At 39.2% G+C, this 266723-nt stretch overlaps 3 protein-coding genes across 8 annotated transcripts; 2 read left to right on the top strand and 1 right to left on the bottom strand.

Moving 5' to 3' along the window:
• Positions 1 to 6825: 6825 nt before the first annotated feature.
• Positions 6826 to 32444, top strand: UBQLN1 (ubiquilin 1). 2 transcript variants are annotated; one of them, XM_071581079.1, is made up of 11 exons: positions 6826 to 7155; positions 19694 to 19845; positions 22742 to 22857; positions 24153 to 24415; positions 25201 to 25356; positions 26087 to 26330; positions 26797 to 26939; positions 27814 to 27897; positions 28945 to 29060; positions 29377 to 29545; positions 31198 to 32444. In XM_071581079.1, exons 1-11 carry the CDS (start codon positions 7000 to 7002, stop codon positions 31348 to 31350), a joined length of 1752 nt encoding a protein of 583 aa, XP_071437180.1. In that variant the 5' UTR covers positions 6826 to 6999; the 3' UTR covers positions 31351 to 32444. The 2 variants fall into 2 exon arrangements, with proteins under 2 accessions (XP_071437180.1, XP_071437179.1); XM_071581078.1 differs by having other exon boundaries at positions 31195 to 32443.
• A 6617-nt stretch (positions 32445 to 39061) lies between these two features.
• On the bottom strand, positions 39062 to 46722 carry IDNK (IDNK gluconokinase). Of its 2 annotated transcripts, XM_071581392.1 has the most exons (5): positions 46592 to 46722; positions 46410 to 46440; positions 46039 to 46125; positions 42439 to 42482; positions 39062 to 40096 (listed from the first exon to the last, which is right to left on the bottom strand). In XM_071581392.1, the coding sequence occupies exons 1-5, from the start codon at positions 46630 to 46632 to the stop codon at positions 39733 to 39735; spliced, it is 567 nt and encodes a 188-aa protein (XP_071437493.1). In that variant the 5' UTR covers positions 46633 to 46722; the 3' UTR covers positions 39062 to 39732. The 2 variants fall into 2 exon arrangements, with proteins under 2 accessions (XP_071437493.1, XP_071437492.1); XM_071581391.1 differs by lacking the exon at positions 46410 to 46440 and having other exon boundaries at positions 46592 to 46680.
• Positions 46723 to 58179: 11457 nt separating this feature from the next.
• Positions 58180 to 201092, top strand: FRMD3 (FERM domain containing 3). Of its 4 annotated transcripts, none has more exons than XM_071581297.1 (14): positions 58180 to 58216; positions 123050 to 123154; positions 134290 to 134332; positions 149183 to 149261; positions 162126 to 162223; positions 163151 to 163274; positions 173828 to 173915; positions 175408 to 175496; positions 177588 to 177651; positions 178649 to 178737; positions 181896 to 181970; positions 182519 to 182587; positions 186053 to 186174; positions 197670 to 201092. In XM_071581297.1, exons 3-14 carry the CDS (start codon positions 134326 to 134328, stop codon positions 198263 to 198265), a joined length of 1500 nt encoding a protein of 499 aa, XP_071437398.1. In that variant the 5' UTR covers positions 58180 to 58216; positions 123050 to 123154; positions 134290 to 134325; the 3' UTR covers positions 198266 to 201092. The 4 variants fall into 4 exon arrangements, with proteins under 4 accessions (XP_071437398.1, XP_071437395.1, XP_071437396.1 ...); XM_071581294.1 differs by lacking the exon at positions 58180 to 58216 and adding an exon at positions 58422 to 58626; XM_071581295.1 differs by lacking the exons at positions 58180 to 58216; positions 123050 to 123154; positions 134290 to 134332 and adding an exon at positions 58422 to 58626.
• The last annotated feature ends 65631 nt before the right edge of the window (positions 201093 to 266723 follow it).

Genomic DNA, 266723 nt, shown 5'->3' with positions numbered 1-266723 from the left:
CCCTCAGTTCAGAAAGGATATTGAGGTGCTGGAGCGAGTCCAGAGAAGAGCAACAAGGCTGGTGAAGGGACTGGAGAACAAGCCCTATGGGGAGAGGCTGAGGGAGCTGGGGTTGTTTAGCCTGGAGAAGAGGAGGCTCAGAGGTGACCTCATCACTGTCTAGAACTACCTGAAGGGAAGTTCTAGCCAGGTGGCGGCTGGTCTCTTCTCCCAGGCACTCAGCAATAGGACGAGGGGGCACGGGCTTAAGAAATTTAAGTTGGATATCAGAAAAAAATTCTTTCCAGAGAGAGTAATCAGGCATTGGAATGGGCTGCCCAGAGAGGTGGTGGATTCACCATCTCTAGAGATTTTAAAACACAGATTGGACGTGGCGCTGAGTGCCATGATCTAGTAAATGGACTAGAGTTGGACCAAGGGTTGGACTCGATGATCTTGGAGGTCTTTTCCAACCCAATCGATTCTATGATTCTATGATTCTATGAGTCCTTTTTTTTTAACACACTGTAGCACCAAGTCATTTCTAAAGCAAAGTATGTGCAAAGAGGGCACTTCACTGGATGGGCATCAGAATGGGTAAGTGGCACAAAAGTCTTTATCAATAAAAATACCATGCATCTGTAATGCTATTACAACTTAGCACTGACTTTTGAAAACTAGTATCATGAAGATGCTAACAGTGGAAGAAGACTTTTCTAAGAAATAAGACAGTGTAGCTAATAGCCCATAATTATTCAGATTTCATGATAATGCTGTAAGGCTTATTGTAGCTTCACCAATTTGTTTGTCCTGCCTTTTTGTCTGTTTGTTTGTTTTCTGGCCAACTCTTTGAAAATACTTTCTAAATACTGTAAATTCAGGATGGTACTGATTCAGCTTTTCAGAACTGTGAACCCTGTGACCATACAGGAGAAGGTGTGCATACTCTTATCCTGACATATAGAACACTACTGGGTGAAATGAAGTAATCTGTTTTGTTACCAGGCTGATTCAAACTAAAAGCCCTTTATCTGGGAAGGTGTGTTTCATTATCTGCTGCCCCACAGGAAATATTTGCCAACAGTTACAAGACAAAGACTTTTTCCTAATCAAATCAGCAGTGCCCACAACTTTGAGATGTGACTTCTTTTCCAACATATTTGTATTTGTAAGCAATTTTGAATTAGGAAATCCAGAATATCTATATTTTCCCAAAATCTAATCAGTCTCTTTCAAGGTATCATTAAATTGCTAGATAAAGAGAGTAATTTGATGAATTGCTTCAATTGTCTGGAATCTAAAGAACTGAATATCTGCTACTTTATAAATTTGTCTTTTTCTAAGTTTTAATTTGCCCATCTATCCCTGTTTGACAGGTTCAAATTTTTTTGTTTCAGGACATTAAGTAAGAGCTTTCTCCCCTCCCTGCTCTCCCTCCCCACACTGTAGAACTAACTGTGTTGTTTCTTATACTATTGAGTCTGACATACTTGAAAATTAGTTTGTATAATGCTTGCTGGTTAGGAGAAAGAATTCTACCTAAATGAAACCGAAGTTGGATTCCAGAAGGGACTTTTGATGCCATCATAAAAAGCTCAAAAACCAAAACAGAACAAAAAACAAAAAACCCTTCATAAATGAAGGTGAGATGAGAAAGCCAGAATAAAGAGAAAGAGGAAAAAGGAAAAAAGTTCCTATTTACCAATCATTAGAAAAAGTAGACTGCATACATTCTGTACTGCCTTTAAATAGACATTGAAAGAAATACTGCAGAAAAATGCTTCCCATACTGAAATTAGAAATATTAACGAATTTTGGGGGAAAAGTTCTGAAATGCGTGGAACAAAAACTTCCACAAAACAGGTTAGGGAGACCCAAGAGGCTTGCTGGAAAGACTAAAGCACAGGGCACATGTAGAGTGGAGCTGGAGAAAAAAAATTGCCGGGATGAATATGAATAAATGCAACTAAAAACCTTTAAATATGATTTGCTGTGAATCAAACCAACAAGAATAAGTGGGGATAAGGCTAGGGCAAGGGAGTACAATTGGAAAATACCTGCTGATGGATCAGGATAATGAAAGGGATGACTTTTTTTCCCTTAGATTCTGAATGTGTGATTCCAGCTAAGAATTAGAAAAGCAGTTACAGAAAAGTCACAGAAAAACAAACACCACTGAAAGTGAGACAAGAGCATTTCATTTATTAGAATTACTGAAGAGCTGAGAGTGATGTTTTCTTCTGGTTCACATTTAGCAAGGCATTATGCTTGAGGTTTGCTCTACTAAAGGAAGAGTGTCTGCACAGTGAGCCCCATGTCCACAGCAGGACATAACTGCTGTCTATCCAGTTACACTTTAACATGCATTTTTCTTCATTTAACCCCTTTAACTGCATCCTTCCCCTGTACTCTGCATTGGTGAGGCCACACCTTGAGTACTGTGTTCAGTTCTGGGCCCCTCAGTTCAGAAAGGATATTGAGGTGCTGGAGCGGGTCCAGAGAAGAGCAACAAGGCTGGTGAAGGGACTGGAGCACAAGCCCTATGGGGAGAGGCTGAGGGAGCTGGAGTTGTTTAGGCTGGAGAAGAGGAGGCTCAGAGGTGACCTCATCACTGTCTAGAACTACCTGAGGGGAAGTTCTAGCCAGGTGGGGGTTGGTCTCTTCTCCCAGGCACTCAGCAATAGGACAAGGGGGCACAGGCTTAAGCTCTGCCAGGGGAAATTTAAGTTGGATATCAGAAAAAAATTCTTTACATAGAGAGTAATCAGACTTTGGAATGGGCTGCCCAGAGAGGTGGTGGATTCACCATCCCTGGAGATTTTTAAACACAGATTGGACGTGGCGCTGAGTGCCATGATCTAGTAAATGAACTAGAGTTGGACCAAGGGTTGGACTCGATGATCTTGGAGATCTTTTCCAACCCAATCGATTCTATGATTCTATGATTAATATCTAGAATATCTTTTTAATATCATATGAAAACAGAAGTGTATACACTTACCTTTTACATTACAAATAAATCACTGGTGTTTGAGTTACATTTTGGTTTGAATATTTGGAAACACAAAGAGTGTTACCCGTCATTTACACCAGAACTTTGAAGTTACTCCGTATAAGTCTTACAGTCATTAGGCCACCTGAGGACTTGCCTACATTCAGAATTGTGTCACTGTGTTCTGGTAAAACATTAAATTGAGTTCAGCAAATTGGTTCAAAACTTTTGACTGATAATTAGGTTCAACTCAACCTGAGCCAGTAATTTCACTTTGATGCAAAATACTCCCTGGTCACTGCATATTCATTTTCTGTTTGTTTAAAGACAAATTATATGACTTTGGAACTACCTATGGAAAAAATACCAAATTAAAACCGTCTAGTCAAAGTTGGGAATTAAGCTGAACTTCTGCACTAAATACTGTAACCATGGGTGAGGAAAATGAAGCGGCATAAAAACCAAGCTGCTGTAATAAACATTCTGAATTTTGTTCTTTAGGATCAGCAATTGGTGACAAAAAGTTGCACAGATGGTTGTAGAAAGGGAAAATAAAAGCACAGGTGGAATAAAGTGGGAAAGAAAAGAAAAAGCAAGAGGAAAGAAGAATTGTTTTTAAAAAGCCATCAGCATACAGAGAATTAAGACCTCAATTTTTTTTGCTGTGTCATTTTTATTTTCCATGCACTGTGTATAAGCTCTGTTCTCAACTATCTGACTGGGAACCCAGAGGCATGTTGTTCTGGCTTCAGGTACTTTCAATCTGAACACTTTCAGTAAGTACTTCCATATCCCTGTTATCTGTACCAAATTAAGGTGAAATAAAAAATGCTAAAATTCTCTCATTGCTTCAATAAGAACTTGTCGTAGCTTTCAGGTTATTTTCTATGAATTTTTAGTGTTCTTGCCCCTTGCAATAAATATAATTCAGTAAATAACACTACTGATTATTTCTCTAACTTGTAAACCTCTGCTAACAAGCTAAAATTTGTGCTACTTTGCTGCAAACCCTACCTGTTGTCAGCATGAGCTATATCTATAGACCATGAACAGCCTGGGATGAGGAACACCTTGCACTTGGATCTGATTTCTGCTTGAAATCACTGCTGGATTGCAGTGCAGAATGTCACTGCATGATGTCCCTCATTCTGCCAGTCTACAAGACACTGTGGCACTGGCAGGTGTCCAAGTTCTCTGCTGCAGCAGAATTCAATGCCTTGTAGCATTGCAACTAATGTGGGAAAGGAACAAGTGTGACCAAAGAAAGGCTTAGTAATTAAATATGCCTGGAATAACTTTTGTGTGCAACAAACAACAGCTCTAGAACAGGTAAAACCTCGAATTCCATTCAGCTAATCTTTAATATACTTATTTTAAAGTCTCTTAGCAGGTCTTAAATTCCTTTAGTAAAATTGTTAGAGAGTTAGAGCCTACCATGCTGTATGATACTTTTTTAGTACCAGGTGAACAAATCTGCTAAAAGATTCCAAGAGGTTACCCAAAGAGCAGACCAAACCAGGAAATAATCTGATGATTCAGGTTACTGTGGGAAATGTCAATTCTTATTTAAGCAAAAAAGGACATTTGAGTTTAGAATTCAAAGCCACACATCAATTTCACACCAAAACAGGACAGAAGGACATCTTGAATTTCCTGAGAGGCAGGCATATTTGGGGAGAATGCCTGATTTGGTAATAAGAAGTTAAATTCGTGATTGAGGGGTTTTTGTTGCAAGTTTGAGGAAAATCTGATTTCCTGCTATGGAACACTTTCATAGCAATACTTTTAAGGTAGTAAATGCATAGTATTTATTACCTTTCAGCTTCTGCAAAATAACTTTAAAGCAACAGGTGTTGATTTATTTCATTGGTGAAGGTTCACAAACTGTGCCGAGTTAGTTTTCTTGCATCTTCCAATACCAAACCCTTCTATGTCACAACAGGTCTCTGTGACACTTCATGCTGTTGCATTACAGACCGGAGCTCCTGCCAACAGCAGCTGCACCAAGGGCACCTGCACTCACAGCTCCTAGTCAGGAAACTCCTGATGACCTTCCTCGTGGATTTACCAAAAATCTGAAGCACACATCCCTTGCATCTGACAATAGACATCAAGCTTCCCTGTGGCTTATGTCAGTGAGAGACTGTGCTGCCTGTTGAGTGGGAGGTCCTGGCATGGCAGGTGAGGGGTAGTTGCAAGTGAGTGTTTTGTGTCAGTCAATAAAGTCCCCAGCAAAGGTACTGGCAAAGGCAGGTTTACAGAGTCACAGAATATTCTTAGTGGGAGGGGACCCACAAGGATCATCAAGTCCAACCCTTACCCTTGCACAAGACCATGCCCAAGAGTCACACCACGTGCCTGAGGGCATTGCTGACACTTCTTGAACTCTGCCAGGTTTGGTGCTGTGACCACTTCCCTGCAGAGCCTGTGCCAGTGCCCAAACACCCTCTGGGTGAAGAACCTTTTTCTAATATCCAACCTGAACCTCCCCTGACACAACTTCAGGCCATTCCCTTGGGTTGTATAACAATGAAAGTGTGACAAAGTTTGTTGGCAAGGTTCATTCTACTACTTAGTAGTACACCTTAGCACCACTAAAGGTGTACCACTAAAGTTGCATGCACTTTAACAACCTTAACTAGGCGGTTAAAGCATATGGAGAAAAATGGGACTAAAATCTAAAATCACGTAGATCACAGAATTGTTAGGGTTAGAAGGGACCTCTGGAGATAATCCAGTCCATGGAGAGCAGGTTACACAGGAGTGTGTTGAGGTGGGGTTTGAATGTCTCCAAAGAGAGAGACTCCATGACCTTCTTGGGCAGCCTGTTCCAGTGTTCTGCCACCCTCAATGCAGAGACCTTTTTCCTCGTGCTGAGGCAGAACTCATTCTAGTTTCTGGCCATTGCTCTTGGTCCTGTCACTGGACACCACTGGAAAGAGTCTGGCACGATCCTCTTGACACCTGCCTTTGAGATACTTGCACGTACTGATGAGGTCCCCTCAGTTTTCTCTTCTCTAAACAGGCTCAGCTCCCATTCGGGCTCCTGTAAGGCCCCTCACTCTAAGGGGGATGCTCCAGACCCCAAAACACCTTTGTGCCCTCTCCTTGTCTTTCTGGCACTGAGGAGCCCAAACCAGGACACAGCACTGCGGCAGAGGCTGGATGGGCACAGGGCAGGGATGGGATACAGGGAAGGGATAGGACAGGGATGGGCACAGTGCAGGGATAGGATACAGGGCAGGGATGGGACAGGGATGGGATACAGGGATGGGGACAGGGCAGGGATGGGGACAGGGCAGGGATAGGACAGGGATGGGATACAGGGATAGGATACAGGGCAGGGATGGGCACAGGGCAGGGATGGGATACAGGGCAGGGATAGGACAGGGCAGGGATAGGGCAGGGATGGGCACAGGGCAGGGATGGACAGGGATGGGGACAAGGCAGGGATAGGACAGGGATGGGATACAGGGCAGGAATGGAGACAGGGCAGGGATGGGCACACGGCAGGAATGGGCACAGGGAAGGGATAGGACAGGGATGGGATACAGGGATGGAATACAGGGATGGAATACAGGGCAGGGATGGGCACAGGGCAGGGATGGGATACAGGGCGGGGATAGGACAGGGATGGGATACAGGAATGGGATACAGGGCAGGGATAGGACAGGGCAGGGATGGGATACAGGGCGGGGATAGGACAGGGATGGGATATATGGATGGGATACAGGGCAGGGATGGGCACAGGACGGGAGCGGCGCGCGGACCCAGCCCCGCCCCCTCGGGCGCGGCTCCCTCCCCGTTCTAGCAACTTCCCCGCTGCTTGCGTCATCACCGCGCGCGGTCGCCGGGCCGTTTCCGGTGTCGCAGAGCCGGCGCGGCACGAGCTGTCGGCTGGAGCCGCTGGCCCGGCCCGGCCCGGTCCGGTCTTGCCTTGCCCTGTGGATTCCGGCTCGGCCTTCCTCTGCCCTGCCCTGCCGTGTCCTGCCCTGCCCTGCCCTGCCCTGCCCGGCCCTGCCCGCGGCATGTCGGAGAGAGTTGGGGATCCCGCAGGGGGCCCCCCAGGCTCCCCCACCCGGGACTCCGCAAGTGCTGTCGAGGCGCGGATCATCAAAGTCACGGTAAAGACTCCCAAAGAAAAGGAGGAGTTCGCCGTGTCCGAGAACAGCAGCATCCGGCAGGTGAGGGGCGGCGGGACGGGCCGAGGGGCAGCTGGGCCGGGGCCGGGCCGCGGGTCCCGCTGGCGGCGGCGCTGGGCGAGGGCCCGTCCCGGTGACAAAGCAGCTCCTGCGCGCTCGGGTCAGGCCGGGCGCGGTTGGGCGAGTACTAGGGCCGATCCTGGCCCATGAAAGGAGCGCTGCTATCTGAGGCTCGCGGGGGCACTGGAGAAACTCGTTCGCGTCCGTTCCTCCCCGCCCTCTCTCCTGCCTGTTGCTACGGAGGGTCAGACCAGGACGTGGATGTGCCTTATAAAGTCACAGAATGGTTTGGGTTGGAAGGGAACCTCGAAGATCACCCAGTTCCAATCCCCCTCCGAGGAGCAGGGACACCTTCCACTAGACCAGGTTGGACAGAGCCCCATCCAACCTGGTCCTGAATTCTCCCAGGAGTGGGGAATCCACAACTTACCTAGGAAACATATTCCGGTGACTCATCACTCTGCCAACAGAGAATGTCTTCCTGATATGTAATCTAGACCCACACTCTTTCACTTTGAAGCTATTTCCCCTTATCCTGTCACAGCATGCTCTTGTAAATAGTCTTGCCCCATCTTTCCTGTAAGTTCCCTTAAGGGACTGCAAGGCTGCAACTGGGTCACTCTGAAACCTTCTCTCTTCCCTTTCTGTAAGTGTGAGATGTCCTGTCAAGCTGACATAGTTTGGTAGTTGTTATCTCACTGACTGACTAGCATGACTGTAGAAAACATATGCAATCACCTGCACCTCTGTAATTCCAGTGATTATTTTGGTCTAATACTGTCTTTAAAAACAGCAAATAGGCCTTTGTTTTGAGGAAATCATATCCTTGTACTGTGTTTGTAAAATTTGTAGTCTGCTGTACTCAAATGTACTGGTTTTATGGACATGCCACTTAGCGTGGCAGTGCTGTCAGGTAACTGAGTTCTTAGGGGGTTTGTGTGTTCCTGTGGAAGTCTGAGCTTCACATTGCCTCTGTCTCAACTGTAGTAGCACCTGCTGATCCATTGACACTATTTCCTGCAAGTCTTACAGTTTTGTTGAAGGTTTACCCTGCAAATATTGACTAGAATTACATATTTAGATTAGAAAGCTACAAATCATAGAAAAGGTGCAACCAAAATGTAAAAAGCCAGAGTGTCCTGCTTCCAAAGGATGTAAACATGGCTAGATCCAGTGCCTCCTTCATTTTCCATAAGATTTCCCCATTTTCTCACTGAAATGTCTCTAAATGTGGCAACTTTGTGCTATTCCCCATTTTTTTAGAGTGGCTGGTATTGCAGACCTCATCAAAAAGAGGTTACATATGTGAGAGTGCCACTTGTGTCTGGATACAGAACCTGAAATCATTCCTTATGCACGAGCTGAAAGACACTGTCAAGTTGTCAGAGGATACAGAAGATGAAGATAGCCAGACGGGGGCTGGTCTCTTCTCCCAGGCACTCAGCAATAGGACAAGGGGGCACGGGCTTAAGCTCTGCCAGGGTAAATTTAAGTTGGATATCAGAAAAAAATTCTTTCCAGAGAGAGTAATCAGGCATTGGAATGGGCTGCCCAGAGAGGGTGTGGATTCACCATCCCTGGAGGTTTTTAAACACAGATTGGCCGTGGCACTGAGTGCCATGATCTGGTAAATGGACTGGAGTTGGACCAAGGGTTGGACTTGATGATCTTGGAGGTCTTTTCCAACCCAATCGATTCTATGATTCTGTGATTCTAAGGCTCCCAAGTATCAACTGCAGTGCTACCAGCTTGGCCAGCTTGTCAGACTCTTGCTCCACCTGGTTCCTGTGAAGAGAGAAAGTACTGATAGTTCTTTCTCTTTTTTTGTTATCCTCTTGTCTGGTTTAGATTCAGTTTTGTTGTTTTGGGGTTATTTTTATGCCAATCAGCTTTTAGTGTGTACGTGTTCCAGAGCTCAGTGTCCCTGAAGTCTTCTCTCCGGCTGCCAGTGGCTGAGGCTGCTCTCTTGTCTCCGCTGGGCTTTCGGCAGCTGCAGCATTGTGTGCTATCAGCTACTCTCTCTGCAAGCTTGATCTAGGCATTTCTCCCAAAGGTAAAATGACTGTGCTTGCTTTTTAATGCTGTCCACTGCTTTCCCAGCAATCTCAGTCTGAAAGGGGTGCTTTTCACTTCTCTGTTCTCCATAGATTTGTGAGCAGCAGTTTTTGTAAAAGTCTTTGCAGTCTGGGGGTTTTTGTTTTGAGTATTTCAAAAGAGAGATTCATAAGCTCAATCTAACATGAGGATTTGTCCTGAAAAGCAGTCAGCTGTTAGGGTGTGTCCTTCAGGAGTTATAAACAGATTTACTCAGGGTGTGAAATTTCTAATATATTTGACTTTAACAAGTTTGTTTCAGATGTGAGTAGCGGTGGAGCTGCATGGTTTTCAAATAAACAGTTGTCTGAAAATGAAAGAGCTGTACAATCTAGCAAGAGCATGAATTTTTACTGAAAGCAGCCATTTAAATTTAGGGAATTAAATAGCTCTATTTCACATAGCACACTGATAGCACACTACTTCAAATGTCTTTGTTGTGCACAGGTATCTTAAACTCTTGAGTGTTCTCTCTCTTGGAACTGCTGTTAAAAGATTAGATCTGCAGTTATGTCTTCATTCCTGTGAAATAAGGTTGCACCAATGGGTTGCCCATTTGGGTGAAGTCCCAGGCAGTGGTAACAGTGCTAAAAAATGCACTGTCCCTGTAGTGTGACCAATAGTTGTCTGTTTCTCTTAAACTATAAAAATGAGCTTTTCATAGTAATACTCATCAACAGTAGATATGATGTTTCTTGAGCCAGCCTTGAAAATAGGTTAATCTCAAATACCAGACAAGTTGAACATCTGTCCAAATGCATCTGGAATCAGCAAGTGCTTTGTATGGTTGAGATAGGTGGACCAGTATCTTGCAGCTTGTGAAAAAATGCCCAAACAACCCAGCAAAATAAGCCCCATTCAGATGTATATTTCTCTAGCTAATATTATGACCTAGTGAGTTGACTTGTTTCTCTGCAGTAATTTCAGAATACTGCCAGAACCTGGATTTTCTTGGAAAATATTTTGAGTCATCAGGGTCAAATTTTGGGCTACACGAAACATATTTTATGTTGCTCCATTAATGTAAATCAGGCCTACAACTTTTCTGTCAAGATTTTTTCCTATATTGGAAGACTTCAGCAGAACAGGATTTGTTATTGCTGATCTTGTGTTGTGCACCTGGAAGAGTGAGTATGCAAGTTGGAATGGAAAATAGCCTTCAAGTGCAAAGCCACTCTGGGAGGTCAGTTTATTGCAACTGTCTTTTTCTGTGTGAAACCTATTTAGTTGTGCTGAGCACAGTTTGGCTCAGTATTGGGACACGGACCAAATATTTGCTTTCTTGACTGGATGTGGCACTGATCTTGCTCAGTGCAAAGACTTCATGAATGCGTGGTGGGCAAAGATGAATACCTGTAAACCTGTTGACTGCAGCTGGCCCTGACAGTGCTGATACTCTGGTCTTACTCAGTAAGACTGTCTCTTGTCCTTTCTTTTTATCCTTCCATTTATTTTCTGAGTTCCTGGCAATATAATCTTTGCAATTCTTGCTTAGCAGAGTTGCCTTGGTGTGTTCTGGTAAAGCCTGTGCACAGAAGAAGTGGGCTCACATTGGGAACAACTCATGCCTTCCTGTCAGTGAACGACTTGAATGTTTGAGTGGTGAAGTGTTGGAACCTGTTACATGGCAAAACATTTTCACCTTCACCATTCAGACTGTAAACAGGAAGAGGGAGTTCTAGAAGAGTTAAAGCTTTATGAGGATTCACGGTGCTCCATTAGTTGCCCTGTGTTCCCATTTTCAGTTTATTGTAACTGCAGAGTTACTGTCACAGCTGTGTAAGACACTGCAAGATGCACTTTGTGCCTTCTGTGAGCATTGCAACTCTGAACCAAAGCAACATGCCCAGCTGAGTACGATCAACTGCCAGGCCAGCCAAGAGTGGGTGTACTAAATGTGCACCAGTAATTTGACAAGCCTGCAGTTCTTGCAAAGAATTGTTTTTTAAACTAGATGGACACAAATCTGCTTTCTGTACTAGACTAAGTGGCAGATAAAAAGGCTGAGGTACAGAACTGTATATGTAAATAGTTACATGGTGTTGAGACTGATTTTTATCAAGTGGAGATCTCGTAAAGTTGTATTCTTTGAGTCCAGTTCATGGTTGAAACTTCAAATTCCCAAATCCAGGGTTTTCACAATCCCAAATTGATAGTGTGCTGCTTTATAAGGATCACACAAGTGTAAATGTTGAATAGAACATTGGGTAATTTGATAGTAGAGCATTCCTGGCTTGCATATGCTTGTAATATTTTATGTAATGTTTCACTTTATAAGTACAGTTTAATTTCAATTCTTTTAATCCAGTTCTGTCTCCCTGTTTCACTGTAATTCAAGGATTACTGAATGGTACAAAAAAAAGCAATTGAAGTTATAGAATGGAATCCAATTTGTTCTTCTTTTCCAGTATTGTGATTTAGCTCCCTCTTGACACTCAAGTCACTGGAGTACATGAATTGTTTAGCATTAGGTTTTCCATTGTCTGGTGTCTCAGTGCCTTGTAACACATCCATGTGACTCTGTGTGGTGTCTGCCTTGCAATATGCTCTGATTATTCATATTTCTGAAGCTGTTTTGTTTTTCTCATTTTGACAACTTGATTAAAAATGTTTTAGAGCAATGGTGGATGGCTATTTGATAGAAGAAGAACCTTCTGAAGTGAAGATATAGTGACTTTCCTGATAGTTGGCTTAGTTAAACATAACTCAAAGGTATCAGTACTGTATACTCAGCAAGTATTTGCTGATAAATGACTGTCAGATTCAGTAAAATATGAAAACCTCTTTACAGCTGTGAAGTGTCTTGTGTGTAGATACTTTACTGCATAAAGGAACAAGTTTGTTTTCATACATTTTCTTTTAAACTTGATCCATGTCAGGCAGGGCTCTCATTCCTCCTGTGAGTTTGTTTTGCTAAATTCCGTCACTTTCAGTCAGTGGTATCACAGAGGTTTTAAAGATCATCAAGGTTTTTAGAGCCAGTTAACACTGCAGCTTAGTGACTGTAAACGTTGGCTCTGCAAAAGGATCACTGCCTGGCAGTAAAGTTAGGGCAAAATCCTAAGAATTTAGAATCTGTGGTGACATGGTGTCCTGATTCTGGCTGGGATAGTTAGTTTTCTTGTATGTAACTCATGTGGTGCTGTGATGTGAATGAAATGTGAAAACAATGTCAATAACACACCAGTGTGTGGGCTCTTGCTAAATAATGCTGTCCTGGTTTGGCAGTGGTACTCCATAGTTCAGTGCTTCTACTGACACTCCCCAAATCACATGCTGCTCTCTCTTGCTTCTCTGTTTCCCCCCTCTGTCTCCCCATTTCAGTGGGCTGGAGAGAACTGGAGGCACAAAAGGTGAAAATGACAGGATGAGATATGAATAATTTACTGGAAACAGCAATGCGTTAAGAAAAGAAACAGTAACTGCAACAATACCAATGAAAGATGGTACAAGAAAAGAAATGTGGGGAAAAATGCCCCTGTAATAGACAATACCAGAGGGCTCCCTCCACCAAATTATCTCCACTGGAAGGAACCCCTTCTCCCCAGAAGAAATTCCATTTTCCCTGCCGAAGGCAATAACTGGAATAAGCTCCAGGTCCTGACCATGCCCCCTCCTGGCTACTGCAAAAAATTACCGTGTCCTACCCAGAACCAGGACAGTGCTTATTTTAAATCAAGGAGTTTACAGCTGGCCTTGCTTTGTAAGCGAGCAGGTACACAAGAAAGAGGAGGGAGTAGATTGCAGGTGCCTTTGTGGAGAAGTGAAGAATTGCTAACAATTTTGCCTAAGTCAAAGCCTGGAGAAGTGGAGTGGCTTGCTGGAGGAACTCTGGAAGGAATAGAACTGGCTGGAACACGAGTCCTGAGCCCTTTCCACTACTATGCACTGCTGCAGTTTTCCCTTTATCGGCTGCTAGCCTTGTAAGCTCATCAAGAATCTGACTTTGTTTCTTGAAATGTGGTTTTTTGTGAGTTTGGTTTTGTTGCAGAGATTTGAGGAAATAATTTGATTATGAAACTAGCATGGGTCATCAGCGAAGTCTCAGGAAGGTAGTAACTCCACTGAGACATGAAAGACAAAATACTCTTATGCAGAAGTCTAATTTTGTGTGTACTTTCTAGCAATGCTTTATTTGCTGTGGGCTAAAAGTGTTTGTTTTCCTGCATGAAAAGAGAAATTATGTCCCTTCCCTTAGTGTCCCAAATTTTGCGAAATGAAACTCAGTTTTTACTGACTCACTTTAACACAGTCATAAAGTGACCAGGTATGATTCATCATAAAAGAAGACCACAACCATCAGCAGTTAATTGCCATGAGAATGGTTTTTTCCTTACTTCTTGCCTGGAGAAGACCTGTAGCCATTAATTCTGTTGTATAAAAGAAAGCTGGAGCTCATCAAAGTTTGTTTCTGAGACTGCTTAGTGAGTTTAAGAAAGACAGGAGTTTGGTCAATGTGCTTAACTGTGTATGTTGGTAGGAGAGACATTTGAAAGTTTAGATACCATAGTATGTTTTGAAACAGCAGTGCTGAACAAGGAACTGTTATTTGAAAATCCTTCTTCATAGTAGAAAACTGTTTGAGGGACTGCTGGCAATGAAAACTGCAGTCCAGCTCCCTATGTGCAAACCTTCCATATCATCCACAAATGGGTTCAAAATAGAGTTTGATGTGAGGAGGGTCAACAACCTTCCTTTTTTACTGCCATCTAGATCAAATTGTAGCTTTCTGTTTTCAAAGCAGTTGCAGGTTTTATGGGCATATTTTCTGTTACTTTCAATGGGACTTGGGCATTAATTGCTTGAGACCTCCTCCAGGCTGTTACTGGGATTGAGTTTTTAAACATGATTTACTAAGCTAAGATTGAGAGGATCTGGGAAATTATTTTTTCATTATTTGTTTTCCTCTTTTTATTACTTTTTCACAGCACTTTGCCATGTGAGTGGATAGTAATGTTCTTACAGTTACTGTTCTCAGTGTCATAAAGTGAGTCAGCAAAAGCTTTTGAATCATTACATGGTAGTAACATGTCGAAGGACAGTTTGAATGTTAAGACTTCTTTATTTTGCCTGGAGTAACTTTTTACCATGCCCTTCCTAAGCCAACTTGTTAGAGAGGTTAATGTTTAAAGTCTGGTTCTGCTCAGCAAAGTGATGGTGCAAGACGGTGTCTGGTTTAGTCAGTTGTTCTACTTCATGTGTATTCAGATATTTGCTTTGTTCAGTGACAAAGTGTTTACTTTGACTAGCTCAGGTACAAATACGCATTTATTCATCACTGGACATCAACATTGTGCCCACCCATGACTTGAGAAAACCTCCAGAGGCAATCAAGCTGAGGAGGTGTAATAAAAATCCTAGCTTGCTTCATGGTGGAGGGTTTTTTGGTGTTAACGTAGAACAAAAAAAGCCAGGTTTTGTTAGTGGTGGTTTTTTTAAAGTTGCTGTAAAGATGAGGATGTTTGGCATGAAGGTTGAGAGTGTAAAGAAGTGCTAGTGTGCTGCTAAAAAAACAATGAGTATTCTCTGTGGGAAAAACCTACACTGTTTGTGTATTTCAAATAAAGTTGATATAAACAAGTTCACTTGATATAAAATGGTCATGTGAGTAAAGTGCTTCCAGAAGACCAGCGCTGGAATTGCTGTAATTCATGTCAGATCTATAAAGCTGCCATACTTTTGAGTTTGAATTATTTCATTGATTATGAATGCGTTTTCATTTTCTCTCTAGGGAAACCAGGCCTCAATCTGTTGGATGTTACACCTGTGTTTCAGTTTGATTCTCATTGAGTTTGTCTCCACATGTTTGTCTGGTAATCATGTATAAAATTGACATGACTTTACATTATTTTTACTGTGTTTGGTTACTAGAGGAGTACAATAGACCAGTTTATGTGAATGCAGTAGGTGTCAGGTGTGGTAAAACGTAATTTTTACAACTTGAAGTCCTTTGCCATGCACAAATACAACTGAACACCTTTGTAATACCACAGTGCATGGTATTATTACAGTGCAGTGTAACATGTATATTAGAGCAATAAAGCAGATGAGCTGACAGCATTACTTGGAGTGTTACTTGCTAATTAAAAGGACTGCAGTGTGAGAACTGGACAGAAATATTCATCATTTCCAGCCAGCAATACTCTGAATCCTTCTGCTTTTGATTTTCCTGGGTGTCCTGGGTAACACCAGGGGACAAAATATTTTACCTTTAATTTACTGATACTGTTTTTAGTTAAGTTGTACGAACTGAGGACTTAAAACAATAGCAAAATTATTTTTTTAGAAGTGCTTAAATATGCATTAATTGCCATCATCATAATCTTTCATGCTTTAACCCCAGCCACCAATTAAGTATCACGCAACTGATTGCACATTTCTCACCTGCCTGTTGGGACGGGGTAGAGAATCAAGAAAAAAAGTAAAACTAATGGGTTGATATAAGAACAGTTTAACACTTAAGACAATGTTAATACTGATGTTAATTGTACTGAACGAAGGAGGAATAAAACCCAAGAGAAAAAAAGTAGTGCAGCACACAGTTGCTCAGAACCCAGGGACCAATGCCAGTCTGTCCCCTTCACTGGAAAGTGCTCCAGCCACACTGCCCAAGTTGCAAAAGGTGAAAGCTGGGATTGGGAGAATGAAGAACTGCCCACTGTTGGAGAAGATCAGGTTTGAGACCATTTAAAGAATCTGAAAGTGCACAAGTCCACGGGACATGAGGGGATGCATCCGTGGATCGTGAGGGAACTGGCGAAGGAAGTGCCTAAGCCACTGTCCATCATATTTGAGAAGCTGGGGCAGTTTCCTGTGGAAGTTCTTACAGACTGGAAAAGGTGAAACATAATACCCATCTATTTTTAAAAAGGGAAGTTGGGAAGACCTGGGGAACTACAGGCTGTTCAGTCTCACCTTAATGCTTGCCAAGATCATGGAGCAGATCCTCCTGGGAACTATAGTAAGGCACGTGGGAAATATGGAGATGATTTGTGACAGCCAACACAGCTTCACTCAAGGAAAATTATGCCCAGCAAGTTTGATGGCTTCCTGCGATGGGGTTGCAGTGGTGGTGGATGAGGGAAAAGTGATTGATGTCATACACCTGTACTTAGGCAGAGCGTTTAACACTGTCCTGCATAACTTACCTCTAAACTGGAGAGGCATGGATTTGACAGATGGACCATTCAGTGGATAAGGAATTGACTGAGTGGTCACACGCAAAGTTGCATTCAAAGCTCATTGTCCAACTGGAGACCAGCAATAAGTAGTATCCTCAGGGATTGGTACTGAGATGGGCACTTTGTTTCATCTTTGTTTACAGCATGGACAGTGGGCTTGAGTACAACAGTGTGGTCAAGACGCTGGAGGGAAGGGATCCCATCCATAGGGACCTTGAAAGGCTTGAGGGGTGGGTCTGTGTAAACCTCATGAAGTTCAGCAAGGCCATATGCAAGGTCCTGCACCTGGGATGGGGCAATCCCAAGCACAAGTACCGGCAGGGTGGAGAAGGGATTCAGAACAGCCCTGAGGAGAAGGACCTGGGGGTGCTGGTGGATGAGAAGCTTGACATGACCCAGCAATGTGTGCTCACAGCACAGAAAGCCACTTCCTGGGCTCAAATCAAAAGAGGCACAGCCAGCAGGTCAAGGGAGGTAATTCTGCCCCTCCTACTCTGCTCTGGTGAGACCCCACCTCGGAGTGCTGCATCCAACTCTGAGCTCCCCAACACATGAAGGACATGGACCTGTTGGAGTGAGTGAAGAGAAGAACCACAAAGATGAATAGAGGGCTGGAACACATGTCCTGTGAAGACACGCTGAGGGACTTGAGGTTGCTCATCCCGAAGAAGAGAAGAGTCCAGGGATACCTTATAGTAGCCTTTCAGTGCCCAAAAGAGGCCTTCAAGAAAGATGATGATGGGCTTTTTACCAGGGCATGAAGTGGTAATACCAGGGTGATGGCATTACCTGCTTTCATACTGGGAGAACAGTCCACTGTGAGGCTGGTGAGGTACCGGAACAGGTTGCCCAGAGAAGTTGTGGATGCCCCATCCCTAAAAGTGTTCAAGGCCTGGCTGCATGGATCTCTGAGTAACTTGGTCTGGTGAAAGACATCCCTGCCTGTGGCAGAGGGGTTGGAAATAGATGACCTTTAAGTTCCTTTTCAGCAATGTTTTTAGAATTCTGTTTTCCATGAGTATAGGTCTTTTTCTGCCTCAGCAAAGAAATATTAAGAGTATGAAGCTAATCAGTTGCTGATGGTATTTCTGACAGTTAACACTAACCAGCAGTCTCATTTATAGAAGGTCTTGCGTGGTAATGTAGGTTTTATGTAATGGCCTTCTGTAAGAGAATTATCAAACAGAGGACTTGACCTTTCTTATACCTTGTTACTTGCCCTGAAAAAGTGCCCCTCTGTGTCTGCATGACCCTCTCCCCCAGTCACATCCTGTTCTTTCCCATAGCATGTTATTACCAAAAATCTTTGGTTATTACCAACAGTTCTTGTCTCACTACCAACAGTCCTTGGTTGGCTCCACAGCCATCTGGCTGTTGATGTTTGAGACAAACACCTTATGCCTTCTGTGATTCTACAAAATACCTAGACATTATAGCTATTAAATGAGTCAGCACCGTTACATAAATATTTTCCCACATGGATTTCTCACTTTTTCTTATAAATTGGAATAAAACTTGCAGAATGTGGGGTTTGTCCTGATATTCCACTAGATGAACCAGTGTGGAACATTTTGGCCTGTATTGATCCCAGCTCTTAGGAAACAGAGTAACTGGTTTTGAAAAATCCAAAGGGTAGTGGGAATGATTGGATTAGAAAAGAACCCTCACTGGAATCCCTATTTAAAGGGGAACAACAATTTGTTTATGTTGCCCATTGTGGATAGAACAATAAAGCAGTAGTAGAGTGAAACATTGAAATAGGTTTCTTGGAAAAGTGTTGCTGGGTACCTCAGAGAGCAGACTAGATAAACATGACAGAAATAATCCAGGTAACCCATCTGGGGAGGGAATGGACTGAGTGACTTTCTGGAATACTCACAAGTCCAAACATTGCCCATAGAAAGGCTGACTTAAAAGTGATTTCTGCAAGAACTGGAACTAATTCTATGTAGACTTCTAACTAATGAAGGCAACTTCCTGTGCAAACACAGAGACTTTTAATGTCATTGTCTCTTGGACTCTCTCTCCCCTTTTTTAACTCTATTTTTTCTTCCTGTGTTACAAAACCTTTCCGTTAGAGACTCACCTTCAAAGCATAATATAGTAAGATTTTACTCTTTTAGTCCTGCCTGTTATAAAGTGCAGCTATGAATAACTGCAAGATGAATATTTTATTTTCCTACATGGAACGAGAATTCTGTAGAGTGTTTGGGATGATTTTTAAAGTATTATGGTTAACTTAATTTTAAATGGGGCAATCTTCTGAAAGACTTTCCAACTGCCTAGGATTGTTTTAAAAATATTCAGTCTGCAGACTTAATCTTGTTGAATAAATTTATCTGGCATTATTCTAAGCATACCCTTTCTTCTTATTTTTCTTGGATATATTCCTTATTAAGTTTTGAGAAGGTTTTGCTTTTGATGAGAGTATTTTTACAATTAGAACTCATTCAAAGCATAACTTAGTTATTATTGAGTAGGAAAGCAAGAAGGTACAGAATGGGCTTTCATGTTCAGTTTCTTTAATGCGGGTGTGATTTCTTAGTGAACTGAAAAATGTATGTCCCCCGTGCCCTGGGCTGCAAGTTATGATGCATTTTATGTAGTAGCTACATCATATATAGAATAAGAAGGCAGAGCCACCTGAGGTGGAATTGTTGCCTGTGTGAAAAGGCATGCTAGTTATGACATATGGAAGGAAGGCAGCAAAAATACATCCAAGAAAAGAGAATACTAATTTCCAGCAAAAGTCTAGACAGATTTGTCCTACTTGTGACGTTGCCTCATCATCTTTCAGCAATGGATGGCTTAAGTGGCATGTGTGTGTGTGTGTGTACATATATTAGTATGTGCTCTCTAGTATGTAATTATATACCTACTCTACCATGTGCTGTATTTGTTTAAGTGGTATATATAACAGTAAGTATTTATGGCCATGGATGCATGCCTGATTGAAGCTACAGCAGGCTTTAGGAGGAATCAGATTTTTGATGTCACTAATTGTATAACTAATGATCTAGATGTGAAATTCTTCTCATCTCCTCTTTTTGGATGAAAAAGAAATCTCGTCTTGCTCTGAAAAGGTTTAGAAGACTTAATAAAGTATTTCTAGTTTGTGAAATACAGAATGTGCAATGCAAGTGGGGTAATACAGCAATGTAAAAAATTGCTTGTTATTAAATTATTAAAAAAATACAGTTCAGTAATCAGTTGCATAAATGTATAATACTAATTTTTTTGTTTAGTTCAAGGAAGAAATCTCTAAACGTTTCAAATCCCACACTGATCAGCTTGTGTTGATATTTGCTGGAAAAATCTTAAAAGATCAAGATACTTTGACTCAACATGGAATTCATGATGGACTCACTGTTCACCTGGTTATCAAAACACAAAACAGGTAACCTTAACGATGAGTGGTCGTTTTACCTCTGAGAAGTAAAAATATTCTGAATTTAATTGCTTTGTTGGGCAAAACTAGGTTTGATACAATCACTTTAATCAGCTCCTTAGTTACAGCTGGGGCAGAATAACTGTGAAATTACAGTGCTCTTCTTTTTTTTAGTTTATCTTGTATTTTTTTGTTATTTAACTTTCTGGTTTTCATGCTGGCTGTGTTTTGCCTCCATAGTTCTTGGATATTAGCTCTACTATGCATTGATAGATGTTGTGCAGGTTTTCTTTTCACACATGAAATCTTGCCAAAGAGCCTCAGAGGTCTCCCTTCCCTGTCCTGTGCCTCCTCTGCCTGGAATTCAGGCTGACACAAGCCACCATCCCAGTTTGTATGCAGTGCCTTGTGCATCTGCACTAGTGTTCTACTGCTGCCATTTCTTCGTTGCTTTTTCCGAGCGTGGCAGAGGCTCCGTGAGCAGCGTTAGCAGGATGCAAAGGATTGCACAGTCCTCGGTGGGTTGTGGGTTGGAGCTGCAACAGCTGTGCATTCTGCAATACCAGTATGCAGGATGGTATATATGCAATACCAGTGCCAGTCTCTTGTACCCTCTTGCACTCTATCTCTGGGCAAAGGAGCACCCACGAACAATGACACATTTGTGGATTTGGGGGAATTTTTGGTGTCCCCGGGTCTGTTCTATCAGCATTGCAATCTAACTCAGCACTCTCTCCCAGTTTTATTGTATAATTTTAGAAGAGCTTATTACAATTATCTGCAAAATGTTTGATCATCTCTGACAAGGAAGTACAAGCAAAAATCTACAGACCCTTTCCATGTACTTTTGCAGTCTTCAAATGAGGCATTAGTATTTTCACCCACTAGCTTTGCATGAATAAACTGAAAATACACTCCTAAAACCTGCTAGAGAGAAATGTCAGCACAATGAAAATCCCTTTAGCCATAGTATAATGTTGTCCTGAAACATCTCAATATTCTTCTTGCTGAAATACCTGGATTTTATGCTTGTCCTGAAAGACAAGATTTAGACCTTGCCAGTGTGGCCTGGCAAGTGGTGACTTTTGGCCATGAGTATCAAAATTCATTTGTTCCCAACCACTTTACACTGTGCATTTTACTTTTCTGTTGACTCTTGCTGTTACTGTTGCTGCCATGTATCTGAATAGACCAAGGTTCTTTTCCAAAACTGGATCTTGAAGATGATCTTTTCCCTTCTGAACAGTTATTACATGTGTAACTTTTAAACAGGAGCTTCATACATTCCAACTAATCCTTGTTGAAAAAAAAATTCTTTAGTTGTGCTACATTTTCCAGAATGATACAATCTTTAGGAGTAATCTTGTAGTCTGGTTTATATAGTGTCAGAGTAGCAGTTAGTGATTAGCAATGGGCAGTGAGGATGCACTGAATTTCTGAAAAGAGTTTCAGGTGAACACCTGTCAGGAGGAATCATAATGGCAAAATGGGTATTAAAGATGATGTGCATGTCACAGGAATTTCACTCAGAGACTTGAGGCTGATAGACTGGACACTCACTCAAACCATTATCTTCAGAGTGTATATCCCAGTTCCTTGGAAGAAGTATGAACTGCAAGTTTCAGTCTCATCTACTTTTCTGTCATGCTTTTGAGAACCTTTTGTGTCTGTTATATGAAGAGGTATAGTTGGTACTCAAAACAGTTTTGCAGTTGAAAATACAGATAGGATTTTACTTTTACTATTTTTCTTTTGCTTATGGAGGAGAGATTTATGTGTTTTCTAGACTGAAGAAAACCAAGTATCTCTAGCAGGAGATTTGCAGTCAGTACACAGTCTATAATCTTCCTCATTCAAATTACAGCTGCTTAGCCAGTGGTAGTCACCTAGTGTTCAAAGGTTGCAGTTGCTGTTAATGGAGTTAGAGAATCTTAGAAACCTCAGTACAGCCTCTACATCTGGGACATCTCTCAAGTGTGGGGTTTTTTTGTATGCTTGGGGTTTCTTTTCCTGATCTGTCTTTGAGTGGAGCGAGCACAGAATTTTGTTACAGCAGAAAGATGAACTGAAGTATGAAGCCTAGTGTATTACCAAATTCTCAGATCTGTGTGAGGTTATGTTATGCTGTAGTACTGCAAATACAGGCAAATACAGGCATTTATGAGATGCATTGTTGAACCAGCCTGGAGAACTGATTTGGACTTCAAACTAGCCTCTTTCCTTTTTGAACAGAGAGGTCAGGCTAGCTTTATTGAAGCTCAATTCCTTCATTTCTTTTACTACACGGCAACACCTGTGTTCATGCCTGCAGTAGAAAGGTGTGGTGAGTGTGTAACATGAACAGCCTTTAGTGCCTGCCCTGTATTGTGGTGGCTTTAGCTTCTTATTACTACATTTTTAGCCTGTTCTTGATGTCCTAAAGGTTATTGAGTCTGATATCTAATGAAATGCAACATTAACTGAATTTCACATTCAGTAAAGCATCCTGTTTAAATGAAACAAATGGATGAAATAAATGCCATGTTAAATTTGTTAGGCTTTATTTCTTCGAGGTGCAGGTGTTTAATCAGTAGTGTTTGAGTACAGTGGAATAAGGCATGGATTCTTCAAGCAAGGTAAGGACAGAGGAAGCAATTATTTGTCAGGCACCCCAGGGTAGGATGAGAAAATTGGTAATGGCTTCAGTGGTGCCCATCTGTTTTTTTTAAATACTTGAAACTTCTGTTCTGCAAAATTGATGGCATTCCAGGTGTCTGAGAAAGATTTGTTACAGGAAGCCATCTGGAGATAACTGCTTTTTGGGAAAGACTCAAAATGTAATTTAAGATTCTCAAGTATTCCTACATTTAATGGCATTACCTAAAATAACTTTTTAAACTCTCAAATTTTAAAATTGCTTTTTTAGATCACAAGACCACCCAGCTCAACAAGCAAGCACCACTGGGAGTACTGCTACCACATCAACATCAAGCAATAGTACTTCAACACCAGCTTCAACAAATAGTAACCCTTTTGGTTTGGGTAAGAATTTTTGTTAGGTACCATTGTGGTTACCTTCTCTTGGATTCAGGTAATATGTAGAGAGGACCTTAAAAAAATCCCAAACATGCCAGCCAAAAAAACTGACTACAAATATGATTCGAATTGGTGATAGACAGTTTCTGATCCCTAAGTTACCACAGGAAAGTTGTTTCTTTAATTTTATATAGAATCACAGAATAATTTGGAATGGAAGGGACCTTTAAAGGTGATGTAGTCCAGTCTCTTTAGTTAGATCAGCATGTTGCTTAGAGCCCCATTCACCCTCAGCTTGAATGTTTCCATGGATGGGGCTTGCACCAACTCTGGGCAAATTGTGTCTGTTTCACCGCAAACTTCGGGTTTGTACCTTTCACCTTCAGTAGTGAGGTACTACTGGTGTTATATTTTGGCACTGTGGGCAGTTAACTCTTTCCAGTGTCCCTGTGCTCCTTCAAAGTGCATCTGAATTCCTGTTATCTGAGTACTGATGAAAACAGAAGTTGGACTTGTAACACAAACCAAAGATGTGCAATAGAAAAAACAAGATTTATGCTAATCTTGCAATTAAGTATTTTTCAGGTTCCAAGTCTGATTGTCTTTGCTTTTATGAATAAAGAGGCTGCAGTCTATTGACTGAATAATATCTTTCCATAATTGCAGTGGGGTTTTTGTTTCATTCTTTTTCACCTTTCTTGCATTTGTGGAGTGGGAAGAGGTAGAATTGGAAAAATCAGCCATAGTAAGGAATTGATGTTTTAGCTTTAAATCGTTCTTCAGTCTGACTAGCACCTTCTAAAATTTTTTATTTGGACTCAGCAAAGGACAGCAGTTCAAAACATAATTAGTTCTTGGTGCATTATTACCAGGAGAAACTCTTCTTTTAATTTGAGTAGGGACTGTGACTCATATTGGGAGTTCTCTCTTGGTTTTAGTTAAATAATTTAGATAAGTGATTACTACAAATGCAATTGTTAAGTATTATTGCTGGAGGGGTTGGGACATGGACCTGGAGCCCTGAACTCAAACATCTCTTGCATCTTGGTGGTGGAAAATGAGAAGAAAAGCTATTACTATTGTAGCAAGTTATATTTAAGATACAGTTGATTGGATTTTTATTATTTAAAGAAGCAAACTCTTAGTGAGTAACAGCCATGCAAAGATGGAACTTTCCATTTGTTTTCATTATTTTGAAGTGTGGGATATGTTCAAGTTTTGTGTTTAAAAAGAACCTGGATGTGTTTGGAAATATACTAGAAATTGAAAGTTCAGTTAGTTTTTTTTTCATCCTCTTAAAGGTGGCCTTGGAGGTTTGGCAGGTCTGAGTAGCCTGGGCTTAAGTACTTCAAACTTTTCAGAGCTGCAAAGTCAGATGCAACGGCAACTTATGTCCAACCCAGAAATGATGGTGCAGATAATGGAAAATCCATTTGTTCAGAGCATGCTTTCAAATCCTGACCTGATGAGGCAGTTAATTATGGCTAACCCTCAAATGCAGCAACTGATACAGAGAAATCCAGAAATCAGTCACATGCTGAATAATCCAGATATAATGAGACAGGTATGTAGAAAGATCCGTTAAAGACCTTTGATTGTACTGTAACTGTAAACAACACAGCAGGAATTGGACACGTTTCATGGAGTGTGTGAACGTTCTTGAAGTATTTAAGCTGAAAATGCATAAAAAGTTCCCACAGACAACTAATGTTTTTATTTCCAGTTGATAATGTTCAATATAGACTTAATAATTCAGAAAACCTGCAGCATAGTTTTGAAAGACATTGAAAGCTGTGTAGTCATGTCTTCTGAGGCTGGGATTGGATGTGCCTGTCTGCACTTAAAACCTGTTGTCCAGCCAACAAATTTAGTAAACATAATTCTCAAAAATCCTACATAGTTTCATTTTATCTCACTGTGGGTACTTCTAAATGCTTTTAAAATTAGATGATGCATAAGGTATGTTGTGTGGCAGAATGTATGAAAACCAAACAGATAAATAGATGCTTTTTAAATTGTGTGTATTTATTTTAAATTTAATAGGCTGCCTGCTGTAATGGTGCTAGAAATGGTAAGGGTATATTGTGTGGAAAAGGTGAAGAAAGAAAAGAACAGTTAATTCAGGGGATTTCTTGTGTTTAGCCAGTCTTCCTGACCCAATCAGCTGTGGTAGAATGCTGGCTAAATACGGAATTGTGTTGGCTCGCACTTTAGCTGACAGCTTGATTCAGCTTTGATCATAACTTCAAACTGTGTTAGACAGGGATAACTGAGATATTGCCAAATGCTGACGTTTTCACTTTAGAATGGATTTCTTATTAATACAGATTAAACGTTCCACTTCTCTAGACACTAGAACTTGCTAGAAACCCTGCAATGATGCAGGAAATGATGCGAAACCAGGACCGGGCCTTGAGCAACCTTGAGAGTATCCCAGGTGGATACAATGCCTTGCGACGTATGTACACAGATATTGAGCCAATATTGAATGCAGCACAGGAACAGGTGAGAAAAGATTACACGTGACACCAAAAGTAAATATTTTTTTTTTAAATAAAAGCATGGAAGTAGTGTAAATTTCCCAATGTGTACTTGCCAAAACATTTCTTGAAACTCAGAATTTGTTACATACTCTTGAGAGGAACTTTAAAATCCTATGTTCTTCTAAGCCTGAAGAAATACAGATATTAGTTTGTGTGATTGAGAAGCTGTTTTAAAGTTAACAAATTTCTGTATTACTTAGTTTTTAAAGTCTTTAATTTTTTGCCTTAAAATTTGGAGGTGGGGTAAAATCATATTAAGAGTATATTTAGTAACTTCAAACTGAACGTGGGAAGAATAAAAGGGTTGGAAACCAGTGTACAAGATAAAATTGCACTGTCATAAAAATGCAGTGTAGGAGCAATACTACTTACTAAAAGAAATATGATTTAAGTTTCTTGGAGGTCCTAAGTATCTCTCGATGTTAGTGTCACAGAATCACAGAATATTCTGAGTTGGAAGGGACCCACAAGGATCATTGAGTCCAACTCTTAAGTGAATGGCCCACATAGGGGATTGAACCCATGACCTTGGCATTATTATAACCAAGTTTTAACCAACTGAGCGTCTTTTCACAATATGTAATTACTGTAGAATCCTGAATCTAACTGGTTAAGAACCATAAATGATTATCTTCATGATTCATCTGGAGGGGCAATTTGTAGATGATACCTTTGTTTTCCTTTCTCTGTAGTTTGGAGGTAACCCATTTGCTTCTTTAGTAAGCAATCCATCAGCAGGAGGGGACAGTCAGCCATCCCGTACAGAAAATAGAGATCCTCTGCCAAATCCCTGGGCTTCTCAGTCCAGCTCACAGACTTCTACGACAAATACCAGCACTAGTGGTGAGAGCAGTAACAGTGGTAATGCTGAAAATGGCACTTCTGGCACTATGGGACAGAGCTCAACCGGACCGAATGTGGGACTTGGACTTGGAGGTCTGTTTGTTACTGGAATTTTATGTATTTGCATGTACTTGGAAGCTTGCTGAAGTGATTCTTTCATTAGAAAGAGAGTTTTTGTTTTAAAGTTTTTATTTACTTTTGTAGAACATTTTACTACTATCAAAGTTCTCTGTAGAAAAAAATTACAAAAAATTAAATTTGGGGCGATAACAGTACTTGTATATTGTCTTAAAATAACAAAGGTAGAGATTCTCCAGATTAATTGCAGTATTTTTTTCTGTTTGGAGACAAATGTGAAAACAGCTAATAGTGTGGATACTTAATGGGACTGCTTGCTGGATACAGCATCTGTCTTAGCTTCTAGGGTAGATGTGTCTGTGTAAGCAGAACCACAGTAAGGTATATTTCAGGGTCTAAAACTCAGGTGGTTATATCCTGGTTTTAGATAGTCTAGTGGTGGTCAGAATGTTTACTAAAGTGGCCTTTTCCTTTTTTTAAGCTGCTATGTTCAACACACCAGGAATGCAGAGCTTATTACAGCAGATAACAGAAAACCCACAGCTTATGCAGAATATGTTGTCTGCACCCTACATGAGAAGCATGATGCAATCATTAAGCCAGAATCCTGATCTTGCAGTACAGGTAAATTGCATTTGGTGTAGTAATGTATTGTGTGTATTAAAGTAAAAAAACCCCAAAACACAAAACCTAAATGGCTCTACAGTTGTCTGTAGCGAGTGGCCCAGTTTTTAATGTTAATCCCTAACTCACTGAAATTATTACCTACTTATATTTAGCAATTTGTCACAGTGAGTTTCTTCAATTTACAACTGAACATCATGCCTAACATGCTTCAAAAATAATTTGTAAGGTTATGATTGTTTTGTATAGCCCTAAACTTGTGACCCAGCATAAAAAAAAGACAGAACAAATGCTTTGGTCCTAAATCATGGTGGATCTATCAGTGAATAAATACCCTCACTAGGTTGGGAGGAATGAAGGGTGGGGACCTGGTTCTATATCTACACATTTCTCTATTTTTGACTTCTCTTTTGTGAGCTGTATTCCCTCTAAAAATGGAGATGCTATTTTATGAATGGTATTGTAGAAGTGCTTTCAAATTTTGCTTAAAGCAGTAATGTCAAAATCCTGAACTGCGATTGAAAAAACATTATCTTTTCTTTATTAAATACTCACTTGGAAATATCCATGACTTCCAGTGGTATTTACAGGGAAGCTCTTACTTAGATCTGTAGTAGAGGCTGAGCAGAAAAGGATTTTCTTGTAGTAATTGGCAAGCCTGCTGTATTTGCATCTGGAAATTCACTGTAAAGATAAAAACCCCCACCAAAGCAAAACCAAAATAAACCAAAACATCCCCAAAAAGTTTTGGCCAAAGCATGATGATTATTCTGTGAGATTATTTTCATAGATTATTACCATGTCAGTAGTTGTTGTAAAACCTTCTGTGGATTTTACTGCTTGATCTTTGAAGTTAAATATTTTTGTCCTGTAGATGATGCTGAATAATCCTTTATTTGTTGGAAATCCTCAGCTTCAGGAACAAATGAGACAACAACTTCCAACTTTCCTTCAGCAAGTAAGATGAGATACTAGCTGAGTAACCTTTGCCATCTGTACAGTTAGTTATTCTTTGACTTTTAGCTGTCAGGAAAATAAAAATCCAAGAGATGAATGGAGCATATTAACTTGCTGTGTTGAAGTCTCCTAGGGCACCTATACTTGAGTTCTTCATGTCCTGTTCTGCAATTCTGATCTGCACCAGAGGAAGCTTAATCTGTGATTTCTGTATGAATCAAAAGTGTTTTTCCAGGAAAAGTAATTTGGTCTAGTTGCCAGGGGAAGGGTGTTAAGATTAATAAGCCTGTCAGCTATTTGAAGTGGGTCTGGCTACCAAAACTGTCATTTTCACTGAAACTGATTTTTACATATCTGTTGCATCTCTAAGCAGAGGTAAACTTCAGCTACGAGTTTTGGATTTTTATCTAGAGTAGTCAGGTTTTTGGGTGCTTCAGTTCAGAAATGAAAAGGATTTGCCTTTTAAATCATTTGTGGATGTGAAAGCAAATTTTTAATTGAAGTCACAGTGGAATGAGGATCCTTGAATATTATTCATTTACTTGCTTGTATGTTTCGTAGTGTATTTGTTTACATTTCAGACTGTGAGGGCACCACATATGAGAAGATGTGTACAAATAGTCATGACCAAACTGCTGTAATCTGAAATTACCTAGGGAGAAGACATGGGTTTTTTTTAGATATCTGTTGGACAAGTTTCATCTCATTGAGTGTTGTTGCTTACTAGTAGTATGATATACAAGACTAATACTAGAATAATGTTAGTACTAATACAGTCTATGGCTTTGAAAGGTTGAGGTCTGTAATCAAAAATACTTCTCTTTGTGTACTTCTCATTTGAAAGGCTTTGTCCACATCTAGGGAGTTCACTGATTCACTTCTATGAACAGTTTCTCACAGGAGAAAAGATGACTAAAGGATTTCCTGTAAATAAACGACAAAATTGAAAAACAAGTTCTGAAGTTATGTCAGATTCTATAAGACATCTAACAATAAAAATTAATGCAGAACATCTGCATACAATTGAGAGTTTCTCTCCTTTTCTTAGATGCAGAATCCTGACACTTTATCAGCTATGTCAAACCCTAGAGCAATGCAGGCTCTGCTACAGATTCAGCAGGGGTTGCAGACATTAGCGACAGAAGCACCGGGGCTTATACCAGGGTAAGAACTGATTCAGACAGGAGCTTCTCTCTTGTATTGTTCATTCTTCTTACATTTAGAGATTTATTAAGTTTTTATTAAAGATTCCTCTCCCTGCCATTTTTTAGCTTAACTAAATGTGTTTTAGAATCTCTCCTCACATTTTTGCCTGCAGTTTACTTCTAAACAGTGGCAACTTTGGTCTTTGTCTTAGTACTTTACTTAAATTGTCATCCTCTCTGACAGAATTTATACCTAGTAATACAGTAAATGAGAAGAGGCAAGGCAGTATTTTTTTATTCAAATTGTGTATTTCTTTTTTCTGTAATTTATACAGATTTAATCCTGGTTTAGATGGATTGGGAAGCAGTGGAGCTCCTACAGGGTCCACTGTACCTAGTTCTGCTTCAACCGAAAATCAAAGTCCAGCTTCAGGAACTGCTGAGCCTGGTCACCAGCAGTTTGTCCACCAGATGTTGCAGGCACTTGCTGGTGCAAATGCTCAGGTAAACTACATCACTATATTCTTGGTGTTTTGACTATTTACTTTATTTTTTTGTTGTAAACCACTGGAAATGTTGCTGATAGTTGAGGGAAGAGCCTCTGGATACTTCGGGTCAAAGGGCAGGAGAGGAGAGTTAAAAGTGGTGTTGCAGCTGTGCCAGTAAATGCTGAAAAAGCCATCAAATTTGAGTAAAGTGTGCTCTGAATGGTTGATTTTTATACACTTATCTTCATGCCCTGGAGTTTCTGAAATCCAGGAGCTTGTACAGATTGAGGTAGTAGATTGAGGTGGTAAGATTCACTGACAGTTGTAGTGTGGGTTCAGGCAAGAGTAAAAGCTTAAGTGTATTGAACATTGTTACCTCTGTGCTCTTCACTGTATTGCTTTTACTCTTTAGCTGTAACTAAACCTCTGTCCCCCTCTTTGAAATAGCCCACTCCTTGTGTACACTAATATCCTGCAGGTCCAGACTACAGTGCATTTTGTTAACATACTGAGTGGGATTAAAGGCTTCCAGAGAGCTCCAGAAGTCAAGCAGAGGTAGCCACTTTACTAGTAGTGGTGGGCAAGACTGGCTTGAAAGGAGTCATGCTGTTAACTTTCAGGAGTGCTATGTGACATAGCAGACTGCTGGTGGAAAGGGCAGTCCAGCTTTTCCCTCCTTATTTGCCATAGGGTGAGTTAATTCAGCGTTGCTGATCTGACAGGTTTTTTTCTCTTATCTGGCCCCTTGAAAGCATCGGTGGGTGTTACTGTAGCAAACCATATTCCTACACATTTTCACTTACACTGTCAGATCTTACCTACTGGGTCAACATTCTGTTTATTTTTATTTGAGGGAATCAGGTTGCAGGGAAGTTCTTAAATTTCAGGTTATATCTTAGTTTTATTCGTTTTGAACAATATGCCGATTTTAAATAGGGGTGGTAATTTCTTAAAGCATGAATCTGCTGAACTAGAACAAAAGGATAATTGGCAGTAGCTGCACAGGTTTTGTGTACCAATCTAAACTGAGTCATTCATTTAAAAAAGTGGCTTCCCAGCACATTATTTTCTCATAATTGTTCAGACTTAAAAAATGTCTCTGAAAGTCATACCATTGAAATAATGCAGAATTTTGCCAGGATTTTTCTATAAAGCACACCTGTTAGTTTGCTCTAACAGTTAAGATTTTGGTAATTTTAGTGAAGAAATACTTGGAGCATTACAAGAGGTGATTTTTATGTCAAGGAAAAATAAGGCCTGTGATGTTCAATACTGTTGACAGCAACATCTTACTCTTTGCTGTCCACATTACAAGGTTGAACTCTGTTTCATTTTAATAAAATACATATATGTATGTCTTTAAGAAACTGATCATGGGACATATATTTACCCAATTTGATTTTAATCCTCTTTTATCAAACAATCAGTTTTTCCTGGAATTCAGGAATGTCATGTAAGTGTAGATACTCCTAAAATTTGAAGGTGCTGACTTGTTAAAAAATTTTTCAATTGTTAACTGAATTTGTCAGAATATAGTTTTTGGAACTTGAAAAAGGTATAGTCAAAACTTAGGAAAGACAGAGTGGTGCTGAACCAAACTATGTTTAAATTCTGTGTTTTGCTAAATGCTTATTATGCTTTTATAGCTCTAAATTTTGTTCTTAGCAGTTGCAAAACCCAGAAGTTCGATTTCAACAACAACTGGAACAGCTGAGTGCAATGGGCTTTCTGAACCGTGAAGCAAATTTACAAGCACTGATAGCAACAGGAGGAGACATCAATGCAGCTATTGAAAGGCTGCTTGGCTCTCAACCTTCATAGCAGTGTTTCTTTTAACTTGAAAAAATGTAATTTATTTTTGATAACAGCTCTTAAATCTTTCAAATTGCTTTATTTCATTCTGACTCTTGGGATTGTCCTGTTATAACTAAAACCAATCTGATGCATTTGAAGGTGGAGGTGCAGTAGTTTTCTTCAAACAGTGGGAATCAATGCATTTTCACTTTCTTGAATGCATCAGTTCTTTTGTTCTGCATTATTTGTAATTTTTTTGGAAACAATATCAGCTTTCACAGTTGGATGAACAATTTTTGTCTGATCTACAAATGGCCAATGTATTTACTACTTAAACAGTATGCTTCAGTAGTAATTTATGTAGATTACAAATTGAAAAGGAAACAAATTAATTCAAGCTGTGGTACCAATACTGCTTATTGTGATTTTGGCATGGGGTTTTTTTTTTTTTGACTAGCAAAATGCTGGAATATTTATACCACTTGAGTAATCTACCATCTTTTGCTTTAATTTGTATAAAGTATAAACACAATATATACAGTGGAGACAGACAGCTCATTTCTAGAGATTTACCCATTGCGATAGGATGAGATTGTAAGTAATAGAAAAAAACCAAACCCAAACAACAAAATTCCCCAAAACCACCAACAAAAAAAGAACCCAGGGAAAAAAGTCCTAAGACTTGGATTTGGTGTAGAATCTTTCAGGATCTTTGTAACCGTTTCAGAACAAAATGCTTAAGCAATTTCAGTTAAAATATACTCAAGTTACTGTTCTGGTTGTCTCTTTACATTTAACTGCACAAAAACTTGCATTATAACATTTTCTCAATATTCAGAAAGATTAACTGTAAATTACTTTTGTCATTGTGCAAAATAAAGGGGGCACAGCCTTGTACTCTGGAAATTGCTTTTAAGGCTTTTTAGCTTGTTCCATTGAGATTCTAATATACTATGATCTGTAATTGGAGGCATTACTTTTATTCATGGTCATGTGATACTCAATTACTTCTAACCACCAAGTGAAAAATACTGTATAGCTTTTGAGTTTCTATTGGTAGTTACTTCTCTTGTGCACAGGCAATAAATGAATTAAAAAAATCTTTAAGTATCTTGTCTCACTATGTTTGCAGTTGATCATTGCCTAGACTTCGACTGTCCATCTTATGAGCATGGGATTGCTTTGGAATATTTGTCAGCTCTAGGCCAAGATGAGTAAACAACTGCTGGAGTGTGAGGTGGAGCAAGAGAGTAAGAGGTGTATGATGTTGAAGACTTCTGGCATTCAAAAAGTGGAGATAGAAGAATACAAGCTTAAATTAGTAGCAACTGCTTTTTATTTGTCTTCTGTGTCAGTGTAGTTGTGAACATGGTCACTGAATTGTATTGCTTTTAAACACATGATTTGAGCACTCTTTACAAGTATAAATCCAGTTTGCTCTAAAGCAGTGTTTGCAAATGGTTTAAAGTTACCCACTTTGAGTTAAAACTGTTAATCAGTGTGATGAAGCAAAACTACAATGCAATGTAGTGGGAGAAGTTGAGCACTTCCAGCATATCGTGAAATTTTAAAAACTTTTGGCAAAGCCATGCATGCAGTTTGTCATTAAGTGCATTGTATTATGACAGATGTTTTACTCACTGTCCAGTAATCCTGTCTCTTGCTTTGCCATTAAGGAAATTGATCAAATACTGCTGTTGGATGGCACTGGGAAAAGTTCAAGAAAATCTCCTGGTTGGCAGCCTCTGCCTTTGGATCAAAGATTCACAGAGAACAGCAGCACAGTGTGTTAAACAGAGAATTTCACAAATAAATTTTATTTTAATTAATTTAATCAAAAACTTACAAAAACTTACAGTTTGGAGTTAAAATAGTTATTACTTTTATTTCCTATTGAGTGATCAAATCCATCGTCATAGCTCTATAGTGACTTCCATTGAAATGGGAGGCTTCTTCATTTCCCTGAGTGCAAGGCTATGATATAATCATACAATTGCTTAGTTTGGAAGGGACCTTAAGGGTCATTAGTTTCAACCCTGCTGCCAGGGGCAGGGATGCTGCCCAGTAGACCAGCCTAGTCCAGCCTGGCCCTGAATGCTTCCAGGGAGGGAGCATTCACAGCTTCTCTGTAACTGTTCCAGTGCCTCACCACCCTCACAGTAAATTTCTTCCTAACATTTAATGTAAACCTGCCCTCCTTCAGCTAAAAGTTGTTCCCCCTTGGACCATAACCCTATGCCCTTGTAAAAAAGTCCCTCCTCAGTTTTCTTGTAGGCTTCCTGTAGCACCTGGAAGGTGCTGTAAGGTCTGCTTAGAGGCTCCTCTTCTCCAGGATGAAAAATCCCACTGCTCTTAGCCTGTCTTCACAGGAGAGGTGCTTCAGCCCTCTGATCAATTTAGTGGCCCTTCTCAGGACTTGCTCCAACACATCAGTGTCTTTCTCATGTTTTGGGGACACCAGAGCTGGATGCAACACTCCAGGTGGGGTCTTACCAGAGCAGAGTAGGGGGGAGAATCACCTCCCTCGACCTGCTGGTCATGCTGCTTTTGAAACAGCACCAGAGACAATTGAAAGTAGTGGGTAAGGTCCCCTGGAAAAATGATTTTGCAGGTGCTAGGGTCCATCAGTGCTGGCAGTGCTGGTCACTTTTTAAAAATCACCTCCTAGGGCATAGGAACAGGCAATTCCAAAATGGTGGAAGTCAGGCAGGAAACTGCAGTTGGAAATAAAGCAAAAAAGGAAGGTGTATGCCCAGTGGAAGCAAGTTCAAGTGACATGGAAAGAATTCAGAGATGATGATGCTGCTGTAAAGAGAAAATTCATGCAGCCAAAGCTCAAGTGGAGTTGCAGCTGGACAGAAATGTGAGGAACAATAAAAGAGTTTTTCAAATACATTAATGGCAAGAGGCAGTACAGAAGTATCATTGACCTGTTACAGGATGAGGAGGGTAACCTCATAAACAAGGACAGAGAGAAGTCAGAGGTATTTAATGCTTTCTTTGCCGCTGTCTTCAACATGGATTACAGACCAAGGGGGTCTCAGTATCCTGAACTGGAGGACCATGACTCTGAGAATGACCAACTAACTCCCAGTCAACCCTGAAATTGTGTGGGATCTGCTTCTCCGGATGGCTATCTACAAATCTGTGGGGCCTGATGGGATTCAGCCCAGAACTCTCAAAGAGAAAGCTGATGTCATTGCAAAACCTCTCTTGCTGATTTTTAAGTGGTCTTGGGAATTTGGAGAGGTCCAGCTGACTGGAAGCTGGTGAATATGATGCCTTAAGATCCATAGATACCAATTTTTTAATACAGCTTTTAACACTTTATAATAGTGATAACTAATCAACCTTTGTGCCAAATTCTTGAAATATTGTTTAATGTTCTTTGTCAAGGATTTCTTCAAAGGATAAAGATTTTAGCAGGAACATCTAGTTTGTATGGAAGGTACCTAGAAAACTAACAGGCACATCATTTGATATGATTCTAGTAAAAACTATTCTGAAGGCCCAGAAACCTTGAAATTATTCCAAGCAGGATAGAAGATGCTGATGAAAATGAAGGTGGGAGGAAGGAGGGGTCTTTACGACCTTTGAGGGAGGTGTGCCAGAGGGCATGTACAAGTTTGGGAAGTAGGGGTAATAAGATCATGTAGTGTTAAATATTATAGTATAAAACTATAGCACCTTTGTAACATGGTGTGTGTACTTTGGAAATGATTCCAACGCACCCGGCATGCTGTTGCAAATAAAGAATGCTTTACTTCCAATACTGAAAGGGGAGTGTTAGAGCGTTCTTTCTGGCCCTTTTAGGCATCAAACATTGTCCCAATTTGCAAGAAGGAGGACCCCAGAAACTGATGGCTTGAGAGACCGCAAAAAAACAGGACTCCGAGCCAAGTTAGTGTGGGATAAGATAAAAAGCAAAGGTTCTTTAATGTCCAGGCCTAAGGCCCACAGGAAAACATATCGACACATGTGCACAAACCCTGATTTCCATGGTTTTTATAATACTGTCCACCCAATTCTCTGTTCACACATCTCTGGGTCCTGCCGTGTCCCACCTTCAGCACAACTCATCAGGAATTGAGTCTGGTGGAGAGTGGGACCCTCTCTTTATCCTTCTTCATCTTCCTCATAGCACGCAGGGATACTTGGAGGCCTTCCAGTGTTCTGGCTTCAGGGTCAGTGTGCCCATGTTTATGTCTCATAGCACAGGCTTTGAGATATTATTCGGCCTTCTACCTTGAAAAGAAGACTAAATAGCTAATGGAATTTGAGGCACTGATATGGGGTAGGAATTAGAATACATAAACATTGAACTTAAGCTGCTAGAAATACTGGTAACTAAAATCTGCATTTTCACTACAATTACAATTACTTCTAAAATCTATAAAATTAAAAATCAAGAAATCAAAAGCCCCTTAGGCATCAAAACTACAGGTCTGTCAGGACCGTCTGCAAAACTGCCTTGCCTGATCATCAACCTACTACTAGAGAAAGTAACTGCTGCAAAAAAAAAAAATCTAAAAGTCATGGTACATGTGTACATTCAAATAAAACACTATTGGGAATGTAACAGAAAGATAGCTAGTTTTGTAAAGGATGTGATCTGCCTAATTCTTGTCTTGGTTCAATGACTGCATACTACAGTAAATATTATTATTTCAAAAAAAGTAATAAAATAACCATCTCAATTTAGAGCTAAGGTGGCAGGCAGTTGGGCTGTTCCTCTGCCTGTATAGATAACTTATGCAGTTTAGTAAGACTCTACCCTTCCTGTGTTTAATCTATGTGTACTAATTCATACTGCCATTGGGATAGGTAGCATTTCATTTCTATTTCCTCATTTATCATTCAAATTGTCTATGCTGGTGTAGGTACAGTGTTTATACAGCATGTTACACACTGTGCTGAGTACAAATCCTTCAGGACATATAGTACATGTACCTTCCATAGATACTTAGTGGTCAGAGACAAAAAAACCCAATTTCTAACTCCAGGTGTTTTGTCCCCAGTTTTTGCTGCATTTGCTAAATATATTTCAAAATACTGGCAAAACTAAGCTGTGGTAAATATAATAACCTGCCCAACTAACCTGAATACAATATCCCTAATGTAGTGTTAATTTAAAACAAACAAACAAAACTACCAAGAAAAAAATTTCTCCAACAACAAAAAAACCCAAATGAAACCAAACAAATACATTGTGCTGGTTTAAAGGTAAACTGGCAGGAGAAACGAACCCAGCTCAAGAGAGATGGTAAGTCGGAGTTAAAATTTAATAAAAATACTACAATGAATGCAATGACAAAAAGAGAAATTGGTTTTAACCCGCAAAACTCAGAAGTATGACCCAGCACCCTGGGGCACAAACACAATGGTGTCCGTTGGCCCCTGTGATAAGCCCCATGTGGTTTCTCTGAGTCCAAAATAAAAGCAAGGGAAAAATCTGTTGGTGTAGATGATGGTCGCAGTCTGGTCGAGAGAGGTAGTCGCAGTCCTGTCGAGGTTCTGGTCCTCCTCTGGATCTGATGATTATGTTATCCCAAGATTATATACCCTCAAATTCAGGTGGGAAGGCCCAGTACCTCCCCCAGACCAGGGGGTTCCACAATGGGAGATCTGACACTGTGAGTCATGGGGTATTTTTGGAATTGTTGATGGCTCATTAGCAGACAGGACCCCTCAGGCTGGATGTGGAGGTGCTACGACTTCCTGGAGGGGAGTTATCACAGCTCTTATCTCACAGGCTTCTTTAACACCCAGCTCACGCCCTGAGGGTTTGGGTGTGCCCTGGGCAGCTGCTGCAAATGGTCCATTGTTAACAGTTCATGAGAAATGACATAGAGGATTTAGAATACACAGCTTTGGTCACACCCACACAGTGATGAACTGGTCCCACCTGCTGAACTAGGACATATATGAAATGGTGTAGGGCTGTGTTTGGGCAGGGATTGTTCTGCTATTTTTTCCTTCCACTGTCCACATGCACAGCATCATTAACATCTGAGAGTAGTTTTCTGTGATTATCATGGGGATAATTCACATCTTAGTCTTTTAATTTGGGATGCAGAGGATATAAGTGAACAGAAGTAATGCTTTGTTGTCTTTCAGAACAGAAGGTTACAGGCTACTTAAGTGATTAACAACCTTCTATGCAATATCTTTAAGTAAAGGCAAAATGCAAATATATTAAAAGGTTAAGGGAAGGAAATACTTCTGGCATAGAAGAAAAGACTGAGAAATATCCGGACCTAATTTGAAGAAGCATTAAATGCCTGTAAGTATGAACATCTAGTTTGTTTAGAAAACTAAACAAAACTCAAGATGCTTACATAAAATTCACCTAAAGAAAATGGTTTTTAATGGTTGACTACAATTTTCTGTTGGTGACAGCCACTTTGTAAGCATTCTATAAATGCTGACAAGTAGATTTGAAAATTAGTCTTGCCTTCTTAGAACTCACACTTGAAAATGTTGCCCATTTTAAAAAAATATTTAAAGTTCTGATTGTATTTGGGTGTGACAGGATGTAGTTGCTTTCCTATCACTGTAGGATCCTGATTGCTATCCTGATCTGGTTTTATTGTGTATGAAAAAAGCATAAATTTGTATTTAATAATGGGTACCTTAGGAAAGCTATTTGCTTGCAAAATGGTGTATTGGGAGAAGATGAAGATCTCACTGAAAGCAGAGGTGCCACAAGAGGGTGCACTTTCTGTGATTTTCATATCTATTAAATTTGTACAGTTCTGGTAAGTTAATTGGTCTGAAAGGGTCTCTGAAATTTGAGGGTGTTAAGAAGCAGACAGACATGCCTATCTCTTGCACTTGTCTCTGTGTCATGAACTCATACCCAGGCCCTCAGAACAAACAGGCTTTGAATTGAGAGCAAGCTGTAGTGCATAACAGCAAACTAAAACTGGTAACTGCCTGGTATTCTCTCTTCAGGTCACAAACAAACAGGAAAAGACCACTTCTGTGTGGGTGTGTTAATGCCTACAATCCCAATTTTGTGTCTAAAAATGCCCACTTTCAGTCAGATAATGCCCATTTATTGTACTGATCTAAGCATCGTAGTTTGTCTAGTAAACCACAAAGCCCTTATTATTTTTATAGTAAGAACCAAGACAAACATTTTTTAACTAATTATCCAGGTAAAAATGATGCTAAGGATGCTTTGAAACATGACTTTGCTTCTCGAGTTCATCCATCATCCTAGGAATAAAAAAACTTGCACGACACACTAAAAGTAATCCATGTCTGACAGCAAATGGGGATATCTTCATTCAGACAAGACTCAAATCTTTTTCTCAGAAACTATCTGAAATTTCATGAAGTTAAGCTAAAAGGGCTCCTCTTGTGTAACATGACAGAAATTACTTTTTAAAAACCACTTTGACAATAAAAAAGGATTTTAACCTTAAATTCTGTGAGCTAGGTGACAGATTGGAAATTTGGAATTTTCTGATCACAAAAAAGATTTGAAAAATCTATGTTAGGAATAGTTTGATCTAAAACTTTAAAGCAGTTGTAGGGACGTGTGCTGAGGTGGAATACTAAACCTCACCAGCAAAAGAAAGTGAAGGAGAAGGTCCGACTGTGAAAGAGAAAGTTTTCTAAAAGAAGGAAATGTCTATCAATCTTGCATTCAGTACCTTAGATCACTGGTTGATTCACACTCAAATTCAATGCATACGGTTTGCACATGAACAATGCAAGTTTGCAGCCAGAATGATGCCACTTATACTTTATTTTTAAGGCTTTCCATGCAATTGTATTTTGTATATTGCATCACCTCCACCACCTTTTCTTTTCTCAGATTTTTCAGCTTGGTGCTCAGTGCAAAAGAGATCACGAAAGTTCTTATGAAGTCATCAGTGCGCTGGTGGGGTCAGCAAGGACACAAACACAGAAGCTACAACTTGTTGAAAATATGGCAGTGAGACAGTGGTAGTGTCAGGTACAGAACTTCATCATGCATATTTCTGCCTCTTCTAGAAAAATATATTATTTCTAACAGAGCTGTAAATTACTTAATCTCATAATATCAGATGTGCCCATCTCCATGTCTGACAGAGTAAATATTAAAACTAAGAAAATAAATTTTATTGTGTGACCCTTGGCAGGATTTCCAAAAACAGGCTCTTACTAAAATAGGAGCCTTAACTTTATACAGTGAAGGGTTTAAAAAGTTGGAAGTTCTTGAAAATTACATCTTCTATGTCTTTTACAGAGTCATGATAAAAAAACCCCAAGAGTAGTAAAACAACTCTTAGTATTGCAATCCATTTAAGTATAATGAAAAATAAGTTGGTTTGATTTTAATAATCAATTTAATAATTAAAATCCTCTTTCATAACCTTGATATATCCTCAAGGGAATTTCTACATGTCATTCAGAAAATTACTCCACCAAAGAAGCCTCATGCTGAAGAATGGCGCTCTCGATCTCAAGCACTATTTCAGGGAGACATTTCTCTAGACTGACAGTAATGAAGTTCTCTGGTGGACTAGGAGGCTCCAAAGCATCAAACTGAGACTTGAGAAGTTCAGGTGGCATAAAATGACCTCTCCGCTTCTCCAGGCGGGCAGCAATGATGTCCATGGGCCCATCCAAATGAACAAAGAGGATCTTTAGTGCTGGGTTTTCTCCTGATTGATCTGGCTGATTGCTTTCAATTGCAGATGCTCCATTAGCTAATACACACCTGTACATCTTCTTCAGAGCAGAACAGGCCAGAATCACATCATGGCTAGATGAGTCTTCTCTATCAAAAAGAAAAATGTGAAAACCTTTATATGTTCTCATATAGGGTATGGCATAACACAACGGCTTGTTAGTTCTGCTGAACAAGGTAGACAAGTCTTGGCTCCTCAAAGAGGACAGGCATGGGAATAGTGGCATTTTGACCATGGTATTTGAGTAATTTTGACAGGATTTTGAAAGCAAATGTCCAATCTGGGTAAAGATGTGATTTGAAAATGAGGTCAGGCTAGCCAGCCTCCTGGTAAAATCTCAGTCTTAGGGACCTTGTTTATTAGCCACCATTCTTTCCTAAATTAAATTCCATTCTAGCGCAAAGCAGTGTCAGGATAATTTCCTTAATTGCTGAGAACAGGAACTGACTATCCATACAAACCCCTATCCATAATCCATAAAATTACTGTACTAATCTGTCTTGAGGTACACTGTAGGGATTGAAATTCAGCAACCAGCAGAAAAAGAATTGACAAACTTAAACAGTAAGCCTTTGTCAACAGAAGTTCAGAGAAATCCCATCACTAAGGACCAGACAAGGCCTGTTGATGTTCTACTATGAGATTAACCTGTCTCCTGCTGCAGGATAAGAAGAGATTATTGAGATGAATGTTAATCAGACCATGTTGAAACCCTTTATTTTCTTCCCCCATGTAAGTCTCTGTTATAGAAATTATTAACCAATTGTGCAACCTAGCAGAAACCTGTGGAATTTCCTATTTAACATATGTTACCATAACCTGTCGCCCTTGTTAGCATGTCCTGCCTGCAAGACCCTTAAATTGTATGTCGTGTGTTCACTAAAGTATTCCAGTTCTTACTCCCCTGAGATCGTTAGTTTTTAGACTCTTTAACACTAAGTGGCTGAGCAACAGTACAGAGCACTGTTCTTTACATATGCAGGTATATTTTCAACACCTCTTTTCACTGTCTCAGATATAACTGTAATATGTTATTTTATGTTTCCTGTAACCATCCTCATTGTCAGCACTAAATGTATGCCCATTTCAGGTTAAACAAGAGATTGGATGCAAGCCAATGAAAGCTTTGCACACATATTTTTTACTGGCAACTGTGCGTGTGTCTGTTACACCAAAAAGCAAATCCAAAATAAGTTGTCTCTGTGCAGACTGAGTAAAATGCCTGCCTAAGAAAATGCATTCTGTAATCAAATTAAATATAGTTATAAACTTATTTAAAAGTCATTGTATGGTCATCAGATTATGGTTCAAAGGGAAGTAAGACCATTTAATACCTACTGTTATCTCCAAGGTAAGCCAATGCCACCCTTAGACAGTTAGAAGTAACAGTAATTAAACACTGGCATTAAGCTCTTTATATTTGATTTTCCACTGGCTTGCATGTAACATAAAGCAATGGATCCAGTGAGTTAACCTCTACTCCAATGAGGTATTCTCACTTAATGTGTACAAGCAACAGCCACAGTATAAAGCCTGGCTAAACAGTTCCTGCTCTCCTAGCCTTTCCTCATTTGGGAGATGCTCCAGTCCCTTCATCATGATTGGATGCTCGCCAGTATATCCATCTCTCTCTCACAATGAGGAGATCAGAACTAACAGGTACCAGGACAAGTGTAGCCTCACCAGTGCAAGGGAGTGGGAAGGATCACCTCCCTTGACTTGCTGGCAATACTTTGGCTAGTATGGCCCAGAATATCATTGGCCTGCCTTGCCAGAAGAGCAAATTGTTGGCATATGTTCGACTTGGGTGTCCGCTACAGCTCCCTCAGGCCCTTTTCTGCTGCTTTCCAGCCAAGTGCCCTATAGTGTCTGTTCCAGTGCCTGGGCTTGTTCCTCCTCAGGGGCAGGACTTGCACTACTTAAAATGCAAGAGGTTCCTGCCAGCCCATTTCACAGCTTTTCACAGTTCCTCTGCATCAGTTACTCCTCCCATTTTGGTGTCATCTGCAAACTTGCAGAGAGTACACTCCAGCAAACTCAAGCAGTGTCAAAAAAACCTCAATACAGCATCCTGGTCAAAATAGCAATATTTTATCTGACCGTTATTATTGGTATATTTTGTGGTTATGTCCTTTTTAAGTACCTCATGTCAGGCTTATTAATGAACTGGATCCTTGAAATTATTTTTACACAGAGAGCAGAAAAAACAAATATAATTGGCAACAATTTCCCATACTGTTACTCAGGGATTAGTTCACCCTCAGCAATTATTATGACAACATAGTTTAGTCAAAATAAAATTACTTTACTACTTGCAGAATGTCTGTACACTATTGCATATATTTCTGCTTTGGAATGCAATGGGGGAAAAGCACTTTGGGTACTTTTCCTGTCTTTAGCTAAAACTTTTTAAAGCTAGATGTTATCTTACCTCCTTAGTAAATCATGCAACATACAAAGCCAAGGAATCCTGTCCTAGAAAGGAAACAAGTTAGTTCAAAATTCTTTATGAAATTAATTTGAAACAATTGCTTACAACATCTCGAACATTTGACTAGAGATGAAAATTAGCATAAAACTGTATAGCAAGTTCAGTTTTTCTTTCTGTGTAAATTTGCTACTACTGCCTCAACACTAATAAGAAGTGCTAGGCATATTATAAATAAGATGCTTTTATTTAATAATACTTTTTATGTTACAAGTACCCAGGTACCTACAAGTATGCGATAGAAGCTAATATGTATTCAAGCGTAGCATGCACCTAAAGGACAGTCACCTTCTCTCTTGCTTCTGTACAAACCAAATGTACAGCATGAATTGTTATTTCTTTTCCCTTGTATAGTGACATACACACACAAACATACTGTTTTGGATCAAAGTTGAAGTTTTCAGGAACAGACGGATCTAAATTTAGTTATCTGCAATGATTTAGTTATGTTGGTAGCAAATACAATAAATGTCACAGCCACAATTTTTCAACACTTTTGCAAAGTAGTTAGGCAAACACAATGTGAGTGATTGATCAGCTGCTCCTTTAATCCAAAATTTTTATCTGCCGCAAACTTTTGTCATGCCTGCAGAGCATAAAATAACTGCACCCATTTAATCTTTCAATGTTGTTACTGCTGAGTGAGCACAAAAAAGATAACAGGGACAAATAAATGCAAGAATATTTTGTTCCTAACACTGCAGAATAACTTCCCTCTGGCATTCAAGAAGGCCTTCACAATTGGGCACCTGTTACTCAGAAGAGATGCTTCCCTCTGGCTGAGCAGCACACACCAGTGGTTTAGTCATTCAAGTGTGTAATGCTGCTTCAGATGACATAGAGGCTTCCAAACACTAGTGAAAGATCAAAGTTTTAAAAAAGAATTGGGAGTACTTTTTTAGTCTAAACTGGCTAAGGATTTCTGAAATATTTGAGGGACTAAAAAATAAAAAGTGGAAGCCTTGCAAAATTTTTTCCATTACAGCTAAATCCTTACAGTCTTTTTCAAAAGGCTGCATAGCTGCGTCTTGCCCTGTTTCTAAACTCAGTATGTTTTTAGATTGATTTAATGTGTTCATCTGCATTATTTGGTTTATATTCTTAACTTAAAAGTCTTTATCTACACTCATAAGTGTAAGTAGTGGACATGAACTTTTAAAATTCTTGCTGATTCTGCACAGGAAAAGCAGCCCTAACTGTAAAACCACTGTCCTAAGTTGGTGGCAAATGGAAAAATCCTTTTTTTCAAGCTGTAGCATTAAGCTATTTGTATTTCAAGCAGCCAGATGGAGAAGGTGATTGTTCAGCTCTACTCTGCACTGGTGTGGTGTCACCTTGAGTGCTTTGTGCACTTTTGAGTGTCACAATATAAGGATATAAAGCTATCAGAGAGCATCCAAAAGAGGGAAACAAAGGTAGTGAATGGCCTTGAGGGGAAGCCACATGAGGAGCAACTGAGGGTACTTGGTCTGTTCAGCCTGGAGAAGAGGAGACTGAGATGAGACCTCATTGCAGTCTCAAACTTCCTTGTGAGGCAAAGAGGAGGGGCAGGCACTGATCTCTTCTCTGTAGTGAGCAGTGATAGAATCCAAGGGAATGGCCTGAAGTTGTGTCAGAGAAGGTTTAGGTTGGATATTAGAAAAAGGTTTTTCACCCAGAGGGTGTTTGGGCACTGGAAGAGGCTCCCCAGGGAAGTGGTCACAGCACCAAGTCTGACAGAGTTCAAGGATCATTTGGGCAGCAGCCTCAGGCACATGGTGCAATTTAGAATCATAGAATCATTAAGGTTGTACAAGACCTGCAAAATCACCAAGTCCAACTTTTGACTGACTACCACCATGCCAACAAAACCATAGCACTAAGTGCCATCTCTACTCAGTTTTCATAACACTTCCAGGGATGGTGACTCCACCACTTTCCTGAGCAGCCTGTTCCAGTGCTTCACTCTTTCACTGAAAAGTTTTTCCTAATATTCAGCCTGAATTTCCCCTGGCACAACTTGAGGCAATTTTACTTTTCCTACCACTTGTTACCTGGGAGAAGAGGCCAACTTGCATCTCACCACAACCTCCTTTCTGGTAACTGTAGAATGCAACAATGTCATCTCTGAGCCTCCTGTTCTCCAGGCTAAACAACTCCAGTACCCTCAGCTGCTCCTTGTAAGACTTGTGCTCCAGATCCTTAACCAGCTCCGTTGCCCTCCTCTAGATTTGCTCCAGCACCTCAATGCCTTTCTTGGTGTGAGGGGCTCAGAACAGAACACAGGATTCGAGGTGCAGCCTCACCAGTGCCAACCACAGGGGAACAATCCCTTCCCTGGTCCAGCTGGCCACAGTATTTCTAACACAAGCCAGAATGCCACTGGCCTTCCTGGACACCTGGGCACACTGCTGGCTCATGTTCAGCCACTGTCAACCAGCACTGCCAGGTCCTTTTCTGCCAGGCAACTTTCCAGTCTCTCTGGCCCAAGCCTGTAGTGTTGTAGAGGGTTGCTGTGATCCAAGGACAGGACTTGGCACTTGGCCATGTTGAACCTCATACAGCTGGGCTCAGCCCATTGATCCAGCTTGTCCAGATTCTTCTGCACAGCCTTCCTACAGGCCAATAAATCAACACTTCCACCCAACCTGGTGTCACCTGCAGACTTAGTGAATGCACTCAATCCCCTTCTCTAGATCATTGATAAAGATGTTAAACTGCACTGGCCCCAACACTGGGCCTTGGGAAACACCAGTGGTGAGTGACCACCAGCTGTAGCTCTAATCATTATAGCCATCCAGGCAGTTTTCTTCCCAGGTAAATGCTTTGGGAAATGATGCCAAAGGCTTTACTAAAATCTAGATGGACAATATCCACAGCCTTTCCCTCATCCAGTAGGCAGGTCCTGGACTCAGAAGGAAATCAGGCTGCACAAGTAGAACCTGCCTTTCGTATACTCATGCTGGGTGGACTTGAACCCCTGATTGCCCTGCACATGCCTTGTGATTGCACAAGGCTTGAAATCTGTTCCACAAACTTACCCAGCGCTGAGGCCAGGCTTACAGGCCTGCAAATACCTGGATCCTCCTTCCAACTCCTTGGGCATCATACTGGCTCACCTCCAACCTCCCAAGTTAGTCACAAGTGGTGATAAATGATGGAAAGTGACTTGAGAGAAGGGTAACAAATTTATGGAATTGTCTTGTGCAGGGCCAGGAACCCTATGGTTCTTATGGGTTCCTTCCAACTCAGGATATTCTAAGATTCTATGATGCTAATCCAAAGATGTAACTCTGTGTACGGATGTAGAGGGAGAGATTTTTGAAAAATTCTGACAGTAGCCTACCCCTTGTGAGCTGCCAAGCACACTTTGATAAACCACTTTTTTAGCCAGAATCCTTTGTAACACAAGAAGCCTCCCTCCACTGCCTTACCAAAAGCAGACCTGTGCTTATAGTCAGACCAGTCTACATACTAAAATCACAATCTACTTTAACAGGACATGCACGAGGTTACAAAGATAAATATACAGAGGACAGTTCTCAAAAGGTTTATATAAGGTACCTTATCATTCAGTGGTATCCCTTCTGCCATTTTCTTTTTATTCTCAGGAGGATGATAATCATCAGCATCATAGAATTTCCATCCCATCTAGAGAAAACCAATAAATTATGGGTCGTTCAGTCACACAAGGTGAGGCAATAAGGTTCACAGAATTAACAAAGAGGACACCTAAGAAATTGCAGGCTTCTAACTCCGCACTGTGAAATTCCGATTATGCCATAATGATTAACAAAACAACACAAACTCAGGTTGGTAGCAGCAACAGGTGTTGCATCACAGCACTGAAGGCGGTGCAGGAGACACCCGGTGACTGCCAGCCAAGCCCAGCCAAGCCCGGCCCCGCGGCCCCCCCGTCCCCGGCGCGGCCCTACCTTTGCTGCCAGCCGCGACCCCACCGTGGTCCTGCGGGAAGCACAAAGGGAGGGTTACTTACTGCCGCCCTGAGCTGCGCCCGCCTCGCACCCGCGCCCGCAGGCCGCGCTCCGGCAGCGCCAGCTCCGCTCGGGGCAGCCACCGCAGTGCCGTCCCGCACCGCCGCCTGCCCAGCACCTACTTCCCCGAGCCGCTCACGCCCATCACCACCACCAGCACCATGGTGGCCCCGGCCCGCTCCGCCGCTGCTGCTCCGCCGCTGCTGCTCCGCGCTCCTGCGGCACCGCCCCGGCCCGCCCTCAGCCCTGGCGCGGAGGCGGGTGCGGGCCCGGCGCGGTTCCGGGCGCGGGGCGGCTCCGGGGCGGCCGTGGGGACGCCGCAGAAGGACCTGCTCCTGTCCCGGCACCCCTGGGGCTGTCTGAGACCATCATCCCGCACCCCTTCTCTGGGAACCCCCGTGCTCGGCTCTCAGCCCCCGCAGTCAACCCTTACGCTGAAATTGCCTAATCTTCTCACGGAGCCTCTTGCTCTGAGGCTTCCCTCTCTGGTCGGGCGTTTCTCTCCCAGCGGTACCCAGCACGGTATTCACCATCTGCAGCCTCAGCAACACACGCAAATTTAATACAAACTGCAAATTCTGCCGTGTGGGTTAAAGCGTGCATTAATGCTTGTTGGATGCTGCTTCTCCTTTTGCTTATAAAGGTCTGCCAACCTAAAGCATCAGCTATGCTGTGGCTAACTATGTTTTAGTATTAAGAATTGATCCAGTCATACTTTTGAATTACCGGATGGGAATGCTGGAAGGGACCACTGGTGGAGTCACCCACTCCAACCCCATGGCTCAAGCAGGGTCCCCTAGAGCACATTAGCATTCTGTCCAGGCAGCTTTTGAGTATCTCCAGTGACAGAAACTCCACAGCTTCTCAGGGCAGCCTGTAGCAGTGCTTGGTCCCCTTCATAATAAGGAATTTCTTCCTCATGTTCAGTTGGAACTTCCTGTGTTTCGGTTTCTGCCAGCTGACTCTCATCCTATTGCTTGGCACCACCGAGCAGAGCCTAGCTCTGTCCTCTTGGCACCTGCCCTTAGATGCTTGTGTATGTTGATAAGGTTCCTCTCTCAGTCACCTCTTCTTGAGGCTGAACAGGCCCAGCTCCCTCAGCCTTTCGTCATAAGAAAGGTGGTCCAGTCCCTTGTATTGTATTGTATGGCCAGATGTCCCGAATGAAGATTTGGGCAGGGCTCTCCCCTCGAGCCTGCGCAGTGGATTTTTTAGGTGAGGCTCAGCGTGTGGAGAACTGGCCCCACCGTTTCAGTCCTCAGGTCCATCTGCCATGGCCGAGCGAGCTTGGACGGTGACAGTGAAGTCCTCGGGACTGTCACAGCACCCGGTACTAACCGGGGCTGACCCTGCTCAGCATCCGAGATCTGACGGGATGGGATGGCAGGGAGGCATTTACTGCCAGGGGACGGTCCTGCTGAGACTCGAACACAGGTCCTTGGGATTCAAAGTCCAGAGTGCTCTCCTTTACACCACGGGACCGCCCCTTCAGTCTCTTCATCACCTTCCTAACCCTCTGCTGGATTCTGTCCAGAGCTCCATGCAGCTCTTGCACTGAGGAGCTCAAAACCGTACATTGCACTCCAGGTGATGCTTCATCCAGGCTGAGTTAGAGGAGCAGGATTGTGGAAATTGTGAAAAATACTCATAGATACCAAGTATTCATGCTATTATCATGTACATATATCTGACTCAGCAACGTTTTAAAAGTTCTTCAAAGATCCAATGCAGGTGCTGCCGACCAGCGCTGAAGGTTTCCTGCGAAATGGAGCAGCGTTTGCAGGGCCCGTGAGAGCTGCTCCACCTAGTGGCTTCAGGAGAGCATGATGCTTGCCTCCTTAATTTTTTATAGGAAACAAACCTCGGAAGAAACTGGGAAGTATGCTCAGTCTCCCATTCTCCATGAAATTTTATTTCCCTTGCATGGCACTTCAAATAACGTTATGAATTATGGATGCCTTGCCTCTTTTCTTCTTTTTTTCCTTTTTCCTTTTTCCTCTTTCCTTTCCTTTCCTTTCCTTTCCTTTCCTTTCCTTTCCTTTCCTTTCCTTTCCTTTCCTTTCCTTTCCTTTCCTTTCCTTTCCTTTCCTTTCCTTTCCTTTCCTTTCCTTTCCTTTCCTTTCCTTTCCTTTCCTTTCCTTTCCTTTCCTTTCCTTTCCTTTCCTTTCCTTTCTTTATTTTTTTATTTTTTTTCCTTTTATTTTTCTTTTCTTTTCTTTTTTCTTTTCTTTTCTTTCTTTTTTGTTTTTTCTTCTTTTCTTTTCTTTTCTTTTCTTTTCTTTTCTTTTCTTTTCTTTTCTTTTCTTTTCTTTTTTCTTTTCTTTTCTTTTCTTTTTTCTTTTCTTTTCTTTTCTTTTCTCTTCTTTTCTTTTCTCTTTTTTTTCTTTTCTTTTCTTCTTTTCTTTCTTTTCTTTTTTCTTTTTCTCTTCTTTCATATTTTCTTTCATATTTTCTTTTTTTTCTTTTTTTAACTGTTATCTGTCTCTGACCATTTAATTGAAAGTTGGAACTGCCTGTATTTCACATATCTATTAGAAAGTTTTTAACAAAGACCAGAACCTTTAAAGTTATTAAGTTATTACTGAAACAGGCCAGTCTTCAAATTACTAACAGACCACAATGATTCCTGTAAGGTGGCCTGTGACTGAATACATATTTTGCTGTAATAGCAGTAGGATTCTGTTAAAGTAATTGAATTTGCATGATTCTTCTCCATTTTTTTGCTGTTTAATTGTGAGGCAGGGAAAAATGCTTAATTCAAATGAGAGTTCTTAGGAGACCTAAATGAACAAACCCAAAACGACTCTGGAAACAGTATCACAATTGCTCCTCCCATTCCCAGAATTGAACCTTTAACTGCTCAGTAATAACAACCCTTGAGATTTTGCTAACAAGAGCAGAGGACTACCCCACCTGCAGTGCACACCTGACCACTTTTGTAACCAGATTATCACAATTTTATCCAGCTTGATTACTACAAAGCAGAGAAAACAGGGTTCTTTATTTGACAGGGTTTGTTGGTAATACATATCTTTGCATTCTGGAAAAAGAAGTATCTTTAACTGGTGTGATGTCATCTAATAGCTATTTTCTATCTGTGTATTTGCAGGAGGTCTTGCCAGGAGTTCTCTTCTACTCAATCTCAGGCTAAAAAGCTGTGAGCATGCACTGACAGAGCTGTACAGGCAGCAGTGCACTCTGCAGATGCTGCTGCAGGAAGAAAAAGATCTGCAGAAAACTAATTAAATTGAACAGACATGGGAGCCTGTTGGCAATGTGAAGAAGGCAGTTACATTCAGACTTACTGCTGGTGTGGTTCATGTGATTTGTGCAGATGTAATTCATGTTAGTAGTCAACTGAAGAGATGAGTGGATAAAACTCAACCAAACAATTGACTTAACAGCATCATATTGTGTATGCTTTAGTATCCACTTCAGATGTGTTTAATTAAGTTGTAGATCCAGTTAAACACGTGGATACTTTATGTGTGAGTTGAATGCAGATTTCCCTTTCAATCTGTCCAACCACAGACAAAAGTAAATATTTTTCTACTTATTATTTCTTTAATAACATGGAGGTGTTTCATGTTAGTCTTCGTAATATAATGATATATGTACATCTCAGGAAATTTATTCTGATGCTTCTGTTTCTTTGAAGATCATTTGCTGTAGGTGGCATGGGTGCTTTCCCCTAGCATCTAAAATTATTTTTATTTCTAATGTTAGAATATATAATTTGATTCTAAAGCTCTGATGTAGTTATATAAAAAATCCTGTATGATGTAATGAATTCCAGAATACATTCATATAGCTGAGATAGGATACAATAGAATGTAAATGTCTTCTGGTATTTTATTTATTGTATTTAATGATAGATGAAATTAAAATACAATGATGAAGGATGAACATTCAAGAATTAAAAGGGGAAAAACTTCAAGAATACCTACCAGAAAACCCATTAAATACTTCTAAATCCCTAAAGCATTTTCCAGATCCTGTACTTTAAATACTTTTAAAAATGGAATTTGGAATATTTTATAGCTTTTGGGGAGTATTTTCAGTGTCTTTCTGAGACTCTCTGGGTTGACTAATTGACTGATACAGAATTTATGGTATTCAGTAAGACTTCATCATCCACTTAAATTAGCTGCTTAATTTTAGAGAAGGACAACATGAAATATGAATGGAAGAATTCTACTTTCCTGGAGTTATTTCTGTTTGCCTTTACTGCATCTACCTCCTTCCCAAGGATACTAGGAAATGCCTATTGTGTTCAGAATATTGCCAAATTCAAAGTAGAAAACCCCACATTTTCACAGTAATTCATAATGGGGATTTATCACAGTATAATTATGAACTACTATAAAAGTGTACAGGCCTGTTAAAGCTTGCCAGGAACATCTATAATCATGGACATCTGCTTTGTATAAAAATGAGGGCTTAGATACACTGGGCAATCTGAACTTCCTGACTCCTAAGGGGAGAAAGACTGTTCTTCAAGCAGCTAAAGCCCAAATTTATGTAGATGTGTAGGGGTTCAAATTAAATTCTGAATATGTATTGACAGTGAATATGAGGTAGAGAGTGTTAATTACATGTGTTCAACTGTGGGGAGAGTAGCTGAAATAACCTATACTGCAGTATTCTGTTGGCCACAGTTAAGTCCTCATTGAAGTAAATAGTCATCATTACGGCTGTGTTGATCAAAACTGTACCCAAAATTTTCAAAATTGTTCCATGCAATGCAAAGTCAGTCAATACATTGTCTGAAGTCCTTTTCTTTGGACTGTACAGTAGGTATTTGGTGTTTGAGGAAAATTTAGTTCATATTGGTCCTCAGCACGCAACAGGATTTGCCAGTACTGAGAAAAACAATCTTCAGCTGATAGATCTGTTTAGTGTTTAGACACTGGGGATCAGTAAATCAAACTAAAGGTTTTACAGGTTTTAAACATCACATTAAATATTTCCACATAGTATCTCACCTTTTCATATTGAAGTGCAGAACCTTAGGGTATAATATTCATGCATTAAAAACATGAGCATTGTAAATAATTCTTATCTCTCCAGTTTGTGATACAAAAATCTCAGGCAAGAGGGAGTGGGAGTGACTTTACTTTGTTGCTTCTAAATTATGTGTGTATATTCTCAGCTTGATTGTGAAGCTGAAGGAATGACAAAATTATCTGAGTCTAGCTTTAGGTAAAAGAAGAAGGCAATACTTTATACCAAACTATAACCTGAACATGTCCCAGCTCACTAATTTCTGTACAGGAAATATTTATCTAAAGGTTAAATACACATAACTCTGAACACAGAAGTAACTGTTAAATGACATAAATTTTTCTAGCAACAATAAAGGAAATACCACAGTTGTTTATCCAGTGGCTGGTGACTCACTTTAAAAAAAATAATGTAGATAAGAAGTGGAAGATTAGCTGGTTTTTTTGATATGGTTGTTCCTTACGTTTTGAAAACACCTTCATTTAAAAAAATTTATCAGTGTAATCCAAAGTAAAACTTTCAATACCAACTCCAGGTTTGCACAGAGTCTTACCAAACTTAATGGTGTATAAGAAATCAAAATATGTTTTACCAGATAAAAATTTCTCCATGTGATGTGACCAAAACCAGTGAATTAACTCCACAGAAGTGCTCAAAAATCAAAATCTGTCTGAAACATTGAGTTTATAAAATAACATTTTACTTCTCTGGCATGTTGAGAGTGTAAAAAAATGTGAAGATTATGGAGGCTTCAGCCCAGTATAACAAAAGTGACTCAAAAGTGATAGTGAGAGGTGAAGGCTTATGTCTGACTCTCAGAGCAGTCGGGAAAATACTTGGACCTTCTGCCTGGGTGTGAAAGGCTGATGGCATAGGTAGGTCTCATGGGGAATGAACAGCTACTGCTTGTAGGCCACAGTCATGTGTAGTCTGGAGTAACTGCAGTGATACTGCACGGGCAGACTGGAAATAAAGAAGACCACAAAATTAGAGAAAGACTATTGTCCTTTTTTCCAGTCCCTTCAAAAAGAAATCCAGCATCGGTAAAGAGGACAATCCGGAGAGAGCTATACTGCTTTTATTCCAGTCTATGTGAGAATAAAAGTTGATTCTCCAGGATTACTTTGTTACTTAGAAAGAGTCTGGCCTCCACTGGAAGTACTGGTTTTGCAAAGATTTACTATTTTGTCATCTTATCTTGTATTTGTCTCTTAAGACCCAGGATGTAAAAGTTATGTACCTATATTTCAACATTACTGACAGTAGCAACAATATGCATTGATGTAGAACCATTACTTTTGAAAGCACTCAAACCATTAGTAAGATGTAGCCACCCACTGACTTTGGAAAGTGGCAGGGGGAATATATTTCTTAAAATACTGCTTCTACAAGGAAGTAATAAGATTACTATTTCTGAGCAGCTACTAATGAAGGCTTTTGAAGTATTGTTTTCTCTGCATCTGATGTTTCCTTCCATTTAGTTAGTCCAAAGCTATTCCCTGGGTAGTCAAGCCTTCATTCTGCAATCACTTACAAGTATACTTAGCTCTTACACCACAGAACATCTAATGTGCAAAGAAGTTCAACAACAAAGATAATTGCAACTTCAAATCCTGTCTGTATTAGCTTTTACATAATTAAAAGAGCTGGATCAATGAAAAACAACTGTCCTTACAGTAACTTGGAAAGGAATTAATGACAAAAACCAAAAGCTATAAAGAGAGCTGTATCCGAAGCTGAATATTGTTGCATATTATTTTTAAAAATCATGGTGTTAATTACTTTAATAACAGACTCTGGGTGGAGATTAGATACTGGCAAGATTAGCAAACTTGAAATACATGTTGTCTATGATATGCGTTTTTACTGTACTACGTAATTTGCTCACAAAATGTACTAGGAACCTGACATAATATGCACAAGGCAAAAGTTTTATTTACTGTACTTTACTTAATTTATGCAAATCAGATATGGTGTAAAATCTGATTTCTCATGCAGATCCCAACATTGAGGATCTGTCCTGATTGGAAAAGTACTTCAGATACATATGAAGTTAGACAACTACCTCTGCAGACCAAGGATGTAAAATTCAAATTGTATGATGGGAATATTAAAATCAGAATAACCCTAGAGGAAGAAAAGGAATTCTAAAAACAGCCAAAACTGGTCTAAGCACTTTGAGCTGCTTCAAAGTGCCTGTGCAGCAGCCATAGAAGCAGGATGTTAGTGCAAGAGAATTCTGGCCATGAGCATCCAAATTCCACTCAGTAACAAGAATGGTAAAAAAAGAACACACAAAAAAGGTTAATGGTGGGAACTATTTCTCTGCACTCATTTAGTAAGGCTTTTGGGATGCTGAGAGCTCTTCAAAGCCTGGCTCTGAATATTTTTCTGGACTGGCCACACAGCAACTGATGCTAATGTAGTTGTTGTATATTTTATGATGACTGTTAGTGTCACAGTAATGATCAAATTTACTCCTTCCTGCAATAATGAAGTTGAAAAAATGTGATTGTTTAGTGTAGCATTAGACTGTATTTTGATTTGGAGTCTTACTAAACATTCACTTAGATAAAATCTATAAAAAGAGGAATTGTTCAAGCTATAGGTAGGCAATCTATCTTTTCTACAATTATCAACACTGTAGCAAACATACCTCTGCCTACTTAAAAAATGAACTGTTTATTAGTCAGATGTGCATAGCTGTATTCAGACTCTATGCACAAATACAGTCAGGAGAACAGAGTTCTGCTATTCAGCTTGATCAGGAGATACAGAGTACCTTTCTTTGGATTACTAAGTCACTGGTGTGGGAATTTCTTAAATTTCATCCTTGACTGAGGAAATATAAGAATGTGGCAGCCACTATGCATTCAGCATGAGACAATCAGGTTCTGGTAGGTACTGAATTAACTGTAGACATCTGAAACAACCATCTGGTTGTGACACATGCAAAACCTGTAAATCATTCAGTGGTGGTAGCTGCAGGGTTTCTCTGGGGCTGTTAACAAGCAGGAACTGTGTGAAAGCAGCTAGAGACAACCAGTAGTGAAAGAAGCTTTTGGAAACAAACTTGGTTCTCAGAGGAGAAAGACTCCTTGGAAATGCAGCATGGGAAACTGAGAGAAGACACTGCTTCCTGTAGTTTTCCTGAAAATAGTATTAGAACAATGGGACTGGCTATATATTCTCTGAAAACAGAAGAGTGTACAAAAGAAAGTTTTTGATTCCTACTGATAAGAAAATCTTGATAAGTAATAGGATGCATTGAACCATGATAATCATCTCACTGGCTTTGTATGCTCCAAACCAAAGGCTAGGGGCTGACATTTGCCTTCATGGTAATTGTCTTAGTGGAGTAAAATGAATGTAAAATTGACTCCAGTAAGCAAATTTCAAGTGTGGTATTGTGCAATCCATTTTAACTCAGACAAATGCTGATAGGTGTTTGAGCTTCCAGATGGCATCTGCAGGAAATCTGCTGAGAAATTTGTACAGTAAATTCAACCCATCATTCTTGCTGACAGGGAGTACTGTAATGCTCTTTCCATACTTTGTTCTGAGTCTTTGTAGAGATTGTTAAACTTCATCAGTGGAAGAAAATACCTACTTCTGACTCACCACTTCTCCCTGTATGAGCCATGGCTGTGGCTCACAACTACCTCCGAGGAATGTGGATGCCACAGCACTGTCAGTGCCATGCAAGCTGTGATACAGCCGTACAAATTCCAGTAGGACTTTAAGTATTTTTTACTGGGGTCATTATGGCCAAATATATCACTGACAGCCATGAAATTTTTAGAGGATTTGGAGTGACAGTTTCTTTAGCGTCCTTTGGAGTACAAACATGAAAATCCCAAGTCTTTGGTACTGCTGTCAAATAATGTAGTATTTCACATATCTTGTTGCCTCCTCATTCACGCAACAAATATATGACAGTTTTGTACTATTTTTATAATGTGAAATAGAAACCCTATCTGAATTCAAGTTTCAGCTTCTGACTCAGCTCTGCCATCAATGAGCAGTACAATTTTTGCTATTTAAATATTTTTCTTTGTAATTTATGCATATTTTAATAATCTTAGGGTTTGTTAGATATATGTGTTAATATTTTATATAGACTTTCCAAGTTACTGGTGTAATATTTAGATGCTGGAGATTATTTCAAGATGCAACCCTCTGCTTTTTTTTTTTGCCTTTTTTATATAAAATTATTTTTTAAAAAATGATTACTTAAGATTGAAGCAAAAGCATCCCATAGATTTGGGATTCGTTGTTTGTCTGGTTCCATATTTTGAATGTTGTCCAGTATGCCCAGCTCTTCAATTAGCTCATTGCTAGATTCACCTTGGTGCTAGATATATTTTACCACAATAGAATGTGTATCTCAAAGGCAATTCCATTGAAGATAACAAAATATAATAAAAACCTGGGGCCCTGTTAAAAACAAGTTATTTGCCTTGTGAACTGGATCCTTCAGAAGTCATCCAAATTTTCTGCTGTGTAACAGCATCTCTAGGATACTTAGGAAGATAACTTTCCTATGGACTTTGTGAGCTTGACAGTGAAACTTAGACTTTCCTGAATATAGGAAACTACTCTCTGAACTATTGGTTCATTGCTAGCTCAATACCTATCTAACTCACCTTCCGATCTGCAGGACATGTTCTGGAGAAGCATATCCAGATCATATGTCTTCAGCTGAAATATTTTAGAGCTGGAGGTCCTAATCCTATTATATAAGGGAACCAAGTCAAATCTAAACTGTCCTTGACTTCATAAATTTTTTATGAAGTCACTGTTTACTTATGGCATCATGATCTCTGAGCAACAGCTAATTGCTGTGCGTGCTGTGTTAGTTGGCTGTGAGACCCTTGCAAGGGGCCCCAGTCCAAGGTGATGGGTAGGTGTGTGCCTTGGGGAAGGTTAGTGTGCCATATGCAGGGCACCCCTGTGGGGACAGTGAGTTGTGTCTCTGATCTACTTAAGGTCTGCTTACAACCGCAGCAGTTGTATTTATGGATTAGACTTTCTGAGTATTTGGGAAAAAAACCTAAACAGCAACAAATGACCCCCCCTGCCATGTCTATATATTATAAACTTTATATATTATATATATATGTGTTAGAAGTATTAATTGAAAGAGCTAAAGGTCACTGAAGACAAAATCCATGAGTATTGTATTCTGTAATTTGCTTGCATACAGAGACATCCAGAAGTCAAAGTACTACTCAAGCTCATGAGTGCTCCCTGCTGTCCCTAAATATAACTTTGAATTTGGCAGCAATTCCTAGGTAAATTGGAAGTATAGGCCACTGGCCCTTAGGCCAGCCACATGTACTCATTCCATAGCAAATTCATTCAGTGACCAATTTGATGAACAAGGAATGAGTGTGGCTACTGACTTGAGTGGTGACAATTCTCAGATTGATGAACATAAAATGCATTTCAAGCACTGCCTATCTACCACCCAACCAGTTCTTGCAGCCTTGATTACCTGGTATTGAGATATTCCATCAGATCTTCCAAGCTCTGCAGTACTTGGATAGACTGCTCTACAACATGCTGTGGTGTTGGCAGCAATAGCAATAGCTGTTAACCTTTCACTGAGTCAGAACTGGGTAGGTGTTCAGTTGGTGTATTCTACATATACTCCATCAGCTCAGCATTCTCTGACACCTGAATTAAATTTATCTATGTGTTGCTTTCTGTTTTCTAATATTTGCCAGACTATTTAATGCCAGTTCCTGAAGTTCCTGACCTTTAAGGTGATCTTTCCAAATGCTAGCTGCATAAAGACTGTTTGGCCTCCAAGATATGGCAAAAAAGGGTTCACTCAGTCAAGCACGGATATTGAAGTAAGCTTGTGGGTTTCTTTTTCTGTATAATTTGCAATGGTAGCAGGCATTTAAGAGCCTTCTATTTGTAAGGCTCTTAGAAAAAAAAAGCCTAGAATGCTTTTTTAATAAGGAGGGGATGGGAGTCCTAATATTTGATGCAAGATCCATCTGATGGATTTACATCCTGAAGTTCCATCTGGGCAGAGTGTTTGCTTTCATTGCTTGTTCATTTGGTGCTTGCTTTTTTTTTTCTTCTCCCTGTGGGGTGGAGTATTTGGTTTTGAGTGTTTCATTTATCTGGTGACATCCTGTTAGACTGCTGCCACATTCTGTGCTAGTAGTGACTATTGTTGCAGTAATTGAAGCATAGAAATCTGTTAACAATGAAGGCACTGGACGCTGTATTTTCTTTCCCACTTAAACCGTAAATGGGGTGAGACTGCTGTTCCCTAATGGGCCATTTTTTCCCCTGAGGGAACAAGTTTCCAAGGCTTGTACTCTTACATTAAGTTGCATTATATTTTCCTTTTTACCATTACAGTGCACTTACCTTTATTGAGGATTTTTGTTTTGTATACCTATACCCATGTATTTCACAGGGTTCTCCTTCTGCCTCAGGCTGTGTTGGGATACCCTGGAGACTCACACTAAGGGCGGGCAGGCAGCATGGGGACTCCACTCCTCACCGGCAGCCTGGGGGCTGTCCTCCTTTTGGGGGGCACTGGGCATTCCCATGGGAGTACCAGTCGCTTTGGTGCACTCAAAACCAGGCGCAGGACGCCCGTGGCAGGGAAAGCAAACAATCGCGCTGAGCGTTTCCCTCCCGGCGCTGCCAACCCCACGGTGCGGAGCCTCTCAGGGTGCCCACCCGGGCCCGGTGGGGCGGAGAAGCGGGAGGAGCAGGTGAGGGCGGAGAGGTGCCCCTGCGGGCCGTGCCGTGCCGTGCCATGCCGTGCCATGCCATGTCGGAGGCGGGCGCAGGAGGAGGCTGAGGCCGGCCAGCCGAGCGCATCCTGACGCAGCGGCGGCCCGAGCCGCGGCGGGCGGGCGGATGGCGGGCGGCGGCGGAGAGCCGCGGGGCTGAGGGGCGGCGCTGCCGCCGCGCCGCTTCGTGCCGTGCCGTGTCGCGCCGAGCCGTGCCGTGGTCGGTCGGGCGCCGCTGCAGGCTGGCCCCCTGCGGCTGCCTGCGGGGTGGCGGCAGGCGGGCTGCCGCGATGATCCGGTTCCGGAGCTCAAGCATCAGGTCGCTGAGCGCGGAGATGAAATGCACCGTGCGGCTGCTGGACGACTCCGAGATCTCCTGCCACATCCAGGTGCTGGCGCGGAAAGGGGCGGCGGCGGGGCGGCTCGGCAGGCGGCGGCTTCCCGGTCGCAGGGCCCGGGCGGCGGCTCGGCTCGGCTCGGCTCGCCTCGGTGCGGCCGCGGCGAGAGCTCCGCTCTCCCACGCCCCGTTCTGGGCGCGGGCAACCGCGGCTGCTCCGCCGCCTCCCGGTGCTGCGCCACGGCTGGCACTTCAAGGCGGGGAGCCCTCCCGGGGAGCCGCGGGATACGTCGGGCTCCGGGCAGCCTCGCACGGCGTCCCCGCGGGCGGGAGGAGCAGTCTGGGCTTCGGTGGCCCGGGCGAGGACGGAGACGCCGGCGGTGCCTTCCCTGTCCTGCGGGGCGGTAACGGAGCTTTCAGCGGAGACGGTGTGAGGGAGGATCCGCTCTCTGATGTCGGGAAAGCCCTGGCTTGGGAGCCAGGCCCGCGGCTTGCGGTGTGAGGAACTGCAGTTACCGAGATAGCGGGCAGAGTTGAAAATTAAGCGCTTGCCCCCCTTCATTTGAGGCAAAAGATAACTTACGGAAGGATTTTCAGTGATAGTAGTTTTGCGGCTGGGAAAGAAAAGCAACTTCGGTGTAGTCCCTCTTTCTAATTATTTAGTCTCTTTTTTATTCCTTCAAGTAATGAGGATAAGGGTGCAAAGAGGAGTCTTTGAGTTTCTGGTGGAATAGTAATGTTTGTAGCATGAAAGCAGGGGTGTTTCACGTGTCCTCACAAGAACCATAACTCTGGTACATTGTGGAAGTCTTACAGATTCTTAAACTGGAAGTGTTTAAGTTACCCTTTGAAATGCTCATGACATTTGTAGAATCACAGATATTAGTATCCAAATAAGATATGACTAGTCTTTTAGGAAGTAGTTTGCCATTCACAGTTGGTCTTTCTGTCTCTCTGGCAGTATGAAATATCTTTAAATCAAGTTGGTGATCTTGTACAAAGACCATGATGGCTGAAATAAAATTAAATGCCATGAGATGCAAGCTACATTTTTGTGTGGACCAAATAATGATTTTTTTTTTTACTTTCAGTAAAGCTATTTAATACTAGAATAGAGTAGAAGGGTTCCAGTTAAAAGGGACCTGCAATAATCACCTGGTCCAGCTGCCTGATGTTTCAGGGCTGACCAAAAGTTAAAGCCTCTTACTGAAGGGCATTGTCCAAATGTCCCTTTTTGAGGCACTGGCAGGTTTGGGGCATTGACTCTGTGAAGCATGTTCCAGTGCTTGACCACTCTCTTTGTAAAGAAATGTTCCCTAATATCCAGTCTGAACCTCCCCTGATGCAGTTCTGAACCATTCCCACATCTCCTGTCACTGTATCTGAGAGAGAAGAGATCAGCACCTCTCTCTCCACATCCCTCCTCAGGAAGCTGTACAGAGCAATCAGGTCACCCCTCAGCCCTCCCTCCAAACTAGACAGACGCAGGATCCTCAGCTGCTCCTCACAGGACATGCCTTCCAGCCCTTCCACCAGTGGTGTTGCCCTCCTGTGGACCATTCAAGGACCTTCACATCCTTCTCAAACTGTGGGGCCCAGCTCTGCACACATGACTCAGGGTGAGGCTGCACCACGGCTGAGTGCAGCGGGATGATCCCCTCTTTTGGCAGCTGGTGATGCCGTGTCTGATGTTCTTCAGGATGGGGTTTTCCCTCCTGGCTGCCTGGGCACTCTGCTGCCTCACACTGAGCTGCTGCCGACCAGCACCCCCAGATCCCTCTGTAGGGCTGCTCTCCAGACACTCCTCTCTCAGTCTGTAGTTGCATACTAAGTACTATGAAAGAGCACATAGCCTGGAAGTACCAGGAAATTATGGAAAACGTCTTGTACCTATATCATTCTAGTGCTCTTCTTAATGAATAGCATGATTATGAGATTATAGCTTTAATAGGTAGGAAACCTCATGGCCTTCAGTCTTTTCTTGGAGCTTAATGCAAGCTTTGCATAACTTATCTGGCATCTTTAAAAGTTAGTCTCTTTAAACAAGGATGGATTTAAAGTCAGAATCTGAGATGGCATCATTACAGCTCTTTAGGTTTGTAGCATTTGGCAGATTTACATGTGCTAAGAGTATGCCCTTCAGTACCCACAGGGTATTAAAAAAAGCGTTATTACTTTAGGTGTTATGTTGTGCAAACTGAGGTAATGAGCTCAGAACCAGTTGTATCATATTGCATTTTTGTGGCTCATTCTGTATGTAATACATGCAGGGAACAGTCACAATTGAATATGTTTTAACTGCTACAGCTCTAAGGGTGATTCTGAAGACTGAATTCTGTTACAGTTTTGTTTAGAACTTGTTTTCCTGAGTTTGCACACTGACAAAATTATTTAAAAGGTGAGAGTGACTCTGGTTGTAAAATCCTGTAGGATTTAGGTACTGAAATTCTAAATACGTAAATGAAGAACCTGGTATGAAGGAGGGACTGCTTTTAATCATTTCATCCGAAATGTGCAATTAATGGTATTTCATAATTCTGACTTACTTGTGACTATATACTATTCCACATGCTTCAAACTGCTTAATCCTGGTTGTGAGATGTCTACCCCTTACCAATCACTATGTATACAGAGGAGATGTAATCTAGCTGTATAATTTATTTATCCTCCTGTATGTGCATAGCCTTTAAGACACTAATGAATCCCAAACCTCTCAACTTTTTGTCTTTAGCCTCTCTATCAGCTCTGTATTTGAACTTTATAATGTGGGCAAAACTTTGTAAGAGCTTTAGTGATCCTACTTTTTTTTAAATGAAACCAAAACTAGTTGTGAGTTACTTCTATATATGCATATCAATGCATATTCAGTGCAATAGCCCAAATGATGTGCTTCTGGGCTAACAGCAGAGATGCTAGGGTTGTGCCAGCTGGAACATGTTGGACAGCTGTGTTTTGGTCATTAAGAGGATAAGAAAGCCTAATTCTCCAACACTGAGAAATGACAGCAGAGTCTCTTAGGGACACAGGATGCAGTAAGGAACGGTGATGACTGAAATTCTAGCTGTGCATTTTCAGGGGAAAGGGAGGGGAAATATACAGCTAGTATGGATGGTGAGGTGCATAGCTGATAATTTAGCACACTAAGTTTTACTGAGTCCTACTTTTTCAAGTGTATCTTTCCAGCAGCTGTCTTGCATGTATGGACTAGTACCAGAGGACCCTGGTACCACTTCAGTGCAGAGATGTATGCTAATTTTCAGATGCACTGTATATCTTTGGCCCTACAAAATATGCAACCAGCATTGTATGCTATTCAGCTAAAACACTAGGAGGTAGTTTTAGGAAAAGTAAGAGGGAACAAATATATTTAGATACTGAACATATATAATATATGTGTATATTTTTTTTCTTCTTGTGTAAACTTCATAGTGTTTAGATAGGAAAAGAAAATAATTTTTTTTTTTACTGTCGAAGTTCTTTCAAGCAGTGTTTCATCAACCCAACATGCTAATAAAGCCTGCTTTTGGAAATTCAATGTTTTAGCAAACAGTCTAGTGACAGCATATGGGGTGTTATGGGGAGAATCAGAAATAAATCATGCATTTGCAGACTCCAGCCAACTAGTTATTGAATTGTGCAGCTGCCATGTAGGTCACCAAGTTGCTCAAGGCTATGTTTGCAGCTCAAAGGTCAAGATTCAGTGTGTTGTCCTCCCCGTGTGAGAGATTTTGTGACTGCAAAATTAGCTGAATTGGTGACAGACAGAAAGGGCTAGGGCCCGAGGGACACTTTACTAAGTCTTGTGATGAGGTTTATTTTTCCATGTTTTTTGTTTGTGAAGACTCTCTGAGACCTGTATGTCAGGCAGTCTTACAGCAGCAGTAGGGTGAAGCAGTAGTGGAAGAACTCAAATTGAGAGGTTATGAAAAACAGTCTGAAGGGCCAGTGACCACTGTCTGTTTTCATTTGCAAGAGAAAGAGGTGACCCGCTTGTGCAGCCTGCCTGATAAATCACAGCACTGAGGCTGAAAGAGGGCAGTGGGGGAAACAGGTCTTCAAAACCACTGGAAATGTGTCTGGAGAATCAGGAAGACCTCCATTCTAGAGTTATTAGCATGGTGCTTCTGAGTCGCCGATGAAATGGGCACTGCCGTTTTTGAAGGCTTCAAGCAATACCTTAATGCACCCATTTGACTTTTTGTAACAATAGCCTAAACCAAGTTTTGGGTTAACCACAGCCACTTGCTCACTCCTTTACTCATTGAGCTGTTCAGGTCCAGCTGCGCAAGACTGGAGATAAGGTTGGCATGAATGAGGCTTTTCTCTCAGATGGAATTTGGTACTGACAGTGTTAGTGAGCTTTGCTCTCTGTGTTTTTACTTGCAGAAATAATCTGTGACTGCATCTTCTTGTGCCTCAGAACATATGTAAAATTGTGTAGCAATGGGGCCTTTATAGTGATTTTGCTTTGTATGAGCTTTCCCACACAAAATTCCATATTGATTTACCCAAAATTATCAATTGGCTATAATGCTGATTTTTTAAAAATGTATCTTAATAGTTAATTGATTGTTGTTTAAAAGAATACATTTGAGCATCTTTGCTTTGAACAAAGAAAATACATGGTTTTTAAAAACTAGTTTAGAAATCAGGAAGAAAATAAGCAGACAAAGCTCTGATTTACTCACAGTCTGCTCTTAGACCTTTTACCACTTTTTGCATAAGTTAAAATGAAGGTGATAAAATCTGAGAAGGCTCATTTCTTTCCACCACTGATGGTTCAATAGTGTTAAATGGTCTTGTGCTTTTCTAATCTTAATTTGAGATCAGCTTCTGTGCAGTTTGAATACTGCTGCCTTTGGTTTGGCTAATAATTTGTAATTTTTTTTCCCTAATTTTCTGTTAAATGTGCCATACATTATTGTGTCTGGTTCTTTTTGTAGCACATTGATGACTGGAAAGTTGCCTTCTTGCTTGATTTTTTCCTTGGTCTGTGTCTTGCAGGCAGGTGCTAAATTTAATAGAAATCTGCTAACCAGAGAACTCTAATGAAAATTCCTATCTCTCAATAAAATGTAAAAACCAAAACAACATGCTGAAGCAGGCTGTGAAGTAAAAGAGTAGTGATCATGAATCTCACTGTGAAGGACGACTGACTGTTGATGATCTGAGAAAAGAAATGGGAAAGGGAAGGCAGGATGAGAATGAAAAGAGCAGAGAGGCCAGAGATGAGAAGGCAGCAGAGGACGATAGCTGCAGAAAGGGAGAGGTTAAGGGATTATGTAGACAGCAGGCAGGAGATTTAGTGAATTTATATTTATCCTGTAAGCAATGTCAGAACTGTAACCAGCAAGGGCCTTGAGCTGCTGGATTGATACTCTAAGTTAAAAATAGTAAGTCAAGATAAGGAAGGGGATGAATTCTTTGCCATGTTCTGTTGAGATGCTTTAGAAACTGCACACTAGGGCTTGTATTCCTGACTTCATGCTGGAGTCTCTAATTGTAGTTACAGCAGGTACTCTTGGCGAGAGTTACCTCTGTTGTAATTGGGTGTTTTTGCTTAAAGTTGCTGTAATGTGTGTTTTTATGTTTGGGGTTTTGTTTGTTTGGGATTTTTGTTTAGTTGTTTTTTTTAAATTAGTAAAACTTATGGATGGGGCCTTAGCTCCTTTCAGGGCTGAACGGGAAACAAGAACTAGAGAGTACTGCCAGAAAGTTACTAAGGTGTTGGGAATTCTCATTACGAATTAAGAACTTAATTGCCTTGATGGATTTTGAGAAATGGTTCTGAAGCTTGGTATTTGCTTAACATTGATTTCTCTATCTCTGGTAAAGGAAAGGCATGTACCTGTATTTAATACTGCCATATTGCTACCAATCTGCAAACTCAGCTGTTGTTTCATGCTCTTTTTAAATGAAAATACAAAGTTGGTTTCTGCAGGATTTTATTCCATATTTACTAAACTGCAGCTGAACTGCTTTACTGTTGGCTAAGGCTTAATAATGATGTTGAATTAGGGTTTCTCACAATCTCTTGCTACCTGATTAAGGAACAAAATCTGAAAATTGTCTCCCCTAAAGACCATGATCTTGCCTTTCATTTTAACTGTCTGATTACTGTATATTGTGACTGACATAGTTATTCATGCTTTGATTGCTAGTAAATGAAGGCAGGGCATCTTAGACCTGTGCTTAGGGACTTGTGCAGTCTGTGGCTGAAGATGAATGTATTTCAGTAAATAGAAACAATGTAAATGATAAGTAATATAATGTATTGGTGAGACCTGGTCCTGAAGTGTGAAAAAAAGGTTATGGAAAATGTAGGTATCCTTAGCAAAGTTATCCAGTTAAAAGGAAAAGCTAAAAGAATAGTCACTGGTTTAAAATGTAAATAAATTCCTTTCGTTTTTACCCTCCTTTCATTTTTCTTTCAGCTTTGCATAAAAGTTTTTACATTCTTTATTGTCATACATGTTTGGACAGTAGCTGAATGGTAGGGGTGGAGCTGTAGTAGTAATAGAAGGTAACTGGAAAATCAATAGCACAATGCACCAACACTTGTATCTCCAAATTGCGAATCATCATTTTTATCCTGTGAGGTAGAAAAGCAGCTCCCATGAGACACAGAGTGCTTTGTGGGAATTTCATACATTATTTTGTCTTGAAAGGGCTTTTAGCACCTCATGAGGCTTAGTCTTCTTGTACCTTGAGATGCCCTCATCTATCTAAGCATCTTCAGTGCAATGATACCAATATATAGAAGGCAGCAAAGAAGTGATCATTTTGTGGGATTAACTGGCCAAAATGAATCATTGGTGAGGAAGTACTGTATTTTCACTTTTAGGTTGTATTTGCCTAGATTGAATTCCTTGTAGAGGTCAGGAATTATTCTATCAGTGCTCCTGAAGTTACCTTTTAAAAAAAGGAGAGATTAGTGCCTTTTCTATGGGAAGATGAAATAAGGAGTCTATGTGGGTGTTGCTGGTCCCCTGGAACAGATACTGTATTAGAAAACTAAAGGTTTAAACACTTAGGTTAAAGAATGGGAGAAATGACAGCTGATTTTTTCTGGTTTTCCTCAAAAAAAAAAAGGTGGGTTGGGAGGATTGGAAAGTAATTCTTTCCATAATAAAATGCTTGTTTTCTGTAGCACAGGTCTCTGGTCTTCTGGGTATTTTTGCTTATTAAATCAAAACCACTGAAATGGCTCTCTTCCTCTTCTTGTTCTTTCTCTCTTCATCCACTCTCCCTCCATTCCCCAGCATGGCTAGTATCAACTTGTTGGCAAAATTGGTGACATCCAGATAATCCTTCTCTTCCTTTCCAGTTAAAGTCAAGCTGTCAGTAAATGACTTTGGCTGTGTCTTTCCCTGCTGCATGTGGAATATATCTCCTCATAGGTCTTCCTTCAGCTAGGCCTTCATTTTTAATTGCTTTAATACAGCCTCATTTTTCTCCCTAGTCTTGTTTTCTCAGAGACCTATTCTAAATTTTACAAATTACATTTTTGTTCCTATTGGATTACCTTCTTCTCACTCTATTTTAGTTCCTTTTCTAATACTGAAAACATAATTGTAATTATTCAGCAGTAAATAAACTAGTGCTAAATCTTTTTCTTTCTGGCATGAAACAGTAATGATAACAACAACAACAACAATAATAATAATAATAGCAACAACACGCTATTCTTTCTTCACTCTTCCACTGTCAGTTTATTTTATCCTTTCCAGCTGCAGGCAGTCAGCTTCTGAAAGTGTTCCTCTTTTCCTCTTCTCGGGGTTTAACATGTTTGATGTAAGTGTACAGATAATCAATTCTTGCCATTTCAAAGTGCTGTCAAGATAGATGCTGTTCTATGGCAGTAGTAGGCTAAATGCCAGCAGTAATCATCTCATTCATGTTCATCGTAGTTACTGGAGAATCAGCATTGATGATCTAGTACTGTTATATTTAGAGGAAAAGTTTCCCCTGACTGAAGGCTTCTGCTGGCTGTAAACTTGAGAGAAAACATAACAATCTGTGTAAGGTGAAGTAAATGTATAAAATTTCTCAAAGTTGCTTACAACCAGAAATGAGAAGCTGGGGCAACATACCTGTAATGGGTTGATCTCGGGTGGACACTGGGTACCCACTAAAGCTGCTCTCTCACACCCCTCTGCAACTGGACAGAGGAGAGGAAAGATAGCAAAGGGTTCATGAGTTGAGATAAGGTCCGGGAGAGATCACTCACTTATCACTATCCAAGGGGAAACAGATTCATAGTGGGAATATTGATTAAATTTATTACTTAAATTTATTACAAAGAGAATCAGAGCAGGAGAATGAGAAGTAAAATAAATCTTAGCATCACCTTCATCCCACCCCTCCCTCCTTCCAAGTTCTATGTCCTTCCCTCCACCAGTGCAGGGAAACAGACATGGGGGTTTGGGTCAGTTGTTTCTGCTGCTGTCAGGTTGAGGAGTCCTTCTGCTGCTCCCACGGGGTTTGTCACACGGGAGACAGTCCTTTACAAACTGCTCTAATGTGAGTCCATCCTGTGGGCAACATTTCTTCACAAACTGCTGCCACTTGGGTCACTTTTCCATGAGATGCAGTCTTTCAGGCACAGGCTGTTCCACTGTGGATGCCACACAGGGCCACAAGTCCCACTAGGAAAACCTGCTCCAGCTTGGGCTCCTCTCCCAATGGGTCAGCAGGTCCCTGCCAGGAGCCTGCTCCAACACAGGCCTCCCACAGAGTCACAGCCTTCTTCAGGTGTTCACCTGCTCTGGTGTGGGTCTCCTCCATGGGCTGCAGGGACACAGCTGCTTCACCGTGGTCTGCACCATGGGGGGCAGGGGAGCCCCAGCTATGGTACCTGGAGCACATCCTCCCCTTCCTTCTCCACTGACCTTGGTGTCTGCATTGTTGTTTACATGTTCTCACTCTGCTCTTCTGTGGCTGTAATTTTCTACTGTCCAATAACATTTCCCTCCCTCCCCCACTCCCTCCCTTCTTAAATATGTTATCACAGAGATATTAGTATCATTCTGGTTGACACGTGTTGGCCAGCAGTGGGGCTGTCTGGGAGCCAACTGGCATTGGCTTTACCAGACATGGGGGAAGCTTCTGGCAGCTTCTCACAGCCCTCCTGTAGCCCTACTGCTACCAAAACCTGGTCACAGAGACCCAATACAATATCTTAAGTTCTTTTTCAGCAGAAGCATTTGCAGATGGAAATAACTCCTGCAGTAGTTGGAAATATGGTCATTCAAAATAATTGCAGTAAGAAACATAAGTATTAAGTACTAAGTGGCTGCAAAATGATTGCTCTTTAAGTGTTTCCTTTGAAAAATATGTCAAATGAGTCAACATCTTCACTAAAAATACTTGGTATTTTTCTCCAGTTTCCTTAAGCCCCAGGAAGAAGTAAACAAATCTGGATTGAAGACATGTTTTGCTCCTTGCAAACGTATTATCTCACAATGATATTTTCCCCATAGCAACTCTCTTTGGAATAGAATTGTACTTAAAAAATCCTGAAACCAAAATGATTTGCATCTCGCCATTTTTTGTCCTGGTGTAATACATAAGCTTACTATAAAAGGGCACACATTGCAAAGATGGCTTTGTGTATTTCTGGCAACATGGTATGAAATGTTTTTCATGCTGTCCATATATATGACCACTTTTCCTGGTCTTTCACTTAACTGTAACAGAAGCAGAAAAAAAATGGGCTTACAAAATGGAAACAAAAACACAATCCCCTTACCCTGCAAACCAAACAGTAGCAGAAGAATTTAGAACAGGAATTAATAATTTATTAAATAGAAATAAGGTCAAATCATGTGGAAATCAACGCACAAAGTTCAGACTGTAATAGTATCTTTGTGTTGTTACCAAGCACATAGTCAAACATTTTTGTCTCTAAAACAGGGTGTCTACATGTAAATTACCTTTTGGGAATTTTTCCTGGACCTTCCCATCTGCCAGGTGATACCTGGGAACTAGTCAGCTAGAATGGTAATTGTCAGAGACTGTACTTTTGTCAGGCAATGCCCTAGGAGATTGCTAGCGTGAGTGGTGGATTTAAACACCCCAAAATGCTGGGAGGGTTTTAGTAGTTTTACTATAGATGCCATCTTTGTTTTCAGAAAGAAAAAGGAAGAAAAAACCGTTTTGTGAATGACTAAAGAGGTATTTTATAGTTTTATACTAAAACATGTGAAATGGTAGCTCTCTTCATGGTACTGTCCTTTTAACTGGAAAATCTAAAGTGTTGGGAAGAGGATATTAAACGATGATAGTTAAACCAGCGGTAACACTGGTTTTAGTAGGTGCTTACAAAACAACTGTGTTTAGAATCTGTAGCTGTAATCTTGGATTTGTACCTGTGATCTGTTCTGGGATGACAGATTGTTGATTTTTCTTCCTTTGTTTGTGTGTTTGTTTGTTTGAATGCTCTTAGCAACAGAGTCTAATACAAAAACATTCTGCACAACTTCAGTTAGCAGTGTTCTTTTGTTTTTGTATTTATGGACCCAAACTTCAAGCCCTATAGTGGAGTGAGAAATGAGATGTGGTGATCTATTCCTTTGAACAGGAATTGCAGAAATGCAGATGAGATTCTCTATGGGGTGCTATGCAGGCCACTGAGATGCTACAGAACATACTTCTAATCCTCCTATTTCTTAGGCTTTTCAGAATAAAGGACAGCTGATCCTTCCAATTGACTCTATTAATTTAAAATTGAGTAACAAATAATGCAGTTAGTGATGGTTGCCCTTGTGTTAGCTGGGGGTACAAGTTAAACTCTGAAGCTGTACAGTGCCAGCCTGAACTTAGAGACTTTAAAGGTTTTGTCTTGAGACATTCAATATGCCAGTCAGTGGAGTGTACCACACACATTAACCCTGGTTGCTCCTGCTCTGTGGGTTTTCTTTAGCTCCATCCTGGGAAAGGGAAGGAAATAGCAGAGGCTCTTACAGACGGTACAATGAGTGATTCAGTGTGCAGATTCAGCTGTTCACATAAAATGACTCCATCAGCTCACTATGCTCCTGCTATTTGCTAGGTGTGGATCTGGGAGGCTTGCTGTTTTGACTGGAGAATCCATTCACATTGCCAGGATTTCCTGATCAGTTTTCTCATATGGTCTGGCAATTGGTATGTAACAACCACCAAAATGGTGAAGACCTGAGCAGGGGTTGTCAGTCCCCAAACCAAACTGTGCTGCTGGATTGTGGGCATTAAAGCTAGAAGAGTGGCACATCTAAGTGGTAAATGAATAATCAGTTTCAGAACAGTGTGTTCAGGACAGTTCTGGTTATTTTTTCTGTGTGGATTACATGCACCAAATAAGTAGCAATTTTGATCCCCTAGGTTTCTGAGAATCAGGGTCTGCTTTGTATCTTGCCCACAAGAGTTTAAGTTGTAATTTGAGTGAAAACACAATAAGGGAATCCTTAATTCATAGTGTGGTGATGAGACCTCACAATGTAATTAATGCAGTTGGTCTGAGTTTTAACTTAAGGGGGAAAAGTGCTGCTGTAGGAAAGAAATTCCAGAAATGGGATGCTGATAGATGTGGGAAAGAGAACAAGACTCTAGTTCTGTAGAGAGTTCAGTGGTTATGTCATGCAGTGCAAAGACAGCAGTACTGACTACAACTTTCCAGCATTTGTATATGTTGTTTTGGTTTGTTCTGTTTTGCAGAAACTCCTTCCAGTAAAAGAACACATAGTTCTTAAATGTACATTCACAACCACTGAGGTAACTTTTACTACTCTAATATGTTCCTCTCCTTGTTTTATATTTCACATTTTGTGTAAGGTGTCAAGGGATGAGCTGTTTCAATTAGGTTTGTGTAAATAACTTGATGTCTTCCTGCTCTGTTAGAGGCTGGTGCAGCTTGTGAATGTAGCAAGAGCTACGGAGGATTGGGCTTGATTGGCGCAGAAGGGGAAGTAGGAATTGTCATTCTTCTCTGCAGCCCCAGTGGTTTTGACTGCTACTCCTACTTTTCAGCAACTCTTGGTTTACTGCCTGCTCCCTCATGGATTCAAATATCAATACCATGCCTAAAACCAGGCTCCCTTTGGATAACTTGTCCTTTGCATCTCTTTTTCATTACCCTTTTCTTCAGTTCACCAGACAGTTTTCAGTCCTTTTTACAGAGGTTCTTTTCATGGTACTTGTAAGTTATGATTTCTACTTTTTCTTTTGAAGTGGAGCAATACACTGTCTTGGAAACAGACACCTGGATTGGTTTATAAACATAATTCCCTGTTTTCTTGGCTCCTGTCATTATTTCACAGAGACTGTTGTGCAATTGTCATAGATTCTACAAATCATTACTTACTTTTGTCCCATTGATGTTTTTCCTCCCCAAGGTACTTTTTTTGCTCATCATTTTGATAGTAATGATCTGAAGCTAGTCCTTGAATACCGATTACTAGAAGTTTCATGCCATATTTTGGAAGGGGTTTGTTTTTTCTGCTTTTGTTGTTTGCTTGGTTTATTTTAGTAATTTTGTGGAATTTACTGGCTCTGTGAATTATCTTGACTCAGCTGTTATATATTGTTCTTCTAATAATACTCTCTGCACAGGCTAATGTGTATATTTATATGTTTGTTTACATTCTTTTACTTATTTGTAATGGTCCATATAGTTGTAAGGATTTTACAATATCCTAATCAGTTGTATGTCTTTTGTTGCAATTTGTAAGAGTCAGATTTTGTAACAACCAGGTTGTACCTTAAAATCTACAGTTTCTACAACTTTCTGGTCATTAGCTACATTATTCTTACCAGTTTGATTTGTCTGAATTTCTTTAATTGATTTTAAAATCAGAAAAATCTTTATTTTCATGGTCTGCTAGGCTTACCCCTCTTAACTTAAATTACTTTTTTTCTGTCTTTTCCAAGGTCTTAATGATATTTATTTATTTTTAAATTGAAATCCAACACTCAGTTTTTATAGTAAGAATTTTTGCCATTTTTTATATGGCAGTATTATGTGAAATCTTGGATAATATTGGGGTGGTTCAGGTATAGTGGAAATGTTTCTGTGTTCTGCAGGTACTTTCATGTAGCATGAGGAAACAAATAATTTTTGAAAACTGAACCTGCCTTTCTCCCTCAATGAATTTCTTGTTAAAATTGAGCACCACTAATATATTCCTCAGTATGAATATTCATATATTTTATTTTTTTTGTGAGTGTGTGTGCTAGAATTTATTTACATATTCTATCTAAACAGGATGTTTAAACTAGGTACAAGAAATGGTACATAGATTTGTGTTATTAGGTTGTAAGTAATTCAGTGGGTATCTATTTTCCTGAACAAATAGACACAAACTGAACATTTTTTATTCATCTGTCTTTTCACAGTTCTTTTTTATTCTGTGAATGCACTTCTTGCTTTGTGATCAGAACTATCATTGTAATCCAAAAACTAAGGAAGTTGTATTATCTTTTGAGTTTTCCCATATGCTGTCTGCATTCTGAGGATAGAAGAACTTGTATTGCATTTGATTTGTTTCCATTAACTACCTTTTAAAAGCTTTGTATTTTTTTGTAATTAAAGGGAAGATGCAGATGATGATTTAGTTGCCTTCCACTTCTTTCTTCTTCCCCCTACCCTTAACAGGAGGAGCTTTTGATTATTTTGAGGGCACTGATTTCTAATAATGATTTTGATGCCTTCCTTCTGCTTAGCCAAATGTCACTGTGGTGGTACTCCCAGAAGGATGAATGTATACCAGATGTTGGCAGGTATGGCCCAAAAAGTAATACATTCTTCCTGATGTCCAAGCAGGTTGCCAGTTATGCTGATGCTGTCCTTGCTCCTCCCCTGCTTCAGACTTCTGTAGCTGTCTTGCTGCCTGTCTTAGTACTACTAGTATAATTTTTACCAACCTTTTTCTCTATGAAGCAAGTCTCTTTGTTTTCACATTTGGCCACACAGGTATCTATTGAGCAAATGAATTTCTTTGATCTGTTCACTACATCCAAGTGGTTTTTTTCACCCCTTCTAGTTTCTGCTTTTTAAGGAACAAGCAGGTAGGCCCTGTGACATGTAAATTTGTTTTGAAATTTCTAATTTGCTGACTTTGCAGTACTCAGAGAAGAAGAGCTGTGATCGTGGTGAACCTGCAGAGCTGGTTTGAGCCCTACATATGTTTGGCACTTCTCTGAGAGATGGAGAAGAAATTGCATTTTCTAACCCTCCTCTGCCTTCTCTGTCTCCAGAGGATTCAGTGCTTATGCAGTAACCAAAACATTTGCTGCAGGAGGATTCTAAGTGTTTTATTCTGCAGACTGAATGATGAAGGAAGATTATGAATCTGTGGGGAAGCCAATTTAATGAATTTGTTTTCCTATTGTGTCCATACAAATCTGATACTGCTTTGTAATTAAAATTGAATCTGCTTCTACAGAATATTTTTTTTCTCATTTTGAGCTGTTTAGCCTTTACCAAGCATTCCTGAAATAAATGAGCTAAATGTATGCTTAGGAAAGGAGGAAAATAAAAGGGAAAGTACTGTCCTCCCAAAGGTGCAGTGGGATTCCTGTAGCAGTATTTCTTTGTGGAAATACCATGAGTTGAGTTGTCTTGCTGAGAGAGAGGTTTCTGACTTATGAATGAGATAATTGTATATTTCTGTTCAAACTAAACATAATTTTGACCCAAATTCATGAATGCAAGATATTTTATGCACTCACTGGAATAAACAAAACACGGTGCTGTTTTGGGCACTTAGTCAATGGTTAATGTTATGCCTGCTTTTGCACATCTTTCAGTTAAATCAGAGATCAAAATGAACTCCAGCACTTGAGGGGATGTGGGGAGGATTTTAGACACTGGAGAAAAGCAAGTCTGTAAAGCCTTAATGATTGCTCCTTCATCTGTGCAGATTTGCTTTAACTGATGCCGTATCTGCTGTAATATTGATGACATCCTTCATCTTATTAGTGGCCCAAACATAACAGAGCATATGCTGGTTGTCAAATTTTGTTCTTTATGTAGGAAGACAAATAGTAAAGACTGCATATAATGGTATGAACTGTGGCTATAGATTTGGCCTGTAAAATGCTCTCTGTTCAGTCAATGAGAAGTGTTTAAAACTCTGATTTTGTGCACTTGGCACTTCCCACAGCTTAGCTGGCATGATGAATTTTAGTAAGCAAATTCTGGAACAGTTCACTGACAGTGAGGCAATTAATAAAATGTTGCAAGATTTAATGGCAAAATTATATGTTAAGTGACTGCCTTTATCCCCAAACAAGGATGTGAGTGCGTAGAGGTACAGTCTTCCTTGACCAAAGGAAAGTCTTTCTTCCTCCAGACTTTGTTCGTGATCTCCTGGGTCAGGGATTCCCGAGGGCTAGTGAAACAAGGAAGGCATTCAGTGTCTCTGCTTTCTCTGTAGGGTCTCTTGCAATGGTGCCTGTTCATACTGAAGCAGGATCATACTTTCCTTTTTGTTGTTGATGTATTCAATAAAACCCTTCCTGTTATCCTTGACATCCTTGTTCAGATTCATTCCCAATGGGCTTAGGCTTTCCTTTTGCATTTCTGCATGCTCTGATAAGATCTCTATATTCATCCCAGGTGGCCTGTGTCTGCTTTTACGTTCTGCATATCTCCTGCTTATCTCTGAATTTTGACAAGAATTCCTTGCTCCTTCATGCAACTCTCCTGCTCTGTTGCTTTATTTCTTGCTCATCAGGATGTGCTGGTCCTGAATGAAGTAATCCTTGAATATTGGCTCTCTACGACTCCCCCTTCCCTGTAGGGCATGTTCCCGTGAGATTCTTCCCAGAAAGTACCTGAAGAGACTGAAGTTATCTGTCCTGAAGTCCAGGCTTGTGATCTTTCTCATTGCCCTATTTTATCCTCACATAATACAGAGCTCCATGATGTTACCATCATTGTAAGCAAGGCTGCCCCCAACTCTCACATCTGCAACCAGACTTTCCATTTCAGTTATTATGAGGTCCAGCAGCACACCTTCTCTTGTTTATTCCTCCATCTTGGGCTCGATGTAGCAGAAATTGTCAATGTTTTCCAAGCACCTCTTGAATTGTTAGTGCTTTGCTGTGTTTTTCCTCCAACAGGTGTTAGGGTGGCTGAACCCCTGCTATGGGAACCAGGGACTGTGACTGCAGGAAGGGATATGCTGAAGCAGCAAACCAGGGAAAAGCCCCTCCTGCCATCAGGCAGACAGAACAGACCATAGGGATGGGGACGAATGAAACAGGTGCCTGGTCATAGAGGCAAAAACACCCCCTCTCGACCCCTTTCACCTGCCAGGGTGCCCTTAAGAAGCAGGTATATGGCCCTGGACTCGGACAGTCTGTTGGAGGACAGTCAGGAGGAGGATCTGTCTACAAGGTCTTCTGGTTACCCCCAGTCTACCGGACGGGTTACAACTACAGCTAAGAGGAAAAAGAGAAGGGTTGTTGTAACTGGTGACTCCCTTCTGAGGGGAACTGAGGGCCCTCTATGTCAGCCAGACCTGTCCCACAGGGAAGTTTGCTGCCTTCCCGGGGCCAGGGTGAGGGATTGTGCTGGTTTAAGGTGAACCAGCAGGGGAAATGAACTCACCACGAGAGAGATTATAAGTCAGACCTAAAATTTAATAATAATATTGCAATAACAACACTGACACACAAGGGAGATTGCTTTCAACTCACAAAACCCCAGCAGTATAACCCAGTGTCCTGGGGCACAAACCCAAGGGGGTTTGTTTGCCCTTGTGCTGAGACCCCTGTGGTTCCCCCAAGTCCAGAGCAAAAGGAAAAGAAAAACCTGTTGGTGCAGGCGAGGGCTGTGGTCTGGGCGAGAGCGGTGATCTCCTCCTGTCAAGGTCCTGCTGCTGCTCTGGATCCGACGAGAGGTTCCCGAGGTCTTCTTACCCACCCCTTATGTACCCTCAGGGAGCTCTCAGTCCCTCCCCCTGGGCGGGGACTCACACAATGGGTGATTAACTCTGGGAGCCAGGGGGTGTTGAGCTGCTGATGGCCCATTAGCAGCTCCGCCCCCCTCAGGCTGGGTGTGAAGTGATAATGGCTCCCTGGCCAGCTGCTGCTAATGGCCCATTGACCTTGGGGAATGAATAGAGGGGGTAGAATACACAGCTTTGATCACCCCCACACAGGGTTAGCTGGTCCCTCCTGCTGAACTAGGACAGGGATATTACCAAAAGACTTCCTAAGCTTATCCAACCCTCAGACTATTACCCGCTGTTGGTTGTCCAGGTTGGAAGTGATGACATTAATAAAAGGAGTACCAGAGTAATTAAAAAAGATTTCAAGGCTCTGACCCGACCACTTCATGGAACAGGAGCACAGGTAGTAATTGCCTCAGTTCCTGTGCTAGCTGGGATGAATGAGGAGAGGTTTAGGAAAGCCCAGCTTGCCAATAGGTGGCTTAGGGGATGGTGCTATCATCAAAATTTTGGGGTTTTTGATCATGGGGAAACTCCGTGTTTCCCAGTCTCCTCAAACCAGATGGGCTTCATCTGTCTAGGAAGGGCAAAAGAACTGTAGCCCATAAGTTGGCAGGGTTGGTTAGGAGGGCTATCAACTAGGTTTGAAGGGGGAAGGGACAGCAACTGGGCTCTCCAGAGATAGGCCTAAGGGGGTAGAGCCTGAGTTGAGAATGAAATCAATGGCCCAGCTGAAGTGCATGTACACCAATGCAGGCAGTATGGGAAACAAACAAGAGGAGCTGGAAGCCACAGTGCAGCAGGAAAACTGACATAGTTCCTGTCACAGAAACGTGGTGGGATGACTCACATGACTGGAGTGCTGCTATGGGGGGCTACAAGCTCTTCAGAAAGGACAGGCAGGGAAGGAGAGGTGGAGGGGTGGCTTTATATGTTAGAGAGTCTCTTGACTCTGTTGAAGTTGAGGTCAGCAGTGACAAGGTTGAGTGCCTGTGGGCCAGAATCAGGGGCAAGGCCAACAAGGCTGCCATCCTTGTGGGAGTCTGTTACAGACCACCCAACCAGGATGATGAAGGGGATGAATTATTCTACAAGCAGCTGGCGGATGTCTCAAAATGTCCAGCCCTTGTTCTTGTGGGTGACTTTAACCTGCCAGATATCTGTTGGGAGCTTCATACTGCAGAGAAGAGGCAGTCAAGGAGGTTCCTGGAGTGTATAGAGGACAATTTCCTTCATCAACTGGAAATGAGCCTACCAGGGGCAAGGCCCCGCTAGACCTACTGTTTACAAACAGAGAGGGGCTGGTAGATGATGTAGTGGTTGGAGGTTGCCTGGGGCATAGTGACCATGAAATAATAGAATTTTCAGTCCTCAGGGATGTAAGGAGAGCCACCATTAAAACCTCTACTTTGGACTTTCAGAGGGCAGATTTTGGCCTATTCAAAAAACTGATTCAGAGCATACCCTGGGAAACAACCTTTAAAGGTAAGGGGGTCCATGAGGGATGGACATGTTTCAAGCACGAAATTTTGAATGCACAGCAACAGGCTGTCCCAGTGTGCCGAAAGGGCAGCCGGAGGGGAAGACAACGAGCTTGGTTAAATAGGGAGATTCTGAAACAAATCAGCGATAAAAAGAAAGTTTACAGACTATGGAAAAAAGGGCTGGCTAGTTATGAAGAATTTACAGATAGAGCTAGGTCATGCAGGAAAAAATTAGGGAAAGAAATTAGGCTAATTCAGTTAGGGATAACAAAAAGCCTTTTTATAAATACATTAATAACAAAAGGAGGGGCAAGGAAAACCCCCATTCTCTGTTGGACTTGAAAGGAAATATAGTTAAGGAAGATGAGGAGAAGGCTGAGGTACTTAACACCTACTTTGCCTCAGTTTTCACCAGTAAGACAGGTGGCTCTCAAGACAACTGGCCTCTGGAGCTGGTAGACAGGGAGAGGGAGCTGAATAGCCCTCCTGTATTCCAGGAGGATATAGTTACTGACTTACTGAGCCAGCTGGATCCTAACAAGTCTATGGGACCAGACAGGATCCATCCCAGGGTGATGAGGGAGCTGGCAGAAGAGCTTGCCAAACCGCTCTCCATCATCTTCCAACAGTCCTGGCTCTCTGGGGAGGTCCCAGATGATTGGAGGTTGGCGAATGTCACCCCAATCCACAAAAAGGGCTGCAAGCAGGACCCTGGCAACTCCAGGCCTGTCAGCCTGACCTCCGTGCCTGGCAGGGTTATGGAGCAGATCATCCTGAGTGCAATCACACAGAACCTTCAGAGTGGACAAGGGATTAGACCCAGCCAGCATGGGTTTAGGAGGGGCAGGTCCTGTCTCACCAACCTGATCTCTTTTTACGATCAGGTGACCCACCTGGTGGATAAGGGTAAGGCTGTGGATGTGTCTATCTAGACTTCAGCAAGGCCTTTGACACTGTCTCCCATAATATACTCCTGGAAAAGCTGGTAGCCCATGGCCTGGACAAGTGTACCCTCTCCTGGATTAAGAGCTGGCTGGAGGGTTGGGCCCAGAGAGTGCTGTTGAACGGAGCTGCATCCAGCTGGCGGCCGGTCACCAGTGGTGTTCCCCAGGGGACTGTGTTGGGTCCAGTCCTGTTTAACATCTTCATTGATGATTTTGATGAGGGGATTGAGTCCATCATCAGCAAATTTGCTGATGACACCAAGTTGGGAGGGAGTGTCGACCTGCTGGAAGGCAGGAGGGCTCTGCAGAGGGATCTGGATAGACTTGAGAGATGGGCTGATTCCAATGGGATGAAGTTCAGTAAGGCCAAGTGCTGGGTCCTGCACTTTGGCCACAACAACCCCCTGCAGCGCTACAGGCTGGGCAGAGTGGCTGGAGAGCAGCCAGGCAGAAAGGGACCTTGGAGTACTAATTGACAGGAAGCTCAGCATGAGCCAACAGTGTGCCCAGGTGGCCAAGAAGGCCAATGGGATCGTGTCCTGTATCAAAAATAGCATGGTCAGCAGGACCAGGAAAGTGATCCTTCCCCTGTACTCTGTGTTGGTGAGGCCACACCTTGAGTACTGTGTTCAGTTCTGGGCCCCTCAGTTCAGAAAGGATATCGAGGTGCTTAAGTGTGTCCAGAGAAGAGCAACAAGGCTGGTGAAGGGACTGGAGCACAAGTCCTATGGGGAGAGGCTGAAGGAGCTGGGGTTGTTTAGCCTGGAGAAGAGGAGGCTCAGAGGTGACCTCATCACTGTCTAGAACTACCTGAAGGGAAGTTCTAGCCAGGTGGGGATTGGTCTCTTCTCCCAGGCACTCAGCAATAGGACAAGGGGGCACGGGCTTAAGCTCTGCCAGGGGAAATTTAAGTTGGATATCAGAAAAAAATTCTTTCCAGAGAGAGTAATCAGGCATTGGAATGGGCTGCCCAGAGAGGTGGTGGATTCGCCATCCCTAGAGATTTTTAAATGCAGATTGGACGTGGCGCTGAGTGCCATTATCTAGTAAATGAACTAGAGTTGGACCAAGGGTTGGACTCGATGATCTTGGAGGTCTTTTCCAACCCAATCGATTCTATGATTCTATGATTCTATTATTTGTAAAGATACCAGTGGAGCAGAGTGGTATTTGGCAGGCTAAAGGATATGATATTGGGATAAAATAGTCACAAAATGATGGTAGAGACATAATGTCTTGTTTTATTGTATCCTTGTCTACTTAGGGGTCAGGGTGATTATTGATGATTTGTGATAAGAACATGATTTTAGGAAAAACGTAGATGTGTGTTATGAGAGCATGAGCTTTTTCACACTTTAACTGAGCAAGCAAGATGTTTTTAAAAGCTTTCCTTGACAGGCCAAGGATGCATTGGCTGTGAAGCTAGTTTTGTATTGGGTGTGCTTCCAAGAAGGTCATAAATCTCTGGACACTTAGCAGTGGAACCCCATTTTTAATTAACAAATTATATTTTATTACTTTTTTGTTTTGAATTTGTCATGGAAAATCCTGAAAAATTGCTAGTGTCCCGTTGTGTACTGGAGGGGTCACAGTCTTCTGGATGATACCATCTAGATTTACACTTGCCCTGTTTTGTCATTGTCCATAATGTTATCTACAGATTTGAAAGGTGAGTCTCAACTCTACTGAGCACTTCAATTTCTACAAAATTGCTGTGCTTTTATATGACAAATTATATGTACTCTGACCTTGAGAGGTACGATTTTCAATATGATAAGCAGCTTTGAATACTTAAAAGATGATTACACTTTTAAACAATAAAAAATGGCTGGCATCTCTAACTTCAAAGTTTTAATGTGGAAAATTCTGAGGTTTTAACTAATTGTTGGGCAACATTGCATAGGGTGAAAGTGCTGGTGAGCTGCTTATTGACTTCCAGTGTAGCTTGCTGCTTTGGAGAAAAAAGTTGAGGTACTAGGGAAAATGAAAATCCATTTAGGAAAAGAAAAGTAAATGTTTCTGTTGATTTGTATCAGGTATTTGACTAGCTGAAGTTGAATTAGACTAGATTAGTTTACTAAACTAGAATAGTTAAAATTAAACTCGATAACAGGCTTTCAGCATGAGGAAATCAGCTTACATGTTAGTGCTGAAAGACAGCAATATAGGGAATATCTGTCAGAAAATTACTAAGTTTAAAAACTTAAATAATGAACATTTCACAGCATTTAAAGGATTGTTTAATGTGATTAAAGATTGTGTGATGAAGAATGCCACATCACTGTGACAGTTCTCAGTTCCTGACCAAAAATGTGAAGGAGAACTGGTTGTGTGCTTACTTCATTATTTATGAACTAGTGAGAGATTTTATGTGTAAGGTTTAAATTTAATCAATCAATAAATTAATTAATTAACCCCCCAGTTATGAAAGTGTTTTTCTTATTTGCAACAAATTTTCCTTCAACTTCATTGGCTAATCAGAAGTGAATGCAAGTGTACATAGTGCTCTTCTTACTGCTGATACCAGAGATGCAGGAGTGGCATAATCAATTCATGTACCTTTCATTCCATATGTATGTTATGGTATTTAAAATGGTTGTTTTATCAGTTATCACTGGGCTGTATGACAGATGACGTATTCATTAATAGCATGTAATTAATTGGATGGATCTATGCTTGTCCGACTCCTGGCAGAGTGGATTTAGAGGCAAGTCAGAAGTTACATGTGCTTCTTCACTGCTAATCTATGTTACTGTGGGAATAGGGTTTATAATGTGCATCAGCATTGGGCAAAATTGTACCATGAATAATAGACAAAGCTGACACAATTTTTTAAATTTTAGATTAAGGTGAGTACTTCTCTTTGTGTAACCAGTTAGTGACATCAGTTAGAAGCAAATTTTCAACGCATGACATTCAGGAAATGGATCATTTTCAGGTGCAAAGCACTTCAAAAGCTCAGGCTGGGAAACAGAAGTTTGTATCTTACAGTTGTACTATGGCAAAATATTTAGCTCTGTTTCAAAAAGTCTTCTGGTTTGCATTATGGTGAGTGAAACCAACTGTGTGATCTGAATGCAGTGAGTGGAAACATGGTTGATATATGGAGGGTACATGGGTTATACACGAGTCACTTAAAAAGTTAATTTTAGGCAACAATTTTGAACTCCTGTCAGGCCAAATAAATAATTTGCGTAAGGCTACGTAGTTCTCACAAAGACAGCCTTTTTCAAGTACTCAGAATGCTGAGGTCGTTGGCTTTATGTACTAGAATAATTCTAATTTTATGCCTGATACAAACAAATAATGAACTGGACTTTCCAGTAGTGATTTTGTTAGGCCAGTCTGTGATTCTAAGTTGCAGCCAAGGAAAAAGGGAAAGTTACAAACTATTCCATTGTCATAACAAACCACTAAGGGATGTTTTACTTCATTTTGCCTGTACAATATTAAGGATTAAATAATTAAATACCTAATGGAATCTGAAATTTGAATCGTTTAATGGTACACTTTCCAAAATTACAAACCTTATAAAAGTTGACTACATTGTAGTAGTATTTCTTTATCCTGTATTTACAGCAATAGCTTTTCCTTGAATAATTACAGAGATTGCTTACCTCAGTGTCCTATACAATCTTCGGAAACTGATGAGAACTGAGGAAAGAAGGCTTTTTTTTCCCTCTTTAGCACTGTGAATTAAATTCTAAGAAAAAGATACAAGCCCAGAAACATACATGAAAGTGGAACTGTACACAGTCCATATCTTCAACTCCCTTGCAAGCTATAGTTTGGTGTTAATTAGTAAACATTTATTTTGTTTACTTTTTAGTTGAATTCTAGTATCCATCCCACTGGAATGGATCACAAATGGAAATGTATTAACTCAGGCTTGATAATACTAAATTGCTTAAATAATTAGGTATGTGTACTCCATACAATGACATGATTATATTGGCTAACATTTTCAAGAATTATCAACTACAAACAACTAACCTAAAATAATTAAATGCAAATATTATAATAGAATTGTTTATTTTGTGTGTCAGTAGTTTCCTGTTTGCTATTTTAAATCCAGTGGACTTGTGCAGTGGTTTTTAATGTACATAATGGCTGCAGTGCCAATTTGGCTTCAGGTTTTACTGCCAAAAATAAGCTAGCAAAAGTCCTGACTAGTTTGGAGCTGAATGTATCTGATGAGGGCTTTTTGTAAACATTTCCACTTTTGCAGTGCATCTTTGGGCTGAATTCTGCCTTTAAAACAGTACTATCTGCCTGTTACTGATTGCATAGTGCAGGCTCAGGGCCGAGAAGGGCAAGGCTTGCGTACTGACTATGCTGCTGTACTGCTGTACTGCGTTCTGTTCCTGGGCACTCCTGCCTGTGGCCTGTAAAACAGAGTGAATTATTATTTTAATGAGAATTTGCAGGGCTGTGTGATGTCTTTTAAAGATTGTTGTGCCTAGGAGGAATCAAATATAAAGGTCTCAAGTATTCTCATTTACTGAAATAGATTTTTTCAGTCTAGGTAATTTTCTTTAGAGAAAGGTCACAAAAATGTGTCAGTCCTATGTTTGTATTATTTTCTTTTTATCACAACAAACTGATGTTTGAAAGCACTTTAAAGGAAGGAGATGGTATCAGATTGGAAATTCCTTTTAACAGTAAATAATATTCTGAGAATAGCACATCAGTGTGAAGCTACAAGTCTTACTCTGCCTATGAGCTAGAAAGAATCAAGACCACTAAGAATACAGATTTTTTAAATTATTTTAAGAGCAGATACTTAGCTTCTTCCATTTTCAGTTGCATAAGCCTAGTGTAGCTTGTATGAAACAGCTCATAAAGTGTATTTAAGTGGGAGTCTATAAATACATACATTTCAGTTAAAGAGAGAGAAATTTTAGGCCATGCAATCTCTCATGAAATATAATTTATAGAAAGTATTATTATGAAGGTTTTCCTGATTCCTGCTGGGTGCTTCAATGCTATATAATAATACTAAAAGTTGAATTACTGATCACAAAAGATGTCTTTGTATTAGCAAGGGGTTTTAAGGAAATGGGATTCAGTGCAATTTATTACTTGGCTGTAAAAGCATTTATCTATTTATTTGTGCATTTCCATTTATTTATTTGTTTATTTTAAAGAAGCCATATGGGTCTGAAGGGAGAAAAGCAGCACCAGTATATGTCAGGGGTCGTGATGGCCAAGAAAGCAAAAGCAGGTCCAAGACACAGCAGTATTTACAGCCAGCAGCAAGCCTTTATTCTGGGAGAGAGCCCTCTTTCTGCATCACAGCTTTCTCTTTATATCTTTAATACAACATTAAGTCTATTCACAATTGTTTGTTCAGTCCCTTCAAGTACAGATACAAACATATCATGAGGTAACAAGGTCTGCACATGCTGCTAGTGCTACACATCCTGTTCTACTGTGGATATATCTTCTAACTTGCTTACTGTTACTTCACCTGCATGTCTTTCTCTGTCTCAAGGGTACACTTTAACATACTCAAGATTGATTGTTTCAGGAATCAGGAGGTCAGCAAACACGCTGTCAACCCCAGCGGCTCCACATTGCTTGTGGAGAATTTTTGATTTTTAGTGGAACTCAACATACTCTAGGGAAGAAATACTTCAGCAAGCAGCGTTACACAGTATTACCCACATTGTAGTGTATGTAGTTCTAGACTGAGATGTGTCTCAGCCATATGTGTGATATAATGTATTCCTCTTTTTTGTTTTTTAGTGTGCTGCTTTTTTTTTTAAAGACCATGCATTTAGATTTTTTTAATTTAGGGGCAGTGTATTTTGATTGTCCTGAAAATCCCTGAAGGCTGGATGCTGGTATCATCATCATCTGAAATTTTCAGCTCCATAATTTGACTCCAGAACCAGCTGGTAGTTTAAAAGATAAACCGTCCCTGCCCATTTTGTTATATGAATAAAGTCCCAAATATTTAACATCTCTGGTTTTAAATCAGTTCTGTCTATCTGTCATACTGTTGGGCAGAGAGTATTTTCATTTCTTCATACACCTCCACATATGATCTCTGGTCTCTTGCAATGAGAGGCTGGACCCACGTTCTGTCCTTACTGAAGTTTTTACCAGTGTAGTATTAAGAATAGGAACCATGGCATTGCTACAAGTGCTTCACATGACCTTTTATGCCCAAGACTGTGGGAGGAATGACAGTTGTGGCCTGTGGCTGTGCCACTTGGAGTGCTGGCCACACCTTGGTGGCCTCTGCTGTGTCTGCTTTCTTGCCTTGAGACAGGGGAGAGTGCTTCATTGGTAGCTTGGAGAAGGATGGAATTGATTAGGAGTGGTGCTGAAGGGCTACATGGGGTAGGGATGATTTGCTGCACACTTGTAGTGGGCAATGGGGATGTCCATGGGGCAAAGTTTGTGTGTAACTCCTGCCTATTTCTGGATTTATGGTGTGGGCAGCTGGGACCCCAAGGACTGGCTCTGTTGCTAATGCAACAAAGGCAAGATGATATTTGGGTATAAACATCTGAGTTTCTATGACTCCATCCTCTTCATGCATTTCCTTATCAGTGTCATTGGATGTATATTCTCTCTCTGGGATTACAGAATGCTTTGCAAAAAGGTTTTAGTCCTATTTGTGCCATTTCAGACATCTCAATCTGGCAACATCCCAGCTACAAAGGATTGGATGTATTTCTATTCTAATCACTGCAGGATATCTCAAGGTATAGTTGTAGCTTCTTTTTTTCTAGGGGCGCAAGAGAGGAGCCCTGAAGAAGAGATACAAGGACTCCCTGAAACAACACCTCAGCCTTGGCCATATTGACTGCCACCAATGGCCCACTCTGGCCTCCAATCGGGATTCATGGAGACACACTATTCACGACGCTGCTGCTTCCTTTGAGAATGCACGGAGAGTCAGTCTTGAGGAGAAAAGAACCGTTCCTTGCCAATGTCACCTAGGGAGACGTTCCGCTGTGCCTTTTGTGACCGGACCTGCCTATCCGTATCGGCCTTTTTAGCCACCAGCACGCTTGCAGCAAGCGTGGGTAGTGCCCTTCTCAAATCTATATTTGCGAAGCCTGGCCATGATGATGATTAAGATGTGCTTACATATTTATTGTAGTGAGCAAGTTCCATCAAAAAAATTGTCCATGCAAAATTTCTTTTTCAGTCTGAGATTCACATTACTTATTTCAGTGTATCTTGGAAGCTTTCCATTGCAGTATCTGTACTAGGTCTGGGGATATATTTAGAATACAAATGGTTCCTTAGGAATGGGTCAGACCAATTCACTTAAGCCATACCAAATGCTTGAGAGTTGAGGAACATGGTACTGGTGAAATTCCACATATTTGAATTGGGTCTTTACCTCTTTGCTTTATGGATAATTCCTACACCAGGCTTTGTTTTGTGGCTGTTCAGGGTTTGATCTGTTTGTTGCTTGTTAACTGAGAGGGTCTCATGAGTGAGGTGATGATTGCTGCTGCCTTGGCCACAGTAACCATAAAGCAATCAAGTTTAAAATATCTGTGGCCAGGAGCAAAACTGCCAGCAGAACTTCAACCATGGACATGAGGAGAGCAGACCTCAGGCTGCTCAGAGAACTAGTTCATGAGGTCCCCTAGGAAAATGCTTTTGGAGGTGCTGTGGTGCATCAGTGCTGGACACTCTTTAAGCACCGCCTCTGAAGAGCACAGGAGCAGGCAATTCCAAAGTGTCCAAAGTCAAGCAGGCACTAAGGATTATAGTAAATAGGGTAACATTAGATTGGTGACCTGGAACTAGAGGGGTTTCACAGGGCTCCATCATAGGCCCGGTGCTCTTTGACATCTTCATCAATAACTTCGACACAGGACTCAAAGGTATGCTAAGTAAGTTTGGTGATGATACAGAATTGGGAGGACCTGTTGACTCCCTTGAAGGTAAAGAGGCCCTGCAAAGAGGCCTTGACAAATCAGGGGGCTGGACAGTTACCAACCATATGGAGTTGCACAGGTGACTTAATATGTGCTTTAGTGACAGAAACTTATGACTTGTATGGCTTAGTTTTAGAGCCCAAACTTGTTCTAGCCTTGCTTTTTGCAATTCCAAATATGTCTTTTCCATTGCTGCTGCCTCATTCAGCACATTATTGTGACTTTTCAACTTGAAGCCAGTATTGTACAATCTGTCACTATTCCACCTTTTTTAACCTGTCACTCTCTTGCTCTTCCTTGAACCCATCTCTTCTCCTCCCTGCACATGAACTCATTTTGAAGCTGAGATGACTTCCCTAAAAAACTGAAGACAGATTATTTATTTTCATGCAAGTTCTTTTAAAAGGCAGTTTGTAGAGAGATTGCAAAGATTTCTTTCTTGAGGGCTGGATGTAGCACCAGAGTTGCCTGCAAGGACCAACTTCCTAAACAATCTCCACTCACAGGCTTTGGGTGAAAATTTTGTGCCTTTCTAAAGATCTGCAATTATTTTATGAATTACACTGACTTGGTCATTGAGATATTTACTCTGTGAACATCATATTTAACAAGGAGCAGAGTAATTAATCTGAGTCTACTGAAAGTAGACCTTGATGAATTCATTGTTGACAATGTCAGGCATCAGAGAGTAGTTGCTGTGTGCTGACTCTAGCTCTTCAATGCCAAAAGGCACTGCATGTTTTCTAAGCAACTGGGAACTAGAGCAGCATGTTGCAGCTACTTCCCAAAGCCCTGGGAGAGAGGGGGAAGAATTTCCTGCCAGAATGTAAGAGGCATTGCATATCTGGGCCATTGGTGGAGCCTTGACAAAGTACAAGCTGGCTGTGGACCAGAATCTGCCATTTAAAATAATTTTATGCCTGGTTTAACATGTTGGAAATGCATAAGCAGTAGCAACTAGGAAGCAAATAAAATTGTTCAACATCAGCCACTGCTTTCACAACATGGAAGAATTAATTTAAAAAAAATCTCAAATATATGTCAGATTTTGTGCGTGTAGCAGGTTTAGATTTGTGTTTGCACTGTTTGGCAGATACTGCTGTCATTTTAAAACATTCTATTACAACATTGTATTACAGCATTATGGTTAAAAAATAAATTACAGGCTACCGTTACTGCCATTCACCTTCACTTTTTGTTTTCTTCCTTCTATATTTTTTGTGCTTTCTTTATAATGTCCCTTTCTAGTAATTTGTAACTATTTTTACTGATAAATCTTATTTGGAGAAAGTGGAAAGAAGGAGAGAGGAAGATAACTGAGAGAGACCAAGAAAAGTAAGAAATAAAGGAGAATGTGGAATATAATGGTGTGTTCAGAGACTGGACTCAAAAAGGAAAACACCTACTTTGAAAGCAGCATAGGAAGTGGTAGGTTGCAACTTTTTATTGTTTCATTTCTGTCAGTTTATTCATCATCTTTTCCAGGAGTTGTAGTATTTTTTTAAATAGCTGGACAGTTGAGTCAAGGTTTTTTATTCCCCTGTTGGATAGTAAGTGATTTATACACTGTCATATGGACAGTTATGAGAAAACTGCGTTAGTGGCATTTTCTGCACTTTATCATAGAGTCATTTATGTTGAAAAGGTGTCTAAGATCATTGAGTCCTAACACTGCCAAGTCCACCACTAAACCATGTCCCTAAGTGCCATGTCTATGTCTTTTAAATATCTCAAGGAATGATATTCTCAACCATATCCCTAGGCAGTCTGTTTCATGATAAAGAATGCTTTCCTAATTATGCAATCTGAACTCACTGTTTAGTTTTGATTAGATGATTTGTAAAAAAGTTTCTTATTTCCTGTTCTCAGTAAGAAAACAAATCACCTCCTACTGCTCACTTAAATTAGTTCTCTATTTGCAGTGTTTCTCCCTCTGCCACCTCAAACCACTGAGTGTGGGATTCCAGAGGGATGCAGAGATGCTCATTTGCTAATTTGTAAGAGCTGCATTCTCCTTGAGAAGGATTTTGCTTCTTCACCCGTTCACTGTCAATTAGCTGTTAGCATAGGTGTCAGGGTGTGCTACAGTGTGGCTAGTTGGCTCTGAAGTATTTTGTTAATGTTCTTCAAAGGCTTTGGGATCTATACAAGTTTTATGAAAATGTATACCTTCCTGAGATGATACACAAATGGGAAAATACTATTATCTTGGTACTTCCTGCATAGAGGTAGAAAATATTACAATTATTAATTTTTTGAATGGCTGGTGGCCTTACAGACAAATCATCCATCTGAACAAGGAGGGGCTTGTGATTGAGACAACCAGCTCACCCTGATGTACTTGGTACACGCAATTGGTACCACATTTTAGGATGAGTTATTACAACATGGTGTGTTATCTATCACTTGTTTTCTGTAAGTGGTTTCATGGAAAACTGGGAAGAAATTGTTGCAGTTCATTGCACTGTTTTCTTCTGTGGTCTCTTGAGTTTAATATATGTTAGGAACATGGGGAGGAAGGTCAAAGGTTTTGTGATATGTTAGTCCTTAGCTTTTTCTTTTTTAAGATTTAATTCTCTTAGTTTCATGCATACTGGTTGCTCTTCTGGTGATCCAATCTACTACAACAGTACATAAGTAAAAGTTGCACCTGCAAGTGGGGCAAGCTGTGAAAATGCCTGGCTAAAATGCAATTGCTACCCTCAGTGTAACTATCAGGGACCTCTCTTTGTTGCAGAGGGATGATGGAAGGAGCTGTTGGAGGGCTCAGATGTGCTGCTGTGTGGGTCAAGTCTCTGTATTAGTCAGCCTCTCTCCTTAACAGAACCATGATATAAAATACAGCTTATGGGAAACCACAGACAGGACCAGCTGAAATGTGGCCAAGTTACATGGTAGTAAAAGACAGCATCTGCTGTGTAATTCTGGGTCAAAACAATACTAATCTCATTGAATCAGTATTTCACATAAGCTAATTTTCTCCTTTTTTTGGACTGAATAGGCATGGTTAAAATACTGTTTGCTAGGCAAGACATGCACAGAAAGGCCTTCTGTTAAACCCCAAGCTCACTCAGCTAGTTTAAGGAGGAAAGGTGCTTAAATTCACTCCATGGGAGAAACAACAAGGTTCTGAGGAGATTGAATAACTAACTTCTACTTGCAAACTTTAGAATATTAAGGTAGAATAAGGTACTTGGCAAATCTTAAAACAACATCCAGTCAAAGCAAGGCACATCACAAAGCACTGACTTAGCAAACTCTAACCTATCCAACTTTAAGTTATCCAGATTTGGAGAAAAGCAAGTTAGAAGAAGAAAGAGAGAAAGAAAAAGGAAAAGGAGAGAGACAAATACATATGGTCACCACTCCAGCATGGTCTCAGCTGCTTGAAAATCCAATGTTTCACTTTGTTTCAATTATGAAACTGTTCTTATATCAACCCACAAGTTCTCCTTTGGTTCTCTTTCCCATTCTGCTGTGGTAGGGGTGTGGTGGGAGAGTGAACAAGAGGCTGTGTAGTGCTTAGTTGCCAGCTGGACTAAAACCAACGCAGTCAGTTAAACCAGCATTATAAAGATACAGAAATTTGATAAAAATTAAAATTGCTAAAACCCTAAAAGGATAAAGTAATAAAAAATGATAAAATGGTAAGTGATAAAAGGTAAAGTGTGTTTGGCTTTTCCAGTGGCAAATCACCTCACACTTTAAGTCTGTATACTGCTAAAATAGCATCTTGTTTAGTTCAGTATTTGCTGTTACTTCTGTTCTCTTAGATAGATGTGCAATAGAGCCAATTTTAAGCCAGTAGTAGAAACTTGGATTCCATCCAGGGAATCCTTTGGTTTCTGCCAGAAGAGTCCTGTTCAATGTATCTTTACTTGGCACTGCATACTGCTACTTTAGTGTATGCCAAATGTTGAATCCCTTGCTACTACTGCTAACATAGCATTTGCTTCTAGGGGAAAGAGAAGGTGCAGCTGCTAACAGGAGATGTTAGCAAAAACCAATTTCATTACCTTCTTCTTAGCTCCATTATTTTTCCATTATACCTTCCTCTTGACTAGAAAGTCAGGAAATGTTGATGCTAAACTATCATGGTGTCACATGGCCATTGCATGTTTTCAGAGAAATGGCATTGCATGTGTGACTTCCAGTATTCCTGAGAAGGTCTGTGAGAAGAGTTCAATATTCAAAACATCAGAAAGTCACTTGAAAATGCACTGGAAAATGCTCTCATTTCAAAATTGGTCAGTATGACTGCTTCTTCATGTTTTCGCCTTTGTAATTTCAACATCTAGCTGATATTAGCATCTGAATCTACAGTGAGTGGAGATTAACACAGCATGTAATTTGAAAGCTGTGATTTTAAATTTCCAGCTGGAATGCACATTTCTTTTCATTCCATTTATTCTGCAAGAACAGACATATGAAATAATGTGAAGATAGGAGGAAAAGCAAATAGACATGAAAATAAGAAATCTTATGCTGCAAAGGCTATTGCCTAGTGGATATTGCTAAGACAAATGGTCAACCTAAGATTCCAGGAACATATTAATTTTTTTTGGAATTATAGGGATTTCAGCTTGGTTTCTGTACTCAGAATACTAAAATTCATGCTGAAGATAAAAATACTGACACCAAACAGTCCAGCACCTTTTAAAACAGTCCTAGGTATGAAGCCTTACATTCTTAGTTTGGATTTTGTTTAGTCAGTTTACAGACGACATTCTCAGCAACTTCAGGTAGAGCTTTACCTCTAATCCTTTCCTTAGAAGTGGTCACTGCACTGCACCATGGCTCCAACCATATGAGCATTCTTTCAAGATTATCAGAGAGGTACTGAGGAGGGTGGGATTGCCAGGTAATATCAGCTATAATGACTGCTAGGTATTTATGACAAAATAAGAGCAAAGAGGTTTTATTTTCCAGATGATCATGCTTGAACCACGAGAGCAAGAATTGCAGGAGGACAAATAAGGTTTGTAAATGCCCTATGTCAAGGCTTCCTGCTCTATGGGTCATCCCAAGGATGGTCAGTTTGCTGCTTTTCTGTGGTGGAAGAAACACATGTAAAGATGAATTTGGCTGCTAAGGAGGATGATTGTCCTGAAAGTATTTTATAAAATGATAATTTACTCTAAAATGTTGTTGGAGTCTGCTAGCGAGTTTTTCTTTTTGTAACTCTGAGTATTCCACTCAAATATATATGCTGCTATTAATCTCATATTTCAGATTATTTTCCATTTTTTGATTGCTTTGTTGCATTTAGTAACATGCCAAAGCGGACTCAAGATAAAGGGGAGACTGAAAGCAAGAGAGTGTGTGTGTGTTTTTGTGTGTGTGTATATGTAGGGAGAAGGAGCAGATACAGTTTTAAGGCTGGAAATTATTTCCAGACAGAGGCACATCTGTTGACATCAAAGAAAGCTATTTGAGGAAGCAGTACTAAGAACTGAAGCTTGTGAGAAGACTTATTCTCTACTGAAGTAAGATTTATACTATAGCATCTGGATTGAGCTTCTGGTCCATCTGATTTTCTTTGAAATTCTGATGGTTCAGTTCTATGAGAATCTGGCCTAAGGCAAAAGGATGTCAGACCAGCTTGTTTGAAGCCCTCCAAGGAATCCTGTGCAAGAGCATTCTGTGTGTGCACTGGCAGTATTGGTGGTGTAGTGAAAGCCTGCCTGCCAAGGAGCTGCTTCTGTAAGCAGGCAGAGTTTCCATCACTGGGGGCAAGTACGATTCTTGTGCAACCAGGTGACAAGCTGACATGCAGATCATGCACAAGTAGGAAATTCTGCATGAACCTGCAGTGTTCTTATGGCTGTTGTAGGCCATCAGAGCTTGAGGGATCCCTTAAAGGTCATCTACCAGCGGGTCTAACTGGGAACAAGACTTTTACCTATTCTTGGACCACTATAAAAAGCATTCTGTAGCAAGAATTAACATCTCATTTAAAAAACTTGCAAAAAGCTTTTTTTTGTAGTGCACAGTGCTAGGATGGGGTAAAAAGAGAAGGGACAAGTAATGACAATCTGGGCCAAGTGATAATATTTTATGATATCAGCATGTTCCTAGATCTAATTACAGGTATTTAAAGTGACTCTAAAGGTGAATTTCTGATCCAAGTCTACACAGGATATTAAATTTCAAATAATAAGTATTAGCTGTTGGGATGTGATCTGTAAAATTTAGATGCTCACAATCTGCCTTGTGTTGCCTTTGTCCTTCTGGAACTCCAGTGGACTGTTGAGCTTTGTAGTACCACCCTTTACACCTAATAACCATAGAGAAATATCTCTTACAATGACTTGTGGAAACTTAAATGGGCAGACACCTTTTGTGGATGTCTCTGAGACACATTTTGTGAAGCCTATGGACTCTACATTGGTTTTAATCCTGAAAGGTCATATGAGGGAGATGTGTGGAGCCATCCAACCTCTGGGCTTTGATCTGGTTGCAGGTTCAGCAGGTATGGAGCTAAGGTCCTGTTCTGAAAAAAAGTGCTTAACAAAGCACTTTTTATAAAGTGCGTTGTGAATTTTTTCTACAAATGTCAACTCTGCACCAGAGGCAGCCAGTAATGAACTGCACATTCTGCTTGTAGCACATCCTGTATCTCTTATAAGCATTCTCAGAGGAGGTAACTGCATTCCTGTGGTAGGTGGCTTTGCAAATAATTGGAGTGTTAGAGTGAACAAGAATCTTCAATTTCCAAACAGTATCTTTTTAGAGACAGTAAGAACATGTATGGATAAATGAAACTTTGCAAATGAAAAGGAAATACCAGCTATTTTGTTATGTTCAGACATCATCATTACTGTCTCATAGTTCATTTTAGTGTTCTCTACTTGTTACTTGTCTGTCTGCAACTCTTCTAAAAGTTTGTTGAGAATGATGTCCTGCTTAATATTCTTTGCGGAAGCAATGTAGTGGGTCTCTGTTATTGATAAAGAGAAAATCAACCCTCTTTTGAGCTTTTCCAGTCGTGCTACAAATAAAATGTTCCCTCGATACAAACTCTGCAGCAAAGACCCAACTACTTTAAGCTGCTAAAAGGTTATAGAGCACTAAAAGCAAAGCTCTCTCCATGTTACTCTTTTATTAAAACAGTAATATTTAATGATTTGCGGATACTGATACTATGGTGATTATAAAGGGAGCTGATGTGGTTTTTCCTTTGCTTTGTTATCTATCCTCTAACTGCTGTTTTTGGGAAAGCATGTGAAATATTTAACTCCCAGTTGCTTCCATTAGAAAGCAAAAGGTTGGGGAAAAGAGGAAAAAATCAGAATTGAAGTTGATTGTGAAAATCATTGTAGTGGTATCATCATTACTGCTTGCCCTTGGAAGTGCAGTACAAGCGGAATATTTAATGTACTACTAATCTTTTTTTTCTATTATCACGTAGTGGTAATTAATAAAAGTTGATGAAGATGGTGTATACAAAACTCTTTTAATATGGTAGATATAATTTTTCCTATAATCAAAATTAGCATGTGTCTTGGATGTTTCTTGTATTAACCAATAACTGCCTAAAAATTTAAGATGTTCTGCTTCATGCTAATTTTGTTCCAGAAGTCACCATTGACAGAAACAAAGTTCTTCTGTCTCAAAAATAGATACTCATTTTCCCTTTTTCTTGGCTAGATCTCATCCAGTATTTTGAAAACTATTTTTAGTGTTCGTAGGAAGAGTGTTCTACAATCATTCATCCTCTTGCTTCTGTCAGTTCTTAAATGTGCAACGTCAGGGGAACTCTGATGAGACCATGCTTCTCAGATGATTCATTTATGCCTTAGGGTTTGTATACATGTGGACTTCACCACGTGTTTGCAAGGGATAAATATTTCCTGCATCCATACTTACAAGTCATTTATTATAGCTCCTGAGACTGTATGTGTGCGTGTGTGTTTGTGTGTGTGTGTGTGTGTGTGTGTGTGTGGATGCTCTTGCCTCTTCAGCCTAATTATATTCAGAGTTTCTGTTTTGATGTATTTTTAATCCTGTCACTGGTTGATGCAGATTAGTAGTTTTGTTGCAATATATGTCTTCAAAGATACTTCACAGATTGACTTAGAAGTTGAGCTGCTGTTTGCAGTGAGCTGCTGCTGGTGCACAGGTTCAGGAATCCTAAACTTCTGAGTTAGAATAAGGTGTACTAATCAATAAAGACAAAGGTAAGAAACTAAACATGAAACACTCTGTACAATTGTGCCCTAAAGTGAAACTCAGGATTTAGAAGCTTGTTTAAGAATTTGTATTTGCCAAGTAATAGTAGATTGAAAATGAGCTATAAACTTGTCTCTATAGAGCCAAAAAGCTGTTGAAAGAATATAGTAAAAACTGAAAATTAAATTGAAGGCAACATCTGGAGTCTTACTATTTTATTGGTAGTCAGCTTCAGACTAATTAACAGGAGTGTTAACTTAATGTGGAAAATTTTCTGGCAGCAAAATTTTAATTGCATTCTGCAAAGAATGAATCCTTTTTATTTAAACATAAAGTTTAGGTTATATTTAGTTTTTAAGGAAATAAATAAAACTTTTATTAAAATGTTAGTTTTACCTTTGGGCTGCAGCCCCACTCTCAGTCTTACTCACTCATGTAATGAATACGATTGTATTGAGACAATGTCTGACCACAGGACTTTCCAACTAAAGGTTATCCAGCTAGTTACGGAGTTTTGACCTGGATTGATGGATTACACAGCAAAGGAGCGAGCTCACTTTGATTTTGAAAATTTGAACGATTTGAAGACAGTGAGCAGTACACCATTGTCAACCAAATCTATAAAATACAAAAGAATTTGAAGCAAGAAGTAAATGAGCTAATACGTAGAGATATTTCTGCAGTTATGTAGCTTTTACCTGTGTAGCAAAGGTAGATGCCATAGATAGTTCTGTTGCAGCTGGAGGTACATATTTAGTTATTTTTTTCAATTACAGCACTTCACAGTAGTACCTGTCCTCTGCAAGGGCTGATTCTGTTTCCATACTTCCTTTTTAACTGAAGGTGTATCTGAAACTGAATGCTACTATGTACAGTACTAATTATATGCCTGCATTTATTAACTGATTATGTGATTGGATTCACTGTCCTCCATTTCACCATTGTTCCCTGTGTTTTCTTTTGCTTTTCTGTAGGTGATGCTACCTACATAACATTTGAAATATGAAATGTGCTAGAATTAGTGCACACCGTTCTCTTAGTCTCTGATGGCTGGGATGGGGAGGTCTACTTTCCTTGCAGATTTAAAATGGCAAATATTGCAGCCTTTTTCCTCTTTTTCAGAAAAAGAACCTCAACCAACATTAAGAAGTTACCTGATTACAAGGAATCATCAAAATGTAAAGCTGGTACTTCCCAGCTTCTTTGTTGCTTATGCCATTATACGTAGTTTATCTCAAAAAAATACTATGTTGTGTTTTCAAGCAGGGAAAGGAAAACTTTTTAATAGTAAGATTTGCAGAACTGTAGTCCTGTGAGCCTAATCTCTGTGCCTGGGAAGATCCTCCTTGGAGCAGATCCTCCTTGAAGATTTGCTAAGGCACATAAGAGACGAGGAGATGATCCAAAGCAGCCATATGGCTTTGCTAAGGACAAACTGTGCTTTACCAATATGATGACCTTCTATGATGGAGTGGTGGCAATGGTTGACACAGGAAGACCAAAGGATGTCATCTACCTAGATTTCTATAGGGCCTTTGATATGGTCCCACATGACACCCTTATCGTCAAACCAGTGAGACAGATTTGATGGATGGACAATTCAGTAAATTGACTAGATGGAAACAGCCAGAGAGTTATGGTCAATTTTTCTATGTCCAGATTAAGGCCAGTAATGAGTGGTGTCTGTCAGGGCCTCTGTCTTGGGAGCAGTGCTCTTCTATCAATGACATAGACAGTGAGATTGAGTGAAGCTAGGGTTTGCCCAGCTTTCTCTTTGCCAGACCTGGCCTGCCCGGACTGGGATAAAAAAACCCTGAAAAGATGGCAAGAACTCAAACGAAACCAGACTGAATTAATGCATATATATATATTCTAACATTTATCACTACACATGTAATTGTACCCACCCAGGGGTCCCCAGGGAAGAGGAAAAAGGGGAAAGGGGGATGGCAATGAGAAGGGACAAAAAACCCAAATACACAACAAACGGAATACAATCAAACCTTTGAAAACAAACTGGCAAGGATACAATCTCATCACCCTAAGGGACAGAACTGAGCGAAACGAAAGATCTCTGTCCAGGCTGTCCTCTGCTTCCCCGTGCCACCCTTGGAAGCAACACACCAAGAACTGAACTCCTCCCTCCCGTTATATGGAAAACACGTGTAGTATAAGTATGTGATGGCCACTTCCCTAGTTACAACTGGTTACTAAGGAAACCTAGATCAAATCTGTCACAAACAAATGCTTGCAGATGACACCAAGCTGACTAGTGCTGTTGACACACATGAAGGACAGGATGCCATCCAGTGGGACCTGGACCAGAGAATTGTGCTCATGGGAATTTCACAAGGTTTAACAAGACCAAGTACAAGGTGCTGCATCTGGGCCTGGGCAACCCCCAGTATCAGTACAGGTTGGGGGATGAACAGATTGAGAACAGCCCTTCTGAGAAGGACTTGGTGGTGCTGATGGATGAGAGGCTGGATGTGACTGGGCAATGTGCACTTTCAGACCAGAAAGCCAATTGCATTCTGGGCTGCATCAAAAACAACGTGGCCAACAGGTCAAGAGAGGGGACTCCGCCCCTCTACTCTACTCTGGTGAGATCCCACCTGGAGTGCTGCATCCAGCTCTGGAGTCCCCAGCACAGAAACTACACAGACCTGTTGGGAGTTTGTCCAGACCGCCATGAAGATGATCAGGAGGCTGGAGAATGTCTTCTATGAAGACATGCTGAAAGAGCTGTGGTAGTTCAGCCTGTACAAGAGAAGGCTTCAGGAAGGCCTTGTTGCTACCTGCCCATACATTAAGAAGGCTTTTAAAAAGAGAGAGGGACATTTTATGTGGGCAGCGAGACAGGAAAAGGGGCAGTAAGTTTGAACTGAAAGAGTGCAGGTTTAGACTGGATGTTAGAGAGAAATTCTTTACTCAGAGGGTGATGAAGCACAGGAATCAACTGCCCTGAGAAACTAAAAAGTGTTCAGGGTCATATTGGATGGGGACCTGAGCACCCTGATCTAATGAATATCATCCCTGCTGATGACAGGTAGGTTGAAGCTTCATGATGTTTAAGGTCCCTTCCAAACCAAACCATTCAATCATTCTTCGATTCTATCTACCGTGCATTTTTGAATTTGTGGTTTCCTTCCTCTAGAAGTCTGCATGTAACAACTGACCTTCTCTAGAACATACAGACTCTGGTTTAGGAGGATCAAGAGGTATTGTACCTTTTTAATAGATAGTCGTGTGCTTTTCTGTCCCTTCTTATTTTTCTGTGTTACAAATAGAAGTACTTTCAAGTGGTGTTAAAGGCAGAAAAATAAGTATGAGGAAGCAGAGAACATCGGGTCTACAGCTAAAGAAACTACCTGAGAGGTGTTTCTAATCAGGTGTGTTAGGTTGAGTTGGCAAAATTCCAACTGCCCAATACAGAGTCACAGCCTCCCCCAACAACTCTGAGGGAAAGGGAGGGGAAAAATTAGAACTAACACTTAAAATAGCAAGCTTTTTATATTTACACAGAAGAGAGAAAGTTAAAAACAGAATATGATATAACACATAAATATACAAATGTGGGAAAACAACAACAACCCCACTGAGTCATCCACCCCAGCCAAGAAAACACCCAGCAAGACAGGAGGGGAAAAAATGGAAAACCAATGACAAAGAAATGTTTTTTTCCTGAACCAAACTGCTGTGAAGTGCTGGAAGGCCTAACACTTCCAACATGGTGATAGAAGGTCTGCTCAGCAGCTGGCCATGAAGGGGAAGGAGAGCTAGGCACCTCCTATACCTCCTTTTACACTTGCTGTGACATCAGAATATGGTATGAAATACCATTGGCCAGCAGAGTCCGTGTCAGTAGGGCTGACCCAGTTCCAGTCAGCTGATACTCTGATCTGCTCTGCAAATCAAAGCCTCAATTTAGGCCTAGCTAAACCCATAACATCAGCCTTTAAGCAGTTGATTGATTTTAAGATGTTTCAATGCCCTGCTTAGAATTTAGCTATGCGTAGGTGAAATCTTTGCCCCTCCAATTTTGCATGAAAGCATAAATAGTGTTCATTTTCTTCAGCAGTTGACTGAAAGGAAAACATGCAAGTACCAAAAGCCCAAGTTGTGGTTGTGCCACCTTGTCTTTGCTTCTATTTTACTCTTATCACAAAACTTGGTGTGGCCGCTCCTCTGTAGTAACTATCTTACAGATTTGAAAATACTAAGCTATTTATCTCCCTTCAAAAATTTATGCTTCCTGATGTGAGATCGCACACCCCTATTCTACCCTCTGCTTCACATTTATGCTCTCTGGGGTAATTTACATGTGTGCAGTTTTGAAAAATGTACAGTAATCCTACTTTTGAAAGTATTCTTTAAATTCCATACTAGTGTTCTTTGAAAAAGTCTACTTGTGTGGAGTGAAAGGTGCTAAATATTTTGAAACATGTATTCTCCAAGTTCTGATATAGTGAAGTTGTAACTGCATCAGTGAATTTACCCTTATTAAGCACTAATATTTGTTTACTGAAAGTTTATTTAAGTAAATTCTAGGAATGCAATTAGTTGCCTTTTCATATGAACTTTTATACAAGGTTTCTTTGTATTAAGATCCTATGTTAGAGTATGTAAAATATTTAGTTATAGGCAGTAACCTTTTAAGAAAAACTCTAAAACATGAAGCAGTTGTAAAGTTTGCATTTATTTCTGTAAACTGAATGGCATTACTGTAGTACAGGGTCTTGTGCTTACAGTTGAAAATTGGTATGCAAGTGGGAAGCTGAATGAGTGGTGGGAGGTTTTTCTCCCTTCTCCCCAAAAGTGTTTGGCAGAGCTTCTTTGAGAGCAATAGGACACATGCCACTATTGTCTTTTTTAAAGAACAGTGGGCTTCTGTTGTATTCCTGTTTAGTGCAGCCTCTGTGGTATTTTTAACAGGCAGTAGATTCCTTGTTCATGCATGTTTCTGAAGAAAAATGACATGAAGATAAATAAAACTCGTGGGCTGATGCTAATCATGTTTCTGCTAGGACACTGGTGCAGAAAAATGCAGGATTGTTAGCTGAGGACACAAACTGTCATTTCTTCAGAATGTTAGTCTGTTGGAGGTTGTTTTAAATATCATTAAAAGCCCTGAGACACTGAGCTGGTTGGGTACAAAATTGGTATGGGGAAGGATGAGACTGAGGAAGTGACCAGCAAATACAAACCTACACTACCCAGCAACAGGTCTCTCTTGGCATTCTGTTGGAAATGTTCATGTAGTTCCCTGGAAACTACTTTGTAGTGCAGATCGAAGAGGTCAAGGAAGGATTTATGTGTACAAAGAGTATCTAAAAATTCACATACATTAAGTTTAGGAAAGCCCCTCAGAGGGAAAACCCTCCAAACTCCAAAGTACTGTGGCTGTGATTTTCAAAACTGGGGATTCACAAATTCTCAGGATATTTATTTAACTAGATGAGTTGTACTCAGCCAAAGTACTGAATTTACCTTCACCAGGAGCCAGTGAGATTTTTAATCTCAGGTTCCCAAACTCAGTTTCTTAAACTGCCTCAAAGTATGTTGGTTTTCTGGCTGAAAGAGGAAGCATTGTGCTCATTTCTGTCACAAAGATGCTACAAGAGAAATGCATCTATTAATATTTATTTGAAGTGTTATGTGACAATGGTGGGGTCTTATATTAGGCTCCAAACTGAAGGACCACAGAAGTTTATCATACAGTTTTGCAATGTTGTGCTATATATGGCCAATTTGGTAACGAAGTGTGGAGACCCTGGTTTACCTGACTTCTTCATAAAGATGCATACAGATACTGTGAAGCTGTGCTGTTGTACAGATTGGTTTTACCTAGGAAGTTCATGGTTCTCAGTCTACTGAAGCTGAAGGCACATGCTGGTAAATATTCAGTGGTGTGTATAAAGACTCTCTCAACTGTTTACTCTTCCCATGTTCTATTTTTTAGTAGTTGCCCACTCATTTTAAATCTCCATGTATGAAGCAGTAATTTTAAAAAAGAGGCAAAGGTTTTTTTAACAATGTTTTATTTATATTTATGGTTTTACTAAAGACGTTTTCTATCAGCAGCAATAACTTTGCATCCTTATTGTACATCTGTAAGCTGTAGGGCAGATTGATAGGAATCTAGTGCATGACCCATAAATAGAAATATTACAAACCACCTTTTTTTTTCCCCAGGAAATCCTAAACAATTTCTCTGTACAGAAAAGCTTAGAGTAGTGAATATACAAGTAGTGAGGAGGAGGAAATGTGGAGAGAGAGAAATACTCTTGCCCAGACAACCTTTGAGTTTCTCTGATGAACCGTAAGGGTGTTTAAGTCACTTTTTTTCCCTCACTTGTTCATCTTACTTCTCTGAGGGAGCAGACACTGGAAATTATTATCCCTTTCATTTTCTGTTGCTTTAGGCTTTCACTCCATTCTCACAGTGACCGCAAATTTTTGAGAACTGGCCCAGGACACAGTAAGCCATGATGGAAAGCTGCATCATGTTCTGCACTGCAGTATTGTCATTGGTCCAGTGTTTTTCACAGGCCTAAAAAGCCTGATGTAGAGACAAACTAACTAGAGAAAAATTACATGTGTACTTATGAGGAAGTCCTTTCATGGCTAGGTTAGGCAAACAAATCCACTTGATAATATGTAGTTCTCTCTTGTGAGTAATATTTGCTTACATGCCCATAGTGTTGCACAAGTGTGACTTTCTAGAAGACTGTAGCCATTTTCTAGGCAGCAAAAGAAACTTCCTTCAGATGAAGTAATGAAGATTTAGTTTGCGATTCAAGCCTTTCTGACTGTTTAGATGTTTAATGGTCTGAATGTTTTACACTGCTGGCTGTGAGCCTAATCTTTGTGGCTATTTTCAGAACATAATATTTTACTTTACCAAAATTTGGAAGATAATATGAGGATTATCAGCTGTTGTGTAGACTTCTTGTAGCCATTGTGTCTTAGCCAGAAACAAAGGGAAGAGAGTGGTAAGAAACTTGGTAGTGTATATAGTTGTAGCACTAAAAATAAGTCAAGGCTAAGCAGAGTGTGAGCATGTGTATGCACATCTGTGCAAGTGATGATTTATGGTTTGTAATGGTATATGTCTTGCTTTCAGGTGGAGATAGCTTTGTTAGCTCTTGAGGCAGACACCTGCATTTTTGTAACAGAAGATCCCAGGTGATTATTATCCCTACTGTGCCTGCCATTCTGAATGGCCATGGAGTGCAGCATAGGTGACTGCTTGAAGTCCTAGGCAGAAGGTGACCCAGTTATTTATTTTATCAATTTATTTTTCACCACAGAAATATGTTTTTGATGTTCATTCTAGTCAGCTGCCCCTGCCTAAATCTCAGTTTGGGGCTTATCTGCTGCTAATCCATTGGTGTGGTGGAGGGACAAAGGCTGTGGTGTAGCTCTTGGCTTGCCCAAGGGAGCTAAGGCTCATCCTGCACCTGGGTTAGGCTTCACTAATCCCTGGGAAGACAGCTGGAAGCACAGTAGCATGTTGTCATAGAACTCCCTTAGGTCAAGCTTTATCAGGCCTGTGCCCGTTAAACGAGAAACACAGAGTAGGAGGGAGAATGTTTAAACTTTCTCCTTCTTTCCTTCAATTTTTTCCATGTTGTTGCTTTTATAGGTGTTAGAGCCTATTTTTTATTTAGCTTTACACAAGCACTGATCAAAGGGAAGCATCAGGATTCAAGCATCACTATACGAAGTGCAAAAGCAGTGAGAATTAAAAGTTAGGAGAGGATTTATTTAGGTAAATATAAAACAAAAATACAGAGAGTAGCAGGAGGCGTGAAATGTCATCATACATGTTGTCAGTACTTTTCAGTGCTCTAATCTATTTCTAATTGAAACAATTTCCAATGGACTTCAAATGCAGTTGGACTGAGCACCTTGATAAACTATTCTAAACCTCTCCTATACTTCTAGTGTATTATGTAGAAAAGGTCAGATTTTTACTTTGAAACTGATGTTCGCCTATTGACTGTGGGATTCCCAAGCAGGTTTTTCAGGAATCTGTATTTTGTAGAACTCTTTTTGCTTCACCATTACTCCTCAAGGTAAGTTTGGAAATTCAAGACCTAGTGGTGTGTACTGGATTGAATGCTAGGTTTACTTTAACCCTTTTCTGGATTTGGAAGGAAAAGGTAAGTGTTCAGTCAGGAAGTATTTCCTGTTTTCAGAAGAAAATTGCTCATTTCTTCAAGAAAGAAAATGGACCTTTCTTGGGGAAGGTAAGCAAGAGGCCTGCACTGAGAAGATAGGTAACTGGGACAACTGAATGATTCATAGAATGGGTCATGATGAACTTACTTTCTAGAATCCTCAATAAGGCATTTTGCTTTTTAATCTTCACTTGCAATATGTATTCAATATATGTCTTCAGAATTTGAAAAATATCTATGATTGATTTTGCTTGTATATTTAAAAATCATATTTAGACTTCATTCACAAAATTTTCATTGTTGGTTTCCCCTCAAGACTGATGTGATCTGTAAAAATGGTCAGAACTGTCAGTACCTATGAAAGGAACAAGTATTTCTGATGTGTTCTTGTAAATATGTATTGTAATTAGATTTCCTTATGTTTTTGTAAGTCTAAGTGCTGTCAAGTCATCTCTGGTCAGTGCCAGTGCTCCATAATGTGTGTGGCTCGGCTTCCCAAACGAAGATTTGGGAAGGGCTGTCCCCACGTGGGTGTGCCCTGCCAGCCTGCGCAGTGGATTTTAGGTGAGGCTCAGCGTGCGCAGAACTGGCCCCACTGTTTAAGTCCTGAGGTTCATCTGCCACGGCCGAGCGAGCTTGGACAGTGCCAGTGAAGTCCTCAGGACTAGAACCTACAGCCCCCGGCATTTCCCAGGAGGTCTCCCATCCAAGTACTAATCCGGGGCTGACCCTGCTTAGCTTCCGAGATCTGACAGGATCGGTTGTCAGGGAGGCATTTAACTGCCACCGTAATAATAGAGCATGAAAATGTGGAAAGCAGCCGTGCTGGTAGCAGGGCTGTCCTTTACAAATTCTACTTAAAACAGCAGAGAAGAGAATCTTACTGGTGCAGTGCAGTCAACATGGCCTGGATGTGCTTCATGTAAGTTGCAGGCACAATTCTTTTGCCTGTCCAAAATGGTCACTTTTGCTGTAAAAAGAGATATTTAAAGTAGATCAAGATCATAGCATGATAGAGTCGTAGAATAGTTTGCATTGGAAGGGACCTTTCAAGGCTTGTAATCCAACCCCCTTCAATGAGCAGGGACAAGTAATGAGCCAGGAAAAGCATGATCCAGGTAGGTTTTTAGAATCCACTATGCACTTGTGTGGGTTTTTAGTTGATGATTTTTTTGAGTTGTTAGTTTCCTGGCACTTTTTTTCATATCAAATTCAGTTTTTGGTGGATTTTGTTGTTGTAGAGTTTTCTTTTTTGTTGTTTTTGTGTGGTTTTGGGTTTGTTCTTTTGTCTTTTTTTTAAGGTATTTGCAAGCAGCAAGTGAAAGGGAGATTTGCTCTTGAGATCAGAGCAAGGCATCTAATTGCCATGAGCTGTGGAGCGTACGCTATTCCAAGTTAGCTCTTTGCACAATGACTTTCAGAGGAGAACTGAGGAAAAAACAGTTGTAAGCGGATCACTGAACTGTGTGATGCCGTAGTGCAATGCCCAAGAGCAGCAGTGCACTGGAGGCACAGCTGCAGTAGTGGCCAGAGTGTTACTTTGAACTGGGAAATATTTAATTTACTGTTTTTACTGCATAAATCATATATGCAAAACCCATCATGTTTTCTTACTAGAGGAGAAGATGATTCTAAATGTTGGATTTTCATTTTTATGATTCAAAACATTGGATTTTCTGTTTCTGTTATTTCATTTAAATTACTTTGTATTTTACATTTAAGCAATGATCATACAATAAATATTCAGTAATGTATTAGCTAAGTTTATTAAAGTGCTAAATACAAAGACTTCTTTTTGCCTTTTTTTTTATTAAAATAAATCAATATCGAGTTCCTGTAGGTTGAGTTTTTTAGAATGTGTGCTTTCTCATTTAAAGTGTCTTTGGTAGTGTTAGGTGTGCTAAAACATAAAGAGGAAAGACTGGCATTTCCTGGAAAGGAAGATCAAAGAGCATAAGGATTGTACAAAATAGAGTTTGGTTGTGTTACTCAGTTTTGTAGAGAATTCCAAAGAAAGTTTCAAGCCCTGCTACTTTAAAAATGTTTAAGATTTATGCAACTAACTGGTCAGCTTACTTTTGAACTAGTGAACATAAATTCAGCAGTAATTCACTAACTTTTTCGTATCTAGAAAACTTTAAAATTAAACATAATAATAATGAAATTAACATAGAGATGTCTTTGGTATGCATGAAAGAAGAATGGAGAACTAAGACTAAAACTCAGTTTAATTGCATAATTTACTCAATCCTTTTGCTTTGAAGGTGTCATTCCTCTTGTTCTACTGGTTTAAGTTCATACTTTTCACTGAGCGATGATCTGATGTAATTTCACATGACTGAACCCATTGATACTAGGAACAAACCTACTTTTTCTGCCTTTCCTTTGGGAGTAGAGTAAACTTTTCAAAGCCTCCTGCTGCTGCAAGTAGATTGAAGGGATCCAGTAATCGAGAGTCAATAGCTGTTCCATCTGTTGTGGTTCCATGTGTGTCTTGGAGTGCTGTGAGTGCTGAACCTTTATGCTCTTACCCTCTGTTTAGGTGCTGATAAAAAACTATATGCATTTGCCCTGTCTCTTTCAAGTATACACCTCTGTGCTGCTACTGAGTTTTGTGACTGCTGACAGTATTTCTGTTTTTTCCTGCACAGAGGATATGCAAGTAGACAGGGTAATCTGGTCACACATCTTCCCCTCTGCAAATCTAGCCCTCTTTATACCTTTTCCTGAGACCATATGGTGTATGTGTGTGATATTACCGTGATATATATAGGTAGGTATTTCAGATCTGTCTGTGTGATGAGTAGTGCGGCCATTTTGCAATGTTAACTCATTGAAACAAGAAAAAAAAATGTAAATAGAGGTTAAAAATCCTGCGTAAGTGTATTAGTGCAAAGGGAAACATATGAAAGAATGACCCTGGCTTACTCATGTTACATAGACATTGAATTTTATTGAGATCAAGAGAGAAGAATTAATGCACCAAACTAATTTTTTTGACCTTAGGAGTTGTGTACAAATTTGAGCTCCACAGATTAGCAGGAAGAGCCTTTTTGTGATGTGTGAATAGCAGCTTGCATTGTAGGCTGACTTGCTAGCCTGAGACTGCAAAATGCTGTGTGGTACCTGCTTCTTTGCTTTTCTCCTCCTCTGAGCTGTTAATTTATTCATCCCCCATCACACATGAAGTTACTGCAGCATTTGACCCTCGCAGAATTAAGCACTGATTTTTTTTTTTTAAGAAGTTAGTGAGATTTTCAGACTGGGGGGCAAGAGTTCTAAGAAATAATTTAAAAAATTATATTTTGCAAGTGAAACGCCCTAAAAAGATCTTTTCAGCTAGTATTTTAAAAATGCAGTTTGAAAATATATTGACCTATATAATTTACTTGTCAACATTTTTCTCATACGTGCATTTTTGAAAAGAATGAGAAATTTGTCATGGTAGCCTGAATGTCTGTATTGGTAGCCCAGGGGAGGTGGTGTTCCTGAGGTGGTAGCAGTATGTTGTTTCATGCTGATTCTGCTATCTGACTGCTATAGGCTTTAGGCCTGGAACACCCTAAAGTGAGTAAGTATCAAATGTTTGTAGGTTGTTCTTGCATTCCACCATCTCATCAGTAAAGCTGCTGTAGAGCCAGCATCAATAAACTCTTACCAATTCAGAGGTGATCAGTTGCTGCATGCATTCTATAATGCCCCTGTTGTCTGAGTTGATTTTGCTTTCTTCTGCCTTGTATAATAGTGTCTCAGCAGTGGAGTCATCTGCATGTCCTGGGCTGTAACAAAATGACTTGCAAGGGGATAAAAATGTTCATATCCCCTTTACCTTATCTTCAGCATATGTTGCGTGGTTGCATGGTAGCTTATGGTCTGATTAAGACCTTGAACTTCTCTGAGAAACCAATGTAGGCATGAATGTTTCAAGTTTCTCTTTTCAATTGTCCTGTGGTGCAAATAAAACACTTTGGCTGGTGTGGGATTAGGGTTTTTATTAATTTAGGATGTCTGTAGGAAAGAGCTAATGTATTTCCATAGGCATGTTTCTGAGGGCAGACATGCTCTGGTGCTCTCTTATGCTGCTCTTTGCCTTTTTATCAGTGTAAATAAGCTTGCTCTTAAAGAGAAATCTTTATTGCTTAGAATATTCTAAGAATATTCCAAGAATATTCTAGGCAACTGTGAGATGCTGTTGTTATCAGGCAAATTTCCTGCTACATTCTAAATGCAGCTCCTTTCTGGAAAAGTTAGGGTATATAATATCTATGGGGTTTTTTACGTTGTCAGGATACAATCATACTTCCCTTATTATGATGAAGAGTTAATAAGAATTTACCCTCTGCAGAGGGACTGATTCATTGTTCAGGGTAGTCTGATGTAACACTGTTTTCCTGACTGAAAGACTGGTGTTAATTGAATGGAATGGATAGATGATTAGATTGTCAAGCTGAGTAATACAGATGCTTTTCTTGCTGTATTTTACAGTGTTTAGTGCTACAAGAATACAAAAGAATAGTTTGGAATTACATTGTTCTTCACTGCAGCAAAACAGGCATCAAAATGGGAGGAAGTGGAATAAAGCTATTTTTGCCCATGAAGAAAGAAAGAGGAAAGCAAGTGGCAAGGGAGAAAACTGTCAAAATATAATTAATTAAATCTAGACAATTTGTGATTAAACTTTGTATTACCAAGCATTAAAATTTCTTAAGTGGAAAGGATTATCAGACACTTTTCATAGGCTATCAGAATAAAGACTATTTATACACTTGGTGTATCACTGTGACAGGAGACAGTTTTCTATGTTGTCTTGCAGTTGCAGTTGAAAGCAATGCTGGTCTTCATAGCTAAAGTTTTTGTGAGTTTATATTTTATTTTTTGCAATCATTAAGCCATCTCAATAGAATGTGATGTACGGATTCCTAGATCAGATATAATGCTGTAATAAACATACTCATTTTTTCATTTAAAATTTGAAATCTGTGATGCAAATGACCTTTAGATACTGGCTTTTTCATAGTGTGGGCAGAAGAATATTGCATTAGAAAAGCTGGAACTTTATCCTTGACATAGATTAATATCTCTGTGTTCAAGAGAAAAGCTGAATTGAATCTAATTTATGTAGTCCTGGCAGGATGCTGTTGAAGGTTAATAGTTTATTGATACTGCTTTGTTGCAGTAGCGCATTTGCTGCATGTCACTCAGCATATTTGCTATTCTTTTCCAGTATTGCCCATAACAAGCATATACAAGTTACTGCCAAAATGGGAAGATTGGCTTTTAAGAAAAGCAAACTGTATTTACACACTGTGTCTGCCTCTTTTTGCACTTTCTGGGCTTTTGAGGGGATGTGTGGGTTTCCCTCAGTTTAAGGCTCAAGTTTTCCATGTTAATTTTTTTTTTTTTTGACATTCAACCAGAGATTCCTGGCCAGTTTTATGGGAACTCTTTCAGGAGTAGATCAGATAGCACAATTTCAATGCAGTAATGGGAGCTGTCATCATCAGTTCCCTGGTGTTACCTCTAACAGAGGGTGACGGGAAAGAAGAGAGTACAATGGCCACTACCTGATTGTGCATTTCAGAGGTTGAGGCTTGCTCCTGTTATACCACTTGTTTTGGTATATTGTAATTTTTATTTTGGTGATTTGAGAAGGAAACTGAAGTATGCGAATTTCTAAGTTAATCTGTCAGAGGTGTTTTTGTTTTTTTTTTTTTCATTTTGTTTTGTTTTTCTTAGGTACAATATAGTTATCTCACAATATTTTTGCAGTAGAAGAATTTTTGTGTTTTAGCCTTCTGGTAATTTCGAAGCTCTCTGGCAGAACCTGTAGTTTGGAATGGCAGATAAGAGGGTGAAGTAAACTTGGAAATACTCTAATGAAAACAGAGGAGAGTCTGAAATGGCCACAAAGAGTCTACAGTGGGTGGAATCGTCACTCGCTGTAGGCAGGATCTGTTTCTGTGTTTCCTTAGCTGAGATTTTTTTTAGGGAGCTTGGCAAATATCAAATCAGTGTAAGGATTCAGTGCATGTTTGTGAGCATTTCCCTTGATTCTGTCAGGACGAAGCAGCCATGCTTACTTTTTCCTCTCTGATGTAGGGTCACATTAAAAAGTTATGCCACAGTGAGACAGGAACCATGGCGATCACAGAGCCAAGGCAGACATCTGGTTTCATGCGCTTTCACGAGAGGGAGTGCATAATTCTGTCCCAGGGCAAGCTGCCTGTCTGCCTTCTGTTTCACTAATCCGTTGTGAATTTACTGGAAATGTGCCAATACAAAATGGATATTTCTACCCCTTACTCTTTCCTCGGTGCTACCTCTGCATTAGCTATTGGAGGGCAGGGCAGTAGGCAGCAGTGCAGAAAAACTGATGGGCTTTGGGAACTTCAGTGCAACTATGTGTATTGTGGCTTGAAGGCCATGGCATGTGTACAGTCTGCACAAATCTGTGCAGAGGTGTTTTTGGGGGTAGGGAAAGTGCACAAAATGCATGGGTTTAAGATCTATACTTGAGTAAAGGGCTGAAAACTCACTGGACTTGGGAAAGCTGTTCTTGCATCAAATAATGGCTTTGCCCCATGGTTATAAGTAACTGCAAGCCTGTAACTCTCATCTAAAATTATGTGTAGAGCAAGATAAGCTGCTTTCAGTATCAATTAGGCAGCTGAACTGACTATTGTATGAGATGTTCTTAGTTTTCCAATGCTTTGTTGTTCCTTTCATACTTTTTTTGTGAAAGCATGACTACAAATTTTGCAGCTGTTCCATGTATCAGGAGCTGTTTGGGTGGTGAAGTTTTACATAATTTGGAAGGTTGATATTGAAGATCTAGGCAGATATTTGACATAAACTATGTGTATGTATACTTTCAGACTGTAGTTTGGTTGATCTGTAAAAAATTTCACCCAATATAATACTTCAAGTTGGCTGCTCACAGCTGTTTTAGGAACTCAGAAAAATAGGGAAGAAAGTATATTTTAAACCTTTTTGAGAAAAGCTGTGCTTAAAACTTTGTGATGTGTTCTGGTTTTGTGATAAAGTGAATATTATTAAATATGACAGTATATGCACATTCTAAAATAACAGTTTTTGAATGCTGTCAAGTAGATCATAGTCCTTCATTAAATCCATTTGATCAAAAGAGATTGTTCTAGATGGGCAGCTCTTTTCTTTTTTTTTTTAATATCTTTATTTAAGTAAAATTGTTTGTGGGAAATCATGGTGCTCTGTGGTGCAATGCTACCAGTTCAGCTAAAGCATGGAGTGTTTCCAAGTTTGTTTTGTAAAGCTGATAATACTGTAGAATAAACCCGCAACAGAACCTGCATATTTTCAACCTCTTTCCTTTTAAAGCTTTAAATCAAGATTGACTGCCTTGGCTGAAGAGAAGCTGTACTAAAAAGTAGTTACTGAGTTTGAGAAAAGGTAAGGCTAGCAAGTATGAGAGGTTAATTGAATAAAATTGTATGTTCCAAATGATGCAGATAGCCAGAGGATCTGATGGCCTTCTCTAATTTTAGAATCCTATAGTCCTTTTTCTTGACATTGTTTATGTATAGTCTGTACATGTATGTGTGTACATAGACATACATGCATTAAAAATGTGTGTGTATGTGTGAGATGTAGAAAGATGCAGTATAAACTAGAGAAGGAAGTACCTTTAATAAGCTAAATAGATAATGATGGTCAGCATTTTTTTGTCTATCAGCCATTGCTATGAGAGATTCTTAATTAAATATTTCAAGACTAAGTGCTGCTGCTCTCCAAGACCACTGTGTATGACTGTGTACTGCAGGGGTTCGGTGGGGTCACTGCTTGAATAGATAGTCATATACAGAATTATTGAAACACCTTCCAGCCACATTGTGAAGCTGTGTCCTTCAGTAGTTTGGTGCTTTCTGGCAACTGTGCATCGCTGACCACTTGTGCCTGCTCGCCTGCCATGCCTATAACTCAGGCTTGTTCTCATGCTTTGAGATCAAGTGCTCAAAGCATGGAAGCTGATGTTCAGTTACTTTTGAGTTTATATTTTGTGTTGAGAGAAGGTGACAAAGACAAAACCTCGGAGCACTGACTGCTGGTACCTTGATGTACGCTACTTACCTGTGTAAACTGAGTTTGGCCACCCACTATTGCATGGTGAAAAGGAAGATGGGGAGGACTTGGAGGGCTAGAGAAGACCAGGTGGTGAGACAGGACAGCATAACAGCAGGGTGTGACTCTTACACTAAGGTTTAAATGCCTTGGAAAAAAAGAATCTTCCATCTTATCTAAGAAGAATATATTCTGACTTACTGGGTCTCACACGTCTTTAGTATGTTTATGCTTGACTCTGCTACTTTCTCACTCAGTTTGTGAGTCCAGTCCTTTCCTTAAGGCTTTTCAGAGAACATGTGAAGATGGATGGGTTTGGGATTATTGACAGCAGTTCACTTGGTGGTGTGGTAGTTTTGGCTTTAGGCCTCAGGCCTAAATTTAGCGGGATGTGACATAGATCAGAAGGGACAAGCATCACCTGACCTAAGCAACCAAAGAGGTATTTGATATCATCTGACATCATCAAAAAGTGTCAAGAGGTATAAAAAGAGAGAGAGGAGGAGCTTCTTTGGGTTTTGCCTCAGGCTGGTGAGGATGCACTGCTCCGCCTCTGCCGAGATTAGGCCTTGCCGCCCTCCATGCTGTTGGTATCTAGAGAGGTGAACATTTTCTTGATGATTTCTCTCCTCTCTTGCTAAGAGGTTTCTCTGGAAGAGTTTTTGGGAGGTTTTGTGGGGTTTAGGTAGTTGGAATCTATATTATTTGGTTGGGTGACTCGGTAGTTATTGTTGTTATTCCGGTTTTCTTTTTCTCACATTTGTATATATATGTATTATATAATATTCTGTTTTTAATTGTATTTCTTTTGTATAATATAAGAAGCTTGTTACTTTAAGTTTTGGGTTTTTTTCTCTCCCTCCTTTTCAGTCGGGGGGTGGGAGTGGGGGAGGGACACACACCCTTTCTCTTTGTGTTGGGCAGTTGACATTTTGCCAGCTCAACTTAAGACACAGGGGAGGGGTGCAAGGGCACTGACATGTCTGCTTTGCTCTCTTACCAATTCCCATGCTGGCTTGTTTGTTGTTTTATTTTCCCAAAGTCCTTTTTGTATCAGTTTGTCAGGCAGAAAGAGAAATCCAAAAAGTTGCCCTGTGCTGTAAGACCAGGTACCTTTCCTTCTTTGGTGTCATCTGCTTATTTATGTAACTTCTCCAGTTTTGAAAAAGAGATTCATTATTGAACAACTACATTCTGAAGTTTTGCAGTCAGTTTTGGCAGAGCAGGTATGAAGCTGTCAGAGCTTTGCTTATTAGAATCTCCATGTCAGCCTTGTGCTGACTCTAGCTCTTTCCTAACTGACTTTGTAAGAGGTTTTTTTTTCCACATAAGACTGTAGTACCCATGGAAGACCTGGATAAGAATATAGCTTTAGTTTGATCCTAAATTACAAGTAAAGCACAGATTTTTCAACAGTCAGAGGAGCAAAAGAAACTTCACATATTTTTTTTATTTTGAAATAATATTGAAAGTTGTTCACTCCTTTTTCAAGCTGCCTAGTTTTCATCCTGACGTTTGCCATGGCTCTGCTCCTATTCTAAATGTGAGAGGAATATAAGGAGAGGCCCTTCTGGTGCAACTGATCACCTAGGAACCAGGTGTACTATTAATTTATGAAAGTTACTCTATGCTGTAATTTTTGGCAGGTCTCTCCCTGTCCCCTTACCCACCGGTGTGAGAACAGAATTTTATTTCCAAAAATTTGTTTTGATGCTTAAAAATCTTTCAATAAAGCATATTTACCTTTGTTATTGTTGTTTGGTTCGTTTTTGAATTTTCATTGTTAGAATTTGACTTTTCTAAAGAGATTTGCTTAGAACTGTGCTCAATTGCATACAGAATGTGGTTTCCACTATATAGCTTTCTTGCCCACCACTACACATAATAAAATGAATATGAATACAAGTTATCCTTGTTCAGCATCTTCCTCTATTTTTTCCTTGTTTCAATGAATTTTGTATTCAGTTGTAAGAGGCAATGTGGATAGCTTAGGGTAACTGGTCAGTGTGCATAGACATCCTCCACATCATGTGCAATAAACTGACTTTTCAATGCTTTCCTCAAATGTCAGCCACTGTGGAACATGTCTGAAAACTCCCAACGTTTAAAAATGTATTATGGAATATTTTTGCCCTTCTTTTTTTGTTCAGTTTTGGCAGAGAGCTAAAATTTTTTTAAATACCAAAGATAGTAAATTGTGTCCTGAATAGACATATGTGATGTTTCTGTAAGGTCAGAAGCTGCAGTGGGAAAAGGGAATTGTCCTTTGGTGTGTAATTCAAGGCTTCGCTTTCCAGTTACTAGGTGTAAAGAAATGGTTGGAACATCCTAGGATTTATTTTGGGGGTGGGGATCTTAAAAGAGATACAAGAGTCACTAGTGCTGAGAAGAAAAAGTGTGATGAGTTCTCAACTTAGTCAAAAAGGAGGCATTTTAATAGTGTGTAAATATGTTCCATGACTGAAAGATGTGAAAACCAGACCAGTTACTGAAACATTAAAAGGCAAGGTCAGCTTGCCTTTGATCTCTGCTGAGTGCGTGGGAACAGGAAGTCTGGGCACAGGACAGAAACATGAAGATGAATCTGACACAGTAAGGGAAGAAAAGTGGAACCTAGTAAGGGTGAAAAGGTTATGGGATCTGTAAAATGTATTGCTTTATTATCTTCTTTATTTGCAGCTGTGGCTAATGGAACAAGTCTGTAAAGCTCTCCATTTGGATTTTTTAAAATGTATTGTGCATTTTGCAGTGATGTATAACAGAAATTTAAAAAGATTTCTTGTTTTAAATCTGGATTCTTATAATAGTTGTTAAAAGAGTGAAAAAAAAGTTTTACCGTATTTGTAATTTTGTGAAGTGATGATTAAAAATGCAAAGGTTGCTTTGGCTATTCTGTCAAATGGTGGTCTTATTATAGGTAGTGCTAATGAGACAGTTCATGTGTTCTTCAAGGACTGAACAACCTCCAGAAAGAGAGAAAGAAAGTGAAAAATCAATCCAGGTTTCCTAGTCCAAAAAAAAAAGAGTTTGTGAACTGGGTACTTTGGCAGAGGGACAGAGGCTTGTATTGCACAGAGAATGAGTTCCCTTCCTGGTTTCAGTAGCTGACTTTTATTAAATAGCATCGGGGTGCATTGGTGGGGGTGCTACATCCAAGGAAAGCTTCTTTCTCCAGTGTTTTCAATCTACCATAAGTTTGCTTTTCCGATGATTGTATGTCTAATCTCACAAATTTAATGATACTTGTTTTCCTTCAAAACAAGCACTTAACTGAGGCTGTAGTCATATATTCTTTTTGTTATGTAATCTCTTAGCCTTGCACCTCAGTCTCATAGTCTTTCAAATGGGCATTAATTCAGCAGTTAGGAAATTTTTCCTGCTAAGGATTATGTTCCATGATCTTCCTTTTCTTCCTCTATTCCTCCCACCCAGAGCATGCTCACCCCATGTCATGCTTGTGGGCATTCATTTTGTATTTTCTCATGCAAGGAAAGGAACATGGGGATAACCCCAAGCTGGGGAGAACAGGCATTCCGCTGCTCTACTTGTCACTTCTTTCAACTTGCTCTTCTCTGCTGGGGTCATGTTTTCCCAGTTTGTGTGAAACAAAAATGTCGATGTTCCTGCATGACCCTTACCAAGGCTGGGGTTCAACACATTCAGCTGAGTCCTGAAATGTACTTGTCAAGGGACATTCTTGCAACAACTCTAGTTGCTTGTTCTTCTGTGAGCAGATTAACTAATCTGTGTCACACCAAGCTGATTATCCTTTCTGCCTGTGCTGAAGGAAGTGTCTTATTTGGCTAGAAGTATTTTTGGTTGTGTTTCTTTTTTAAAGTACTTTTGGGAAATAAGAGCACACTGCTATGTATTGGTTAGAAGAGGCATAGTTAAAGAGTGGTACATGGATTTGATTTTGAATATGTACTAATTTTTCTGGGACTGCTGAACCCACTGAGAAGATTTGGTATTGCCTGGAGAGGATTGTTGACTATCACCTGTACTAGGACACATTAGATAATTTTGTCAAAATCTTGACTTGGCTTTTAGGTTGCTTTGTAGGTGGGGGCTGAGAAGTCATTTTTGAAATCTCTCATCCAGTTTCCTAGATGTGGTATGATGTCAGGGATGCAAGAGAACAGGCAGAACGATGCTGGGTGTTGAATGAAGTGATAGATTTGTTGATAGAAAGAGTCAATTCTTTTTAAGAAATCAATAGTGCCTCAGATGGCATCACTAATGGAATCTGTTAGGGGAAGTGAGCAGTTAGTGCTGCAAACCTTTTGTCAAGCTGCCACTTCAGGGACACAAAACCTAAATGCCTAAGTATTGCAAATGTGTGGTGAGACAGAAAATGATGATGAGTCTTGTCAATGAAAGTTGTGTTTGTGCTTTCTTCAGTGGTTGCCTACCAGTATGGTGGAGACTTGAGAACTGCAGTAGGTGAACTATAAATATTTATTTTTATCATTTATAATTTACTCATGGATCTGAGTAATTTACTTGCAGAATAGCACTGAGGTCAATAACTTACTGTGTGAAAGCTATAATATGTCTTCACTTCTGCTATCTAAGTTTTACTGTATAGTAGAATATAATTCCCATTTTCCATAGTATTTTAGGATAGTTTCCATTGCATGCAACTGACCTTGTATGATTTTTAATGTGGTGTAATTATCTGTTTTCCCCCTTCATCTTTTATTATTGGACTACTATGCTTATAAAATAGCATCTAATTCAAGAGAGGGTAAAATTATGCTTTTATGGACAAATCTGGCCATCTGTTGCAAATCAATAGTGCAAAACTAAAGAAAAATAAGTAACTTCAAATGGTCCATTTCCCAACTGAGTTTGCACGTAAGAGGGACTTGACAAGCACGTTTCTGACCTCATTGCAGCAGATATTTCTGGGTAAATTTTCAATGCTGTGAACATTGAGCCGTGCAGTTTCATGTAAGATTAATAGAGCTTCCACAGCTGCATTCACACATACAACCTTGAAATTGCTTGCCCCTTATTTCTTTTCTTACCAGAATAGACTTTCTTCACATTCTTCTTTTTTTATTTTCTTTCTCCTTTATCTTTGAGATGCATTTGCATATTTGTTGGCCAAAGGAACAGTAGACAGAGGCTGATTTGTGGCTTTTTTAGTTTAATATTTTAGTTTAAATTTCTGTATTAAATGTAGCAATTGAGGTTCAACTGATAATTCAGGGCTTAGAAATTTGGGTTTAAAGACAGATACATTTGTGAAAAGATCCATCATCAAGACCCATTCCACGTTACCAAATGAGTTCTAAAACCAGGGAGCATTTTTGTGGGCAAAGGTTATCACTGCTGACTGCTAAATTGCCTATGAAATAAAATGGGCATTGATTCTCTAGGGCTATCTTGCATGTGTTCACATTCTTTTATACATAACAAAATATATAAAATGTATTAACAGACAAATTTAAAAATCCACCCTTCCCTACATTCTAGGGTTAGACAATGTTGTTGTAAATTATGGCTCAGTAATTTAGTTCTATGAACTAGTATATTGAATGAAATATATACTTAAGAGATAACTAATACAAAATAATGGGTGGAAGATAACACGTATAATTAAGTAAATGCCAGCTACTTTATTGCAATGTCATGTTTTATGCTTTTCGTTAAAAATCATTGGTACTGCTTTTCCCCCCTTTTTTTCTGGTTTGTAGAAATGCAATTAATTCCTCACTGTGAACAAAAGGAAAAAATCTGGGATAAATACTTTGCTTCTACAGTACAATCTGCCAGTTCCAATTTGTTTGTGTGCTTTTTTTTTCAGCAAAAGTGCGTTAGATTTTTGTTCTGTAACTTTAGCAACAATAAAAGAAATAAATTAAAACTGGCTTTTCTAACAATTGAGAAAACTTTCCAGTTAAATGTTGTATTACAGACTTCCAGTATATAATCAAATACTTCAAAATATAGTGCTGATTATGGCAGGAATTCCTTTAAAGAAGTTGTAACATTTTAGTTGAGCAATGAAACAGGCATGTTTTAATTGTTCTTTGAAGTAAGTATGTAATGTCCAGTTCTTGTGCAACTTCTTCAGATATTCCTGTTGCTGTTTCCAAAGATGAAACAAAAATGGCTAAAATCTTGTCTGTGTATCTGTTTTGTGAGTATTTGCTGTCATTTGTAGTTTCAGTGAGTCCATAATTCCAAAGAGCCATAAGAAATTTGCACAGCGTGTTGAAGGTTGTCAGGGTTAGGGATGGCCAAATGTTGCCAGCTTGGAGCTGAGGCTGTTTCACCTCGCTGGTTTTGGTTGCTGCAGAGTGAGGATTCTGTTTTTGATGTTGCTCTTCAGGCAGGACTTAAAAATTCATCTAGAAGACACTGTGAAATTTGGGCATGCCTTGTTGCCTACCTTCTCTGTGTCCTTTGCCCTTCTGCCTATTCAGCTCCAGAGGGTTGATATTAAAGGAGTCCCACTTCCATGGCACATCCCCACTTCCAAAGTGATGCTTGGTAAACTCTTTTGTTATGCCACTGGAAACAAATGAAAACATGGTGACAGCTGTCTCAAAAGTGACGTGAGCAGTGAAGTGCTCCCAGATGTCCTTTTATAGCCACACTTCTGTGCATGAGAACTGACTCCCATACTGAACTATGGAATAATTGCTGGTGAAATGGAGGATGTGTTCCTATTGGGATTCAAGTGATTTCTGTCATGAAAAGCCTAGAAGACATATGATCTCATTGCTGGAAGAGGATATCCGAAGGCAATTCAGAAATATGAGATGTGGCAGCAGAAGACACAGTTTAGCTCTGTTGCTTTTTATAATTTTTGTTAGGTATTGTCAACAGAACTATGTGTTTCTGTTTTCAGTGGGTGCCTTAGAGGCACTTCTTGGTTTTCTCCATTTTTCTGATTGGATTAGTTTTCATTCTGTGGTGTTATGATCATTCTCAAATACATATATTTAAGTCTTTTACAACCACAGGACTTCAAATATTTTACACACTAAAGAAAATAAGCATAAAAAATCAGGCATTATGCTTGCCTTGCTTGACAGCCTGAATTTCCATTTAATTAAACAGAAATGCTGGATTAGTTGTGGTTTTAATATATATATATATTTGGGGGGTTTTGGTGCGTTTGGTTTTGATTTGGGTGGGGTTTTGGTTTTGGTTTTGGTTTGTTTGTTTGTTTTTTAATATTTCCTTTGGGTTTTTTTTAAGTGGCTTTACATGTAAGCAAGCTCTTCAGTATATGACCAGTTTTACACAGAGAGTCACTCTTGGGAACTGTTTGCACAACTTAAGACACTTACGGGATGAGGATTAAAATTCCCAGTACAAACAAATACTATGCTTAGAACTCTGCACGGCTGCTTAGTAATGTCAGTGGCTTCCTGACGGAGATAAGGACAGCTGGCAGAACTTCAGTGGTTAGATAACAGAGCAGAAGCCTTGTGTTTAATCTGCTTGTGGCTCTTACTCTTCCTTGTGATGATATTCAGATAAGTAGACACAGAACTCCACAGCAAAGCAAATGCAAATGGGGAAGACATTTCACTGAATGCAAGATCTTAAACTGCTATAAATAGTTCTTTCATTTTCAGTCTTGTGAAACAGTCATAAATGTTTTGTGATCTCATTTTCCGTCATCAGAGAATGATTAAATTGGAAGAAAAAAATACACTCTCCCTTGCTTTTTAAGCTGCATAAAGATGCTAGGAGTAAAAAAAGAAATCCTTACCACAAGGATGAGATGATGATAATGTGTTAGACTTAAACTGCCCAAGAGCAACAAATGTTGTTTGGGTTAGTTTCTGTATAACAGAAAAATTATCAAGAGATTGGGTTACTCAGTCATAAATGTGTAGAGTTGCAGAAATGGAAGCTACAATAAGAATGTCTGGTAGGGAAAATGAAACTATGGAGTGTCTTACTTCCTAGAGCTAAGGAGCAAACTCAGTTTGTCCCATGGGTCCACCAAAAGAAAACTCTGTATGAGCATGTTTTCTTGTCGTATTGGAGTGAAGAATGTCCCTTGTTTTACTTATTTCTTTTGCAGCAGCTGGTAATTTAATTTGATCCATATTTGTTTCAATAGAAAACTTTTGATCCAGCTTAAAAAGCAGAGTTTAACAGTTATTTGCAAGTTGACCTTCTGTGTTCAGGGATTTTGTCATTTACATGGCATTATATCCTTTGCATGTGTTTTGGGATTTGGTGCGGGATTTTAGTGGTTTTAAGGTCAGATAGTCAAATGCAGCCTTAGGAAAAACATGCTTGTCTGTGCCAATTTATCTAAACAAATCAGGGAGTCATTCCTCAAATTATTTATAGGAATCTCCAAAAGCCTAATTTTGTGTTGAGTGTATGAAATGTCTACATTACAGGGCTTTAAGACATCATATAGATTACGAGATAGCTTTGAGATAACTTTGAATTAATGGATGTAGAAAAAAGTGACTTGTTTAACACGGTATTTTTTCATTGAATGTAATGTATTTATTAGAATCTAGGATATTTTGTATCACTTGCTTACACACTTTTGTGACTTGTTTCTGCCTGCCTATGTCTTCTATACTGGAGAACTGCTGATGAATTCTGGGTAAACAATGGTATAATTATCAAAGGGTTGAATTGTGAAAATTTTATAAGTATGACTTGATTTTTGCACCTAGATTCCTGTTGTTTGTGGCTGACATTCTTCAGTAGTGTTTGAAGTAACAGCTTTTTTTAGTGATGTAACTTTTTGTGTTCTGACAAACATCCTGAAAAGTAATGTTAAGAATATTTTTCTGAATTACTTAAAAGTGCTTTTTTTGGTGGAAGGGTTTGGGGATTGTTTTTGTTTGTTTGTGTGTGGGTTATTTGTTTGTTTGTTTGTTTTTAAGGGTTGCTTAATGGGAAAGCTACATGGCAACTGTCTGAAATTTCAGGCAATGCTTTATATTCATTATTCTGTGACCCAAATCCATTCCTCTGCTCTGTTGTGGATGACTGGCAGTTCCTAATTTAATTTATCCAGACTTTTTCACAAATGAGAATAAACTTTGAATGTAATGTATTCTTTTGTAGTATGAGAATATGTAATAATATGTAATAAGTGTATCAAAGAACATGGGAGATGAGAAAGAACATCAGATTCTAAAGCTCAGGAAAATTTGAAGCATTGTTAGGGAAGTGTAGAAAGTGTCTTTGTATGCTGTTTGCAGGAAACGAATTTAACAGCCATTGCCCATCCTTCTTGGCACACAATGTATTATGAATTTGAACTTGATGTGCTAAGTATTTTCCCCTGTGTATCAATTAAGATGAGTTTTTTTCAAATTTCAGGTATTTAGAAAGCATTAACAGTGACCATTTATGAGAGAATGTCTTATGGAAACATTATTTACACCATATATGTGCCAATATAGCCACTTTTATACATCTTGAATATTTTTTAATGTTTAGTAATGGACTGAAGTGTATACTAACTAAGGGTGAGGTTATTAAATAATCTCTTTTATTTATCCATGACAGGCTTAAAGATTCCTAGAGCATGAATTTAGCTTGGAGGCTTTTGTTCATTTGCTCTTTTTTGTTAGGTTTGTTTCCATCGTCTGTCTTCCAAGCAAGAAAACTAGGGCATCAATTCCTTTTAGAAAGAGGATGTTATTACTGAATTAAAAGCCACTATGCTCTCCATAGCCTTCTATCAGTTTCTTCAGGAACTCAAAACCTTGTGATTATTTAGCAAAGCAAAGAGCTTTTAAAGTGAAAAAAATTAGAATAGAACCTGTAGAAATGAGAAGATTGTACTACTGACTGTTTTCCAGTAACATCCCTGTCGCAGGTTTGGCCTAGCTTCTCACCAAACCTGGACTGCCCTCTCTCTCCCCCTTGAGTCCCCGTAGCAAAGGAAAAAAAAACTGAAAAAAACTGAAAAGAGAAGAACTCAAAAGAAATTGAACTGAATTAAAAAGGAATTATATTTTTCTGACATTTGCAAACACATATATACAATGTGTACACACCACGTGGGACCCTACCCTTAGGGAAAAGGGAGAAGGGAAAAAGGGGGAAAAAACAAACTAAACAACTTGTTAACCAGAAAAGAGGAAGAAACAAAACCAAACTTAAATAAATGAAACAGACAAATGCAATTAAAGGAGAAGAAGCATGAAATGATCTCACTCACGTCCCAGGCCAGGAACACCACAAGAACAGAACAGACCATCCAGGCTTCTTCCACACCCAGCTCCCTGGAAGAAGGAAAACTAAACTCTTCCTCTGTTACGTGGAAAACACGTGTGGAATACTTGTGATGTCTGCTTCCTTAGTTACACTCAGTTACTGAAGAAGCCATGGGTCAAAACCATTACATTCCTCTAATGCTGACACAGGAAAATATGACTAGTCTGGTTTCATCATTTCCAGTGTTTTAAAAATTGAATTTCTCTCTTACGCTCTTGTCATTAAAATCCATTTCTGTGTTTGGTTGTACCTTAGTCACCTAATAGCAGTTCTATTTAGTTTGCTGTAGAATAATCTTAAAAGTGTGTCCAACTTAGTTGTCACATGTGTAATGGAATGTCACTGTGCAATTTTGTCTTAATATTTTGGTGGTCTCGCGTAGTCACAAAACTTTGCATATGCTTATAAGATTTTAAGTTAGAAAACAGTTCGTGGAGATGTGACTTTATAGGCTCTTTTTATCAGTCACAGAGTGAGTTTTCTTTTTGCACTTTTCAGTCTTTGATAGAACTTTGCCCTTTGAGGAACTTTTCTTTATATTGTCACTAGGAAGTCCATACTAGTAACTGGGTACTGAACAAAAAAATGTCAGTGTATGTGCTAACCACTCTTAACAGTAAACAAGTTAATTTTTATATGTCTCAAGGCTGGAAGGAAACAATTGCAGAAGGAAGCCTGTTGCAGCTACGTAACATGGAAAAAGGTAGCAGTGCAGGGTGCAAAGCATGAGGTGTCATGACCATGTACAGAGTAGACAGATTGGGTTAACATCATTTGACAATGGCTGTTTAAAAATAGGAAACAGATTATGTAAATACCATCATGCAGACAGGGCAAAAGATATCCTGCAGGTAAGTAGCAGTGTATGGAAGAGTATAGGACACATAGTGAGGGGTAAATACACAGAAGCTACAAGATGGAAAAAGATAGGAGTAGTGGAAGTGGATGGCTTACACAGTAGGAATTAAAGCTGAGGACCTCATATCTAGGAAAAAGAAATCTGTTGATAAAGTAGTAATTCCATTGTGGCTGGAAGTGGATTTGAGAGGAGAAAAAGTCCATATGGCAGGGAAGGGAACATCTGCAGAAGCCTTGGAACACTGGAAGGGCAGTGCAGCTCTCTGTCAATGCCTTAACTGAGGGTGCTTTTTGTTTGTTCATTGGTGGAAACGAAAAGAATAGCAACTGTATCTACATCAGATTTCCTTATTGTAAAGATACAAAAGCTAGCAGTAGTTCAAGTATTGTTATGATTTTCTAGCTCTCCAGTCTTGAAGAATGTCTCATTTTTCCTGGGAGAAGCAGTAAGTCTCACCAGACAGTGGTGGACCTGAGGCCATTGTTCTTCTGCCCTGCCGAGCATGACTTCAGACAGGTCATGGTGCTTGTTTTGCCTCAGCTGCTCCTACATGAAATGAAGATGATTACAGTATCAATTTTGTGAAGTACCTCAGGAAATACAAGAGCTATTTCTTCAGTTTTGCTTGTCATGCTGTTTATGGCTTAAATTGCCTGTTTTTATAAAAAGGTTGATCAAGGCATAGCATTAAAGCTTTCAGGAGTAGTTTGGAGAAACAACTAAGTAATATTTTCATATAATGTGATTACATGCCCTGTGTAGTTTCTATTCAGTAGACATTAGAGAGCTAAGTTCAATTTGTTTCATGTCAGCAAAGGATAGAACTCACTATCTGGTCCACGGCAGAGTGTTTCACTGTAGGACCAAGGCAGACAGATAGAGGGGAAAAAATGCAGAAACTTGACACCATTATGTGGTAAAGTACCTTTGTCTGCTTAGAGCAGGGTGTTTCAGCAATCAGGTTTAGCCCTGTGTTAATATTAACACAAATCACAATTCAGAAAATGCTAGAAGAAGAAATGTGAAAACTCATGTAGGATCTCCATATTTGGCAGAGGATAAAGGAGAAATGAAACACAGTATTGAGATTGAAGAAAGCAGAAATAAAGAATGAGACTGTTTACCCAGTAATAGTGCAAAGATGAAAACACCTCTTTCAGTCATTTGAGCATTTTCCCCTTGTACTGTGGCACTGACTGGGAATTAAGGATCAGATCTTTTTTGTGTGGGCACTGCATAAAGATCCAGTAAGGTACTCACAGCCAAAACTGCAAGCAAACTTGGTGGATACAAAAAAGCCACACACTGGTTTGAAATTCTATATGTAAATGAGTATCTGTTATGCCATTATAGCATCTGATGGAAATATGATTACTAATAATATATTAAGTATTAGAAATTTTACAGCTATTACAGCAGCATGAGTTTTCCTGAAGTAGGCGTAGTAATGGTGTTTTCTTAACAATCCATTTGTGAATGTGCAGTAAGTGTATTGATCATTAATCTCCTGCATATTTTAGAGAAGATAAATGGTTAAATCCTTGTCCTTATCTGAATAACAACAAATTTCATGTGCCATTTGCCTTGACACTGTGATTAGATTTTGTAGACAGCAAGTTCAGAATACTGAACATAATGTATCAATTATTTCTCTTTTTACAGAGGGAAACCAAAGGTCAGTTTCTTATAGATCACATCTGCAACTATTACAGCTTACTGGAAAAAGACTATTTTGGCATTCGATATGTTGACCCTGAGAAGCAGAGGGTATGTATATGATCTCTGATTACATTTGCTTTTAAGTAATGCTAAATTAATTTTTTTGCAATAAGCATGTAAGTTCCAATGCAAAGGTATATATCTCAAAGGATTTGTACTTTGGCCATAACCTGTAGATATTCCTAAAGTGGCATTATTAATTTAATTTCCCCCTCAGTTCATCTGTTTAGTTTCAGGTAAATCAATGTATTCTCATTTGTGTAGTCCTCCTGGGAACTTGTGCTACAAGTGATCTATAGGAATGACTCAGAGTTAGCACACAGTAGCTCTAGGCTCTGGCAGTGCAGTGAAATTTGGGATTTTTAGTTTTCTATAGAGTATGCTTCTTTGGATATGTAGGCAGAAATCCTATTAACAGCTACAAGCAGAAATTCTGTTCCACTCATCACAGAGTGCAAGGACTTAAAATCTGTGATACATGAAACAGATGTGATTTGTCAGGTTGTGGGGGATTCTTCAGGTTGCTTCTCCCTAAGAGCATCTTTGCATCTGTGCAATAAAATTTACAGTCCTGTGCTCTAGGCTTTTGTGTGGACAGTGATTAGTCATTTTTCCTAGGTGTAAAGTGGTTCTGCAGCTTCTAATTTCTAGGGGATTTGCTACTGCTACCCCCTGCTTGGCTTCAGCTGATTTTTACAGTTTGAGAATACGAAAGAATGGTCAACACAGGAAGCAGAAATCTTCAGACAGTGAAATTCAGAACTGCTTCTTCACTGTGTCATCCTTCTGGTCTCAGGATTAAGACTTAGATATGACTTTAAATATCTTGGGGACATATACTGGCATTTAATATCTGTAAACAATAACCAGTTTGAAACTGCCATGACTAAACAGGAAAAAAACATTTTGCTGGATATCCCTAATCAGTTTTATCAAAAATCACTGGAATTGAGGAATCACCATCAGTTCAACCTTATAGAATTGCAACAGATTTGCATGGCTGAAGCAAATAGTTTCCATTGCAACCCCCTTTTAAAATGAAAATAATTAGCAGTTAGTCTGACCAGTGTTCTTAATTCTTCACGATCCTAAAATTTATAGAGCTGTTCACCTGGTTGGAATTCATGGGAAGATTAGGTGGAGTGCTAGATTAGACTACAACTAGGTAGGACTTAATGAATACTTGCTTCTATTGGGCCTTTCCGTCATCACTCAAAAACAGCTACAGAAAAGTTATTTTACTTAACAGGAGTCAGAAAGTTTTTTCTAGTAAAAACCTTGATTATTATTTTTTTTCCATCAGAATACTTTAAAAAACTTAGGGTCAGGAAAAAACACTTAAGAACTGAAACCCATTGTGATTCCTATTATATCATACCAAATATGGTTCCTATGTTTCTAAGAGTTGTTAGCTGATTGATAAATTTACGGCAGTGTCTTATCCATGTTGGCTATACAGTTTTATGTTTTTTGTTAAGTTTATGAAAGATTATACTGGAGCTGAAATTTTCTCTTGTTTAGCAGCACAAGACCATTTGAGAAACAAATTATGTTTTTACCTAAAAAATCTTGCACCTTCATTTTCCTTTCTATCCAACAACTGAGAATACTGTAGCCATCCTCTGTGGTAGGATGCCTTGTATCAACAGTTGCTAAATAAATTTAAACTTATATTTTCCATACATGCATTTTTTCTCATACTTTTAAGCAGACAGATAGCTTCTTCAGTTGAGTACTATATCTGTCACAGGTTTGGCCTAGCTGTTACCAACCCTGGACTGGCCCCCCTTCCCCCTCCCAGAACTCTCCCAGCAAAGGAAAGAAAAAAACTGAAAAGAAACGGACTCAAAAGACACTGAACTGAATGAAAAGAAGAAATTATATTTTCTAGCATTCACAACCACACTGTATGCACAGTACATAGGATCCCATCCTCAGGGGAAAGGGAAAAGGGAAAAGGGGACTGGTTAACCAGAAATTGGGAAGAAACAAAACCAAACCCCCAAAATAACAAATGAAAGAAACAAACACAGTTAAAAACCTCGAGGAAGGGGAACAAGCATGAAACAATCTCACCCAGGACAGGAGAACCACCAACAACCAGAGGGATCAGACTCCAGCCCTTCCCACCCGCTCCCCGGCCAAGGACAGGAAAAGATAAAACCACTCCTCCCCTGCTATGTGGAAAACACGTCTGGAATACTTGTAACTTCCTTAGATACAATGGTTACTGAGGAAGGGGTCAAACCATTACAATATCTTTATTTTAAACTCTCTTATGTCAGGCTTTATAAGGGACATTTCTTTGTACAGACTGAAAAGCTCTGATAATGAGTTTAAATCAACATATGTTACAATTCATCAAAATAAGCTATTTTTACATACACTATCTTCTATTGCCCCGTTGTCCTCTTTTGTTTGTTTGACTGTTTTAAGATTGGACTTTGAAATATTTAAACATAGAATGCTTTCCCTCAGAGTGGTTATTTCCTCTACACCAAACTTAATCCTTAGTTTTAAAACTGCAGTCAAGTCAAACGTTATAATAAAGGAATATTTTTTATGTCCTCTGGCTCCTCTGAATTTCTGATCTTGTAGAGCTTCACTTACATGAATCTTACTTCTGTATCAGATACAGATTCATAAATACCTCTTAGTGAGATGCAGAATTACTTTGAAACTTCTTCATCAGAAGACTGTTCTGATCTTTTCCTGATCTCAAAGAAACATGCTAACAAACAATCTCCTAGTAGTATAACAAGCATGAGGCTTTATGAATAATTATTTTAGAGCTTAAGCATTGTAGCTAGATAGAAGTTAATTTTTAAATGGCTCATGTCATGCTTTAGGAACAGCATTCCCCTATTTAGTGTTCCCGCTAAAAAGAAAACCATGAGCCCTTTTCTACCTCCACCCCTCCTCTGGTGGGAAACAAAAGGCAGAGACTACAAGTTGACATAAGAACAATTTACTATAAACAGCAATGAGACAAAAAATGAACAGTAAGAGCAACAATGGTAATAAAAATAAATTGTACAAAGAGTGATTTACAAGCAAAAATGCTCACCAAGCCCGGGAAAATGAAAAACAATGTCAGATGGACCCTACAGCCACCACACCTTTTTATTGACCACAAGCCACACCCACCCTCTTTCCAGAAATGAGAAACCCTTACTTCCAACCCCCCAGCAATGACATGAAGTGATTCAGAATAGCATGCCCACATGACTCCAGGCTCTGCCCCTCACAGCTACCATGAAAAATTAATTTTGTCCTGGCCAAAAGCCAGGACAACTCAGTAGAAAACTAGAGAAAATCATGGTGATGATCAAAATTATGCGATAGGTGATATCTCTTCTCACTCTTGTGTTTTAGTGGTTGTGAGCTTAAACACCTGAAATTCATGTTACTATAACCCCCCTGTGACTACAGAGGAGTAGTTGCTTAGGTATGTGGTTATAAACTGTAGCAAGTGTAAGGTATGATGGGGTCACTGGAGAAATGTGGTATGATTTTGGCCACTCTACAGAAGAGAGTACTTGTAGTTCTGTGGATGAAATTTCCAAAGCTCCATGGAATTCTTGCAGATCCCATCAAGGAAAAAGGGAGACACATTTTCTGCCATATATTGTTAGGGGTTGGTTAGTTGTGTTACAAAATAGAAATGGTAGTTCAATAGAGATCAGTAGGTGGAATTCACTGAGAGTTTCTCTCTGAAATTAAACGTGGATGTTTGACTGAGCACAATTGCTTTGAAGGAAAATGATAATTCATCCCCTACCAGTTAACAATGTGTGTGACACTGAACTTCAGTGCCCCATAGACAAATAAAGAGATATGGGATAATGTATAAAGTGAATATTGACTACTTTATGAATATTGGCTGACATGCACTCCTTTTAGTGTATGACATGGCTGTGAGAAATGGCAACACGTTATTTGTCTTTTCTTGGAATTGCATTTGCAGGAAAGTTGTTGTCATTACACCCTAATGAGACCTCAGCTATTCTGATCTAGATATCTGCATTTAAGAAATACCAGTTTCACTGAAGAGGGGAAGAGGAAAGAAAGAGAAGGAGTACTAAAAATATAAAGAGAATAGAGAGCTGGTTTATGAGATGATATTAATGATGCCTTGAGAGACTGCAAAAAACAGGATTCCAGCCAAGTTAGTGTGGGATGAGATAAAATGGTAGATTCTTTAATGTTCAGGCCTAGGGTCTTCAGGAACACATGATGCCATGCCCTTCAAACCCTGATTTCTATGTTTTTAAAATATTGTCCACCTCATCCCCAGTTCACACATCCCTCAGTCCAGCCCCATCCCACCCGCAACACACCCCATCCGGAACTGAGTCTGAGGGAGAGTGGGACCCTCTCTTCCTTGTCTTTCTCTTCCTCAGAACACACAGGGGTACTCGGAGGTCTTCCAGTGTTCTGGCTTCGAGGTTTTTGGCCCATGTTTCTTTCTCCTGGAGCAGGCTTTAAGATATTATTCAGCCTCCTACCTTGAAAAGAAGTCTAAATAACTAATAGAATTTTAGGTATTGATATGGGATAGGGGTCAGAATACATAAACATTGAACGTAAGCTGTTAGAAATATTAACACACTAAAATTTGCATTTTACTTCTTACAAGTACTTCTAAAATCTAAAAAATTAAAAATCGAAATTTAAAACCCCCTGAGGCGTGATTAAGAAGTGTATAACCTATTTAATACAGGAAAACAAAGACTAAGAAGGTATGGTTATGCATAAGAGTGTAAAATAGGAAGGAAAAGAAAGTTCATGCAGAGGTGGTGGTTTCTTAAGCTACTGAGAGCTGCACTGTCTGGAACAGCCAGTGGGTCAATTGGGCAAAAATTTTCACTAGGTTTGTGAATAATTTTAAGGGAATTCTCTGTAATTTTCTCAATGGAGTTTATATTAAACACTGACAAGGATAGAGACTATGCACCATCTTCTGAAGTTTCTTTCAAGCAACATGTAATAGGAGCTGAAACAAGAAAGCATAACTGTTTTTTTTAGGGACATTATTATAGACTCTGATGTAGGTAGCATACAACCCATGTTGCTTTGCCCAGTTTCTTGGAAGTGGTGAATGTCTCTGTTGTAGTTTATATTCGACTGCATAGTCTCTGTGTTTGCACAGAAAGGGCTGTGTCAATGGCTCCAAATGAAACTGCCAAAATCATGTATTTAATTCTGGCTTTCAGTGAATTATTCTTAATTGGCTCTTTGAATAGTTAAACTATGTGGCATAATAGTATATTATTATCTAGTGTACGCACACACACTCATGCACACACATACATATATATGAAATATTATGCACATTTACTCCTGCATTTAGTCTGCTAATGATGCTTGCCTCCCGTTTATTCTTATGTGATTTTTTTTGTGCAAAGATTTCAGAGTTGTTCTGAAAGCTAATTTGCAGTCCTTTTGCTTTGTAATGTATTGAGGGAGCTCAAGCAGGCAGAACTACCAGCTTTAATTCACCATAGATGTCTTCTTTCAGAGAATGCTACCAAAATGTAGCATTTTGACTTAGAAGTGTTGAAACATTTGACTGAGTTTGAGAATTTAGAAAATGAACTGTTTCAAATTTTTGGCTGCTCCTGATGCAATGTGTCAAAGTTTCTGTTTAGAATATTCAGAATTTCTGACTATGTGAAAAAAGTAGATAATTAGCTAATTGTCTTATGTTGCAACAAAGTTTTGAAATGTGGGAAAACAGCTTTTTTTCAAGTAAGTTATAATGTATATTCCTTTTCCCGTCCCCCACACCCTAGGCCAACTTTCATAGTAATCCTTTCCTATTATATAAGTAAACATGTGTGTATCTTGTGGGCATGCCTGAACATAAAAAAATTTCTGTAGTTTTCCATTTTCTATTCCAAACTGAAAAAGAACTCTGAAAGACACAAAAGAAGGCTGCAGGGTAGTATCTTTTATATTTTTGGATATGTGGAAGAGTAACAATGACAATGACATCAAATTATCTAGCTATTAAAGACTGTGTTCTACATCATATCTGCTGTCTTATCTTTCAGCATCACATTTGGATGTTCCTTTAGGGAAACTATGACTTAGGATAGATTAAAAAATGTCAGGACTGTACTAGTAGAATACAGTAAATTGCAGTATGTCCTTTTATGTCTAATGATAGTCCATTGGGAACAAATGAGTTCCTAAAGTTCATATTTTAATTTTTCACATGGACTCCTGAGAAAACTGAATGTATGGGATCACATTGCCTTTCTCCCTGACCCTCAGCTGTAGTAACTTTTTAAGCCAGATTTGGTCAGATTTGACTAACGAAGTGATAATCCCCCTGTATGTGGCATTGGTGAAGCCACATCTCTACTGCTCCGTTGAGTTTTGTGTCCCTCACTTTAAAAAGGACCTTGAGGTGCTGGAGTGTGTTCAGAGAAGGGCAACAAGGCTCAGGAAAGGGCTAGAAACCATGTCTTGTGAGGAGTAGCTGACAGAGCTGGATTTGTTTAGTCTCAAGAAGAGGAGGCTCCTAGGGACTTCATCGCTCTCTACAACTCCCTGAAAGAAGGTTGTAGTGAGGTGGAGGCTGGTCTCTTCTACTGTGTCTGCACTGAGAGGACAAGAGGAAATGGCCTTAAGCTGAGACAGGGGAGATTCAGATTAGATGTTATCAAAATTTTTTCACTTACGGTGGTCAGGCATTGGAATGGATTGCCCAGGGAGGTGGTGGAGTCACCATCCCTGGAGGTATTCAGGATACATCTGCATCTGGCGCTGGGTGATTTGTGGTTACAGTGACAGTGCAGGGTGGATGATTGGACTGGATTATCCTAAAGTTCTCTTCCAGCTTGATGATTCTGTGAGTCTCTATAGTTTTCAAATAACTTTCTGTATGGTTTCATGAAGGTAAGCTTCAACATTAGTGGATACAACCGTTTTATTTTGCTCATTGAGGGAAATGTTGTACAGCAAACTCACTCCAGGAAATCTAGAGATAGTTGCAATGGAGACATTGTAAGAACCCAGAAACCATCATTTGGAGCTTGTGCATCTTCATAGTTTCAAACAAGAAACACACCTGAAGGAGCTGTTACTGATTTTCCTATTCAAGGAACTGCTTACTGGTATATTTTCATGTATTAGATTATATACTGGGGGTAACGATCACACGTTTTCCTTGAGGAAATGCAGCATCACTAATTCTGCGCTAGATACTCTGTCTTGACTGAGCACCTTTTTTCATTTTTGGCCTGATATGAGACGTGAATAGCTTGAAACAATGTGGTTGTTCAGCATTTGTCACTTGAGCAGATTCCTTGTTGAAGGAGGTCATTGCTATTGAGGGCAATGGAAAATTGGACTGAAGGAAGATGTCAGTGTGGGGAAATTGACTTTCTGGAATGGTGCTTTTACCCTTGCATGGTGTCCTTTCTCACTGTGAGCTTTTGCTCTGAAAGCTGATAGCACATTAGCTGCTCAGCATTTGTGGGTAAGGAAGAACACACCTGGCCTTGCTAATGACTACTCAGTGCCACTTAAAGGCTGATCAGAGGTGAAGGCTCTATTTAAAAACTAAAGATAGCACCAGTCTGAAACACAGCATGCAATTGCAATGAAATCTTAGATGGCAATTCTCAGCATATTTTAGATATTCCAGCACTGTAAGTGATACCCATAATAGTTTGCTTACTCACCACTGGCACTTGAAGCACCAAGACTTGGTAGCTATTGCATGACTGACCTTCAATATCTCTGAGTATCTTTCTCTCTCTTTTCTCCTTCTGTGAGGATGTCTGTTTGACTGTTGATATACCCAGCTGCCACCCAAACCTCCTCTGGCAAAGAGATTAGAAATTAGTAGTGCTGAACTTGAATCTTCTCTCAAGATTCTTGATAATATGTGTTAACGGGATTAGAATCAAAGTCTTTTCTTCCCCTTCAAACAACAACCATGTTGCTAACATGCTCTCAATGAAACACAAGGCTCAGCCCCTGCAGAAATGATTTCTAATGATCATTAAGTACTATCACATATAAAGCGAAGCTGGTTTGAGGGTGTAAGCCATCATCCAATTAAAGCAGCCTTTAAGGACTACAGTGTCAAACATATGAGACAAAAATGAAACTGTATAAAATTGGATTTTTCTGCCCCTAGTTTGCACATTTTACTGCTAGTAGAGGAATAAGAGATTCTTGTTTCTAGCTCCAATGTTATACCTGACTGTCTTTGTTTGTGTGTTTTATTTGTCTTACAAAGTGTTAGCCTTACAATAAAGAGTGGAAAACACCTATGGACTGTTCCCACAAGGCAGTATGGCACACTGTATTTATGACATTTCTTTCCTGTTGAACATATAAAAGGCTTATAAAATTTGTCCTGACAAACTAACTCATTATGTTATGTTTTCCTTTCATCTGATTTTTTTTTTTTAGTTTTTCAGGAAAATTATTAAAAAAATATTGCTAATTGGAAAAAAGCATTTTGGAAAACCATACTTTTCAATTTAAAGTTTCTGCAGAAACCCTTTGACTGATTTATAGGAACCTAAATCTGGTCCTAGCTGTAACAGCTAATTAATCTTGGAATAAATATAGCTCGGATACTCTATGCAGTAGAGATAAGGCACAGGTATTAATTATTAATAGTCAATGCTGTAAGGCTGGAAGATAAGTTAGTACTCAGGGGAAAATCTTTCCTAAAACTCAAATTGAAATATTCAAGCAAATATAGGTGTGGCTATTTTCAGAAGTATTAGCAAAGACTAAGGCGTTTATCTTCCCCTGACAGTCAGAGTGCATTAAGCACCTTATTGCTGTGTCTCTGAAAATATCCACAAATTATAAAGTAACTGCACAGTTTTCTGGAAGATTCATCTTAATTGTGTACACGTTTGCAATCTTTTACCAACAGAAGGTCACCACAGTATTCTGAGTTTCTAAAAAGTGCCTGTCAGTACCATGACCTCCACGTGCAAGTGTAGACTGCTTATTTGTTCGGTGTTTTTTCAATCTGTTTTTAACCTGTGAAATTCAAGTCTTAGTGAAACATGTTTGCTTTTGGACATGTTAGGTAAATCTGTGTTTTGTGCACTGCATGAGTTTCATCCATGTTTCCCCTTTTTCTTTGTTACTGTGAATTATGAGAATTTCATATCTGCAAATTGGCTTTTTTTACCTCTGTCTTTGTAGAATCGATAACTGACTTTTTCAGCTCTAAATGCTGACCTGGTCTCTACTGATATTTCAGCTTGGTCTTTCAAAAGGAAATAGCAAAAAATTGTGTTGTGCTGCTGCTAGGTGAAAATACTGAATACTTTTAAACTCTCAGTTCCCTGGGAGCAGTACAGCATGGCTTACTGTCTTAGTTCCTCTTTGCTGCCTAAAGCTTTGACTAGGATTGTCAAGAACCTGGTGGGGTGGGTGTGTGAAGAGGTTAAGGAAAGAACATTTTCATATCTGTGTGTGTTGGCTGGTTTGTTTTCTGTGTATTCATTCCGGATTATGTATGTGTAAAGCAGTGCAGACTGTACAGGATTTCTTAAATGAGAATGCCTTTACCTTTTTATGATGTCTCCTCACTACCCATGATTCAGAATGTAAAATATTAATAATATATAGGTAAGATCTAAAAAAGGAATGAAATGAGCTAGATATTTCTGGTAAGTCAGTGAAACAGTCATTGCTGCCTCAGTTCTGTTTCTTTCATCTTTCCCCCCAAAAAGAGATACTGGGAAAAGTAAAGAGGTAAAGGATGATACAGGGCTGTTGTTTTGTTGTGGCTGTTGTTTGAAGTTTGGAGTTGTTATTTTTTTTGTTGTATTTGTCTTCTGAGGAGCAGAGTTCCATATCAGTCTCTCAGTGATAAGTGAGCTTCAAAAAGAAATATGTTGTGTTTATCTCCAATAGTGCTGTAAACTCTAGGCAGGAGTTTCTAAGCAACCATGGCATATAAACTGCAGAGATTTGAAAACATTCTTTCCGAGGTATGTGTTTTGTCAGAAGTTCTGTTTCAGAAAACTAATTGATAGTTATTCTGAATTCTTGAGATGTCACAATTTAAAAAATAATTATTTTCTGGTTGCTATCAACAACTCCTACAAATTATGTACACTTGGCCTTTCTTTGTAGAACTACTGTAAGTTATGAGGAAAAAATTGTAGAATATTTTAAGTATTCCATATGGTTTTATAAATGCTAGGTTTTCTTTTTGCAGTCATAGTGCTTTAAAGCTAGAATGAAAGGGTTAAAAATGAAATCCCTTAGTGCAAGGCCTTCCAGTGTTGATTATGCTTATTAAAAGTGAATACTATGCTTTTTGACCAGCTGCTTCTACAGCACAAATCTCATTTTAGTGTGGAGATTTTTTTGCTTACAGGAAAAATCCTAGTACAAAAGCTGTTGACTATGGTCAGAAGTGCACTTGAACATCAGCATGTTCTTTTGTTTACCAAAACATCCTCTTGAATGTTCAGCTACTGTTAGCAGGGGGTGTGCTAAGGCTCTGAGCTAAAATGTAAGCCTAGTTTTTTGTTACAGAAGCATCTGAGTTTATTTTCCAGGAGAATAAAAAAAAAAAGTCCTGCAATTACAGTCATTTCCTGGAAAGTTATGCACCTACTGGTAATCATACATATGTCTCTGTTGAGCATCAGCTGTCAGTATCATGAACATTTCCTGAAAAAATGCACTCTTTTTCCCTTCAGATTTATAGTTACTGGTAGTAGAAAACAGTAGGTTGTGTCCTGAGGATTTTGAATGAGAATACAGCACTTACACACCGTTTAATTATAAGAACTGTAGAAGACAGCATTAATGAACAGACCGTGTTAAGGTTTCTAAACAGCCTGTCCTACTATCCAATATGATGGTTCTTCCTGATAAAAAATGGCTTAAAGTGTAAAATTTAAATGTCTGCTGCAAACTGAGCACTAGAGCCTGTCACCTTTAAACGTGTCTTTGAAATATTTGTTTTATTTCTACATCAGCTACATCCATCTCATAGGGAGTGGTGACATCAAGTATGCTTATACATGCAATTCTTGTCTGGAGATACTTTTCCATTTTGTGTGTCTCAATGTGTCTCAGTGAAACAAAAATCTTACTTTCCATTTTTGGTACTAAACAGGGATGTTTTTGTCTACTGTGATTTGTATTAACCTCTGCTCTCTGCTTTGCCTTTTCAGCACTGGCTTGAGCCCAACAAGTCCATCTTCAAGCAAATGAAATGTAAGTGTCGGGAGCTCAGGTTTTTAAACTGATTTTGAAATGTCCAAAGGGTTTCTTGTGCTTCCATGCAGTAATTTAGAATATGTTTAATTTGTTTCTTGGTGCAAATAGGCCCTTCTTATCCTAAAAACTCCATGCTACTCTCATTTCACCATCTCACAAAGGGCTGCGTACCAAAAGCTTTTCCTTGCTCCTCAAGGCTAGGGCTGGAGGCCAGCAGGCATATGTGGTGTGGGAGATCTAGTGAGAAGACCTTAATGTTCAGGCTTTTATTTTCAATCAGACACAATTAGCCACTGAGAGGTGGTAATAAAAAATGGACTGTGGCAATTTTCTTCTTAGTCTTTTCTGGTTTTCTTTCTTCCTTGCCCTTGCTTCCTGACAATGCAGAGCATTGGCTTGAGATCATTGTTATAGTCCAGCAAACTCAGGTACTGCGGGCTAAGTGATGAGCTGCCACATGCAGAGGAAAACTTATGATCATTCTTTTTAAAAAGTGTCCTCAAAATAGGAATTTATTATTTTAATTATCTTTTTGAAAGGTTACAGTCTGGTTTATTACTTCCACTAAGTAGTCCAACTATGAAGACCTCTTGAGGAAACAGAACTACTTTGGTACTCAGAAGTTTATATCCAGTAGTGGAATACAGTTCTATTGAGCAATTCTGGAGACTTGACTTAGCTAATTGGAAGTGCTTTCTTAGTTGTTATCTATCTATCTATCTATCTATCTATCTATCTATCTATCTATCTATCTATCTATCTATTTTATGAAATGAGGGAAAATTTATTGTTACATTTTTTGTACATGGTTGTTCTCTGTTTTAATCATAAGTACAAGGTGCCTTTTTGTGGCAGATGGTGCATTTGCTTTAAAATGTGGTGAGGCTTAAAAGATTTTGTAATATGCAAAACCAGTTAATGCTGGATGTTGACTGGAATACTTCAAAAATTCTTCCATTAATGCAGCAGCAATAGTAAATATTGCAGCACGTGCATATATATGCATATATGCATACACGCATATACCTAGCATATTCAAGTGTGAACTGTTATATCTAATGTTTAGCTGGCTGGAGTGTTATCCAGTAAAAATTAAGTTCAAGAATGTCAAACTAAAACTAGGTTGTCCTCTTCAGCAATGCTAGTGAAGGAAGAAAAGAGTAACTGTAATAACTATGAATTATATTAATCTCTTTATTCCTTTCAATGCATTATTAAAAGTAGAATGTTTCTGGAATATATCCTCTAACCTGAATTTCTATCACCGCTTCCAACCAACGAAGCATGAGGGCTTATTCCTTTTGTTGCACTTTGCATAGCAACATATGCAGGAGCTCTGTCAACAGATGCAGTGCGAGTGTTTTGATTTATTCAAGACAACTCTACCTGCAGGTAGATGTTGTCTAGATGTGATAGATAGTAGTCCATGAATTCCATAGGTGAATTCCATGAATTCCATGGCGTGATGGTTTCATCAGAGGACTTGTGTGGCTTTTGTGATAGAATCCTAATCAAAACTCTAAAAACTGAAAAATGAATGCTTAGCGGAAAAAAAGCAAACTAAAAAGCAGCTAGCATAAGGTTATTTATCATGGTGAAAAGGTCTTAAAAAACAGAAGAAGGGAATGAGATCCTAACAGAGGAGTTGTGTTATCAGCCTAAGATTTAGGACACAGTATTAACTATGTGATTGGCAACTTCAGTGTAATATTATTGTAACTTCACTTTATCATTTGTCACAGATAAAGAAATTTAGTTGCTACAATAACCATTTAAGGAAACAAAATAAAGATATATCTATAGATATAGATATGTAATATATATGTATAGAATCCATGTAGATCATGTATAAGTGTATATTTTGCTCCCACTGAATGTTTTTGTAACCATTTGGCATCAGGAACGTTTTGATTCATTTCTCTAAGAATAAGCTATATTAATGTACAGCACTAAAATTTTTTAAGGGCATAAGATTACATTTTATTTTATCTTAAAATAGTCAGTTTATTGTGAAAAGGTTTAGACTCAGGAAAGGAAATTATTGATATTTATTTGCAAAGTACCCCAGATTCAGGTGACCCAAGTGAGGACACTGAAATTAGTAGTAAGTGGAAAGTGTAAGAAGTGAAGCAATTAAGTGACTGGTTAATTAATAGAACATACATTATGTGTATATGACTTCTGGAAAAAATGGCAATGTAAAGCTACTTGGTGACTGGGTTAAATGGTTGTTTCCTTTTCTTTCTTTGCCATCAAGGATTTCAGGAAATAATGAAAAGATCTGTGTTGTAAGAATAGACTTTCATTTCCTCTGATTCAAGATTAGGATGTACTAATACTAATGATTCTAAAAGTTGTAAATTCAGTTGAATGTTTAGATTTACATAGAATTAGGAAGCACTTGATACGTGCAGAAAAAAATCAAAAATGCTCTGTGTTTGAGGTCAGCTATTTGTGGGAAACTTAATTTTCCCTCAGCACAGTACCAAGTTCTTCAGTATTTTTATTCATGCAGCTCAGCATTGCCAAGTATTCAGAGCAGAAAGGGACTGACTGGTAGTAGTCTTTTAATGCAAATTTTAGTAGGTACTAGATTTCATGGGCCACAGTATCATTCAGGCATAATCTCTCTATATAGTCAGGTTGTACGGAAATCACAATGTGGCAGCTAAACATTTCTTTACTGGGATGGAATGTTGTATGATTGAAGCTCCTGATAGGGTTTGGCTGCTGCTTCTCCAACAGTTATCAGGTGTCTCAGAGGCAAGGCTTGCTCGTTAGCAGGGGGTTGAGAAGGCTTGATAAGGGAGGGAAAGGAGGTGGTCTGGGTTTGTTGTTTTTTTTTTTGTTTGTTTTGGTTCTTTTTTCTTCTCTTGTTTTTTGTTTTTTTTTTTTTATTTCCTCCAAAACGCAAGGCAGTCATGAGTTCCAAAAAAATGAAAGCCATTGCTGCTGTTACCAGTAGAGGTGTGTCAACACAGATAGAATCCTCTGAAAAGGATGCAGCCACTCAGGGCTCTGGCTGCACAGACTGTTTGAGCCTGGAACTGCTACCAGAGGACAGTGTGAGAAGCACCTGCATACGATGTGAGCAGGTGGATGATTTGCTGTGTCTGGTGGCAGAGCTAAAGGAAGAGGTAGATAGGCTCAGAAACATAAGGGAGAGTGAAAGGGAAATTGACTGGTGGAGTCACACCCTTTTGACCCCTAAAGAAGCCCAGCAGGAGGTGGTGAAGCCCAACCCCTCCTGCCATCAGGCAGGCAGAATGGACCATATGGATGGGGAGGAATGGAAAAAGGTGCCTGGTCATAGAGGCAAAACCACCCCCTCTCGACCCCTTTCACCTACCAGGGAGCCCTTAAAAAACAGGTTTATGGCCCTGGACTCAGAAAGTCTGAGAGAGGACAGTCAGGAGGAAGATCTGTCTACAAGGTCTTCTGGTTACCCCCTGTCTGTCAGGCAGATTAAAACTACAGATAAGAGGAAAAAGAGAAGGGTTGTTGTAATCAGAGACTCCCTTTTGAGGGGAACTGAGGGCCCTATATGTCGGCCAGACCCGTCCCACAGGGAAGTTTGCTGCCTTTCTGGGGCCAGGGTGAGGGATATTACCAAAAGACTTCCTAAGCTTATCCAACCCTCAGACAATTACCCGCTGTTGGTTGTCCAGGTTGGAAGTGATGACATTAATAAAAGGAGTACCAGAGTAATTAAAAAAGATTTCAAGGCTCTGACCTGACCACTTCATGGTACAGGAGCACAGGTAGTAATTGCCTCAGTTCCTGTGCTAGCTGGGATGAATGAGGAGATAAATGAGGAGAGGTTTAGGAAAGTCCAGCTTACCAATAGGTGGCTTAGGGACTGGTGCTACCATCAAAAGTTTGGGTTTTTTGATCATGGCGCAAACTCTGTGTTGCCCAGTCTCCTCAAACCAGATGGGCTTCATCTGTCTAGGAAGGGCAAAAGAACTGTAGCCCATAAGTTGGCAGGGTTGGTTAGGAGGGCTTTACACTAGGTTTGAAAGGGGAAGGGACAGCAACTGAGCTCTCCAGAGATAGGCCTAAGGGCATAGAGCCCGAGTTGAGAGTAAAATCAATGGCCCAGCTGAAGTGCATGTACACTAATGCACACAGTGTGGGAAACAAACAAGAGGAGCTGGAAGCCATAGTGCAGCAGGAAGACTATGACATAGTTGCTGTCACAGAAACATGGTGGGATGACTCACATGACTGGAGTGCTGCTATGCAGGGCTACAAGCTCTTCAGAAAGGACAGGCAGGGAAGGAGAGGTGGAGGGGTGGCTTTATATGTTAGAGAGTCTCTTGACTCTGTTGAAGTTGAGGTCAGCAGTGACAAGGTTGAGTGCCTGTGGGCCAGAATCAGGGTCAAGGCCAACAAGGCTGCCACCCTTGTGGGTGTCTGTTACAGACCACCCAACCAGGATGATGAAGGAGATGAATTATTCTACAAGCAGCTGGCGGATGTCTCAAAATCTCCAGCCCTTGTTCTTGTGGGTGACTTTAACCTGCCAGATATCTGCTGGGAGCTTCATACTGCAGAGAAGAGGCAGTCAAGGAGGTTCCTGGAGTGTATAGAGGACAATTTCCTTCATCAACTGGTAAATGAGCCTACCAGGGGTAAGGCCCCGCTAGACCTACTGTTTACAAACAGAGAGGGGCTGGTAGATGATGTAGTGGTTGGAGGCCACCTGGGACATAGTGACCATGAAATAATAGAATTTTCAGTCCTCAGGCATGTAAGGAGAGCCATCATTAAAACCTCTACTCTGGACTTCCGGAGGGCAGATTTTGGCCTATTCAAAAAACTGATTCAGAGCATACCCTGGGAAACAACCTTTAAAGGCAAGGGGGTTCAGGAGGGATGGACATGTTTCAAGCAGGAAGTTTTGAGTGCACAACAACAGTCTATACCAGTGTGCCGAAAGGCCAGCTGGAGGGGAAGACAACCGGCTTGGCTAAATAGGGAGATTCTGAAAGAAATCAGGGAAAAAAATAAAGTTTACAGACTGTGGAAAAAAGGGCTGACTACTTAGGAAGAACTTAGGAAGATAGCTAGATCACGCAGAAAAAAATTCAGGGAAAGAAAAGTGCAATTTAAGTTAATTTGGCTAATTCAGTTAGGGAAAACAAAAAGTCCTTCTATAAATACATTAATAACAAAAGGAGTGGCAAGGAAAACCTCCATTCTCTGTTAGACTTGGAGGGAAATATAGTTAACAAACATGAGGAGAAGGCTGAGGTACTTAACACCTACTTTTCCTCAGTTTTTAGCAGTAAGAGAGGTGGCCCTCAAGACAACTGGCCTCTGGAACTGGTAGACAGAGAGAGGGAGCTGAATAGCCCTCCTGTATTCCAGGAGGAAATAGTGACTTACTGAGCCATCTGGATCCTCACAAGTCTATTGGACCAGACAGGATCCATCCCAGGGTGATGAGGGAGCTGGCAGAAGAGCTTGCCAAACCTCTCTCCATCATCTTCTAACAGTCCTGGCTCTCTGGGGAGGTCCCAGATGATTGGAAGTTGGCGAATGTCACCCCAATCCACAAAAAGGGCTGCAAGCAGGACCCTGGCAACTCCAGGCCTGTCAGCCTGACCTCGGTGCCTGACAGGGTTATGGAGCAGATCATCCTGAGTGCAATCACACAGCACCTTCAGGATGGACAAGGGATTAGACCCAGCCAGCATGGGTTTAGGAGGGGCAGGTCCTGTCTGACCAACTTGATCTCTTTTTACGATCAGGTGACCCACCTGGTGGTTGAGGGGAAGGCCGTGGATGTGTCTATCTAGACTTCAGCAAGACCTTTGACACTGTCTCCCATAATATACTCCTGGAAAAGCTGGTAGCCCATGGCTTGGACAAGTGTACCCTCTCCTGGATTAGGAGCTGGCTGGAGGGTCGGGCCCAGAGAGTGCTGGTGAATGGAGCTGCATCCAGCTGGCGGCCGGTCACCAGTGGTGTTCCCCAGGGGTCTGTGTTGGGTCCAGTCCTGTTTAACATCTTCATTGATGATTTTGATGAGGGGATTGAGTCCATCATCAGCAAATTTGCTGATGACACCAAGTTGGGAGGGAGTGTCGACCTGCTGGAAGGCAGGAGGGCTCTGCAGAGGGATCTGGATAGACTTGAGAGATGTGCTGATTCCAATGGGATGAAGTTCAATAAGGCCAAGTGCCGGGTCCTGCACTTTGGCCACAACAAGCCCCTGCAGTGCTACAGGCTGGGCACAGAGTGGCTGGAGAGCAGCCAGGCAGAAAAGAAACCTGGGGGTACTAATTGACAGGAAGCTCAAGATGAGCCAAGAAGGCCAATGGGATTCTGTCCTGTGTCAAAAATAGCTTGGCCAGCAGGACCAGGGAAGTGATCCTTCCCCTGTACTCTGCGTTGGTAAGGCCACACCTTGAGTATTGTGTTTAGTTCTGGGCTCCTCAGTTCAGGAAAGAGATTGAGATGCTGGAGCGGATCCAGAGAAGAGCAACAAGGCTGGTGAAGGGCCTGGAGCACAAGTCCTATGGGGAGAGGCTGAGGGAGCTGGGCTTGTTTAGCTTGGAGAAGAGGAGGCTCAGAGGTGACCTCATCACTGTCTAGAACTACCTGAAGGGAAGTTCTGGCCAGGTGGGGGTTGGTCTCTTCTCCCAGGCACTCAGCAATAGGACAAGGGGCCACGGGCTTAAGCTCTGCCAGGGGAAATTTAAGTTGGGTATCGGAAAGAAATTCTTTCCAGAGAGAGTAATCGGGCTTTGGAATGGGCTGCCCAGAGAGGTGGTGGATTCACCATCCTTGAAGGTTTTTAAAGTGAGATTGGATGTGGCACTGAGTGCCATGTTCTAGTAAATGGACTGGAGTTGGACCAAGGGTTGGACTTGATGATCTCGGACGTCTTTTCCAACCCAAGTGATTCTATGATTCTATGGTTCTCTAAAGTCTCCATTGGTTCTTTAGGGATGTGCTAACCTTTTAATTTCTTTAGCTTTTGCAAAAATTGCTTTAAGTTCATATTTAGTAACTCTGGGCTATGAGAGGAGGAATTTTCCAAAGTATTTTATACTTTGTCTTATCACATATGAAACTATATTTGAATGTGCCCTGGCACAACATACAGAAGAATGAATGCATGATAACTTTTTTGTCTCCCAATCTACCTTTGCATTTTCCATTGTCGCTGTAGTGATGTGCTATAACACGATGTGTAAAGTCTAGGTCTGTACCTCAGCCATTTTGTGCCACGAATTTTTTCCTGAGATGGGAAAATTTAGTTTCTGAGAAACACTGCCAGTCTTGTTGATGCTGGTTGAAGCCAGTTGTTGATCTTCAGTCAGCAGCTGCAAGTACTGTGCTTCCAATAGTGTGTCAGAAAACATTCTGGAAGGTTGCCTAAGGTAGCTGCATCTTTGTGGTTCTAGGTAAAGAATTTTAAAATGAATTGTTCTGTTCTTTTGCATGTTTTTGTGTATACTGTTATTCTCTCCCAGATGCTGACAGTAAGGTTCTCTATTTGGGCTTTTTACATTTTTTATTACTTGTTTTCTGTCTAGGAATGTTATGGTGTGTGCTAGTTCAGCAAGCCAGGACCAGTTTATCATTGTGTAGGTGTGACCAAAACTGTGTATGCTAAACTCTTTATATAATTTCTGATGAAATGTTAACAATGGACCATTTGCAGCAGCTGCCCAGAGCACACCTGACCTGTCAGGATGCAAGCTGGATGTTAAAGGAGCCTATGAGATAAGAGCTGTAATAATTCCCCTCTGGGAAGTCATTAGGACCTTCACACCAAGTCTGAGGGGGCGTGTCTGCTATGGGCCATCAGCAATTCCAAAAATCCCCCATGACTCACAGAGTCAGATCACCCATTGTGGAAGTCCCAACCCTGGGGGAAGTACTGGACATTCTCACCTGAACCTGAGGGTATATAATCTTGGTGTTTGGGGACTTCTGGGACCACCACTGGGATCTAGAAGAGGGCCAGAACCTCAAAAGGAATGTGACCACTACTCTCAACCAGACTGTGACCATCATCTGCACCAACAGATTTTTCACTTCCTTTTACTTTGAACTCAGAGGAACCATGGGGACAGTCTCAGCAAAGGGGCTAATGAACACCATTGTGTTTGTGCCCCAGGGTGCTGGGTTATGCTTCTGGGTTTTGTAGTGCAAAACCAATTTCTTTTTGTATCATTGCATTCATCATTGTAGTATTTTTATTAAATTGTGACTCTGACTTACAATCTCTTTTGTGTTGTGTTTATTTCTCCTGCTAGTTTACCGTTAAACCAGGACATTGCATAAAACCTGAGACACATCAGCACTAATCTTTAAGTAAAGAACAGAGTTTTACCATGAACTTTCCCTCTTGCTGTTTTTTGATTAATTTTAAAGGTTATTCTGTGTAGTAAGTATGCAGCTATCCTGTAACCTGCTTTGTGGGAAAGATCCAACTATATATCCAACTATGGGTTTTGTCCCTGATGACAGGGAAACAGAATAATTTCTGTTGCTTTTCTGTGCAGGAGTTCAAAATTTCAGTAGATTTTTTGCTTCTGTACATAACTGAAAGTGGGCAGGTTTAGATTATATATTAGGAAGAAATTCTTTACTGTGAGGATGGTGAGGTATGGGAGCAGGTTGCCCAGAGAGGTGAAGGGTGCCCAGTCCTGGGAGGTGTTCAAAGCGAGGTTGAAACCTGCTGTAGTGAAAGTTGTCGCTGCCCAAGGCATGAGTGTTGGAGCTAGATATCTTTAAGGTCCCTTCCAACCCAAACCATTCTATTATTCTATGACTCTAAAGGCTAATGCAAAGTGGGTGTTCTTCTGTGTTAAGTAATTGGAATTTTTCAAGTTAATTTCCTTAATCTCTTTTGCTGTCCTAAAATATGAAAGGAGGTGGAATGAACCAGGGCATCTCAGTACAAATTAAAAAATTGTTTAATCAATATGAGATTCATAAATACGTGCACAAAAAGAATAGGAAGTTTTGTGTGATTCTTCATGCACTACTCTGAATGCTGTGTATTCTTTACCCTATGATCCCCATGAAGATTTAATAACACATTTAAAGCATTATTATAAATGGCTGACAAAAATCCACCTTACCCTGTGTTGCCCTGTAACTAACTGAGTGCAGTGAGGAGTCCCCATAATTTGAGATTTATGGTAGATCTGGTATCTCATGTGCATGAAAACACAAATAATATTTTGTCTGTCTTAAACATGCTCAGGAAGTGGTATGAATAAACATTTGGTGAGGGAAGAGGTATATGAAAACAATAGCCTATGTCTTAGGGTTCCTGAGAGGTCCTTCTACAGTATTAGTGAATGTGAATACTGTGAGTAATTTTTGCTTTCTTTTTTGCTTTTTAAATTTCATTAACCTTTGGTAGGATAGTCTAGAGAATATGTAACATCAAGGAAAGGTGTGAAAAGTTTTCTGCAATGTTGCATTCCCAGGGCTATGAAGATAATTTTAACATCTGCTGTTGGCTTTCATTATCCATTTGTACTCCATGTTGAATAAACGCCCCCTCCAACACTGCCAGTATGGTTTCTTACAGGTGGTAATATTTGACCTAGGTGAAAAGCAGATTGTGAAAACAAATAGGAGACCTTCCAAAAAGTGTCAGGTAAGACTCTTCCATCTTTCTCCCTCTTTGGTTGACACTTGAAAAATTTCAATCAAGTTTTTCATCAACTTTTAAAAGTAATTTTCATCTTTCATAATGTTGTGGTTTAACCACAGCCAGCAACCAAGCCCCAGGCAGCCACTCGCTCACACCTACCAGGGGAATCAGGGGAAGAATCAGGGGAATAAGCCAGAGAACACATGTGTTGGAATAAAGACAGTTTAATAAGGAAAGCAAAAGTCCTGCACACAAACAAAGGAAAATGAGGAAATAAGTCTCCAATTCCCATGAACAAGGAGGTGTTCAACTACCTACAGAAGAGCAGGACCCCATCATGTATAATGGTGATTTTGGAAGACCAATGACACACTCCAAATATTCTCCCTTTCCCCTTCTTCCTCCCACTTTGTATACTGAGCATGATATCATATTGAATATCCCTTTGGTCAGTTGGGACCAGCTGTCCCAGCTGTGTCTCCTCCCAACATGCCATGTGTCCCCAGCCCTCTCACTGATATGGCAATATGAAAGGCAGAAAAGGCCTTGGCTCTGTGTAAGTCCTGCTCAGCAATAACAAAAGCACCTCTATGTTATCAACCCTGTGTTCAGCACAAATCCAAAAGACAGCCTCATACTTGCCACCATGAAAATTAACTCTAGTACAGCCAAAACCAGCCTACATAAATATATTTTACTTTTTTCAGATTCTCCTTCTGTGGAAAAAAAGGTAATATGAATATGTAGTTTTTCTTGTGGGCTTTGTTAAAGATGAGAGCCCATGAGGCTCAGTCCCTTACTGGTATCTGTACCAAGGAAGGCAGCTCTTTGTTCTGTTCACAGTGTCGTAGGTTTGGGTTTACTTCAGGGAGTTCCTACTGTTTCATGTACATTGAATACTTTATCTTAGTTAAATACAACTGAAATAGATTTTAAAAACATACAATCAGTTGTCTGGAAATCTTCTATGCTATGTATGTGGTTCCTTCATGTCTAGATTAGGACCAGTTTCAGCATTTAATTTAAATGATTTTATTTGTTCTTTTGCCTTCATCTCTTATGTTCTATTAGCACATAAACTGGCAAACTAATAGCTCTACTGCAATGAAGTTTGCCATCAGCACTATTCTCCACGCTAAAGTCCTTTGAAATTATTCTAACTGTGAATCTGTTTTAGTAAGAAAGGAAACTGTGATGGTAAGAAATTCTGGCAAAGCTTTGGGCATTTCACTATGCTAGCTGCTCCTTATCTGATAGATAAAGGATCCCTCTGAAGGAAAAGGCTTATAAGAAATAGCTATTATTAAACTGATTTTATGCACACTAGTTTCGTGTTGATGAAATGTGCTTCTGTTAATTGAGTTGTGTTTTGGAAGGTTTGTTGTTACTGTTTCCACTTCAATGTGTAGGTGGTAGAAAGTAATTTTTCTTTCAAGGAATTGTAAATTGTCTGGCTTGACAATATTATCTCTTGAGCTAATAAAATTCAATGCTTATCTTGGTTTCCACTATGAGAATATAGTAAATGAGAGAACATGAAGTTCTCACATGTGTTTCCCCAGTGTGGTAATATCTGTAAAGCAAAGGTTTGCTAAACATTTACATATCATTAAGTGATTCTTTGGAAAAACCTTAGGCTTGTGATCTGTTTTAAAATTAAGATGGAAAGTGGAAAGCTTTGAGGGTTCTTTCCTTCCTCATTGAAGTCTTCATTATCACTGATTTGTTAACGGGGAAAAGGGAACAGAAAAAAAGGATCCTGTTCCCTCGTATAATTGCAGGAAACCTTATCTCCAGAGATGGACTAGGTGGAGGAGATCATACTCTTTTTACCTTTCAAATTACAGACTGGTTTTGTTACATTCTTGCAGATTCTGAGAAAGGATCTCTGTTTAGTGGGCTGCTGCAGCAGCCTTATATTGCTTGCTTCACTACTGAGGAGGAAAGTTGTTAGAGAAGCTTGATTGTAGGGAAAGATCTGCAAAATAGGCTTCAAACTGCCTTGACAAATCTACTGCATATTCAGTGCATTCGTGCATGTTTCTGTATACGGTTCTTCTGCTACAAGTAAAACATTTCCTACTTTAACCTTTCCCATGAATGTTGACTACTTTTATAGTGTAGTGTGTGCTATCCTCTCGTCACTATGATACTCTTTTTATATGGGGAAGCTGTTATTTTTATGTGGTTACCTGTAGTGGTTTTAGCTAGGCCTCAAATAAGCAGGCACAGAGAATCCATGTGGATTGGGAGACAGCTGTCACCTGACTGGGTATGTATGTATGGCCAAACTTCGCGAATGAAGATTTGGGAAGGGCTGTCCCCACGTGGGTGTGCCCTTCGAGCCTGCGCAGTGGATTGTTTAGGTGAGGCTCAGCGTGCGCAGAACTGGCCCCACCGTTTAAGTCCCAAGGTCCATCTGCCATGGCCGAGCGAGCTTGGACAGTGACAGTGAAGTCCTCAGGACTGTCACAGCACCCGGTACTAACTGGGGCTGACCCTGCTGAGCAGCCGAGATCTGACGGGATGGGATGGCAGGGAGGCTTGAACTGCCTGGTACAGTCTCCACTGAGACTGGAACTCACGACCTTGTGATCAGAGTCCGGAGTGCTCACCATTACACCATGGGACCGCCCATACCTGACTGGGTAACCAAGGAAGTATTTCATACCAGATGATGCAAACTTAAGATATGGGGCAACAGTGGCATAAAGCCAGAGTGTGGGTCTTTTAATGTAATTCTTTTTTTCTTTTTACCATAGTAAACTTTTTAATTATTTCCTTGACATGTAAAAATCTGGGTTGAGTTCAGTATGTTTTAGGGTCTTGCAGTAGCCTTGTATTTCCTAGGGCTCTGCAGAGTCATACCTTAGCTGTTCAACCAAGCAGAAATAATTTCAAGCAGAAACAAATTCTAAATCTGCCAGGGTGTTTTGAAGTCTCTTTTTTGCTGAGGAGGAACTCTGGCTTATTTAATGTCTCTTCTATCATGTTTCATAAGTGGAAGAGTATCCTGAAAGTGCAGATTTTTCTCCCTTGTTTGGTTTTAGGAAGGTTATTGAGAAGAAACAGAACCATTTAATATTCTTTCAGTGACTCTTGAGTGAGTTTCTGAGTGGCTGTGTTTCTTTTTGGGACATTGAGTTCTCTTTACCTTCTAGTTTGCCATTACATAGCAGGGAAGATACAATAGTGTACTTTTTTTTTTCGGTCTGTTTCCAGTCACTGTAAGACAATGCCACAGTCACATCTAAGGTGGGAAAATTTACAGAAGGCAGTTGAGCGTTTCTCCTTCAGTGGCTTGTCCAGATTTGGTTAGTGTGAAAGTTCTATTTCTAAATAGCAACTGGGGATTGTTTTACTTTCTTCATTTAATCTTTATTTCTATGTGTTGTTTTCCTTGCTTTTTTTTCCCCCAAGTATTTTTCACCTTTTCATCCCAATCCCTTCTCACATTCCTACTTATGTCTTAAATGAATAGTGATTTAAACAAGGAAAAAATGTGAAATCAGCAGTTTTGGTTGAGGCTGATCATACTTAAAATAGTGCAACATAAGGTCTTGTAAGAAGAAGACATTCCTTTTTCCTCAGAAAACTATTCTTATTTTCTGTTGCTGTTGTACATCACATGGAACTGTGTGATACCCAGAGGTGTGTTTCTGGAACACTCCAGCATACAGGTAAATACTGCACTCAGAGCAGCTTGACAAACATCTTGATCGTTGAACTAATTTCCATCTGCAATTCTTACCAGTCAGTGAACTAGTAAGCTTAAGGAGATGGTATAGTAAAGTGTTCTGGTAGCTTAGTGTTTATCGTTATACAATGAACAAAAAATGGTTCTGTCTTTGACCTGGTGTCGCCCTCCATTTTCTCTGTGATTTTGTTTGCCCTTTTCTTCTGTCTTCCCTTTCTTTTTGCTGTAAAAGCTCCAAAAGGTCCATCTCTTCAAGGTCTTAAAATTGATTGGATATGTGGAGTATATATTGAGACTAAGAGACTTTTAAAATGTCTGCACTTTGCTGTGAGTCAAAGGGCTTGAGAGGCCCATTCCCATTCCATTTCCCTTTCCCCTTTTTCTGTGACAGTGTTGTACTTGGGGCCTGGTATTGATCCTGTTGCTCAGGGTTAGGTACTGTAGCCTTAATAAATAATGGAAACAGAAATAATTCTGTTGTGTTTAGCTTCATTAACTGAATGGTTTCTTCAATTTTGTAGTATTATCATTGCTTACTATTTATCATTTGCAAAAAAACCCACCTGAAAATAGAGAACATATAATATTTACTGCTTTTGTTTGAATCTCTGCCTGAGCTAACCTTTACACTGGCTATTTTGTAAGACTTTTGGAGGTCACTCCTTCATAGTATCAGAGGCAGTGTTTGTTTGTGTCTTGGTTTGATGGGAAAAACCAAAATGTTTACCCACAAGCGGGGGAGGGGGCCTTCTCCACAATAATCACACCACTCTTTATCAAATTTAAGCAATTTTAATACAAGAAGGATAACTGTCCCTAACTGATATATATATGTAGGTATAGGTATAACTATAAACAGACCAGAGCAAACCACTTCCCCAACACCACAGAGGAAAAACAAACAAAACAACAACTCCTACAACAACAAGTTTCCTTCGGGAGAAGAGTTATACTTATGGCAGCATCAGTGTCACAGCCCGGCTGGCAGCAGGGTGAGTTCCCAGATGAACTCTGTGTCTTTTGTCCCAAATGAAGAAAGGAAGCTGAAAGTGGGGAACCACCGCGTGTCCTGGAAAGCAGCTGCAAACTTCTCTCTCCCACAAGTCCCTGCCCCAGCCAGGGCAGGCAGGCTGTGACGGTGCAGGCGGCGGTGAGACTGGAGCAGAGGCCAGGACCCCAGATGCAGGAAACCAGGAGAAACAGCCATGGCGAGGAGAAAAAGCAACGGCTCAGCAAGAAGCCCCAGCAGTAGCCAGGAGCAGGAGCAGGAGAAAAAAGAGAACAGCTTCCCTCCTCGGCAGCACACACACCACTCCTGCGTTCTGCCGAGCTAAGAATGGAAAAATGTCCCCAAAAACAAAAGAGACAACCTGCCCCCACCCAAGCGATCAGCAGTTAACTACTTCTTTTTGTTAACTGCTGGCATGGGCAGTTAGTGGCAGGGGAGAGAATTTACATAATAATTCCAAACTACAACAGTTTGCTACTGTTCTCATGCTTTTTCTTTATAATGTTTCAGGTCATCCACCATATACAATGTGCTTTAGAGTGAAGTTCTACCCACACGAGCCCTTGAAGATTAAAGAAGAGCTCACCAGGTATTTTTTGTTTATTTGTCTGTGCATTTAATTCCCATTGTCAACAAGTTCAAAGAAAGGCAGTTTATTGTGTAGGGTAGGATTCTCACTATTTTGGCTAAAATTAGAATAGGGCGAGATTTGCACTATTGATCACTCTTGCATTTACTGTGATACTTACAGATTTTTTGAAGCAGTTTAAGGGTACTTTTCTATAACATACAGAGAATTAGGGATGTTGTAGAAGAACTTTCAGAAAGAGAAGTTTCTCTTTCAGAAAATGAATCAATGGTCAAATTATTGGGCAAAGTTAAAAGTTTATCCTGGCTTTTTCCATGGCAACAATTGTGGTTGTGAGGAAGTTACTTTTGTTTCTTAGTGTTGTGTGGTTAGTTGATTGGTTAGTTGTTTTATGGGGTTTTTCAAAATAGTTAATTTTCTTTGGGGTTTGTGCGTTTGTTTTGTTTTGTTGCGTTTTTTTGTTTTGTTTTGTTTTTTGTATGTGTGTATCTGTGTGAAGCAATCTATGAGGTTTAATTCAGTAGAGCCACTATTTCAATAGTTATATGTATAGTGTCACTGAATTTCCTTGCGTGTGTCTTTAGGATAGCACCACAAACAACATAGTCATTTTGAAATACCGATAGACCTTAGGAAACTGATGTAGAGGTGCTGCATATGTATATTTTTAATGTACAGCTGCTGTGGAGGGTAAAAATTCTTGTTGCTTACTTTGAAATTTTTCCAATTTATGCTGTGAAAACAGAGCTGTACCACAGCTCAGTCATACTTAATGAATGGAAACTTTGCCCTTCCTACTAGCCATTGTGGATATTTTGTTGCTTGGAGCATTTTTTGAGAAATGTATGTGGGGGAAAATGTAGGAAAGCAACAGCACTTTTGACCTCTGCACCAACTGTGCAGGAATATGTGTGTGGTTTGCCATAGTGTTAGTCAGAAGGCTGCACCACTGTTAGCTACCTGCTGCAGGAGAACAGAGTATTTCCAGCACTTGTTGCCTAGAGTTCTTCACTGATGCTGTCCCCAAACACTGAAAATTCTTATGACCACAACTCACTGGTCTCATACTGGAAGTTTCAGGAACAGCTTGCATTCAGCTGAATGGCGTGTTTATAGTTTGTATAGAACAGCTGAAGCATGCCATTCGTATTATAGCTGTTTATCTTGGATGAAGTACTGAAACTGTTCAGCTGAGCGAACAAGCTGTAAACCAGGAAGTCAACGGATTTGCATTATATGTTTCTGTTTGTCCTTGGATGAATGTTTTACTTTTTATGAGCCAGAGTATAAATTTGTATAGACCCTTCTTATTCAAGAGCCTTAATTGATTTTTTAAAAACTGCTTGGATATCCTCCCAGGAGAAGCTTTATCAAAATGCAGAGCACTTAGAACTGGCTCACTGAAGTGTATCTGCTGTCAGTATGGTTTAGTCTTTGCTGGAACATTTCAAATGAATTTTTAAAATCAAGTTGTTGTATGAAAAATGGGCAACAGTCTGTGGTTTAAGCTAGGCCTAAATTTAGGCTTTAGTTGTCAGAGTAGGTGTGAGATAATCAGCTGATTCGAGCTGGGTCCAGCCAGCTGACAGCTGACTGCTACTGGCCAATGTAAGGCCTCTCCCTGGAGTGGCTACATTCACAGCAGATACAAAAAAGCTAACACAAGCATCCAGCAGTAAGAAAACATTATGTTTTTTGTTCTAGGTGTACCAAAACAATGCAGATAGCAAGGTGTGTTTACATAACAATTCTCCTGGGAAGCCTGCCAAGCTCCTGGGACACCTGCCAGTGTCCTTGATCATTCTCCACCAGTTATCTGTCTGTGGTTGAGCTGGCAAAATGCAAACTGCCCAATACAGATGTCAGCCTCCCTCCCCCGCCCGCTGAGAAAAAGGGAGAAAGGGAAATAAGAACCAATCTGGAAACTCAGAACAGGTTTAAACCCAAACTAATTATATATATTTATACAGAAAAGAGAAAATTAAAAGAAAACTACAATATAACACACACTTACACAAGTTAGAAATAGCAAAAAACAACTCCCCCATTGAACACAAATCCTATCATTCTAACTACAAATCACTCTAGAGAACTCAATTCCCCAGAGGCAGACCCAAGCAGAGAGAAAGACTAAGAATAAACATTTTACTTCCCTAAGATAACATGGTGGTAAGCCAGTGCTGGGCCTGGTTCTCCTGCCCCTCCTGGGATGGCACAGTGTGTCTTCCTGGGACCACAGCTTGAAGGAACTGACCAAGCCACTCTCGCACTGGCTTTTATATTTTGAGATGATGTCGGAATATGGTATGGAATACAATTGGCCAGTAGTAGTCAGCTGTCAGCTGGCCCAGCCCAGCTCAAGTCAGCTGGTAGTCTCAGGCCTACTCTGAAATCTAAAGCCTAAATTTAGGCCTACACCTAGCTAAACCCATAACAATATTTCATACCATATTCTGACATCATCTTGAATATAAAAGCAAGTGTAGGAGGGCCTTAGTTCAGTTCCTGATGGCTACTTGTTTGAGAAAGACATGTCATGTTGTTTTCCTGGCCAGGCCCAACCACCTCACTGCTATGGTATCTTAGGAGAGTAAAATGTTTCTTCTTAGTCTTTCTCTCTACTTGGGTCTGTTCCTCAGAGGGTTGAGTTCTCCTGAGTGATTTGTAGCTACAATGGTGGAATTTGTGTTCGATGGGGAGTGGGGAGTTATTTTTTGTTATTTCTAACTTGTGTAGTTGTGTGTTATATTGTAGTCTTCTTTTATTTTTCTCTTTTCTGTATAAATATAACTAGTTTAAATTTAAATCTTGGAGGGTTTTTTTTCCCTTTTCCTTTTCTCAGTGGAGGGGGAGGGAGACTGACTCTGTATTGGGCAGTTGGCATTTTGCCAACTCAACCCAAGACACAGTCTTTTGTTAAAACTACTATTACTAAGACCTTAAAAAGGAGAAATCATTTGACTCATCATTAATATGACACATTTTTATATCTGATCAGTTTGATAGTTTCCCAGGGTTGCTATTTGGGAAGATTTGTTTTGTCTCTGCATGTGTCTCTTTCACAAAGTTTAGGATATGCTCCTGAAGTGAATAAATGAAGCATAATCATGTAACTCACCTCTAAGAATTCTCTTCATCACATAAAGCAGAGGGCCAGAAGAGAAAGATTCATTAGCATGTGATGGAGGATACTCATGAAACCTTGATAGCTAGTTGGCTTTTTTGACAGATTTTTGTTTGGCTTTTTTTTTCTCTCTGATCTGTTGACTTGACAACCACATTTTTTGTGGTGTGTGTTTAAGATAATTTGAAAATGTATTAATAATATTGTCACCCTTTGACTTAAAAGACGTCTGTGCTTCACAGCTGTATACACAGTCAGCTGAGTCCCAGAAATAGTGTTTTGCATTTCTGTTTCTGTCTGTGCCTATGCATGTCAGAGCTGCTCTCTTGCTTCTTCAACTGGGTATAAATCTGATGGGTATTTGTGATGTCATTTAAATAATGAAATTAAGATACAGTAAGACATTCTGTCACATTGCTGTACCACTCTTTGGTTCAGAATATTAATTACCCTGTGGTTAATCCCTCATGTGGATTATTGTCGATGCAGTCTTTGTAAAAGCTTTATAGGAATAAATCTTTCCTGAAACACCTTAGAAACATCAGAGAGACTTACAGATGTTAAAAAGAACTGGTTTTACTGCTCTTCAATTGAAATATCTGGTGTAAAAAATATCATCTATTCAGTACATGAAGCTCCGTGTTTATGGGGTAAATGGTTTGATTTCTGTGAAACTGGTACAACTTGGATGGAGATACTATTCAGGATTTAGACATAACATGCAGGAAGAAAACTGAATAGTTGTCACCTCACATTACTGATTCTTCATTTCTCTCCTGCCTTTGGTAGGTTATGCTGGACTGCAATCTTTGAGTTACTCTGTGGTTTAACAGGTGGAATTTTCAGAAAATGAAAATGGAGAATGAACTGGCTGAAGTTATCCCTTTGTCTGTGATATTATAGAAAAAACCCTGTAGGAGTCTGAAGATGTGTGCACACCGCGTGTTCAAAGGCCAGGCATGCCTTTGGCAATGGATGATGGCATGTGCTTGCCTGTCACTGCGTTGCATTACACTGCTAAGGACACCTGTGAATCTTTGTCAGTCACATTGTACCTTTCCAGCTATTTACTATCATCTTCTCTTGTTTTAATTAACAACTGCTTCCAGAGCTATGCTTTTGAAATATATTCAGTGCCTGCCTCTGTATGTTAAGGCACTTTGAGATACTATTGCTAAAGAGGAAATTCTGAGGGAAAAATTTCTGCCTCTCACTGTGGAAGGAGGTTCTGTGTAGTCCTTGGTCACTGTTTTCCCTAGAGTCAGCTGGTGTTAGAATGCTAATTCACAATTTGACTTCAGTGGCCATGGGGATTGTTGTCTTGAACAGACTACCTGAAACCCAACTTGTGAACAAGGTCCAAATCATAATGCACTTCAGTGCTTCTCTGCTGATCTGCTTAACTGGTGTCAGCATAGTTTTAGATCTGTCTTATTTTTGGAAATACTCTTTCCACTGTGGGCACTGAAGCTGCACAGATTGGAAAATATTTGAGAAAGACTAAAGACAAACTTTTTAATAGATAAACTAATTAGGCAATTTTCCCGATGCCATTTAAAAAAATGTGATGGGAAAATGGCTAGGATTTAACTTATTTTTCTGATACGTTTTGGCCTCTGTGCATTGGAGACTCAGCAGATTGCAACATAAACAGTGATACGGATTTTCGAACGGTCCGTATAATCTTTTTAATGGAAATAAGTGCTCAGCCTTAGTGGTGCTCCTCCATGCTGTGGCTGTCTCTGAGGGTTTGACTACTTCTTCGTGCGTAGTCTGTGGAGGATATCAGGTTTTCCTGAATGGCACATCTGTGGGTTTCTAGATCTGATTCTCTAGCATTTACAGGTAATGTGAAGTCAGAACAAATTTCAGAAAACAGCATTCAACTGGATTCAGTGAATGTATCTAATGAGAGTAATAAGCACTAGTTTTTAATTAAAAAATAGCAACATGACATTAGGTCTTCACATCTCCATTGTTCCTTGTCACACTTTCCTGTAAAATGTGATTTCAGTTTCTTTTCTTGTTAAATCAGCATCTGCATTGCAGCTTGTTTCCTGACTGACAGGATTAGGGTAGAGGCCTTGAACACATAAATTTTGGTATTACTGTTAGTATCCTTTTATCATAATTTTCTTTTTTTCAAATATTTTTTGTTAATTCCCATTGCTTTTCCAGAAAGCATGATATCTTAATGGTGAGAGAAGGTTTTCTTTTGCTATGTGCCTGGAACCATGTGCAGAAAAAGGGATATTCTAGAGTTCCCTATGATGGTCAAGATTATTCTGCTGGCATTGCATGCAAAGATTCAAAATTGCTATGAAGGACGTTTTAACTGCAGAAGTCATTCAGTCTACAGCATATACAGATAGACTGTCCCACTTCACTCTGGAAAGCACAGGTACTTATGTTCTGTGCCTCTCTTCGCTGTTCTTCAGAGGTCAGAGTCCTGCAAGGGCCAACAGCTGGGAAAGCCTGAGGTGCTGTGTGCAAAAAGGATGTGAGCAGTCAAGAGAGTGTGAACAGATCCAAGGACTAGCCATATCTGGCAAAAGATTTTTACTATGTTATTTCTTTTCAATATTCTTGTTTAGGTAATAAATAAATCAATGTTTGTTATTTCTTATGTAATAAATCGTCCCAAGGCCTCATGTTTTCTTATCTCCAAATCCCTATGTTATATTGTGTATGCATAATTAAAATGAGAGAATATAAAGTCATTTGAGGTCCCAGGGTAAATATCTAAAATGCTAGAGATAATACTTTATCAGCAGTAATCCATGATTATTGTAAAAAAACATTTCTAGAAGAGGGCATGGGTGAGCAACTGAAGGAATTAATGAAATATGGACTATTTCAACTAGCTTTCATCATGCCCTTTTTTCCTAATCCATATTTCCTAACCCAAGAAGTTCTTCAATCATTAGTCTGTCAAAAACTCTGTAACGGGTACTTTGATACAGGAAAAGCAGATAAAAAAGTGTTTAAATGGAAGTCATGTAAAATGTCAAAGACTTGGTGGATGTAAACATGGTAAACTCAAGAGCCCTGAATGGGCTAACTTGTGTAAGAGAGAACAGTATATCTGCAGGCTTGCAGTGTTTGACTTGTCCAATCCCAAACAGCTCTACTTGATATTGTTGTCTGCTGGAAGAGCCTGGTGTTTTTGCCTTCAGAAGCGGGAGGCTAGTTGAAGCTCATTTTAAAACCTGTTGGTTTTAATGCCTCAACATCAAACCATTTATTTTCAAGTTGGAAAATCTTGCAATATGTTAATCATTCCAAGGGTGGGATGTTCTTGGGCTTGTGCTGATGAACCCCACTCCGGGCCTTATTTAAGAATATCTTTGCCTCTTGTTACTCTGTTCTGCTTTCCTTGAGATGTGCAATATCAATTTTTTTCCTCTATGTTTCTCTATATAATTCTTTACATTTTGATGCCTCTGAAAGTTCGCTTGTCTGTTTAGCTTTCTCAAAGCCATGTTGTCAGTTGTCACATTAGTTTATAGTTTTAATAGTATTGGAGTCACAATCAGTTTGAATAGCATAGGTCTTAAAAATTAACAGTTGCTAGTCAGAACACTTAGCACTGACAGGCTGGCAGAGAGCATTCAGGGTGAGGAATAACATTACCTGGAGGGTCATAGGTTTTTTGATGTAGCTTGTGCCTGAGAGAGAAGAGACCTTTTACACATTCAGAAATTCTCTTGTGGTCCTCTGAGGGGAAGGCAGAGCAACTGAGAAGATGCAGTCCAGTTGTGGAATCTCACAGAGACTATTGTGCTGTGTTGGGGCTTTTATGTACACAGTGTCCACAGTGCTTGTGCCTAACCACTCCTTTGTTGTTTTTACTTATGGGTGAAATTAATTCTTACGTAGCAATAAAGCTTTTTCTGCTCTGTAGCCAGAAACTGTCTGGGATAGTAATTTAACACACTTTTCCCAGGGAAAGACTGTGCATGCATTGCAATGCAGGCACTGGCCAGCTCTGAAGCCAGGAGAACAAACCCATGTATTGCTACGTGCAAATGACAGTCATAAACTGACCAGAGAAGTGAGAGATGTAAGATTACTGGAAAGCTGTTATTCGTCACCTTCCAACCTCCACCCTGGGGCATAAAATGGACTATTTCTTTTTGAGGGAATAGTTTTGGTGTATTTTTTATATTGGTTGGCGTTTTTTTTAATACTAGATATCTATGATTTTGACAATCTAGGTGGGGCATAACTTCAGAATGGAGATATGGATGCTGGTACTTTCATTGTGTTTTGAGTCCTTAGCGTTAGTATTTCTCTCCAGAAGGCATATAACAAGGAAGGTGGTCTCTCTACAGGTGTCTTTTAACACAGAAGACAGTCATGCAGTTTCCAAAAGAAGTTAACAAGGTAGTTCCTACTACTTTTGCTGTTAGCAAATAGAATTTTTTTTCTTGTGTTTGAATGAAGATTATGCTTTGGATGTGCTGCTAGTTCTTAAGTTCTGTGCTAGAATTTGGCTTATGACTGATCAGATAGGTTGAAAGGCCAACTTTAGTACTGATATCACTGTGACATGCTTATTGCCACATGTGTCAGTTTTACAAATGGTAAGATGTGTTTAAGCTATGCTGACCTGAACAAAATTTTCATGTTCTTTCAGAAAAAACAAGAAAACTTATAGATGATCTCCTTCTTACCCAAATTCACTAGAAGGTTTCTAGAATTACTGTATTAGGATTTTACTGCTTACATTCGTACCTACTCATTTTAGTATTATTTTCTAGACATGTTGCTCATCATTTTGTCTAATAATTCTTTTTTTGGACTTGGTAATACTTTTTCTTCACAACTTCCTGAGACAGTGAGTTTGCTACCTGCTATGTCACATACTTACTTTCATCTGACTTCTGCAATTTCCTGATTTCATGGATTTCCCCCTAGCTCTGATACTACAAGATTCATTGAATAGCCATGTTTCCCCTTCCCACTACTCCCAAAATTTTATAAGGCTCACTCTTAATTCCCCCTTAGTCACCATCTCTCTTTGAAAGGAAGTCTCTATCAATCTCCTTCATTTTGGTTCTTCTTTTCTGTTAATCAGTGTGTCCTACTAAAGATGCGGAGACTGGAGCTTGGTAAAGCATTTAAGATGTGATTACTCCAAGGCTTTAAATAGTGGAAAAATGTCCCTCAGTCTTTTTCACAATATCTTTCCTGATGATGTCCCACATTTTCTTGGCTTTGTTTTTTGCTGCTGCTGCAACCTTCGTTGATGATTTTAGAGACTGCCTATGGTGATTCCAAGATCTATCTGTCACCTCTCTGTTTATCAGTAGCTAATAGAGTGATAGCTTTTCTTTAATTCACAAGATGTCAAAACACTTCTCAATTATTAGTAAGTAGGAAACAAATATATATTAGAGACAGTAATTATTTTTTCTATCACAGAATCACAGAATCAATTAATTTGGAATAAATGTTTGAGATTATCGAGTCCAACCTGTGACTGAACACCACCTTGTCAACTAGAACATGGCATAAAGTGCTGTGGGTACAGAAAAATCACAGGTGAGCAATTTAGATATATATTAGACCCTGTGAGACTGAAAGCAGCTAAGAAAAAACAGAGCCGCAGCTGCTGCAGATGGTTGGAGGAGAAATCTCTTCCCGGGAGTTCTTAGCGACTCCCTGGAGGTTTCTCATGAGAACTCCTCAGGCTTCTCACAGCACACAGGAGATGTAAATGAAAACAGTTAGGATAAGTTCACCAAAACATTGGACTTGTGAGATATGCTTTATAACCGATGGGGATTTGCAGTTCAGTGGTGTGAGCCAGTTAGGGTTAGCCAGTTGAACCCAGCTTTAACCCTATATAAACCGTGTGCAGTGTGTAATAAAGTGGGCATTCACTTTTTCACATTGGTCTGTGTGTGGTGTCTGTTTTCCTCAGCTGGTGTTTATTGTTTACTTTAAAGTGCCATGTCCAATCCCTCCTTAGATACCTCCACCACTCCCTGGGCAGCTCATACCAATGTCTAATCACATTTTTTGTGAAGAAATTCTTCCTTATGTCCAACCTAACCCCCCCTGGGGCACCTTAAGACTATGTCTTGTCCTATCACTGGGAGAAGAGACTGAATCCCACCTGGCTACTCCCTCCTTTCAAGTAGTTGTAAGAATGATAAGGTCACTTCTGAGCCTCATTTTGTCCAGTCTAAACAACCCCAGCTCCCTCAGCCACTCCTTATAAGACTCCAAACCCTTCATTAGTTTTATTGCCCTTCTCTGGACATGTCCCAGCACCTCTATGTCCTTCTTGAAGTGGGTATATCACAATCTTAGTTGTGATATTACATAATCGTATGTAGCTGTTAATGTTTAGTTTAACCTGCAGTGATATCTTCTGTAGAAGACAGAATGCAAAGCTATTATTTAGAGTAGTATACATGAAGAACTCATAAATTCTTTTGGAGGAGAAGGGCACTGAATCAAGGAATATTGGAAACACATTCATTTGCCCTCTGCCACTCCTACCTGTGTGTACACAGTAGCCTGGGAAAGAGCAGTGAGTCAAAGTAAGACACCATGCTGAGATAATTTTTGAAGCATTGCTGGATCTCTGGAGGTGACCATATCTGTCAGCTGGAAAGGCCGTGACAGCTCTGGAGAAATATTTGTTATGGGAATAAACTCAATGGAGTGAATTGGACACAAGAAAAAACACTACATAGCCAAACACAAAGTTTGGCTGTGGGAGAGCTTTCTTGCTTCACTCAATATCTTAAAATCGATAAATGAATTGTGTCTTAAGCAGTTACCATCGTGGTCTGTGGAGGTCATGAAGCCTGCTTAAAAACAAGAATAGATATTGCTGACCCTTCATCTGCCGTTGCAGGAAAGGCTTGGCTGACCTGGAGTTGAGTCATCTGTATTGCAAACAGATAATAGACGTAAATGATGTAATTCCAATGATAGACTGTAAATGTGTAAGCACTGAAGCATACAATTACTTGCTTGCTGGTAAGCTTGAGTACTTAGGGCTGTAAATCCTGCCATAAAGTTGTTCCAGGGCTTGAAAAAACCCAGCCATAGTGGAAGAACACCAGAAGCACCAAAATCAGATCTGATTTTGCAAATTATTTCTGTTGTGTATGCAAGTTTAAGTACATGCATAAACCTTATTGAATTCAGGAGCCAGGTATGCATTCATACGTCTTTGCTGACCTGGGACATAAATTGCTATATGAGGATTACTGGAAATGTCTGAAGTTGAGCCAGCCTTTGGTAAAGCTTGCAACAATGGCTTTCAGTCAAAACCCCATATATTTTCTTCATTTGAAAGAACTCCATAATGTCTTAGTCTTGTTCCAGGCTGCCCTTTTTGCTTTGGGGATCTCAGCCTGTCTTCACAGGAGAAGTGCTCCAGCTGTCTGATCAACTTCGTGGCTCTTCTTTGGACTAATTCCAACAGGTCCACATCTTCCTTGTGTCAGAAACTCCAGAGATGGATGCAGTACTCTAGGCAAGGTCTCACCAGAGTAGAGTAGAGGTAAAGAGTCACTCCCTCAATCTACTGGCCAGGGTCCTTTGGATACAGCTTAGGATACAGTTGGCCTTCTGGTGTGCATATGCACACTGTCGGGTCGTGTTGAGCTTTTCATCCACCAACAGCCCTAAGTCTTTCTCCTCAGGGCTGCTCTCAGTCCATCTCTACTCAGCCTGCATTTGTGCTTGGGATTGCCCTGGCCCAGGTGCAGGATCTTGCACTTGGCCATATTGGCCTTCATGAGGTTTGCACAAGCCCATATCTAAGCCTGTCAAGGTCCCTCTGGGTGGGATCTCTTTCCTCAGCATTGTCGACTGCACCACACAGTTTGGAATCATCTGCAACTTGTCGGGGATGCACTTACTCCCACTGTCCATGGAGCTGACTGAGATATTAAAAAGTGCCCTTCCTAAGAGCAATTTTGTGGCAGAGGAAATCTGCAGTTTTTTAGTTCTGATTTTTAAATTCTGTTGAAGACAGACTTAAGCAAGAAACTTATATAAATCCTGTATTTATTCCTTGTAACTGAGACTGTTAAAGATGCAGAAATGTTATAATGACACTGAGGACCTTAGATCCTCATCAGCAACAAACTGTTTGCTTAGAAATGCCACAAGTAGATCTGTTGACCTCACAACTTGGCTAGCAAGCCATGCTCTGAAATCTTGGGATGCCTTTCATGGTTGGCTTTTCTTTGGCACTGCTTAAAGGCCAAACTCAGTTTGGCGTCAAGCTAATGGTCACTCTGGAGAATCACATCCCAATTTTTCACCCTGAAAAGACTTACCGAAAAGTTCTTGGACAGGGACTCCTCCATTGGCCAAATTATATATGGTGTCTGCATCTATATACTGAGCCTTATCCAGTACGCTGTCTTGCAGATTAAGAATTTTTGCAGCATACCACTGAGGCCTTGGATTCACCCTGATGCAGGTATTTGCTCTGAGATCTATCTGTAGTGTAGCAGTACCAAATTGTGGAATTGAATTAGTGAGCTCTAACTGGACACTGATTGATTACAGGGGAAAAATGGTGTTGCAACATTAAAAAAAAGGCTTTGAAGTCCAAGATTCCTGTAGAACTTGTGACACAGTATTCACAATGAGAGCCAATTGCTTTTCTCAGTGATAACTGTATTGCATTTATTGCATTTAATTATAATCCAAGGCAAGGAGGAAAATTTCTCTTACCCTTCAGATAATACTTTGAGGCTTGCCCTTGGTGTAGGAGCCCATGATATAAATGAAACAGGCAACTTGGGAAAAAATATGTCTGACGTCAGTGTTATTCATAAAACACATTTTTATTGGCTATACTGTATGTAGCTCAATGTTGGAGAGGGTTGACAGTATCAAGGAATGTCATGAAGGTTGGCAGAAGCCACTGGGTTGGATAGCTTCCTGTAGATGATTGACTTTGTGTAGTTAAAGCAATGCTTAATTAATTTTCCCAGAGGGGTGAAACTGCTGAGTGGTGTGGATGTAACCAGCTAGGTGTCTGGGAAAGAAGCTGTGAGTGGGTTGCTGGGCTGTGAGTTGGTCCATCTCTGGAAAGGTGCTCTCCAGGAGAGAAAACAGAAGAGAAAGTTGTGACTTCACAGCTGTGCCACTCTACTTGCTATTAGAAATAAAGCTGCTCTGTGGTAGGAGGCAGAGGTAGGAGGTAGAAGGAGCCCTTTTTTCCTTCTTTTCCCCAGTTCTTCCTAGAAGGAGAGGAATGGAAAAGTGACCTCAGGCAAGACACTCCATGCCTACTGCTCTGCAGGCCTCAAGGAGTTGCTTCTGTCTCAAAACTTCATCTGGGAATCTTTGCAGTAAAAAAAAAAATCTTTTCCAGTGTGCTGGAGACATATTTCCATGCAAATTTGTATATGATGAGAATGGGGGTGCTTATACAAGCTCACATACCCATAATTTTTTTCACATTACTAATGAGCATCATAACAGCTATACATTTTATTTAAATATCTCTCCATGATATCTCTTATCTGTGTTTTTGTTACTTTTGTTCTCATTATTTCATTGTTATTGCAAAAAATCTAATTACATCTGATTTTATCTTGTAGTTGGGCTTTGCCTCTTTTTCCTGCCATTTAAAATAGAAAGAGGGAGGTCCAGAATAGTTGCAGAGCTGTTTTCACGCTATGTTTCACAGATATGTTAAATCTGTTCCAAAAGATGCCACATTGTCTCCTATTTTTTTAATTGTATTTCAGATACCTCTTATATCTACAAATGAAAAGAGACATTTTCCATGGCCGTTTGTTGTGTTCCTTTTCTGATGCTGCCTACTTGGGTGCCTGTATTGTCCAAGGTAAGTACAAGCAGCAGCCTTTTTTAAATACTTCACTCACATGTGTGTTCACTACAAAGAGCAATGCAAAACTGTTGTGTGAATATAGCTAGCAGTAACTTTTGTTTTTGTGTTCTTGTCTTTTTTTTAGTTGTACTGTTTCCTTGCAATGACAGTCACTGTAAAACATAAATAATTCAGCCACTTAGCCAATGAAAACTAAACTGGAACTTAAAATAAACCAGTAAATTATCATAGCATTTAAGTGAAGAAGTATAATATCAATATTAGATTCCACATATCAAAAAAGCAAAATTCTGTTCTGAACCCTGAATGTAAATGTAGCCTGCTCCATTTGAACTGAGCAGGAGAAAGTGTTGTTCAGTGAGTCTAGACCTTAATAAAATAGTCTCAGTTGGAAAATTAAAATGCCATTTTTGGCTACCTAAGTGACACATAATTTAGAAGACATATCAAATTCTGTGGGGTACCTTACATGACATTGTGGCCTGTGATTCTCTGCCAGAAAAGAATTGGGTTGGTCCATACCAGTGATGATAAATCCTGTGAAATAGAGGAGAATGAGGAGAGCTTTGTTTTAGTTCTGCCTGCTACCAGAGTGATAAATACTCAAAGGGGGAACCTTGTCTATTCATTTGTTTTACAGAGCATGTTTCTGCCACAGAAAATATTTTAGCATTTCTAACTTTGCAGTAGTTAATAAAGCATGAACTTCACATGAAACTCATTGATTGAAGTGGCAGTTAAAAGGATTTTGTTTTTTTCAGTTAACTATCAACTCTTTAAAGCAGCATTTCATGAGAGATGCTGGAAGCTTACTGAGCATGGAAGTATCTTGAATTACACTGCATTTAGTGACTTCTTTCTATATTAACTAACATTGCAATTGGATTTTTCTGTTTTGTTTTGTATTTTGGATGTATTTAGCTGAGCTTGGTGACTATGATCCTGATGAGCACCCAGAGAATTACATCAGCGACTTTAAGATTTTTCCCAAGCAGTCACAAAAGCTTGAGAAGAAAATAGCTGAAATGCATAAAAATGAATTCAGGTAATTTAGAATGCTGTTTAGTAAAGAGACAACTAAGAAATACTTGCATCTGTTTCTAAATAGTGTATAATAACTTGGGAGGCTTTGTTCCATGGATTATAATGGAAGGTCTATCTATATGCTGTCTAATATGCTGTATTTGTAAATGTGGTTTAAGATTGGGGTGTTTGATTTTCCTCTTAACCTTTATTAATGATAGTGGAGTGCTGGTAATTTAGACTTTATTTGCTTGAAATGTAGGTCTGGTTAGTGGGAGCATCTTACAACATGAGGGCTGCTCTGGATTAGTGTAATAATATCTTTCATTTAGGAATCACATGTCTTTTGATGTGAAATTTCTGTTCGTAGTGCAATTATAAAATTCTTGATAGATATTGACCTGATTGAAACTGTAATTAAGCTATTTTATCTGTAGGTTGTTAAAATAGTGGTGAATTGCACAGAAATGTATATAAGTAAGTTCCTTGGAAGGCTAAGGAGGTGAGATCCAGAACTCTCTGTATGCTTTTTTTCTTTTTTGTTCTAAACTTTCAATACTGTAACAAAGTGGGAAAGGAGAAAGATAGGTTAGTCTATTGTTTGGTTTCAAAGTTAAATGTGTTTCAGGAGAGAAGTGGCAGTAAGTTGTGCAACTGTACCCTCTTCAGGGTTGTCAGTGAATAACAGGCAGAGTAATTCTAAGGGTAGATTGCCTGATGCCCTCAGCATTTCACTTAGTTGATAGCCTTCAGAAAACTGGGGGAGGAATAGGATGTGCAGAAAATCAAATGAAAGCAAACAATTGATTACATAAAGTAAAAGGATAGTTTTTATTGAAATATTACAACACCCGTTGCACTTGCTTAAAACCCTTGTGAAAAATTCCTTTTCAGAGGAGTTAGAACTTAAAATACTTTTTTTTCCAGGATCCTATCAAATATATTTTTCAAGTGAAGTACAAGATTCATGACAATAAGCTTGCCAGTAGTAATGTGTTTTCTCTCTTTTCTTTTCTGAAACTTATATATTTTCTTTGTATTTCTTTCAGTGAAACAATATTTTAAATGTATCTAACATTTTTTGTGTCCAGCCTGCACTGTATACAGACCCATAGAAACAGCCTTTTAGAAAAGGAGACAGACTTTCTTTTACTATTGTTCCATGTAGTGTCTTCAGATTTCCAAAGGATAAATTCAACATTTATAAAACAAGATCTTTCATCAGTTAAGCCAAGGTGCAATTGAAAAGACTTTGATAAATATAGTCTTTAAAGAACAGGCTAGTCCTTTATTTCAAGTTAGGAGAAGGAAAGGAAGGATGGTAGGCAAGTGATCTTTATATTCCATAGTGCTTGGAGTGATGTAGTTTTCTGTGTTATTTGTTTGTTGTTTTGTTTTGATTTTGGTTGGTTTGGTTTAGTGGGTTTTTTGTTTGTTTTTTTTTTGTTTGTTTGTGTGTAATTCTGCCCATCCATTATGAATTTAATTAGCTAGTTCCTTTGTTAGGAATGACCATATTTTAGCTAATTTTTGTAATCTACCTGATCCCATGACAGTAAATGTTACAAGCTTTTGCACAGGTCCCTCTAGGATTCTCCTGAATTCCTCCCAGCAGTAGTTTCTCAGCATGTGAGGATGTCCTCTGAATTTCTTCAGTGGTCTTGGGGAGGTACACTGTTAATTATTGCCTTTTGGAAATCAGATTGTATCAGGCTGACTTCTTGTGCTTGGGGATCTGCTGATTCTTACGAAGAATACCAGGAAGTATTTGAGGCGTAACTATAATTCAGAGCAGAACTCTCCTCATATATCCCAATTGTATAAATATGTTGCTTAATTCTCTTTCTATTGTATATTTTACCAATTTGTATGTTATGAATTTTAGGCTCAGTGGCTTGTAGCTCTTTGCAGCTCTTAGGAACTGTCATCTCTTTTTTTTTCTATTTTATTTGATTATGTCAGCATCTGGTATTCCTTATCTATTTGTCAGATTTCAGAAAACAAGGGACAGTTTCAGAGCTGTCTGGATAGCTACTATTTGGCAATTTCCCACTGTAACTCTGTCTTCCCAAAACTGATCATCCTCTTAGGCTTTTTGCATCAGACACTTACTAGTTGCATAGAAGCTTTCTCTTTTTCTGTATATTTAATTCCACGGATTTCTATTCTAGGAGTACAAATTAATAAAACATGTCTACCACATAATGAACTATATATAGAGAAGTCCACTGTAGTATTATCAGATTTACATACCTAGCTGAAAAAAATTATTAGAAAAAACACTGGGTTTAGAGTCTTCTATGTGCCATTGATTAGCACATCTTTTTCACGGGATCTAGAAGTTCAGTTTTCTGATAAACATTAATATTGTGCTGCTCAGTATTTTTAAATGTGCTTCAAGAGGTTCCCCTGGCCTTTTTTTTTACAAGATACTCGAGTGATGTGTTAGCTGACAGCTAACATGTGAGGAGAACTGATGAAACTAAGAGTCCTTCTATTCCAGCTACTATTTGGTTACCTTCCAAATAGTTACTGAAAGTGAGTCTGACTCTTTGTTTTCTTCACATGTGTAAACAAAAAAGATCATGACAAACCCTTCTCTGCAGCAGGTTCCCATATAACCAAAGCCCTGTGGCTTGGAAGAGGCTAATTCTTCACTGAATCCTATCTCAGCTTACTTAAGGCCTGTTCACTGCTCACATCTTTTCTTCCGCCCTACAGCATGATGGAATAATTTTCCCTCAGAAAGGAACATGAATATCATGAGGGGAGTGTCTGGGAAGCAGCAATAGGACACTGTGGCAGCTTCCAGTGACCTACTAACTCATTGGGTGTCATTTAGTGGCCTTTTTTTTTAGTTGTCTAAGTGACCCTGTCGTTTGTGGCTGTGAGAATATCACTTGGATTTTAGCAAACTGTGGCAGAGAAATTGTTACTCTAATAAAATTCCCTGGCTTTTGAAAGACAGTTTTCAGCCAGAGCTCCCAGAGGCCAGACGCCTAAAAATACAGAGATTTCTGAAGGAAAGATGGACATAAGTCCATATCAATGGAGTTTATATTTGTATGAATAATAGTTTTGTGTGACTTGATTTGGGTTTGTTCCCTGTATGGATGTTTTTTGTTTGTTGTTTGTTGGGATTTTTTTCATTGACTTTTTTTGTTTGTTTGTTTGATGGTTGGTTTGTTGGTTTTGTTTGGTTTTGTGTTTTTTTTTTCCTTCTTTTTTGAAAGAACTCAGTGGTGGAAAATCAAGCCTTTTTTATCCTATCTGAAAACTAACACTTCATTTTTACTTATTTTTGATATGAAATATCACATTATATAATTTATATGGCAGTGTTATGTGGAAAGCCTTTAATTTATCTGAAGGTCCCATGTAAACATTAACTTTGTCAGGTGAATTATAGAGGCACATGACCTGCTCAACTTCCTGTTTCCCATGCTGACCTCATATAGGTAAATACAACTTATTTATTATTCCCAGGGATGGCCAGTATGGGCAGTCTCAAGATGTCTGAGTTCTACTCAGTTGTCTCAGTTGTCTCCACTGTGTATCAAATGCTCTGACTTCTGCAAAAGCCATGGATGAGAGAGTATCTTTTGGGAGAAGAAAAGATTTCCTCCGAGGCTGTGAAATCACTGCCATATTCTGATAATAACTATCTCAAAACCAATTTAAAATCTTAAGACGGAGTATTTTCTTGAAAACCAGAGTGGGAAAATTAACGCTTCACTTTGATCCAGGCTAAATGAGAAGTGTTGTTCAAATTTGATTTGAAAGGCATGTAGCAATTTTATCCTTTGCTGCATCATCTACATTTTAACGTCTTAGTGAGGATATAAGCACTTTTAACTTTTCTCTGCTGCTTTGACTCTTACTGTATTCCCTTCACCATACCATCAGCTACCACGTGTGCTCTGATTCTGGTGCCAGCAGGAGTACAGGATATCCTGGTCTCCACTGGCTTGGCTGTCGTGCAGGCATGGAGCTGTCAGTGGAGCCACTGGCAGGCATAATTCCAAATGTTACTATCAAGTGCAATCTGGGAGGCCGTCCTAGAAGACTTGACAACAATTGCTAGAACATGCTTCTCTGTGTGAGTGTTAATATCATTTCAGTCAACATTAAAGCAACTTCTTGCATGCTGTTGAATACATTAAAAAGTGCTAAAACTAAATTCACATTTGGCAAGTTCAGAATAACGTGAATTTTGTATTCCATTTAGGTGTTTCCTGTACTTAAAACTACATACTACCTAGTTTTATGCATTTAATGCTGGCAGCACACTTCCCTATGCTTTATATTTAGCTTCCTGTGCTACGCTAATTACAATGATATTTAACAGCCTCATAAGATATATATATATGAAGGGACTCGAATTGGAAGGACATACACTGTGCTCCGAAACTTGCAAGTCATTTTACAGGAAACAGAACCCATTTTGCTGGGGATTGAGAATCTGTTGAGGTTTACATGGAGGTGAGTGGGACATCTGGAAAGGAGCAAGACTGGGGCTACTGCAGGGATTTCTGAGTTCCAGGTCTAAGGAACCAAACTCTTTGTAGTTCCTAGGTATACAAAGTATGCTGAGGGCCTTGGAGATCTGAAGGGGCCAATGGCACGTAGTAGGAGTTTTCAGGCAGGCAGTGATGACACAGCTGCTCAGGATCTCACTTTACAGCCCCATCTGCACTGAAAGCCCTCTTCATTTCAGATTTGATAGCCCATACTGCCTCACTTACAGTCTCCCAGTGTAGGCGTTTAGATTTATCTGTCAGGCTATACACTGGCACATGTCACTGCAACTTCTCTCTGAATTAGCAATCTGATATTAAAATGCCATTGTATATGCTGTAATAGGTGAATAAGTTATTTGTGTCTATTCTGCTATGTTTTCCTGGTGTCTTCTTTCTTTCACTCCATAGTTTGTATCAGTTGTAATTTAGACAAATTAGAGATGTTTGGAATGTAGTCACCTAGTCCCTTTCCTGAAGAATTCTGTGTGCTGCTTTCCTCAAGGCTTTGTTCTTCTGAACTATACTTTTTCTGACAGAAGTGTGCTTAAAACTAATTCAAATCAAGGACTGAGTCTTGTAATTCTGGATGCACTAAGTATAAAATAGTAAGTAAGGTGTCATTTTGTTGTATTGGCGTTTGCGTGGCAGAGAGAATATTTCCAGAAGCTTTATGGTGAGAAACAGCTTTACCTGAGCAAGAATTCAATGGAAGATGCAGTTGTAGTGGTAATCTAGAGAAGACAACTTCACAGGCCAAAGAGATGTCTTTATCATCTTCCTTTGAAAAATTGAAAAGATACATTGATACATGGGATTTTTCTTTTAATAGAATTCCAAGAATTGTTCAGTAGAAAGGATAATCTATTAGAATTGAGAAAGGCAGCAATATTTTTAGTAATGCTGATAACTTTTTAGCTTTAGAAAATATTTATTTTCTGTGTGTGTGAATGTGCAGTTTTGTTTTTTTTTTTTTTAAAGAAGCCCTTTTTTATCCCTAGAAGAATGGTCATAATCATGATCTACAAATGTGGTTGTTTTTACCATGCTAGTTGTTGCCTGTCTCATGATGCGGTTTGGATTCAGGTTCTGCACACTTGGCATGCTGTTGTCTTTAGATGTCCTTTATCACCTGAAAGGACTTATTTCCTCTGCCCTCTCTCGCTTCCTTCCCTCTTCTTTATTTAAGCAAGGCTTTACAGGCTAGATGTGTCTGGACCAGAAATATTAATCTGTTATGATAAAAACAAAAACCTTACTACATTTCTCTGGATTATGGGAATAGATTCTAAATTAATAATAGGTAAATTAAAACTGCATCTGTTGTGTAAATGTATTCTGTCTTTGAATAGGCTTAAAGCTGTCTGTGTCACTGCAACAGTTTATAAAGTAAATTGGATACAAATATCTGAAAATAGACTTCAGAGATACCATCTCAGTTTGATCTCTGAAAGCACACAAGTAATTTGAAATGTTCTGGTAGAAGGAGTAATGCAAGAGGGATGTATCATTACAGCATGCATGGTGTAAAATTAAACCCATAAGCATGTAATAAACTCAGTGAAAGAGTTTGGTTATTGTTTTAGAGTGATTATTTGTGTTTTACTTGGATTCTACCTGCCTGAGAGAAAAAACAATTTTGCAGTAAAAGTTCTATTTGATATGTAAGCATTCTGCAGCTTTCTAAGTTTAGTATGTTCCAGCAACATTTTAGCAATTCATTTACTTGCTAGATGAAAAAGTTTCTTTCCATATGCAGACCCATTTAAAGGCTTTCCTTCCCTTGGTGCCAGGCCAGGCAGTTCTTGGGGAGATGCACTGCTGCCTGGGCAATGTGCTGAGCCTGGCCTTGCTATTCTGATGAACTGTGTCAGACCCTACAATCCAATTTCATTTATCAGTGTCTTCATTTAATACTTCTCTTTGAAATTATCACCACTGTTGTGCTATTGTTTCCACTACAACTATTAATCATAGCACTTTTGTTTCAATACTGTATAGTCTTCCTTAGCACCATTATCATGTATAAAATCATTAGCAAACATGCTTAATTTAAAAACATCTCCAAAATCTGCCAAAAGCTTCTGAGCTTAAAGTAGAAGCTGCCCAAGACCTCTAGCGCTATAATTATATAGTAATTGGAGTCTCAACCACATGTAAAAAAGTTAAAATTAAAAAAACGGCAAAATCTCATTCATGTGAATGGACAGCAAAAACTCATTTAAGCATATCTGTGACCAGTGTACAGTATAGCTACATGCACTGGTTCTTTATGCAGAGTTCTGAATTTATTTTAGTTTAAAAGTACAGCCAGGCCAACCCTGTTCTGCTCAGGGATGTCCTGTACAAGATCCGGGATATAACAAAGAGAATATATAATGGATGAACATCCAACCTGAAATTGTCACTGTGGTATCTCCTCCCACTGCACTGAAATACATTCACAGTTGGAGGGCAGGGCAAAGAGTCGTTGATGGAAATTGAATCTATGTTATTTAAAGCATTATGGTTGGTTTCCCTGTTTTCATAGGGGTGAATATGTAATGTTTCTAGAGGCTAGATCATTATGTACGTATTTACTTATTCTTTCAATGAATTACATTGAAACCCCTTACAAACTATAAATGCCCAGAAATTAAACATACATGGGATGTACTCTACTAGTATTGCTGTTGTATTCTGCAGCAAGTACCTTTGCTTGACATAGAGATGAGGCAAATGGGTGGACAATAATTATTATTATTAATATGTTAAAAGTAGTACCTCACAGCACTTTATGAATCAGTAAGAGAATCAGAGAAGACAAATGAAGTGACTTCAATGATGTCATTCAGGAAGCAGGAAACTTGAGAATAGCATTGAAAATGCTTTTTCTTTGCTGTTATTGCTACATGGTCTTCCTTGTTAAAAGGATTTAACACTCAATCCTTTGTTATCTGATCCTTAACTTTCACTGAGTTTCAAGACTTCAGTATCCAACAGATACATACTTCAAAATAAAGGTATGAAGGGGAAAAAATTCTGGAGTGAATTAGTATTGGCAGTGAATAAAACAAGTAGACCATTTCTGTGACACACCCTGTAAGTATTCCCTGTTGAGCTTCTTCACCTTTGAAATGCTTCAGAGTTGGGGACCCTCTGAGGAATAAACAGAGCTTTTACATCCTCTAATTCATACTTCTCATGGGGCTAAATTTAAAAGCAGAATATGTTGCAGACTTCTCACAGTTCTATTTGTTTCATTCAGTTTTATTAGGAACTTTCAGATTGATTGATTCCTGGATTGAATCATTATTTTTTATACAATAACTGTGGCGCTCTAATTTCACAAGTAATCCACTTTTTAATGTTTGTATGGTATACAGAAACTTTTCTCAGTAATGGTTTCTTCTACTGGTCTTTTTAAAAACCTTTGCCATGCTGCAGCCAGGTACTGTAGTAGCTGCATCATATAGAAAGGTAATATACATTCCACTTAATCCTGACTATATACTGAAAAATAAGGTCAAGAGGAGTAAATCCATGAACAGAGAGACATGACTTTCCTGAAAGTTGAGTCACAAAACAGCAAAGATGCATTGTCTAAATATTTCCTGGTTTTCCACTGTAAGAGGCAATAGTTGGATCACATAAATGAGAAAACTCTGTAAGTTCTTCTGTAAGGGTGTTTGTTGCATGTACAAAGCTTAAAGGCTTTTTATCAAAGCAAATCAAAGGTATATCTAATGCTAGGTCAATGTTTGATTAAAAATGTTGACTTTGCTGATACAATTTGCTACAGTTATATTTTTATTTAGTAAGAAAAATTTAATTACTAAGTTACAGATGAAAAGCACATTATCAAGGCTTAAATATTAATCCTTTGATAAGAGATGAATGAGGATTTTTTCATTTGATTTTGTCCTTGACTCTTGTGCTTTGTGATGTTCTTTTAAGGCTTTGCAATGAAGCCATTTGATTAGCCTGTAATCTGATGAGATCAAATTTGCCCATGTCTTCTACTTTTTTTTTTTTGGTTTGATAAGTGCCATAGCTTGTTCCACTTGATGTGCACAAAAACCAGAATAGTTTCAGAAGCTATAGATGAGGAGAGCCCACTAATTTTTATTTCTAGTGTCTCTTTTTGATGGTAACAGCAGGTTAATATTTTTCCCTCTTTTGAACATGCCAAACCCCCAAATCACATTGTTTCTAATTACTTGTCACTTTTAGTGCCTTCAAACCAGAAGACTGACTACTTTGTTTTATACTAGCAGAGGTCAGTGAATTAAAAGATGCATTTTATATTCTTCTATTTTTATAAGGCCCAGTATCCAGAAAGCAATCAAACCATGTATTTGTTTGGCTTTTCACTATGCAGCACAAGTTATTTAGGTCTAACTAGTTAATTACTTCTCTCATGTGCAGTTGCCTGGTACAGGAAACAAACTTGTGGCATTTTTAAGGGTAATCTATGGTCTTAGAATTGTGATGAAACATAAATTTGTTATTTATTAATATTTAAAATGGAGAAAAATTTTAGTAGAGCCACCAGCAAGTTGAGTGGAAAAAATAGGCATTTTCATTTTGCTTGCTCCTTTCATGCTGCTTTTCCATTAAGTATTTAGCTATGTAAATACCCATTTGTGATTTTTTATGTTTCATTTGATACATATTTTTCTCCACTGGAAAGAGGTCAGAAAGAGACCAAAAAAGAAAGCAGAAAGAAGGCCACTTCTCTAATATCTCGGATAGGGGTGAGGGAGTGGTTGGTTTGTTTTTTGTTTAAATGCAAAATATCCACAGAAATGGTCTGAAATAAAATGAAGGTTGTGTAATATTGAGAGAGGTCCAAAATAAATCTAGAAGAAGCCCAAGCAGTCATGGCATTAACTGGGAGATGATGAATGGTTAAAATGAGCAATAGTTAAAACTTTGTATCAGGAAAGGTTATTGATAATTACATTGCCACAGCGCATCATCTTCCTAGGTTCAAAAGAAGGTTTGATATCCACAAGGATGCTAGATGTTGCCTTAATTGTCAAACTGAATTTTGGGCCAGATACTAAATATCATGTGTCAATGCTTATTGGTTTCTAGCTACTGGGGGATAACAGACTTACAGGGAAATTATGCTATAACAGTACACAGTGCAGTTTTAAAGGTCAATACCCATGTGCCATTGATCACAATGTGAGGCTGGACTCCAAAATGCAGGTGTTAAATGAAGTATGACTATTGCTATGTTCCTTGAAAATGTGTTTATGACTTTTTTTTTCTTTTTTTATACTTTGCATGAGATTTATGAGGCTTGGCTTTCTAAAGGCTTTTTGGCAGTGTTCATTGTCATAAAACCATTTTATGTCTCAGAATCATGTAGTCTAGTCATGCAGATACACAAATGAAATAATACTTGAAACAGTTCACTTTCAAACAGGCATTGTAAGTCTGTGGTAGAGCTTCCTGTAAAGGCAGGAGTTAGCAAAAATCAAATAATAAAACTTACTCTAGTTCTCAAGTCTTGTGTGTCGTGTTACAGGCTTTAGTGTATATTCATTGTTGATTATAGCCCCCTAAAAATAGGGGTGTATAAATGGAAATGCTGACAGATTCTGAACTATAATGTTGGTAACAGGCACTGCTATAGTTAGGCACATATCTGAGTAGACAGTGTAATATGATCGCTGTGTGATTTGTGCTGGAAGGGATGTTCATTAATCTGCACAATCCTTTTAAATTAATTGGGGAGCAAGAGAAAAAAGATCACATTCAGGATGATGTGTGTGTATATCAAAAGACAAGAAATTCTTGCAGGATATTGGATAATTCTGGTAATTGTTGTTATCTCAGGATTGAGAAGAAACATCAGGATTTACCTGAAAACATCAGGCTCTGTACAGTTCAGCAGAAGAAATCATGTGAAAAGTTTTATATCTTTTTATTATAAACAAAACTTGGTTGAGATAGTTTGAACATCAGTAAGAATTTTCCTCTGATTTTAGGAATTTAAACTCTGCAGTCAAAAAGTCTTTTTCTCTTATTTTTTGCTGTCAAAATGCTGTTTCTATTGTAATTTCAGAGGTCAAAGCCCAGCAATTGCTGAATTTAACTTGCTCCTGAAAGCATATTCTTTGGAAACTTACGGTGTTGATCCTCATCCATGCAAGGTAAAAGTCTTTTTATTAACATTCAGTAAGATGATATTTTTACTAACATTTAGTTAAAAACCATTAATGGAGTTGATTTTGCTCTGGTTTTTATCCAGGCACAAATAGTGAGTAATTTATAAGAGAATCTGCCCTGGAACTATATATTGTACTTAAGCCTTGGAAGAACACTGACTGCTTGACATTGCTGCATCAATCAAAGGAAAGGTCCCTCCAGAGGAAGTAGAACATCATGGGAGAATCTAGTGGAGTGTCCTGACATAGGCTTTGATTACACTTTGTCATTTCTTTGCATTTAATGCAAAGATTTCTCTTAAGCACTTCAGGTGTGAAATTCTTTTTTGTTTGCCAAGATTTTCAGGATCCAGCCTTATTCTGTCCAGAAGATGCAACAAATTGATAGTCCTTGGCAGATCAGTTTTTCAAACACCATCAAAATATGAAAATCTTAAGAAGAACAACAAAGCAAATGTACAGAGGGGAGAATGTACTTCCTGTTCCCACTCCCCACTTTGCTCTTTTGTGATCCTCTATAAGAAGGTGATTTTAATTAGCAGTTATGATTATCACTTATATCTGCATTTTTAATTGAGTGTATCTGCATAATCTGCAGTGTTTATTTTTCGTATTACTTGCTTTGTGTTTCAACTGCTGCTTTTGCTTTGACTTCTATCTCATCTGCTGGAAGAGCAGTATTATTCAGTTAGCTGTTCTAGTGGTGAGCACCCTTCAGCAGTCATCTCTAATGTAAAGCTGCATAAGATTTCATATATGCCTTGTCAGGAATGGTGCTTCTGTGTGAAAGACAGGGGCTGGTTCAGAGCTCAGTGAAGTCAGTGTCATAGTAAACTTTAGTTTTGAAACTATACTGGATGTTTTCAAAGGGCATTGTGGGGATCGCCCTTTCTTAAAGTAAGGTAATTTAGCAGTGGTCGAGGAGGCAGAGATGACTCAGGCAACAGATCAGAAAGCTTCCACCGAGGATAAAAGGATTTTATTCTTAGTTACAACTTTACTTTTATCTACTTTCTCCCACACCATTTCATCCCACAATTGGTCAGTCAGCTGAGCCAAACATACATGGAAGAATTCTACTGGTTGAAAGGTCTCCTGCATTCTGCAGGTGGTTTCTTCCCCTTTAGGGGGAGCACTGCAAACTGCCTTCATTCAAGAATACACTCTGACCTGCTCCACAGAAGTGTATTTTTGGCAAAATTAGTAACTATACCTAAGGAGTTGCTTTTGTCATCAGCTGCAAGTAAATGGAAACAAAATACAAGATGCTGTTTCTCACTTGAATGCCTAGAAATAAATGAGGTCTGTATTGCCAAGAGCAGTCCTTTTTCTTTAGAAATGCACATTTTGAAAGCAAAATTTATTTTGAAAAGGAAAACAAAACAGAGGCATTCTCAAGTGGAATAACAATTTATGTTATTAATAAGAAATACCTCACTAGATGAAGAGAAAATTCTGTTTCTTTTTCTCTTTCAAGGACTCATTTGGTAAAACTACATTTCTAGGATTCACAGGTGCAGGATTTGTCGTTTTCCAGGGGAATAAAAGAATTCATTTATTAAAATGGTAAGCATATGAAGTAAGTGTATCTAAGTGTGTCTTCTCTTATTCCTACTATGTTCACCCTCATTTGTTGTCTTCAAGGTCAACCATGTGAATATTCCTTCTTTTGTCTCATCATTTTTGTGTTTTAAAGGATTTTAGATAATAATAATTATAATAACAACAACAACTTTGGCCTCGTTCATCCTCCAGTGAAAATTATTCCACAGGGTGCATTAGTCAAAATAATGCATGAATGCTAAAATTGAGTAGGTTCGTTTTTTGGCTGTGCTGTCAATCACCGGTGAGGCTTGTTGAAAGAGATGTCTGGAATAGTTTACAAGAGGTCACCTTAATCTTTATTTGACTCTTCTAAAAATATTGCTATTTCCTCTTTTACTTAACCTCAATTTCAAAACTATAAAAGAACTTTTGTGCTCCTATAAAACATTTGACTTAATTGATTAGGATCAGCCAGCCACATTTCAGGGAGAGGTAAAACTGAGCTCCTACAGGTGATATGAACAGTCATGCTTAGATGCTGATAAATCTCTTTTTAGCCTTGCTGCTACACAGATGCCAACAGCAGTTGCTTAGGTATGGCTGTTCCATCTCAGAGCTTTCATCCTGTCATCTGGTACCAAGATGAGCAGAAGGTGAAAACATGGTGAGGTGGTTTTTAAGGTACAGCTGGGCTCTTTGCTGCATACCTGTAGAAACCTCCCTGATAGTTGAATAATCTGAAATCGTAAGAAATATAAAGTCAGTGTAGTTCTGTGTATATAATTCAGTGTCCTGTGGAGCTCTGGATAGGTACCTGTCAAATGCCATTCATTTGTGATCCTGGATTTATGGTGTAGTTTCCCTAAGGTTAATTACAGGTAGCCCTGGACACAGTACTTCAGTGGTTTGTGCTTTTGGAATAAGGATGATATAACTGTAATGCCAGTCTGTGGTGCACAGGGGAGAAAATAGCACTTACCAAGCATTTGTCCACCACACTGTGGGAAATTTATTTCACAGCACTTAGTTTTTCAGGTTAGTTAAGGATGACATGTCCTTTTGGTGATCTAGATGTATCTCTTCAATTCACTGACATGTGAACCAGATACAAATTGAAATAGTGATAGAGGAAAAGCCTCAGTGTTAAACTAGTTTGGAAGGCTGATTTGGTGAGATTTATCTGAACATCATGTACTGCTCCTTTTGTTTCAGAGGCCTAGAAGTGAGGGCTAGTAGCTTTAACTAGTGTTTGCTTAAGTTTGCATCACACTGTAAAAATTCAAATTCATATTGAGATTTTCTTTTCAATGCAAATGGTTTATCAGCTGGCATGATTTTTGTTATTGTTTGTGTTAAAGCAAAACACTTGCTATAATGTTTCACGGATAGCATTGTCCTTGCCTACAGAATTATTCCCATTTCAAACATCTGACATCCAAAACCTTTAGAGAAGTTTATGAAAAAAATCCTAGTCTCTCCCATTTTAGCTCTGGTAATGATGAAATTTCAAGCACAATTTAAGCACAGTCATTGCATTGCCTTTTTATGGTGCACTGCTCTTCCATATGTAGATTGTGCCTTCAACGTAGGTTAAATTAAATTTTGATGTAGGTTTGCAACCCATAAGGCCCCTGTAATAAGTTCTGTCAAACATTTTCTTTTTCTTCCTGTTGTGTTCTGTAGGGAGTAGTCAGTTACTAAGATGTGTGATATGAAACTTCAGATAATTAAGGATAGAGAAAAGAGTATTATTTTTCCCTCAATTTAGTTACAATGAAGAGTTTAAGATTTTAAGAGGACTTTCAAACTGTGTCATAAATAAAGTATAAACACAAGTTTCTGCTTACCTTTAATTTCCTCTTCACTTTCTAGGAGCCAAATTTAATTCTTTGGAGGTGCATAGGGAGGTAAAAGAAATACTTTGGGCTTATGTTGTCTAAAGAAAATTAGAATATTAAATACTTTTATGCTAAAGGTTGTAAGACTCCTGTGGAGGCCCTTTGTCATTTGACAACCTGCTTGACTTTGGCAATCAGGGAAACTTACATGCAAGTTGTGTTTGTTATTTGTAGATCTATTTTCCTTGCTCTTAATTTTTTTTTCTCTTTCTAGGTGTGATGTCTATAAACTGAAATTTGAAGGGAAGATTTTTTATGTGTTTGGAGCTCAGAAAGAGGTTAGGTTTAATATTTTTAGAGAACTTCTGTGTTTAAGATCCACTAAGACATAACAAAAAAATTTAACTAACCAGCTTCTGAAAAATCAGTAATTGTACTTCATGTTGTAACTAAAATATAGAATATGAGTGAATGTGAACATTGCTGTTGTTGAAGAAGTATCTAATTTGCAGAGTTGAGACATTTCTTACTTAACATTCATGCTGTGCTGTGTTGATTGTTCATGGTTTTGGTCATCTTAGGAGCCAAGTTTTAATTGTTTTTAAAGTGCTAAATCTGTACTCAGCCACTTTGAAGTGTAGAAGATGTTTCCATATGATGCAAATTCAAGTGAACATTGATATGTGAATCAGTGTGAGGTATTTTTGGAGAACCACAATCATGTCCTCAAATCTTGGTCAGCTGAGTACATTATAGTCTGCCCCAGGTAGTTAGGAGTCCTGTCATTGGACTCTTGTTGTTGAAAGCACAGAGATTTTTGCCTACAGCATGCTGTAATCTGTTCTTTCCCTACATCAGAGGTAAAGATTAAGTTTAAGATTAAGGTTTTGAATGCAGGTAAGGAAAGAAAATGAAGGAAAGAAATAATGTCAGAGGTATCAGGGACTGTTTGTGTGCTTACAAGGAGATTTTCATGGTAGGACATCAAGTGGTAGGGAATAGGGAGAGGTGGATAGTAAGTAGTGCAACAACTCTGCAATGTAGATTATTGAACACAGAGACTTTCCTCCTTTGATTTTGACCTGAGTACAGTTATTCTGCAAGCCACTTGTATGTATGATCTTCCATACCCCCTTCAAGCATCTTTTATTTCTCAAAAAATTGCCTGGGCTGTTTCAGAGCTGTACATCTCAGGGTGAACCAGTTTGAACTATGCAGGAAAACCTGGTCTTCAGTGTGTGTGGTTAATGGTAATGCTGTCAGGTACAGCTACTTCAATCTTTAAGAATTCAGCATTTTCACTACTTTCATTTGCTGTCTTTTCCTTGCACTTAGAAAAAAGCTATGCTGTCATTCCATACCTCTACACCAGCAGCTTGCAAACATCTGTGGAAATGTGGGGTGGAAAACCAGGCTTTTTACAAGTATGTAAACCTGAAGTCATTATCTATACTAAAAGTAAAAAAGTGCATCTGAGTAGAAGATTGTTCAATGTGAAATGTTCCATTTCATGAAGGGAATGTAAAATGTGAACAGAAAATGTGCAAGTTAATGAGGAATGTTATTTCATTTCAAGTCATTATTCAAAATGTTTTAACATCTAAATGAGTCAGGAGGATTTGGGTGGTAAGTATACTTTCTCCAGCACACCTTGGATGGACTCAGTACTGCACGTTGTTGCACCTTTGTTGATTATCTTGAGAATGGAGAAAGCAACCGGTTATGCTTCATTCTCTGAGGTCTACTACCAATAATTGTTCTTACATTTGAAATCCAATGTTTAGTAAGAGTTGCTTGAAAAATAAACAATTCTCTGCTATGATTTTAAAAAGACCCCATGTGTTTAGATACGTTTTGAAAGATACCAGCAATCTTCTTAAACAAAAAAAAGTGTGTAAATTGACAAGAAAAAGAGAATATCTACCTCCCTATTCCTTAAAAGAAAACCTGATAAAAATTCCTCATTAAAAAGCTCTTATACATTCTTTCTCCCCTCCATTGACTTTGTTAAATCTGTTTATTGCTGCTTCTCTTTAGGCATGTATCTTTTTTTCTTGCTGGTTAGTTTCTCCTTACAGACTCCTGCATATTTTATAAAAAATACTCTTTCTGTGTTGGCACATAGCAACACCAGGGGCTCTTGTAAGGGTAAATAATAACTAAATAGGAGGAGTGTGTCTTCCTATCTGGATGATAGTGCGTTAAGTTGGAGAAGATTCTGTCCATCTTTTGTTTCAACAAGAAGTATGAGCTGCCACAACACACTTGTTAATTCTCTATGTTAATATCTGCTGTGTTTGAGACTAAATCAAGTCTAAATAGAGTCTATATGGAAGACTAATATAAAGTTTATCAGGAACTGTTTTCCATTGCAAATAGACAAGTAGGAAAATAGTGATTGGTCTTCGAGTGGTTTTATTTTACTTTATTACAAATAAATAGGGAAGAAAAAACAATTCCCACCCCAAGGAGAGAAATTAGTGCTCAAGGTAAAGATTTCTGAGGGAGACTCATAGGAATATCATCTATCTGCTCCTGTTGTTAAATGCTCATAATATTAACTGTTTGGATTTTGGTCACAAATACATGGCTGTAGGAAGTTTGATCTTGACTAGGTGCCAGATGCCTACCCAGCTGCTCTCTCACTCCTCCTCCTCAACAGATTAAGGGGAGAAAATAAGATAAAATAAACTCATAGGTTAGGATAAAGACAGAAAGATTGCTTACCATTTACTGTCACAGCCTTGACTCGGGTAAGTTTAATTTATTTGTTTCTTGCCTTCTCACTCTATTTCAAATTGTCAGTGAAGACAAAACAAAAAACACTCCTTGCCTGTTTCTTTCCAAGCTCAACTTTACTCCTTCATTTCTGACTCCTCTATGTCCTCCATGCCATGAGCAGCTTAGGGAGATGGGAATGGGAGTTGCAGTTTCTCTCTGCTGTTCCTTCCTTCTCACACTTTTCCCCAGCTCCAGTCTCCTTCCTGAACTGCTCAAGCATGGGTCCTTCCCATGGGCTTGCAGTCTTTCAGAACAAACCTGCGGCATCATGTGCTCCTCTTCATGGGCCACAACTCCTGTCAGGAGCCAGCGCTGTGTGGGTTCTCCACAAGCTGCAGCTTTTCCTCAGAGCATGTGAACCTGCTGTAATACAGGGTCCTCCACAGTCGGCAGTGTGGATATCTGCTCTGTAATGGACTGCATTGGACAGCCTACTTTGCCATGGTTTTCTACATTGGCTTCAGGGTAGACACTACTTCAACACCTGGAGCACCTTCTCCCTCTCATTCTTCTCTGACGTTGGTGTGTGCAGGACTGCTTCTCTCATCTGTTTTTCTACTTTCCAAATGTTTTTAGGGAGTGGAGTTATTTCTTTAGCACCATTGCTTAAAATTATGCTCACCTGTTTATATTTTGGTGGGTCTTTCAAAAGGACATCTTTAATAAAATGAGGATCGGTAATAATATTAAATGGAGAGGAACCTGGAGTACAAACTGGAAAATAATAACTGGAGTAATAGTGAATGGAGTACAGAAAAATACCAGCAATCCTCCAAACATGAAACTGAAGCTAAAACAGTCTATAAATAAAGGCTCAATGTAGTGGTTTTGAAATTACAAGAGTTTTCACACATTTCAGAGAAATACAGTCGTGCATTATGGACTATTAGTTATGTAACAGCATTAGATAAATCCAATTTTTTATGTTCTGTATGACACTAACAAGGTGTTCTGATAAGATTAGAGCAGACATAGTGAGAATTATAATGACACTTGGTCCTAATTAAATTTGGTCCTCTCACCAGCTTAGAAGAGTTTGAAACTTGGAATTTAAGATAAGGTCATGATTGCATGACATATTTTGAAAAACAGAGCTTTTGTCCATCTTGATCCAGGTCCAAGGTTCACTGCTGTGAATATGTTCCAATAGATATAAATCATAGAAGATTGTTTACTAGGATCTGGGAATGAGACACTCAGTACAAAATCAGTTTGCCATTTTTCAGGCAGAGAATATCAAGGAAATGGCCTTCTTGAGGTATTCTTCCATGATCTTTGTAATGAAAGGTTATTGTGTACTTAGTGATTGGAGAGAAGCAGAAGGATATGATCTAGGCTACTAAGAAGCTGGCTGAACAGAGACATTGGTAATGCAAGTACTTTGGGAGAAGAGTAGTTGTCACTAATATTTCTTTGTTTTCCTAGCAGGAGAGCAGAAGTAGTCATATTTTCCCACAAACAAGGCAGTGTTACAACACATGACTTAGGGTTTTTTGGTGTGCCACAGTCTTTCTTCCTGGGAATAAAAATCCAGAGAGATGCAGAAAGTGTCTGCATTTAATTTTCTTATTTTCCTGGCCAGGTAATGCCTGTTTTGGTGTTCAGTCATTCTGTGCCATCTGAATTCCTTTGTGTGTGCTTCAATATTCTGGTTTTCATTAAGGCCTTAAAAAAAGGTTGGAAAGGTCAATTTTTGAATATTACTTTATGGTATAAAAATAACAAAGCTTGTAGTTTGCCTTGTTCATTATTACGTATCATGCCCATGAAAATCTGATAACCTCTGCTCTTTTTCTTCAAGGTATGCAAAATCGAGTCAGATCAAGACGATGTCCAGCAGCAAGATGTTTTTTAAAGGCAGTAGATTTCGATATAGGTGAGTGTTTGCTGTTTCTTGTTTATGGTAAATCACTTCAGAAAGTAAGAAAATATCAGTAATTGCTAATGGCAACTTAAGGGATTTTTCTGCTGGAAAGTCTGTTCCAACCTAGTTGAGGTTAGAGTTTGAGATTTTCTGTTGTCTCTTTAATGTCACTTATAAAATCAATAGGAGCCTTCACATGGACATCTAGACAAGAGTTTCACCAGCAGACAACTCCACTTTAGGTACAGCTTCTGTAATAACAAGGATGGCCAGTGCAGAGATTGTATGCCCACTGCAATTGAGCAGCTGTGAAACAGGGGTGCATTAAAGAGATGGTATGCAGTCTCACTCTTAGTGTTCCACTATAAAAGGTTGCTTTTTCTTCAGTAGCTCTGGAGCACAGTTTTATTCTGAGACCTTATATATCCACTTTTTAAGAATTTTTTTTGCCCTTTCTCTTTAATTTTTGGAATGTAACGTCATTGTTTGTATATTAGTAGTTCTTGGCATATATCTTAGTATTTTATTTATGGGAATATTTATATCATGTTTTAATGCAGTGGAAAAGTAGCCAAAGAAGTTGTGGAGGCAAGCTCTAAAATCCAAAGGGAACCTCCTGAAGTTCACAGGTATGTTGGACTAAAGAGGATTTTTCTCTACAGAGAAATTCTCTTTCCTTTGTGTATGTATGGCTCGGCTTCATGAGCGACGATTTGGGCAGAGCTCTCCCCATGTGGGTGTGCCCTTTGAGCCTGCGCAGTGGATTTTAGGTGAGGCACAGTGTGCGCAGAACTGGTCCCACCCTTTAACTCCTAAGATTCATCTGCCACGGCCAAGCAAGCTTGGACAGTGACAGTGAAGTCCTCAGGACTAGAACCTGCAACCCCCGGTATTCCCGGGAGGTCTACCATCCAAGTACTAGCTGGGGCTGACCCTGCTGAGCTTCTGAGATCTGACAGGACTGGACATCAGGGTGGCATTTAACTGCCTTCTTTCCTTTGTTGTCAGGTATAATGGTCATCATTCTGAGCTTCCACAATGGTGCATGCAAGCCTTGGGAAATATGTGTTGCCAGCATTACACAATTCTGACAATAGTGTATTGTCTCTTACACAAGCTGGGTTTGGTCAATGAGTCAGATAGGTGGCTTAAATTATTTTTTGTGTTATGCCATAAACTGTTATTACATGATCCTGGCAGAAAAGTATATTTTCATCTCATTCCTAGTTCTTGTTTGGTTTTGAAAGGTTCTGTTTTGTATGTGTTTACAAGTATACTTGTTAATTTTTCCATAATGCAGTCAGATTACAAAGCATGAAGTTCATTCAGGAGAGAGAAAGAAATATCAGAGAATCCTTTTCTTCAGAGAAAAATTTGGCTTATAAGAAATAAGTAGCTAGACTTTGCAAGCAAACTAATGCTTTCAGGTCATTATCACGCATTGTAGTGGTGGTGAAAATTGCTAAAAACTTGATTAAAGTACTTCAGAAAAGAAAGGGACAGCTACTTAAAATACTTTTTAAAAAAGATTACTTAACTTTCTGAACATTCTATGGGCATATCCCTATTTTTATTGGGATTTTTTTTCAGGGGTGTGTGTGTGTGTGTGTGTGTGTTTGGTTTATTTTCAATTGAAGATCACTATTCTGTCTATATTTGAGATAAAATTCTCTTTACAAAAGGGTAGGAATATATTTGTAGTAAATGTTTAAAATGTGTTGTCCAGCTCTAGCATGTAATTGATAGTAAAGCCATGCAGGGATGCTTTTGAGTATGCTTTTCCAGATTACATTTTAAAATGGGCTAAGTGAAGGTCTATAATGTGTTAAATGAGCAGAGAGAAGGCAGAATATAGATGTATAATTGAGGCAGAATAAAATACTTGGGCACACAAATGTGTGTTGAATGAGAATAGTTCACATAAGGAAATGTTGCCTACTTTCAGTGGGGTTTCTTTTTTCTAAGGTAAGAAAAGATTTTCACATAAAATTATTTTTATCTTGTACTTTACTTTTTCTTTCTTTCAGTATTTAAAGTTATTTTAAATACTTGTTTAAAACTTAGTGTACCGAAAGAAATTAATTAGAAGAAAAATAAGATTATGATGCGACATCATATGGATTTAATAGCAAAGTATATTTTTTATGATTAACCTTAAAATGCTTGCATTTAAAATATTATGGAAGATTCAAATTGAGTTTCTTAAGAGGACTAAGGAAAAGTGTAATGATTTCAGATGTTTTTATGGTTGAAGTTGTAAGATCGGATACAGAGGTATGTGGTCCTTCTAATAGCACAAGTAGATAAAAAGTATAGAAAATTTTTGGCTGAAGAAAAAGGGAGATTTTAGAAACAAGTTACTCTGTGAAAGAGGATTTGAGTATCGGAAATGGTAGCTTTACAGATACAAAACATTTAGGGAAAATTATTTTACTGAAGGTAAATACATATATAAATATATGTGAAGTTTTCTCTTCTTGTGCTCCCACCCTCCAAGTCAATTCAGTTGTACCATGTCTGCATTGAGAAAGAAACATGCAGTTGAAAGGAGGGTACTGTTCAGTATCTTTGTGTTTGTATATTACACTTAAGGCACTGCAGACTGAAAATCTGTTGGAGTGTTTAGTCATGCAGGATTAATACCCTGGCAAGGTCTTCTGGCAAATATGCGCTGAATGATTTGATATTTTGCTTCCAGGGTATGCCTGAAGGAGGCATCTTTGTAAAGAAGTACGGAGTAGAGGCATTATGTGTGCTTCCAGGCAAAAATCCTATTGTAGGAGTTGCTTGAGAGCTCTTTACAGCAAGTACAAAAATACAGGGATTGCATAGCCAGCCTATGGATGTTGGATTGAAGTAACTGTAATGACAATAATCTGAGTGAAAAATTTTTTTGAATAGTGAAAATTTGTCCTGGGTTACAGAGAAGCTCTGGTATCTACCTTTCCTTTTCTCTTTATTTTATTCTATGTGTTTTGGGCTTTTTGGTGTTTTGCCTTTTTAAAAGACTGTTCACAGAATGCAAATGAGGATATAAGTGTCTTTGGACAGATGTTAAAGAGAAAGATGACAATTGATCAGGAAACCTTGATTAATATCACAGAGCATTTAATTACATTTAATGTACCTTAGAGGTGAGCATCTGTGTCCCAACTTTACCTAAACTATCAGCAACATACAGTTTCATCTTCTGACTTGCAATAGTTGCTTTGTTCAGTTTGCTTATGTGGAACTGTAAGTTGAGTTTTTCTGCAAATTTGAAATGCATTTTGTGAAAATTCAGCACTGTAGCTATGTACCACTTGAAGTCAAGTAGAATTCTCTTCCATTTCATCTTTAGTTTTGTCAAAAATAAATATTTTATAACATAATGGCTCAGATTTTTTGCAGGACTCTTTCTTCAGGCCTGTATCATGTGAATCCTAAATAAGTTATTCAAAAGAACCATTTTATATTCTCAGTAATATATTTTTAGGGTAATGAGCCCCATGACTGAAGCAGATCAACAGTATTCCTCAGACTTTCCTGAGAATGTTCAACACCTGCTACCAGGAAAGCCTGTTAGTGCCAGCTAAGACAAGAAAGAAAACCAGCCTGGGCAGCTGGAGGCATGGTGTAGAGGCAGCATGTTGGATATGTGGGAATGAGCAGGAGCATTCTGCATCTGTAAACTGAAGGAATACAGTTGTTCCTGCTTTAGTCTTTGGTCTGCAGTGCTCAGCCATAACAAATCCTGTACCCAGTTCTGAAGGCAATGGAAAAACATCAGGAAAATTATTTGTATCCTCTCTGCTTTCCCTTTCTGTGAAGCCAAATACTAATGTGTGCTGTGCACTGTGGAGAGAAGCAACACAGTGAGATCCTGCCTAACATGAAAGTAGTCAGGCTATATAAAGGAAGAAAACCAGCACAAAACCTCTCTTACTGTTTGGATGTTTAAAGGTTTCTATCTGCTGGAGGTGTAACATAACATGGCTGAAAGCAGTGTTCAGTGTGCAGAGCTCAAGGCCTAGTGTAATTTAGGCAGATAAGACCTATTGGACTGCAATTGTTTCCCTGTGAGTAAACTGACCCTGTTTTCCCTGTTCTTTTAGAACCAGCATTACCCAGAGTCGCAGCTCTCCCTCACTGAACAAGCAACTCATAATCAACATGGAACCTCTACAGCCTCTCCTTCCTTCTCCCTGTGAGGAGGAAGAGGTTCCATTAGATGAAGGTGAGTCATTTATCCAATTCCTGCCAGTATTTATTATAAAACATATGGAAAAAGGTGTGTTGCTGACTCAGTGATATAGAAAAAAAATTAGTAATTTCCTTTAGGAGTATACCATTAAGCCTCCACATGTCATACTCAGAAATGATTGCTATCTCAAGAAATTGTGCGCAAGCCTTATGTGAAATTCACTGTCAGGAAAGTTACTGCTGTTATAATTCCTGTTTCAAAAAGCTTCATTTAGATTCTCAGGCAAAAAGTATCTTAGGAAATAAATAGTCTCAACATAGCACCATTTTACTCAGTAGTGACTGAAGCAAAAACTGGTACTTTACTGCTGGGTATGTTGTTTTCCTTGCATCCCTTGACTTTTATATTTCATTCTTTCTGTTTTAATGTGTTGCCTAAAGAGACTGCAGAAAACAGGACTCCAGCCAACTTAGTGTGTGAGTTAAGATATAAAGGGTAGTCCTTTAATTCCAGACTTAAGGCCTACAGGAATACAAATTCATGCACACTCCTGAATGTTGGTTCCATGGTTTTCGTAATAATGTCCATCCGATCCCCATTCACCAATCCCCCAGTTCTGCTCCCTCCAGTCCTTGGCACACCCCGTCAGGAATTAAGTCTAGGGGAGTCTGGGATTCCCTCTTCATCATCTTCATCTTCCTGGGAGCACACAGGGCACGTGGAACCTTTCCAGTGTTCTGGGCTTGGAGGCCACTCTGCTGATGTTCATATCTCTGGGTGCAGACCTTGAGGTGTTTTTTTACCTTGAAAAGGAGACTAAACAGCTAATGGAATGTTGAGGGGTTGATGTAAGCTGGGGTTAGTGTGTATAAACATTGAACTTAAGCTACTAGAAATACTGGGACACTAAAATCTACATTCATTACAGTTACTTCTAAAATCTTATAAAAATCAAAACTAAAAAAACCCTTAGGCATTAGTGTTATGAAAAACTCTCTGCTAAATTATTTTTATAGACAAAAAGGGATGTTCTTTGAAGGTCAGCTAGGAAAGATTTTCTGCTAATTTAATGCCATTGACAAAAAGGGATGTTATTGGAAGCTCAGTTTGAGTGCCTTCTGTAGAACAATGTTTTCCATGTATTTCTTTCTTTCTCAATATTTTAAAAATAATTTTCAACCTCTTTCTTTTTGAGATCCAGTCATTACAAAGAATGATGTGACTATCTTAGCCAGCTTAAAGGAGGATAATTGGCTTTTTCCTGATAAAAATGGAAGCCAACCAAACAAAACCTGACAGTAGTTCTTCCTTGTAATGTAATGAGGTCATTGTTTCAGAAGTTGAGAAATGTGACCTTTGCTGTTGGTTTGTTATGGGCATTTAATGGGAAACAGAACATAGCTGAGCAAGTATCTTAATTTTCATGGGAGTATATCCTAATTTCACTTTATAGGAGTCATGTGAACATGTTTTGTTAATTCTTCGGAGTTTTGACATTGACTATAGTAAGAACAGTGTGAATTAGATTGTCTGTGTCCATAGCTTATCATAATTAGCAGTAGTAGCTGTTAATTTTAACAATTACTTGTTTACCTCTGCTGTGAAATACTTATATATGAGAATTCACTTTCTTGCAGCCAAATACCACCACTGTGTTTCTGCTAGGCAGTTCCCACCACTGCAGAGTAACAACAGCTTGCTGCTTGTAAGACTGCTGTACTCCACTGACAGCTGTGAGCAAGGAAATCCATTTTTGGAAACTGGTGACTTACTGCTCTACGCTCAACAGACAGTGCTTGTTTTCAGTGTTAGTATTACTTAGTTGAAGATCTTATTTCCTTTTAGTCAGACAGATTGTTGTTACTACTACAAATTAATAGAAATATTTGCTGGTGGGTTTCCTGTAGAATGTTTTATGTGTAGTTAAATGCCACCAGCTGCTAAGTTAACAGTATTTAGCCTTTTGCAGTCTTTTCCTGCAGCAAACTTGGCTATATTATCAAATTGCAGCTTGAACTGATCTCACAGCTTTCTGACACTGATGCTGGCTCTCTTGTTGACATGTACTTAATCCACTTCTGTGGAGTCCAGTCTTCTCCCTTGCACCAGCACTAACCACCCCAGTGTGAACTGGGAGGAGTTTTTTAAAAAAAAACCAAACAAACCAACAAATTTAAAACAACAAAACCAAACAAACCCCCAACAAAACAAAAATCCCAAAACAAAGAACAACTTCCTCACTTTATAGTATCTTACTAGTGCCTGACTTAACCTTTCAGTGGCTCATCAGAGAGGGTCAGTCAAGGTCCTGTATGAGGGTAAGGGTATGAGCAGGAGGTGGGGAGGGGTGAGGCATCTATCCCTGAGAGTGACACAACGGCACTGGGAGACTGCTTTTAGTCTGCTACACATATGAAACAGCCTTGGTATCTCTCTACATGTCTAGGTTTACTCAACTATACTTTCACTTTTGTTATTCCATAGGCAAAAGTCAGTGTTATTAGCCAAATAACTCATGCATGAAATCTGAACACAAAAAACCCAAATGACTTAAAAGAAGTTTTCATAACTTTGTCAACGCCCCATTAATATCCTGCAACTCAAGAGGTATGGTTTTGCCTTTTTTTTAAAACAAGGCAGTCTACTCAAATATGTGAAGCCCTGATACCACCTGGTGCTAGAAAATCCAGATACAATGAACTACCAGCTGCAAAATAATTGCCAGCTGATCAGGACAGGCAGTAATCTCTCTCACCAAAATCAGATGGTAAAAGAAGGCAGTCACAGAATCCCTATGGCACTACTAAAAGAAACATAATGTATTTAACCACACATAGAGAAAGGACCATGGAAAGGACCCTGTGCACTTGGCCCTGGTGAGGGCCTCACTGAAAGAAAGAGATTGAGGTGCTGGAGTATGTTCAAAGAAGGGCAATGTAGCCGGTGAAGGGTCTGGAGGACAAGTCCTGTGAGGAATGGCTGAGGGAGCTGGGGTCATTTGCTGGGAGAAAATGAGTTTGAAAGGAGGCTGTAGGCAAGTGAGGTTGTCTCTTCTCCCAGGTAGCAAATAATGGGCCAAGAGGAAGTGGCCTCATGTTGCACGAGGGGAGGTTTAGTTTGGATATAAGAAAAATTTCTTCCCCCAAAAGGTGGTCAGGCATACGAACAGACTGTCCAAGGACCTGGTTGAATCGACAGCCTTGGAAGTGTTCAAAAGACATGTGGATGTGGTATTCTGGGACATGGTTTGGTTAACACAGCAATGCTGGGCAAATGTTTAGACTTGATTATCTTAGACACCTTTTCCAACCTTAATGACTCTGTGTATGGGAATGAGCACACAATTGCTACCATCAGTCTAGTTTTCTGTCTGGGTATGTGAGTGCTCAGCAGTTTAAGCTTTGATTTTAGAGGAGAGGCATGTGGAGCTTTTGTAGGTACAACTATTTTTTTTATTTTTTGTAGGTACTCTCTTGCTGAGAGTTAGTAGAAACAGGGAGTTGCTGATTCAGTTATAAGATTTCAACAGAAGTTGGCCTTAGTTATGTTTCCATGGTTTATGGGGAGTGACTTGAAATCACACAGTCTTTTGCACGAGCATGGTCACATGAAACATAAATGTTACGTATTTATTCATCAGCACATTTTGGCTTTTTTCTTTTTTAATGCACAAATTTTTGAGGCCTTGGATGTTTTTATGCTTCTGTGTAGTTCAACTGTTATTTTAGCAACTCTTAGATGAGATGAGTGCTATGCAAGTTTTTAATGTACATTATGAAGCATTTGAAAATGTTTCAGGTATTGGAAATCTTTCACAGACTTGCCCGGGTGACACTGTGTCTTTGTTTAGGCTTTCCTGTGGCTAATGAATAGTTAGACTTGTGTAAGAATTGATGCTTTCCTGCATTTGTAGTTGTGTAGGCAATGAAGACTCAACCATTTTTAGTGAGATTTTAATGATCCTGTTTCAGTTGCTACAACAGTTATGGGAATAAAGATAAGAAAAGCAGACAGAATCTTACTTTTGAAGTGGTGACAAAATGGACATAGTGAAGGGGCACTTGATGTTTGCTCACACGCACAAGAAAGTGTATGCAGAGAAGGAAGGGAAGAGAGAAATGTGTGGTCTGCAGGAGTAAACAGGACCACTGCTGCACATTTGTACTATACAGGCTGGGTGAGGAAAGGAGACACCGTAAGGATGTTTTATAGAAGCTCCATTGAAGATGTTGTCTTTCATGGGAGAAATTGCTTGGTATAAAATATGTATTTTCAGGACTCCCTCTCCTACCCCTTTCTTTTCCACATGTTTGCATGCATGTCACTGATTTTTGGTACAGAGGGAGCAAGGACATCAGGTAAAGAAGACTCAGATAAATAGCATAACAGGTTGTAAACATTACAGTTGAGTATTCTGGGAAGTGAGAAACTACCTTCCTGCCAGAACACTCCTTTGTCTCCTCTCTGTGGTTCCAGTATGCCCAGAAGAGCTTCTTTCTCACTAGGACAGTGTAATGTTGAGCATGTGGTTGCCTTCCAGCTTCCAGCTGGAGCAAGTTAGCAGCAGACAGCATATGTGCGTCATGACATTTTTAGGAACCTGCCTGTCTTTACTGGATGGAAAAAGAAAAGTGCCCAGCCTTCTAAAGCAACATTTCTTTCTGCTGTATATGAATATGTCCAGTAGTTGTCCACAAGTGGGAACTGGAGCACATGTGTAAAGAGAAATTTTTCCCAGACTTAGGAATTTTCTCTTCTTGTTTATACACGGGCAGGTCAGCTTTCATTCTCGGTTTGATACAAAAATGTTTTCATCTCATTGGTTTGCCTTGTGGCTATGGTTTGTAAGCATAGCATAGGATTTTTCTTTCTATCTAGGTTTGTTCCAAAACAATTCCCAGGAAGTGATGGGAAACCGGTATCACCGGCCAAATTGAAGCTTTTTAGAAAAACAATGGGAACAGTGTCATTTATTCTGTGAAAAACAGACTGTAAATGCTGGCATCTTTTTTCATTGCACTATGTTTTAATGCCCTAGATATTTTTATGCTTGTGTGTGTGGTTCAGCTGTTACACTAGCAACTGCTGACTGAGATGGATGCTGTGAAAGTTTGTATTGTATGTTATGAGGTATTTGGAAATGTTTAAAAATAACCTCTGGTTCTATTCCCTGCTGGCCATATTAGAAGCTTGTCATTTGATTCATTGAAAGTGACTCTCAAAACTCAGTGGGAACCTAATATAAAAGGTCAAAGCTAGTACAGATAGAGCCTTTGCAGGACTTGGAGAAGAGGAAATAATAGTAAAAATGGTGAAATGCCTTGTAAAAATCCAAACCAAGAGAAGCATTCATTTGCGGATGGTTAACCACTGCAACAAGGAAGTGTGTATTCGATTACTGCGACATGGCTCCAAGATCACAGCCAGAAGGGCTGGTAAATTTACATTTATTTTACTCAAACCCCTTTTTTAAAAAACTCCTCCCCCTAGTTTGTTTTGTTAACAGTGGTGTCTTGCAAAGGAATTGTACTGTGAATGGACTGTGTTGCACCAAGTACAGCAGAGAATAAGGACAAATTACTGACAGAAAGTTGTAACTGGAGAGTGAATGAGAAGAAGCTTAAATTTGACATTTGTTGTATTATCTTACACAAAATTGTGGTTTTATTTATTAGTTGGTAACAAATGAAGGACTAGAATTTTGCTCTTGTATTTTTCTTGGACTGTGACAGGAACAAATATCTTGGAGCTCTGATAATTTCTGAAAAAACTGAATAGTTGTTAAACTAGCAGATAGGTTGGTAGTAGATTTTGAATATGAGCTGAATAGAGTAGTGGAGACAGCTCAGCATTTTACTGCCACCACGTCTGCCAGATTGTAACTTTATTTGGTTTATTTTTCTGTATACTGAATAATTTCATAAACTGAGTACTGACGGTGGTGAAGGAAGGTAGCCCATGGACAAAGTCTAATTCAGCTCTTTTTCGTTACACATAGGAGGAGTGCAACCCAAGGAACAAAAAGTATTTCAGTGTTGCTTCAGACAGCAACCAAACCAAAGTGGTGGGTTTTTTAGGAAATCCTTTTGCTAAAGATCAGTTGACCCTTTAGTCAATGCATATGTCTGTTTCCTTAATGTCATAAGCCATTTTGAAATTGTTTTTCCATGCTTTCTGTGGTACTGTTTACTTTTGATACTTTTTCATATATAAGTTGAATGCTTTCAGTTTTCATGTACCTGTATGCCTTTGTATTGAATCTTCATTTCAGAAATGAGTTTTTAATCAAAAAATTAACTGAGAATGTCCTTGCAAAGACAAGAATATTCTCACTCTTTTGGCGTCTGATAATCAGAAAGGAGTAAGTGCAGTAGATATAGGAGAACCTGCTTCTTGCAGTGATTTGTCCCTGAGAGCCAGTGGGGGAAAAAGAAGTGTCTCAGAAGCAAACAGAAGCAACTCAATTAAAACCGAAGCACCTCTGAGAATGCACCTAATTGCCTTGATTCAAAAATAGTAGCAAAATTGAAAAGCATTAATAGTGATTTGTTTTTTATGTTACATACCAGAGATTAAATGCTGGCTCCAAATAAAAACAAGCCATCTTGTTAGTTTACTATGACACCAATCATAACAGATGTGCATTGGCACTACAGTGTTTCTTAAAACCCTTGATTCTGTAGTATTGTTTATAGTATGTGATTCTTTTTGAGGTATACATGCATAAATTACATATATCAGCATATAAAATGTATATAACAGCACCTGTGGATGGGAGTTAGGTTGTGCAAAACTCATGGCATGAGGCCTAACTGCCTGGGAGAACCCCCTTGCAATTGTGACCATTTCAGAATAAGGCTGGCTTCTGCCAGGAGGGCTCACCCAACCTGAGCCAGGATGCTGAAATGTCTAGCCTGCCCTTTTTTCTTGGTTGCTAAGCTTTCACATTTGAGCCCATCTCTTTTTAGCCTTGCTGTCCTTGGCCTGGTGCTAGATCCTGAGTTGCTGCAGTCCCTTCACCAGGTCCTGTTCTTTCTCTCAAGTGCTGACAGATCTATCTTGCCTTCCCATTCCTTCTCCCGTGATACTCAGTTCTCTCTGCCTGCTACTCTGCTTAGTCCTTTGACTCCTCAATCCTGGTTCTAGAAGGGACTCAACAAGGTTGGCTTAAGCTCCTTCCAGGCCAGAGGGAGGCTGGAGACAGAAATCCCAGAATGCCTGCTGGCCTGCATGGTCTGTTCTGCTCCTGTCTCTGTGCTTTGGGTGCCCTTTGTGGGGTGTGAAAGGCAGAGCAGTTGTCTCCAGTGGCTGCACTAGCTGTGACATTATTTGAACACTATGACGCACAACACAGTTTGGAGGTGATTTGTAACACCACAGAGTCACAGGACATGCAACTGATGTAAATTGGCAACTGGGACAGGGCTTTTCTTCCTTCTAGAAGTTCCTGTAAAACTAAAACAAACAGTAATGGCCAGCAGGAAAGCCAAGTCACTGCCTAAAAAGGAACTACTGTAAACGGTCATTGATTATTTTTCCCTACGAAGCTGGAATAGGTGTCTTCTATGGGCATGGGATGTAGGTACAGATCTATGACTTCTTATTTCTGAGAGCAGGAGGTTTAGCTGTGAAGCAGATCCTGCTTTGAGATAGATCCTGTGTAGAGAAATATTTGGGTTTAGTGCAATTCTAGACTTTGTTTTCATTCTCCTATATTTTCTTTGTGACATTCACACACTTTGCTCATGTGAGAAAGTCACCTTCTCCTTCCCTCTAAAAGGTCATTCTTTTCATGCTACAAATGAATTTTGTCCACATTGAAAATAAGCAGAGGAATACACAATATTTCTAGAGGAAGTAGAAAAAAGGATAGGAACATCTGTCCTAATTGCCACCTGGCTGGCCTTACTTGTTTATATGTATGTTTCTAGAATTGTTCTTTCTGTTCTGTATCTAATTTTCCATTTATCTATTTATAACAATGATATATTCACACTTGTTCCTTTCTCTGCTATAGAAAGCTGTTACAGATACGTAATTGTGTTTGCATGTCTGGTAAGTAAAGCTGTGTGAAGGCCACCAGACAATGTGTGAACTGAATTTTTTAATAAGCAAAGAACACATTTTTCTGGAGTGCTGTGTTTACAGCAACTGCAGCTTCTTAAGAATGGTGGAGCTGGAGCTGCCCTTCATCCTGCTAATCCTCAGCTGCTCGTTTTGGTCCCTTTCAAAATACTAGCAGCTGACAACTTTTATGTCAGTCTTCTTGCATGTTCCCAGCAGATGACCATAGTAATATCATGTCTTATTCAGCTGTTCGTGTTCCTGTCTGCTTTAGCAATTTAAAGGTTTGGAGCAATCCCAGTATTTGGTAGAAGGGAAATACTGAGTTTTGGCAAACACAGTGAGATCTCTGGCTCTGTAAAATTTGTCCAGTTGCCAGAAAAGTGTAGTACATTTTTGCTGTAGAAATATAAGATCAGAAATAAAATTGAGTTAACTTACTTGATATTCCAGTAATCTATGTTAAATGTTTCTGATTTTTGGAATTTAAATTGCCAGTAAGAATATAAAATGAAGAATGAAAGGAAGAAGTTCTTCTCAAATGTAATTTAATACTGAAGTCATGGTCCTTTAAATCTAAATACAATGGAAATTTTAATTATTATTAAAGAAATAATAGACTTTTCAAAATCTTGCCAACAAATGTGTCAAAATTATAGCCTTATAAGGGAAGTGGCAAAATAATTGTTCTGTATGGACAGGAGTAAAGGATTTGCTCCAGTGTTGTAGAATAAATAAAGGGTATTTGGCTTTGAGCTTGCTTTAGCTTTTGTATTCTCTTTTTTCTTTGGAACAATTTGAGATTTTTTTTTCTTTCAACTTGTTTTTATTACTTTATTGCTTTATTTACTTTTATTACTTGTACTGTTGAATGATTTTGAATTTTGGTACTTTAGTATGATTTTCTTATGCCCATGTAAGCATTGTAAATGTTATGTGCCATAAAGATGCTACAGTTATGTCTTTTGACACAGTCAAAATATGAATTTCCCAGCATACTTATCTGTATATTATAATAGGGCTGGAAATTTTCTGTGAAATCACATTGCCGTTGCAGTGCCCATGCCCCAATTCTTTCCTCAGTCCCTAACTTAAGAAATACTGTGGTGTTAACAGCAAATATGAAGGAACAGAAAGAGCAGCTTTATATATTTATTTTTTTAAATATCAAAAAAGTTTTTAGCAGATGTTAATGCCCATTCAGAATTTTCCAATGTTTATATATAATTTATTTGCACATGTATTTGCTGATGTAAAATGATGTTACTTTGATTATTATGTTTTAGCAACACACAAGAGTTGAAAATTCTTGTTATCAGTTGAAATTAAACAGCGGAATGTAACTGATACCTGCTTCAGTATTGCCACACATTCCAATTTTAATGCAACCTCTGCAGAAAATACTGATCTGGAAAGGTTCCTGCCTTCTATCAATACGTTAATCCTGAAGTCAGAATTTTGCCAGTTATTTGAGAAAAAAATAATTTTAAGGAAAGTTAGTATGATCTTTTTTGTTCATGTTCACTGTGTATTTTATACAAGCTGGAATTTACTCTGGGAAAGATGAGAAGGCTCAAGAATCAAACACTGGGGTGATGTTTCTTTGCAGTAGCTGCAGCTGTCCTCTCTTTGATGAGAAACATGATGAAGATATATTACTGATCTTGCACCTAAGCAGGAATAGAGAAGCCTATGGCCAGTATTGTCAAATTTGAGAGAGTAAAAGTAGATTCTTTAAACTGTTTTGCAGTGTCTAAGTAAGGGGCTCAACTTAAATTTTACTCCTATAAGGGAAAAGGACATTTGAAAATCAAATGGTAGTATTTATGTATGTAAAGACATGTGTAGATGCTTAATTTTGGACTCCAGAGTTTAAAAATTTTTGCCTTTGTATTTTAAGGTATCATAAGTGCACTTTCAAACAACTCAGTATGGTTTGATGATCCAGCATTACCTGCTGTTACAGTATGCTTAGGAGAAAGATCCCACAAAACTGTTCTCACTTCTTAGGGTTCGTGCACTGTCATGTCTAGTTTCAGTCAGTTTGTATCTACCTCATGATGACTGTGGCAAGTGTGTTTGTTAATGTAAAGACTGGTGTACACCATTAAGTTCAGCACGAAACATGTTTCATGCTGAAATGTGATGAATTTCTAGATTGACTGTGATAGAAGAGGATAGAGTAGTTGAGGCAAGAAACAGCTAAGCAGTCAAACTAAACTACTGAGGAGAAGACTGGATTTTCTTTATTGAGGACAAGATTTCATTTCAGCTCTACACATCTGTGGGAAAGGACCTCTCCTGCTCTCTCTCTCTCTCTCCAGTGCTGGTAATAATCCCTGGCTCCATGAGAACATAGGAGAAGCCAATTCAGGAATTAAAAACATCAGATAGCTAACCCAAAAAGAAAAACTCTTATTTTCCTAAATTAGCTGTACAATCTACTTTGCTCAGGAATGAAATTAGAGGAAGAAGAAATGGTAAGGCCAGTGAGATCTAGAGAACAGGAAAAGATAACAATTTAGAGGGGAAGAGATCTGTCTGGTCCATTTTGAAGACTTAAAAGGGAAATTACAATGAGAAAGTGTCTTAACATCACTCTGTAAGGGAGATCTGTAGTCAACTCTTCTCCCTTCTGGTCCTGCAACTGACAATAAACAACAAGTCACTGCAGTGTTGATGTAGCTGTAAACAGTCCTCTTTTCAGACTCACTGCTGTTAGTAGTAGACTGGAAAAATGAGAGTAAGTTTTGAGAGGAGGGTGCTTGGGCAGAGAGTGGGGTCATGAAAAAGACTACTTTGTAAAAGGGAAGAACAAAATTTAAAGAGGAGAGAGAAAAGAGACTGTTGAGTATGAAGAACTAGCTAACCAGAAAAAACCTGAGACATGAGAAGGAGCTATTTAACAGGTGAGGCATTTTCACACTGTTTCAATGATACTGCATCCTCATATCCTGTGTTGACCTTCCTTCCTTTTGTTCTCTCTGTGGTTAAAATCAATGATAATATTTTGTCTCTTTTTAATGTCATTAAAAGCTTTCAACCTCACCTATTTATCACACTCATTCATCTCAAAGAAATAAAGTGAGTGGTGGTTGTTGTTGTTGTTATTATTATTATTATACATCAAATAGCACCAATTCACACATGTAGTAGGCATTCATTCATAGCAAAAGTCAGATTGCCAGTAGAAAATAAGCTGTTCTCTTTTCTGTTTTGCCCTACACCATTAGTGGTGGTAGTTGCATCAGACAATATTAAGCAGATCTCTTGTACTTTAGTGTTGTAAAGATGTTGCCCTCTTCAGAAAGGTTTAACAGTTTTTGGTAATTGTGTATGTTCTGGTTTCAATATGCAAGATTATTGCAGAATTTTCTTTCCAAACCTCTGGTAGATATTATTGGAAATTTTGCCACCAGGGCACCAGAAATTTAGGGTCATTGTTTTAATTTCATTTTTTTCAGATATCCAACTGCCAAAGGAAGATGAGATTTCAGTACCTGTGACTTCAAGCTCCCCAGTTAAGGATACTGTGGAGAATGTTGATTTTGACACTGAACAGGAAGAGAGGATGAAAGAGGAACCATTGACCATCTCAGAACTGGTATACAGTCCTAGTGCCAGCTTGCTGCCCACCCCTGTTGATGATGAGATTGACATGCTTTTTGATACCTGTCCACGAGCAGAGAATGAGAAAGATGATACAGATTCATTTGAGGAACTTGAAGTGGATGAAAATGCATTTTTAATTGCAGAGGAGGAAGAACTGAAAGCAGCTCGGAGAGCACTCAGGTGGAGCTATGACTTTCTAATGGGCAACATAGAGGTGAATGCTTTTGTGAAGAGTTTCTCCAGACTTTTCCTTGTAGGCCTTGGACTGTTGTTGTTTGTGTTCCCTCTTTTTCTTGTTCTCTTGGAGTCGGACCTTCAAATTTCTTTCCTCCACGAAATCCGTCAGACGCCGGAGTTTCAGCAGTTTCATATTGAATACTACTGCCCCCTTAGGCAATGGGTGGCTTGCAAACTAAATTTCATGCGTGATATGCTGGGCAGCTTTTAAATTTTACATAAATATGATACAACTAAGGGCTATATTCAGAATTTCAGTTAGTGCCCGCTGTCCATATTGCTCCTGGGCCCATCAGTTGGTAGCTGCCTTCATATACAGGTCATTACAGACTCTTCAGGTTCTTAAATTCTCTTGACATACTTAAATTGCTGTTTTAGTTACAGGCTTATACAGTCACCTTTCAATAAGAAAAAAGAAGCTTTATTTTAATTACATTTCAGAATTCATGCTCATCTATTACATTATGTAAGATAGGGTCACAATAAGTTTCAGTGTCCTTAAGCTTTCAATCCATAACACTAAACTGGATGATACTGAAAGAAAATTTTTGAATATACTCCTTAGTGCAACAATCTCTTCTAACCAATGCCTATACAAGCAGTGTTTATGCTGGGTTTTTGGTTTTTGTTTGTTTTTCTGTTTGTTTCTTTTTTACATTTCTATATGTTTAAAACACTTTCGTAAGTTTTTAGCAAAAGACAACCTATGATGTTATTTAAATGTACACATTGGTAAGAATAATGCACAAGGGCATGTAGGGTGTTTTTAGTGTTTCAGCAATTATTCGTTTTTAAACTATTGTTTGGAGAATGATTGAATTTAGTGTAGCTCTGTACAGAGGGACTGTGTTTGGGAAACAGAAAGTTCACTCAAGTTCAGTAGGGGCTGCCTGGGGGAGGTGAAAGGACAGCAAATATGCAGAAGAATTTCTGAAAGGCACAGCTGTAAAGCTTGGGGAAGTGAGCAGAACTGAGATGATCCTTCCTCTTGTCTGTTAGGTTGTATTCAATGTATTCCACTTTATCAGTGCTGTAGAAAGTCTTTACAAGATAGTCCAAGTATGTTTGGAAGGCAGAGTCCTCAGTTTAAATGTAGATTATTGTACATAACATGGAAGACAATAATAGTAAGTAGGAAAAAAAAAAGAAAAAAAAAGAAAAAAAGGTTAAAAAGAGCCAAAACTGAATCAATAGGTGAACAACTTATTTTTGAAAACTATGAAGAACAGGAAAAGGAGAAAAAGGAATAAATTTTTCATATTCCTTTTTAAAAGCAAAGCATTAGGCTATAAAGTTGACATAAAAATACTCTACTGGCTCATAGTTAAAGGCTTAAAAACTTGAGATGCATCTTCATCCTTGATGCCCATTATTACTAATCTGTAAGACAATATATTTTCTGTGCATACTAATATGCTTCCTTTCACATATAGCAGCATACTTACCCTTGTTATTATTAGCCCAGTTGCAAGATCTTATGCTGTTTGTGTAACATGGATTTGTATATCTAAAGGTATTCCAATATAACTTAGAGAATATGCTTAAGTAAAATCTTGTCAATACTGAGAACATTTGAAGGCCCTCAAATATACCACAGAGGTTGTATTTAAGACTAGAAAGTTTTTATTCCTTCTGCCTCCCGTCTTAGTGCAGACTTGTTTCATGTTTAAACTAGGGAGCTCTGAGTTTGTCTTCAGAGTCTTTCTCCTGCTTAGACATTTATGAATTGGAGACATATTTGAGGCTATTAGATGTACATTTGAGACATATTAGATGTACATTTAATGCATTATAACCACATATCTGAATAAATTCCTTTAGTTTCCACATCAGAGAATCTGGTTTGCTTGGTTTTCTCATGTAAGCCTTTGCAAGTTCTAGTTTGAAAATGACATTTTTCTTAGTGGATTTCCCTTCTAACCTTCTCCAGTTTTTAAACAACGGAACAGTTATAGAGTTTGGGAGTTCCTTTTCTCAGTTGAAAACTTTTGAATTGCTGTTCATTTTCCCACCACAAAGACTAAATTGAACAATTGCCTTTTTTTTCTCTTGTCTTTGTCCTTGCCAAAAGATTCTTCCCCAGAAGAATCACTATTGATTAGTTATTTGATGTGTATCTCTACCTGTGCTACTTGCAGCTAAATGACCCTTTCCCATGATGTAATAATTGATTTGCCTAATAGAAATGGAGAATGAACTAACTAGTCATTTGATCTTAACAGGAGATTATTCACTCGCATTGTTTCTAAACAAAAGTGTCAGAAAAGTTGTTTTGAGTGGTGAAGGCTGTGAGAGCTGACATCCTGCTGGACTGTGGAGACATGGTTCTGTACAGACTCCTATGAAGTCTGGTAAATATTTAAAGAAAAAAAAAGTTTGATCTTACAGATTTGTCCCTTGAATTACAGCACTCCAGAAGTAGGAGTATTGCAATGCTCGATTTAATTCTATCAGAAAATAGCTTAGTTGCCTGAAAACATAGTCTGCAGTGCAGTGAAGTGTTCATGTAGGATTAAATGCCAGTATGAGTGCACATTTGCCTATGCTTACTAACCATGTGCATACATTCAGACCTAATGTTTAAATATTCTCCCCTTCCTTCCTGGTATTCTCTCATCTATCCATGTAATTTAACTGCAAGTCATGAGGGTCTTATAAATTAGACACCAGGACCATGTCATACACACAGAAGGATATGGTTGGGCATATTCAGAAAAAGCAGAAGTATCGTATTTTAATAATGAGGAAGACAGACTTGGATTATGGAGCATCTATAGGTACAGTATTGTGTATTTCTGTTTGTGCTTGGATTATATTGTAAAATGTTATGTACTTCAAATCTATTTTGTGATTTGTCTAACATTTATAAACACAACTCTGGGAAGAATTAAAAATGGTTTTATTTCATGGAGTGTAAGGGGAAAATATACCTGTAACTTGAGCCTTATCTTTGTATAGTGAATTTCACATTTCTATATGTCAACATCCTGATTGTTTTGTATGTTGATATGATGGCAGGAACCCCTAATAAAATTACACTGGAGAAAAGGTTTCTGCAGTTATGATAGTTCTTATGATGAAAGATGATTATAAATAATTGATATTGTCAAGAAATAATTGCTGCATGGTATAATACAGATTTCTTAGGACTCCTGCAATGTTTATATGTACTTTTTTTATTCATCAGCTGGAGAGATACTGAAAGTGCTTTAGGATAAGATGTTATTAACATTTCTTCAGGTGCATTAACTGAGAGCCTATTGGTTTGCCTGGTTACCGCGTAAGAGTTAGTCAGAGTCTTGAATTTGCCTCAAAATACAATTGTTACACGCAGAATACAAACTGAGAAGCTGATTTTACAGTCAGGCCCTGGCAGAGGACATATGGCTGCAACCTTTAGTGGCAGGTCTGGCTAGACTGTTACATAAGCAAAGCTGTGCAGGTTTTCGAGGGAGCTTGCTTACATTGAGTTGGTTTGGAGCTCAGACAGTGCAAAAGTATTCAGTAAGAAATGTATAGTCTTCAATGAGGCAGTTGAATATCACTTTGGGGAGCTAAGAGAAATAGAAGGTATTGCTTGAGCACGTAAAACATTTAGATGCAGATATGACTGTACCATATAGAAAGAAAATCTAAATAGACTGGCAATTTGAAATGTAAAGGAATGAGAATATAAAGTACATGTAGACTTATTTATGTTAAAATGATATAGGTTATAACACAAACTTCAAAAGAGGTTGTGCTCCTGCTTTGATGTAAGAACACAGTGTAATCTCCTCAATATTGTTTGCATTCTGAAGTACTTACCACAATTTATGAAACTAGTATTTATGAAACAAAGTATTTCTAGTTTGGGTAGAAATTCAGCATTTGTCATAAATTATTTTTGAATAATGACATGCAAATTTCTCTAAAATGATGACTCACTAAAATGTCACGCCAGATGTGAATTTGAAGAAATCAGACTACATTAATCAGTGCTAATGGTTGCTATAGGTACCTGACAAGAACTGTGTTAACTAAACTGGAGATCACCAGCACTGGATGGTAAGAAGCTTCATCTGGAAGTCCAGGTATGTTTCTCACTTTTTTGTTTCATTTTGTTGGATTCTGTTTGTGTTTAAATCCCAAAGGAAATAATTATCTCTTCTGTTTGCATGCATTTGCTGTAGATTTTCTTAAAGCTATTGCTCTATATGGAAAAAGATCTGAGACACCTCATGATCTCTGCTGATAGAACTGTTAGATGCCATCTTACAAAACTTTGGTCCCATAGTCTTACCTCTTTCATTCTGCCCCTTTACAGAGGTGAATTCTTCATCAGCCTTATCCTCAGAAATACAAAGCAGCTGTTCTGATATTTAGAAACTGTACTGCTTGCAGTTGCTTTCTTTTAAGGCAGAGTATTGACTGTTCATCCTAGCCAGATGAACTCCCTGTAGTTCTATTTTATATTGCTACAAAAATTCACAGCTTGCCTTTTACAGGACTTGTCGCTACTTCCTAGAAATCAGTGGCACTATCTGTTCCTGTGAAGCAATGCTTAAGGATGTAAGCTGTGGCATAACACATCACAGAAGTATTCCTGCTGTAACCAACCACAGCTCAGTGCTTGTGCATTACATTGAAGGACAATAATGCATTAATTTCTACTTCAGGATCATACAGTTTTGGAGTGCAAAAATAGTTATAAAAATAGAAATTTATTATATACTTGAAAAATTGTCTGTTCTGTTTATTTAATTCTGACCTTTCCCATCTCAGCTGACTTTTATTTTCAATGAAGATATGTTTATTGAGCTCAGGAAATGGCAGGTACTCTAGAGAAGCAATGTGGCTCCCTAGAATCTTCATCAGTATCAAGATGAAAAAATATCACCTACTAACTGCCAGTTACAAAAGATGAAGGGAACATAATTGGTTTAAATAGACTAAAAATCAAGGTGAAATAGGTTACATTTCTTTGAATAAAGAATAATTATTCTTTGAATTTACTTATATGTATAAAAAATATATAATTATATAAGAAGTATTTATTTGATTGAAGAATAATTAAATGTATTTATTTAAGAGAACGTGTATTTCTGGGAAGAATTGTAGACAGAAGAACAAAGAAAACCTCTCAATTGTAATACTATATATCCTATTTAAAATCTGCAATAAAAAAGTCTACTGCCTGCAGTGTCTCCTGAAAAGTCTGGGTTTAAAACCACTTTAAAGCATTTTCTGATTCTGAAACAAGAACTGTTTCAGAATTAACTGGAATAATGTTTTGGCATCAATTTTCAGTGTTATGCACATGACTAGTTGCCTAAAGAGAAGTTTGAGAGGACTTGCTGGTATTTTTGAATTAACATGTAGTGCAATGAACCAGACACTAAAAAAATTCAGTGTCACCTAATGCATCCCCCTTTTACTCAAATCTTCAGATTCTCAAAAATTCAGGTTCTTCTGACAGACCGAGCTAGATGGACATAATGATATACACTTTAGGTATGGGAAAAAAAGACTTCTGCGAAGCCAAATCCAAAATAAGGCTTCTGAGCACAAAGTTTGCTTAATCTTGTTCTTCGGATCTAAGTCAACAGATGTAATCATCACTCAGGTTTACAACAACTGGAAATGCCCAACTCAGTAACAGCCTTATGGTCCTCTCATGACCATCACCTGGTTTTGCCTAGCTGATGGCATGTGCCATTTCTGTCTGAGATCCTGGTATGCCCAGGGGGAATTGTAACAACAAAGGTGTTGTAAGGAGATATCTGTGCTGTGCTCACAGGCATAAAACCAAAATAAACATCAGCTGCTGGTGAAAAATAGATTTGAGTCAACTTTTCTTCATAGCTGCCTATGTGTTCTTGCAAATTCAACCTGCTGTTGAGCCACAATAGCTGACTTTAATTTTCTTTGGACAGCTCACAAAAATATTATGTAGTATGTATTTGAGACAATTGTTCTATCCCCAGCATTTTCTCTGTCTCAGATAGACAGGGAATCCTCTTGCCTTCTCCTCTTTTGCCCTCTCTGACAAACATCACTTTCCCCAAAAGTTATTTTGGAACCTCAGAAATAAAATTAAACATCACGTCTCTAAAGAGCATGAAGGTTGTAGGGGTGGCTCAGAGAAAGGGTTGATCTCTTCTTCTAATGTGTGAGCAGTGCCCTTGTCCTAGTGCCCTACAGCTATGCTATTTTAAGTGCCCTTACAATAGCATAGCTGGCATGTTTTGGGTGGGAAGGGAGTTCAGAAGCTGAAAACAGACCTTCTGTTGCCTGCCATATACTCAATGACTTCCTCCTTCGTGTATATTTTCCTTTTGATCAAAGTTTCCTTTACTGTTCTGATTCAGGAAAATTACCCTCTACAAAGCACAAAGCTCCTGCCAATAATTTCTGAAGCTTCTCTTTCTTTTCCACCCCTCATGTGCAAATTTAATACACACCCTGAACATCCAAACCATTGCACTGAACTTCAGTATAGCCCACAGCTCTGTCCACCATTTCTGTCCCAAGTAAACTCTCCATATCCAGCTGCTTGCTGCTTCCTTTGCCCCTGCGCAGACTCGTGCAGCGCCTGAACACCCAATACAAACAACTGGAGATCAGGTGGGACCTCATCTGCCTCTGCAGTAGAGACTGTGTTTCCTGCACTGCACATGCAAACCCTTCCTGCTGCCACTCCTGGGGGCTGCAGAGCACTGACAGGGCCCAACCAGGACCAGGGGCTTTTCCGGCACAGATGTCCCTGGATGTAGCATCACTCCACAGCCCCACACATCGGTTGCAGGTACCCCACCTTCAAGCTGTTTGTGAACTGCAGTTTGGCCATCCTGGCTTAAGGCAAAGTACAGCTGTAGCAGTGTCTGTCAGTAACAGGGCAGGTAAACTATTTGGTGATGTGTTAAAATGACTAATCTCATTCTTGTTATTTACAAAAAGAACTCCTAATGACATTAAAATTAGAGACAGTTGTCAATTTCTTTCCCACCCGTTTAAATTCAGTAGTACTTTGACTAATAATTTACCTGAGCTGTAAATTATGTACAACTTGTTCCTGAATATTGTGTGCTAAACAGTGTGTGCAATTTTTTACACTGTGTAATGTGTGCAAATTTTTATGACTTGCATTGCAGCACTCACTTTCCTGATATATTTTTTAAAAATCTACAATTACAGAAAATTGTACTCTGACCCAGCACTCTCAGGACCTTTATAAAGAAAAATAATATCTGTATCAAAGATTTTGTGTCTGTGGGTGTCTCTGTGGATGTCTCTGCTACCTGTGAGTAACAGCTCTGGCTTTATGGTTGCACTTTATATGTATCGATTTCTGGCACTTTCAGGACTCCCTTGGCAGGGCACCGGGAAGAGCATTTAGCAAAAAGTGATTAGCAGAACTTGGAAAACACAAGATGTTCCCCCCAAGAGGCTGGAGTCATTCATCACAAAATAACAATTTAGAAAAAGGAATATGGCAAACCAAAAATCATGTGACCGTTAGTGAGTGTTAGTACAGCAGACCTCACATCTAACTAAAACACTTTACAGCTGTGAATGTACACCAGAAAGCCTTCATAATTATGGTATTTATTCTCTTTCCAAAAATACACAAAGTGAGGAGCATAGCCCTCTTTGCAGCTGCAATTATCCAAGTGTTCAGCTCTTATATACACTGCAAGATGAAAAGAAGTAAAGAGAAAAAAACACAGTGGTTATCAGCTATAAACTGGGTGTAAGGAAAACTGGTCATGTTAACTACAAATTTCTTCATGTTTTCTTTTCAGGCCACAGGACTTACTGCAGGTATATGATAAGCAAAATGGAGGTAGATTCTACATGTTTGTTGTAAACACTTGTTCCACCAGAGTTGACTATGAAGCTATTTTATTAATTTGTGTTTCTTTTGTCCCAAACTGATTATTGGGCTATATCAACTCAGATGTTTTTAATGCATAATTCATGTATTCTAATAACTTGCTTAGTTCTATCTAGAAATATTGAACCCAATGTCTCTAATAGAATTATAAGGCTGTGTTATAGTAGTTATTTCATTACTCTTAATAAAACTACTAAATTTAAGAACATAATTTTATATTTTTCAAAGTGTAATTCCTAAGTAGCATTTTTAAAAAGTATAGATACCTAGTTGGTTCTAGCAATTAAAGACAAGGTGCATGAATACTGGTACCATACCTTTACATATATGAAAACAGAAAGTTTCCAACAGTATTGTAACTTAAGTGGATAATATGTTGCATACTTTCAGAGAAAGCATAGGAGCAGAATATAAGAAAAAGCTGTAAGGACCAAAGCTGGTGCAACTTATATAAAGGGTTACAGGTGTCAGTTACCTAAAACTTTCAAAGCAGATATATTAACAATATTTACTAATTATTTACTACCTGAAATCTGAATTTAAGGAAGATTGGATGAATATGAAGAATTGTCTTTATCTTCTGGGTTGCTGGGGATCAACATCTGTATTTACCACTGAATACAAAATTACTTGTAAAGGATTCATCCTCATTTGAAACAACCACAACAACAACAACAACAAAACCCCACAAAACAAAATCCCCACAAACTGTTCAAGAGTGTCCTCTTGTGGCACTACAGAATAATTCATATGAAGTTATCCTGTGAAGAAACACTTTTTTTAGAAATTGGATTCTGGTGTTGGTTGGCATTTTTTGGTAGGTCTTTTTGTTTGTTTCTTTGTGTGTTTGGGGAAGGGTGTTGGTTTTTTGATTGGTTGGTTGTTTTTTAAATGGTACTAAAGAAATATTTGAAAATTAGTTTCATTTAAGTATTTATAGTTTTAGGAATAAGTTTTCAAGTTTTGTTAATCTGGGAATAAGCTTTTACAGCAGTTCAGGGAAACACAATGCTAGAGGTCTTCAGTGGCATCTTTTCTCGCCGTTCATAGGGGATGGGACTGGATGGATTTGCTGGTGCACAGCCATCCTGCTCAGAGCTCTGCCACTGGCACCCTGAGGGTATATCAACACATGTATCTCCTTATGTTTGTATTATATAGTAGACATATAGTATTGTGCCTGTGAGGTATAGTGAGAGCAAGCTCCATTTAAGTCCTGGGCTGGGCTCCTGTGGTTCTAATGACCCTCTCACTGGCACTATGCCTTACTCTGTGTGTCAAGCTTGCCTTTGTCCATACCTCTCAATCCTGCTTGGAAAAAGTGTTTATTATAAAATCATATTTGGCTGATGGCATTATGGATAGATGTGGCTAAGTATAGCTTAGGTATTTCCAGTTTAGTCAAATGGGAGAGCTATAGTTCCATTTTTTCTTGCCCCTCCTGTTCTTTTGAACTTTTGTTGTGCACCAAACACAAAGTTATGACAGGTGATTTTTAATTTACTACAGGACTGCTGTAGGCCAGGTGTCCCAGAAGTTAATGGGGACATTGGTGATGTGCAGCATCACAGAAAGGAAATCATTCAGCGTTGGTGCGGCCTCTTGTGCATTCAAATCCTTGATGGCTCTAAAAGGTCTTAACGACTGCAGCTGCATTTCTCTGTAGGGAGCTGCTGCTGAGCAGTGTGGAGTAGGAAGGGAGACCTCAAGCATTTTATACCAAGTTGGAAAATAGGTTAAAATTATGTCAGAGAGTAGATATGGAGAAAAAGGGAACTGAAATGAAGGCAATACACTTGTGTAGTTTATAAGGCATGAAATGCCAAAATGAAATATTTTCTTTATAAGGGATTGTATTTTTTTTCTTGAGCAATCAATTACTTAAAAAAAGAACAACATCTTGCAGTACTTTGATAGAGCAGTGTTTTTCACTGACACACTTGGTATGAAAAGTTCCTGTCAGCACTGTTCACGTTTGCATGGATAGTGCAAGGATCTTGGCTGCATTTCACCAAATGGTGGAAAATTAAAATCATCACCTGCATCAATTTCCGTGGCTGCTTTCTTGAAGTTTATGGAAAAACTATAATAGAAAAATTAGTTTTGTGTCCTGTTAGTGGTTGAAAAAGTCTTGAGGTGATACAAAAGTAACTTAGTTTCTAATACTAACTTAAAACAGGAGATACTCATAAAAACTAAGTGACTTTGATCTGAATCTTTGGTTTTAGACTCCATTTTATGAAGAAAAAAAGTCAAAGAATATTTGACAATATTCAAGCAAAATGATGTGGGAGAGGCTTGTTTTAAAAGTTATTGTGGGATGAAAACCTAAAAAATTAGTTTCTAAGAAGAGTTATTATAATTAAGCTTAGTATAATTTTTGTAACTGTTCAGATAGTGATTACAAGATGAAGTTAGCTTCCCTGTTTTCTGGTGCTGTTTCTGTGCCCACATTATCCAGAAATTATTTGTGAATATTATTTTTGATATTACTTTTCAACAAATCTATGTGAGTCAGTGTTACATTTTTGCTGTGCCAGTTAAGATTTGGACTCAACTGCCTATTAATTATTTTTCTTACCTCTAGCAACTGGGAAAATGCCTATCAGGCCCAAAGGTAAAAAATGCACAAAGACTCTTCTTGTCTAAATGAGAAGTGGAGAATAGAGAGCCGTTGAACAACGTGAAAATAGTTAGGAAAAAAGCCTTAGTATCTACAGAGAATCTTAAATCTTTGGGTCTTAAATAACTACAGAGGAAGAAAATTTAGTCTGTGAAATACTGAGTGAATGCTGTCTTGTATGGAGATCCAAGAAAGTTTTTGAACAAGGAGACTGGTTTTTCTGTGCTGTCTCCTCTGTAATCCATCTTTTATTTCCTGATATATCTTACTTACATAGCTTAATTATAGTTGTAAGTATCAGTTGTCAAATCTGTTGTATTTTACAAAAACATAACATTTAGGCAGTTAAAAGTCACCCTGACATCCAATCCTGTCAGATCTCGGAAGCTCAGCAGGGTCAGCCCCGGTTAGTACTTGGATGGGAGACCCCCTGGCAAAACCGGGTGCTGTAGGTTCTAGTCCTGAGGACTTCACAGTCACCATCCAAGCTCTCTTGGCCCTGCCAGATGAATCTGAGGAGTTAAAGGGTGGGGTCAGTTCTGCACATGCTGTGCCTCACCTAAAAAATCCACTGCGCAGGCTGGAAGGGCACACCCATGTGGGGAGAGCCCTTTCCAAATCTTCGCTCATGAAGCCGAGCCATGATTATAACATTTAATTTATGAAAGGTTTTGTTTGGGCCCTATTTGGTTATATATGTCTTTCCTTTCTATAAATATTAGTGGAATTCCCGCCACACACACACCCCCCCCAATTAACTGTTGGCTGTCATTTTTGCTCAGCTGTCCTTTTGTCAGTCTTGTAGTGCTTCTTGACTGCTCTGCTGGAATCTGATGGGTTGTGCAAACTGCTTGGATTCATTACAGTGGCTTTGTTAGTGTGGATGTTGTTCCTGAGGCCAGCAGATATACAAGAACCCTTTGTTAGAGCAGAGACTTAATGGAATAATAAATTTTTTTGATACTTGCACCAGTATGTCCCCTCCTCCTTGAGCAGAGTGGCCAAAGGGAGGATAAGTGTAAGATCTGTGTCAATAGTAAAGTGGGTCTAACCTTTCTTAAACCTGAAAAATGGTATCATGCACCTTTTGAGTTCTGACTTACTTGTTATTTATTTGTTTAATATGGGTCAGCCTGCTTGGGTGAGTAACCTGGGAAAAGGATTTAACATCAGAGTGAGAACAGAAGTCCAAGAATATGCAGTGTTTCAGCTATAATTCTTGATAATCTGTATCCATTTCCCTTCATGGCTTCAAACCCAGTGGAAGCTTGAGATTTTAAGGAATCTACCTTGTTTCGAAAGTGTCTACTATCAATTCTGTCTTGGGACAATTTATCCTAAGAGCAGCTTCTGATAGAATTTATTTTATTGACTATATTAACTTCCAGAATTGAACTTTGGAAACACAAAGGCAGTCTTGGATGTGCTGTCTGTTCAATTGTTTCCTTCCCCTTCCCCCCCCACCCCAACCCCTCCACCTCCAGACCTTTTTCTTATTAAAATTGTGATTGATTAACTTGTAGCATATTTTATTGCCTTGTTTCCTAAAGTCTAAAAGTAGCAATACGATGCTGAGGGTTCAAATACTCAAGGAAAATACTTAAAAACAGCATCTACTTGAAAACATCTATTTTCAAATGAGCACTTCAGCCTGAATGAGACATTGCTACTGTTTCTTCATCTTAAGAGGAATTCATGATTACAGAGGTGACCACTGGAAAAATGCTTTTGTGATTAACCCTAAGCAGATCTAATTAATATACTCAGTCTTATGCAGGAGAATGATAGCAACATTTCCTTGGTTGACTGCATGGAAACTCTGGAAGACAAACACTGGCTTTATTAAGTCGTAAGAGACAGAAGAGGGCACCTTTCCATTTAACCTAGGGTACCTACATGTTTCGAGTTGAAAATGGAAGTGAAAAATGGATGGACTACATTTCCTGCTACTTACCTTCTTTTCTGCCAGCAAAATCCATACAGATCTACATTTACAGCAAAATATACAAGTAATGTCAACCTTATTGTGGTTTTTAAGTTTAAAAGCAGACGTCAAATTCATATATATTATAGTCCTTTTTGAATGACATCTTGATTGTCAAATTTCATCTGAAATGAAACTCTGTGTTTCATGGGAATTAAGAATATCTTGCAGCACTGCAGTGTTTACTTTGGGGAGTTTGCTTGTGTTCCCCAGATCTGAGCCAGTTTAGTTTTTCTGAGCCTTCAGGACTCAGGTGGACCTCAGAAACAAGCTGTGAACTTTGGATTAATATTACTGGAAATATTTTCACTGATCTCAATGAAGTCAGGATTTCACCGTCAAAGTTGTTGGGGTTTCATGTTGCTTTAGCAGTTCACACGTCAAAAAGAGGTTTGCAGATGCATATATGTGTATATCGAGGAGTTTATTGAACATTTAACAGTTTGAAAAACTTCCAATTTTTTTCTTCACAGAGAACTTTTAGACCCTTAGAATAGTGAGCTGTGATTAAGAGTTTTATTTTAAAATTAGGTTTTATGGGTTTTTATTAAGCTCCATAGTAGATTTGGTGACAAAATATCAATTTTATTGAATGCCCTCTATTAAGTTTCTGGTCCAGAATGTTATTTATGGAAACAGGGTATTTCATAGTTTTGTTTTGGTTGTACTCTTTGAATTTTTGATTTGGTTTTCCAATCAGGCAGTCTAGTGCTATTTGACCAATGCAAAGCATATAGATTTGATAGCAAGCTGGAGTGTTGCATTTTGCTGTATCTCACGTAACATAATTGTGAATATAATTGTTACGTGATTTGTAACATATTAAAGTAGCAATAGAATAGTGCGTAAAAGGTTTGTTGCTTTCTAATGTATCAAATATCACCTAGTTTTTAATTTTCATCCATTCATACAACCAGTGCCTATTTTTCTGGAAAAGTAAATAAACAAAACTTTTTCCAGATGTTTAAGACTATAAAGGAACACTTGACAAAGATGTCTTACTTGCTATTAATACTTCAAACTCTGGGAATTTTTGAAAAGGCAGTGGAAATAATCCAAGTTGTTCATATGCCAAATTCTAATCACATGAAAGTTGTAATTGAAAAAACTTTAATATTTTAATTTATTTCATGTAGGTGGATAGTATAACTGCAATAAAGGAATACTGTTCTTAGCCTTCACTTGGTTTCCACTGAACTCTCCATCTTGAGGGGCTTCTTTGTTGCCAGTAAAGAATTTCCTTCATGGGGTGCAGGATCAAATCTATAATCATTGTTATTACTGAAGAGCAAAATACCACGGACTACACCCCTTGAAGATGAGTACTCTTAGACAGAATCTGGTGCTGAATGTGGGGTTTTTTTCAAAGTCTTTAGATAGTCCTGAGTCAAGTAATAAAATAAACCAGAACAAATGTCAGCATCAGATAGAAAAAGTATTTCTTAGCTACTGATTTCAATTGTGTAATTAATGATTGCTAATGATTCTGTCAAATACACAAAATGGATTTTGAGATGACTATGACCATTGACATGACTATGTTATAAATACACTTTGTTATTGTCTTTAATCTAGTAGTAGAAATAATTGCATTACGCCAAAAAGGTAATACTTAAAAACCCCTAAAACACAACTTAGTAGATTGATCTATTCCTAGCATGGTCAATTTTTGCATCAGAAAATGTTATCAAACAACACATAATATTTAACTAATATCTATTAGTTATATATATATATACACATTTATATATATATACACACATTTTATTAAGTCTAATGTTAGCACTTTTAAAACATTCCAAACAAAGCTGTTCCTGAGAGTTCTTCACAAGGGATGGCTTAAAAAACTGGCACCACAAGGTATTGGAGAACTATGACACTTCTTGAATAATGCAGTTGTCTTAGAGGAGAGGAGAAGTTTTGCTCCTTGCTTACTTAAAGCAATACTTATCATGTTTTGCATTAAATAAATGTGTTTGGTAACATTTTGTGTTGTCACATAGTTTAGACAGGAAACATTCTTGAAGAGATAAACCCTAGAAGAAAAGTGAATATTCCAATGCACTCAGAAAAGTCCAGACTTGCATGGTCATCTTACCTAAATGGACAGCTGAAATCAAGGTTTCCTTACATTTTTTTAGTTTATTTTTATTACATTTCTTGTCTTTAAAGAATATTCTACTGAGTGCTTTAATTCTGATTTTTAAAACTGCAGTTTCCTTAATCCTTATCTTCAACTTTAGTATTTTTCTCAATTTTTAGTGTCTCACCTTAAGAAGTGTCCTGATACTGATTGAATTTAACTCAAATCAAATTATAGTTGTCAGAGCTTTGTTTTATTACACTCTTCAGTGAGATGGTAGACTACAATGAATACATTCTTTTAATCAATGTTTCTTTCTGTTTGAAGCACATCCATAAATAAGACAAGGGAAGTCCTGTATTGTTAATATCCTTTAAGACGTCCATAATGTCTGTGGTAATTTTTTGTTCAAAGTCCACAGAACCTCAATGCTTTTATTTTTTTTAATTATTGTTATTTTGGTTTTCTTTTGTGTATGTGTGTGTGTGTATGGGTGGATGTGGGGTTTGTTTGTTTTTTAGTAGAGAGACAAATATTTAAGGCAGGGAATAGAAAAATAATAGCTTAGAAACAGAAAGCTTGTTTAGTATGGATCAGATTAGCATGTACACAGAAGAAAATCTAGTCGTAGAATTGTCATGGTTGGAGGAGACCTTTACCACCCAGCACCAGATCCAGACACCTCTTGGACACCTCAGGGATGGTGACTCCACCACCTCCTTGGGCAACCCATTCCAATGCCTGGACAACCTAACAGTGAAAAATTTTTCCTGATATCTAATCTGAATTTCCCATCCCAGATCAAGGCCATTTCCTCTTGTCTTCTCACTGCAGACACAGTACAAGAGACCAGCCCCCACCTCACTACAACCTCCATTCAGGTAGATGTAGAGACAAATGAGGTCAGTCATGAACCTCCTCTTGAGACTAAGCAAACCCAGCTCCCTCAGCTGTTCCTCACAAGACATGTTCTCTAGTTCTTTCATGAGGCTTGTTGCCCTTCTCTGGACATGCTCCAGAACCTCAATGTCCTTTTTTAAGTGAAGTGCCCAAAACTGAACACAGTAGAGATGTGGCCTCACGGGAATGATCACCTCGTCAGTGCTGCTGGCTACATTATTCTTGACACAGGCCAAGATGCCATTGGCCTTCTTGGCCACCTGGGCACACTGCTGGCTCACACTGAGCTGACTGTCAACTCCAACTCCCTTTCTACTGAACAGCTCTCCTGCCACTCTTCCCTCAACCTGCAGCACTACATGGGGTTGCTGTGGCTCAAGTGCAGGACTCAGCACTTCATCTCATGCAGGGATGAAATCAGATTTCAAATATTTTCTTATATTCTATCAGCGGATTGAAAATAACCGCCGATACAGTGGAGAGGTTTCTGCTTCCAGGAGCAAGGCTAGGAAAGCGGCCAGCGGAGCTCCCTAGGAACAAGCACCTTAGAAGCGAGGTAGTTTCTTCCCGCCCTCGGCCCGGCGGCCACCCCTGAACGGAGTAAGTCCACAGCAGCCGGAGGTCCAGGAGGAAAAGCCAAGTTTAATGCCGCACGCTAGATTTTAAGGAGAGCATGGGAATTCCCCGGATGTAGGCGGGGAAGAGGGGCAGAGACTGGGCGGAGACGGGGCGGAGTAACGCACTTCATTGGGTGCATGCAAACGAAGGGAAGGAGGGAGGGGAGGAGCGGCAAAAGGACCAATAGGAGAATGAGATAGGTGGGGAAATTCTACCTTAGGGCTTCCGGCACTCCGAGGCAGGGACAGCCCCCGCCCGGGCTCCAGCGGCACCTCGTGGGCGGCCCCCCAGGCAACCGCCCTCATGGCCGGGTCGGGCCAGGACGGGGGCTGCGACCCGGAGGATTTTGTGGGAAGAGGAAACTTGGATAAGGAACGACTAAGGGAAAAATAACCAGGGTAGCCACATTAAGGGTACAACATTCAAACTAGGGAAACATCAATATAGGGTATGAACTTATTAGAGTCCTTATAAATCTGTCGCAGAGCTTCCATATTCGGGGAGCCGGGTTCCTGGACTTCGGCGTCCTCGTCTATCCATCTCTTGTAGTATTTTTGCCACTGTATAAACCCCAGGTCTACTCCAACAATATTGTAATTAAAAACAGAAATAAACCATAACTTTACAATGAAAGAAAAGTGACACATTGGAATTGCTCAATATTCTTCACTTTATTTCTTCCTATTTGACTTCTCTGAATCAGTGTCATTAAATAAGAGATTCTAGTAGCTTCCATCCCACTTCTGAATGAACAAATATGAAGTAGGGAAAATGAAGCATAGAATTGTCTTCTTAGCAGTGGAACTGGACTTTACATATGCCTAGGAATATAAAACTAGTACAAAACTAGATCAGTGTATCATCCCATAGTTCAGTAGTAATCACACTGCATTTCCTTCTTGCCACACAGTGGACCCTGTAGGTCTGTGTTGAGTATTGCCCTTCCCTTATTTCTGATTACTTCTGCTGCCTAGTAGACAAAGTTACTGATAGCTTGACCTAACAACCAAATGCATGATGCTCACCTTTAAAATATAATCCAGAGGTTGTTAATTCAAATGGACATGATTTCTACATGTTACCTATGAGCTCGATTTCTTCATTCTCTTGCACATGTTCTGTTTGTATTCTCCATCCTTTTGGAGAGGCATACTTCTACTGTCTACATATCTCTGCTGAAGAGCATTCACAAAGTGTTGTGCTTTGTGCTTTGCTTGTAGGTTTAAACATACAAACTAATGTCATTCCATTTGTCACGTGATTATTTTAACTAAGAATTTTGTTGTTCACATTGATGAGATAAGCCTTAATAAAGAGTAAAAATCAGAGCAATTTCTGAAAAACTGAGAGACTAAGTAGGCCCCTGGCTGAATGTAGACTCACACAGAGTCACTGAAGTAGGGGAAACATATGGAGACTGCCTCACGTAGTGTCCCTGCTCAAACAAGGGCCAACTAGAACTGATTGCTAAGGGCCATGTCCAGCTGGCTGTTGAGTTTTCCCCAGGGCTGAGAGTTTACAGAGTGTCCTTTGTAGCTGTTTGCTAGAGTCAGTCCAGTATGAACATATGTCTCTTGTACTGGGGAGCTTGAAACTGGACTGTTATGCAGGTGTGTCTCACCAGTGTTAAGAAGGGAGAAAGGAGCACCTCTCTCAGCCTGCTTCTACTAATGCAGCCCCAGTAGTTATTTGCTTTCTTTGCAGTAAGGGCATAGTGATGGCTCATGTTCAGTGTGTTGTCCAGAGGATCACTAAGTCTTTTTCTGTCAATTTTTTCCCAGCTGGTTGGCTCCCAGCCTGTTCTGATGCATGTGGTTATTATTTCTCTTTTCTGAACTCAGTGAGATTTTCATTTACCCATTTCTCCAGCCTTCTTAGTCCACACAACCAACTGGAGTACCAACCAGATAGATCAGGATTATTTGCATAGCACTGAGATAAATAATTTAATTATGTCTGTTGTGTAAAATGCAAGGTAATATTATCCCTGCAAAAGTTTTGTTGATATTTCCTATAGGAGGAGTACCTGATTTTTACTGAGCCTGTCCGGAATTTTTTCACTAAGCAAGCAGCTATTACTCACCCAAACGTGGGCATGAGTGTATACCAAGAATGAAAAAAAAATTGCTTTTATTGTTACAAAAGAAATATATACCATCCCGTTAGATCGAATCCATATGCTACATATGACAGAGGTTACTTGAAAAAGTTTTCTGTAATGAAAATGTCTTCCTACTCTCCTCCTTCAGCAGAGATTTTCACCACCTGGACTCACATGCATATGTAGGTAGGGGAATTGTAGGTTTGTGATGAGGGACACCTGGATTCAGATCTTTGCTACAAATTTTTGTTTATGGCTAGGGTTAGTCAGTGAACCCGTCTCTTCAGTTTGTACAGTTTTCCAGAATCTTTCACCCATGGAAAATTTAACTTACTGCAGGAAACAAAAACATAAAAGAAAATCAAAGATTTTCCACTGCAAAAGAATATTTCTGTTTCACCACTCTTTAGAATTTAAGTCAAAACATAATCAAACAAAACACCAGCAAACTTTTATCCAAAGGCCAAAGAGTAGCAGTTCAGAAACAAAGCAAAAGAAAACCAACAGGCACTGAATGACCTGAATGGTTAATATGGGAGGTGGCTTCTACAAAAAGAAGAAACTCAAGGCTGTGACTAAAAAAGCAAACAAAACTGTAGGTCACCTGCTGCAGGTAGCTCTGTCATTGCTTATGTCACATTCTTACAGTGAATTCCTGGACAAATACTTACACCTTGCACAAACAAATGCCGGGTGTTGCATTTCAGCAGTGCTGAACAAATGTTCTTGCAACTAAGCATGCTGTTCCTTCCAAGAGGTGGTGGCAGCAGCAGCAGCAGCAGGAGACTTAATCCCTGTGGGCGGGAATGCAAGTCCTGCCTCACCCCAGGTGTATCATTCAAGGAGCTTGTGGCAGAGAAAGCCAACAGGCCTCTGTGCTGGCTCTTTGCCCTGTGTCACAGACTATTAACTACAGGTAAATGTATATGGAGGTAAACCAAACTTCCCAGGCAGGCATGGAAAAACCCAAGAGAGTGGAATTCTTGTTTTAGTGCTTGTGATTTAATTCACTTTGGTTGTTGTGCGTGTCACAAAGAACCAAAACTCCAAAACTCTGTGAGGTTTTTTCAATTGTACTTGATCAGCTACATAAGACAGGCTGTCAACTTCTGCATAGTGAGAATGCTTCCAAAGGCAGGATATGTATTCAATTTCCAAGTCTGCTTAAGGCACACTATTATGATTGATAGTAGATACTTATGCACGTACATTTTCATGGTCTCAGTACTCTAGTACTAATAATACACAAAGTTTGCAAATATGAAGGTAATACTTACCTTTTCCAGCCTCTTAGGAAGCCTCTAACAACTGAAACTAATATTTTTTTCTGAAAGAATTTTAAGGGCTAGCCTGCCTTTTTCTTACCCTAACATTTCATATTAACATATAATCATGTTCATCCTGTGATGTTCATACAATTATGTACTTTATATCTGTATTTTAAAAATGTTCATAAATTTCTATATTCATATGTTTAATGACTGTACTTTCCACTTTAATCACCCCAGTATCTTGAGTGGCATAATTAAGAGTAGGGAAATACAAGGGTGAGGCCAATCCGAAGAGAACTATTTAAAAATCTTCCTGCTAATACTTGGGCGGTATTAACAGAAAGATTCACCATAGTAAAAACAGGGATCATGAAAAAAGCTGCTCCAATTGCTGAAGCAGGAAGTACAGCAGGATGGCAGAACTATTATTCCGAATACACTAAAGTGTGAAGACACCTGGTTGCTCCTATAATCTGTAGGTTATTCCAGCCACTAGTGTTATTAGCATGTATTTTATATTTAGTAGTACCTTATTTTAAGGAAAACTAGAGATGTGTATGATTTATCATGGGTATTTTATAAAAAGAAAAATATACTATCTCATCAGGCTGAACTAAAAGTAATTGAACCATCTAGCTACACAGTAGTTGCAAGTGCAGACAGCTGCTCTGAGCTCACTGATAGCCTCTCAGCTGGCTCTGAGATACGACATCATTCAGCAAGAGTGGAGTGGAAGACATCTCTCTCCCTATTTCCTGTTCTTCAGTGTTTAGACTTTCTGTCCTTGAAAATCAAGCCTTTTTCTGCTTCTACTGCTTTGCTCATACTCTTAATTTCTGTCTTCAACCTGTTATTTAGATATAATTATTATTAGTCTGTAGTAATGAAAAATGTCATATTCTAGAGTGATTGTCAGGCAAGGATTTGAAGACTGAGCATGGGGAAATATCATGTATCACACAGTTCTATTTAGGAAATGGTGTTGCCTGAGGGACTAAATTGTATTTAACTGTTTAAAACAGCCGGCTCATTTAGCCCATCTGTATTGTTCCCTATTTGTTGTTCAGGAAATGGCTGAAAATGGGCCCTAACAAACGTTAGGGATTTTTGCTTACGTTTTACATGAAGGTCTCCTAAATACAACCCATGAATTGATGTGTGTGTGTAAATCAATCAATCAATCAATCAATCAATCAATAAATAAATAAATAAGTAAGTAAGTAAGTAAGTAAGTAAGTATATATATATGTATATGTATTTATTTGTAACTGCCATAAAGGCAGTGATTGTAGAACAAGTAAATCTTTGAGTTCCAAGCTCTAGAAAGCAAATGCTTTTCTTCATATGTGCACATTATTTAGATAACATGCGCTGTGTGCTTCCTGAGTTTATTAAGTAATAGTTAATTAAGTCTTTTTAAACCTATTAGCATCCTAGGATCTAGCTACTGGTTCAGCACAAGACAACCCCAGGAATCACACCGTATGCCTGAGATCATTGTCCAAATGCTTCTTGAACTCTGGCAGCAAATAATATACACCAAAAACCTTGGAACAATACATATTTTTCTGTATCTAAAGCTATATTTAATATTTAGTATTATATTTTAAAAATATTTAATTATTATTCCTTTACCTTCTCTCATTTTGAGGTGCTCTGGCCCAGTCTTGGAGTACCAGCAGTTTCTGTAGACAAGAATGCAGCCTGGGGAATTTTACCATGATTTCCAAAGTCCTCATTTGTCAATATACTACATGTAACTTGGCCATTTATATATGCAGCTTGAACTGATATTCATCACAGAATAAGAAGAAATAGATCAAATTGGGGAATTGAAGTAGCTAAGGTTTTTCAAGTCACTGAACATAAAATCTGTTTTGTACTGTCTTTTTGGAACTGCAATTTAAGTTAATGGAGGTAACTAGTTTTAAATGCTTTAAGTTTTGCTGTCAAATTCTACAGTGACTCTTGGCACAAAGAAAAAGACACTGAAAGTAACATAATACATGTAGTGACAAATAGCACACTCTAGATCTTTTGTGAATGAAGTTGATTATTGTTGTGCTATTTATACACAACCTGAAATGCATATGGCATGCTTTGGATTAGTAAGCAAAGTATTTTAGCTCTGTTCTAGATTAACTTAGTGATAATTAAAGCAAAGGACACTATATAAATGAGAATAGTTAATAATTGGATTTTAATACTGTTCTGTGACCTTATGAAATGCTAAGCTGTAGTGCTTTAAACAGGGAAAATGGGCAACTCATAAATAGCTGCAACTAGCTGTTTAGACAGTGTCCTCAAATATTTCCCATTAGTAGTAAAGACTGTAGAACACTTTCAAATAAGAGTGTGAACTCAGGCTGCTCTAAAATGAAGATTATGCAATAATGAGAATATGAAAAGCCTTATGAAATTCTCCTGTATTGCTTTAGTTGGGATGCAGCATTTAGATTGGTGTACATATACAGAGCAGTCCTAACAGCTGAACCCACTGCATGTTGAAAATTTAAGTAACTTCTTTAAAATAATTTTGACAAGTCTTAGGAAATTTTTAGGGTACCCCAAGGAGAATTAAACACACGTTTCTCCTGAAAGTATGAAAGAAAAATTTAATGAACATTGAGTTGGGCAGAGTCCCACTGCCATATATGATTCCACTTTGAGTCTGCAAGGATGCTTCACAAGCACAAGCAGACTCCTCATAGACGCTTGCACTGGCACCAATCCCTTCAGCATTTGCATGAGGTATCTGAGCTTGACTGTGGGTCCTTCCCCTATCTGTTGCCCAAAGGCTTGCAGTTCCAGGATGGAACAGTTCCAGGACTATCTAGAAGATAATGCTGGGGCTTGTTTCTTATTCCATCACCAAGGGAAACTATTCTGCAAGATAATGCTGGGACTTGTTTACCCTTGCAGGGAGTTCTGTCCTTGGCATTCCTCCTTCCAGACACTTTAACCCCTTGTTGCAGCTGGTCTCTTTGCCCTCCGTGTCAGATCACTGTCACAAATTAGCACTGCTGAGCAGTTTCACTTAAAATTTCACTTTTCACAACTAAAATATGACCAGATCTGGTTTCCTCTGTATCCTCTTGTGCACTAAGGTTAGCAAAGTGCAATCATTTAATCCTACCTTTGTTGGTCTGGAAGATTTGCTTTCCTTTTCTTGCTGTACACTGTATAGCACTCTTGATATTAAGCACCTAATTCAAAGCTTATTGCAGATATTTATATAGAGTACTTTCTGCTGTGGGATCATCAGCCAAACAATATTTCAAACAGAGAAGAAGGCAAGGTTAGTGGGGTGGCATTTATTAGTGCCTTGCCTCACCCACTGCTTTGGGCAGACAGCCCTGTGTAAAGGTTTACCCTGGAGCAGTAGTTCTTTATGAGTTTGCTACAGTCGCTGGTATAGAATGTGCTGCAAACACAGATAAGAACTGAACTTTCCAGAGGGCCCTTTTTTTACCCCTAAGTTTCAGTTACTTGGAAAATGTTGAACCTTTAAGGTTAATTTTTTCAGCAGTAACGGTCAAATTAACGTATGTTATAACAAATCCTTAGCTTTTGACCATGTATTGCAAGTATTTTGGTTACTTTATTTTGATACATGCCAGAAGTAACTCAAGGTCCTCTCTGCTCAGATTTTGCCTTGGTGATGTCCTCTGTGTTTAGGTCAGCTAGCTTCAGAATCAAACAGGCTAAAGCACTTTCACAAAGGAGCAGCTCAAAGTAAAGTGTCACAGCTGGAAAGAAATAAAGTAAAATCTTGGGAGTTAAGATCCTTTCAAGACCAATATTAAGTAAAGGTTTTGCAAGTCTAGAAAGGCCCTGCCAAGATGGAAACCTTTGGCAGATCAAGATCATGTAGAGGAGGTAATTCAAATTACAGATTTGGAATATGGAATCCATTCTCAAGTATGACCTGAGAAGTGTACTTTAGATCATGAGTTTTTCTTGAAAGCTTTTGCTGTACTTCCTGGGTTAGCTCGGATATACAGACTGTGTTGAACAGACTCCAGCAGTGCAGAACTAATTAGCTGACATCAAAGGCATTACTTATTTGGAAGTGGATGAAGTCAAAATGAGCCACCTGATCAACATGATTGTTTTCTCTGAAGTAAGCAGACCATGACCAAGGCTGAGCTGTTCCTAATGCAAGCCTGACATATATGCTAGAGGAAATTGCTAATGTACCTTCACTTTTTGAGCTAGCACAAGGTATCCTAAACTTTTATCAGAAATTTTTGAAATAAATACATACTTTTACCAAACACCAGAAACTATTGGTTTTTTCTCATGCAGATAAAAATTAAGAGTAACACATTAAAGAAAATGATAATATGAAACCAGAAAAATGACTGAGGCTTTTATGCCAGTGATGTTAAAGGAAACAGAGCATTGTGAACATCCTATGTTAAGACACAAAATTTCATCTATGAAACCTATGCCTTTCCATAGATTCACCTTCTAAGAGAAAGAAGAATCTGAGATGTTAACATCTGCTGTAGCACCTAATCATCTTGCAGAGTAATCAGTATTCAGTAAAGCACGTTTTTTAAATCCTTCAATTATTTTTTGCAATAGTGTGCCTTGTACTAAAAATGTCTCTTTTGAAAAAAAAATGTTTTTCTAAAAATTTTACACAAACTTACAAAATGGACAGAATTTTAGAAATTTGTATTGCTGAATATTGTCAAATAATACCTTTTGTTTGGTGTACTTTGTGTAGTAGTGCTGTGATTAGTGGTTCAGGAGCTAGAATCAGCATAGCCATTAAGTATGGCTCTGCTCTGTGCTGATTAGGCTGATTGGCAGAGCTAATTTGCCTGGATGCATCATTGTGCTGATGCAATTATACAACTTTTTGGTAAACAAGCTAATATTGTTGCATGGCTATGTACTGTTCCAATTCACTAATAGGTAGATCAGGTGTTCCCCTAGTATGGTATTGCATTCCTTCCTGTAGATGTTCTCAATAGGACTTTGCACAAGAGACAATTCTGAAAATTTACCATAAGCATTAACATGATGCTGGAAACCTTGGAGATTTAAAGTTAACCAGGTTGCTATTTTTGCAGCTGATCTTTAGTTCTGCATTTGCATGACATCCAGTAAATAGGTAGACTTTGAGTCATATTCATTGAGAGTGGGCTGGTACAGCCTCACCTTGAATATTGTGTGCAGTTTTGGGCACTGCAATATAGCAAAGATATTCAGCTCTTAGAGAGTGTCCAAAGGAGAACAGCGAAAATGGTGAAGGGCCTTGAGGGGAAGCTGTATGAGGAGAAGCTGAGGTCACTTGGTCTGTTCAGTCTGAAGAAAAGGAGAGACCTCCTTGCAGTCTACAACTTCCTTGGGAGGGGAAGCGGAGGAGTAGGCACTGCTCTCTTCTCTGAGGTGACCAGTGACAGGACCTGAGGAACTGGCCTGAAGTTGTGTCAGTGGAGGTTTGGGTTGGATGTTAGAGAAAAGTTCTTCACTCAGAGGATGGTTGGACACTGGCACAGTCTTCCCAGGGAAGTAGTCACCACAATCTTTGAAATTAGAAGACTTTAATTGGAAAATGTAGAGGAAAAGGATTACAGTTCTTTACTACAAATATATATATCTATATCTATATATATATATATATATATATATGTGTGTGTGTGTGTGTGTGTAACCAAAAAAACCCCAACCAACTAAAACCCAAAACACAACAAAACCCCAACCAACCAACCAACCAACCAACCAACCAAAAAAATACAACCAGAACAGAACAAACAGCAACACCATAACCAAAACTTTCAAACAAATCAAGTCCTGTCTCTGCCCTTTTGGTGCAGTTGTATTCACAGACAGCAGGGGGTGATGCCATGTGCTGGGGGGCAGCAGCTGTGATGACTCACAGGCTCCAGTGAGGCAAAGACAGGTAGGGAGAGGTGCTGCTTCCAAAGTTCATGTGGGAATGGCTGCCACAGGGATGGGCTGAAACCTTTTCTGTAGACAATGTAGAGACCCTTTCACTGTCCTTTGTCTGAAAGCATTGCAGGGTCAGTTAGCAACTCCTCTGCAGGTGGTGTTGGCCCGCTTGATGATCCTGTAGTGAATCCAGGCAGTGGTGACTGTTCTCTCAGAAGAATGGCACAATGCACATGGAGTCAGGGACAAGCCAGGAACCACATCCCAATGCTTCCACCAGTCCAGCAAGTGGCAGCTGGCACCCAAGATAGAGGACAAAAGTGTGGTAAGCACCAGGAAACATCTCTCTCCCCCCACCTCCCCCAGTCCTCTCCTCAGCCATCACGTTGGAAAGCAAAGCTATCAGCCATTCTCTTGTTTAGGCTTTAGACAGTTAGCTGGTTCTGAAAGCAGGTAGTGGGGGGCTGAGCTTCAACAAGCCATGGTGTCCTGGCCTCCAAAACCACTGTGTTGGTAAGGGACAGAAAAATAAAATCAAGAAAGATTTTGAAACTATAGCACCCATAATAATCAGCTTTTTTTTTTTTTGCTTTAATCCAAATTTTTAATATATTTCAAAAATACATGCATAGCATGTGATGACAATTGTCTTCTCACTTCCTTGTGCTCCTCCATTTGTTGTATTTCCTCAGTACTTCATTTTATGATGTTTATGTTCTTTGATATTTTGCATATTTTCTGAAAAAATCGTGGTTAAATCTAGGAATTTTTGATAGACATTGCAGTACACTAAACTGCTTGATAATACTTATAAACACGACTCAGATGACAGTAAGATGTATTTTATTTTAGTTTTATTATAGAGTGATAATGAATAATGGTATAGAGGTTTCCCATTGCAAAGCATTGTCCTAGTGTCAATCCATTACCGCTACACCTGTTTTACAGACAATGATAAAACTGAAGAAGCTCTAGCTTTCAGGCATATGTGAGTAAAAGTGAAGACTTAAATTAAACATTTATTCTATTAATCTCTTATACTTCACATCTAAATATTTTGCCAAGATATGGTAATTTTAACAAATAGTGCATACATGTCGGGGTTATTTGCATGTTATATATGTTATGGCTTCATTGTATAACATGTATTCATGATTGATTACACTCACAAAGTGAAAGACAGGATTAATGTTTCTTTTAAATTTATACTCTTGGTTTTACAAACTTGATTAAGAAATATTGTTTCTATTGCTTTCCAACTGTCTGCTTGGGCATGTGGAAGACACCCATCTCTACTGAAATTGCAATACTGTGAGTTTGCAGTATAATTAGAAAAATCCTGCAGCTATAGTGGGTAAGAGAAATACTAAGCAAAGTCCTACTTTACACTGTGTGATTATATTTCACAGTGAGATAGAGCTTGCTGAACTTCTATTTGCTTTTTTTGGTCACTGGTTACTTATATTAGAACTTCCTTTTTTTTTCTTTTCCTCTCTGCAAAATGAAGTGTACTGATTTTTATTTAATTTCCATTACCTTTCTAAACAAATATGAACAATTCTGACAGTCTTCTCCTTGCTTTTGTTTCACAGACATTCAGGATTACAAATCTAGTCTGCTTTAAGGAAAGCAGTGCTAAAATGTGGCTATCTATATATAGATTGCACTATGGAAGAAATCCTTAAGTGTGAACCAGGTGATGTTCTTCAGAGTAACTAATGCATGCTGTTAGGGGCAGGACAATGCACACACATGCCAAAGCCCAGTTTATCCCCAGGAAAGATTTGTGAGTGCAGCTACATTGTCAACTTGTACAGTGCAACAAGAAAAGGACTGGGCATTGATTTGACAGGAGTTGTTATGCTTCTATCATTACAACTCTCTGTCACACATTTACCAGCAATAAAGTTCATATAATTTATCATTCCTGGGGAAGCACCGTATGTCTGTACCTAAGAGATGATGCAAGACAGATTTCTGTGCAGAGGATGTTGCTATTATTAACAGAGTACTGGAAATGAGAGCAGACTGCAGGAGACCTTATATCCACATTGCAATTTTGGTGCCTTAACTGATGCCTGTGCTCATGATTTCAGCCTGGTTGTACCACTTGAACACACTTCTTGAGTGCATCCTGTGTATGGGTATAAAGTCAAGGAAATTTGCACCTGCAATGAACCTTTCTAACTGCACTAAATTGCTAAAGTACATATGTTCATGTGAGTCACTCAATAGTGTGATACTGTGACTGTAGACTGTTAATTCTAACCTTTATTATCCCTCCATCTCTTGTGCAAAATGGGAATAATAACAACTGGTGCCTGTCTTGCAGGTTGAGAGGAATTTCTGTTTGTGAGATCTTATGTTGCTGTAGTGAAGATCTCATCGTAGACCTGGCTCTGAGTAGTGGTTGTAGGTAGTACATGGAACTAGGCATTAAACAGAGAAGAAGAAATAAAATGTCCTGCCATTGCCTGAGAGGAAAACACTGCTGTGGCAAGCAAAGCAATTTCTGTTGAAAAAGCTAGAATGTGATGATATGTTTACAAATTAAGGCACTTGAATTAGATTTGCACAAACACATATTTCTGATGTCTTATTAGAAACTCCCCTACCATAACAGGAGTAAAGTTATGCCTATTTTTTTCAAAGCTGTTTTCAACTTTTATTTAGTGTGCACAAATTATATTAGTATAAAATTCCTGTAAGTTATAAAATGTAGAGATGTAATGACTTGATTTTGGTTCTTTTTGATGACTGTTAAATGATGAAACAAGAACTCTTTGATTCTGATTTTTAAAGATGACTTGGAAAAATGTTTTTGCATGGAACATATTTTAATTCAAAACATTCCCTTGCCTGTCTGTTATTAGTCTGAGTAAATTTAAAGGGTTTATGTGGAAAATTAAAATATTTCATAACAAAGGAGGCCATGTTGCCATGATTTGCTTTGTTTTTGGTTTGTTGGTTTTTTGTTTTGTTTTTGTGGGTTTTTTTGTGTTTGTTTGTTGTTGTTTTTTTTTTTTTTAAATTATACTCAGCAGGTGATCCTGTGTGGTTTAAAGAGCTAAGCATGCACATTTTTCTTCAGTAGTTAAAGGTCTTCGGCCTTCTGTTCAAAAGACCCAGTGAAAAGTTATCTGATATATATTTTTGAATGTTACCTTAGTACTGGGGAAGGATTAAACAAGTAAGGTTCTTATTTTGTATAAAAACAGAAAAAAAGAAGGTACTGAAACTCATTTGAATCTTTTGGTCTCTACTGAGTTCAAAATTTTTCTTATCAAATTTAATTTAGATTTGGGTTGCTTTATGTGCTGCAACACAGAAGAAGAAAGTGTTCACAGGCAATAATTATAGATACACTTTTACATTATCATAAAATCATAAAATAACTTGAGTTGGAAAGGACCTTAAAGATCATCTTCTTTCAAACCACCTGCAGTGGTCAAGAATGCCATCCACTAGATCGGATTGGTCAGAATGCCATCCAACCTGGCCTTGAACATTTCCAGGGATGAGGCATCCACAACTTCAAAAGAAAAATACAAAAAAGCATAGGAAATTCATTGTCACAGACTCATGTTATGAAGAAAATATATTTCAGTGGTTGCTTTATTGAAATCAATTAGGTAAATGTGAGCGTAAGGTAAAATTGGGGTGCTTAGATCTCAAATGGCTTCCCAGAGAACTATCTCAGAACTCTAAGATGACATGAAGGATTCGATGTTTTGAAACATATATTACTAGAAGCTGCTTTGTGCAATTTGAGTATATTTATTAACAAGGTAGCCACATATTTCCAGATGAGATGTAGCCTGATAATTTTATCCCTAGTTACAAGAAGTAGTTCTACAAAAGCAGTAATAAGAGGAAGATTAAAAAATATTATATTATGTGGACCAGGAAAGTGATTGACAAACAATGTGGAAGAAGTTTTTATATCAAATTTTGCATAAGGTAACTACATCAATTAAATTAAATCCTTGATAGCAGAGATAAATGGATAAATGCTCAAGACTCTGGAAGGAAGAAACCAGTAAGGTTACACCTGGATAATTTAGATGTTTGCAACTGATTGGACCTTCTGTGCTTCCTCCCGGACTACTCTTTTGAAAGAGTAGGCAGATAAAACCTCAGCCATAAGTGTAAACAGTTATAATTATGGTACAAAAGGTACTGGAAGACTCTAAAAGCACTTAAGTAGTGCTTACCTTTGAAAGGAGAAAAAGGAAGCTAGAAACTTTAGTATGCTAATAAGAACTTCCTTTCCTTGAGAAATTTTCACAGAAATAACAAAATTTCACTATTAATGGTGAAGGTGGAAAAAAAAAAGGGAAAAATAGAAAATTAAAAAAACACTCATGAAATAAGGCTTTGGCGCTCTTCTCCATGTTGTTCTCACAAGTAATCAAGGGAAACATGCTATGTCTAAATATTTGCAAATAAATGAAAAAGTGTTTGGAATCTGTTTCAAGACGAGATGACAGTGATTTGTTTTCAGTACGGGAAGAATATATTGAGGTCTTTACGGTCTTTTTTCCTGGTCCTCTAGAGTCTAGAGTTTTCAGTGGTCATCATTATGATGCTTTTGGCTGTTTGCTCCTTAAATTTGTTGTTGAAACCAAACTGAGGGAGTGTGTCTGAGCTTTGCCAGTCAGGGTTAGATAACAAATCTAAGTATGCATCAGTAATATCATGCTGATGCACAAAATGCAAGAAGTGAAGAAACAAGATAGCTTTTGACAACATGACTGCTGAAATCATAGAGCTGCTACTGCTTGTCATTGTTGTGGAAGGTATATAAGGAACAGGACAAGAAGTAGTGTTACAGACTGATAGTTGCACATACACAGGTATAGACAAACGATTTAACATGTTTCATATGCGTATTATACCCTTAATCAGTAGTCTGTCCTAGGTGCCAGCCAAAAGTAAAGTGAATGAATCCTCTAGCAGCAAACCCAATGTTTCTGGTAAAAGCAAACCTCTTGTGAATAGATTGGAGTTACATAAATTTACTAGTTTTCTTCAGAACATTAACTGTGGCTGAATGCTCCTCACTGAGAGCCTTGGGTTGTATATTAAAATTGTTTTAGACATAGAGAATTAATAGGAATAATTCAATTGATTTCTGCAGCAGTTCATCTTTTGTGCAATAACCATTTCATTATATGTTCTTTTCTGTAAGTTTCAAATGAGTGAATTTAAAAAATGTCTGTTTGAATACAGCGTTATGGGATATATTTGCCAGTAGGTTTTGATTTGATAGCAATATTAACTGTTCAGTTTGGTGCTGAAAAATTTGGACCACATACTCCTTCAAGTTTTCCACTCATAGCTCATTTGGTCATTTCTGACCAAATACAACTTCCATTACTGGAAATAGAAAGGATCCTAGTGGTTTCTGTGGGAGACAAGTTCAGTCCATTGTAGAGGACTTTGTCCTATTTTCAGTGGCAAAAGCTACCAGTGGAAGAGAGGACCTGCACTGAAAACTAACCAGGAGGTGCCAGGAAATGGGTAAGGCAGAAATTTCCAGCTAAAGCACTCAAACTGTGGTATGGGGGAAATGGAGTCTGTCTCAGACTTTTTGTGGACTCTTCATAAAACTTCTCAAGGACAAGTGAAGACTCAGGAATTCCCATATTCATCCCTGATTCAGATTTTTATTCATTGATAGTTGGGCTGATAATGACACTTTTGCTCTTAGAGGTCACGGGAAAGGTATGTTCTTTACATATCAAGTGTGCTAATAACACAATCCTAGAAAATATAAAATTATCATGGTTGATGGGTAGAGGAACAATAGCAGATAAAAATTATATTTCACTTTAGATTTTAATATATCTATCATGTCAAATGTGAAAGCAAAAGAAGGAACTTTGCTACAATATTTAACTGGAGTCCAATGAACCAATCCAACAAAAAAAAATTACTTGTAGTACCTAGTGATTTGAAGATTGCATAGGTGAACCATTAATTGGTAATTGATTTTTAAATTATATAAAATGCAAAAGAAATGTGTTTCAGTGCTTTATTCCATAAGATAATAACAATGAATCCTTTATTGATTAGCACAAGTTCTCTTGTTTTCATTGGAAATTTCTGTACTTATCCTGTCTACCAGAGGAATAATTTGTGGCACCACAGTACAGTTCCTGGCATTTATGATTGCATTCATGCTACTGGAGTGAATAGGTTTCAGAGTAGGAGTAGAGAGAATTGAGTTGCCAAGGGACAATGTCAAGCAGAGAAAAACCCCAGGGGTTATCTTGGGGGTGGGGTGGGGGGGCAGCCTGTAACACTTGGCTTCAGTTCACAGATGCTGGCATTCTGTGGACTGTAACCAAGTGAAAAAGAAAGAAAGAAAGAAAGAAAGAAAGAAAGAAAGAAAGAAAGAAAGAAAGAAAGAAAGAAAGAAAGAAAGAAAGAAAGAAAGAAAGAAAGAAAGAAAGAAAGAAAGAAAGAAAGAAAGAAAGAAAGAAAGAAAGAAAGAAAGAAAGAAAGAAAAAGAAAGAAAAAGAAAGAAAGAAAGAAAGAAAGAAAAAGAAAGAAAGAAAGAAAGAAAAAGAAAGAAAGAAAAAGAAAGAAAGAAAGAAAAAGAAAGAAAGAAAGAAAAAGAAAGAAAGAAAAAGAAAGAAAGAAAGAAAGAAAGAAAGAAAGAAAGAAAGAAAGAAAGAAAGAAAGAAAGAAAGAAAGAAAGAAAAAGAAAGAAAGAAAGAAAGAAAGAAAAAGAAAGAAAGAAAAAGAAAGAAAGAAAGAAAAAGAAAGAAAGAAAGAAAGAAAAAGAAAGAAAGAGAAAGAAAGAAAGAAAGAGAAAGAAAGAAAGAAAGAGAAAGAGAGAAAGAAAGAAAGAAAAAGAAAGAAAGAAAGAAAAAGAAAGAAAGAAAGAAAGAAAAAGAAAGAAAGAAAGAAAGAGAAAGAAAGAAAGAAAGAGAAAGAAAGAAAGAAAGAGAAAGAAAGAAAGAAAGAAAAAGAAAGAAAGAAAGAAAGAAAAAGAAAGAAAGAAAGAAAAAGAAAGAAAGAAAGAAAAAGAAAGAAAGAAAGAAAAAGAAAGAAAGAAAGAAAGAAAAAGAAAGAAAGAAAGAAAGAAAGAGAAAGAAAGAAAGAAAGAAAAAGAAAGAAAGAAAGAAAGAAAGAAAAAGAAAGAAAGAAAGAAAGAAAAAGAAAGAAAGAAAGAAAAAGAAAGAAAGAAAGAAAGAAAGAAAAAGAAAGAAAGAAAGAAAGAAAGAGAAAGAAAGAAAGAAAGAAAAAGAAAGAAAGAAAGAGAAAGAAAGAAAGAAAGAAAAAGAAAGAAAGAAAGAAAAAGAAAGAAAGAAAGAAAAAGAAAGAAAGAAAGAAAGAAAAAGAAAGAAAGAAAGAAAGAAAAAGAAAGAAAGAAAGAGAAAGAAAGAAAGAAAGAGAAAGAAAGAAAGAAAGAAAAAGAAAGAAAGAAAGAGAAAGAAAGAAAGAAAGAAAAAGAAAGAAAGAAAGAAAAAGAAAGAAAGAAAGAAAAAGAAAGAAAGAAAGAAAAAGAAAGAAAGAAAGAAAGAAAAAGAAAGAAAGAAAGAAAGAAAGAGAAAGAAAGAAAGAAAGAAAGAGAAAGAAAGAAAGAAAGAAAAAGAAAGAAAGAAAGAAAGAAAGAAAGAGAAAGAAAGAAAGAAAAAGAAAGAAAGAAAGAAAGAAAAAGAAAGAAAGAAAGAGAAAGAAAGAAAGAAAGAAAAAGAAAGAAAGAAAGAAAAAGAAAGAAAGAAAGAAAAAGAAAGAAAGAAAGAAAAAGAAAGAAAGAAAGAGAAAGAAAGAAAGAAAGAAAAAGAAAGAAAGAAAGAAAAAGAAAGAAAGAAAGAGAAAGAAAGAAAGAAAGAAAGAAAAAGAAAGAAAGAAAGAAAAAGAAAGAAAGAAAGAGAAAGAAAGAAAGAAAGAAAAAGAAAGAAAGAAAGAAAAGAAAGAAAGAAAGAAAGAAAGAAAGAAAGAAAGAAAGAAAGAAAGAAAGAAAGAAAGAAAGAAAGAAAGAAAGAAAGAAAGAAAGAAAGAAAGAAAGAACTTACAAGGACTCTAAATTGCTTTGTGAGGAGTGATTAAGGGCAGCCTTGTAATATGATTATCAGCTGTGATTCTGCCTTCTGTTGAGAGGACACAAAGGAGCTTGGGTACCAAAGGCTTCACTGCACCAAAGGTAGCTGATTAGGATGGGGGATTTAACTGTCTGGATAGGAGAGAAAGGAGGACACAAACCCAGGCTGTCTTCACACACACTATAAATACACACTGAGTGTCCATAAGAGTGAGTGAGTGCTGTCACAGTGAGAAGTAAAGATGAACTGCCAGTGGACTGGGACAGTAATTGTTTGTGTTTGGTAGGCCACTGCTCATGCCTGATCCCTTCTGAGTGTCAGGAGATATCAGTGTGGGAGCTACACCTTTCAATTTATAGTCTAGCTACCTACCCCTCACTCCTGAGAAGAGCATTTCTGCAGAGCAGGGAGAGGTAAATAAAAGGAATATAGAATTTATTACAATTAATTTCTTTTAAGCTGAATAAAACTGTTTTAAACTTATATCTGGGGTTTTGAACTTTCAAAATTGATAGCAACAAATATGAACCCATCAGCTTCTTCCAGCTTATAATCTCATTTGTAAGAGTAGATCAAAGAAACAAAAAATATCCTTGCTGCTTTATTTTCTTGTCAACATTTATGATTTTAATTAATGAACAAGTTATTCTAGCCTAGAATATAGAGTACAAGGGCATTGCGATAATATTGCACCGATCCATAACGACTTCAACTCATACTGAAGTCAAACTCAGATGCAGTTAACCACTTCAATAAACAGCTAGAGTTTTGCTAAGGTGCACCCTATTCATACTTACAGAAATACTTCTTTAGTTTTGCAATATATAGAAACATGTACCTAAACACACATAAGGTAGTGTAAACACAGATATTGTTTCACCTCTAAGTGTATGCTTTGTATATGGACAACATGTTGTACACAAAGTATGTAGGTATTTAAATATATACACCTATATATTTTTTTAAAATGTGCTACTGGAATTCTATTAAAAATATACAGAGTCATAAAATATTTTTTTAACTGTATGGATATTAAAATGAGAACAAAGAGTTGTACTTAAAGAACAGCAGGAGGATAAAAATTATAATTTGAGAATTCTTCCAAGTTCATGTTTAGTGACATAAACTTTGTCAAAGTCTTCCTCTAATATTATTCAGAACTCTTCAGTAATAAAGTTGTTTGTTCTTTGTATATCTAGATATTGAATGTAAGAATTTGTAGGGATTCTGTGCTGAGAGGGGTCGGAATCCTCCTTCATGCAAACATCTTTTCTGAACAGCTTACCTCTGTGGATAAGTAGCTGGAGATGAACTAACTATTTAGGAATTATTTCTCTAGCAGGAGAAATGTTTAAGAAAAAGTGAAAATCAAGTCATGTTATCCCACACCATTAAAGTTCTTGTGTGCATCTTATTTTGTTCAGTAATGTAAGTTTTCAAAATCTCATGTATTCACTTGGTTTTGGTTTTCAACTATACCATTGTGTACAAAAGAAGAGTTTGGTGAGAGAGAATAAATCTTCACTCCTAATTTTCCAGTTTTAAAATCCATGTATACCCTTGGGAATAGGATCTTTCTGTGTCCACCTCTCACTTCAGTGTTGCTTCTTCTGTACATCCTTTTTGTATAGGGTCATTAGAGCCTTCCTGCTTAAAGGACTGGAAATGAGGGGCACAAATATTCAAATTCCCTTGAAGTTGAAGACTTTTCTGTTTGCTTGGGTCCAGTTCCCATGTCCTATATGCCTCCTAAGTAATGGGAAGGAGTTAGAGTAAATTTGTCTTGTCTTCTGAAGCCAGCGAAATTGTAAGCTGTGGGTTTGTTTAATAGACGTGACTTTTTGCATTTCAGTTTTCAGGGCACTTCTGCTAATGGATTCCAGATCATTGATTATACTTTAAATATCTTGATGAAAAGTAAAAGGTAACTTCCATTCAAATGACACTGTGCAGTATAATTATCATTTTATGTTGACAGTGTAGGTTTTTTTGGCTTAATGTGTTGAACTGTGTCAGTAGACGTGCACAAGTATGTTTACATTGAAAGGTGAATATATATAACTTCCAAGGAAAAGTTTTCATAGCTATTCCTGAAATGGGGATGTAGCTTCTGCAAAACTGTGGTTGTGGCACCAACTAAAGCTGTATCTCATGCAGAATAACCTGCTCATATGGTTATGGTGATAACCCAGTGGTTTTGACAGGAGGGGTGTGTCTACCTGAGGGCATTAATCATTGCAGCTGGTTGGAGGTGTGTTTTTCACACTTCAGAAACACAAAACTCAGCCAGAACTTTGAATACCTGACCTGACCACAGGTTTGAGATAAGTCAAGAGACAAAGCGAAAAACCATTAATTTACCTACTTTCTGGTGTTTCTGGTAGTCCATTTCCCCTTTACTTAAATCCAGTTGTGTGAGACCAGGTTTCATTCCAGATGAGTTATACATTTAAACTACAGATAAGAGCCATAATGTGAATCAATTCTTCTTAAGTACATCACCACCTGACTATTGAACTTAAGACTGCACAGATTTTTAATAAGAGGATTCCATACTGTAACAGAGCTAATAAAACTTGGAAGAGTAGAAATGAATGCAGGAGCAGCTTATTTCTCATCTTTATACAATTTCAATGGGTTGATTGAAATTGGCATGTGACAACCTCACTGTCCAACTATCCAAATTTTATATTTGGTAGTATCTAACAGACATTATATTCCAATGATATGATAGGAAAAAAGCAAACCCTGTGAAGCAGAGTCTGTTAACAGTGCAGGGTCTATTAACATGATATTTGGAGAAATAAAGCAACAAGATGCATGAGAATGAAAGAAAGAAAGCTAATGTTTGCAACAGGTAGATGATTATATATTTTTTATAATACATAAATTTAAGAGGTGGAAGAAGTATACTGTGCATCTGTGCATTACCTATATATTGCTAGTTAAAAAAAAACAAAACAAAATTTTTTACATAAAGTATTTTGGTAGTAGGGTACAAGGTATGTCACCCTGTGATAAAAAGAAGTCTGGGCTGTGTGGTAACAACAATAAATAGAAAAAAATTAGGGCATGAATTGCGATGTTTTTAACTACCCAGACAAAAAAGTACTCTGCAGCAACCTTGCTAGCTTGTCATTGAAGTTCCTTTTAGTACATGGAGTCAGAAAACATTTAAATTTGTTGAGGTTTGTGTGAGTTTCTGACATTCCATTCATTATTACTAATAAGTGTGACACAGAGGACAGGGAAGCTCAGCCTGATGAAATATATTTGTCTTTTGTTTATAGCTGGTGGCTAGTGCTTTTCCTCAGATGTTTGCTTAGGGTGGAGGGCAGCAAATAAAAATACTAGTGAATAAAATAAAGGGTTGTGTAGATATTGAAGTAGGCTTCTTCTGAAATGTAATGGAGCTAAATTTCAGGTAAAAACCTTATTTGGCTGAAGAGGAGGCAGATGATATATTTTGTCAGAGAGTCAACATATTTTATTCAGCAGCAAATTTCTTACTGTGATTTGTTGAGAGGAATGCTAGGAAGAAATGGCTTTCTTCTTAATAAGGGGTTTGTTCGGAATGTCCTCAGTGTACCATAAGGATGACTGAATTAAAATTCAGTCATGAAATCCAGTCTTGCCTCCAGCGCATGCCCAACTTCAAGGGACAAGAAAGCTCTGTGCTGATGTTGGGCAGTGGGTGAAAACACTACTTAAGGTCAATCTCATGAGTTGCCTGAATGCAGTTTTTGAAGTGAGCACTGTCTAAACTGATGATTTCTGCTTGTTTTGCACACTTGGGATCTGTACAGGAGCATGGGGCATATCAATCCTTCTTCTTTGGACTAATTCTTCCAGCTGAAGGGGAAAGTCAGCTGGTAAGTGATGATAGCTATCCATTTTTAAACTCACGTATTAGCCAGCCAGCTGTCCCCTCTGGATTCATATAGTATAGATCCACAGAATCAGTTTGGTTGGAAAAGACCTCTGAGATCATCAAGTCCGGCCTTTTATAAGACATCACCATGTCAACTAGAGCATGGCACTAAGTGCCATGTCCAGTCTTTCCTTAAACACCACCAGAGATGGTAACTCCACAACTCCTGCCCCCTATGACTTACTAGCCATGTAAGTCTTTTTTGTTCCTATTTTCTTTGCAGGATTTTAAGAAATTTTTTGCTCTCCAGTGTTGTGGGAATTGCTTTTTTTTGCTTTTCCTTTTTTTTTTTTTGGTGTCTTTGTGGATACACTAAATATAGAGTGGCTCCATACTTATTAACTACTCAAAAGATGGGTAGTACTCAAAGGGTCCTATTAATATGCATATTTTTAAGCAAAGTCCTGTAAAGAAATTTCTCTCTTATAACCAGTTGAATGGTTCCACTTTTGTCAAGCTTAGATGTAAAATTGTAATTTTATACATCAATATATACAAACATGTATGCACATAGACACACATATAAATGAATACACATTAAAAGACCTGCATTACCCTAAGTCCAGCAGGTAACATATCATAAAAAATATTATTTTTAACTAATACATATAACCAGTATATTTTACTCACTCAGGTATGTTAATTGATAGGGTGAGACTGTAAGTTACCTGTAGTTCAGTAGGGAAATACTAGATCCATGTGCACAGACAGTCCATAATGGTCAGCTCATGAGTAGTAAGTGCAGAAAGATTTAAACCTACTGTGTTAGTTGTACTGACTGAGTACAACATATACAAGGGGTCCAGTGCATGGAAGATGTGCAGGTTCAATGCATGTGCCACCTCAATATTTGCAGAAACCTGAGATGTCAAAATGTGTGGTAGCAATACAGAGCAGTATTTGATCAGGCTGCCAGGAATGTCGCAATCCTGTGCGAATGGCAAAATTCTTTTTCAGTTTGTATGAAGTTCCTTAGAAGAAAAAACCTATAGGGGAAAGATGGTCTATATAGATTACCTGTGGTAGTATCCTACTAAACATCATCTCCTTCTTTTTGAGACGTGGTGCTTTGAAACATGCAGTTAGGTGTTGTCTTATAAATTTGAAAAGCAGTTATCTGTGTGAAAAGAGGGGTAGGTAATTCACAGTTCCTGAAGGCCTCCTTTTGCAAAAGTTTTTGGAAATTGTCATTATTATGTCCACTGTCTTCAGTTAAACTAATTGCTAGAAGTTGAGCCCTATGAATCAATTTTCATCTGTATGAAGCGCCTTGTTAATACTTGAGAAACTAGCTTATGCATTATTTATTGGTAAGGATGACATACTTCAGATATTGTAGTAATATCATTCAAAGAAAACTATAACCAATTGTGTTGCTTTTTAGACTAGATTTCATAGTTCTGTAATTTTTTTGTAAGTCACATTTATGAAAATAAATTACACAACCAAGAAGAGATGAAAGTAATAGTCAGTTGTACTGTCTTACAAACAGTTCTTGAAGATTCTGTGCTAAGAATGCATATTACAAATTAGGGTGAAGGAAACAAAGCCTTGGTCATCTCTCTGTTTTTCTTCAACAAAGATATCAAGCATGTTTCAAAGTTTCGAGAATGCTTTAAAGTTTTGTTGGTATTACATCCATCTGGATTTTTTTTATTTAGACTGACACGATTCTATGATTCTATGACATAAAAATGTCTTTAGATGATGAATTTCTGACCCTTAATCAGACTTTACTATTTTGTACAATGCAGAATTAAATAAAGTATATCAAAGTGTATGAAAGTGTTATGCTCCTCACAATGAACTGGAATTCTTTGTGATGGGCTAGAGCCTCTGACTAGTGTAAAGATAGCACAGTAGGACATGAGCGCGTGTCACAGGAGTATCTATATGGTTTGTTTATGTGTATGGTTTTCATTTCTTCAGGGAGGAAGGATTTTTTATTTGTTATAAATGTTAGAGAAAAATGCAATCCGGGGCAAAAGTGAACTCTTCAGTGTAGTTTTGAACTAGGAAACACAGTTATTGATCATTAATACTATTTTAACAAGAAGATTTATCATAATGATAACCTTGTATCCTCATTATTAATTTTGACATAATTTTTAGTCTGTGTTTCCCCTTTCAAGGTTAGACATCTAAAATTAATTTCTTACAGAACCAGTTTAAGATTGGCCTGACTTTTGCAGCTGGTGAACACAATCTGTACAGCCACTGTATGTTTCAAAGGTCTAACTGAATTTTACAGTTTAAGAAAACAGAAGCACTTAGTTGATTTTGGAGTGGCCTTTACTGGTGTGGGCAGGTGCCTGTGGCAGTCTGACAGCCAGCTTGAAACGGGAGAGCAGGGGCCCCACAGAAAGCCTTGCCGAACAGTGCTATGGCTGCTTGTCAGTTTGCCGGCACAGGGCAAACTCTTCTGCTTTCTTGGTATGGGTAAGTCATCCATGGTTATCCCAAGATTCTCTTCAGCAAAACTGGTAACGTGTTCTTTAGGGATATCTGTACTGGCTTTAAACTAGCTTGGTTAAGCACTGGGATCATATGCCAAGTTCTTGACAATCACATTCTCTTCCAATTTCCTGTAAGTCTAGCTATGGCTGCATGACAGATGGTTGCCAAGTGCAACAAAACATAAACAAGCCAGCCAGGATCCATATCCTGTAATTAAAGTTTCAGTGGCGCTCCTCACAATTCTTCTTTCACTTCTCTTTTACCACTTTCAAACATCTGTTCCTCTGCTTGCATGTAGGTCATGTATTAAATATTAATCCCCTCTTACCTCCGTTCTTCACATTTCATAACATAGGAGTGACCATAATGATTTTCAAAACGTGAAGACATATGGAAGCAGATGCAATAAATGGAAGGGAGAATTCTTCTTCTTAAAATAGCAAAAATAGCATTAGAGGCAGAGAACACAAAATAGCTGATAGTCATAATAATTTCTAAAAATAGATTTTAAAGTATCAGAGCAAAGGAAAGTTGTCAAAGTAAAAATGGTAATAAGAACAAAGACTAAGCTTTGAAATAATAAAAGAAGTACAAGTAAGACATAATTCTATTCAGGAGAAATGCTCTTCTCTTTGATATCCTACTAGATTCAGGAAATATGAACATCATAAATTTTCCAGAATAGTGCCAGTTCAAACTTGGGATGAGAAATTTTAACAGGGACTTTCTTATCTGGGTGTATATTTGCCATGTGAAAGCAGCTATGAAACCTACCACCTTGTCCTGTGTGGCTCCTCTGGGATGAATGAAGAATAGTTTCAGCAGGATTTGTTATAGAATACAGAAGGAGTTTAGTGAACAATTCTTGTTAGTCACTAACCTTGCTCTGTATTTTCAAGACAGTTTGTTCCATATGAGGCTTGAGTTGCAAGTTCAGCTGCAAGTGACATCTTTGCTGGCTGTTGTTGCTCAGCAATAGATCTAATAGTAAACCACTAGAGAAGAAAGTAAAAGTTGAGACTGAAACAATGTGTATTGCCTTCTCTTTATTATAGATAGTTTGACCTTTGGCAAGTCACCTTTTCTTAAGTAAAAGTAAACTGATATGAGGTGGTATTATTTGCTTATTTCTCAGAGGAATTGTAAAGGCAGTTTAAGTTGCATTTGGAAGGATTCACATATTTTATTGAGGTGATCCTCCAAAGTGCCTGGGTGTGTGTGTGGGGGGTGGGGGGTGGGGGGTGGGAATGTGCAGATCAAGGTCTGCAGATCTTGAACATTGGCAGAGTCCTGAGCATTACCCATGCATGCTCATCACATTTTGAATTATCTGGGAAGACTAAGTGCAGTCAACGTAAATGGGCTCAATGCGGTAATGAAGTTCTTATTTCTTGGTCTTGTCTCAAGTGGTTTTAAAACAACTAGATGCAGTTTATTTCTACATCATTTGTTTAAAATACACATGCTGATATTTATAAAATTATGTGTTGATATTTGCTATGTTGTGTAACCCATAGGAAAAATAGAAGTGCCTGCACTTCTGACTTTTCTATATGTCTGTGGGCATGTGTTGTAGTTTCAGTTAGGTCTTTTGGTAGGCCTCAGATTTAGTATGGATGGAGACCCTTGAGAAGGGGATGGTGACCCCAGTGGGGGCACGGTGACCGCTGAGAAGGGGATGGGATTATCCCAGTGTGTGCCTCAAGGACATTTAATCTTGAGAAAACAAAATAATTTGCATTTTGAGTTGTGTGTTGCAAGACATGAACCACCAGGTGAACACCTGAGATGAACTGGTGTTGGTGTCCAATGATGAACTGTTTTTTTCTTGCATGAAATACCCCATCCTAGTGGACTAATGCCTACAATGTGGAGGAGTGAAAGACGTGAAAAAAACCAAAGACTGTTGAAGTGCAGAAAATAGATATAAAATATGAGTTTGACGGCATTTGGTATGAAATAAAGGGTGGAGATTGTGGTAGTTTTAGTTAGGCCTTTTGGTAGGCCTCAGTGTTAGTAGACCCTGATAATGTTATGTAGGTTAAGAGAGACAGGTGTCACCTGACTTAAGCAACCAAAGAAATATTTCATACCAGATGACACAAACTGAGATATAAATGCCGTAGAGTAAGAGGTGTTCTCTCAGTTAGCATCATGGCTGCAGTAGAGACAGGACACGCTACCGCTGTCCTGCTGTGCTGGGCCCTGCTGCTGCCACTGCTATGTGACATTCTGTTTTAATCTGGAAAAGTAAACATTTTATTGTTATTCTTTCTTTCTATTCCTTGCTGGGTGTCTTTTGGGGTGCTTTATAGATGCAGAGTGGGAAGTAGAAGATTGTTGTTACATCTAACTTGTGTAAGGGTGTGTTATATTGTAGTTTTAATTTTCTCTTTTCTGTATAAACATATATATAATTAGTGAGTTTCCAGGTTTTTTTCCCTCCTTTTTCTCAGCAGGGGGAGGGAGGCTCTGACACTCTGTATTGAGCAGCTGGCATTTTGCCAGCTGAACCCAAGACAGCATAGTATGACACAACTGTCTCCTAGATATGTTACAACACAGAGAAAACTAAAAATATCGTTATTGCATCTGCCATTCATGTGCTAAAAAATTCGCTTTATTGCAGAATGTTTTTAGCAGACTGAATTTCATACATAGAAAGGACACTAAGTTGCAATTTCTCACTAAATATCAGAGGGAGTCATTACATACAGCTTTTTAAAAAAAACACAGTTGAGGTAGAAAGTGGAAAGGCATCCTCGGTGATAAGATGCAAATGCTTCCTGTGATTACGAGCAGCACACAAACACTAAGAAAATAAAATAAATTTTATATGAAAGTTTTTTATTTAAAAAAATAACCCATTTCTATGAGGTCCTTTGGTGCAAGTAACTGTTCATTCCTTTATTTCTTTTAGTAGCTGAAATCAATGTACAATTTTGCCTTTTATCTAACTAGTGAGGAAATAGTGATGACTTCTGATTTATCAACAGAGAATAAATTGCTAGAGGTATTTGGTTCATGGTGATGTTGTGGTTTGGGAAGCTCTCACCCCTGAGTCAGGACAGTCTCCATGCTATAATGAGCAAAGTTTTTGAGGGAAGGATCCAGTCATGTTGCGTATGTGCATTAGTAGAATGAATGTGTTGTAAACTTCAATCTTAACTGTTACTACTATGTATTTTAGTTTTTATCATATCAAAAAATCATAAAATGGTTTGGTTGGAAGGGACTTTAAAAATCATGTAATTTCACTGTCCTTCCATGGTCAGGGACAATATAATTAATTTTCTAATATAAAGCAAATCTTTTTTAAAGGAGCAAGGTCCATATAATACTAAGGGCCAGCAGCACCAGGCAGGTTTTCAGTAGGGCATAATGGTAGCAGTATACTCTTTATGTACAGACAAGTTGTGCAAGCATGAATGGCTATTGGGTTTTACTGTTTTCAGCAGCCATTCAGTGTTGTGGCAGGGACATTTTAGCTGTGTATGTTTAGGCACGTAACTAAAAAATATGTTTCTATTTAATTTTCCCTTTATGATTTGAGAGATATGGTTGTCCACGTTATTGTGACTCAGTGTCCTAAAGTGGAGTATTCAGTTTTCAACTCCTCCTGACAAGTGACGAAAGGCTAGTGGACTTCAGCATCAGTTTCAAAATGACCAGGTGAAAATTGAATGCTGAAAGAAGGTTTGTTGGAGACATCAATTTTCCTTCAGAGTGTATCCTAGAAAACTAAGATATAGGCTGGAGAAATGTTTATCTTGCCATGAACAATCAAAATGTTACGTTATTACTCAGTAAAGATATATCCATGATGACGTTATATTTCATGCAAGACTGAAACATGTAGAATTAATAAATTGCTGGAGAAATATTTAATTATTTTCTATATAAATACTAGTAAATTTATTTTTGATGAGAGAAAAATTTTAATTTTAAAAAATCATCTCTTCTGATGGAGTACATCTATATATCACAGGTTTCAGAGCTTCTTGCTGAGAGAATAGTTACTGGCAGGTTGATTAGTATACTCTCTTTTTATCGTGATTCCATCTTTTAAGATGCTAAGTGCTGCTAATTGAAATAAAGTGAGCAAAATAGGTAAAAGACTGAAAGGGCTTTTCGGTACATTTTCTATTTCCTATTCTGAAACATAGAGTACTAAGATTGCAAGCTGTATTTTGTATGTAGTTATAGAAAAGCATGTTTTTGTAACCTTTTATTTTTCTTCCATTATGTTCAGAGCTGTAGGAATAACCATTTTATTTTTGCATGTTGCTGTCCAGTTACATATAACATAATGTGAACTTTTCAGTTGATGCAGAACTTAGGAATTTTTTCTGTGATGGAAATAATTGAAATTGCATGTTTTGACTACATGTGGAGCATTTTGTGGTTTTTGTTTTTGTTTTGGGTTTTTTTGTGGGTTGGTTTTGTTTTTGTGGTTGTTTTGCCTTTCTTTTTTAATTACTCATAGCTTTCTGTGCATAGTAAATTATCAGGATCATTTTAAAGAATCTTCATTCCTGTGACTGTCTCCTATTTTTCTAACCAAGGAAGACTTTCTGTATTTGAAAGAATCATAAAGTAGTGAGACTTCATGAATGCTCTAATCTGAAATAATTACACCAATTTCTTTTGGAAAAAATAGACTGCACAAGTTTGACATTTAAAGTGAAGGAAAGAAAATTTTATATTTTATTTTTAGAGAATTCAAAATGTTTTTTGTTGCAGCTAAGGCTGATTGTAGATATTTGGACTTCTGGAGCTCAATACAAACGTCTCCTGGTATTCTGTATTCTGGGGATTATTGATCTGGAAACCATGATTTTTTTCTTCAGCAAATGCTGCTGCTGCCAGTGAGCATCTTTCAGAGACAATTAAATCACAAGAATATTTACATCTCATTTGACCCAATTAATGGTCATGTTCTTTCTGTTGAAAGAATTCAAGCAAATGTAGCCATCAGAATTTATTTTAATTCCTCAGGGGTTATTAGCTACAATTTTAAATTTATGTTTTCTGTGGAATTCTTTACACCAATAGAGTCCAACCCCATTTTTATTGAAAAAACAGATGAGATTTCTTTTAATTGTGTTATTAACTGACATACTATGGTTTAATTGACCTAACATGTAGTCCAAGGATGAACACAGACTTCAGGGCCTTGCAACAGTGGCTGAAGGATTCTGGAGCACAGGTTATTTTCTTTTCTATCCTCCCAGCTGAGGGCAGTGACATTGGAAGAAACAGATAAACCCAGTCTAGTAATACATAGCTTTGTGGCTCATGTCACAACCACTCTTTTTGGTTCTTTGACCATGGATAGCTTACACTATGTGACATTGAGAGGAGGGGAATAGTTCCCGCCTGTCCTCTGGAGCCAGGGAATGTAGAGACAGAGGCTTCTGTTCACTCCTGGGGTGAGTGGGAAAAATGTGTTTTGTGAAATCATGCGGCTTTTATAGGGTCCTGAGGGGAAGGTGATGGAACTGGGACCTGATAGGATAAGGACTTGAGCAGAAAGGAGGGCATTAGATGCTGACTAGACGATAGGAAAATGGAGGGACCAGACCCAATAGAAAACTAGGGACTGGGAATAGACTGGTGCAATAACCAATAGGGTTAGGACAAGGGTGGAAACTGGCAGGAATGGCAGCCATGCTGCCGCTGGCTGAACTAGTGACACAAGGCAGGGACATTCCAGGATGGAGCCACCCCGGCTCCTTCCTGCTGGGCACAGCCCTGGCTCATCCCAGGTTGGAAGGGGCATGCCTGGGCAACCTGGGGGGGCAGGGACCCACCGCCCCCTGGATGGGACTGTCCTGGCCCAGGGAGAGAGACAATGCCTGTGCCTAATGGGTGTGGTGTCATCACAGAACAAAAGCCTCTGGGGAAGACAGGGAAAGACAAAGGATGGGATGGATACAATGCAGGGTGGGGGGTGATAACAATGCAGGGAGAGGGGATACAGAAACTTTCTGAACTAAAACCCCGTAGAGAGAAAACACACATCTTTTAGTCTTCAACAAGTCTCTCACATATGTGGCCAGTAAGGTTCACGGTGCTACCCAGTGCTGTTCTCCTCGGGCATGCATTTTAGCGTTTTCCCACACTACCCAGCACTAGTTGTGCTGGCATAAGATTAAATTCTCCTGTCTCTGGGACAGCAACCCAGCTAAGGTGCCTATAAACCAATGCATGAATCATGGGCAACATACAGATGGAGGTGGAAGCCACAGTGCTGCTAGAAAGCTGTGACCTAGATGTCATTGCTGAAACTTGGCAGTGTGAGTCCCATGACTGGGGTGTGGCTATTGAGGGCTGCAGAGTGTTCAGGACAGCGAAGGATGGAGAGTGGGAGGGGTTTCCCTCTACATTGAGAGGTAGATTAATGTGGGCCTGAGGTAACAAAGGGAACCTTATGGTTGGTGTTCAATACAGGCCCCTGATTGAAGCCTTCTTTTTCTAGCTGCAGGAGGCATCACGTTTGCAGGCTCTTGCTCTGCTGCAGGACTTCAAGCACACTACTGAGAAAATAGCACAGTGAGCTGTAGGGAATTCATATCAAGATTGGAGGCAGGTTGGGCTGCAGTGATCCTGCATTGGAGGAGTTTGAAGTCCTGAGGGATATAGGTAAGGAGAAGTGTGAAGTTAGGACCCTGTACATTATGAAAGCAAACTTTCACTCTTTAGGGAAATAGTCAGTAGGATCACCGAGTAAACTGCCCTGAAGGACAAGGGAGTGAAAAAGAGCTGACCGATTTTGAAGGACATCCTTCCATAGAGTGCAAGATCTCGGAATCCCCAAGAGTAACGAACTGGGCAAGAAAGGTAAGAGACTGTCATTACTGAGCAGAACCTGCTAGTCAAACTAAAGGTCAAAAATCAAATGCACAGGCAGTGAAAGCAGGGAAAGATACACTGAAAAGAGTATAGGGTTATGTAAAATATTGGTTGTATAGGGTTGAGGTCAGGAAGGCCAAGAAGAAGCTGGAGCTGAACTTGCAATGCATTCTAAGAGTAAAACAAAGTACTTCTACAGGTATGTCAGCCCTAAAAAGAAAGTCAATGAAGGTGTACACTGCCCAGTAAACAAGGCAAGGAAACTGGTAACTATGGGTGAGGAGAAGGCTGAGGGACTCTACAACTTTTTGTCTCAGTCTTCAATAAGAATCTTTCTTTCCACACCTCTTGAGTAGATGGACAACAGGATGGGCACTGACAAAGAGTGGATCGTGCTTGTGACCACTTGAGGAACCCAAATATGCGTAAATCTGTAGGATCTGATTAGATGCATGAGAGAACTAGGATTGTTCAGCCTGGAGAAGAGAAGGCTCCAGGGTGACCTTACTACACCCTTTCAGTACCTAAAGGGGCCTATAAAAGAGTTGGAGAGAGAGTGGTAAGAGTAGTAATATTTTAAGAAAGGGTAGTAATTGGAAAAAGGTTAATGCCTTTAAATTGAAAGAGATTCTGATTAGATATTAGGAAGAAATTCTTTACTGTGTGGTGAGACACTGGAAGAGTTGCCAGGAGAAGCTCTGGATACCCCATCCCTGGAAGTGTTCAAGACCAGTTGAGCAAAGTGGTGTAGTGGAAGGTTCCCTGCCCATGGCAGTGGGATTGGAACTAGGTGATCCTTTAAGGCTCCTTACAACCTGAATAATTCTATTGTTCTATGATACTGTGACTTCCAATCTTACCCCTTGAGTTGTGATAAGTGAAAAAATTGAGTACTCAGACATAATTATGAACTTCTAAAATGAACATTAATTATAAAAAACTTAATTGAAATTAAGATTATACAGCTTACTTCATGATGCACAGGCTTTGTGTTATAGTATGCATTCCTGCTGAAATAGCAATTAAAGGTACACCACTACCTTCCCTTGCCACCACAAGTGAGAATAACTATCTTCCAAGCTTCAGGTTACACTTGGACTGACTAGTAAATTCCTCATTGGCCGTTATGTTTCCTAAGTTCTTAGATGCTGTGTTTTGAATTACAGTAATAGCTCTTAACTTTTATAATTCCTGTATAAGCCCCAAATGTTTTTCAAAAATCAAAATCATATCCGGTTTTTGTTTCTATCACTTTTTTTAATATCATGGAATATATTTCTATTCTAAATGTACCAGGTACAGGTGGTTCATTTTGCATTTAAGTAGTTTGAAGTCAAATCTGGAAGAATAGCTGGTCTGAATTGTCACATATACCATTTTATACTCATTAGTTTGGGTCTGTTATGATGTTATTGTTGTTATTGGTTTTTTTCCCTTACTACTTAAGCTGTTTGGACAGAAACCTGACTCTGCTGAAGCAATCGCAAGATTCTTGATGGACTTGTAAATCACCTTGCATTTATACAGGCCGGTATAAGTTCAGTTACTGAACCCATACAGTTGACACAAAGCAGTTGTTAGAAATACTTATCACTGCTTGCCATTGTACTAAATGGCTACTGTAAAGAAAGAGATATTTCCTTTTCTTTATCCTTGACATTGATACATTTATGTATTTTTAGATCACTTTCTAGAAATGTAGCACTCAACAAGTCTTCATCAGATTTAACTGATACCTCAGTGTCCCATGAGAAAAGTAATAGTTCTTACAATAATAAGTGAAGGTGCTTGGGTGTAGTCCTTCATACTGAAACCAATCCACCTGACATGGCATGTATTTTTGCAGTTAGATTTCATGCAGCTTCCATTTTGGGAACAGCCTCTGAACCATTCTGTCTGCCTGGGAGTCGTTCAGAGAGGAGTTATAACAGGCCAAATTTGTGCCAAGAAATAGTCTAATAACTTAACAAGCAGAGGTAGTTGAATCATAGTGTCTAGGAAGAAGCAGGGACACAATGAAGAGAAAAAGCAGATATTTAAGTTAGACCCAGGGTCAAAATACCTTTTCCTAACTTTCAAAGTTATACACTAAAAATTTCCTTTAGTTAAATTTTTCTAAAAAATCTGGATATTTTTCCCAGACACTTTTCCTTTTCCAGTTTGAACATTTTCTTTTCTTTCCTTTGATTTTTCTAAAGCATTGAGAATGAAATTCAAATTTCATCAACACTACTAGTATTCTGCATGTAATATTTATTTTTTGTTTTCCAAAAGTAAAGCTGACTCAGACTTTCTAATGGTTATGTGCAGGTCCCTGTGTGTATAGAACCTATGAAGGTATTCTTAAACTTATCTGGAAGAATATATTGTTAACTTTGTTTTAGTCTGTGGATCTCAGAGTGCTATTGGCCAGCTTTTTACTGATCAGTCTGGAATGTGTAAAGCTCAGTTTCTGCAGAGCTCTTACTTTGGATGCAATTAAAAATCTCTGGAGTAACTGCAGAAGGTAGGTATGGGCTTTCCAGAAAAAATATCATTCAGTCTTTGGCTGCAGCATTCACTGTCATATCATGAGAATTTAATTGAAATATGAAAGCATTATGATTCTCATTAAATACAAAATATGTTTTAAAAGCCAATCTCAGCTAAATTTTAAAATTAAATCAGCTTGTGCTACTGTTACAGGAATTTGTCTGCACTTTATGGTGTTATAATCATGTTACATGGATGCTAAATGATGTTCAAGCATTTACTTTTGTAGGTTGTACATCACTTTTTCAAAAAAAAATTAAAGCCCTCACAGAATTTTTTACAGCATTGTGATGTAGATATTTTAAGTAGTATTTTTAATTCTAGATAGTACAGAAACTCACAAAGAGTAGATTTGTTTTATAAAAGATTGTATCTTATTTAAATATTTTATTTTTAAAAAATTTATCTGAAAGTAAGAACAATTATACACATTTTTGATGCTGCTACAAAGCATCATTTAACAAATAGTTTGTTAAGTAAAAGCAAAACTTCTTCTGTTGCTCTAGGTTGCTTGTGAAGAGTTCATAACTTTTTTTCTTCGTGTGTAGTATTTTTCCTCCCTCAAATTCATTTATTCAAGATTATCCACTGGATCCTCCTCAGTTTCAGCTTGAAAGTTATTATTTCACCATGATTATTTGAAATTAGAGCTGACCTTATTTCTGCTGAAAACAAAGTCACATGAGAAGCTTTTCCTCCCTTATCATGTGCATGAACACGATGCCTATTTGTGCTAAGAAAAACCTCAGGAGTCAGCACAACACATTCAACTGCCAAGCAGTGATAATGTGGTATGAAATACAATATGAATATCTAACAGCTTTTAGCACTGTAATACAGTCAACTAAAGCAGTTAGACCTCATCAAGGCTAAAGTCTAACTTAATGCAGCCAAGTGTGCAGCTGCTGCTATCTTTGAGTTTCAGAGTTTATCTTTGAGTTTAGGGGGAGGATCAGTTTGCCACGAAAAACACCTATGTTACAAACACAGAATTAACTTTCTGTAGATGTTCTTGAGCATTTACTTGCAGTTTACTAATCTGTGAACATGAGAATACTCACTTTATAAAATATTTGTGAGCAAAGATGGAAAGAATACAATTTGTGTAAGAAGTTTCACCTGTAGAAAATAACACATTGGAAATATTTCTTTTTGTAGTCTTCTCTAGTTGCGTAAACTTATACGAAAGCATATTTTTTTCTTTATGCTTTGGAGGCAAATGAGAGGCAAATGTGTTTTAGTAATATTTTAGTGGAGGAAACATTCAATAGAATTACTTGTGTCTTTCTTTCTGATTTTATACTGTGTTGCTGAGATGCATTATCTTTTCCATAATGTGTATGATGAGAAAAGAAGGTCTTAAATTGGTAGAAATTCTGGCAGATGTTTTTTCAAGTCTTTTTCTAAACTAATGACAAGGTTTATGAGAACAGTACTTTATCTTACATATCAGAAAAATTAGTGTAGCTTTATAACTTTGTAATTCTTTCATTGTTTTAGTTTTCAGCTCTGAGTCATGTAATCTTTAGTCTCCTTTGGTTTAAAACCCTCATTAATTTCCTTTAATGCTTTCATATTTAGAAGATTCTTGTGGAATGCTTTGCTACACATTCACTTTTGCCAATTTCTCCATTATTTTATGGCAACATTGCAATAAATAATTATTTAAGTTTTTTGATGCATTTATTTTATTTCTGTCATGATACAGAAATAAATTTGCCCAGCTGGAGAAAAGCCAGATTAGGTATGTTCATATTTATTCAGCATTTAAGTTTGGACTATTGCCAAAGTACTATATATTCAGGAATAAATTCTAATAGGATTATCATCTCAAATGTTATTCTGACCTTTTCTAAGTAAAAAGGCCCACACAGGTTATTTTTCTACCCTAATAAATTAAAAACATTAGAACTGTTCTCTGGCACTGAGTTCAGTTGATATGGCAGTGTCAACTTTGTTATTATTGAACTTGGCAGGAACTTACCCACCAAAACAGACTGACCATATTAAAACTGGTTTATCCTATCTCTGCAACAGTGTTCATTAGGACAGAGAACCATATAGGAGATGCTATTTTCCTGCACCAAATGCCAGGGGACTGTTCTAAACAATTGAAGGTAGTTGAGTAAACAGTGTAGGTAGTTGAGTTTTGGTGCCTTTGCTTGAGAACTAGCACTTACAAAATTAATACTTGCAGTCAAAGGGTCTGAGAGAGACAATCTGTGCTGGTTTTGGCTGCAGTAGAGTTAATTTTCTTCACAGTGGCTATTATAGTGCTGTGTTCTGGATTTATGCTGAATACAGGGTTGATAATATAGAGATGTTTTTGTTACTGCTGAGCAGGCTTACACAGAGCAAAGGCCTTTTCTGCTTTTTGTACTGCTACACTGGCAAAGGGGCTAGGGTACATGGGAAGCTGAGGGAAGACACAGCCAGAACAGCTGACCCCAACTGACCAAAGGGATATTCCAGACCATATGACATCATGTCCAGAATATAAAGTTGGGGGAAGAAGGAGGGATGTTTGCATTTGTTTTCCCAAGTAGCTGTTAAGTGTGGTGGGGCCCTGCTCTCCTGGGGACGGCTGAACACCATGGCTGAACACTTCCAGCCCATGGGAAGCTGTGGATTAATGCCTTATTTTGCTTTGCTTGTGTGTGTGTCTTTTGCTTCCTCTATTAAACTGTCTTTGTTTCAGCCTACAAGTTTTCTAGCTTTTACCCTTCCAATTATCTCTCCAATCCTGCTAGCGTGGAAGTGAGTGAGCAGCTGTGAGGAGCTTGGTTGCTTGCTGGGGATAAACCATGACACTATGCAAAACAGCTTTCAATGGGACATTGACCAGTTAGGATTTCCCCAGGAATATTGTCCAGAAGCCTGAAGCTGTAGATATGTCCAATAGCCCTGTGGCCATAGAGCAGCTCAACAGCAAAAAGCCTTCTTGGGATCCACAAATGAGGCATTCTTCCCTCATTTTTTAAAGCCCTGCTCTATTGTCAATACACAGAGTTTGCCTTAAAGTCAGCAGAAGAAGGTTTCACAAAGTCAAACAGTGGCAGCCACTTTTGCCCAGGATAAAAACTAGAAAGAAGTACTGAAAGTGTGTGCCTTTTAAATAGAGCAACTTGAAGATAAGAGCATTATACAGAAGATTGGAGATGAATTTAGCCTTTCCCTCTCTCTCTGAACAGATTTAAGTACTTCTTGCTCCAGATAAGAAAATATCTTTCAGATTGTCATACAGCTGCTCAAGTGATTTAATAGGTAACATTTAGTCAGAATCTATGAAAATAATATAAATTTGTTTGTCCAGACAGACAGAAATGAAAGATGGATTAGTTATTCACTGGCATAAAGAAAACTGGCATCTGGCATCTTCATCAAAGACGTTTTAATTGTGTAGTTATAATGCACTGTAAAACACAGATGTTTGGAGCAGTGGCTTTGAGCAGCTGCATGCTTGTCAGTTCCAACACTGTCTCCAGTAGCTTTGTGGCTAGAACATTCAAATGAGGAAAATTAAAGGTAACTGCAATTCGTTTCAGGCAAGGGACTGATTTAAACTTGATTCTTCTGCTTCTGGGCAAATGTTCCAACACTTTGACTAAGAAAGGAAAACAGGAAAAGAGGGAAACAAGTGACCATTCTGCTTGCAAGGAAACCTGGACCTTGCTGTGTCTTTGGAAGAGCTTTGGCAACATTCTCCAGAAAAAGGTCAAAGCTAATCCTAAGTGGAAGGGGGTATGTCTTTTTGATCTAACATTGTTAACCTCTGTCCTGAATAGAACACATCCATCCTCTGTCTTCAACAGTGCTCACTGATGAAACTTCTTTGTTCTTAAAGAAAGAGGCATCTCAAAATACAATTCGCTATGTGCAAATCCAGTTAACAGATTTCTGAAAAATACACAGACTTCCAAAAACAAGGAAGGCTTCCTGTAAAAGATGAAATTCAGAAGTATTTATTGCTACCTGCTTATGTTATTCAAAAGCATTACAGATTTTGAGAATTGGCAGTGTAATAACATGTTTTTAGAACACTCTTTTTCTGTTATTTTGGGACTTGCAGTACTTGTTAAGAGTAACCTGAGGATGACAGCTAACTCCTCCAATCTAAGCCCAGCAGTCATTATTGAGAGATTATTCAACATCTCCCTGGCTATTCAGTTGATCATAACAAGGGAGCTTTCAAAAACAGCATGAGATGGTCATGCCTCATTTGCTGCTAATACTCAAAAATTTCTGCAAGAGCACCCTGAGTACTTTGCTATTCCAATATTAATGGTTTGTTTTCTCTTTTGAAGGCTGAGGATTCTTTAGCTGAAAAGTTTCCACTTCAGTCATTGTCTGGAGTTTATTAATTAATAAAACTGTGAAAGTCTTTCATTACCTCACTGTCTGAATGGCTAAATTTTTAGTTGAATGAAAAAACTGTGTATCCTGAAAGACAATTTTGGCTTTTAAATGTACCTTGGCTTTGGCAAAGAACATTTATTGTCACTTTCTGTCTCATATTTTTATAAAATTGAAGCATAAAATTGTGCATATTATGCACATTGTGCAATATTATGCAAATTTATTAATAACTTTGCCTTGGACTAAGTTTTTAAAGACATAGGTTATGCCTTTTCCCCTAAAGAGGTTATAATGATGCAGTCTATCTGAGAAATGAAGTCTGCACCATGTCTGTTACCATGTTGCCGTGAATGACCCTTCCCCCCAAAAACAGGACTTCGAGCCACGTTAGTGTAGGGTAAGATAAAAAGTAAAGGTCCTTTAATAACACAGGGCCTACAGCCCACAGGAATACAGGATGACATGCATGTGTCCCAGTTCTTGTTTCCATGGCTTTTATAATAAGATTTCTCCAATCATTGCTTTACACATTTCTCAGTTCAGCCCCAGTCCCACCCCTGGTCCAACCCCCTGGAATTGGGTCTGGGGTCATCAGGACCCTCTGTCTTCATCAGCTCTTCTTCCTCAGGCACACAAAGGTCTCTTGGAGTTCATCTAATTCTGGCTTTTGGGTCACTCTGACTTATGTTTATGTTTCATTCTGTAGGCCTTCTGATATCCTTCAGCTCTTTACCTTGGAAAGGAGTCTAAACAAGATTAATTAACTAAAGGAATTTGAGCTCCCTGTTCTGGGACAGGGGTAGTGATAGAAAGGCATTAAACTCAAACTGTTAGAAATATTAACCCTCTAAAAATCTACAACTACTGTGTTCCTAAAATCTACAAAATGTGAAAATCAGAACAAAAACCCTTTCGGCATCAAGTCCCCCCTTTAGAAACAGACAAAACTCAAAAATTTTGTCTGGATTCTACTACTTAAACTTAGCATTACACTAAAAGATAAACAGAAACTATAGTATTAAATCTTACAGTTAGCTATAATGCAAAACACTAATGATAAACATAACTAAAGAGTTGGTTAGGTTCAGTAACCATGAAGTTGGTTTGTGGAAACTTTGCAAGAGTTACTTGATTTGTAGTACTACATGAGACAAACTCTGGACTTTTCTGAAGATGCAATAGCATCTGAGATCTGATTTTGGATAATTTCAATGACAGTGTTTTTCCATTGACTTACTTTTAGAGATGGAATCTCCAGGTCTCTGGAATTTCATAGGACTTTCTAAAGTTTGTTTCACTTATCAAAATGCCAATTAGGGCCAATTGTTTTCTATCTTCAATTGCTGGTATTTGAATACAAATACAGCAGTCAGTTTTTGAAGGATTTTGGATATGTGACAAGGGTCACATGCAATTTTTGATTTCAAATTTCAGCTAAATTCATAATGCAAATTTAGCAATTTTTTGGCGTTTTGGCTAAAGCCAAATGCAATTACAAATTTTAGTTCCAAACTTAATTCATGGTTAGTAGCAATGCAAACAATACATACAAAAAGCAATTTAAGGAAGTAATAGTCTCTGTTCCCCTTGTTCTAGGGGCAGAGGACTTCTGTCCTGCAGTAAGTCCAGGAAACCTGCTGTCTCGGTTTGAGGGGAAAAACCAAAATGTTTTACCCACAAGCAGGGGAGGGGCCTCCATCCACAATAATCACACCACTCTTTATCAAATTTAAGAAAAGGAATTTTAATACAAGAAGGATAACTGATATATATATATATATATATATATATGTAAACAGACTAGTGCAACCCACTTCCCCAACACCATAAGAGAAAAAAAAAACAACAACAAAACCCAGCAGGTTTTCCTCCGGGAGAAAAGGTTATACTTAAGTGTCCTTGTCACAGCCCAGCTGGCTGCAGAGTGAGTTTCAGTCCCTCTCCAGCGAAACAGACGAGCAGTGGGCTTTCAGATGGACTCAGTCTCTTCCCCCTGTGTTCCCCGTCCAAGAAGCAGAAAGGTACGAGCAACCAGCAGCAAATCCAAGGCAGGCAGCAGCACGGCAGGAAAAAGGTAGTCCGAAGTAGGCAGCGGCAAGACAGCCAGGGAAAACCCCAGCAGTAACCAGCAGGGCAGCCTGCCTCCTTGGAGCCCCCACTCCCCCGTTCCGCCGAGCCAAGACTGAGGAGAATATCCAAAAAAAAACCAAAAGAGACAAACCTGCCCCCACCCCAGCGATCACAGTTAACTGCTTCTTTTGTTAACCGCTGGCCTGGGCAGTTAAGTGGCAGGGGAGAGAATTTACATAATAATCCCAAACTACAACACCTGCCATGCAAAGAAAGCAGTCTATTTTGTCTTTTAGGATGACATCAGGTTGTTAATCTTTGAAGTGGTCCTGGAGTCTGTATCACAGGGGTACAGTTTTGTCTTTCACTGTGGTGTAATTAGTTGACAGTACTTGAGATGACTCTCTCTAGTCAGCATGCAGATGTCAGTGTCCCATCTTTCAACAGTTCTCAGTCTGGAACAGGAATGTCCAATTTCATGGGCTTTTGGAGTTTCTGCAAAGTAAAAGGAAATCTAGACCATTTAATAATTTTGCAAACCAACTTTTCTTATGTGAATATGAAGAATCAATGAAACAGTTGTTTCTCTGCCTTAGCTATAGGCAAGGCTTGGGTATGTAAGATGTCTTATGTCTCTCGTATCTCTTCACAGATTTTGCTAATTTGAGTTTTAGAAGTGAGCAATTTTGCAAATCCCAGGCAATTTTAAAGGAATCTCGAATTTCAGAATTCTCGCATTTTGACAGTACAAAAAGCAGATTCAGCTTTTATAACATGAAGGGGTTGACTGCTAGCCATGAATGCACGGGCCCATCAGGAGCTTTCCACTACCAAGCTGTGTCTGGAGTTTCTGCAACACCAAACATCATCTTGGCACTACTAATTGCTCCTCACAGCGTGCTTGCATCCTCTGAGTGTATTTCAGGCCCTATCGAGGTCAGACCATCCTGCCACAGCCTGCCTTGACTACAGTCAGTCCTCTCCACCTCACGGAGTAGCTGTGCAGGAGCTTCTTGCCTCCGTGTATAAAAGCATTTTCACTGCCAAATTGTATATGTTTATGTTAGCATGTTAAATAACAATGGCATCTTCACATATTGTGAGCCATAATGCAGGTTTCTAAAAGATCGTTTTGCTGAAAGAAATCCAAGAGACATAAGAGCATGAAAAAGTTTTCAGAACAAGACTGAAATTCACTTAATTAGGCTAAAATAGGGTACAAGCATCACTTAGATGGCTTAAACAAGCTATTCAGCTAGGATGTTACCAGTTCATTTCAAAAATTGCAGGCTTAGATTTAACTCAATGTTCATGAGACAGTCTACTAAATCAGTTCTTTTAATTCTTCAGCTGCACCGTTGTGACTAGCTGCTTGCTTTCTTGTCTTGTAACACAGGACACACAGAACTTGTTTCGCTTCTCTTTTGTGAGGCTCAGTGCTTCACACACTGTAACAGACACTAGATGATAAGACGTTAGAGACAAACTCAAAATAAACAAATTTGAAGTTACAATCATACAAACTCCTGTGTAGAATTTTCGAACCAGGTTTAGAGAAGTTTCTCTTGCATGTAACAGCAATTAAAGAGAAGACACAGTTGTTCTACACAAAGCTTGCACAATGATGTTTTCATCAACTTTGCTCTCAGATTGGATTCTTGAGAGGCATGTCCTTCAGGTCTGGTGGTGACAGACTTCTTGGTTGTCTGCAAATAATCATATTCTAATAGCAGATGGTTAGTTCACAATAAAGACAAAAATACATAGGTGGCAACTATTGATTGATTTTGCACCAGTATGATACTGGTCCTAGTTTTCAGCAGCCTCAGAGCTATGCTGAGACAGACATGCTACAAGCTCGAGTAGCTTAGGGCAAACTCAGAGCACAGAGACTACCAGAGAAAGCTGTGGTTTTGCTTTGCCAATCTGTCTTGGTGTATCAGGTGTTGAGGCTTCTCTAAAATTGGAAATGAGAAAATTGCAAACACAGACAGAATCTTTAAGCTTAAGATAGAGATTCCTTAAACTTAAATTGGTGCTTTAACATTCATCTCAGTTGGAAAGAACTGAGTTTATTCAGGCAGCTTGTAACACAGTGACACTATCACTCTTTTGCTCCCCCCTTTTCGGTCTTGGTGGCAGGGGTAGAGGGAAAATGCTGGAAATGCTCTCGGGGGTAGAGGAACTCGACCCCCCTTTTCCTGCAATTAGAAATTTTGCACACTTGGGCAAGGCAGTTGAGATGATCAGGCTGCCTGCCTGCTTGCTGGGGAGTCCTGTATTCCAGGACAAGGTGTTTAAATTCTCTGATTGCTCGCCGAGGCAGGTAGGGATTGTTAGCAACAGGGATAGAAAGGAAAGGGTCGCCCACGGCCCTCCCGCTGTCGGTCTGGGCAAGGTCTCAGCTGTAGGTATTGACCCTGGGTCTATGCTGGCCTCTGTTGCTTTAGAAACCCAGGGGTCCAGAGCCGCTGCCGGTGTTGCCCCCGGCTCTGGGCCTGCCGTGCAGTGCCGCCCACCCGGCTCTTTGCCGGCTTCACTCGCTGCTCCAAGGGAAGCAACGCTGACAGGAGTTAGTTCTACGGTCCCGGGGGTGGAACTCCCCGGGATCGGGGGTCCTGGACAGTGTTCTAGTCCTTTTCTTCCCCAAAAGCTACTCATGCTTTGTTTACAAGGAGTTTCAATAGCAACATTCTCTGCTCTATCTCTAGTGAGGGAGCACAAGGAAAACTTTCTTTTCCTTGCTTTCCCAGGAGAAGGCAAAGATGAAGATGCCTTCCTCCCTCTGGGTCCACTTTGGCCCAGCTTTGCTCTTAACTCTCCATTATACAGATGACACAAAGCCTCCTTTCCAACCTCAGACAAAAGGCAAACTAGCACTGATTTTTCTCTCTCTCCACCACGAACAAGGGAAGGGAAAGCAGGAAGGAGACCATGTCTCTCTGCTCCTGTGCCTCTTGCATTCTTGGTGTCAGAAGCGGCTCTCTCCACCCTGCCTCTCTGCACAGCACACACTGGCTGCCGGGCAGGGGCAGAGCTGGCCACGTCGCCTGTCCCTGCCTTTGCATGGTCACGAACGGCATCGGCGAGAGATAGAGGAAGGGACGGTGCTGGCTCCCCCTTCCTGCTTTTCCCTGCGGTCTCTGCTAAAGCCCCCTTCGCCCTCCTTTCTGCCACCGCAGCTGCTGAAGGGTCAGCAAAGCCAGTGCCTGCTCTGTTCTCAGCAGCGGGAGAACCCAGCACGGAGGACCAGCCCACGGCCGAGAGAGACTGATCCTGCACTTGCTGCAGCTGACTCTCAGTTACAAGCACCTTTTTTCCGCTGGTACCCTCAGGACCTTTTGCTGCTCTAGCTGCCCAAGGAAAAGCTGCGTTTGCCTGGCCAGCAAGCCCTGCTTGTTCATCTCCCGGTCCCGGGAATGTGTGTGCTGCCTCCCCCGCACTCGCTCTGTCTGCTTGCTTGGCTACCGCCCTTCTGCAGGCACTCTCACAGCTGCTGGCTCTGCTCGCCACTCCAGGTGGAGCGATGCTGGCAGAGGTCAATTTCACGGCTCTGGTGGAACCTGCTCCTGGCTGTCCTGAGACAACTATTATGCCAAGCTTTGCTTCTCCAGGGGGTTCTGCTTGCGCTGCATATGCGCTTGTCTCGGTGTCACCGGGAGCAGCCTCAGTGTATCCCCGCACCCGCGGAACAACTTCAGTGCATCCCTGTATCCGCCGGGACAGCCTCCTGGGGGTCTCTGGGGGTCCCGGCCCGTTTCCGGAGTTTTCTCCTTCCCAAAAGCTGCTGGGCTTCTGGTTACTCATTTGTTTACAGGAGGTCTCTATGGCAACTTTCCCTGCTCCCTCTCCGATAGGGGAACGCAGAGAAAACACCTTCCTCTTTGCCTCCTCAGGAGGTGGCAAAGGTACTTTCTTTCTCAAGGGAACGGAAACATTCCCTCTTTCTCCCTTTGGGAGCACAGACTTTTCATGGTCTTTAAAAGAAAAGTAAGTTAGAAAGTTGAGATTATTGTTTTTGTTAATCTCCCAGGCTAAGACTAGCCTTGAATCTATGCAGCTGTGCCACAGCCACGCTTGTCTTGGCTTCTCCCAGCCCAGCTCCCTGAGCTCAGAGACAGCCGCTCCATCCCACAAACTCAGCTTTGCCTTAGCCTTTTCACCAGGCTGGCTCCAGCTTATCTTTGCTTTTCTTTCTTCACTACAGAGGTGCTGATATAAATCCTCTTTTTCAACAACAGACAAGATGCAAACCACTGCTTCATTAAAACACGAAACTGACTGCTCTCTCACACAGCTATGAACAGGGGAAGGGAAGGCAGGAAGGAGATTGTTCTCTACAATCCTGGTGTTATCCACTGCTTTGGTCTCCCTGTTCTTCTGTACCGGACAAGCTGGCTGCCCAGCAAGGGCAGTGCCTGCTGCTCTTCCCTTGCTTGTTTCTGCCTCTGCATAGCTGGAAACGCCAGAGGTGGAGAAAGGGGGAAGGGAGGGTGCTGCCTCCCTTTGTACAGCTCGGGCCGACTGATGGGAAGAGGGAAATCAGCCTGCTGCTTCCCGCCCCACGCTGCTCTCTGCAACATTCCTTTTGGCCACCCTTTCCAGGGCTGCCTTATCTGTGACTGTGCTTGCCAGAGCAACTTCGGGAAAGCTACCAGTGCCTCCCTGCTCTGTATATTTGATCTCTTCCCACCGTTTCTCTTTTCGTAACACTTGCCTTCTCAAAGATGTTTCAGGGCTCGTTAGATGCTTCCATTTCTGCAAAACCAAAGCTAGAGGGGACTCCACTGGAGTCTCCTCTTCCATGGATTGCATACAACCCATGCTGACAAGTTACAGGCAAGGGAAAAAACTTTTCAGCACCCAGATTTGAACTGCTGGCCTCAGGAATACCAAGCAAGCTCACTCCTCCAAGTGCTATGTTACCGCTTCAGGCTAAGACAGAGTGATGCAATCCCAGAGAGATATTCCTCTCCTTTCCAGCTGCATTCAGCTAACATGAAACCCCTGAGCACTCTGCTTTGCCCTTCCCGAAGCAACAAGGGACCAAACCGTCCCTCACCCAGGCAAAACACCCTTTTGCCCACCAGGCTGAGAAACTGACTGGCCAGATCAGCTATACCTCCCAGCCCAACGTATTCCCAGTTCCAGGGAAAAACTTTCCCTTAGTTTGCTAGCAAAAATACCCAAAGGAACTGCTCCTTTTATCTCACCCAGTTGTTAGGAGTTTCAAAGGTCACTGAAGGAATCCTCCAAAATGTGCCGGCAGTAGAGAATTCCCGCAGGATGAAACTTCTTGCTCTGGAGTCCCTCGTGGTTCCAGGGTGCTGGATTCTCTGATTCCACCTTTCGCTCGCCAAACTGTTGCCGTGAATGACCCTTCCCCCCAAAAACAGGACTTCGAGCCACGTTAGTGTAGGGTAAGATAAAAAGTAAAGGTCCTTTAATAACACAGGGCCTACAACCCACAGGAATACAGGATGACAGGCATGTGTCTCAGTTCTTGTTTCCATGGCTTTTATAATAAGATTTCTCCAATCATTGCTTTACACATTTCTCAGTTCAGCCCCAGTCCCACCCCTGGTCCAACCCCCTGGAATTGGGTCTGGGGTCATCAGGACCCTCTGTCTTCATCAGCTCTTCTTCCTCAGGCACACAAAGGTCTCTTGGAGTTCATCTAATTCTGGCTTTTGGGTCACTCTGACTTATGTTTATGTTTCATTCTGTAGGCCTTCTGATATCCTTCAGCTCTTTACCTTGGAAAGGAGTCTAAACAAGATTAATTAACTAAAGGAATTTGAGCTCCCTGTTCTGGGACAGGGGTAGTGATAGAAAGGCATTAAACTCAAACTGTTAGAAATATTAACCCTCTAAAAATCTACAACTACTGTGTTCCTAAAATCTACAAAATGTGAAAATCAGAACAAAAACCCTTTCGGCATCACCAAATACATCACCCTTAGTTTTTAATTGAGGAGAATAAGGGTGAATCATAATCAGCAGTACTGACATTTATGCAACAGGGAATGAGAGTACGTAGTGATGTTCTATAATCTGCCCAGACTGTGCACCTATCCTATGTACTTCACATAAAATGAGTGCCTGGATACAACTGAACAACTGGTTTAAAGCCTTCAAAGCATAGTTTGATGCATCAAAGCAAAGAAAATGCCACCAAAGTAATAAAAAGTGCAAATGAACACATAGTAAGAGACAAGCAGAGAAAGGAAGCAGTGGGCAGGAAGAACCACTACCATGGTCCATCTGCTGGAGACCTCCTAGAGCTGCTCCACTGTGTACATCACCCTCTCACCTTGCCTTTCGCCTGCCTGCACACACTGTGCATCCCTGTCTGATGGAAGGGAGATGAAGAGGTCATGAACAGGTTGTGCTGGTTTAAAGGTAAACCAGCAGGAGAAGTGAAGCCAACACAAAAGAGATTGTAAGTCAGAATTACAATTTAATAAAAATATTACAATGAATACAATTATACAAAAAGAAATTCGTTCTGCCCCACAAAAACCAGAAGTGTAACCCAACACCCTGGGGCACAAACACAATGGTGTTCCTTAGACCCTGGTCTGAGACCCCACATGGTTCCCTTGAGTCCAAAGTAAAAGGAAGGAAAAAAACCTGTTGGTGCAGATGATGGTCGGAGTCTGGTTGAGAGTGGTGGTCACAGTCCTGTCGAGGTTCTGGTTCTCCTCTGGTTCCAACAAGTGGTCCCAGAAGTCCCAAAACCCCAAGGTTATATACTCTCATATGCAGGTGGGAAGGCCCAGTATCTTCCCCAGAGCAGGGAGTTCCACAATGGGTGATGTAACTCTGTGAGTCATGGGGTATTTTTGGAATCCTGATGTCCCATTAGCAGATACACCCTCTCAGACTGGGCGTGGAGGTGCTTAGGACTCCCCAGAGGGGAGTTATCACAGCTCCTGTCTCACAGGCTTCTTTACCACGGAGGTTGCATACTGAGGGGTCAGGTGTGCTCTGGGCAGCTGCTGCAAATGGTCCATTGCTAACAGTTCATGACAAATGGCATGGAGGGTTTAGAATACACAGCTTTGGTCCCACCCACACAGTGATAAACTAGTCCCAGCTTGTTGAACTAGGCCACTGGCACAGGTACAAAATGAAGAGATGGAGTACTACAGTAGGATTGTGATGCTTTGAGACAAAAAGTGGCTTGCAGAGGTAGTACAGTTTCTGTTGGTGGGGGCAGAAATTGGAGCAGTTTTAATTAATTAGTTTTCATGGTCTCGTGTCTAGCATGATGCCTCTCTATAATAACTGTTTTCACTGAGATGTTTCTATATTACTAATTGATTCTTTTTACTTCTGTTTTACTTTCCAAGTAAATCACATACTTTATGCTAAATTGCTTAAACTGTCCAAATATAAAGCAGAAAAATATTAATAAAAAAGTCATTGCAACCACAGAGGGATCCAAACAATTTCTGAACCACCTCTAAGGTTGGGAAGTTTAGCTCATATATGCAGGTATTATATAAAAGATATATTCTGTCTTCAGTGTAAGGTCTGAATAGTATGCACAGGCTATACCAATGTGCTGAAAGGCCAGCCAGAGGGGAAGATGGCCAGCTTGGTTAAATAGGGAGATCAGGGATAGAAAGAAAGTTTACAGACTGTGGAAAAAAGGGCTGGCTACTTATGAAGAATTTACAAAGAGAGCTAGGTCATGCAGGAAAAAAAATCAGGGAAAGAAAAGTGCAATTTGAAGTCAATTTGGCCAATTCTGTTAGTCCTTCTATAAATACATTAATAACAAAAGGAGGGGCAAGGAAAACCTCCATTCTCTGTTGGACTTGGAGGGAAATATAGTTAACAAACATGAGGAGAAGGCTGAGGTACTTAACACCTACTTTGCCTCAGTTTTTACCAGTAGGACAGGTGGCCCTCAAGACAACTGGCCTCTGGAGCTGGCAGACAGGGAGAGGGAGCTGAATACCCCTCCTGTATTCCAGGAGGAAATAGTCACTTACTGAGCCATCTGGATCCTAACAAGTCTATGGGACTAGATGGGATCCATCCCAGGGTGATGAGGGAGCTGGCAGAAGAGCTTGCCAAGCCACTCTCCATCATCTTCCAACAGTCCTGGCTCTCTGGGGAGGTCCCAGATGATTGGAAATTGGCGAATGTCACCCCAATCCACAAAAAGGGCTGCAAGCAGGACCCTGGCAACTCCAGGCCTGTCAGCCTGACCTCCGTGCCTGGCAGGGTTATGGAGCAGTTCATCCTGAGTGCAAGCACACAGCACCTTCAGGATGGACAAGGGATTAGAACCAGCCAACATGGGTTTAGGAGGGGCAGGTCCTGTCTGACCCACATGATCTCTTTTTATGATCAGGTGACCCACTTGGTGGTTGAGGGGAAGGCTGTGGATGTGGTCAATCTGGACTTCAGCAAGGCCTTTGACACTGTCTCCCATAATATACTCCTGGAAAAGCTGGTAACCCATGGCTTGGACAAGTGTACCCTCTCCTGGGTTAGGAGCTGGCTGGAGGGTTGGGTCCAGAGAGTGCTGTTGAACGGAGCTGTGTCCAGCTGGCGGCCGGTCTCTAGTTCTGTTCCCCAGGAGTCAGTGTTGGGTCCAGTCCTGCTTAACACGTTTATTGATGATTTAGATGAGGGGATTGAGTCCATCATCGTCAAATTTGCTGATGACACCAAGTTGGGAGGGAGTGTCGATCTGCTGGAAGGCAGGCGGGCTCTGCAGAGGGATCTCGATAGACTTGAGAGATGAGCTGATTCCAATGGGATGAAGTTCAATAAGGCCAAGTGCCGGGTCCTGCACTTTGGCCACAACAACCCCCTGCAGCGCTACAGGCTGGGCACAGAGGGGCTGGAGAGCAGCCAGGCAGAAAGGGACCTGAGGGTATTAATTGACAGGAAGCTCAACATGAGCCAACAGTGTGCCCAGGTGGCCAAGAAGGCCAATGGGATCCTGGCCTGTATCAAAAATAGCGTGGCCAGCAGGACCAGGGCAGTGATCCTTCCCCTGTACTCTGCGTTGGTGAGGCCACACCTTGAGTATTGTGTTCGGTTCTGGGTCCCTCAGTTTAGGAAAGAGATTGAGGTGCTGGAGCAGGTCCAGAGAAGAGCAACAAGGCTGGTGAAGGGACTGGAGCACAAGTCCTATGGGGAGAGGCTGAGGGAGCTGGGGTTGTTTAGCCTGGAGAAGAGGAGGCTCAGAGGTGACCTCATCACTGTCTAGAACTACCTGAAGGGAAGTTCTAGCCAGGTGGGGGTTGGTCTCTTCTCCCAGGCACTCAGCAATAGGACAAGGGGGCACGGGATCAAGCTCTACCAAGAGAAATTTAAGTTGGATATCGGAAAAAAATTCTTTCCAGAGACAGTAATCAGGCATTGGAATGGGCTGCCCAGAGAGGTGGTGGATTCACCATCCCTGGAGGTTTTTAAACTGAGATTGGACGTGGCACTGAGTGCCATGATCTAGTAAATGGACTGGAGTAGGACCAAGGGTTGGGCTTGATGATCTTGGAGGTCTTTTCCAACCCAATCAATTCTATGATTCTATGCATGACATTGTAAATAATGCCCAAGGCCACATGCAATAAAGATGAATGAGAAAAAAATTAGTGAGTAGTTCTTCCACTTTATGTCCAAATTCCTACCTTATAAATGCTTGATGTATAAGTTAAAAATCTTTCTTTAGTATGGACGTAGGATTCCTGAAACAATATATATATATGTAGGAGATGGAAAGAGGGCTGCCATATCAGGCATGTGATCTGCCTGGAGCACAGCACTCCAGCCTTTCAGGGCTTCTGCACAATTTTGCATAGTTACTTTCAGAGATCACATATATTTAAATAGGAGGTAAAGGTTCAGTAGCTAATCTCACCGGTCAGCTCTGCTCCTGTGCTCTTTTGCTTCCAGGGACATCATGTGCTGCCACACCTCCTTGTGTGGTTTGCTTGTCTCTTCTAATCTGCTCCATTTAACCTTTGTCTCTGTAAGTGTCAAATCCACCTTTTCCCACTCAGTACAATAGGACACTTGAGTAGAGGTACAATGAATCTTTTCTTGTGCATGTGTTGCCTTCTGCCTCTCTGAAGTTCCTAAGCATAATTTAATTTCCCTTCTGCCTCTGCAGCCAAACAGGTATTTGGGCGACCTTGTGTGTTTCATGCTACAGTGAAGTAAAACAGATGATAGACTGAAAATTGCATGCGGGGTATATCTCTATCTGTAGCTTCAGTATCTTATGCATGAATTTTAAACATCTCCTATGAATTTAAAACTGAATTTAAAATTATGCCACAGAAACAGTGCTTCACATTTGCACATTTATTTAATTTAGAGCTGGATTTGACTGAACAGATTCTTCTAAGGAAAGGCACATGATTTCAGAACAAAGCACTATTTTGTCATTGCCTACTAGGAATCTAGGTCTTACCACTCATTCTTATATCTCATCAAATAAACCATCTTTTATTTGTTATCTCCCTACTGTTGTGTCAGGACTATTCAAGTAAACCAGGGCCTGCCAAGCAAACAGTGGTTGTGTGGTATTGTGCAACACTGCAGGCATCATCTGTTTATCAGAATATACAAATGAAGTGGCAGTGCTAAATGTACTTCATGCCAGTGCCTGAGATTTGTGTAACCAAACTTTCCCAAGAGTGGAAATAAAGGAGATGACAAAGACGATGAAATCAACTGAATATGCAAGGGACTACCTGCACATTAAACCATAAAAATTGTAGTCACTTCATTGGCAAACATTGCAAGACTTTCATATGGTTTGATTCAAAATGGAATGTTAATGTGAAGATTTCTATTTGTTTTCAATGTTACTTACTATTTATTTTGTATCATATAGGTAAAACCATAAAGCTTTCAATTAAAACAAAAAAGTCAGACATTTGCAGTAAGATAGTCAAATCCTAAGTCATAACTAAAAACAGTGTTATGTAGGAAAAAAAAAGGAAAGGAAAGGAAAAAGGAAAGGAAGAAGGAAAGGAAAGCAACAGGAACTACACATTCAAAGTCTATGTCCTCTACTTAGCAGCCCAAGGCAGGCATTATCACAAGAGTTACATATGCGAATGCATAAATTGTACAGTCTGCTCTTCTATTTGGGTCTCAGTTATGGATTATCTACTCCTACCACCTGCAGCTTCTCAAACGCTTCCATCAGTGCTGCCTCCGTTCAATCCTAAACATCCACTGGTCTGATTACATGACCAATGTGTCTGTTCTTGAACAGGCAGGGTCACCAGTATCAAGGCCATGCTGACGAGAACACAGCAGTGTTGGGCAGGGCATGTCTCCAGGATGGAGGATCACCGCCTTCCAAAGATTGTGCTCTATGGTGAACTCACCACCGGCTGCCGCAAGAGAGGAGCCCCAAAGAGGAGATACAAGGACTCCCTGAAACAACACCTCAGCCTTGGCCATATTGACTGCCATCAATGGTCCACTCTGGCCTTCAATTGGGATTCATGGAGACACACCATTCATGATGCTGCTGCTTCCTTTGGGAATGCACACAGAATCAGCCTTGAGGAGCAAAGCAATGTAGAAAGAACTGTGCCTCGCGAATATCACCTAAGGAGACTTTCCACTGTGCCTTTTGTGATCGGATTTGCCTATGCCGCACTGGCCTTTTTAGCCACCAGCACGATGGCAGCAAGCATGGGTAGTGCCATTCCCAGATCTTTGTTCATGAAGTCTAGCCATGATGATGATGACTGAGAAATGTCAACTCATCAACCTGCAGCCACAAAAGCAAACAAGAAGGTAAGCACTTTGACTGAAGTGGGAACTCCCTGTCTCTAATCAGACACATTCAGCCATGGATGCGGCTGTTGCAGTTCAATTCATGAACTTGTCCTCTTGAAAACCAAATGTCCCCATTCCAATGAACAGAGAGCTGGGTTGCATAAGCAAGACAAATTTGTCTCTTTCAATGGCTGAATAACCCTTCATTAACCCCATATGGGTTTGATGACACTTTTTGGGTACAAAAAATTGATGAGCTGATGAGAGACCATGGAATGGGACAAATGTTTTTGACTAATTTTGCTTTACTAAAACACTTGGAAACTCATGATGATACCACTTGCTACTCTTAGTAGTCCTGCAATTGTGTGGTGGAAATATAATGACAAAAATGTATAAAATCATAAATTTAAGTCCTTCAATTATCTGATATTTGTAAGCTAAAACTTATATTCCAAATTACTTAGTAACTGTATTTTCCTAAAATGCAGGGAACATTCCATAAACCTTTATATTGTCTAGAAGTAGATTGTTATATGTCTGTTTAAACTTGACAAGAAATTAATCAAAATCTGTAAAAAATTAGTAATTTCCTTTGAGGTCATTCCACATCTCTTAGGCAGAAGAGTACTTTATAGTTTCTATTCAGAGTATGTGATTATTCTAAGAAGTCTGGTCTATCTGTGCTTTGTTGGATCATGTATTTAGCCTTGGCTCTATTTTGGTAAATAAGGAAATGATATTTCCACAGTTGGATTTGTATCCTGTTCATCACAACTTTGGTATACACAATTTGACATTAACAAGAATAAATGTAGAAAAATAATAACTTGAAAAGATCTATTAAAATTTAGCTGCTTCAAATGGAATCTAAGTTTAGAGTTTGACTTCAATAAGAGAGACATGCTAGTTCTTCAAACAGCACTAAAAATCTGGGTCCCTTGGTTTATTGATTTGAATGCAGCTTTTGCATGTTCAGTTTAAGCTGGTGTTTTAACAATGCACATTTCTAAACTGCTAGTGATGGGATATGAGTGAGCACACACCTGCAATGTATAACTCCAAGACTACTCGTGCTCAACAAGAATTTACCTTTTGAAACTTTGTGTTATTCTGTGTTCTTGATCTTCTGTGAACATGAAGAGAATTTTTATTCTGCGGGAAAACGGAAGCGAGATTTAACAGTGACCTCAGAATATCAGGACCCACATTTGAATGCTGCAGGGGGGGATGAGACGTATGTTTCAGCATGCGGTGCTGTAAACAGTTACCTGTGCTG

Source organism: Pithys albifrons, chromosome Z (assembly GCF_047495875.1).
Source record: "Pithys albifrons albifrons isolate INPA30051 chromosome Z, PitAlb_v1, whole genome shotgun sequence".
NCBI classification, from domain to species: Eukaryota; Metazoa; Chordata; class Aves; order Passeriformes; family Thamnophilidae; genus Pithys; species Pithys albifrons.
The sequence above is the reverse complement of the archived record's forward strand: the minus strand, read 5'-3'. Positions and strand labels throughout refer to the sequence as shown.

Coding starts and splice junctions, on each gene's coding strand:
- UBQLN1 (XM_071581078.1), top strand. CDS start 7,000: ATGTCGGAGAGAGTTGGGGATCCCGCAGGGGGCCCCCCAGGCTCCCCC. Junction 7,156..19,693: donor AGAACAGCAGCATCCGGCAG/GTGAGGGGCGGC, acceptor TTTTTTGTTTAG/TTCAAGGAAGAAATCTCTAA. Junction 24,416..25,200: donor ATCCAGATATAATGAGACAG/GTATGTAGAAAG, acceptor CCACTTCTCTAG/ACACTAGAACTTGCTAGAAA.
- IDNK (XM_071581392.1), bottom strand. CDS start 46,632: ATGGTGCTGGTGGTGGTGATGGGCGTGAGCGGCTCGGGGAA. Junction 46,126..46,409: donor GGTCGCGGCTGGCAGCAAAG/GTAGGGCCGCGC, acceptor GGTTTTCTCTAG/ATGGGATGGAAATTCTATGA. Junction 42,483..46,038: donor GGATACCACTGAATGATAAG/GTACCTTATATA, acceptor TTTCCTTTCTAG/GACAGGATTCCTTGGCTTTG.
- FRMD3 (XM_071581294.1), top strand. CDS start 58,528: ATGATCCGGTTCCGGAGCTCAAGCATCAGGTCGCTGAGCGCGGAGATG. Junction 58,627..123,049: donor AGATCTCCTGCCACATCCAG/GTGCTGGCGCGG, acceptor CTCTTTTTACAG/AGGGAAACCAAAGGTCAGTT. Junction 134,333..149,182: donor CATCTTCAAGCAAATGAAAT/GTAAGTGTCGGG, acceptor ATAATGTTTCAG/GTCATCCACCATATACAATG.